This window comes from Astatotilapia calliptera, chromosome 7, assembly GCF_900246225.1.
Source record: "Astatotilapia calliptera chromosome 7, fAstCal1.2, whole genome shotgun sequence".
NCBI lineage: Eukaryota > Metazoa > Chordata > Actinopteri > Cichliformes > Cichlidae > Astatotilapia > Astatotilapia calliptera.
The window spans coordinates 6,943,948-7,187,740 of record NC_039308.1 but is presented as its reverse complement, the minus strand read 5'-3'; the positions used below and the strand labels follow the sequence as shown (position 1 = coordinate 7,187,740).

The window sequence follows — 243,793 nt, the reverse complement described above, 5'->3', positions numbered from 1 at the left end:
AATAGTCATTATGGTCCTGAGCTGCAACAGCAGGCCTCTTTAACATCAAAAGGATTTGCTTTTTTGTCATTGTCCGAGATTTTGGTTTGGGGTGAATTGAAGAAAATTCAGGAAGGTAAAAAAACAAAACAAAAAACCAAGCAGTGAAAATACTGCAGTGCATTTATGGTTAGGAGGTTACTGTAGATAAAAAGCACAGTTTGAGCTTCTTCTGCACTTCAATCTCAGTGTTGTAACAGAAGAAATATCCAGACTGTGTTTGATCCAGGTGGGAAACATTTTAACAATTAACAGTCAGATGAACAAAACAAAGCTTCAACTGCTTCAATTGAGTCTTATTTCGTTTCCAGACCTTGATATCACATGTCCACTGCACTTGCTGCTTTCATAGTTACTAGTCTGTCATATTTTAACCAAATTAAACCCAAGATAAGCATCTTTTTGGACCACATATAGTCCTAATATAGCCATGAAAATCTGATCCCTCTTCTTTAGCATATACAGTGCCTATGAGCCTCACTGAGCACGTTTTCACTGATCATCAAACACACACAGGAAATTTAATAATGAAAAGTAAATGAATGGTGTTTGGGCAACACTAAGAAAAAAAGAGCATGTCCTCTGTATACTATGTTCTGTTACTCAAACTCACGTACTGGAAAAGGTTAACAGCTTTAATTAGCAGTTTAGAACCCAGTGTTTAGAGATTTGTCTAATTTCAGCATTTCCTGATTTCTCTTCATATTGACATTCCTGGGTCTTGTTTCTCATCTGCTTCTATTCAGTGGTTCATTTTATTTTTTATGTATTTTTGCCTCCCTTGTGTTCTCGTGTCAGTTCTGATCCCATCTCTTTGTTTTGTCTTGTTTCCGTTTGTGTCATGTTTGCTGTAATTTCTCTGTTTTTCCCTTTGTTCTTGATATCTTTAGTTTTCTTCTGTGTTTGTGTTTCTAGTTTTATTTATCTGGGTTCTATTTTCAGTTAAGGTTGTATTTCCATTCCATCCCTCGTTTTTGTTAGCTTCCCATCTGTTTCCATTTCTTATCATGTTTTCGTCTGTCTGTGAGTTCGTGCTTAGTTACTTCCTGTTTTATTTTGTTAGTCCTTCATCTTATGTACTTTCTGTTTAGTTTTCCTTCTGTCTTGTTTTGAGTCTCAGCTGTATTCCTACCTGTTTCCACTGCCCTCGTTATCTTGTTTATTGTCTGTGTCACCTTCTGCTCATTGTCATGTTCTCCCTCATTACTGTGTGCTTGTCTGCTCCGTGGTTCCCGTAGTTACTGTTTGCTGTCTTTTCTCTTGCTTGTGCTTCCCAAGTTTCCCTGTGTTCCCTAGGAGTTTATATCCCCCAGTCAGCTTTTCCAATGGATCATTTTGCACTTATTTAAACACCCAGCAATAAAGGCTTGATTATGTGTTCCACTTCCAAGTCCTGCGTTCTGCATTTGGGTCCACTACCTGCTCGCTACATGATAAAAATATTGCATTGATAGCTTTAGTTCACAGGTGAGTTTCTCCAGAGGCCTGCTATTATGTATCCAAAGTTTCAAAAATCCCCTTCTCTGATTAGCTGACCTCACAGGTACTGTTCGTTTTAACCACATTCTTTGTTTAGCTGTGCTCTCAGGTAAGTCTCTTCAGAAGGTAGAAGATAGATAGGTTTCCAGACCCACCGAGAACACTTGCTTGACAAGAAGGATAGGCTGGGTATGTAATTTTAGAAAACAAAAAGCAGTCTGGGCTATTCTACCAGCTGAGCAACTCAACAATCTGGTGATGAATGGTGAAGAAAGCAGGGGTTACATAAAGCAGATAAGTGTAATGACAAACAGGTGCATTAGCTAGAGTTCAGAAGGCCACACCGACTCCTGGGATGAGGTAATTCAACACACACACACACACATACACACACACACACACACACACGAGGGACCACGTCATCTGTTTCAGTTGTTCCTTATGCATTTAGTGCTTCTCGGTCTTCACTGGCTCTTTCCTGATGTTGTCGGCAGCTGGATTTGGACCTCACATTAAAGTTAAATTGATTTGTGTTGAATTCATTGAATGACAGTCTACATGTTGTTCCATGATACAGTTTCTGAAAATCATATTAACTAATTTTATAAAACAATGTGATTTCAACTTAAATGTTATCATCATAAAATGATTAGTTCAGTAATTCACCTCAACTCGATAAAAGATGTTTCATGGCATTCTGCGTATTTTCTTCTCCTGATTGTATTTTTGGCATGCTGCTAATCAGCCTAAGAGCCGTCTAAAGAAGATCATTAGTCTGGCTGAAGGGGCTACAGATGGCCTTTTGAAAACAATATAATATTTTTAAAGAAAAGAAAGATTAAGAACACAGTGGAAGAGAGGCTGTCAAACGGAGGAGGATGAGAGGGGAAGTGGAGAATGATGAAGAAAAAATTATCAAAGGGGGCAAAAGAACATTTTTATGGCCTGCGATTCAGCTGTCTGACTTTTTGTTATGATGTGAAAGCTCACCAGAAGCAGTGAATGAAAAAGTCAAAGCAATGTTCCAGACACGGCTGTGCTGTATTCAGAGTTCAGCAATCACTAAGGCCAGTGAAACAGTCCTGACGAAAGTGACCCAGCACAGAAAGAAATGATGAATGAGATTTGTCAATGAGGTGATCCACTTTTTGCAGAAACACACTGCAAGTGCCAGTCAGCCTCGAGAACAATATCACAGGGCTTTAGACACGGCCTGCCATAACCACAGAGGAGTCTAAGTAGGATTGCTTCCCAAATATACAATAATAATCATCATTTTTATTATTAAAAAAAATGTATGGCAGCAAATCCTTTTTCACAGCACTGTATGTGCATAAATTTGTATTTTTGTATTGACTATGATTCCAGTTGTATAAAAAAAAAGTAGCCATTTTTACACTGGTTTTAAAGGTCAATAAACTCATTTCCATGGTAAGTTTTTTGGTTTAAATACCTAGATTCAAGCCCTATTTAATGGATTTAATACGTTTTGATTTTAAAGTGTTAAAAAAAGAGATGAGGCGGGATATGTTTTGGAGGGCTTAGAGTGTGGCTAAATTCTAGGAAACTGGATCCATAATGTTCACTGAATTCAGCCTTTTACATTGTTACATTGTTAGCATTGTAACATTTAATGAATAGCACCATTCACTAAATCTGCAGCTGGTAGGAAATTAATTTATCCAAGAAAAAAAACAAACAATTGGTCCAAACTTTTAAAGCTAGCAGTGATAATGATGACTAAGCAAACCCATTATGGACTGAACCTCTGAGGCCCTGAATACAAATGATCACAACAACGCATGACTGTTTGCTAGCTTCGTTTTGTCTTGACAAAATTAAAGTATGAACAGCTCAACCCAAGATCAATGGACCAGGCTGGTGAGGCAGAACAGAAACACAAATAATTGCATGCAGTCAGTAGTAATTTGATAGAAAAATAAATTGGTTGCAGGTAAAGGGGCAGCAGAAAGAACTGAAAGTTGATCACTTGCTCCGTCTCCAAATGCCATCTCAATTATTCTATCTGGCAGTAGTGTTGTGGATTTCATACTGTTCAATCTACATTTGAAAGAGATTTTTGTTCTTATTAATTCTGTGAACTAAGTTATTATTTTTTCATGCCCACTCTCAACATCTATTCCAACACAATTAAAAGACTTAACTATGTTGTATTTTTCTCACGGCAGTCATTAATTGGCCATCAGAAGGCTTGGGCAACCTGAGGTGAAGCCTTTGGCTGGGTAAACACAGGATGAATATAAGCCCGAGTCATTACGTGCTTCTCTAGCCTGTGGTTACTTTAAGTCACTCCTTTGAATCTGTTTCTTGGTCTTTTTCCTTTTTCCTCTCGTTTTGAGGGCAGTCACCAGCACATTTCCTCCCCCACCTTCCTCCACCCCATCACTGCTTCCTCCATCTATAGCTTGTTAAATTTGATTGACAGAACCAGATATTTGTGGTGAGTGTCAGGGCGCCGAGGGTTTGGAAACGGAACAGAGATGTCCACGCATGGGGTCCGCATGAAAGTCATCTCCATATATGTTCTTTCACGCCGTTTTATCTTCACCATTTGTCATGAATGATTTAACATGAGCACGTGGAAATTACTTTTCAGACATTAAAATATTTTTGAATAAGTGTGGCTGATTGACATCTTATAATAGATGTTCAGCCCCTATAATTTGTTGGCAGACACACTGTTGCATAGCCATCAGCCGTTTCAGAGCAGTGATTTTCACTGGGCCCAAACTGCTGCAATCCAGTGAGAAGTGAGAGAAAAGAAGCAGACTCTAATATAGGACTGTGTGTGTCCCTGTTTCTGGTAGAACAGACTGGTATGTCACTGGCCTATCATCATCTTCCACAATTCCACATGAATATCATGAATTCAAACTTGTTTGCTTTTGGACAGGCAGTCATCTCCAAACAATTTCCATTTTATTTTCTTTCAATCCTATTTATGAAACCAATCAGTCAGAATCCTGCGCTGCAGTTTGTATTATGCATACGACTAATCACAACAGTGGACATTGCTTGAAATATTTGTCGAATTAATCTACATGCAAATGATCATTTGCTTATGTCCACAGACTGTAGCTACATCCACTGCTGCAGGTTTAGGTTTTTTTTTTGACGTTCTCCTTAAAGTTTGCTGTGGTGGGATTTCAATGCCCTGACTGATATATTTAATGATTCTCTTGCAAATATACCTGCAGTTTGGACAACTGATTAATGGCCTGGAAGACCATGAAAGAAAGCTAAAGCAGATAATGACAGAGCTCTAAAATAAATAAAAGTCAAGAATACATTTAAGGAGGTAAATAGTCAAAGTCTACAATTAAGACCCCTCCTTTGGTGAACATTAATACAAATAATACACCTCAACCTGGTCAGCTTGGTTAGCTAGACCAGTAGTTATGAAATACAGTAAGTCCACTTGTGTTGCAAAAGTGACCCTTCTTATGGGATTAGCTGGAGCAGGGATGCCAACTGTTCCATTGCCAAATACATCATTCGGTAATGCTAACATGATGCTAAGGAAGCTGAAGAACTTGGGTTTTAATCGGAGGTGGCAAGACTGTTTAGTGGATTGTGTCTGATACACGGTGGGTGTCACACGATGTCTACATTCAGCAAATAGACCATCTGATTGTTGTCCAAAAAACACAAACCACAATAAAAAAGAACCAAATACATGTCAACTAACATGAAAGCAATTTTGTGCTACAAAGCATGTTCGGTGCAGCTTTCTTTAGCAGACCTGGCAAAACCAGAGATAATAGGTATCATGATTGGTTATTAGGTTTTTATTTTAACCCAGACTTTTTGCTTGAGCCTAAGTGGTGCCCTCATAAAAGAGGGTGTTTCGGTGCATCAGTTGATGCCCCCCCCCCCCCCCCCCCCCAAAAAAAAAACAAAACAAAAAAACAAAACAAAAAAACAACAGTAACAACCGCAACAGTATCAGGTACTATCTGCTGCAAGAGGAGAAATGCTTTATCTCATATTTGGGAAATTCTGGGTTAGAACAGATAATGGATGGGTATCCCAACAAAAAGCAACATTGGTGCCACAAATGAGGCTGGGGAAGAATGCCTTACAAAATCTGTAAGCTTGTAAAGGTTGTAAACTTCAAAACTGATGCATTTATACATGATATTCAATCAAAGCATTTAAGCCTGACGCTGTCCCACAATGAAGGAGATGCAGAAATCACTTTAGCATTACACAAAATCATTATTTTTCTTAATGTGATGTTCTCTGTAGTGCAGCATCAGTGGAAAACAGCCTCAGAAAGTACATCCATCCATCCATCCATTCGCTACCGCTTATCCTTTTCAGGGTCGTGGGGGGTGCTGGAGCCAATCCCAGCTGTCATAGGGCGAGAGGCTGGGTACACCCTGGACAGGTCGCCAGTCTGTCGCAGGGCTAACACACAAGGACAGACAACCATTCACACTCACATTCACACCTAGTGGCAATTTGGATTATCCAATTAACCTATCCCCACAAACTGCATGTCTTTGGACGGTGGGAGGAAGCTGGAGTACCCGGAGAGAACCCACGCAAACACGGGGAGAACATGCAAACTCCACACAGAAAGACCCCGGCCTGATGGTGGAATTGAACTCAGGACCTTCTTGCTGTGCAGCAACAGTGCTAACCACCGTGCCACCGTGCTGCCCTGCTGTATATTTCCACTACACATGTATAGTTCCATACATACTGGGTAAAACACACAAACACACTGTCTGTCGTAATTATGTTTCATTGAGTCTGATCGTACCTGTTTGATCTTCTTTTATCTGTGCAGTGATACGATCAGTGATCACTTGTCAGTGCTTTGGTGGTGCTGATGGTGTGTGTGTGTGTGTGTGTGTGTGTGTGTGTGTGTGTGTGTGTGTGTGTGTGTGTGTGTGTGTGTGTGTGTGTGTGTGTGTGTGTGCCTGCACTCTACAGTGTTCTATCCTTATTAAAGACATCGTGACACAATGATGAATGCCTCTCCAAGAGAGCTGAGATAACAGATTTTGCTGCTTGGCCTTGAGGCCAAGAGGTTACAAATGACATTTCAACTAACTTTATACAAGAGAAGCCCATAGTCCTCAGCTTTGAGGGTTGTTTTTTTTTTTTTTTACTTAATTCAACTTTTCTCAATTTGCTTTCAGTAGTAGATACACTGGATTTCATCAAGTATTTTAATTTGATAAATAGATCTCATTTGTCTCTGATGCCTATCTGGATCCCAGCCATCCACGGTTTCAATGTGGAAAGCCTGTGTCCTACATTATAGTGGGGCAAGTCATCATATAATCTGAAAAGATCAAATTGCATCGGAGTTTAATTTAAAAGCAAAGCTTTTAACCCTAAATTGTTGCTTAATGACAGCAATCATTAAATAATGTCACAATGCTTTTTAGGATTTTAGTGAGGTTCGTTTTAGACATTTTCCAGTATAAAATATTAAAGAAGGTTTTTAAACTTTTTTACATTTAGATACATAGTCTCCATCCTTCCCAGGTTATTCAATATTAAGTATCTGTCAAACAAAAGCATCACATTTCAATTAGACACACATAAATTAAATAAATTAAATAATTGCTGTCAATCCATGACAGTAATCTAGTGCTGTGCTTGTGCAGCTTAGCTCTGGAGCCCATTTAATTAAAACTTTCAGATACTGTCTTATTTCGCGGTGTAATCTTCATACGCTTTATCCAAAGCACACTCTGTGTTGAATCACCTACTAATTATATTCACGGTATTTAGGGATTCACTGTAGCTGACTCGCTAGCAGCATAGCCTCTTCACCTGTCCTTTCTGCACCTGCATGTGCAGTGCAGAGCAGCTCCCTGAGTCCTACTCATACAGAGGTCAATTATCTTGGTAATAGTTGTACATCTTCACTCTATACGACTCTGGATACTGTGGGTCTGCTGAAAAAGAAAGCCTTGAATCAGAAGTACTTGATGTGGTATAACTCTCAAATGTGGACCTTAAAGCAGATAACTCATAAGCTGGAGAGTAAATGGCATCTCACAAATTTAGAAGATTTTCATTTAGACTGGAAACATAGTTTGTTGCTCTACAAAAATACCCTCTGTGAAGCCAGAACCTCTTGTTATTCATCCCTGATTGAAGGAAATAAGAATCCTGGGTTATTCTTCATCACTGTAATGAGGCTTGCAAAAACTCAGAGCTATGTTGAGCCAAGAATTTCTTTAATCATAACGAGTAATGACTTTATGAATTTCATCACAAATAAATTTTTTTTAAATTACTCATAACCATCTCACAGACATAAATGGCACTAGTGAAGGTTATAAATTATCTTCTTGTGGCTTCTGACAGTGGACTCATCTCTTTCCTCGTCCTGCTAAAACCTCAGTGCAGCGTTTGATTCTGCTGACCATATTTTATCACAGCGAGAGCATACTGTAGGTATTCAGTGCGCTGCATCATATCTATCTAATAAATTCCAATTTGTTCATGTAAATGGAGAGTCCTCTTCACACAATAAGGTTAATTATGGTGTTCCACAGGGTTCAGTGCTAGGACCAATTCTGTTTACATTATACATGTTTCCCTTAGGCAGTATCATCAGAAGAATACATTTTCACTGCTATGCAGATGACACTCAACTTTATCTATGCATGAAACCAGATAACACACACCAACTAGCTCAACTACAGGAATGTCTGAAAGACATAAAGACATGGACCTGCTTCTAAATTCAGATAAAACTGAGGTTATTGTACTCGGCCCAAAAAATCTTAGAAATTAGGTATTTAACAACATTCTTACTCTGGATGGCATTGGGTTGGCCGTCAGCAGCACTGTGAGGAATCTTGGAGTTGTTTTTGATCAGACATGTAGGACTGCTTTCTTCCATTTGTGCACCATCTCTAAAATTAGATAATCATCATCTATTTATTGCTTCTAGGCTGGACTACTGTAATTCATTTTTTATCAGGATGTCCTAAAAGCTCCCTGAAAAGCCTTCAGTTGATTCAAAATCCTTCTGGAAGAGTACTGACAGGGACTAGAAAGAGAGGTTCCTCTTCATTGACTCCCTGTCAAATGCAGTTTTAAAACTCTTCTCATCACATACAAAGTCTTGAATAATCAGGCCCCATCTTATCCTAAATTGTACTGTATCACCCTAGTCCAGTACTTTGCTCTCAGACTGTTGTTTTACTTGTGGTTCCTACATGGGAGGCAGAGCCTTCAGCTTCCAGACCTGTTTTCTGTGGGACCAGCTCCCAGTTTGGATTCAGGAGACACCTTCTCAACTTTTAATATTAGGCTTACAACTTTCCTTATTGATATTTGTAAATTTAGAGATTCTTCCCTTACTTACGCTGCATTGGGCCTAGGCTGCAAGAGGCGTCCTATAATGCAATCAGTGTTTCTTTTTTACTCACCTTTTTTGTTCACTCACTATGTGTTTATCCCAAAAGGTTGATTCTGTTCATCTGGACATAGTGTTTTCAGTGGGAGAAATGTGTGTTTATATACCGATCTGCATTTAATCGTTGGTCATTATTTATCTGGCTCTCTTCCACAGCGTGTCTTTGTCCTATCTTCTTCCCTTCACCCCAACCAATTGCGGCAGACGGCTGACCCTGTCTGAGAAAGTTCTGCCTGAGGTTTCTTCCTGTTTAAAGGGAGTTTTTCCTTCCCACTGTCGCCAATACGCTTTGTCACAGGGGGTCAAATGATTTGGGGGGGTTTTCTCTGGTTTTTTTTGGATTATTGTAGGTCCTTTTCTTTACACTATAAAGCGCCCTGAGGCAACTGTTGGGATTTAGTGCTATATAAATACAATTGAAATGAATTGAATTAAATAAAGAAAATGCTTTCTATGTGCAGAAAAAAAGGGCTTTGTAAAATGATTAGAAATTCTATTACACACTTGAGCATGATATCAAGAGCTTTTTTAGAATCTTTATGGTCCATTAGAGGAAATGACTTCCACACTCTAAGATCAGTGCAATTTTCATATTTAATACACCCTTTTGGCCTATACTTCCTGCATTAGAACCTTATTACCTTCATGCAAGTCTTATTTAGGCAGGCAGATTGACTAGACAAGACAGATGCAGTGGCTACAGGACTTTTTACACAAAGGAGATATTTTACACTCTCGTATTAACTTATAGTCAGGAGACAAAGGAACTCATTTCATACTACTACTCTGCTGAATTCTTCTGACTTCACTGGTAAAACTTGCATAACCACATTTAATGTAAATACTTAATGAGATTAAACTGCTTCTTGCTATTCTACAGTATTAAGAAAACATGTTCCAGAGGACCAGACTAGGACATTTTACACCAATACTCTCTCCTGAAAAGCTTTGTTTCACTGCAGGAATGTTTCTGGCTAGCATACAAGCAGGCTGTTTTCATTCTGAGAGGCTGATGAGTTGTTCGGACTCCACATCTTGGTCAAAGCTTTGCTACAGACGTCAGACATCCGTCAGATAGCTTATAAAGCAGAGTACCTCCAGATGGGCTCTATCACAGGCAATACCGTTTAATTTAACTATTTCCAGCTCTACTCTGAGTTAGGTAATACTCCCTAGGTATGAACACATGCACACATATTTGGCATGCAGATACAACATGTCAATTATAATTGCATGCAAGTTCAGTACAAGTTTATTTTGTCCAGCTCAATTCTGTGTGTCATCTATTATTTAAACACACACCCACGCGTACATTTGTTCTCCCAAAAAGCTGTCATTGATGATATCGGTTAAATAAAAGCAGAAATTAAAGTTACTCAGAGTTGCTTTATATGTCAGACAGAATAAAATGAGGGCTGTAAAATGTCATAAAGGAACAAGATAAATTAAAAAAAAGGGAAATGGATCAAAATATCATCTAACTTAAACTTCTTGCTTCAGCTGAGTCCAAACTACACATTTAATATGAGCCCTAAAACCCACACCCCGCCGCATTTCCATAATCCCTCATACTTTTCTCCATACTATAATAAAACTTGACGAGATGGAAGAAAAGTGCGGTGATGAGAAGAGTGACAAGTTTACCAAGTAGCTTAAGGCGCAAAGATACTTTGGCGTCACCTGCTGGACGGAACAAGCTGCCTCCCGGTTTAACTGACTGGCTTCCATAAATAATTAGAAAGCGGTTGTGGTTAGTGTGTTTGTAGATGCAAGGGGAGATGAATTGGTGCTTTACACGAACTAGATGTGTGAGGGGGAAAGATGGAATAAAACAGTGAAATAAATTATGATGAGAATGACGCAATTGAAACGATCACTTACGCATTTTTACGGTTCATTGTTGTCTGACGGTCAAGCTTCAGAGACTTTAATGTTGTGTTTATGTGTCACATGTGTCATTCATATTAAACTACAGGCAAATGGACAAATACACAAAGTACATGAAAGAAGCAAATGATATCGCTCACATTGGGCCAATGTGGATAAAATGCGCATAGCATTTCAGGAAAAAGACTCACGGGTCTGTTCCTGCTTCACTTTGCAAGTAACTAGACTTTTACGGTTGTAACGACTTCCTGGTGTCTTTAAGAGTGTTTAAAATCTGTTTTTACATTAGACCACCAGGCAAAACATTTGTAATTTCCCCCACGAGAACCACACAGACTGAGTGTTACTGTGCGTATTTCAGGCGAACGGAGGAAGGAGGGTGGGAGGTAAACGGTCCTCATTAAGCTACCGTTTGGACTTTCCCTCAAGTCCTTCAAGTCTGCTTTCAGTCTCTCTATCAGCACCACTGACTGATTTAGGAACAGCAGCAGCGGCAGCAGCTCTTCATTCACTCTCCCCTCTCGGGACCGCTTTACCGTGGTGCGCCCCAGACGCGCGCTCTCCTCACTTCAGGATGGACTCGTCTCCTTCTCTTCACCTTTACCACTGACTGTGACGCTGCCGTAGTTCAGTGGGAGTTCCCGGGGGAGGGGGCAGGAACTGTTCTTCTGTCCGCTGTTTCGCCTTTCCCCTGCTGGGTTGTGTATTGTTTTGATTGAACTGCCAGCGTACGCTCCATCTCCGGGCTGCAGTTCCGAGATGGGGATGTATCTGCATCTGCTGCTTTTGCAGTACTATTTCGTCTCGAGTTTTGTGTGCAACGCCATCGCGTTCGTGGAGGAGCCCTTCGGAGGGAGGTCGGACGGGTACTGCGGGCGGATCCTCCGGGCGCAGACCCACGGGACCCGGAGGGATGGGCACCATGAGTTCAGGCTCAGAGTGGAGGGAGACCCGGATACCTACCGGCCTGGCAGCACTTACAGAGGTAGAGTTGGCTTGTTTTGACACTTTGCGCAATTAGCGCGCAATCCTCAGAAAATTTAGCAAGTGGATTGTTTGCCAAGTTGAAACAGAGGCACGTGTACTTTTCAATTTCTGCTGTGTTTCACTTCCAAAACCACAACTATGTGTAATCACATGTTCTCACTGGCATCAAGGTAATAACCACAGCAATCACATTTTATTAGAAAATTGTAGCCTGAAGGACGCAATTTTCCAAACCCAGTCTGCTTCCTCTGGCCCCTTCTGGGAGAGTACTGGTTTGATAAGGATACTTAGAGTTATAATGTCTGACCTATATTCACTTCCTCTTCTCTCGTTGCCAGGAAATGGACGCAAACACACACTAACATACAAGTATCCACAGGAAGACTCACACAGATCTGGCTCCAATTAAGCTGACCCCTACAAATTTAAACTCCTCCTATCAGATGAATATGAGCACGTTTCAAAAAAGGCCTCTTTGGCCTGTGGCACAGAGATTGTTGATGAGTTTAGAAGAATCACTAATCAATTGTAATCACAATTCACTGGCATGTTTTAAGTACAAAGCTTCTTTTTTTTCTAAAAATTGAAATGAGTCCAGTGGAAGAGTGTTGGATGTGACCTGATGTGCTGCAGTTTTGCTGCAGGCATTTAAAACACGGATTGTAAAAAAAGAAAAGAAAAAAAAGGTCACCTTGTTTTAAAATCTCCCTGCTGTGATCATACCCCTGATCATGCAATGTTTTTGGCTGTGACACCACATTTCAGCAATCCATGTCTAAATTTTAATCAGCTATCAGGGTCCTATGAAGGACACCACCAAAGAAGAAATATCCCCCAGCCTTCATGGTGCTTAAGTAGGAAATAAGTTGACTAAAAAAACCAAACAGATAAAGCTGATAATATTGACACTTCTCCTCAGCGCCAGGAGCAAATTTAAGACAAATAGTATGAAAGTCAAGGTAAGGCTGAGCCAAATAAAATTTCACCCACATCTCATTATCTGGCTCCTGTTCCTGACCTGTTCCCCACACAAAACTCCAAAAAGATTTATAGTTTTATAGTCTTTTTTTATTCTGCTGTGAGATGCTAAACTAGTATTTATATCCCTCACTCTTCCACATCAGTCCAATACTCAAAGGAGTGCTGCTTTTACATGTTTCCCTGGGTGACCCTCTGTAACAGCAAGACCCTGATGTAACAATGTAAACGCCTCTTTTGTGTTATTGTTGAGTTTCTATGCACACATCTTTTACAGTGGTCCTCCTGGCAACCAGCCCTGCTTATTTCAGAGGCTTCACTCTCATCGCACTGAAAGAGGGCAGAGAGGGCACCACAGATGACGACTACACCGGCCAGTTCCAGGTAAGGCTAAGCAGGTGTGGAGAGAAGGAGGAAGGAGGTGGGATCGCTGCATACCGAATGTGCTCTTTGCTCCTTGGGAAAGTTCCCAAAAGATGAACTCATTTGTATGCTTTAATGCACATGGGAGTCGACTTAGCTGCTCCCTGCTGTCTTCTGGTACGGAGGTTAAAGGAGGTATTGCTGACAGATGCAACACAGCTTCCCTGGATGAAGCTAGAAAGCTGTTGTGGTGGAAAAAGAAAGAGATTCTTGCTACCGCTTTGGTGCAGCTCTTTCAGGGTGAGGCAGACATGGCATCATTCCCTGCTAAATAGCAGATATTTCTTTCAGCGGAAGAAGGGGAAGGCAGAGGAGGAGAGAAAGAGGCATATAGGGACGGAGAGAAAAGAGATAAACAAGGAGAGTTAAGAGAGCGAGATGTGAAATGTTTGGTTCAGTAGTAACACAACTCCCACTGAGCGGCAGAGAGCTCCTGAAGAGAGGGCCAGACTTCCTCAATTACCTCCTGCTCAGTGTAAACAGGAACACACATCTGTAGCTGTGTTTCAACATGCTGATCCTAACCAGACTCTTACCAAACATGAGCGAGAGGCCGCTTTCATGTAACCATGGGTTTAAAGAGAGGACTGAGAAGGTTTAACCACTTGTTTTAGCCAGTGAGTGTCAGTTATTTATCAGTCTCTTTGTCCTAAACCACAAGCTTCCATTTCAATCATGCTAGGAACATCTGTGTTTGCTGGACCTCCATGGCTTTGGTTAAACAGCTTAGTGGAAACCCGATGATCCCAGTAGAAAGAGTGAAAGTTGGAATCTGGACAGCCAATCATATATGAACTTTCCCACGTTTGAAGCAGTTATCTTAAATCCGTAACACTGTGCGGAACGACTTCTCTCTCTTTTTTTCAGCATTTGTCTTATTTACTTCAAAACACACTAATTAAAGACACCCCGAGGAGAGTTTGACCACAAGGAGAGCAATGTTTTTAAAAGTGGCTTTTTTTTGAGCTGCTATCAGACGGTGACTGAAATGAAAACAAGTATGTGGGTGGTGCGATGCTTATTCCTGCTGCTGGTTTCACACTACAAAATCAAACCATTAGAATATTGTGACTCCTGACCACTCCACCACCACCGCCTCCATCTGCCCATCAGGCCTAATCACCAGAGAGTTTTCTGTTTTTTAGGCACAAGCTGACAAACTAGCTCATGTATGTAATTAGATTACTACAGCCTTTAACTGTTATTTATGCAGCCTAACAGGCTGAAAGAGCCTCGAAAGTTAGTAGAACTAAAGACCTTCACAAGTAAAATTAAAACAGTAAGTTTCAGGCAAGTGCTATGACTTAACACAGTTTGCCTTAACTTGTTCCGCTGATATTCATCCACTACCAATTATGGTACGCTGAATCAGTCACCGCTTTCTCTGCTCTGGCAGCGGTGTATATGAAAACTGAGTCAGCAAAAGCTTGACCTATACTGTTCTGGTTTTGACACACACAGTATGCCTTATGGTGGGCTATCGGTTGTTAACCCCCCTACAGAGGTGGGTCTAACAGCTTCTCTGGTGGAATCCCAGCTTCTCATTCTGTTGAACTTGGAAAACAGAGGTCTGTTGGTTGTGCTCTTTTTAAAAATGTATTTAAGTTTCACATTCAAATGCATTTTTTTGGAAAATTTTGTTTCTGTGATTGAATTTCTAGTATTTACTGACAGCTTTATTGTACATTAACATTTGTCATTGCAATGAATAAGCAAATCAGCGACACAGGCGACCAAATGTGCTAATAAAGATGGATGTATGCGAGGCAGTCTTTAAACTTCCTAAACATCACTAAGGGCTACATAATGCTTCAGCTAAATACAGTGTTTAGGATTGTTATAATAATCTTAACGCTGTCTGCTATCTCAGTAGCTTTGCATGAAGCACAATCCAAAATAATTCTTATGAATTGGGATATAATTAAATTAAATACAATTTTATTTATACAGTGTCAAATCACAACAACAGTCGCCTCAAGGCGCTTTATATTGTAAAGCAATCATATGACCCCCTATGAGCAAGCACTTTGGCGACAGTGGGAAGAAACCTTTGGCAGAACCAGGCTCAGGGAGGGGCAGGGCCATCTGCCGCGACGAGTTGGGGTTAGCATCTTGGTGCAGCCCCTTAGTTCACTCTTTGTCTGAAACGAGCCGTATTTGCCGTTCTTCATTTAAAGACACTCACTTTTTCCAGCTTGCCTCACTTCAACACCCAAAAAAGTTCACATCAAACAACAACAAAAGACGGTTTCAAGTTGAACTTTACTTGAATAACGGTCAGGAAATCCTTGCCTGTTTATTTTCTAAGAAAAAAAATCCTTCACCTTACCTTTACTTTATATTTTCCACCTGTTTGTCCAAGCCTCACCTGCGGTGTTTCTGCACCCCATCAGTGGGGCTGGCCCTGACAAAAGGATTCAAGAGAAGAAAAAAAACACCTTTATTTCTTATACTGCAGATGCACTTCAAGGTGCTAAAAAATACAAATAATTAAACCTAGACATAAAAATTTCACTTATCAGTTCATCCCCCACATGCAACCTGGGTTCTTGGTTGCACACTGCACACTGTGGTGGGTCCCAAACACAGGTGATTCTGAACATTATTCCATTTGTATTTCTATATTTTTTATAGACAAACTTTAAATGTACTTTTAAATAAATCCATGTTGTGACATTAGTTTTCTTTTAAAGCATCTTTTTAAAGAAATGCATAAAAATGTCCAGGCTTTGCTGAAATATCCGTTTTTTCCAACATTCTTCAGGTGAATTGTTAATTCACAGTCATTTGTTCTGCCCGCAGAGACTAAAAGATAGGGAGAGATTGAACTGATACTTAATATTTTTGTTTACTGGTTCATTGGTTCATTTACTGGGCTGCTTTTGCTCTGGTAATTCTATATAGTGTGAAGTCTCACATGCCTGTCTTTGCCTCCTGCAGCAGAGTTGCCTCTAGGTTTGTTCTCCAACTTCTCAAACAAGAACATTTTTAATGAACATTCTTTGCAAATGATAAATGACAAACAGCAGCCAGAGGATAAACAACAACACACACCCCCAAAAAAGTCATCCATTAAAAACATTGAACACGAAAGAGAAAAACACCAACTGTTGAAACTAGCTGTGTGCTGGTCTGAAAAATTGAGTTCTTGAGGATGAAAGTGTTGTGAAAACCTCTTAAGGCAGAAAAAGTAAACTTTATAAATGTGGATTTTTCTTTCTAGCTCACTGTAGGAAAACAAAGATTCCAGAAACACCCCACATTGTTTGGTCGCTCCCAATAGGACCTTGGTTTTGTCTGAATTCAGATGAAGGACATTCGGTGACATCTAATTCAGCTGGGCAGTCATGCAGTTCAGCTAACTAGCTTTTTGGTTTAAACAGTTCAAACTTCTGTGTGATTTCTGCTCCTTGCACCTCCCTGTCTCAACCTCAGAGTCCCAGCAGAGTCTGGAGTGAAGCTGATACCAGGGAGTAGGCAGAGAGCAGAAACTGGAACAGTGTGGGCTGAGCTTGAACTGAATTAAAGTTGACAATCTGCCTTTGCAATCTGTTTGATACATATTGGTAGAATCCATCAGATTCTCTTTGTTCTTTAATTGACAGTTGTGATTTCCACTTTTCCCAAAAATGTGGGAAATGATTAAGGACCAATGAGATAAGCTCTTGTCAAGACTGCTTGGTTTGGAAAAGTTCTGAAAAGTTAATGTGGGGGTTGAAAAACGGATACCTAGCATAGTTCACTTGATTATCGAAATGCAAACTTTACTTTGGATTCACTTGGTAACAGAAACAAGTTATTAAGATGACTTCATTCATTAAATACGCTGTCCTTTGTGTCCCATTTTATAATAGTGGGTCGATAAGAGAAGATGCAGCATGACAGTGAGTCTGGCTTTTTATCTAAATGACCTAAATCCATCAAGCCAGGCTTCTCTTTATCATTGAGGTTTACATAATAATACTTGAAATGAGTTATGCACAACAATGCCTGAAACTTTATTTTCCTCAAGTTAATTATGCTGCTAGTTCTGCAAAGTCATGATTGTTATTGCGCATAGAAAGAGAAGCCAAATGAACACAGTTGTGTTTCCCTGTATGGCTGTTCTCTCTCCTTGCTCTCCGGTGCTCCGTTGTCTCTGGCAGCTGTCCTGGAATGTGCCCGCCTGCTGCTTCACTAAAACACCACAACTGAGAGCTGCTGCTCATAGTTTTTTTTGCTTAAGCAATAATCTTCTCTTTGTCCCCATTACTACCATTAAAAGACTTCTGCCTTAATGTGTCAGACCTTGGAGAACATGTGCTGCCAGTGTGCATCTGTGAGGGAGACTCGGTATCGCACTCACCCGGCACTCATTGTCTGCTCTGAAATGTGTGCCTTTGTGCTTATACATGCGCTGAATGGGCATACGGGTATAAGAGTGGGACTGCGTGTGTGTTTTTCCCAGCCCTCCTTGTGTTACTGTGGGACGTGGGTCATATTTATCTAGGCCAGCAACGTGTTATTGCTCAGGGAGACAAACGGAGCTTGTTTGGATAAGCGAAGCGTTGAGCAGACGGGAGATATTATCTTCTTCTTTTTTTCTTGCACAGATTATCCGGGGTTCTGAGTTTAGCTGGGGATAAACAAACTCAATCCGTTTAAAGCCATAGGCTTGAGACAGAGGCAATTACACAAGCCAAGTAGAACTTGGAGAGCTATAAAGAAAAGGGTGTGAAGGATGTGTGCAGGGTTGGAATGATGGTGACCTGATATGTAGTGTAATCACCCTCTAAAGTAATCCTGCAGTAATTATTGCTTCTGTTAGCACCCAAAGCCCAAGCACCGCCTCTAACAGCCCGTCTCTGTTTTCTGATGGGCAGAAGATTACAAGGACAACTGTGTGCTTATTGACTTCAAGGAACTTCCAAGAGTTTACACAACTTCTATTTATTATGCCTGGCAAGCTGGTTGCTTCAGATGCTTGAGGTTTGCATAAATAATGCGCGCTGCTCTGATTAAGACTTATTAAATACATTATGCATCAAGACAATGAGTACAGGCCTCTTTGATTCTTTGGGGATTCAGTTCTAGCTCTTCGAGTGTCTGACAAAATGAATTCTCAGAAGTAGGTGACATATCATTTTAGGGCATTTTATAGCCATCCAAAACATATAAATAAATGATCGTTATGCAAATCTGCATCGCAGTTTAATCTAACATTATGGTTATTCAAGCAATACCCAAATACTGAGCAAGAGCATTTGCTGCACTTTGGTGTCTGATAACTTTATTCTGCTGCAATGAATGTGAATTTTAAATATCTGTCTGCAGGAAATATTTATTTGGCATAAGTAATTACAGCTCCATCACTGATTAAACTTAAACAACAGAAAACTGGTTCCCAGTAGGTTAATCTTCAAAAAAAAAGAACTGATCTCATACTTGGTTCCATCACTCTTATAAGAACAACTAGAGATGGCATTGCCAGGAGTCGGACTTACAATGCACAACAGATAATTGAAAATTTTAAGATGTGTCAGTTCATTTCAATGACTAATGTCATCGATCAAGAAATGCACAAATCTGATGGGTCACCAACAAGCAGCCCTGATGAGGGGGCAGCTACCGTAATCTACTGAAAACACAGGCACATATTATTATTTGGTAAAATTAAAAGTAACAAAGTATCAGATTTTAAGCACTAAGAGGAAGGCGGGGTATACCCTGCAAAGGCACCATATGTTGCAGGGCTCATATTGGCAGACAACCATTTAGACTCACCAGCTAACCTAACCCTCATGCATGTCTTTGGGAGGAAGCTGAACATACAGAAAGGACCCAGCCTAGATTTGGACCCACGACCAATGAGCCATTACTGAGAGGCAACAGTGCTAACAGTCAGCCGTTGACGGGACTGTATGGGTCCTGCGGCTATTCTGAAGATGAAAACTGACAGCTCACATGGAACATAGGATTCATCAAGAGTGTGTCTGCTTTATTACAAACGTTCCCGACAAATAAATATGGAGTCTGTTTAACAGCTGACATGTTTAAAACGTAGAGAACACAGGATTATTTACCTTCAGATTCTGATCCATCCGGCGTAAAAGATTTTATTGCAAATGCACATATCACTCTTTGTTTATGGATGGTGTGTAATGCTGCAGGTATGTATTAAAATCAAAGGCAATAATCTGATTCACAGCCAGCTATGGGCAACAAACAGGAGATCCACTAATGTTTCTACAAACTCCCAAATTACATTTAGTGAACGATGTTATTCAAACAGGTTCAAACATCAAAAACACTTCATATTAGAAGCTTTGTGATGGATATTTCAGTGTTCAGGATACAATACAAGAGAAAAGTAGCCTAAAAGAGAAAAAACATACATCACTGTCCTCTAACATATGCACACCCAAAGCGCTATTTTTTATTTTTATTACCTAAATCAAAATATTATGTGCTCATGCTTAGATTTTTGTTATAAGCAATTACCAAACTGGTAATATTTCCTTATTGATACATTGGTTGTTTTTGAAATTTTATTTGCTGATAAACCAGAAAAACATATTGGACCCCAAAACCAGTAATAGAAAACACTACTGCAGCAACACCACTGCAAAACAACCAGTGAATAGCTTGTTTGATGGAACACAAAATAGAGGTACCAGGTCTTGCAATTAAACTCTTCTTCTTCTTTTGAAGTAAAGTTTCGCCCTCTGACATTATACTAATTACACTGTTTGACTGACGGTCGATCGCTGGGAAGTTGTGTGCAAAAAATAGCACAACGAAGCTCCAAAAATGAAGACCAAATTAGGATCCAAAGATTTCCTCCCACTTGACAAATTCCTAATAACACAGTATTGTGTGAAATTGTGGTTTAATCTACATTACTGGAATAATAGCTCAGGCAAAATTACTTGCAAAAGGAAAAACTTTAGCCCTGCGACAGACTGGCGACCTGTCCAGGGTGTACCCCGCCTTTCGCCCTATGACAGCTGGGATAGGCTCCAGCGCCCCCCGCGACCCTGAAAAAGGATAAGCGGAAGCGAATGGATGGATGGATGGAGGAAAAACTAATTGCCACTGTTTGCTGTCACGGAAATTATCATCACTTCATTTTTAGTGTTTGGAAGGAAAAAGTGATCGAGGGTGACTGCAGTGGTCTCCACTCTCTGTGACTCACTTTGGGTCTGTGCAGGAGCCTGTATAGTTTGTTCATGCTGTTTCGTGCTGGCAATAGCCTAAACAATCTCTGTGGGCCAAAAGAGGTTGGAAGACAGGCACATGCATACATACACAAAGGGACCCAATGAATATGCATATTAAACATGTTTATCTGTTAGAAAAATGACTGGATAAGGTATTATTCAAGTTAAATTGCTACCGTGGACTCTAGGCGAGGCTTTCTGCCATTTGGAATAAACCAGTAACCTTTCATACAGTTATTCACCTTTTATGTTCCTCCCATTTGAACTGTTTATATATGCTTAATGTTCATTGTACCAGAGATTTTGTTTGACTAAAACTAAGGTCAGCTGCTTACTGACTGATAGATAAAGGTAACTTACTGAAAAAGTCTAATGTTCTGTTTTTAAATGTATTTATTTAGTTATTTTTGTTGGTTTTAACTTCTCCAGATTCACGCATACACAGAATGAAACAGCTGGTTACCATGGAAGCGAAGCCAGCAATCTGGTAACCCATTGGTTATCATCTGATGACTTGTCACTGAGTGCTGTCACCAGAAGCAATGAGTCTTCCTGTGTAACTATCACATATTCAGATATTTGATATCTAACATCATCAAAGCATCCAGGTCAAGACTTCCTGTTTGTGTGCCGGTCATTGTTTACAGCCTGACTGTAACAATGCAAATACATTCTTCAAAATCTACTGTGATATTAAAGCCAAGGGTTTTTGTGGTTGCATTAAGGCCCATGATTTCATATAGAGAGTACCCAGAAAGCTTGCAGTACCGGGATTTTGCCTGCTGCCTACAGATTCTGCACATTGATATGCAAATGTATATTTGTAGAGATCGAAAAGTCAGTGACTATATAATTAAGTTTGAGAAACAGGTTAAAAACAGTTTTCTGTCATACAAAGTCTTTTTACTGTGGGTCAGTCATTAAGTGTGCCCCCTAAATATGCTGTTTTGTCAAGGTGACAGACTTGTCTGATGTTTTCAGTGCTTTTATCACCACATGTCAATAATGTGAGAAAAGAGAACACAACAAACTGAAAGAAGGGCAGGAAGCAAATCATTTGAGACTTCATAAAAAACCTGGCAGACCATTTCTAGTGTGCATGAACACAAACAAGAGATGAAGACTCTTTGGTCTGATCTTTGTGACAGCAAAACGGTTTTAAGAGTTTCTCTGAAATGACCCCCGCAAACCATTAGTGCTCTATAAATGTGGATATCACTGTAAAAGAAGGAGATTTTAAAAAGAGCTTTGGGGCTTTTTTTTTTATATGAAATAGACCCAATGAACAATGCACTCCCTCTTTTTCAGCGTTATTTTGTGTAATTGAATGCCAAAAGCCACAGAATTGGCTCCATTTGCTAGGAAATAGAGCCACACACACACACACATATGTCTGATTTTTTTCTTTTTCTTTTACAGAGTAGCTGTTTGGATTTGTGACACTTCTCCCTTGGTTGGGTGGCTCAGACAAAAAATGTAATATGATGCAATATTGGTGATAGCCCCAAGATCTCGGCGGTGTTCTGCAGTAATAGCACAGCTTTGATTGATGGAAAGCTCAAGGCAAAATGTCGGTGCCTCCAAGGTCTTCATCAAGACAAGAGAACTTTGTTACTTTCTGAAATAAGCTCGTCTTCAAGTGTTGACGTGACATTTCAATCTATCTTTCTGTCTGCTTATGTTTTTCCTCTGAAAAGTTTTATCTTTGCACTCAAGTCCCAAAGGTTTTAACTGTATTCATTCCTTTGTAACTGCTTTGCATTTAATTACTAACTTGCAAAGTCTGTGCACACACCAACCGAAACCAAAAAAAACGCCAACACGCATAGCATTGCACACTAATATCACTCTTATTGTCAGATTTCTCTGGGGATCGTGGGTTTGCATTGTCTGTCTTGAGCTCTCTGTCTCTTTGTTTTGTGTGTGTGTGTGTGTGTGTAAGCACAGTTCTGCGTTTGCTTGTGCAGGGACTCTGAAGCATCTGTGTTTACTGTCTCAACATGGAGCAAGAGATTGAGAGAGCGAGATTGAGACAGACAAACCGTGGCGTGGACACTCGTAGACATCGGGGTGTGCAGTGAAAATAAATGCTGCTTTGCGAGTCTTCTCACACGCCTTCACTCGTTCTTTCAGGGTCTTTCCATTGCTTGCACATTTTGGGTGATTGAACAATATGGGTTGAACATTCAATGTGTCTGACTTTTTTAGTAGCTTTACTGTTTACAGAATAGTCATGACAGAAATATCACCACTGTGTAAGTAGTTGTTCTTCTACAAGGCTGTCCGTAATGGGGATTTTATTGTCTGGACTTAAAGCCTCACTGCGATTAGTGCAGTTGCAGATTTGCATACTTGTCTTAATTTAAGACTCGCCTGTCTTCAGACTGTTTTTCGTGCAGTGACTTTAAAGCCAGTGTTTCAGACTGGAGTCTTTACTTGTGACCTTAACCTTCTTGACTTCTAACATTAGATTATCTTGAAGTGGCATTTCATTTATCTCTCTTAACTGTGTCCTTTTCCAGACTTGGGACTTGCCCTTTTTTAGCATAGCACTTCATATTGACATGATCGTATCCCACAGTTGCTGCATGTTTTTCAACTCCATTACCATGATGTGAATCTGCTGGTCCACCAGTCCCAACTGTTCTTTATCAGGTTTGGACTTTGTTACATGGCATATTATCACGCTGGACGTAGCAATCAGGTGATGGGCACACTGTGATCATAAAAGGATGCACATGGTCAACAACAATACTGTCATCTTTAAACAATGCTCATCTGGTACAAGGGTTACCAACTGAGCATCACCTCCGGCCAGAACTGTTAATACAGGGCAGGATGGAGCCACGGTTTTATGTTATTTATGTCAATTTTTGACCTTACAATCCAAATGTGGCAGCAGAACTTGAGGCTCATCATACCAGGCAAAATGTTTCCAATTTTTTGTTGTCCAAATCTGGTCAGCTTTTTCAAATTGTAGCCTCAGTATCCTGTTTTTACCCGACAGGCGTGGCATCCAACGCTGTAGTTCGTCTGCTTCAAGATTTGATGTGTTGTGCATGCAGAGATGGTCTTCTGTATAACTCATCTGTAACCAGGGTTTATTTGTCTTACTGTTGCCTTCCTATCAGCGTAAAGCAGTTTGACCATTCTCCTGACCTCTAACATCATGAAGGTATTTTAGCCTAAAGACCTGCAGTCACTGGGCATTTTCTCCTTTTCAGACTGTTCTCTGTAAACTCTAGAAATGGTAGCATGGGAAAATCTCAGTATGTCAGTAGTTTCTGAAATACTCAAATACTCAGAGAAGTCTGTCTGAGACCAACGATGTTCAAAGTCACTTAAATCACCTTTCTTCCCCTTCAATGTACAGAGTTGCTGCCATGTGATTGGCTGATTATATATATGTTTTACAAACAGTTAAAAGCATCAACTTAACAAACTGTCTGGTTAGAATTAATTTTTTTTTTTTAAGTATTAAATAAAAAAAACAAAACAAGACATGACCGTGATGCTGAGTAAAGCGCTGGGTCAACATGACAGCACTGTTCTGAAAATAAGCACTGCTGTGATGCATTCATTTTTGATCTGTTCTTTAGGCCATAATAAAAGGCTCATTATGCAGTGTAAACGCTGAATAGATCAATGGTGGAATGAGTGTTTTGAAAAGTTTGCAAGGTAGTCATGCTGGATATTAAATGCTCTGAAAGTTGTATTTCAGCCTGGATAAAATGAAGTTAAAGTGCTACAGTTTCCAACTTGAGAAACAGTGAATGATGTCATTTCTGTGGATCAACCTTTAAAGTCAACTTGAAGATTCACATTTAGAAATGAGAAAACTGTATTCTTGTCTTTCTGACATAGATCTCGGGTAGCACCACAGCCATCCTTTGTCCAACTATGATTTTAGCATCTTGTTTTCACTTACACCACTAAAGTAGAAGGCAAGCAGGGACAAGTTCCCCTTATAATTAGAGCATGTGCATTTACATGCAAATTAAGTATCTGAAGGCAGTCTTCACTTTACTCTGCAGAGTTAGCAAGTTCACTCACTCTTCAGACAGAGAGCAGTCGAGAACTGCCATTATGAGTTACAGTTGACCTTGGCCTGAAAATTCTGTCTTGACATGGAAATTAACTTTCTTGACCCAGGTGCTTTTTCCTTACCTAAATTTGGACTGGGTCTTCCCTGTGTTCACTTTGACAATCTGAAATATCTATCTTGACTTGTTTTGGGTTGGGTTAAGACGTAACTGTCTTAAATATGCATGGGATATGTTTTAACCTATAATGTACACTATATGCCAAAAGTATTGACTCACCCACCCAAATGATTGAATTCTGGTGTCCCAGTGGAAGTGATTAGGCATGCAGACTGCTTCTACAAACATTTGTAAAAGAATTGGTCGCTCTCAGGAGCTCAGTGAATTCCGGCAGATAGGATGATACCTTTTATAACCCAGTTATGAAATTTCCTCACTACTAAATATTCCACATTCAACTGTTAGTGGTATTATAAGAAAGTGGAAAGACAGCAACTCAGCCACGAAGTAGCAGCCTCCTAGTTCAAGTGAAAGGAACTCTTAAGAACTCGCTTCAGCATACTTAGACAGTTTGGAAAATCGCCTCCTTCCAACTTTGTGTGAACAGTTTGGGGATGGACCCTTCCTGTTCCAACAGGACGGCGCACCAGTGCACAAAACAAGGTCCATAAAGACATGGATGAGTGAGTTTAGTCTAGAAGAACTCTACTGGCCTGCACAGAATCCTGACCTCTGTTCGGAAGTCTATGCAGCTTCTGAACGAAAGGACAAAAATTCCCATCAATAACTCCTAAACATTGTGGAAAGTGAATTGTGCTTCTATTGTAAACAGACTGCAGTGCTGTCTGATAGGCAAACCAATCTGATAACATGAGGAGGATCACACACTCTGTAGCACTGTTGTGCTCTTTCTCTCAATGTTAAATGTTCACCAGCACTGTTACAGAAATTAAGCAGAGTTTTCCTCATGTCTAGACTGCATCTTTGCGCCATCCTTGTACATGTTCTGTTTTGAATCCACCTCGTTATTCTTAATATATGTTTAGATTCCTCTGTCAAAAAACTCTGCCTTTCTCTCAACCCAATGAAGAAGAGTCTGTGACTCTTGTCTCCCTCTTTTTGTCCTCAGGACTTTGGGACTGGGTGTTAGGTCATTGTTATTGTTGAGGCGAAGCAGCTGTAGAATGCTAGCTACTAGGTCAGAGGTCATGTGTGGATGTGTGCTTTTGTTTTTTGTGTGTGTTTAGTCTATTAAAATGTCTGACAAGGTCCAAGTACCGAAGGGACTGTGCTAGACATGTCATGAATACACAAGTTTGTTATTATCCAAAGCCTCTCTCAGGGACTCTCAAATTGTCTGCTTTCCCACAACTTTGCTTTCAGCCCAAACTGGTGTCATTTCTGTGATTCCGAGTAGCAAAAAGCAGCAATTGTCAATGTCATCAAAACTGCTTCTGATATTGTCTTAAGATTAAGCATAAATGGTAAAACAAATCATATTAAAACTACATTTACACTCTGTTTTCACCATCATATAATACATGAAACATTTCATTTTTCTTGCCGTGTGATGAAGATGAGACCTCTCGTTCTGTGCATCAACTTATACTATAAGCGTATTCTTGTGTTCTGGCTGTCCTGTAAGTATAGTTTTGTTTTTTTGTTTTGTATCTTTAGCCATCAGAATTGTTGCCTGAAGGCCAAGAAAGATGCCAAGCGGATTTACCAATTGGATCATCATGGCCTTGCCATATTGGTCCATTTGATTGACCTTTATTATAATTATGTATTTATTTTATTTTATTTTCGGTTGTTACAGATGGGACAGACATGACTGGGGGATAGGACAGGGAGAAAGAATGAAAGAAAGAGAGGGAGAGAAAGAAAAATAGAGGGGAGAAGAGACGGTGAGAAAGTGGGGAAGAAAAAAAAAAGAAACACAAGCAAAACACGTGGATAACCTGTATGGAGATAAGAAAGAACAGAAGAGAAAACAAACAAAAAGAGCAATACAATAAATACAAAGCCATCACAATAAACTAGCTAACAGTAGATAACAGCAGATACTAAATATTACATGTTATTGTGCAGTACGCAAGATTGACAGCACACAATGTGCTTTGAGGCAGCAGCCAAGAAAGGTGTAGTTTGTGTCTGTGAACACCCGTGTGTACACCTGTGTGCACACCTGTGTGGATCAGCACACTTGTATTCAAAAGGTTTCTCCGTGTAACGATCTGCTAGGGAGTGTGGGGAGCCATAGCCCCGTCCCCCAGGCCATGAAGCAGGTATGGAGGAGATCCAGGCCCCAGACATCCAGAGGCCCCAGAATGCGAGGACCCAAGGAGGACCACCAGAGGGGCAACCGTGCCACCCTCCTGGGAAGAGCTGAGGAGAGCCCCAAACGAGAGGTCACCCAGCAGCCCCAGAGCAGAGGCCAGAGGGGGTTGCAGTGGCGTGCCCGCGGGCTCTGCTGGCAGCCAGCTGTGCCAGAGAGGACCGGGCCTCAGGCCCAGAGGCAGACACAAACGTGCATTCCCACCCCTATATACACAAACAAATACTCGGCACTCACCCGACGTGGAGACAGACACAAATAGACACTGTACACACATTCACACTCCCCAAACATACTCTATATCCCACGTCCGGGTATGGTTTGTCCCTCTGGGGGTGGGGGTACCCAGACCCAGGAGATTTAACCCTTTTCTCTGTGGTGGAGAAAAGCAGACTGCCTCCTTATCTGCAGTAGCAGGGAGGCCCCGCATCCCAGACCCCAATCCGACGGCCAGCACCTCCTCCCAGCCCCCCAGCCCCGACGGTTAACAGAATGGGGGTGAGTGAAGACCCCAAACCTCCCTCCGCCTGCTCATATGTAGTGTTGCTGCGTGCTGTTCTAAAGTGCATTTAAAACACAGGAGGGCATGGTGCTTCCTGCCAGAGAGCAGCACGGCTCCTCCCGAAAACCCTCAGTGTCTATATGCATTTAAAATTAAAGGGTAGGGCACCAGCGCCAGAGGGGGGTTTGAATACACCGACCATCCTCTGGATGCTGTATAATGTACCCACCCCCAAGCCCCTATATGTATGTGTGATGAGAGTATGAGTAATGTGGATGTCTAGGTTGCGGAATAAAATTGACAGTGTTATTTTTAGAAACTCCCACCATGCTGTTAGAGAAGAGCTGATGTTGACGCTTTTAAAGCATTCATGTTGTTTGATGTTTGAGCTGGTAAATGGTAGGTCTGAAATCTCTAGATTATTACATAGTGCCTGTTCAACATCTATCCAGGGTTCATCTAAGAAGGTGTGTTTTAACCATCTAGAGATGAACTGAAGCCTGTTGGCTAAAAAGTAGTGATTAAAGCCGGTCGGAGGAGGCACGCTCCGTTTTGCGTAACTATTTTTAAATCCAGGTAGCAGTGCAACCACATAAGCTAGCGCAATAGTTTTTTTTTGCATATGAAACCGGAGGAGTTGTACTTACATGTTATGCCATCAGCTTGTCCTAAGTCACAGTTTCCTTCCATATATAGCTTTGGAAAAACTGCATAAAAAGCACTTGCAGCAACAAAAACATAATATTCCAGAAACACGCTTTGCCGATCTGATCAGCTGTTTGTAACACTTCCTATGTCCATCAGCGCGAACTATTGCATGTCCGCCATGTCCTGGAAACCGGAATTGACGCCATTTTGCAGAAATGTAGTTTTTTACCATCAGGGCCTTATGAGCCTGTACTGGTGTTTTTAAAAGTTATGTTTGATTTTATGACTTTCTGTGTCGTTTCTCGGATGTTTAGGACTCATATTGCACTGCTGGAAATAGTTTATTTTGATGCATATGCTGTTTTTTTTTTTTGCAAATTTGCATTATAATATTTATTTTCTTTTTGCCTGCAGTATATAAAAATTGGTGTATTTCAAAAATAAAACTATGGCGACACTCAAAATAAATTTCCTGTGGTGGGAAACTATTTTGTGCAACTTTTTGTATTTACAGTTTTGAGGGATAAGCCTCTTAAATTTCTCTAACTAGAAACAGGGCTCTAGAGTGCGACCAATTTGGTCGCAAATGCGACCAAATTTTTTAGTGGTGCGACTAAAAAAGATATTTGGTTGCACCTGTGCGACCAAATGTTCGGGTAGCAAAAAAAAAAAAAAAAATCTGCAACCTTCCCTGTGGTCAACAACAGACACACATTATGCCCCTATCGTGGACTAAACCAATCAGAGATAGTAAGGGGCGGGACCTCTCTGATTGGCCGTGGTCCAGTTGAAAGTGCAGGTGGAAGTGGGAGGTGAGTAGTTTGAATAAAGCGATATCAATTCATTAAATCCTGAATCGACTTTTAAATATAACTGTGTTTTGCCAGAAACTCCAGATTCTCAGATTAAAGCTCACAAAACCATTTCAACAACAACCAAACAGCAAATGAGAGCAGGTACACGGATTCCACACAGAGACGTAAACACAGAGCGGACCGACTCATCAGAATCAACTTTGTCTTTCTCGGCTTTCTCACCCGACGGCCCGCAGACGGACACGCTGTCGGAGCTTAGCGATTCTGATGCGTCCGGTCCGCGCTGTGATTATGTCTTTTTGCGCTGATTCTGAGCTGCAGGTTTTGTCTCTCCAACCAAAATCCACCGAGCCAGCAGCAAAAGAAGCAGCAAACTGCGCTTCACATTTGATCAATGTCCTCATGAATTTTGCTGTTTTGCTTCCACGACTATTAAAATCACACTTCATGCACAGCTAGCTCTCTCTCTATCTCTCTCTGTACTTCAAGAACAGTTTCCCGTCTCCAATCTCTGTTTTCTGTATTATTCATTCGCTTATTGCCTACCAGTCTACCGTTGTTTACAGCGCTGTCGGCTGCTGTCTTTTTCTTTTCTTTTTTTCACTTAAATGACCTCGGACAAGAAAGCTTGTTTTTTCTGTTGTTCAATACTGAAGAAATTTAAACTTTATATGCAGAACATTGTAGAATATTTTAAGGTTATCTGCTATAAAAAGCCAGACCAGGAAAATCTCCTTCATGTTTTTCTGTGTTTTATTCTCAGTTACTTTGACACAAAGGCATCTGCTGTGATGTTCACAATTCTGATGAAGTCAGTACTGATAAATGATCAGAATTATAATATTTCTGACTGTATGAGGCTAAGTTGAATCGAATCGGGACTTTGAAAACCGGAATCGAATGGATTATAGAAATCAGTGATGATACCCAGCCCTAGTGAGCAGCCTAGGCACGACAGAAGTGGATGTAGCTGTAATAGGAAAGGAACTATTGCTAACTTTTTTGTTAAGTTAAGGCCTGATCCTTCTGAAATTCATAGCCAGTGCTCTGACACGGTGTCATCAATCTTTGAATGCTAAAAAAGCACAGTGTATCCAGAAAAACACATATTATATAAATTATTATAAAATTTGTGTGCGCCTAACTTTGGTGCTGGTACGCCTAACTTTTTAAAGTTAGGCGTACCGGTACGCCCATGGCAAAAAGTTAGTCTAGAGCCCTGTAGAAAAATATGTTAAAAAAACAAAAACGATTATGGAAGGAGCAATTAATCGGAAGAACTGTTGATTTTGACCAGTTAATTGTCACGGTTCTGGGTCCGTTGGACCCAGTATTTTGAGTTTATTGTGTTTTGATTTAAGTTTGCATCAGGGATTGTGTTCTTGTTCTCTTGTCGTGTTATGGTAATGTTTATGTCTATTATTAGAGTTCCATGTTCTGTTTATCTGGGTTTAAGATGTGGGTTTAGTTTCATATGTCATTTCAAGTCTGTCTCTGTCTAGTCTGTGTCTTAGTAAAGTGTGTTTTGTTTCCTGTTTTATTGTGAAGGTCTGCGTCTCATGTGAGTGTGTTCAGTTTTACCTTTGTCTCGTCTTGTTGATTATTCCCAGCTGTGTTTCCACCCTGCGTCATCTGTGTGTTTCCCTGCCGTCACCATCTTGTACCGTCGTCCACCTTGCTTCATGTTTGAGTTCCGGTTTGTATTCAGTAGTTTAGTTGTCTCCAGTCTAGTTTAGTTCGTGCTCCATTTGCTGTTTGTCTATATTTATTTCGTGTCCAATAAACCACCTTCACTCCTCCACTACTGCCTGCAATTGGATCCTCATTTATTATTTTTATACGGCTCATCTCACTCGCCGTGACATTAATTGAATAATCTGAGACTCTTGAGAAAGAGTTTATCAATGCAATTACCACAGAGAGATTGGTTTGTGAGTTTTGGAGAAAAAGTAACACATCATCTGCATAAAGGCTGATTTTATGTTCTACATTCTTACATTTTATGCCCTTAATTGTTGTAGCCTGTCTAATTGCTGCTGCTAGTGGCTCAATAAAAATTGCAACAGTGAAGGGGAGAGTGGGCACCCCTGCCTGGTGCCCCTCAGGAGACAGAAGCTGGAGGATGTTTGGTCATTTGTTCTGACACAAGCTGTTGGGGAATTATATAATATTTTTAACCAGCTTACGAAAGAGTTTCCAAAACCAAATTTGTGTAAAGTTGCAAATAGAAATTTCCAGTTAACTCTGTATAGTTTATTATAATAATAGAAAAGCCAGCACACAATCTCACTCCTTATGTGCTGCAGAAAGTCATTAAATACAAGGACAGCACGCAAAAGTGTTTTGCTTCTATTTCACATTTTGTTGAAACCTCAATTTCTGCTACATTTCTTTTATTCTGAAAACCTACAGAATATTTTATGTTTTGTGTAATTGTTCGTCAGTTTCAATAAACTTGAAGAGTGTAATCTGTTGTCACTGATGCCTGCTCTGTTCTGTGCTGCTACTCTACCTGCCTCTGGTTTTTAATGCACGCTCTTCTAAAATAATATAAGTAATCATTGTCTAATAAGCTATTGTGTGTACTGTGTTTGATATATTGTCTATGCTACTTGGCAGAGCATAGAGGTGCAGTATTGCATTGTGAGGCTTGCTTGTAACATTGTTTTTGAATTCCCTTGCCTGGATTGATCTGGGTTCTCTTTTTCCAGGGAATTTTTAGGAACACCAACATTATATGATGCCATAAAGTTCAAAGTGACCTTTTCAGAAGCAAAGCCATTTAATACTGAATGCTCATCCTTTTCTTTCTAGATCATTGATGAAGACGAGACACAGTTCATGACCAACTGTCCTCCCGCGGTGACAGAGAGCACGCCTCGCAGACGCACCAGGATACAGGTCTTATGGACAGCACCACCCAGTGGGACTGGCTGTGTTATACTTAAGTAAGTTTTTTTTTTTTATTAATCCTTTATTTATCCAGGTAAAAATCTCATTGAGATTAAAAATCTCATTTACAAGAGAGACCTGGCATCATAGCAACAAAAGTCACATACCACATAGGTATATAACATTTAAAACAAATACAATATCCCATACAAACATGTGTAAAATATACAATGACAGATCAAATTTTGCTTTTACGATTATTCATCACAGAGACGTTTAGTAAAGTTAAAAGAAAAAAAAAACAGCTGCTTCTTGCGTCAAAACAGGTTTAAAAGTTCAGATTGATAACGCCAGTTAAAGCTTGAATAGTACATGTTTATGGAAAATCAAACCTTAAAGATAACACATAGTGAAAGATTATTTGAACTGTGATAGGCACAGGTGTCTGGATTTAAACGCCATGATGGCAGATTTTAAATCAGTCACTGCTAGCTGATAGGAGTGTTTTGTCTGTGTGTGGGTTTTTTTTTTCTTTTTTCTTTTGTACATGGTGACAAAACCATAAAGGTCAAAGTGACAGATAACTTTACTCAAGCAAGTTTGAGCAAGTTGGTTTTCATGCTGCTGGAAATCAACAGTATCTAATAGAAAGGAGCATAAGAATAGGTCAGATTAACATCCATGTGTCATCTTAAATAATTCTACAACATCAGGAGCACTTTACTCCCTTTTTACTTTTTCTTTTCCTTCACAAAACAACCGCAAAGCAGAATCTCTCCTGTTAGTGAATGTAGTTCACTGGTGTGGTCATTGTTGCTTTTACAGATACTCGTAATCGGTTATAGGCAGCACATTAAGTAAGCTGATGCCAGGTGTTTCTTTAGTTGGTGCGCGCATTAGCTTCTGTAAAGGGACCAGCTCTACAAAGGAGAGATGGATGGTGATTACTGGGGGCAATTTGTGGTTTGAAGCAGGTGGGGCTCTAAACCTCTGTGTAATTTCAGGAGTGTGTGTGACCTTAGCTTTATGTGCATGTGTGAAATGGCGCCAGCGACTCTGAGGAGAAATGCTGTGAAACTCTAAAGAAGGTGCACGGTATCAGGAGGTATTATTTTGTCTAGACACGCACTGGAGGAACAATAACTGTTCAGTGTTGTGCCTTTTATTAGTCATTTTAAAGCCTCCATAAAATAAGAGCTCTTTTTTTGATAACAGTGTTTCCTTAAATAAATAAAAAAGGCGAGAAAATGCACTGTATGTGAATTCTAATGATAGGAAGAACATGCATCGATATATGCATACCCGACATATGCATATATTGGTTGGGGTGTAATATGCAGATGAGCCACAACATTTACACCACTGATTGGAGGATGAAGTGTGGTCTGGCTCTTTCAGTCTTGGGGCTTTTAGGGCGGATCCCTACACAGCTGATGCTCGACAATAAGAACTTTGTTTTTTTTCATTGTGTTCCTAGAGTCATTCCTGAGCAGTTTTTGAGGTGTAGCAGAGAGTGTTGGCCGTCTGGGTTGACCGTTGCCTTTGGGTAATGTTTTTATTGTTCGCAATCAGTCAGTAAAATGTTGTTTTTATGTCCATTTTTACAAATGCATTAGCAAAATGTACAGGTGTAGAAACAAAAGGAAAGAAATGTTTCTCTCTGAGATTCAAACTAATCAAAGGCATTTATTCTTATTAGACCATTTTTTTTAAAGGCTACTTGTTTTTCTGGATTTTAATGAAAATTATGGGAGAGAAACAGAGCGGGAACATACAAAGCTGATTTTAGTGAACGAAGGGGATGATTGTTATGCACAATGGCTACACTTTATGCTTCTACAAATTTAATATTCTCAGAAAACAAATAGCTCTTCCCGTTAATACATGATGGAGTGTGACGTATAATTCAAGCCATGTGCGAGGAAAAAACAAATGATGTGTGGGCTCAGACAGCTACAGTGACTTATGGCAATATGTAGCTGTGAGCCACTCTTTGACAACTTGAGAATACAAATGATAAACTGAGATAACTCAGAGGGAGCACACCTCTGAAGGCGTCTGCCTCTCTCCTCTTCTCTCCACAGGTATGCCTTCTTTTTCTTAGCTTTCTCTCTCTCTCTCTCTCGCTTGTTTCCATCTCTTCAATCCGACTTCCCAAAGGGAATAACCTCCCTGACATGCATCTCTTCCTCCACTGAGCGAGTTGCTATAACTTGCCCTCACCTCCACCGTATACTCACAGCTGTTACTTTTAATTTATCTGCTTTTGCTGTATGACAGATGGCACATAGCCATCCCGGTGTCTGCCGGTTCAATAAATCTAGCCCTATGTAGTGGAACATCTGCTATGCAAATTCACCTCGTTTTTCTGTCACTTTTGTCTGTCAGCTGCGAGATAGAGATTTAGTATTACTTCATTTAACATCTTCGCCTTCCTCGTCTCACTTCGTCTTCTTTCTTAACGGTCTGCTCTCTGCTGTTGTAACGTGCCCGTCATGTTATCTTTGTTCGGATCTATTCTGTTTTTCCCGTGATGCTTTTCACAGTGTCGAGGAGCAGATTCACATCAGCCAGGAAGGAGATACTTTGCAGTAGGTTTGCGCTATAAAACACCGCTTTAGTGGACAACACAGGCAGCTGTCTTAAATCATGTAGCTTTACCCTGGCCAATTCTGAGAGTGGCAAAAAAACCCCGCACAACTTCACTTCTTCTAGCAATCTTCACAGCAAAGCTACACATTTTCATCCCACTGTGGGAATGCTCTTCTTCTCTCCGCCTCTCTTTATCTTGCGATCTGTTTCATCCCACTCAGCATTCACTCGCTTGGAGAAAAAATATGCTGTCCGTCCACAACGTCAAACACATGTCTCTTGGCTCATTCCAGGCACTTTCAAATACAGCTTCCTGCAGTTGGGAGCGTTCCAGTACTTCTTCCCCCCCGTATGAGCCCACTGGTCGTTTCAGTGCTGGAGAAAGCCTCTGGGATTGTGTATTTCATTCGATGCCAACTTCAACACCTGCTATTTTGGAATCATTGCAATTATAATTTTTTGCAAGGGGGGGTGATAAAGCTGTTAGTGACAACTGTAGCATTTAAAAAGAGGGTCTTGTTTTGTTTTTTTAAATTGCAAAATCAGCTGCAGGTTTTTATTTCTTCTTATTAAAAAAAAAATATAGTGGTGAAAAGCAAGATCTGCTTTCAAACTTTATAAGAATAGTTGCTTTGTGTTTTATACACCGAACATGAGCAGCAGCACACAGGTTGCTAGAAGAAAAACTTGCATTGCATGGAAGAAACTAACACACAGGGGTCAGTGCTTTGGAGATGTTAATTGTTTGTTACAAAAGCAAGTTCTGTTTGTCTGTTTTGGTCTTAACTGCAAACCAAGAAATAAAAGGCTTTCTCTGTGAGCTTCTTTTATTTAGCTCTGTCTCATTATGTTACTTTAGGTTTAACACTTTTTGGGAAGCCTTTTTTGTTCTTATTGTAGTGTACTTAATTGCTATTACATCCACTCCTGTATTTTGCGTGCTTTGTTGCTGGGAAAGTGAACACCCAGTAAACTGACAGGTTTAGAAAGATCTCCAGTGTGTCCTGGGTCTTCCCTGCAGCCTCCTTCCAAAAAAGATGAGGAGGGGAAAAAATGTCAGTGTCCTCCACCTGTAAAACCACTCCTGTTTTGCAGGTTGTCTCGTTGTTGCCCCTCTTGTGCACCTGTTTTTAATTTAACACCAAAACAGCTGAAACGGATTAAAAACAGCCTCTGCTACCTAAATGAGCCGATCAGATTCCCAGAAATTTAATTCATTTGTCACTATACTCGGACTAAAAAGTGTTCCTCTAATTTTTTTGAACAACATATTATTTATTTGTTTTATTTTGTTGTCCAAAGTCTGTCAGACTGTCAGATTAATTTTAAAGAAACTCCCAAGAGAATAAAAATCGTGTCTGTTACTCAAACTGTCAATTATAGAACTCCATCAGAGTTTTGAGCTGTAGTGCATGTAAGGGATTATGTCTGAGGTTGTGAGTGTGCCTACTGTAGCTAACCTGATTGAACTGTAGGTTTGCTTCCTTTCCGTCTGACTTTTAGTGAAACAACTGCCAGATCTTAGCGGTTTCTATGGTAACTACAGTCCTATAATAATCAACATTGATGAATTACAGTTTGAATAATCAATTAATAACTAAACTAAACAATTAACAACTTTTCTGATTCCAGCATCTAGTTTTGTTTTATTATAAGTGATGGAAATTTAAAATGATATTATTGCACTGTTGACTAAACACCTCAGATGCACGTCGTGCCATCACAAAACAGGGGCTCAAAGTGTCGGGGTCAGTTTTACCCGTTACACACTACACACACAGACTCACGTGATAAAAACATTAGTAGCTACAGTGGCGTGGATAGTAATAGCAAACTCAGTCAATAATATAATAATACATTTTGAGAGTTTACATAATAAATGATAAGTAAAAACTGTACTGATTAGGCAATGATGAAAATATTCATGTTATCACGACTGCTATGTCCATACCTGACATCGCTGCTTCTTGGAAAAAGCGATTTTCTAAAGTTCACACAGTGAAGGAATGTGTGAGCTGAGAACACCTGAAAGAAGCCGGCTGTTAAACACGCTCATCGGTTTCTTGGCAAGCAGAACATGTCTGCAGCTTTTAAATAGCGCTCTCTATCATGTGCTATACCTGCTCAGCTCTCGCTGGCAGTGGAACTAACAACAACTGTGTGTAACTTCTCTCCTGGAGGCAGGTAGTGTACCGTCAGGCCTGCCCTCCTCCCCCTCAACTGGTCAAGTTGTCGTCATTCATCTGGCTTTTTTGTCTGTCTGGAAACAATGTGTAGCCTCCGGCTGAGGGAAACAAGCTGTAAAAACCCCTCACAGGCACTGTATGCGTTATTTTCTACTGCATATTTAGCTTCACTGTATTTATTTTTAATGCTTTGGCTCTAATACTACAAGTATAACACTTTTATAAATAAACTATTTGTATACGCTATATACTTAGTGTTATATAAAGCACAAAACTGTGTCTACCATCGTCAGTGTCTGAACGCCTGAAAAGAGGAAATGTTTAAATATTAATTTTGCCAGCGTTTGTTGAGTAAGTTTGTTTTATCACTGAGCAGAATTAGCTCTGGTGGAAACGCTGCGTTTTTGTTTGTTTTTTTAGTGTTGGCCTAACTCGTGTTTATCTGTGATGACAATATGAGAACAGCTGTGCAGAATTTCAAAATCCGAGGACATCCTGAACTATGCTGTGACATCGTCCAAAGTGGCCCTTTCCTACATGTACACATCTTCCCATCAGATGCATTCTGACAAATGGAAAATGCTCTTGTTGGTCTAGGCGAGGGTGCTGCCTTGTTAGAGAGCGCAGAGAAGCTCTGCTGGGAAATGTAAGAAAAGTATGGGGCGGCCGTGCAAGTGTGAAAGCAGCTATAGTTAGAAATGTATGGGTGGACAAAAGCTTTACATAGCAGCTTCTACAGGCTTGCTCATACTATGATCTGCACTCAATGTGTGCTTTAAAATGTCTCACTTCTCTTTGTGGTCAGTGGTCAGTTGCAGAGGCTGTGACCCTTTCATACATTCAAATCCAAAAAGGTATCCCTTTTATCATTTCCCTAAATTTAGGGATGTTTTGTTAAATATAAATAATAAATTTTTAAATGTACCTTACATCACTATGTTTAACAGCAAGTTGCTTACTTTGAACATGTGACATCTTCTGAAATGTCAAAAATCAAGATCCATTGGCAATAAATGAGAACAGTAGCGTCACTAGTTAGTAAGGTTTTACTACTCTGGACCTTATATAATGTCAGTGAGAGTGGACATCCCTCACATGCTCATCTCAGGGACAGAACCCTTACCCATCTGTTGTTCAAATCTGTTGTTTAGAAGGGGCAACCTCCCTTCAAGCCTTCAATGTGGCTTGAAGGGATCTGGGGAAGGAAACTAAAATACTTTTTTTTAGACAGAAAATGAACTGAAGAGCTGTGTTGAGGTCTAACATAAGAAAATAAAGTTTATTTGTTGAGATTATCATTTATTTTGAACTGTGATTCATCGAAAAATAGAGTTCACGAATGAAAATATGGCGCTGGGAAGGAGAATAATACGTGCCCTTTAAAAATAAAGCATATTCAATCAATATCTTCTACTTTCAGCTGCTTCCTTTAGGGATCATCTCAGTGGATCATCTGCCTCCATCTCACCCTAACTGTAGCATCCTCCTCTGTCACACCAACGCTCTGCATGTCCTCCTTCAGTTCATGAATCTTCTTTTTGGGCTTCCTCTTATCCTGCTGTTATTAGGAGGCCTATATTCACTATCCCTCCTTTGCACACGTCCAAAACCCTCTAAAACTTGTCTCTCTAACTTTGTGTGCAGGCTCAATATATAAATTGGTCAAATCTAAGAAAAGTTATGACTTGGCACTTGACTCTGATTTATATATAAAAATGCTGGAAAAAATAAGGTAACTGTGTAGCCCACATCTTTTTTGTGCTCATAATGCATTTTTGCTCACAAGTACAGGAGGAAACTACATGAGATTTTCAAGAATGAAAAACACATTTGAAACAACCAAAATAACCTTATCAATTTGAAACACTTTTTCCAAACAACTTTGTTATATAGCCAACTTTGAGCTTGAATATAAGAGAATATTTCAAAAGCAAAAATGCATCACTTTAATGTCTGAAATGCAGTGGAAGAGAAACGAGCATTGATTTGCTGCATGCCTTATCTGTTTTCTGATAATTCAGTGGAAAAAAGAGATTATAGCAACTGAATGATCTGCCTTTTACTTATATTTTGATAACAGGCTTATTCCTCTAGCTTTCATTTCTTTCATGGTCGAATAATTGGCTAATATAAAATATCAGATTCTATTTACTCAAAGAATTAAAACCATGATATTGCTGAGTGAGTCAGGGCTATATGTATATACGTAGCTTGTACCGATCAACTTTTACCATTTGCTGATGACATGAGCCACATGCTCAGTCCTGATAATCATGATGTCATAAAAATAAGATTTTCCCAACACCAACTTAGAGCAAAACACGTTGCGACAAAATATCATTGATTTGGAAACTTGAACAACTGTTGTTTTCACAAAGGAGATTTGCCAGAAAACTTCCAATTGCCAGAGTTTTCAACAAACCCACAGGCATCACATCCTGTCACCACGGCAACTCTTCTGATGGTCTAATTCACACATCTCTGGAATTACTCAGTTCAGTGTTTCAGCCAGTGATGTTGTTGACAATAAGACATCGCTCTCTCTGAGACAGTCCAAGGAACCCACAGCCCATCACACCCAAATCAAACAAAGCTTACTGCTCCAGGTTTACATAGAATTTGAATTTTTAATTATGGTTTGAGTTTCTTTTGAAGTTGATTTGGTTATTTTTTTAACTGTTTCTCAGCCCTGAAATTTTTATGTTGCAATGATTTTTCAGTGAGCTTTAGTGATTTCCCCCGCTGACACAGCAAAAAGCTGTCACTACAACTTTTCATGTATGACATGTAGTTATTTGAGCCGCAAGCCGTAGTTTCTGTAACTTTTAAGGTTTTCGTCTTCTTCTTTTGGTGCTAATATTTCCATCCTTTGAACCAAAAAGCAAAGCTCCTAATCTACCCACATAAACTATCATCAACTATCAAAAGAAAACTCACAGCACTAGAGCACTCGTCGTTTCGAAGTGATCTTCAAACCTCAGTAGATGAAAACTCTTGGCTTTACAGGGTTTTGTTTATATCTTGAGACTGTAGTAAACATGACTTGATTGCATTTCTTTTTTTGTAGGGAAACTGTCAAATCATATCAGATTACTTTAATAATGGTGAGCCACCCATATTTCCCCTCCTTTTCCGCATCTTCAAAGCATCATCCAGACTCAACTGCTGCATGTTATGAAGAGAGCTCTGAGGAGAAAGGTTTTCATATTTCTGCCTTGTTAGGACTTTTATCTTTCAATAGAGTGAGGAGCCTGTATACTAATAACTGTGGATGTAGGATATGTGTTTGTGTATGTGTGTGTTTGTCTGTTTTCCACACCAGGTCACTAAGGTCCTTCTGTATCTCTGATGAGCTCAGCCTGAATCTGTTCTTTAATCTTTACGAACTCCTGAAAAAAATCTTTTAGTGTTGGGAGACGTTTCCCCCGAGAGCTGAGCTAGACAGAGAGATGGATAGCGATGAGAGAAAGTGAGTGTGCATGGGGGAAGATGGGGGGTTGATCACTTTGTTGATCGGGTTTACACTTAAACATCTCCCTCCTCTCTCCAATTCTGCCCTTCAGCCATCTGTTCATCACATTGTCACCTCACATTGACCTCCTGCCTGATCTTTCCATCAGTATTCCAAAGCCGTTAGTGGAAGGACTCCAGGAAGGGGATGAGGCCACAATTCATCTGCTTGCTCAGTGATGGCACGGGTCTGACTGCACTGAATCTGTTTGACAGCAGAGTTTAAACTCTTGTGTCCTGATTCTCTGAGAAACGAGAGAAAATGCTTTTTCACTGATTATAAAACTAGACTATTTAAAGTATGGCCAGCCTTTAAAAACACAGTTCTTGTTAACGTTGTGCTTCTCAGAATACTAAAACAAATACATTCATAGAAAAAGAAATTGATCATTTCTAGATTGATTTTTGCTTTGCCTGCTGTGAGGCCCAAACATGTTGGTGGGTTTATTCAACCTTCACACTTGTCCCTGATTCCTGCTGGACTGTTTGACCTCACATGGGGTTTTGGACCCCCCTGTGTTTAGCCAGCACCACAGGCAGGCAGTGGTGAATCCTGACATCACAATAACTCCCCGTATTAACGACTTGTATTAACAAGTTTTCGGTATAGGCTGCTACAGCAATTAGATGGACTGCAAATAATTCCCATTCAGAAATTTATAGTAAAAAATGGTTTATATAGTTCCTTTTGGTTATTCCCTGAGTTCACCAGATCCACCATAGTGCAGTCAAGGATCATCTTCAGTTACGATCCTCGCTGTAATGTGCTTCGTGTAACACACAGCTCAAAAACAACACTTAATTTCTCATTAATACAATGGGCATTTAAATTGGCCAGAGGTCCCCAAAAAACATAATGATGGCATTAGAGTTGTGGAGTTAAGTGTATGAAATGAACTTACCCACTTTGACATGCCCTCCAGCGTTTTTCTTACCCTTTAAATTACTAAGTTGAACTCAATTTACAGACACGTTTTTTGCTTTCACTTCCACTTTAAACAAACCAACAAATGCAGCCTTATATAATTAAAAATTTATTCCTGGTGCACCCAATGCGATTCATAGTCGCTTATCTGCAAACTGTAACATAATTACTCTTGTACAAAACGATGTTTCGTCAAACGTTTAATAAAAAAGAACAAGCACTGAATGGTTAATTCATATTTTTATGGATTCGCTCTCATCCTTGTTCATCAATTAACAGCTTCCTATTTGCAAACATAAATACATCATTATGTAACTTATGCCTTACATTTTATTGGATTGTTTCCTGCACATACACAGTTTTTGCTTATAGTTGAATAAATGCTCAGAGTAGAACTGAACAGGATAATTGATTCTTGATCTTTTCATCTAAGTTGAGTTTCCTCTCCTTACTTCTGTGTTGTTTGTTATTGTTCTATCGAGCATTTATCATGCAGTGAAATTGATATTTTTGTGTGAATAGTTGCACAGTTGTATGTATTGGTTTTGCCACCTGGGGCTCTCCCCACATGAATCGAAACAGCATACCAAAGATTCAGCGGGGAGCGCCAATGAAAGCCTCCCAGAAGAAGAGTGAGCAGACATTAGAAGTATGATTAATAAGAAACCTGAAGAGAAGAGAGATGAAGGAAAAGGAAATGCCAGACAGGAGTATAGAAGGCTGGAAACTGTAGCAAAAATGCAGACTGTGTGCATCAGTGATTTTTTTTCTTCATTTTTTTGCTTAAAGGTCAGCGGATGTGTAACCCATAAGTAAAACTTTCTCACTAACAGAAATGCTCACTTCTGCAGTATTCACAAGTGCCAGTGTGGTGTTAGAATCATCTTTCAATGAGCCACACGGAAGGAAGAAGGCAGACTGCCCCTAATTTCAAAAGGTGTTGAACACAACCTGCACAAAGGTGACGTAAAAACCTGAGAACAAAGAAAAACCAAAGAAAAACAAGAGAAATGACAAATAGGAAGCCTGAACTAAACTCAATGGGGAATGCAAAAATAAGAGGTAGTTCAGTAGACAGCCTATGGGGCTGCAGAGAACGGACAAAAAACGCACTAGGAAGAGAAAGGTAATAAAGAAGAGGTGGATGCCCTAAACTTCAAAATAAAACTGGAAGTAGCCTGAAAGGGAGCCAAGAATGAACAAAGACCCAACATGGAAGACAAGAGAAAGGAAAAACCTTCAGCAACATAAAGGGAGAAAGAGACTGTTGATCATTAGAAAGGCTGTAACATAATTGCTGCAGGAGTCCAGACTTAAAAGGTCACTCCCATTAAAAAAAATTATAATGTTTTATTCACGTAAAACGTATGACAAAGACTGACACTATTGTGCCACCTGCCTGTAAGGCGTGTTAATAATTGTGGTACGCAGAGAACAGCAGAACTACACGTGTTAACTAAACAGGTGACGTTGAAAAAATGTCATCATTCAGCTACCGACAGTAGTTTTAGCGTTTTGCATAAATTGTCCAGCAGATACGTTGCAACAGTTTTCATCCGGTGCCTATAGTGTGTATTCTACCATATAGCCCCTATTTGTACACTGCTGGAATGTTGTATTTGGTCATCTTTGACCTTTTTCGGACCAGCGGGAAAAGCAGCAACAGTGTTACAACTTGTTTCCACCCACACATCTCTAGTGCTCTTTTCTGAGCTTGCACTGGCCTGAAATTGACAAAATTTCGCAACTAAATTGAATAAACATGCAGACTTGATTGCACTGAAGATGTACGTCTAGTAGAGGGAGGATATTATAAAGTGAGGAAAGTGTAGCTGAAGGCAAGTTAAAATGTATCTTTTCATATTATCAGATATATTGTTGTTTATACATTTAACCAACTGATAATTAATGCCAGTCAAACTATTAACACATTTACTTTAAATCTGTCAAGGGCGCCTAAATAATAGTCAGCATATTTCACTTTTGTTTTTCAATTTCATGCCCAGGCAGTCAACCCGTGTTGCAGGGTATATTGCACCATTCAGCCTGTGTAAGATTTATAGGAGCAATATAACCGATAACTCCTACTTAATATCGCCCGTCCCTCCTCTGTCTCCACCGTCACTGTTGTTCAGCTCACTTTCTTTCGGTTTATGTCTCTCTACAATATGAGGTGGAGTCGCTGTGAAATTCCTGCTACTGTGAGACATTATTTAGGATAATAATGGGTGTATGCTGTGTAATTGCATAATATCTGCAGAACCTTAGGCTTCATGACTGAAGCTTGATTACCTCCGTGTGTAGGGGGGAAGCTTGTATAATTTCAGTCCCATAATGCACAATCAAGTTGGTTCATTTTCTCAGGACAATCTATGCAATCAACATGTGTTGCTTTTATGAGGTTCTTGATGTGTGTGATTTTTGGCCTTTGAAAATCATATTTGTGGGGCTGTGGGGGGATTTGAACACACACAAAACAAATCTTTTTTTGTTTTTCTCAAATTCTGCACCACTTCTCTGTGTCTCTGTTGAAGCCTCGCTGGAGAGTACAAAACTATCCCTGGTTAGGAAGAGGTTAATGCAAAGCAGTAACATACTGTCCATTCGTTTTCTGCTAGACCCTTTTTTTTAATGTATGAAAGAGGTATGAAAAATGGCTGCATTTAGTGTCAACGTTATGGATATCGAGTGGAAAGGTTAGAGGGAAAAATCCAAATCCCCAAATTGAAACCTGAATACCTACCTAACAAGCAGATATTAAAACCAAGACACTAAAATCAGACATTAAAGAAAAGACCCACAAACTTAATGCAAGTAATTACATTTTATAATTTAAAAGCCTCTGCATCCGATCGACACAATTTCCATTAAAATGTAGTCGTTCTGGGTTTTTTTAGTCAGAGAAAAAATATGAAGCTTATAACTTATAACTAATCCAGTGATTTATTTTATGTGCAAGCAATACAAACATGAATTATTGAAAAAGCACTGCAAAGTCACAGGACTCAAGATCATCAAGGCAGTTCTCATTCTTTTTCCTGTCCTTCAAAATTTGACCAGGAAGATTTTCTGGTTTTCTGGCAGAGGAAGAAAATCAGAGTTACTGTAATCAAATATTTAAATGCAATTTGAAATTTGACATTGGTATTCATTACTCTGTACTTGTTAACAATGACCTGTTGTCAACAATATGCCTAATTATATATATTTTTTTATTTATTTGCCTCTCAAGTCAAGGGTAGTGTGTCTTAAATGATGTGTCTCATTCTTTTTGGCAACTGGTTCCTTCGAGTACATTTATTATATGTATGTAAAGCCATTGATGAGCAAAACTATAGTGATTTAGTTAATTATAAATAAAATTTATATAATACATAAACATTGTTTATTCAATTATCTGTTTGTCTGGAGAGATAATCAACCTTCTTATCCTCTCATAATAAACTACATAAAGCAGTTATGCTTCTTAACTTTTTGATATCTTTTTTTGGCTTTTTCTGGCAAGTTATGCTCTTTAGAAGGGTCTTGTGAATTATTCCAGTTAATGATCACCTTGGTCAGAACAGTTTCTTTAAAATGTCACTTGCAGGTTGTGTGAGAGCTTCGTTAACCATAACCATGTGTTGATCTGTTCTGACCTGTTCCTGCCTACGAAGATGTCCTTTTATGCTGCACTGAACCATTTCATAGACCAATAGTTTAGCTGTGTGAAAACACACCCAGTGTGAGATAGATGCCCTTCCAGAGACCAAGACATTGGAAAAGTAAGTTTAGCGAGTTTTATTGGGAAGAACAAGTTTATCAAGGATAAAACGTGTCTTAACTCGTAGTTTGCAAATGTAATGGCAGCAGCTTGGTGTTCATGATAGTCAATTTTTCATCTATGAAAAGCTGTACTAAATATATAAGAGCATAGGAATGATTTCGAACTCTATATAACTGTTGCAAATCTATTGCAAAAGTGTTGTAAGACCATCATGCCTTAGTGTTCCTCCAACAATTTCTTCATCCTATTTTCCTGTCCTTTTCCTCAGCGATTCAATAGCAGTGCCAGAGCACACAGAGTTTTATCTGTGCAGTGTGAGTAATGCAGTTCCTTTCTCCTAAAGAGAAATGTAAATAGTCCTGGTAAAACAGCCTATTTTCACTGGGGGAGTTTCATTTTCAGCCAGTATTAGCTCATAACTTAGAACCGGGCTTCATCTAAAATCCATGGAAAGATCTATATTCCTTCTCTGACTGTAATCCCTGCTCTCTCTTCTTCATGTCCATGGGCATGATTGCTGTGATACATTTCATATTGCAGCAGGATGACTGTATCATGGGGTTTGGAGAATAGGACGTTGCTCCTGTGAAAAGATGTGTACTCCCTGTCTAACCTCGGGGAGCCCATCACCCTCCCCCTTCCGCTGAAGATTAAATGGATCATGTAGTGGAAAAAACACTTCGGTCACCTATTAACCATCTACTACTCTTATTGCACTCCTCCCACAATCAAACTTTCTCTCTGTTTTCTTTCACTTTTCTTCTGCTTCTTTCCCTTTCTCACTACATGTCTCTCTGTGTCTCCAGGGCAAGTATTGTCCAGAAGAGAGTCATCTATTTCCAGGATGAAGGCTCTCTCACCGTTCAACTGTGCGAGAAAGGTAATAACAGCTGCCCATCCAGTCTTTCTTTTCATTCTTGATTGCGTATCATGTTGCTAGTGTCCTGTGCTCTACGTGTAGTTTACCCCCCCTCCGTCTTTGGAGCACATTACCTCCCTTTATTTCATACTATATTTAAAAAAATCTCAAACCAACAAAGCCAGCTGGGGAAAATTGTGAGGACAACAAATCCTGGATGTCATGGGAATTTAAATATTGCTTTCTGTTTCGCTGCAGAGCCCAGCCACTGCTTTCATGCTACCTGTGATTTCATTGCAGAGAAAAATGGCACTCTAGCTTCCTAAAGCTCACAGCCAGCCTGATAAACACTGCGCTCTTGCGAGACAATAAGGCGTCAGGACTCTCTCAGCTCTGATGCACACATTTATTGTACAATAAAAAAAGAGAGCCTGGACGAGTGGTTTCTCAAACTTAATCTCAGGGGAATTTTACTTTCATAAAATCCTCCTTACCTCTCCGAAATCTAATTTTCCAGGCTATTATGCAAGCCAATCAAGCCGCCCTGTTTCAATTTGCTGACGTAAGTTAGGTGTTGTGAGTCATCCTGCTATAACTTAGATGTCAAGTGAGGCTTTCTTTTTTTAATAATTTGGTGATTCATAAATATTCAAGAAATCCCCTTGACCTACCTTTGCAAAACATTGGTCCTGGGCAAAATCTGAATATTTATAAGCCTGAGTTAAAGCTAATGTGTCATTTTAATACCGGTTTATTCCGGGGATGTAATTTTGTGTCATTCTCGGTGATTCCAAATTGTCAGTTGCCAGGTAATTTATGCAGGTGTGCATTTATATCAAACCTTGCACGTTGGTGTGTCTGTTTGTTTACTCCAGAAATGTGTTTTTTAGGATTAATCAGGGCCCTGCGTCCCGATTAACCTCAAATTTTTACACCCGAGTGTCATTTTGTTTGTGCTGTCATCGTCGCATTCTGTCTCCTCGTAGAGGGTGAAGCTACACAAGCTCCTGCCATTGAGTGCTGTGCCTGTGGAACCGCCAAGTACAGACTCACCTTTTATGGAAACTGGTCGGAGAAAGTACATCCTAAAGATTATCCAAGTGAGTTCAGCTTCTCAACATCTTCTGACTGATGCATACATGTACACAGTGCACTGTGGTACCTGGAAATGCTCTGTAGGTCTGCATGAAAAATGTATAAAAGTATTGTAAGATGGCAGCGTGATGACAGAAACGATAAAAAAACTGTTTGATAATTTGACATTTTGACATTTTTTTAAGTTCAGCTCATAGTAAATAAATAAGTGAATAAATAGGTGGAAGGTGCTGGGTTTGAATCCAGTTTACATGTTCTGCTTGATAAAAATCACTTTTAGCTAGGTAGGTAGAATTAGCGCTTTCTTCATCTTGATGTCTGAAATGTGATTGATGTGTAGCCCAGATGGCAGCCACTGAGGATATGAAGTGTATAGCATTCCTATAACTCAGCTTTAGGATATGCTTGCCTTATACACTCACAACTTGGCAAGTGTAAGTACACTGGTATAGACACAACAAACAAGTCTGTGTTCTATGAAGGTTTAGATGACATATGTCTATATAGTATTTGGCTTATAAAGGTTTCCTCGTGGTAAATGACGAGATTTCACTAAGTCTCTGTACACAGTCCAACACATAACGCGTGTACAACTGTAACTTAACCAATTGTGGTAACTTCTGGTAACTGAAACTGCTAGTAGAAATAAATTAAAGATGTTAAACATGAGCACAGAGTCAGGATGAGTGAATGAAAGAACTGAAACAAAAGTTTTCTTTTAAAAAAATCATAAACATGTTGTCATAAGCTTCAGTGAGTTAAGAGTGTTCCTGACTTCCTGTGTTGTAGGACGTGCCAACCACTGGTCAGCTCTGATTGGTGCATCCCATTCCAGAAGTTATGTGCTGTGGGAGTACGGAGGCTATGCCAGTGAGGGAGTCCGTCAGGTGGCTGAGTTTGGCTCCCCCATCAAGATGGAAGAAGAGATTCGACAGAAGGTAGGATTACCATCATACGGATTCTCTGTGGGTTCTCACCCACTCCGTTTTTGAAGTGTCAGTGTTATTTTCCTATCTTTTCATATGATCCTTTCCCATCATGTTGGATTAAAAGTTCTAGTGGCACGACACATCAAAAGTATAAATAAAAACCACCAATTCTAGACCATAACAGTGTATATGGTATAATCATCATTTGAGGCGCTCAGGTTCGAGGGTTATTACAACATACTGTGAGATTAATGACAGGTTGCTCGAAGAACAAGCTGAAATATTGCTCACACACACCAACACGCACGCTGAGCAAAAACACATTTTCAAAGCTGCAGCTGATGAACGTGCAGCACCACAGTGACACTCCCATCTCCACATCATGTCTCGGCATTATTATCTATGATCTTTCTGCTTATTAAAACAGATGCATATTGACAGCTTTTAATGCTAGCCACTGCATGAAATCAGATTCCTTTGGAAACCATCAGCAAACTTCTTTTGACTGAACTATGCCTTTAGGGGATCGGATATTTTTGGAAGGCATTCACTGGATAGCACACTGGGAGGACGAGCTGTTGTCTCAGCTCTTCTTCTTCGTGTGTGCGTGTGGCAAAACTGAAACATAGCGCAGATAGAGAAGAGTGCATAACAGGACACAGCTGACAGGTTTGCTTGAGCATGTGTGTGTGTGTGTGTGTGTGTGTGTGTGTGTGTGTAACCCAAATGCTTGGATGTCTGTCAATATAATATATAATTTCCTATAGCTATATGCTGGACTACCAAAAGGCATTTTTTTCATACATTTATGTACTGCAATTCTTAAAGGAACAGTGATTTTTACATCTTGGGATTAGTCCCAGCAACTATAAGGTGGCGTGGAAGGATTCAACTGCAAATTGCATAGCTTCATCCTGAATTAGAATTCAACCTGCCGTCTATAAATGATATTCATTCATTCACTTGGAGTTTACTTGCTGCAATACGTGACTGAGAACTGCATTTCAGACATTTATAATCAGCACAAGACCTTATTTTTATCCTCAATTTTTCCATTCATCATGTAAAATCTTATATGGATGAATTTGTGAATAAAAGGTTCTAAAAACCAGCCTATAAAAGCCAAAATCTTTACCCAATCATATTCAGACTTTTGTTTTTAGATTTTTTAGTTTCCGTTCTGATGACTCGTGCTTGTGTCTCTGCAGTCCACAGTGTTTCTGCTCTGTTGTGTCAAAACAAGTATTTAGCTTTGATTTAGTAAAGTATAGCTGAAATGTAGAAAAAGGGTAGTGTTTAGAAAAAAGACTTTTTAAATCACTGAATTTCTCAGAAATCAGGGGCTCTGTGGCTACAGCAGCAAAATTAAGCAAAAATTTGTGAATAAAATGTAGTTATTTGGAAGTTAGACTCTTTAATTACTCAAGAGATTCCTGGAGATTTCTTCCTGTTAAAAGGGAGTTTTTCCTTCCCACTGTTGCCAAACTGCATGCTGATAGGGGGTCATATGATTGTTGGGTTCTTCTCTGTATGTAGGGTTAAAAAGCAAATGCAAAAGTGTCTGATGAGTCCTTCTGCCTTACATGCTGGGACATTAAGGGTATTATTGGTCACAGACTTTCAAGTGCAAGAGAAAAGTAAAAGTTGAGTTCTTTTTATCTTATAACGTCAATAAAATTACATCATCTCGCTGCATCCCCCGCAGGGGTCCATCGACCACTCCTGGATGAACGAGTGCAGCAGCAGGTTGGGTCATTGTAAGGCACTAATGGTAACAAAGCCCAAAGGCTCCCTTGCAGGATCCTGCAAGCGCTGAACCCCCAGTCTAGATTAATTCTTCTTACCATGAAATTCCATTTAAGCTCCTGGTACAAGTAACTGTTGTGTTGGCTACACAGGTAGCTAATTGCTGCTGAATGTAAAGATTTAAAGTGGATTGCATGTGGTGGAAATCTGATACATTTGATTCTGACTCTGGTGAAAGGACCTAAAAATCTCGTTTTCCATTTCCCTGTTCTGTTTTTTATTTCTTATTTTGGTTGGGGAATATAGCCTCAGTTGCAGCGTCATTTGCCAATAATCATTATGCAGTAACAGAGGATGAGAAAACAGGATTAATGTTAAGAATATAACTTTATGTAATTATAACTAAAGTGCATTAAAGTTACATAAGCAATCCTGCTCTAAGGAGAATAGCTGGAGCCCATCGTTCTCTGTCCAGCACCACTACTATGAACACAATGCCCTTTCTTCCCCTTGCCTGCAATGCAGGTGTGACTGTTTAGGAATTTTGTGAAGGCTTCTCTTCGCAAAAAATGAATTAATAAATACAATTTTTAAATAATACAATGATATAGTTCTAGTTTATTTCAGCCGTTTCTTTCATTAATTCCTGTCTCCCTGTTTGCTTTCCAGAAATATAGAAGGAGCAAAGAGCTGATTTGTAAGACCTGATTATAGGATATTTCCAAACTTTAAGGGAATGTCAAACTGAATTTTCAGGTCTAAAGCACAGAATCACACGATGTACTGTGGAAACAAAATAAGGTTATAATAAACAGATGTCATAACAGGTAGACTGGGGAAAAATAAAATGATGTCAGTGATTGCACATAGCAAAATGTTGGACTGCATTAAAAGAGCCTATTTTGCTGTATACCACTAACACTTTATAACGTGCATTTATTTTACACAGAAATATTCAATATAAATAGTATAAGCTCTCTTGTCCATCTCTCAAAAGAGCTGGCAGTCATTTTAGTTTACACAGTGTTTCAGTTTACATTAACATTAATGTTCAGTATGTTAGTGTGTTATAAAACTGTGATTACTGTGATAGCGCATTTTAGTCTTCTGATTAAAATGTTACATTAATGTTGCTTGTGTGAACTGCTTTGACCTAAAGTATATGGATGTCTCTGCGTGTTTTCTTTCTGCCTCACGCTGTTTCTGTGGGCACTGATAGGTGCGTCCTGGCCATTTGCGAGGGAACAATAGCGTGGTGCTGGTGGGCTGTCAGTGTGGTGTGTGCCTGTCAGTTTAGGTTTGGGCTGTTGTGTGGAGACATTATAAGCTGACAGACAGCCCTAACTCCTCTCTTGGCTGGCTCTGTCTGTCTCTGGGGCTAATAACCACCCTGAGACAATGAAAACTTCAGCCTGTCTCATGGTAGAATGAGATGGCTTGATTGTGTACTGTAGACTGGAATGTTAGCTATTGAGCTGTTGGATGAAACAGCCCGATTGTACACTGGAATGTCAGCTATCAAGTTGCTGGACTTTGTACCAAGTCTTAAAAACTTTTTCTAATACGCCCATGATTCAAATGGTTGTTTTTTTTTAATCGGTATGTCCTGTTCATGTGAAAATGTACTGTAGACCTGCAGTGTTTCAGTCTTTCAATATGCTAGGCTGGCTTATTTTTATTTATCTAAGATTTTTATATTCATATCCGTTAAGATACACTAAACCTATAACATATATAAGTTAAAAAATATATAAATACAGTATCAACCCAGTAGTTCAAAAATACAAAAAATGAAAATAGTCATATACAGTAAGAATATATTATAATTGTACTAGTAATGTATACTAGTAAATTTAATAATATGGTATAAATTTATGGAAATGTCATTTGGTTTCTGTACCTTTGTCTCTCATTTCTAAAGAGTTTAAAAGATCTGTAGAGTTATTTGGAGGAACAGATGCTAAATGCCTTTATTTACAGTGTTAACACAAAGCTGACATTTCCACTTGGATTTAAAAGTGTTTCCATACTTGTGTTATATGATTCAGTGAATTCAGGAACACATTATCAACATTTTCTTTATTTTGCCTTCCCCAAATGATGACTTGCCTTTGTTAGCTGGTCTTTCAAGCATGCAGTGGTTGAAGTTGCAGTGTGTTACACTTTGTTGACTGCCCATGGTCCATATCATCATCCTGTTTGAAAGCTACTTTTGCGCTGTTTTGGACTGGCAGTGTGTCAGTCGTATCCTGCTCCTCATCCAGTGTGAGCTTGGATAGCTGAGACAGAGCGGCTACACTACTTCAATAAGTGGCAGTGAAACGGATATTTATGTATTGTACAGTATTTAAAATTGATTCCAAAGGAAAAGTCCACAATATGTGCTGAATGCCAAGTGTCTGTTTCTGGTTTTGGCTTTTGTCAGCATCACAAACCTAAATCTGAAGTGCTGTAAACAGCAAATCATCAGCAAATGATCAGGATCTGGTACAGTTTTTTGGTTTTTTTTGGAAAACTTCTAACGCTCTCATTTATATGTGCACTGACTAAGATGAATTTTTATGTAGTTTTAAATGCACCTACTGACTGCCTCAAAATAGCAGCTTGAAATGTGTTTTGATGTTACACTGACGCATAAGAGGGAGAATGGCACCTCTTTCATGTTGCTCTTTTGTTGTTGTACTTTGCTTGAGGTTGTCGATTCGCTAGTTTTTAATCATAAGCCAAGTCAGCCCATTTTTACACTGCTAGAGATGTTGATGAAAAGAAAGAACATCTGCTTTACTCAGCTTGGAACGGAATTTTGTGATACTGGCGTTTACTATACATGTTAAACTGCAGATAAGTATGAATGACATTTTTCCTTCTTTTCAGTTTGAAAGAATGATTTCATATCCTAGTAATATCCTAAAGGTGAACGGTAAAGAGTAAATTGCTATGGACAGTAAACTGATGATTTTGAGTTTGTTGCATGAGCTGTGTTCCAGATACAGCATCCTTGGCCCCTCAACAATCCTGGCCTTTATTGACATGACACCATCACACAGTTGCTGCAACTTTTCTGTAAATCTTCCATATCATCCATGAGGAGCTCTATTGAATAGAGATCTGGTGACTGTGGGAGCCATTTGAATACAGTGACCTCATTGTCCAAAGAACCAGTCTGAGATGCTTTGAGCTTTGCGACATGGCACATTATCCTGCTTGAAGCTGCAATCTCAAAAAATGTGCTTGGTACCAAAATACCAATACCACACAGGGCCCTGTGCTTTGTTATTTTAAGCTGGGTTATGTATAGTTGGGTATCTGTTTCAAAAATATATATTAGTTAACTTTCCAAGGTTTCAGGCACAAGAAAAGTAAAACACAGATACACACATACACATTTTTCTTTCAATTCGCTGGGGCATTAAGGTTCAGACTGGGTGAACATCGAAGTGGCTGCTGTAAAGGTGGGAAGCCGACATGGGTCAGTAATCCCTGTCTTAGCTGAGAATCCCAACCATCCAGAGGAGCAATCAGCTGTGGTGATGTGTGGACAAAGCCTTAAGACCAACCTCTCCATCGCAGCGCCAGCCAATGCTCCCCATCTAACAAACGCCTAAGCCCGGCACAAGACAAGCAGACTGGCAGACAGAGACACAGACAGGCCGGGGAGGGGAGATGAGACCTCAGGGCTCTCACTGTGATGATGTACCTACACTGACATGAGATTTAATAACCTATTGAAAGTTAAACACAGGGTTTTCTGTACATAAACATTTAGATGCTAAATATGATGTTGACAGAGCCGCGTGTGTCGCATTACAAAAGAGTGAACAGCTGTGACATTTTTTCACAAGGCCTCTGCGTTCATTAAAGACACGACTTACAACAGTCCTCTCCTGCTTGGTCAAGCTGAACTTGCCGATCTTGCCGTCCGTCCTCCTCCTGCACCTGGCATCCACTCCCGTTTGCACAAATGCCCTGCGGGCGCAGCCCAACATGCATGAGCCTGTGGAAAATTTGCTCATATCACAGTGCACATAGAGCATTATATTGCAGATTTAAACATGCCAGTAACCTCAAGTGCTGTTGGCAGTTTACTGAAGTTAATAAGCTGCAGACCTTTTATAGTACCTGTAATCCTACGACTACACTCAGGTAGAGTTTAAAGGATTTTATTCAAATTTTTTAAAACTGCCATTCCATTGTTTGTTTAATCAGCATCATTAGCAATATTAGGATATATTTAATGCAAGTTGAAGGAATTTAATTGGTAACACATGCGAATCACCATAAGGTAGAGCTGGGCGATAGAACGATAACGATATCTATTGCGAAATAACTTTTTCTCGATAGAAAAATTTAACTATTGCGATAGACCTCACCGCTCTTGTCCTCTTAAAAAAAAAAAAAGAACAGCCAATCCAAATTAAGTAGCAACCAATCAAAGCCGCAGCGTCACGTCACGTGACTTGCTACGTACAGCACAAGTGCCAAGCCGCACATGTGTATTTGTTTGGGAAGCAGCCAGCCGCCGTGCCGCCCGGGTAATGGAGGAAATGAGTGTGCCGACTAGAAAAATCAACCGAGAATGTGACCGAAGGTTACCGAAGAGAAAACAGATGATGGTTCCAATGCTGGAGAGATTGTCGAACGGAAGAGCCATAGAAGTTCCGTAGTGTGAAGTTATTTCGGCTATTTCAAGTCTGACAAAAAACAGAGTAGCGTGCACTGTAAATTGTGCCGAAAGCAAGTCTGGAAATACAATAAACCGGTGCATGCTCAATCTCTCACTGGAAGCGCTAATTCGCCATTTGGCTTTTGTTTTAAGTAACTGTTAAAACTGTTGGAAAAGCTAAGCTATACAACAAGGAGAGATTGAGAATTTCCTTTTAGTTCTCAGTTTATTTGATATTGACAAAAGTTAGTCAATTTTGTCTGTTCTTCTGTAAAACAAACTAAGATTTATTTTTAGAATTAATATTTTGTTTCCAAGTAGAATTGACAATTTAGTAGTCTGTTTTGGTTGTTCTATTTTGAAACTTAAACGCTTTAGCGGCTGCCTTTTGTGTAGTTTGCAATATTTGCCTTTATTTATCTGAAAAAGTCTCATGTTCCTTAAGTACATCTACCCTGTTGAACTTATTATGGGAAATAAATATTTAAATAAAAACAAGCTGCTGATTATTTCACATTTTACTTGTGAGCAACGGCACATTTAAATCTTACAAATATAGTTATTTGGCTTATATCGTGATATATCGTTATCGCCTGCCTGAAATGAAAAAAACATATCGTGAAATGAAAAAATCTTATATCGCCCAGCTCTGTAGTTCCACAGCACAATGTGTTTAATACAGATGTGTGTATAACTACATTTTACCTGGTCTGACTACTTGTATTGCAAATGTTTGTTGTGATTAATGCATTGAATTAGAACACTTTCACAAAACCTGCTGCCTACATTACAAACGATGCAATCTGGGAACCCATTATCGGTCACCTGCTGACTTTGCTTCTGGGGACGCTGGACAATATTTCAGGGCTTTTGGTGTGGCAAGCACACGCGTTGCTGGCACTCTCTCACTGTTAGTGGATGCAGAAACATTTTTTAAAGCTAAAAAGTTATCCATTCCTTCTTTTGTACTTCACACAGACTGTTTATGTGGATGCAACATAATCAAAGGTGATTTACAAAATGCTTCTTAGACTACAACACGAATTAAGAAACGTTGAAGTATAAAAGAATCATATGTTCATATGTTGATAGATGGTTATCAAGATTATCAAAACGCAATTCACCTGGCAAAATGTGAAATCCCTGAAATTCAGGGGTGCTGTGCTACCGTCAGCTGTTGTATCCTTTTAGCGGTAAAGCACAGATGCAGTGTTTGCTTTGGAGTGATGATGGGAACATGGAATCTCTGGGCTTTGCGAGGGCTTGGGCTTGTTTAAAGCTCGATGGGATTGAGATCTGGAGACTAGATTAGCACCTTGTGTTTTTTGTTGATTTTTCTCATTCATAAATTAACCAGCAAGTTTCCACTGTGATGGGGTATGTTATCCTAATGGGAGAGCTCACTGCTAAGGGGAATTGCCACTGTAATGACAACATGCTCTGCTCATGCTGGCTACAGAGACATTAGTTGAGGAATGAGGTCTGCAGCAAACTTTAGGTGGGTGATGCATTTGAAAGTGACATCCAGACAAAGGGTCCAAGTTTTCCCAGCAGAACATGGCATTGTAATGAGATAATGCATATCCATTTTGGGGTTTCTGGAGGTCTTGAGCTCGGAGGCTAGAGGCGGGATTCACCCTTATTATGGGCGAACACAGTGCAGGCTCCAGGAAAATATGCAGACTCCACACAGGCCCCACTGAGCCACTGGGTTTGGACCTCCTTACTGTCGGGAAACAGTGATAATCACTGCACAGTGTAATCCCATGTCAGGTAGTTTTAATCTGATCAGTGTGTGTTTTTAATGTTGACGTTTCGCTTATGGTTTGGCTGTTTAAATCCTGTTTAAAGACGTGGAATCTTCTTATTGGCAAGTTGTATGGGGCAGCTTATTAAATATGCTACAAATTCTTGATCATCCACAAATGATTCCTAAATAACCTTTGGTGCCACCACTGCGATAATAATGCTAAGTGTCTGGTTTTTACTTTAGTGAACTAAAGTGAAAATCACTCATGTCAGCAGGTTAAGAGCAGACAAGTATGAGAGATTTTTGTCCCTTTGGGACCCAAAAGTATGTTTTAATGTCACCACTCTCCAACTCAAGAAACAAAATTACACGCCGCATTTAATTATTGATTGGTTTCAAATGTCACATGAGGCAGAGAGTTTATAACCATCACATGAATGGAGGTTGTAAAATGTAAAGTGCTGCTGGCCAGGGATTACGTTCTCATCCTTGTTAATGCCACAGCTCACGATAGAGGACACAAAAAAAACCTGCAGCTACCTGATTTATTACTTCCACTGAAATGCCACGTACTCTCAACCAGCTGTGATCACGTCAAGATCAGACAGAGAAATGTCAAGAGCTGCTGGCCAACAAGAAATTTGTATCAACTTTAAAATGAAGAAGTGTTGGTCACATTTTAATTACCTTAATTTTGTTCTTTGCCTTAATGATGATTTTACTTGTACACTCCAGCTTACCTCTGAAAGGATTTGTGAATCGCAATCTTCTTCTTTCCGCATGCATTGCTCAGCAAGCGCTTCAGGGCACTGTGTGTTATGACTACAGCTGTTGTTGTGGAAACCATTTTTTTGTTCAGCTTTTAGCACTGTAGGCAGCAGCCAGAATCCATGTTTTTTTTTTTTTTCCTTTTAAAACAGGGACACAAAGGAGGCAGGGGTATAAAGAGAGGTGGACAGAGGTGGTCACAGACACAGGTTTTTGCTCCAAACGTTGCCCTGAGCCATAGACCTGACCATTTACTGCCCTGAGCTACTACCTATCAGATCTCCCTGGGGAAAACTGCATCTGACATTTTCTCTGCCCAAAGTGACGCTTTTAAAATCTCACTTTCACAAAAAGTTTGAAATGTGTCACAGTGACCTCTGTGCCACAGAGGATGGTCATGGCAAGAGGTTTGTGCCTTTCTGCTGCTAGTCTGAACCTATTTTCATTATTTCATTTCATTAGGAATTGCCTTTATTAATATCTATTTTCTTTTTTTCCCCATTCCCTCTTCAAAGTGGAAAAACTTTAGTTCCTTAAGTTACTTATCTTATACTTTTATCTTCTGTCTCGCTTTTTGTTTCTCTTTGCAGTTTCTTTTTTGTCCACTTTGTTCAAAATTTAATTATTAAATTTTTTCATCCATCCTTAAAACATGTCAGGAAATTTTATACTTTTTTTTGAAAGTTCAGTTTAAATACAATTTAAATTTTTTTATTATCAGTTTACAAAAACAGTGATCTCATGGTGCTTTATATTGTAGGTTAAAAGTCTTTCTGTTGCGAGGAAGAAGTCCCTTTTAACAGGAAGAGACCTCTGGCAAAACCAGTATCAGAGAGGGTGAAAAGTTGGGATGGAGTGGGGGAAAGGGAATGCTGACCTGCTGTAAAAGGTTACTTTCTTCCTTTGCTATTTCAGCTTTTCCAACTCTGATGTTAAAAGCAGGGACGTGCAGAGAGGTTTAAAGGGGCGGGTGCTCAAAGTTAAAAAGGGGCACATTGAACCATGCTGAATAACAACAACACACATTCATCAAGAATCTAATATGGGAAGGGCAGGGCTGTGTTGATCTGAGACTGTAGACATTAAAAAGTCCACAGGAGAGATGGTAGCTGATTAAACAAGTGTCATGAGATAATAGCAAAATGCAAAGATTGGTGACAGCGCTTGGAACCATAAGGCAACGAAAAACTGTGACATAAACTCGGCTCTGCCTGTGAATCACTCTTTGCTTCTCTTCTTCCTTCCTTCCCATCATTTCATATATCACTCTCCACTTGCTGTCTATCTGAGAACAAGGCACAACTTGCAACTTGCTAGGGGCAGGGATAGCTCAGTAGGTAGAGTGGTTGCCCCATGATCGGAAGGTCGGGGGTTCGATTCCCCTTAACAGCTACCCTGAGGTACCCCTGAGCAAGGTACCGTCCCTACACACTGCTCCCCGGGCGCCCAATGGCTGCCCACTGCTTCACTAAGTGAATGGGTTAAATGCAGAGAGCAATTTCCCCACGGGGCTCAATAAAGTACAATAAAGTAAAGTATTGCAATAAACTATAATCTGATTATCCACACCTAACAACTCTTGCACTTAATCTATAATAAAATGATGACAGAAAAATGTTATAGCACTGCCTTTAGTAGCCTCATACAGCTCCTACTGTTTCCTCCTCATGTCCTTACCAGCCATGTCTGCACAATGTTATATCATGAGTAATATTTTTTTAAATCCAGCTAAATAAAACACACACATGCACACACAGTGACATTTTAGACCTTCTTCAGAATACTGTATATACTATGGGCATCCTTACATTATTATTTATTACTAGAGCTACAATAATAAAGCAATGAGGAGGGGGAAGTAATAAATATGAAATAATGTATTTATGATGATTCCATTTGTTTCACTATACACTCTGTGCAGGGCAAAGCTTATTACATTTTTAAACTGTAGAGATACAATCATTTTACTGCTGTAAAATCCAACTTTTGTCTTATTTAAAATATAAATCTAATATAATCTGCTTCTTAATGTATGTTCTTTAAAATACAGCGTGTGTTTTTTAATATATTATAATTATAATAATTATTATGTGGACATGCATATTAGATCGTTTTTTAGTGAAATATAATCCCTCCAGAAAGGCAGGAAATGCCCAGAAACTTACTCTAAAACTAAATATGTTCCCTAAAACGGTGACAGAGCTACAGACCCATGACAGCCAGGTAGCCAGCAGCTATGACCAGCACTACTTGTGCAGTTAATAAAAGGACAGGTAATGTTTGTCGCGCTGCTGCACACACAGCACGCTCGTTTGTTTCAGTTCGTCAGTTGCAACAAGACAGCTTACCAACGTGTACGTAATAAGCTAATATTCCTGTGTGCTACACACTGTACGCTGTACACCTACTTACTGGGTTTGTCGCATCAGTCTGTGTCTCTGAGTTAACTTGTGTTTCTCCTACAGCTCCGGACCGCAAAAAATGCGCGTGCTCTTTGTGAGCTCGTTCCCGGCTCGTAACCAGCGCGTTCTGCCGTCGAGGGCGATCATTGGTTAAATGTGATCATGTGACTGATGCAAGCCAGATCCTTTTATTTAGCAAAACTATGATTAATAGTTAAATATTATTGTTGAGGGGCACAGACAGGACTCCGCACGCACACACACATAAAAAAAATAAATAAATAAATAAAAAAAATTTAAAAGTTGCCTCAACAAAAGGGCACTTTGGGCACTCATCAGGGAAGGGGGGGGGTGCTCAAGCCCCTCTAGCCCCCCCCTCTGCACGTCCCTGGTTAAAAGCCCGACCTCACAAGTACTACTGTTGTGTATTGAGTGAGAAAAAACTTAGCTGATCAAAATTAGCAGGCTTATAAGAATAAAAAATAAGAAAGAAAAGTTAAGAAAAGTTGTTTGTACAAAGGGTAACAAAGGCCATTAGATGTTGTTCACAAAGTAACCATGGGAGCCCAAATCTGTCAAGAGACTGACGACCATTTTTCAAGAAATTTAAGAGGAAAAGCTGTTGCTAATGATTGGGTCATAGACTCGGCTCTAATAAATAATTAAAATATTTGTATTTTTTATTTTTGGGAAATTAACATGTTTTAAGCCATTTTTATGTGTTAGTTTCTTTTCCATGTCCCAGTTGCCAGTATTGGCGACCAGTGACGAGGCCTCCACTCCTGGCCGCCACCCGGCACACAATGCACTCAACCCCTAAGGCCCCTCCTGCGGGTGGCCTGCAGGAGGATGGGCTCCCATGATACAAGCAGAAGAAATTAGCTTTCTCCGAAGGGTGGCTGGCCTCTCACTTAGAGATAGGGTGAGAAGTGTCACATATGACTGTGTGGCCACTACCAGCTCCACCACCATCATCAAGTTTGCTGACGACACCGTCGTGGTGGGCCTGATCTCTGATAACAACGAGATGGCCTACGTGAAGGAGATTAGGAATCTGGAGAACTGGTGCCAGAGGAACAACCTCCTTCTAAACGTCAGTAAGACAAAGGAGCTGATAGTGGACTTCAGCACTAAGCAGGAGAGGAACTACCAGACCCCCGTCATCAACGAGTGCCCAGTGGAGAGAGTGGACAGCTTCAAATACCTCGGAGTTCACATCACGCAGGACCTGTCATGGTCCTGTCACATCAACACCGTGGTGAAAAAGGCCCGTCAGCGTCTCTACCACCTCAGACGCTTGAGAGACTTCCAACTGCCCTCCAAGGTGCTCAGGAACTTTTACTCGTGCACCATAGAGAGCATCCTGGCGGGAAACATCTTAACCTGGTTCGGGAACAGCACCATGCAGGACAGACGAGCTCTACAGAGGGTTGTGCGGTCAGCTGAGCGCACCATCCGCTCCGAGCTCCCTGACCTGCACTCAATCTACAGCAGGCGGTGCTGGACCAAGGCCAGGAAGATCGTGAAGGACCTCAGCCATCCCAACAACAGACTGTTCTCTCTGTTGAGGTCAGGAAAGCGATTCCGCTCCCTGAAGACCAACACAGAGAGACTGAGGAGGAGCTTCTTCCCGCAGGCGATACGGTCTCTCAATCACACCACCACACAGTACTGACCCACACATATGGTTCTTACACACACACTGGACTTTCTGGACTTTGTTTTTGCACAACACTGGTCACTATATTCCTCATTTCCGGTTAATACTTGTACAGCTGCTGTTATTGTGTATATATTTATTTATATTTAGATTTCTTCATACATTCTTATATAGTTCTATATTGTGTATTGTGTATTTTGTTGTACAGTTATTTTATTTTCAACTTTAATTTATATATTTTATCTTATTCTTCCCAGTTAAATTTACCCTTCATTCTAATTTGTGTTGTACAGTTATTTCATTTTTAACCTTAATTTATATTTTATTCCTTCCTAGTTAAATTTACCCTTTTTAATTTTTCATATTTATTTCCTATCTTATTCATAGCCTTTTCCTTTTTTGTTTTCTTTAGGTCACGAGCAGTTGTCCAAGCATTTCACTACATATCGTACTGTGTATGACTGTGTACGTGACAAATAAAATTTGAATTTGAATTTGATTTGAAGTTCAGCCATCTGGGAGGGGCTCAGAGTAAAGCCGCTGCTCCTCCACATCGAAAGGAGCCAGTTGAAGTGGTTCGGGCATCTGATAAGGATGCCCCCTGGGCGCCTCCTGGGTGAGGTGTCCTGGTCATGTCCCACCGGGAGGAGGCCCCGGGGCAGACCCAGGACACGCTGGAGAGATTATATCTCTCGGCTGGCCTGGGAACGCCTTGGTGTTCCCCCGGACAAGCTGGAAGAGGTGGCTGGGAGAGGGAGAGGGCTTCTCTGTTTAGCAGTCTACAGATTTTATGTGTTGGAGATGCATTATAGCATGACAGTAAAGTCCAAACTATTTCCAGACCACGGACAGCTATCCGTCTATAAAAGTGAAGGTAATATGCTAACCTGCTCCATAGCCAGTCCACAATGGTAGTGCAGAGCTCGAGGAAAATGACCCAGCAGCCAAACAGTGTAATATAATAGTAACAACCAAAGCTTCACTTTCAACAGGTAAGAGAAGCAGAGCTGTACAGGCGTGAATGTTGTAGAGGAAATGTTGCCCTTTTCTGCAGTAGAATTGTTGCTGCTATCTTTCTGCTGCCTCTCACCAACGTTGCTGCCGGCTCTGTGATAGAATTCAATACATAAAGTCAAACTGAAAAAGATGTCACATAATGAGCAGTGTAGCAAATGAATTTCTAGAGGAACTAAAGAAGTTCATTAATTTTTTTTTTTTTTTTCATGTAGCGTATTTATTTACAAAGGGTAATCTCAGTGTTCCTGGAACAGGCCATGACCTTAAATTTGAATGTCATCTTTTAATTGAATAAACTCAAAAAGGCTTTGTGGCTTCCTATTTTTATTCTATTTTCTCAGCTTGTCTTTTTTTATAATGTTACTGTTTCTTCTCGGGATTTTTGCTTCCTTTTCGCCGTTCATTTTCTTCAAACACCTCACTGCCTAACTGACTGGCATCCCCTCCCAAACACCCAAAAATGTTTTCCTTTTTCTCATGCTCTTATGAGCATGATCAATCAATCAAAGGCATATGCTACATTCCTTTTATGTAAAGCACACAGCATTTACGTGCAATAAAATGTGCATCCAATGTCTTATCGGTTTTCCAGTTTCTTGACATTCTCATCCTAATGTCAGTACTTTTTTTTCTTGCTTTTTCCTTTCTCTGTAATCTCATAGTGTTTGCATTATCTCTCCCTGCTTTGAAGGTCCTTATTTCAGAGAGAATGTCAGAGAAAGAGGGTGGGGGGTAAGATGAAGATGAATAGACAGAGAGGGAGAAGAGGACCAAGAACTCCATCCTTCACTTTCCTCTCTCTCTGCAAAACACTTCACAGGAAATTGCTACAGACGTGCCACTAGACAGAAGGACAGATAGGCAGGCACGCATGCACTCACACACAAAACCACTCCCTACATCTTTATTGCTTCCCATAGAAGTCAGGAGCGCACCGCTGAATAAAGAGAGACAACGCAAGGCGCTCGGAGAGTGCTCCAAAGCTCTCCTTCCATTCCTTTCTCGTTGCTGACATCTGTCACATTTAGAAGCGAGGAAGTAATGCTAAGTGATGTACTTTCTCTGCATGTTCACAAACCGTGACGCGTTGACAAAATGTTTTGTCAACTCGTCACAGCCTCTAAACTCCATTGAGAGAACTGTCTTTTGGCTCTGCTCAAAAGGCCTCAGTGGGGAAGTGAAAGCTCTCACCTGTGAGGGTACCACGCAAACACTCACATGTGAGGGTAAGTAGTTGTTGTGAATACACGTCATCTGTTTCACATCGTGTGGTCCTTTCAGGGAAACGGGTGATAGGCAGCTGGTCAAGCCTTCCAGGTACAGCGTTTCTTGATGGAGACGTTGGATAATTCAGTTTTTATTACAAGATTGTTTTTCATTGTAGTAGGACTCTCACCTTGATATCTCTTGGTGTCTTGGACGAATTCGCGCTGCTGCCGTACACCACACTGATAATTCACACATTTTCTCTGCCTCCAGGCAGCTTCTTTCTTTAGTCAGATACATATCATCCTCAGTAAAATACAACTAGAATATCTTCTCCTTTTATCCCCAGTACTGCTGCTCTAGAGAAAACAATGCTTAGCTTGTGTATTTTTTATAGTTTAGACATTTTATTTCACGCACTTTATCACCTCATGCATGTTTGTGCTGTATGTGCTCTTTACTGGGTGTTGGGGTGATTTGACAGCAGGTTACTGTGAAGGGTGTTGTCAGCTGCACTATCTTTGGACTTCATTTGTCTGTGAGAGCAGGAGGAGGCTGGAAAAATGAGAGACAGCTCAACCCAGTGTTGGCTGTATGTGTGTCTGTGTGTGTGTGACTTTTCCTCTGCATGTATCTTGATTTGTGAACTCGTGGGAGTAATATTATGGATCTTGCGTTAGGTTTGTTAAGTTAGAGAGCAGCCGATAACAATAGGACGCACACACAGATGCACACATCGTGTTCACAGAGTCAGTCCTGGGGGATTTTTGAAAAGCTTTTGGTGGCTGACAGACAGACAATGTCTCTCAACTGGCTCTAATTGGCTGAGAGTTGCAGGAGGGAGACAACTGGACGAATGAAGTGGGGACGGTGACAGGCAAGACACATCCTCCCTAGTTTTAAAAATTATTTCATGTCAATCTCACTCATGCATCAGTGTGTAATACCAATTAATGACTGCATCTGGCATCTCTCGTCTTTTTGTTTCCTCCTTATACTGACTGTGGAATAATCTTGTTAATATTAAACACAGATCCTTGTCTTCGTAGTGAGGAGCCGGCTTCTTCGAGGTAGCGTGGCATGTGAAGTGAATGAGAGGATGAGAACAGTGTTTCTTTTTTCAGGGTGTTTCTCTCAGACAGCACAATCTGACAATTTGTTTTTACTATAAAAATGTTCATACGTTTGGAGGAAGTCGTTTATTAAAAGCCTCCTTTTTGCATCAGCTGATTCATTTTAAATCCAATATTTTAGTTTGGCAGAGACTTGATTTCCACTGATGGCAACATGAGGCTGCAAAGCAACACCTGTTGACTGTCTGAAGGTTCTCTGTCATCCAGGTCATCGTAGTCTAAGGAGCTTGGAAAGAAAAGCATCTGGACTTTCACCTCTCACCTGAGAAACTTCTTCAGTTCTAAGAGCAACTGGTGGAGAGTCCCAAATTTTAAGCCCTATGTGAGTGTCCCCCAAGAGGGTCATGGGCCCCCTATTGATCCTCTACCTAATCACACGAGCCAAGGTGTAAAAATCGGAGTGAAAATGGGTATTGACTGCAATCCCGAAAAGTTGATTTTGTTCATCTGGACGTAGCGTTTTCAGTGGGAGAAGCATTTCATCACTCATCCAAGTGACTTCTTCAGTCTCAGCTGGTTGCAGGTTTCCCTGACCTTATAAACAGTACATTTGTACAATGACTGAAAGGTCAGTTCTGTGATCATTAATATGCATTAATATGCAAATTGTCAAAACCATTGATCATCATTGATCAATGGTCATGAGTCCCATTCACAGAGAGTTGGGGAATGGCTGCAATCACAGCATTGTAAGGTGGTGAAAGATGTACCCTTTGGCCCCGTCCTCAGTAGTTCACAGATGTTTTTCCCTTTTCACGTCGTCTCCTTGACTCTCTGCTCAAACCAGCGTTCCTCCCTGTCCAGGATGTGTACATCCTCGTCATTGAAAGAGTGTCCACTGGCCTGCGGGTGTAAATAGACTGCAGCGTACTGGCCTGACGAGGTGGCTCTTCTGTGTTGTGTCATCTACTTTGCCAGAGGTTGTTTGGTTTCCCCGATGTATAAATCCTGGCAATCCTCCTGGCACTTAACAGCGTACACTATGTTACTCTGTTTGTGTTGGAGGACCCGATCCTTGGGGTGGGCTGATTTTTGGGGCACCATTTTTTTGGGGTTTGAAAGCCACAGGTACGCAGTGTTTCATGTGTCTCAGCTGTTTCGATACTCCTGACACATACGGGCTCACTATGGTGGACCGACACATCAAGTTCACCATGGAGGATATATGAAAAATGACAGGCTAGCATTCTTAGACTGTGAGATTTCCTGTGATGGGGATTTCCTGCAATATAAAAATGCTCAAGTTAACCCTGCAGAAAAGACTTTCTAGAGTCCAGGGCAAAAATACAGTTTTGGTCAGTTTGAGCTAATTTCCCCCTTCACAACGACTGTAGCGTGTGACCTTTCAGGCTTAAAATTACACGCGCTGCCAATTCGATTAACTCGTGTGCTTATCAAACCTGCCAGATGTTCACTAGGCCTCACTTCTACTAATTTGAGTCATTGACCTGGACTCTAACATTAAAAAGCCGATCAAAGACAAATGCAAATAAATAATTTGCATTTTTTTAAAATACTTTCCTCTCTGATTGAGGCAATCTGATGTACCATTCGGTCTGCTTTGAAAAATGTGTCTCCATCACAGCTTCATCACTTTCGGGTTGGAATATTAGGAATACTTTTTAATGTAGCTGCCTGTCTCTTTTCAGTTATGTCTATAGACTGTTCCCTGCCCATTACATCACATCTCTGCTGGTGTGTTGTTTTGAAATGACAACACTTTATTCATTTATATGACAGTGCCTTGTTTCTTATGGATACATGGGCCCCTCTTTGCTGTACTCAGTCCCTCACCTGTCTTGAAATTGTCTACATTCAGCACAAATGTTACTTTTTTCTGTCACTCGTCTATCTCAATGGTAAAAATACAGTTTGTACACCTACAACATCTCTGAAGTTAGACCCAACTGCACCATCCGGGTTTAAGCTATTTAAAGTTTCAGAGCTGCACAGTGAGTAATACATCTTAGTTCATTTAGCTCTACTGTAGTTGCAGCACTTTCAGACATTTATCAAAACTCTAACACATTTATTCAGCTTACTGTCCTCCACCCACAAGCGTGTGCACGTTATAGCACCTCAGTTGAAACTTGCTGAGTTCACAGCAACACTGTTGGGTGTAAATTGAAACAAAAGAAATCGAATCATAAGCTCTGTTGTATTCTTCCCAATATTTAGATTCAATGTTCTGTGTAGTAAACAAATGTTTGTACGAACTTGAGAGAATTTAAAAAATTCAATTACAGCTACTCAAGCAAAATGTGCTTGCAGTTATATTTAACACGTGGGCTATCAACAATACTGTGATTTAAACTGGCTGTGTTTTATCTGTGTAGGTGGGATGTAATTATGTGTTTTTGAATACGCGAAAACATCAATGTGTTTGCATGCTGATTTTAGCATTTAGCTCAAGCTACAGCTGTGCCTAAGTACGCCCTCATAGTTACTATTGCAGTTTTAAGCTCTTGGACTGAAACATGCTCTGTGCCTAAATTGAATTCTGGTGTCAGGTATAGATCCTTCTACCCCCCCAGAGGAAGAGACCAATTCAAACTTGAAAAGGCAAATGCAGACTTTCACTAACAGCACTGGGCAGAACTCCAGAGACAGCTGGACTCTCTGACATGAGATATTTCTCACCTTCATCCCCTTTTGATATAAAGCGGGACACATCAGCTAGCCCAGTGAACATAAATGTCCATTTTATGGACATCAGCACCCCGATTTGAGGCATTAAAATTCACTTTCCACTTCCTGCCATATGGAGATTCCGACATGAAAGCTGTTAGTCAGGCTTTCAAAAGTCTTTAATGCAGAATCCAGAGACTCCCTGAGACAAATAAAGTTTAGACAGACTATGTAATCCAAATGGGATTTTATAGCATAGTTATTAGCAGCAGTCATCAAAGAAGGTTTACAATTACATTCTAGTGTTAGGCAGGATGACGACGGCGCTCATAGCACATCTCATGCCTCTGTCTGTCTTTCATCTTACTTTGAAAGGCTTTAATGCTTCACTTTGCAGTGGGACTTCATTTAAGCTCAATGCTCAGATGCACTTGGGGAATTTTCGCGTTCACAGGTCTCTGCTGTAACATATCCTCTTTACTGTGGAGATGACTGCTGGCTCTAAAGGGCCCTTTATTCTGCAGTTTTCCCACATTTTAATTCTTTAATGTTTTTTGCGACACTTCAACTGTCTGTTGAATTATCTCCTATCAAATGTGATATGTCACAGTGTTCTTTTTTTTAAATATACAGTATGTGATCCCTATAAATGAGTGATCTTTTTAAAGGCCACTTTGAAATTCAGTCTGTAAAGATAATGTGACAGCACAGCCGAATGGATAATCCAGTGATGTATAAATGATGAATTAGATTAATAGAATTGTGGTTGTAATAACGTGTGCCTGGTCATAAATGTTTAATAAGGTATTTCAAAATGCACAGCACTGACAGAAACCGGTGTCCCCGATGGATTGTTTTTACTCAGGGCTAAAGATCCCCTGTCAGCAAATCAATGGGGGAGATTGAGGCTGTGGCGAGACAGTTTGTTAGGCTGGCTGGCACCGCAGGGCCTGTCTTGTCCTTGGCATGTCTTACTTTGTTTTATTTTGTTTGGTCATTTTATTTCACTGTCAGGGTTTCTTTTCCCTGTTTCAGAAGAAAAGGGAGGGTGGTAAAGGGATTTTACCTAAGCCTCATTGGAACGGAAAAGGCTGAAAATGAGAGCGAGAGGAGAACAAAGGGCATTGAGTGTTCCAAAATTTGCCATTCAAATGATGATAAATCCACAAAACCAAAAGCAGAGCTGTGTTTTAATGTTGTGTCTTTTATTGCAGTTCTAAGAGTGCAAAACTGTTCACACTGAACACATCACATTATAGTCCAAAAAAACCCCCCCAAAACATAAAACCTTCCTTAAGTTCTCCAGTAAATGTCTGAGAGGACCCCATGTACAACTGGAGTATGAAGATTATGCTGCATGGTTTGAATTTTTTGATGTGACTGAAATCTTAGAAGCATTAAAAAAGATTTGGGCCTATAGTGACAAATGCACAAATGTTGGGGACTTGAATCTTTACAAAAAGGCAAAAAGCAAAGGATCGCTTTGTCGACACCTAACAAGCAAATTGTGTTTTTCCTTCCTGCGTTTTCCTTTTGTCCCTCTGTTCTGACTGTATGCCCCATTCTCATTGGTTCTCTTGTTCCCATATGGATTTATAGTCCTGTTACCTTTGTACTTCGCCCCCTCCAAACTTTGTTCTTCTGGAATTCTGGACATTTTTGTGAATTATGAAAAGCTTGCCTTTTGGTCCGTGTCCCTGCTTTCAGTGTTCTGTGTTTGGGCTTTCATTTTGACATGCACATAACCTGTTAATTGTTTTCTTGACCTTATCAAAGTAGCACTGGCTGCTTGTTGGTAGATTGCAGACTTTAATACAACAAATTGCTTAACACAAGTAGATTATTTTGATTGGCTAGTCCCTTTAAAAAAAAATCAGCCTCAATGATGTCACCATTCACTTTGAGTACTTTTTTTAAACCTTCTAATAGTGGGAGTAATCCACATCCCTTGCTGCAGTAGTTTTTAATTTGCCTGCAGTTTCTACTTGATGTGTCCTCTTGTACTCCAGCTGTCATAAACCAGACGCAAAAAGGTCTGAGTCTACTTTAATTGCTACCCTGTCCTAGTAGCAATAAGTTTTACAAGCCGTGGAGGGTGAGTGACTGACTTTCTTCTAGGGGTTGAGCACCGCCTCGAGGTGGTTTCAAACTTTTTGTGAAGTGAATTTTATCTGCGGTTTCATCAAGCTATCAGAAGATTGCCTCCCAGGGTGCAGGAATGAAGTCTCTGGCTGACTGTTGAACCAGACGCAGGAAGAGCAATGCTCATTCTGTGGAGCAGCTGTTTTCCCTCCAGCCCCCTAAGTAAAAACCCAGCACTCCCCAACCCACCCGACCCCAAGCATCTGATTATTGGACTTAAACCATTTTGTCCGCAGTGTCTCACAACAGCAGACAACCATTATGTCCTTTTAGTATGGCCAAAGTGAGAGCTGTGTCTGCTCATCATTAAGTCCTACTACGAGCCTAGATTTTGTGCTTTAGTTTAAATATTTTTAACACGCATAAATGCTGCCTCATTTGCTGCTACACAGGGTGAGTTAACATCTTCTCATTAATTTTGTATGAAGTTGCTCCCAGCCAGAAGTTTGCACTCAGTCTGAAAATGTCTTTAAACTAAGATCTGCAAACATTCAGCTCGACTGAAGATTGAGCTGTAAAAACACACTACAATTATAACACAGGGACAGATAAAATATTAAATGTCATTCAGCAGTTAGGTCAAGTAAATTAACTGTGAATGTGAAAATTTGATTAAAATTGTAGCTGGAATAGAATTGCAACGATAAAGCAGCTCTTATTATAGACGTGAACCAAACAATAATTTAATCATCGAGTTCATAAACACAACACGAAGCAGTAGCATTTTTTTTTACAATTAATTAATTGTTCAAGAGAAGCTAACAATAAAAATCTATAATAACGAATGTCAGGAAATTGTTGCTTTTACTTGCAGTAATAAGCAGATTAGTTTTGGTCTTCAGAAAGAAATTCAAATTAAAGTTGCTCTTCAAGAAGATTAGCTGAATGTCCTTCTTGGGCTTTCTGCCTCGTACGTTGTGCACAATGTCCTTTTGTTAATTAGAACTTAGAAAAACAACGAGTGCAACGTGGGAAGAGGAGGAAGCAAGAAAACGTGCCAGGTTTAATCACACTCCGCCTTTCACTGTCAACACTTAACGCTACATATTTTAAATATTGTGATGTGTACATGTTTTAAATGCAAACACCGCAGGTTTTTATCATTTTTAAGTAGATATACATTATTTGCATAAATATGATTTTCTAAGTATAAAAAATAAACGTCACTAATATCTGTGTGTATGAAAGAAAGACATGTTTGGGGTTTTTCTTGTATTATGTTTTTTTTTGTCGTTGTGGTTAGGGCTGCCACGATTAGTCGACTAGTCACGATTACGTCGACTATCAAAACTGTCGATGACTAATTTAATAGTCGACGCGTTGTTTGAAGCTTTGAAAGATCACAAAAGACGCAGGAATAAGCAGTTGGATTTAAGAGTGTAATAACGGACTGAAACAGAAGATGGCATCACTGCATGTACAAGGATGCCAGCTGCCGTTAAACCCCGAAGAAGAAGTAGCTCTGTCCCAGAATTCATAGCGCGGCCCAGCTCAGTTTCCAACAATGGCGGCAGCTAGTTAGTTTTAATATTACTCTTATTATTCTTTCTGGGTCACAAAATAAACGTTTAACATACTTTCAGGCGAGAATGTAGCTGTGTAAACCTCAAATATCTGCTCAGTTTATCAAGACACCACATATTTTCAAAAGCGCTCCGATGTTTTCAGAGACGTCTGTTACCCACTAGCTTGATAGCTAGCCGGGTTCAAGGCTCACTAGAGCCCATGAGAACACCGGACTCCCGGCAAATCATTTTCAAACCCACCGCCGTCTTTCGCTACTCAGGTTAAACATATATAAGTCACTTAGATAACTTAAAAATGTTATTGTTTGGCTTTTTTCAGTATTTTATTTGTTCCTGAGTAAATCGGTTTGGCTGAGATCAAAGTTATAGTTTTTACACAGCTGAATAAACGTCAAGCAGACAGCTGATTATCAGAAGTGTGAGATGCTGGAGAATATACTCCGGTGTCCTGTTATATTTTAGATAGCAAGGAGTTTATTAAACTTCACCAAAACAATCTGCAAATTTCATTAAAATGTAATAAACTATAATCTTTTCTTTATTTTTACCTTAAACACTTAAAGCTGTAAGCTAATGATAGTTATATAAGAGCAGATGCTGCTGGTGCAAAAAGCTGTACGTTTTACGTCCAATGGATGATGATTAGTCGACTAATCGCAAAAATAATCGGTGACTAGTCGACTATCAAAACTATCATTTGTGGCAGCCCTAGTTGTGGTAATATGTTCAGTATCTCCTGGTTTGTGAGAGTGTCTGACTACACCACCACTGCATGTGGAAACATTTCCTCTGGCCATCTGCCTCATAACAAACTGCAGTTTTTGATATCAGACCTGGACTATTTTTGGCCAGTGGAGCAAATGATATTTACTGGTTTCTTTTTTTCTCCATATGATACAGTGAGAACAATCTGCACTTAGCACCGGTCTATTACAAACCAGCTGGGTCTGCACCTGTGATTTTTAGTTATATTTATTTTTTAGGCAAGCTGTAAGTGGTAATGTACCTTACTGGGCTGCGCTTCTGTTTACTTCTCCATATAAAAAAAAAAAATCACATGGAAAAAAAGCTATAAAGAAGTAAAGAACCAGGCAATTTTAATGATGTTTAGCTGACCGCATGTCTACATGTTGAGTCATTGGTGTATGTAAATGAAGTTAAGGGTGATTGTGTGCTGTCCTGCTGGGATGGACATGCTGGAAATAAGAAACAATGCCACCATGTCCCTCTTCTCTCTTCCTGCACATACGATGTCCCACCTTATGCGTGCAGGTAGTGCTACATGAGCTCATTACAGCATTACATGTTTCACTTTATTCCCCACCTTTGCGTTTATTGCACCCTCCCTTTATTGCAGCTGCCCACTTTGGCAACTTTTTATCCAAAATGTAAGAAAATGACAATAAACACTGATTAACAAGTTCACCAAAATGTGTCATTTTCTTGATTATTCTGTTAAACTTAATCGCATTGTGGTGAACATCTTTTTTTTACGAACTACCACATCCAAGGTCGCCTCAATCTCTGCACTCACTCGTAGCCACATCTTCAATTTTAAGCTTTCTATCCAAAGTCAGCGTCGACCTTTTTGAGGCTGAGGACAAATGATTACATACCTTCACTTCCCCTTTGTTAATCCTTTGTTTCTACTCCACAGGGAGCGCCGTTGCGTTTTTACAGCTGCCACTTTTCTATGTTTGCATCTGCAGCTTTTGTGTGTTCGTGCATGTGCGTGTGTGTCCTCTCCTAATTGGGAATTTGTATTCATTAAAAGCCGTGAATGGACGCTAAGATGCAAGTCCACACCTGTTGTTTATGTCAGCAGCGTCTCTGTTGGAGGCGGGTCAAGATTAACAGTGGCCAACCATCCCCTCTCCTCTATCATCAATAGTCACAATCACATCATGAATCTCCAATTATCTCCCAAGCTGCGGGCCCCGGGGCGAGATCCGAGTCTGTCTTCCAGTCTTGAAATAATGAGCAGATTTTTTTTTAACGTATTAGCATGCTTCCCACCATAGATTTTCATCCTAATTATTTTTTTTCCATTGTATCTGATTAGGTTGGAGAAGAGAGATTAAGTTTTGATCAGGAGACATGTGTTTGGGCGTGTGGCTTTTTGCATGCATGAGAGAGACAGAGGTGAGGTGATCAGTTGTCTAGTTGGTAACAGGAATGCACAGATGACTAACAACAAATAGGGAGATGTACAGTAGCTTGTTAGCTTCACACGCCTACCAGGTAGCAATATGTTGGGAGTTTTATAATGAGGCTGCTTCTTTCATGTGGACCGAAGCTTTAATCCCCAACACATCAGCAGAATGACATATGGTAAACAGTGCATTGTTTGTCACCTTCTTTCTTTGATGCATTTCACTTATTCTCCTCACTTTCTTCTCAAATCAGCTTCTGCTTTGCTTACTTTTTGCTTACATATTATACTTTTCACTCCTTTTTTTATTCTGGATGTTTTACTGTCTCTCTTTTCCTTCCTTATATTTTGTTTTGTATCTTTACCCCTGACCATTTCCTCTTCCTTCCTGCCCTGTTTTTATCAACCTAAAAACTTCTTACCTTAACTTGTTCTTTCTTATTCTTTTGTTGGTTTTCAGATAAAATTGAGATTGTGATTGGCTTTGATTGCTGCTAGAGTGTTTGCTCAGAAGAACATTGTCTTAGAGCCTTGCTTGTTGCTCTTGTATTCAGCCTAAACATATGACTTGGTTTCTTTACAGAAGTTGTAGACAGCACTGTTGCGATTGCTAAATGGTTAAATATTACCTATATATATCACAGGTTCAAAACAGAGTAAATGAAATTAGCCTGTGATTACTTGTTCTTTCTCCCTGTGATAACAATTTAACATTCTGTGCATGCCAGTAGTTATATGAGTATTAACACCTGCTGTCCACAGGTGCCATGTAGTCCTTGAAAGGCCACTTGAGACTTTATTATTGGCTTCCAAGCATATCCAGCTCTCCAGGTAGTCTCCTGCTGGAGGTCTTTTAAAGTTTTTCTTTGGGCATTGGCTGATTTTTTTTTATCATTTTCAGATTAGTATTATTTAAGCTACTTATTCAAGCATAAAAAAGACACCTAACACAAGTGATGAACCAATGTTGTGTCTACACATAACGGGCAGCTTGGCAACGAAACCCATTTTAAATTATATCTTTAGGCACTTTTTTACTAGCAGGCTGTTGCCAACACATCATTTTTTCCCGTAAATATTTTAACGAAACTGTTGGACGAAAGAAGTTGATGCCAAAAAATATCCGCAGCAGTGTCTGAAATGTCCTAAAGGGGAAAAAAATCTAGCAAAGACCTGACACAGGACCTGAGAATGCATGTGACCCTTCAGTTTATCCATCTACTGTTTGCTGAAGCTTCATGAGAGTGGTCTCAGTGGAAGGATAGCATACAAGAAGCCATTCCTAAGGAAGGGAAACACAAGTCATTGTCAGTGTGTACAGAGGAGGTCGGGTCAGGAGGAGAGAGGTTCAACAGTAAGTGTCTACACTGTAAAACAGTGAAAGTTCTGCTGTGGTTTGGAACTGTGTTTGGGGATTTTGTCAGATTTAATGGAACTATGAATGCAAAAATGTGCTCTTATATATTGATCCATCATGCAGTACCATCTGGAAAGCATCTAATTGGCAACAGCTTAATTTTTCAATATGACAACGATAGAAAAACACACATCAGTCATGGATTGGCCCAAAGTCATTTATGTAAAGTATACACTAAATCTGTCCTCACAGTACTTTTCCCCTATATCTCAAGAAATTTAACTTAAAAATAGTCATCATTTCATTTTTGTTGGCTTAAATAATTTGTTCACTTTTCATACCCTGTCACACGCAGACATTATGTCTTCCTCTATGCTGTCGACTGTCTGTGCTCTCCCATTTTCTGTCTCCATTTCTTCCACAGATTTCTCTCTTCCATGTTATTCCTGTCATTCCACTGTTGTTTAACAGTTATCAGTCGGATATTGGATGATAAGGTGTTCTCAGGGCCATCATCTCAACCTCAGTGGCTGTGTCATGCGGGTTGACATTTACTGCGTGACAGCAGCTTGACACCAGTTCACATCCCTCTTCATTAGTGACGCTGGAGCCATTTATATTTTGCGCCAATCAGCCTCGGTGTAATCAGTTGTGTTCAACACACCAATCTAGCCCCATGACAAGATAATTACCATGGGTTCCTCAGGGAGACAGGTAGTACGGAGGACCCAGGAACTCAAGTACAAGTTGTAGCAGCAGTCGCATCTTTAGAGAGCAGTGTCATTTCCATCAAGTTAATCAGGGATTTTTAGTGGCTGTTTTTAGGAATGCGTAGGTAGAAATGTTTTCAGTGGTGGTCAGTGTAGAAAGTGCAGAGTACTTGGCAATCTGCAAGAGTGTTCGTAATATGCATAAGAGTGCCCATAAATAATGAGACTAACATGTAGTTTACGGAGTAATTACTTTTATAGAAACTTGTAGCCCTCATTTCAGAGAAAAATATGGCCCCGCTATTTATTTCGGGTAACTTGGGACCTAATTTAATCTGACAGGGTTAAGGGGCCAGAGTAATGAAGCCCTAGTAAGTTTGGTTATAATTTAAGTATTTTAAAATATATACAACGTAACCATATTCCCAAAAAGCTTTTGACAGAGGCGCTCGGAAACGGGCAGTAATCCTGCAGAGACATTCAAATATTTTTGTTGTTGTGAATTTGCAGGTCAAAAACGTGCATTTAACCAAACTGTAATCTGTATCTCTAAAGTTTGCTTATTTTTCCCAGTTAGGCAAGTATGTCGCACACCTGTGTTAATAGCAGGTTTGGTGTTCCACCCCATGCAAAAGATGTGCCTCCTAGGAATCTAAGTAGTCCTATCCTTTGCTGAACAAGTTCTAAGTTCTAATTAACAAAATCTTTTATTTGGTATAATATTGAAGCATGTTAGCCTAGCTCACTAACTTTAGCAACGCTGTGCTGTTTTGACACATAATAACAGGGAGGAAGATGGTCCAGGTGTGGTGGTAAATTGCCCAAACTCCTAGTAATGGTTGCGTCTGCACCATCAGCACATTCTGCTAACAGTGCTGACGCCTCCCAACTGACTAACTTGTAACAGGTACGGCATCAGTTGAGGATTTCCTATCGAGGTTTCAACCTATAATAGAGTGAGTTGTCAGTGATTAGAATCAGGTGGGTGATGGGGTTATACTTTTTCAGTATTTGCTGGTAGCAAAATTTGCAAAGAATCAGCATTTTCTGTTTGATTCATTTTATTAGGTACAGAGTTTGAGAAAATAAACATGCGCTATATTTCACATTTTTTTAAGGGTTTTTCGTATCAAGTAAAATATGTGTCTACATTTTGGCGTTGGTCATCATCAAACTCTTGCGTATTTGTTTATTAGAAAAAAATGAAGGAATGAAATTGTCTCGAACTTCAAGGACTTTTTACCACTAGAACAATGTGACATCATTTATGTGCTCGAAACACTATGAAAAGCAAGTCTTATAAAAGGTCATTCTTCATACAGTGGGTGACATGGTATAAGGCGTTCAGAATATGACATTTTCCTGTAGCTGCTATAAGACTTATGAAAGTTTAATGAGCAGGAAAAACCTGCTAATGTGTGCTGGAGCTGCTATAACCCCGGAAAGAAAGTGAAGAGAAGCTCTGCGAGTACCGCTTTCTCCGAGTCCTTCTCCAGAGCTCGGTCTGTCAGTGGTCATAAACATTCGTCTGACAGGTCACACAGCCAAAATAGATCTTCCCCAAACGTGTTACAATTATTTCTACTGCACTTCGTCTTGTTTCTCTGGCCTTTAAGCAACCCCTCCAGCTCACCGTTTCCATTTACTGGTTTCCCTCTGCGACTGTGAAAGCTGCCCAGCAAGGCTCTCTTTCAGCGACTCTTCTGTCCTCCCTCCATATTTTTTTCCAAGTGGTCATAAACAAAAATCCCTGCGAGCGGTGGCTTTATCCCCGCGACAGGGCCGAGGGCATGGAATTCATCACTCGCTTTGACTGAGTTACACCTCAGCTCAGCTCAAGGTCAAAGCAATTACTGGACTTTCACTCCCTCTCTGACCTCCCCCCTCTCCCTTTTCTTTGCTCTCCTCTTCACAAAACTCTACTTTTCTTACTCCCCACCCTGACCTCACTTCCTTCGCTCTCATCGCGCTGCGTGGGCTTTCTCTCCATCGTCTGTTCTTACTTGTGCTTTGTTTTTCTTCCTTGCGCTTTTCTTTTTGCACCTTAGTGAACTTACTCCCCTCTACTTCCTCACTCATGTCTTTCTGCTTAACAAGTGTTCAAAATGTATTTTTTTCAGTCACATTGATGCTTTGATTGTACTCTGTAACACAAATTCAGTTGCTTTTAAATCGCACTTTGTAGTTCTGGTTCACATGACTTTTACTGCTGATACCACAGTCGGGTCAGCAGCAGTGACCTTGTATCTGGAGTGTAAATCAGTCCCTGATTAGATATAACAGACAGATCGCAGCAGATTGGTTTGATTGTGGTAAAAGATTTCCAGCTACTTCATCCAAACAGACCCGGTGATAGCCTCAGAAGAAGTCTGCAGGTCTGATTATCTTAACATACAGCTTGTCATTATCATTACAGTTCAAAGTAAAAGATTTTTTCAGAGGTAACTTTTGACAGAGAACTAACCACTCAGACACAGATTTATGTGATAATAGCTTGGTAGCCTGCCAGCGCTACTTTGACTGTCAGGGAGAGATTACTTTCTACGTAAAAGCAGTTGTATAATGTCTTTAGTGGCTCTAGAGGGAGCTGTGTGAATTGCCTCAAACGATGTCCCTTAGTAAACATTAGTTTAACTTCTACGTATAGATGCACCAACCAATCAGTGAGTGACTGCTGTCTGTCAGTTTCTGTGTAGCCTCAGGTGTATCTTATTGCCTGCTGATCAAATTAGCCATGCGTCTGTTGAGCAATATAACAAAGTCAAACCGGAACAACTTGCATCGTTCCACTTGCTAGAATGAGCTGTGCAAATATGCAAATCAGTACAAACTTGGCAGCTTGATTTGGGCAAAGAGATTTTTTTTTGAAAAATGTAATTGTGTCTAGCTTTCTCATAATGCTAATGCAGCAGCCGGCTGTCCGACGTTTCCTTTGTTTTCGCAGCTTTGTGACTCTAAGTAACTCTCAGCTCTAAAGATTAAGCTTTTTTGTTTGATTTCAGTAAAAGTAGTGAAATGTTCTGCCCGATCTGCATGGCATGAAGCACACTGAAGAAATCATTTTGTAGAAAGTTGGATATACAGATTTTATTTGTGGAAAGATGCCCTGCCCCTGTAACCTGTAGAATTTTTGGTAGGAAAAAATTGAAAAAAGGATAAAAATTATTTAAATGGTCAGTGTTTTATTCAGTACGTGGACTGATATTTACATTAACCCTTTTACACAAAGTGGTCACTACAGTGGACAGCTATTCAAAGGCTGTTTTCTTGTGTTTGTGTCAGTGATGATGGTATACTTGCACATAAACCACTATATTGGACATTGATGTCTCACTCCATACCCTGCCACCTACTGGTCAGCCAGTTGTCCACCTAAGTGGACATGTAAAAAACTCTTTGAAAAGTACATGTTTAAAATTTTTCATGCCTAAAGATGAATAAAAATACTTTAAAAAATCCTGATTGCGGCTGTCACAATTCATGCATGAAAGGGTTAAAGAAAACGTATGAAAATGTTTGATGATGCTGAAAATCAGAGTTATTGTCATGATCAGATTTAGATAATTAGATCAGACTTGGGAGGAAACTGGAAATAAAATTGTACCTGGTGCATTTCTACTAGCAGACCTTAACATCTGCCCTCACCGGCACAAACACGACTTACTGTGAAGACCAAACAGGTTTCCTTTTTTCCTCTGGTGTTTACAAAAACCCGATTCAGGCTCCAAAGAACGAATGGAACAAATGTGTTTAAAGGCAAGGCAAGGCAAGTTTATTTGTATAGCACAATTCAACAACAAGGTGATTCAAAGTGCTTTACAGAGACATTAGAAACAAGAACAAATAAAAAGCATGATTTAAAATTGAATAAAACAAGCAAATAAACTAACTAACTAATTAACAAACAAACAAACAAACAAACAAACAAACAACAGTATATAAAATCAAAACAGATAAAATCAGAACAGTAGATAAAATCAGTAGTTAAATGTAAGTTTTGAAATTTAAGCTTAAAGTGTGGATTTGGTGCTTTATTCAAATGCAGCTGAGAACAGGTGAGTCTTCAACCTGGATTTAAATAAACTGAGTGTTTCAGCTGATCTGAGGCTTTCTGGGAGTTTGTTCCAGATATAAGGAGCATAAAAGCTGAATGCAGCTTCTCCGTGTCTGGTTCTGACTCTGGGAACTGATAAAAGACCGGATCCAGATGACCTGAGGGATCTGGATGGTTCATACTGGGTCAGGAGGTCATTGATGTATTTTGGTCCTAAACCATTCAGAGCTTTATAGGCCAGCATCAGAACTTTAAAGTCTATCCTCTGACGGACAGGCAGCCAGTGTAAGGACCTCAGAGCTGGACTGATGTGGTCCACTTTTTTGGTCTTAGTGAGGACTCGAGCAGCAGAGTTCTGAATGAGCTGTAGTTGTCTGACTGATTTTTTAGGTAGACCTGTAAAGATGCTGTTACAGTAATCAAGCCTACTAAAGATGAATGCATGGACTAGTTTTTCCAGGTCCTGTTGAGACATCAGATCTTTTATCCTTGATATATTCTTGAGGTGATAGTAAGCTGACTTTGTTATTGTCTTAATGTGTTTTTCTAAGTTTAGGTCTGCATCCATCACTACACCCAAATTTCTCGCCTGGTTTGTGGTTTTTAGATGTATAGATTGAAGTTCTCTGGTGACCTGTAATCGTTTTTCTTTGGCGCCAAAGACTATTACCTCAGTTTTGTTTTTGTTTAGCTGGAGAAAATTGTGGCACAACCAGTCATTGATTTCCTCAATGCATTTACCAAGAGCCTGTACAGGGCCTCGGTCTCCTGGTGACATTGTGATATATATTTGTGTGTCATCTGCATAGCTGTGATAGTTTATTTTGTTGTTGTTTATAATCTGTGCCAGTGGGAGCATGTAGATGTTAAACAGAAGGGGTCCCAAGATGGAACCTTGGGGAACTCCACATGTGATACTTGTCTGCTCAGATGTGAAGTTACCTATTGATACAAAGTATTTCCTGTTTTCTACGTATGTTTTGAACCAGTTTAGTACAGTTCCTGAAAGACCTGCCCAGTTCTCCAGTCGTTTGAGTAATATGTTGTGGTCAACTGTATCAAATGCTGCACTGAGATCCAGTAAAACTAGGACTGACATTTTTCCACTGTCTGTATTCAGACATATGTCATTAAACACTTTGGTCAGAGCGGTTTCAGTGCTGTGGTTCTGTCTAAAACCTGACTGGAAGGCATCGTAGCAATTATTCTGTTTTAAGAAGTAACTGAGCTGTTGAGAAACTGCTTTTTCAATGATCTTACTTAAAAACGGGAGATTTGAGATCGGCCTGTAGTTGTTCATTTGTGTCTTGTCAAGATTGTCCTTTTTCAGTATAGGTTTGATTACAGCAGTTTTTAGTGATTCTGGAAACACACCTGATAATAAAGAAAAGTTGACGATCTGTAACAGGTCTGACTCTAAAGTCTTTGAGATCTTTTTGAAAAAACTTGTTGGCAGGACATCTAAACAGCAGGAGGAGGAGTTCAGTTGACCTAAGATGTCCTCCAGGTCTTTGCTGTTAATAGGTTGAAACTGTTTCATGGTGTTTAAACAGTTTTTTGGTGGACACAGTACATATCCTGGATCTGCTGTTGATGTACCAATTGCTTGTCTAATTTTTTGGATTTTTTCAGTGAAGAATTTGGCAAAGTCATTGCAGGCCATGGTCGAATGAAGTTCAGCTGCCACTGGCACAGGAGGGTTTGTTAGCCTGTCAACTGTAGAAAATAAGACCCGAGCATTATGGCTGTTTTTAGTGATGATGTCAGAGAAGTAGGACCTCCTTGCACTCCTCAGTTGTAAATTATAATTGTGAAGTTTCTCTTTATAGATGTCATAGTGAACCTGGAGGTTTGTTTTTCTCCATCTGCGCTCAGCTTTCCTACACTCTCTTTTTTCATTTTTCACTAGTGTGGAGTTTCTCCATGGAGACTTTTTCCTTCCAGAGATAACCTTCACCTTAATGGGAGCAATAGTGTCCATTACATTTAACATGTTAGCATTGAAGCTATTGACGAGCTCATTGACTGACCCTCTGGGCAGGTCAGGTGTTAATGGGAAGACCTGGTTAAAAATTGCACTACTGTGTTCAGTTATACACCGTTTTGTGATCACTGTTGTTGATATATTTGTGTGGGCTGAGATTTTACTTTCAAAGAAAACACAGTAATGATCAGACAGGCCCACATCAGACACAGTAACCTCTGAAATGCTCAGGCCTTTGGAGATCAGTAGGTCAAGAGTGTGTCCTCTATTATGTGTGGCCTCTGTTACATGCTGAGTCAGCCCAAAGTTGCCCAGAGTGTTACTCAGGTCTTTAGTCCCTTTGTCCTGAGGGTTGTCCACATGAATGTTAAAATCCCCAGCAATAATTACACAGTCAAAATCAACACAGATCACAGACAGCAGTTCACTGAGGTCATTAAAAAAGTCTGTGCAGTATTTGGGAGGCCTGTAAACATTAAGAAACACAACTTTGGATGGGGCCTTCAGCTGTAAAGCCACATATTCAAAAGACTGAAAACTTCCAGGAGATAGCTGCTTACATTGAAATGATTCATTAAATAAGACAGCAACCCCTCCTCCTCTCCTGCTCGCCCTGACCTCACTGATAAAACTGTAGTTAGGAGGGGTCGTCTCGATGAGAACAGCTCCACTGTTACTTTGGTCCAACCAAGTTTCAGTTAGAAACATAAAATCAAGGCTGTGCTCAGTGATTAAATCATTAATTAAAAATGTTTTCCCAGCTAGAGATCTAATGTTTAATAAAGCCAACTTAAGTGTTTTAGAGGCATTACTTGTCCCCTCGTGTTTGGGAGCAGTCTGTGGCACACAAGGTATGTTTACTATGTTTAAAGATCTTTTAGAGTGCAGCTCTCTGTGTTTTGACCAGGCCACATGTCTCCTGTCACCTAAAAGTACAGAAATTTTAAAACCTTCTAGTAAACAGGGTCCCAGCTTCTCCTGGGAAAAGTCATCACTGCCATAATCCTCACAGCCCGGACCCTTCACACATCACGCATCAGACTGCGGAGACAGGGCATGAAGAGGAACTAAGGGGGGCGAGGCTGGGCAATGTGACTTCGATTGCTCTGTTGAGGGTGGGGCTCGATGGCGAACCTTTGGCCGCTCTGGTGAGGGGTTTATGGGGGACAAAAAAGGATTGGGACGGGGGGTAGATCTGAGCCCAGCATTGACCCGCTCCATCATCTCCTCAGTGAATTTCAGGTGTGGGGAGGAGGGAGAAAGGGAGGGGGAGGAGGGTGATGGCCTGTCAGGGGTTTGGGGGACTGGGGAAGGTCGTGGTCCCTGGTCCTGGTCCTGGTCGTTGGTGTTGTTGAGAGAGTTGGAGGCAAATAGGGACCCCTCTTCTTGCCTTAGATGTCTCTCCTTTCTGAGGCTCTTCCCGGGTGGGGGCAAATGGAGCTCCTCCTCAAGGTTTCTGCTGGGCTTTGTCTGTTCTTGGAGTACTGTTTGTTCCTCTTTATGAGATAACTCCTCGTTTATCTCAGCCTTGGCACCGGCCTGTCTCAGCTGGCTTTGTCCGAAAAAATATGTTAACGTTAACCTTAGTAAGGTTCCCAGTCCTACGTCAGGGCTGTGGTGTAACTGGAAAATATTGCCCACCCTCCAGCCAATCGTAGCAAGGCAACGATGCATGAGAACAAATACTAAATCCTGAACGCTTAAGCAAAAACTAGGCGTTAAAAAAATAGCAGCATGTTATCTTCCTTCTTTTATATAAAAAGGTTTCTTTCAGGTCAGTCAGGGCTTTCTTTTCCTTCAGTCTACCATAATACAGCACAAAATGAAACTGCCAGAGGCGCTTTCAAAATAATCACCTTAGCTGCCAGAAGCAAAGAACCAGTTCTCAGCTGAGCACATAATGACCTTTGCCTTCTTCCTAAATTACAGCTAAGGAAAGGTTCAAGATTGCAGTTTTGATCAATTATCTGTAGCCCACTATGCTAAAAGCAACATTTGTAAGCTTGAGAAAATGTCAGAACCTTTCTTTCCCCGGAATGCAGAAACAAAAGAGCCAATCAGTTGAGGTTTACTTGAAATGAGTGATTGCAACAATATGGCAAGAATTGGCAGTCACCACAGGGACCAAGAGGAACAGGGAAATGGACAAACAGTGTGCAGGAGAAGAGGAGAAGCCCCCTAATGGTACGAGACTCCCATTACACAAGACAAGGTACTAAATTACTCAGGTTAATAAGATGAAATTTTCTACCTCTTCTCGGCTACCCCTCCTCTTCTCTTCTCATCTCCAGTAGATCTTGATGATAATGATGTTTCAAATTTAAACCTGAGTGCCTAGTCTAAAAGCCTTTGAGGTGTCTTGGATGAGTGCTCGCAGCCTTGTATGGATAGAAGTCTTTAAAACGTCATTTCCAGATCCACTTCAAATGCAAATTCAAAAGGCTTCGTGCCAAAGCACCCCCATTTCTGCTACTGCAAGAACTCACTTTCAAACGTGCTTTCATGTCAGTCGACTTATTTTTATTGTAATGACAACATCTAATTTCTCATCTGAGCTTCAAAGTATTTTTCTCTTAATCTGTCATAACATGTTTTGATGTTTTCCTCTTTTTCCGTGGATCCGGTGATGAAAAACAAATTCCTTTCTGATTCAGTAGTCATCCATTTTCCCAAACTACCTCACAGTTAATGGCACGGCAAACACATAAACAAACGGCACGATAGGTGTGTTAGCACTTTAAAGTGGGATGATCTGTGGGTGTGCTTTCGCTCGCATTTTGCTCATGTAAATATAAAAGCTCGTGCATATGCTTTACCACGGAGCTCTGTAAATCATGCACGGCGTAAAAAAACCTCGCTCTTCAGCTGTTATTAATTGTAGCTGTTTGGTTGTTTGCGACAGAGAGATTTTCCAAGACAAAACTCAACATTGATCCACACTGACTAATGTGACAATGTTTCCTCAGGTGAACGTATCACATATTACACCTGACACGGGTTTGATGGATTACCAGGCCTCCGGGTTACAGGGAATGTGCACACCAACACACAAACAAACATAGACACACAAATAAAAACATTTTTGGCACTGAAACACTGAAACATCACACTGTTGTGATGCCGGTTTTGTTCTAAAATACCAAGCTACACCAGTAGGAAGCAACCACAGTTTAAATGTCATGAAAAGCTACAGTTTCAAATATTTTTAAAAAAAAATATTGCCTTTTTTCCTGTGCCCTTAATGGTTTGGAGAGGGCAGGCCCATGTGAAATCACTTTGGCTGCAGTCAACAAAATCCTGGCTGCAATCCTACCTGCTCCTAAAACAATCAATTAGTCTGCCAAAGTGTGTGAAGTGACTCTACCTGCCAGCCTTTTTAGCCTCAGTAGATTGTAAAAAGACATCTTGGACAGTACAAAAGACTGACACAGCTAGTCTCATGCTGGTTTGTGGATGAGCATTTTGAAGCCTCTGTGCTGTAGCTTTTGCCACTTTTATGTAATTAGAAAAAATTCAGAACAGATTAAAATTAACAAGCTACATCCATAAACTGCACCGGCTAACAAGATACCTTAATTTCATTCATAGAATCTGGAGCTTAAACTCATTTGTAGGACAGTACCTCATAGCAAACCATGTTAATTTTCACGTATTTCTAATAAAAATGCTCCAGAGTGCTCCAAAGGCAGTACTGGTGAATAATGGAGACTGGACTTGATTGTCTGACCAGTAAGAACTTGGTCTGGAAAGCATAACAATTATTGTTTTTAAATATTTGCCTATTCTAGAAAAATTCAATTTTTAAAAAGTTCCCTTGGGTTGACATCAGTACTTGAAGGATATAGTAATGGAGCACACAGGCCTCTAAAACTACACATTATGGATGCCGTGAAGACAGACATGGGAAGTCATGCTTTTCTGAGAGAGATAAAGGAGATGCTCACTGACTTAGGGCCCCTGTCAGGGTTCACCACTGCCCAACCAGAGGTGATTTGCACTGAGTGAATTCTAGATCTGGTCACACATCACTGCAACTAAAGTATACTTAAAACTGTCACAAATTTACAAATAAAAAAATTGGTTTCTAAGTAGTTTGCATGGCAAATGGATAAATTATACAGAGCCATTTTACTTCACTCAGCTGTGCTTTCAACTCTTTACTCTTGCCTTCCAGTTTTGAAATAAGTTGCGATGTCAGCTCTTATAGGACGAATGCGACATACAGCCTGAACAGGTCGCCAGTCTATTACAGGGCTGACAGAACCCGGAGTATTCGGAGAGAACCCACACAAGGATTAGAAAGTAAGGGACAATCTTAGGTGACTTTGCTTTACCAGCAGCTGCTCAGCTAATGCACGATTCCACTGTTCCTGTTAGTAGAGGGTCTGCAAACAGAAAAAGGCTTAAAAGATATTTAGTTCCCAGGTGACTTCTCAAGTTGAGTAGCACCCAGACATGTTTGGTCTAAAAGCAGCTAGCGTGTCTCTAATATGGTTCTCTGGGTCAACCTTGTGACTGTAAGTGGAAAGAAAATGGGGTTTTTCTGACAAAGGAGATTGCTTAACTAATTCAGTGCATTTGTTCTACTCTACTCTGTCAAACCATCTCTAGATTACATGTGACACTACATTCAGCACTAGGTTTTAATATTATTGGTAAGGCTTCCGACTGGGGGCCAGCCCGCATTAAGCATTGTTTTCACAGCTGGAACTGTGTTGCAGAGTTTACCGGAACAGCCCATTTATCAGCTCTTTCAGGGCCGTCTCTTTGATTACAATGTGGGACCCACTGATCTCATGAGGTTATGTTATAATTTGCAAAATGGTTATTAACTGTGGAGCTGTGAGATCGAAACAAGGAAACCAAAGTGGAGGGAACTGAGATAGTTGCTGTTTTGCTGTTTGTTGTGCCAACCCTATATGCTGATGTATCTGGAAGAGTTTTTGAGTCTGTTCTAGCTTCTGACAGGATGTTGGGTTTTCAAAAGATGATCTTTGTTCTGAGTTAACAGGAAGTTTTGTATTCATCTCAGAGAAGGCTATTCCTGAGATCCAAACATGCCCAAAGTAAGCTACTAGTGTTTTTAAATTAAAAGAAGTAACAAGGATGGAACTAACAACTTTAACTGGATCAGAAAACTGATTCAGAGGCCTAGTCGTCAAATAATCTTGTGGTTGATAGTTCTGGTCCCAATCTACTATCCTTGCTAGGACCTTTTCCTCTTCAATGTGACAAATCTCTGTCCCCTGAGATTTTTTTCCAGGCTTCAGTAAACCAGCTAGTGCGCTGTGCCAAAGCTGTAATTTGCCTGGTCAACCACCCCCTTCCCCTTGCTCTTCTTCTTCAACCTTTCTTGTGGATACTCAGTGTTATCGGTTATTGCCTCAGATTTTAGATTTTGTGGCTTTAAAAACAGTGGGTGTGGTTTTTGCTGTCACAGCAGATCCAACGCCTATAAATCCTAAACCATGGGGAATTGTTTCTCTGTACTAACACCAGGATTTTAATTGGCAGCGTCAAATAAAACAGTGTGTTTTAATGTGCTGACATTACAACATTTGCCAGTAGCATCATTACAATTAGAAACACAGTTGTAAAGTCTCACTTCTAATGTGGTTTCTATTGCTCCATTACTTTGATTTTGAACGCTGACATCCAATATGTGTGTTTTATGTGAAGTATTAAAATTTAACTCAAATTCCTATAATATGAGTTATGGTGGGTTTTACATGTACACGGAAATGAACAAACTTTCCAGAAGCAAAATTAAAATGAGAAACATTTAAAGCACAAAACATTTCACTGTCACAGTCCATCAGTTGTCTTGGGGAAAAAAACACATTATATGATTGATTTGGAACTAGTGAGTCTTCAGGGGAAAGGAGATATTGGCTTTGTTTATTTGAAATCTGTTCTTGGTTTTGCTGTAGGGGAACACTGGTTGCTATATTGTATAGTACAATTACAGCACCTAGCTTGAGGGACAAGTAAATTACAATGTAATTGGACAGATGATGTGAAATGCCCCATGGCTTTATATCGACGTCGCAGATGGTTGATAAATAACCTCCCGAGCTGAGATACTGTGTGTGTATGCAAGATAATATCTGAGAAATGACTGAAGATATATCCTGTAAGATGATGAGAATTGTTGTTTCTAAAAGGTTAGATTGTTTCATCGTGCACTCACCTTTGCCTAAAACCAAAATGGGTTTCCTGAGTGCGGTTTTGTGCAGCATGTGCATGTGAGAAGAGGATGTGTGTTTGTGTGTGTGTGTGTGTTCCCACACTTTGACCTAAGCTGGGAATTTTATCCGACTGAGTTACAGTTCCACAGCCCCTATGCAATTGTAATTGCATTAGTGCAGTGTTGATTTTTTATTAGACACCTTTTCCCAGAGTCCCCAGGCTCATTTTCCTTTATTAGACCAAGTTTGGAAAGACAATACAGAGCCTCTTGTCGCAGAGTCCCTGCAGACAAAACTTCATTCCAAACTGAGCTGAGTGATAAGTGGGCAGAACTGAGATCACTGAGGGGATTTGGGAAGGAATGCTGCAGGCTGCCTGTGTGTCTGCCTCTGTCCTGTGCACACGAGTATGTTTCAATCTAGCTGACAAACAAAATGTACTCGAAAATCTGTAAGTGTTACACTTATTATTATAATACTTGAATAATCTATTGGTTATCCCATCGATTAATCGAGTAATCGCATAAGAAATTCTTATTCTTAATAATTATTGTGTTATTAATGAGCAATAATAAATATTCAAAAGAGAAAAGAAACAAAAATTACAGTGCTTTAAAGTTTAACAACTGCAAATAACTCAATCCTTTGATTGTTTTTACATGCTACATTCAAATAAATGTTTTTAAGAAAACATTTTCTTAAATGCAAAAATATATAAATAATCTCAAGTACAATGAAACTCAAGTAAAGTACAGATACCTAAAATCAATTCTACTCAAGTACTGAAGTGTTTGTACTTCTGCAGCTCTGTTTTTAGTCGTGAATGTGGGTGAAATGCTCACGTTTACATCGTTTAATACATCGGCGCGGTACAGAGCCATGTGTTAAATGAAGCATCGCAGCAAAGAATTTGTGTCCAGAATTGTTTATTATCGAATTCTTTGAATTGCTCAATGAAACGTTGCAGCTCTAGTTACAATGCAATGTTCCCCTCGTGCACGTTAATCCCCTCTGCTAATTCGTGTTTTGATCAAGTTAGAAAAGATGGATATTTAATACTACGCTTGACTGGATCCATTTTTGGGTGCTGGGCAGCTTAAATGTAGGAGCATCAAAGTTTACTTTACACATTGGAAATGGATGTTTTAGTGATAACGTTTGATCGGATAATTAAAAGTGATGATGTTCACAGGGAATAACTCTAAGTTCAGTTTGTGCAGGTTAAAATGAATGAGCTCTTACTTATTTTTGTTTATGTATTTATTTTAAATAAACTGCTACAAGCTACTCTTTCTAGAGTACGCCCTCTTCCTCCATCAATGCGTTTCCCAATAATTGCCACTTACGTACTGAACTACTAACTAAAAAGTTATCAAACTATTAAAAGTAGGAAGGATGTTAACCAGTCGTGTTGTTGTGCTGGGAATAAAACCTTTAGAACTGCTATTTTGTGACTTTTGACGTTATTTTTACCAGGCTTGACTGGTGATCCTGTAAAAGAAGTTGTGTCCCATTGGATAGTGTAACAGAATATATAATTCCCTCCCAGTTGAGAGACTGTCTTGCAGATAGCTCGCTGGAGGTGTTTCAAAGATGGTTGATAAGTGACAGGACACATATCGCCAAGGATCATTATTTTATGTTACTACGTTATCACTCAAACAATGTGTAATATCGCCATGGCAACTAGAGCCTATATATGGGGAGGGTGGCTATATCGGTCAATATTAGCCATTTGCCAATATCCTGGACTAATTCATGTGTCTAAAGAAAAAAAAAATTATATTGGATTTTTAAATCACAAAGTATCTTTATTGATTCCAGTCTTAAAAATCCTACTCGAAACACTTTGGTTATTGTGTTATTTAAGTCTAGGATCCTTCTGTATCTTTGTTTCTTCACCTTTGGTAATTTTTTTTGTAGTTTAGTTTTTGTTTTTGTAGGATTGATTTGGCATTTTTAAATTACCAACTAATATCACTGGCTGGTTTTTTTTTCAGACCCAACTGGTTCAATCTGCATTATAATCCAAATATTTACATGACCTGATTTCAGCTGAACACCTGGTAGATGTACCAGTTGTATGTTGTCTGAACAATACAAAAATAAACATATATTGACAACAAAATGAGAGCAGATGCTGGGCTGAAGCCAAGCAGACGACAAAAAGAAAAAGATGAACGGGTTGCACATCAACGGGGCTCCAGTTCTACCTTTTTATTGCACCACAAATATGAAAATTCAAGCACAGCTGCTCTCCACCAGTTTACTCAGCTGGTGTTGTCACTGTCAATGGACCCATAATCACAGTATCCAAAGAGGCAAATTTGTGTAGCCAAAACTCAGAAAGGACTAACAAAGTGTTAAAAAAAAAAAAAAAAAAAAGTAATCCCCTAAAGGACATGGACTTTTGTTTCTGCCCCACGTGCCCCAGAATGTGGACTTTCGTAGCTTTTTGTTGTCTTGGAAATCAGTGCTGAAGGATTACTGTGTCTGTGAGAAAATTACACTAAATATCAATAAAATATAATCAAAATATGACCCCAAGTTCCTGCCCAGCTGTCTGTGAGTTGATTGGTTATGTATTTTGGTTCAAGCATTGTTTTTAGCTGTAAAAGGCAGCTGATCATTACATATATACTAGGGGTGCAACGATACACAAAATTCACGGTTCGGTTCGGTTCGATACTTTGGTGTCACGGTTCGATATTTTTTTGATACAAAAAAATGTTCATGCCTTTTTAATTTGTCATTTATTAAAATTATAAATATATATTTTAACTCAAAAGTACAGTTTTTAAATTTAACCCTAACCCTTGTGCGTGTTTTTTATTTTGACAGCGAATGCGCACCTGCGGACCACTTATGTGCAGCCCTGGTTATTTAGCTCGTCATATTGCAGCCACAGAAATTCTTTTGTCCATGAAACCATAAAGCTGCACTTTCTTTTTGCCTTATAGTCTGATTTGTCATAGCTTCTCCGTTTTGTGGTAAGCTTTTCTTTGGCTGTCACTTCTTCACCCTGACCTGTCTTATTTGGCTCAGCAGAACTGAAATGCTTTTACACACTCACTCACATAAGCTCAGCGATTCTCTGCGCGATCAACCTCTCACATGTTTAAGCTTGCTGCGGGAGATTTCACTTGTCATGTTTGCATAGTAAGCTAACGATTAATAAGACGATGTCAGAGGAATTGGTGCACAAATTATCATCACTCACAGATCAGTGCTGTCGCTCTCTATACACAGTTCGCACGATTGCAAAGTGAAAGCAAAAAAACAAGCGCAAATTCAAACGTGACTTCAATATGTCACATATTGACAGTGGCTCACCGATGCCAATGACATAAGTACCCAGCTACATTTCTGAAAGAATGCAAAAGCATTGACATATATTTTTCCTACAATAGCCCGACAGGCAGGGAAGAGATAGATTTTGGTAGCCCGACTGAAAAAATTGCTAGCTTCGGGACGTCGGGCTAGCGATATTGCAAGCCCTGTATCTGATTGAGGAATCACTCATCTTTGGAAAAGAGAGTTTATTACAGAGAAATGGCTCTTTCCAAAATAAAAGCTATACTATCCGCTTCTTCTGGGCTATATTCTCAGCAGCATAAGGAGAATCATGTGCTAACAGCGGTCTAAATGACTCGGCTAAAGTTAGTAGCATGCATGCTTTTTTTTGCCTGCTTCCACTTGTCTTTGCACTAGGATGATGTCGGCGTAAATGTGCAGTCATATTCGTTGTGTTCCCACTAGTGCATTCAGGTTAATCTCGTTGAAATGACCTTAACGCCACAACACGGCAAATCTCCGTTAACGAGCTACCGCCGATCGCTCCGTGCATGGGGCTAGACGGCCAACACGTTAATGAGCTAACTGCGCTAACACACTAGTTCACACCAATGTAATTGAGCATTGCATGGCACATCCAACATACTGTTTTACTTTAGTCCATGACTCACTTACCTTCAGGGTCATACGTCACATGAAAACCAAAATAATTCCAAACGTCAGATCTGAATGAGGTTCAATTTGCCTGTTGCAAGGAGAGCTTAACTTCTGTCTCGCTAGCTTGCCCTGCGCTCTTCCTTCTGACTATGCTGTCTGTGTTGAGCGCTCAGTGGATCTGCGCTGGACAGTGCAGCCTAGGCGGAGTAGTCAAACACAGATTCACTGAGCGCTCAACACAGACAGCATCGTCAGAAGGAAAATTGATAAAATAAATTACAAATGTTGTATTGTTCGATACATATGCGTACCGAACCGAAAGCACTGTATCGAACGGTTCAATATCGATACGAATATCGTTGCACCCCTAATATATACGTAGTGGAGCATTTTGCAATCCCACCTAGTTTTGGTGGAGCTGTGGACAGGTAGACAGGAACGTGACTCCAGATAATAGCTACGGTACCGCAACTGTTTTCTTGCAGAAAGCAGACACAACCCTAACCTGAGATTATTTTAAGATGCTTTACATACATGCTTTAACTTCAACCTAACCTTCTCAGAGACATTTCTTCAGCAAACACTACCCAGCTCATTGACTCCTCCCCCTCCTTCCGAGCCCAGAAGACTTGTCTGACATACGTCTCATTTCTTCTCTCACGTTGGAGAATGAGATGAAATTCCTGGTTGGATTCATTTCTTTCCTATACTTGTATTGTATAACATTTTCTCTTAATAAATTAAATTGTCTTTTTAAAAACTGCATTTTTTATTTACTTACTTTCTGAACAATGTGACAAATATGCCAAAAAACAGGACAAACACTTTTTCACTGCAATATTAAAATGACTTTTTGCTATCTGAGAGTAGTGTGTGTACCTGAAGTGAATGCACTGATCGTAGTCATTTCATAATCCAAAATAATTTTAAAAAACAACAAAAAGGTTGCATTTGCATTTTGATACAACAGTACAGGAGTACAACAAAATTGCTTGCTGGTTAAATATGTATTGATTTATAAAATTAGGCTGAATTTAAGTCTTTGTTAAAGACTGAAAAAGTCTTATAAAAGTTTGTGTCTTCTTTTGATGCTGATGATTATATGTGGCTGTAAAATGTAATGTAAAAACGATGCATTGGCAGACCAATGCTTAAAATCAAAACTTGAAACTCCTTTCTGAGAAACGGTTAAAAGGTCATAAACACACCCGACACTGGATGAGCAAAGATTGCGGCATCTCTCCCTGTGCATCAGCTTTTTAGTAAGTGATCAAATCTTCACACTTGACTGGCATAACTGATTAAGACCTTACAGCCTTCATCAGCGTATAGGCTGAAGGTTGAAGTTCTGCTATGTCAACAAGTCTGTGAACATTTATGAACCTCCTTGGCCATTGAGCTATTGTGATGCAAGCTGCAGAAACCATTCTGGACAATCGTGGGATGATTTTCTTAATTATTATACTGCAAAAACATTTCAACCCCTGGCTATTTCCTGTTTTATTTATTGATGGCTGAACTGACTTTAAAAGCTTTTTTTGCCCTAATGGGAAACATTAGTTCTCGACTTCTGCCTTCATCATTCAGTTTTTAATTTGGTAAAAATATGCAACACACCGGCTCGTCGGGTGCGCTTCCATCTCTGCTTTTATATTTATCCATTTTGTCCGCATCGCTCTAGATCTCCGTCGCTGTCTCTTGCTTTTACCCTGTCACCATTTTCCCATCCATCAGTCTGATTGTCCAGATATAGACGTTATATTTGCTGTCACAGCTCAGATGCCGCATGGACAGCAGTGAGTCACAGCACTATTTTCCTCAAGCTGCTCGCCTCGGCTCCGTGTGCCCGAGAGTTTGCCAGCAGTGTCACTCACTAATCTTTGTAATTTTGCTGTAATATGTGTCCTGGGCCTCAGCTTTTTCTTCACTGCTGTGACACCTGCTGCTGTACAGTCTGACAGAACACGAATGACATTGAGTCTCTGACAGAGCAGCGCTCACCCAACAGTGGGTTCTCAGTTCAACACTTTGCACACATGAGTAAATGTGCATCTATGTGGAAGACATTAAAAAATGTTGTGATGTTGATTAGGCGAAAAGAAGAAATGTATTGTAATAAAACTATTATAGTTCTCTGCATGTATGTTTTTAGCCAACCTGTATGTGTGTGGACGTCTAATACTGTGTTACCCTGGCACTTCAGTACAGTAGCCCATTCAACTCTCATTTTAAGTGGTAAAATTAGCCACCCTAGCAGCTTAACAGAGCAAGACTCTAATTCATTTACAAAAGGCTGTGGCAGAGAAGATTCATTCACCTGCTAACTGTTTACTTCCCAAAGGCGTCTCTTCTACCTTTCTGTTGCCTGCATTACTAATGAAAAGACTGTAGGAGGGAGCTTTCATCAGCCAAAGTGTAACAATAGTTAGTTTCTGGATAGCTTTAATTTAATTTAACTTAAAGATAAATTAAGTTAGAGTCTAGACAAACCAGCAAGCGGTTTTGTCTTCAGCCCTGACACACAGAGAGAGAACCGACCTGTACTTTTACACCAGTGGCATTTGTTAAAACTATCGCCATGAAGACTCGGAGGTCATCGTAGGTAATAAACCAAATTCTTACCCTGTCCTAACGCTATTTGTTTTTACCCGAACTCTACTTTTTTGGAGAGAGGAAATAATAAAATAGTTTTTGATGGATTTCAGTTAGAATTATTATTTTCTTTGTTCTGCAGTGCTAAGACTTGAAAGAAGAATTTAATAAAAACAAAAATGAAATATTCTGGTGGCCTAAGGTGAGAGTTGGGGTTATCACCAGTGATGACTGTCAACATGAGGTTGACAGTTTTGAGATGTCTGATGAATTATTGGTTCAAATGCATGAAATCCAGCTGAGACTGGATTCATCGATTTCCAGTATTGTAGTTGATAGTAAGACCTTTTATAACTCATTAGCCTGCGCTTTACTTTAGGATTAGTGGGGTTAGTAAAATAGGATACTAAACTTAAAATTGAATCTTTCTTAACTTTTCTCCCCATAAAGATAGGTTTTGACCTCCTCCCCTGTAGTCTTAATGGTGAGCTTTGACACCTCGGTATATATTAATAAAGACGTGGTTTGATGACCATTTAATGACCACCTCATTCCAAGAGAAGCCCTTGTAAGCTGTATAAGCAGAGGTCAACCTCACTAACACCCGGTTATTTTGTTCAGGAATCAGGCCAGAAATATGACTGAACCATTCAATTCAGAAAACAGAAACAAGGGTTACCCAAAGTAGGCATCCAAGGCGGACAAGTTAAATATTAAAGTGAAAAACATTGATTTCTTACAGTGAACATCTCAACATATTTACTTAAGCATTTAACTAAACTTGAATACAGTGTGTTGGAGTACAGTTTCCACTGGGTCTGTAGTGTACACCGGTCAATCATCACCATAAAACCACCTTCCTTCTATTGCGGAGGTCCCTCTCATTTAGCCAAAGCAGCTACATGCTGACATGTTGAGATATGGGGGTGTTCCATCATAATTTGGTCCTTGTCAGAGTTGCCCAGATTCTCATATTTGTCCATTTCTTTGGGCTTCTGTCACATCAGCTTCAAGAACTGACTTTTCGCTTGCTGTCTAATGTAATTCACCCGTTGACAGATGCCATTGCAACAAGATAATCAGTGTTAGTCACTTCACCTGTCAGCGGCCTAATCTTTCGGCTGTTTAGTTCATCACCAGCCACCTTGCTCCTTGTTTCTCACTTATCCTAATTCCTGTTTGTTCCTGCTGCCTGCTTTTGAATTTTCTCCTTCCAAAAATTAGATGACAACTAAATTGCAGTCTCATATCTGTACATGACATCGGTATGTACCTAGAATCAGATGGCGATCAGCCTAGTTTAACTGTGCAGAGAATTGATTCATTGTGTCTCAAGTCCTCAATAAACTACTCCCTGAGATGCTGTTTTACAATAGCAAAATCCATCTTTTATGATCATGGCACGGTCAAGATCACCAAAAATTTAGGCTAGTGACAAATTTCAAATAAAACAAAGCAGTCTTTACTTTAACCTGCCCCCAAATAGCTTATGCTATTGTTTTTAAAAGGCTTCCCAAACCTGAGGAAATGTAATATAGAACAAAACAAGCATGGAGGGAGTAGTTATTATGCTAGGGAAGTGTGATGAAGGTAAGGTCATTTTAATCAAACTAAATGTATGTGTGCATCTCTTTTTAAGCTCTATCCTGTCCGTAGCCTCTCAGATTGTCATTTTCTTCCACCATTAAATTCAGTCTTCTCATTTCCTGCCTTGCTCTTTTTAAAATCTCTCTCCTTTCATCCTCCTTGTCTCACTTCACGAATGCTTGTCGTTTTTCTTCTTCCTCCTCCAGAATCTTTCCCTCCTGTTTTCTGTCCTTACCCAACAAGCGTCTCTAAATCCATGTCCTTCTGTTCTCCTGTTTCTCTTCTCCTCGAAAACATTCGTGAAAATGTAATGTGCATTTAAACATTACTAAATCACAGTCATTTTGTGCCATTACGATAATTGCCATAAACAAACAAGACCATTACAGGAAGATTTGCATCTCCTATGAGCCTCTACAAAGCATTTTGCATTATGCGATATTGGCTGAGGTCTGCCATAAAATGTGCGGGAGTGTTTCACAAGAACAGGGTGCTGTTTCTTTTAGCCTAAATTGAACCAAAACATTCAGAGTGTCTGGTAATGGCAGATGGTGAAAGAACGACAGAGAAAATTGCCTTCATCATGTTTATCCTGAGAATGTGTTTCTTGAAAGTATAAATTGTGTAATTACTGAGTTTCTCATGTTTAAACAAGAAAGATGAAACATAGACAAATGTTTAGTCATGTTTAGTTTATTCATATTAGGAACTAGTAGCCTATTATCCGTCATTTGAACAGAAAAAAAGTACATAATGTACATAATCTTTCACCCACTTTCTCCTTGGTGTGAAAACCTATGTAAACAGCACCAGTGTTGAATACCTCAACCTTTCCACAGACGACTTTGTTGTCTCCTAAAGCCTGGACTGAATTATTACATTACATGTAATGTTGAAATTTTGACAACTTGTTGGGCATAAGAAGTCTGCAAAACTATATGAAAAGATGCTGAAACTGCTTTTCAAAATGAGCCACATGCAATTTTCTTTCCTTCTTTGCTGGACAATTTTGACCCATTACCATCTGAGGCAGCTGGATTCTTTATGCGATTCACAAGATCACGAGAATCCCTCTTGCCAGGTCAGCGAGCCCTGTGTCATTTCCATTTAGTCCAAGCTGCTGATGTCTCAGAGATGCACACGAAGTGCAAAAGTGTGACCAGTCTCACTCAACACACATCATGTTTGAACCAAAAACCCAATCTTTTGAAAAACTTAACCAACGACTTTTTGTATGCATGGATAAATAACTAGTAAAAAGTCTTATAAATGTCTGGCTTACCTTTAAAATAACCTTACATATGTATAAATGTTCTACACAGTATTTATTAACTTTTATAATAAAAGAGATATAATAATCTTCTACAAACTGATTTGTAACCAGTCAGCAACTCAAATAAACTGTCATTTTATCAGTAAGAATACGTTTTAGTTGTTCTCTCCCTTCAAATCTTCTGTAAACGTTGGTCTGCTTGCAAACTGACACTAACTTTTGTCTATAACTTGTCCCTAATCATCCAAAACTAAATGGCCCTAAATGTTGGTAATTAAATGTGTTAATGTTTTTCCAGTTCTCTGTACTTGGCACCCGAACACACCATGTTTTTTGGCAATAGTGAGACGGCTTGGTCACCCTGAACTCATCAAATGTGGATCCTTGTAAAGTACTCCTTGGCTTGTGGTGTGTAAACCCAAACACAGCTAAACAGAGCGAACACAAATTAAAGGGCAATACTCAAAGCACCCAAACGCTGTGGCTTTCTCTATTGCCACCCAGTCGGCTTCCAAATCCAGACTTTATCAGGCTGTTAAAAAAGAGTTATCTGTGTCCAGTTTTGCCATTGCCATCGTATCAAGGCTCTAATGGAAGCCTTTTTGCATATCTCTGTGCTACCAGTTGATGGGGACACTGCAGTTTTGTTTTAGACTCTGTGATGAGGATTTGTTGGATTTTCCTAAACCATCCTCTGTCAGTGTGAGAGCAGTAGCTAAAGTTAAACTAAAATGACACTGAAAAGTGAAATGAGTCATTGCTCTGTGTCTCATTAAAGCAACAGAGAAAAAATGTATTCAGTGACACACCAAGCTGCTGTAGCATGGATCATTTCCTATCTTATATGACTTTGGAAGAAAGTGCCACATAAACGAGGAGAGCTTGTGTATTAATATGCTGATGGATGATAAAATCAAAGCATTCTGTTGTCTATTATACAATCAAGATACTTTTTTTTTTTGTCATCATGACAAAATTGTTTTTCTCCTAAGCTTTTGTTTTTAATTGAACTTTGTGGAGCTGCTGTGGATTCGTGAAAGAAACACAAAAAGCAGATTTGCTTCAAGTGAAAATATGAAAAAAACGCATATATTATTGCTGTCTCTGTGGATGACGCCCTTCCTGTGTTGTTATCCGTTCATGGCTCATGTGTCCTTCTATTTATGAGTCTGTCTCTTTTGAGTCCATCATGGCAGCTTTTGGAGATGGCACTGCATTTCCGCTCCTCTGGCTCTTTGTAGTCATATAAATATCTGCGCGCGCGTGTGTGTGTGTGTGTGTGTGTGTGTGTGTGTGTATATGTGTGTGTGTATGTGTGTGTGTGTGTGTGTGTGTGTGTGTGTGTGAGGGAGAGGAGGTTGGTGGGGTCTGAAGCCAAAGAAGTCACAGAGCCCCGGGCGACTCTCAAGAGAAGATGGACACTTGCTTCTACACCAGTTTTCCTCCATGTACATACACATGCAAACACCCGCACACCCAACAACCAACCGACCAAGATACACGCGCACACACACACACACACACACACACACACACACACACACACACACACACACACCTGAATCAGTTTGGGATATGTCAAAACAAAAAAAAATCCCTTTTTCTGGTTGACTGAAGGTTCTACAGTCGCCTTGAAAGCCTCCTCTCTTCCTCTCTTCCCTGGGGCAGTGAGGAGAAAACAAGAGTGTGTGTGTTACTGCGTGCGCGCGCGTGTGTGTGTGTGTGTGTGTGTGTGTGTGTGTGTGTGTGTCGGTGTGTGTCTGTGTGTGTTTGTCTTTTAAGGAGAAAGAGACAAAAGATGGAGGTGGAGAAAACACAATAAAGGCTCTTATTAAAGCAGAAAGGGCACATTTCGACTTTCCAATTCAGTTCTAATCAAGTGCTGCGCCACACTAAATTCATCATTTGTCTTCCTGCTTTTGGCTGAATAATTGGATGAGATGCATTATGATAGATAATGTGTTGCGCGGTCCATAAAGTGGCCATAATGCTACCGAGAGACTATAGAGAGTGGTGGGTGCTGCGCAGAGTATAAAGTGTGGCTCTGTGCTAGAATGACAGACAGCTATTATAAGACAGCATCGAGTCATTTTGTCCTGATAAGACACACTTTGTCCAGGCTCTTAAGCCTTTGAAAAGTGGAATACGCTTTGCTGTCCTTGGATGGGAGTACTCACCCTCAGTCATGTCAATTTGTCAATTTTGTCCTTTTCTCTTTCAATGTTTCTTTTTTGTCCCTTTACAGTCATCCATTTAGTGACAAATGACTTCTTGTAAATGTCTCTCTATCTTTCGCTCTGCAGGGAGATGAAGTACTGACCGTCATTAAAACGAAGGCTCAGTGGCCTGCGTGGCAGCCTTTCAACCTGTAAGTATATCTACAGTGTCAGTTTTGCTCAAGGGTGAGATGCATCTTGGAAAGATGTGGTTGGAAATATTGAAAATTTAAATTGAACCTGTGAAACATCAGCCATAAAATCAAATTCTTGATTAAAGTTTTTATTTTACTTTATTATTACCTAATTATTTGTGTATTATTTATTATTTACCTTAACATTGTATTAGCTGACAAAATGATAAAAAAAGAACCCCAATCAGAGACCTTGGGTATCCTGAACATAGTTATTGACTTTTAAACCTTTTTTGTTAATCTGGGTTAATATGACGTTTGACTCTTCTTCTCTACAAAATAGACAGATGGAGCGCTTCAGACACAATAGGCGATATAAAGAAGGTCAAACAATTTAAAAACAATAAGCAACACTGGTTGCAAATAAGAGAACAGTGTTGCAGAAAATTCTTAATCTTTTGAGTTTACAAGTGAACATATTTATTTTACTGTTTGTGTGAAAGCTGAACGTTGGAGTGGAAAAATCGAAACTTGAACATTGATTATAGGCTATTTGATTCATTCAATTCAAAACAGTGGAAATCAATTTAGTTCTTCACTCGATCAAAGTGAAATTAATTGTATTTATTGTTTTTTTTTTCTTCTTGCTGATAGATGGCCTACCTTTAGTTAATAGCAGTGTAGAATGAAAGCAGCAACTTTGGACCAAGCGAAAACAAAACAAGAGGACGCTGCTAATAAAGTTACACAATTACACAGTGAATTTGCATTTATTATTATATTTACAAAATACAGCACCACAGTTTTTGCCTTGGTCGTATCATTTTATTTTGTTGTATTTATCTGCGACACCATAAAGGCCGGTCCGTGAAAATATTGTCTGACATTAAACCGATTGGGGACTGCTGCTCTAGAGGACTGAAAGTCTTTTTGCAGCCACAGGTATCGCCACCTGGTGGCCAATAAAAGGCTGTCAGGTTTTAGCCACTTCCGTGTTGGCTTCACCTTTAAACCAGAAGCTCCATCCATCCTTTATACCATCTGTTTGTGACTAATACAGTTTGCCCTGCTGCAAGGTTCCATTTGTGTTGATACTAATGTGTGGCTTACCAGGTAGCATGTGTATTCCTTCACCAGGAAATATATACTTATCTTACAACATGTCCCCAGGAAAGAAAGCAGTGAAAATGTGGTGCTTGGAGCTGATATTAAGCCAAAATTGGGACTGGGTTATGTGTTTACCGTTATTTATCATGTTGAGTTAGCCAAGTTTAAAGGGAGTCTCCATTAGGAGACAAATCTCACTAGCCCATTAATCTCACTTCCTCGTACATTATACGTGCAGTATTTGCTAGGGAACATTTAACCAGACATAATAGTGCCGTTTGCATGTTTTTTTTCCTGAATGTAAAATGTTGTCCCCATGTTTATGTATCTTTGGCTTGGCCAACTCCGGCCACTGTTGTTGGTAGGTGCACCGTTGTTTTGCAGGGCAGTTTGCATCTCCTGTAGTTGAAATGCCTGGTTTTGTAAATTTATAAAAATATGTTACTTTCTAGGCCCTAAATCAATCTGTCCAATTGAAAAGATTGTTCCTTCAAGCCAAAATTATTTTAAAGTGTCTGTTTTGTAAAGCATAAAATAATCTATCTGGTTTGAAGCAACGCAGCAAAGAATTAGTTTTTATTGATTTACTTCTTTGTCTTCAAAAGACAAAGCGGAACGAGATTCATATTTCTGTCTTTGTTACTGATTACCAGGTGGCAATTTCAAGACATCGTGACCTCTCCGCAAATGACAAAAAAACGAAAGCTAATCTTCCTGATGAGCAGTATTAAATTCTTAATTTGCAGGATAAGTATCTAAACGTTGGCTAAAAGTTTCATTTCTGACACACTCAGTGAACTTTGTATTATAATTAAAATTCAGATACTATTGTAATGTAATGCATACATTTTAATAAACATACTCGTAATTGTTTTATGACGGTTTTCTTTATGCGCCTCTCCAAAGCCAGGCTCACTTGAATAGTTCCACACTCTGGCATCCTGTGCTCTCTTTGGAATTAGTTCAAGAGCAATTAGAAACTTATCACAATTGTAGCCCTCAGCACTGCATGAGCATGAACACACGCACACGCATACACACACTAATGTACTGTATCTTTCACTAAACATCTGTTTAATTACCCCTCCTAGCGTTGTCTGTCATTTGCGATATATTGTGCCACTATTATATTTACTAATGAGAACATTCGCACACATGCTTGCACAGCTATACCTCCACACACTCACTGGGCGTCTGAAGCATTGGCTCATTTTGTTGTATTTTGTTTGCAGACTTGTCAGGTGATTCTGAAATATTTGTGTTTGCACATATGTCTCTGCTAATACATGATAATTAAGAAGATTTGTTTTGTCTTTTTAAAAGAAAGTTCAAATTGCTTACTTTATTGTAATCAGAGTAGCTTTAGTGCTTTCACTACCGTTTGGACTTGCAAAGCGAATATGTAATGATGAGCAATTTTCAGTCGCTAATTGGACATTTTAGAGCCTCAATTATCGAGCAATTAGCAGTGCAGCATAGATCAGAGGTCATGACATCAAAACTGGCTGTTTTTCACTGAAACTGCAACAGCTGAATGTTGGATATAATGATGAGATTATTATGCTCTGCCATTACAGTAGTACTTAGGATATGCTTTGAATTATTTACCTTCTGTGATTTCTTTCTCCACCACCATTCCTAGGCGAGCAGCTCCCTCAGCAGAGTTTTCCGTAGACCGGACACGTCACCTGATGTCCTTCCTCACCATGCTCGGGCCCAGCCCAGACTGGAATGTGGGGCTGTCAGGAGAGGACCTCTGTACCAAGGAGTGTGGCTGGGTCCAGAGACTGGAGACAGACCTCATCCCGTGGGATGCAGGCACTGACAGTGGCGTCACATATGAGGTGGTGTATCCTGATTCTACAAGTGTGATCTTTGCTGTTGGTTAGCAAGATCACATAAAAGGTGCCAGGCTAAAGTTAATAACTGTTGATGCAAATGCAAACTCAAAGCTCTTTATACAACTTGCCTCATTCTCCCATTCATACAAGCACTTTTTCTATGTAAGTGTATCTCACATTTGCAAACATTCAACTTGGGAATAGTATGTTTCCCAGGGATATTTGATCGACCCGCCAACGTTACGATAAGCAAGTGATTTGCTCTACCTCCTGAGCGACATCCACCCCCGATTGAGGTGATTTCATCCCATGAAAATTTTCTGAGTATCTGGATCATTTTCGCTAAAATTGTGAAATAAGGCATTGGCCTTGGTTGAAAACACTCTCGGAGAACCTTTCTATTTATTTCAAACGTTTTTGCCACTAGAAGACACCTGTAAAGTGCGACAGGCAGAAGAGGCGTCGAAGATTTGTCACAGTTTAACAAAACTGCCACAGGAATCATTAAGGAATTATGGGACAATTAGCTTTAAGAAATATGCCTTTTTATGTAGCATCAAATGCTCAACATCAGCTCGTGCAGGAGGGAAAATGTGGCAGATCAATCTTTAACTTTTCTTTAATCAACATGGGGTCCAGCATGTAGGCTCCACTCTTAGCACGCTGCACCTCCAGCAGACAAGCTTGTGGCATACCTCTAGACATGGTGTAATACTCCATGATGTTCTGACCAGACCAAATATTTACATATATTTTTAACACCAGATCAGATGGACTACGCAGTATAATATCTTCAAGTGAATTCTAAGAGATAAAACTGTTTATTGCCTGTTATTAGAAGGTTTAGTGCTGTGCGGCTGTGCTGGCATTAAACAGAATTTATAGCAAATTGTCTCATCACATCACAGCACTCTCGACTTTCACCTGTCTGTTACTCTGAGAGACTTCTTTAGTTTTCTTCATTTTTGGAATGAAAGGTGCTCATCCATATTAACCCACCGTTTGGAGACTAAAGGGATTTATTTATAGTTTACAAGCTCATGAATAAGCAAGGAGCTTACCCTGCAGAGTGGAGGTGGTAAATACCTTTCAAAAACCTCACTTACATAGAACCAGTCCTCTTTCAACTCACGTCTGTTACTTTGTAAACATGGAAGTGTTTCTTCTTAGTCTTTTATCACATAGTCTCTACCTAAGCGCTCTAACTGACACTGACACTCACATTCATATAATTCAAGGTTTTTGTCTGTATATGCACGTGTATTCGAAGTTATAAAATTAGGGACATTAATAAAAGTGTCGTCAATTTACTCACCATTTTCAAAAGGAAGTATACACAAAGTATACAGTTTCCTCATTAAAAACATGTAACTTTGAGCAGTAGTGAGCTATTTTTGTAACCATGTTCTTTTATTCTGTGTATGAGTCAGCCTTTGTATAAAATGTGGGCTATAACACAAGTAATATATGTAACTATGCATTGCCTAGACCCTGCTGTTTTGTTTTTTTTTTTGTCCTTAAATGGCACACATTCCAAGCCGATAATGTCTTCTTGGGTAAAAACAATGTATTGTTGTAGAAGTTTTACTACGAGATAATGAATGCATCGTCCTGTACATCAGACATTGAATTCCTGCCACCCACATGCAGACATATGGAGGAACGTAGTCTTCCAGACACTTTCTCATAAACTATACAAAAAATTTTTTTCAACCAAAATGTAAGAAGAAAATGGTTTTCTTTTTACATTTTGGTCTTAGTTAGATAATCCAGTGGACATGTAGGAGAAAGTAAGCAGGGAAATGACGTTAAGCAGATGGAAGAAAGCTATTCAGTTTAGCAAATGCGAGGATAATATGAATTCAACCAGTAACCAAGGCAACAGAGTCTTTTGTACATGGTCATTTAATAAGCCAACATTGCCAAGCTTGAACTTGATACATTATATTTAAAAGAAAAATCCCCTCTCGCTCCTGCAGGCGGTCTATCCTTTAAGCTCGGGTCCTCTGCCAGAGGCCTGGGAGCTTGAGGGTCCTGCGCAGTGTCTTTGCTGTTCCTACGACTGCGCTCTTCTGGACAGAGATCTCGGATGTTGTTCTTGAGATCTGGTAGAGCCACTTGCCTAGCTTGGGAGTCGCTCACCTAGCGCTCCGATTACCACTGGGACGACTGTTACCTTCACTGAATCGATGTCTCGTTCACTCCTGGCATACAGCTTGATGTCATCCATGTAGAGGAGGTGGCCTACGATTGCATCATTCCACAGTCAGTATCCGTAGCCAGTCTTGTTAATGATCTCATACGGGTTCAGGCCTATGCAGAACAGCAGTGGGGGCTGAGCATCTCCTTGGTAGATCCCGGACTTAATGCTGACTTGTGCTACGGGCTTGAAGTTGGCCTCTAATGTTGTACGCCACATCCCCATTGAGTTCCTGATGAAGGCTCTTAGGGTCCTGTTGATCTTGTACAGTTCTAGGCATTCCAGGATCCAGGTGAGGGGCATTGAGTCATAGGCCTTCTTGTAATCAATCCAGGCAGTGCACAGGTTGGTCAGTCAGTGTTTTGCTCCTCTGGTATTCTTGCCAATTCCTTTCTGTGCCCTGCTCATGTATTGTAGCCATGTGCCTGATCATTGTCCCGATTTGTGATTGAGGTGTGAGACAAACAACCAATGATTTTATTAAACACACGTGTGGGAAGAAATACACCATCACAATCCTCAGCATAAATCCCCACTAGAAAGCATACTTAAAATGTTTCATATGTCAGGGTGTCACACCCCCTCTTGCGTTAAGCAGATACATAACATGCATAAATTACAGTAACCACAATTCTTTTGTTGACAACCTTTAGTCACTATGATGCCTGACAGGAGCTGCCATGTGGTACTGAGGTAGGTTTTTGGCTGAACCATGTCAGGGCCTGGTGCTGTCCAACTCTTCCTGCCTTTCTTGGATGTCTGCCACCGTGATGGTTACTGGACCCTGTTCAGGGAGGTTGCTGCTGTAGCATTTGTGTTGTACCTCATCAATCTCCAGCTGTGAGAGCAGTTCCTTCTTCCTAATGTTGGAACACTGAGCTACTAGTTGTTTTGCCGTCAATCTGGATCCTGGGTGTCTAAGATTCCATAGGTCACTCATGCTATTCATGTAACCCGTTCCTCTCGGATTACTTGTGTAGTAAAATTCCAACAGCACCCTATTTTCATCTCTTACCCACCTATGCCATCTTGTTCCAGAAGCGCACTTCTCATCAGCGTGTCCTGATTCCTCAACACCTGACGCGGACCTTGTTAATCTGGGCGACATCCAAGCCAATATGGACCTGTACTGGATATAATATATGTATAACTATATCAAAGTGGAGATTTTTTTTATGGCTCTAATTCCTATAACCTTTGAATTAAAAGTAAAGCTTAAATCATTTCCTGTTAATTTTAACATCTTCTGTGGTGGCAATAAACAACTCTAACATGTAGATGTGCACCTGCAAAGCTCTGCATAGCTCCAACACAGCGTCAAAGCGTCACCATGCTAGAGTTATGAAGAGAATCATTAACACTATTGCAGTGGAGATGTGAGTGTAACTTTGTACCTCCTCTAATGGCTTATTTACTGGTGCTGAATATATTAAAATACATCAAAACAGGACGGTGTTAACTTGAGAGAACACAGAGAATAATTCATTATTGTTACATGTTTTTATCTCCTCACTGAACATGGCAACACATGCTATGACACACACATACCTGGAAACAAAGTATCTCCTATTAAGGGTCTGTTTGAATGGATATAAATGATGCATGGTGAGATCAAACAGAAATGAAGCTGTAGACCAGGTGGTTTATGGGAAAATCTGCGACTCGATAAGATCTTTCACGCCTTTTTTACTTCCCCTCCTCTCCATTTTGGAACAGAATGGAAAATCAAAATCAAAAAGCTATTGTGTTGCTATTCATTTTTTAAATTATTCTACTAACCCTAACCCTATTCTACCCACTTCTGTATTGTTTGTTTCACTCAAGAAGAATTATGTTGTTCCCGTTTTAAACGCCTGTTTCACAGACATGCATTCACAATAGGCCGCTATTGGATTAGTATTCTTGTCCCACAAGTAATTGCCATGCCCTAAATATTTGCTGTTTAACTTTAATTACTCTAACCATTCCTCAGTGGAGGACTGGGACTCTCTTCTTTCTGGCATTTTGGATGCACAATATAGGAGAGCAGATGTTTTCCTCTAGGACACCATCTCTTCTTAGACCAAGTGCTTTGCTCAATCCTAATATGGGAGAGTGTGAATAGCTCTCTTTCAGTTCACGACCCGTTCTTTAGCCATTGCATATTATTTGGACACGTCCGCTTTCCCCTGATTGTTAAAGGGCCGTCAGAGCTGATTCACCTTTAGATTCATGTTGAAACTCTGTGACATCTACCTAGGGAGATAAAAGTGAAAAGTAAGAACCCTTTGATTGGGATTTCAGTATAGCAGGTCTGCCTTTAGTTGGGCGATAGCATCTGTCTAGTTTTGCTATGGTGGAATATTTTTGCCCAGAGAGATTACTAAAAGCATAAAAGAGGGATGCAGCAATCTATATAATGTTTAAACCAATAAAACATCTAAAACATAATAGAAATTAATATCATTAGGTTTGTCAGCGTGTACATGTATTTTATCACTTATAATATAAATGCTTTATTATTTTTTATAGTTCATGTTAAACACCTTATAAGCTCATCGACACCCTTTCTTCTGCCTCTTTTAGTCACCAAACAAGCCCACCGTTCCTCAGGAGAAGATCCGACCTCTGACCAGTTTGGACCACCTCCAGAGCCCGTTCTATGACCCAGAGGGCGGAGCAATCACCCCTGTGGCCAGGGTAGTGGTGGAACGCATTGCTAGAAAGGTAAAAATTTCATCTGTGTGAATGTGTTTAGGGCTTCAAATAAACACAACTATACATTGCAGCTTTTTACTGTGGTGAGACCTTAAAGGGACCGATTCTTACACTGTTGTTTAATATAAAAATTTGGCAGAAACAGATGCCTGTTAGGTGAGGGCTGTGTGCGGACAGGGATAGGACCCAAGGTGCAGACTCCCGAGACAGATGTGAACTCAAAACCGCTTTAATGTTAAACTCAAATATAACATAACTGGAAACAATCAAAATAAACTAACACCGGAGGACTGACAGAACACACAGCTTGGTAAACGGTAGATCGCGACACTGACATAGAGAAACACAGGGCTTAAGTACACAGAGGGAGCAATCAGGGAATGGGTAACAGGAGGGAAACACAGCTGGGGCAAATCAGAACTGACGAGACAAAAGGAAGCGTAAACTGAACACACTGAGATAAGACAGAGACCTTCAAAGTAAAACAGGAAACACATAACACAGACTCACATGCAGGCACTACAGAGGGAACAGAGACGTGGGACCAGGACAGACACAAACACTGACTGAACACGGGGATATAGGAACTAAGGATACACAGAGACGCGAACTAGACAAGGGGATACAGGTGATAGGGGAGACAGAGCAACTAAAGAAGACAGAGACATAAACCATAAGACGGAACTTAAAGAAACCAAAGACTAAAAAGTATAAATAATATAATAAACTCAAATACCCTGGGTCAACGACCCAGGCATCCTAACAATGCCAATAGCGATTTTGACTTTGGCTCTTATCTATTTTACATGTACTATTTTATGTGTACTATTTTACGTGTACTATTTTACGTGTACTATTTTACGTGTACTATTTTACGTGTACTTTCACGCCTAACTTATTTCATGTTGAAATAAGGGAAATTTGAATCCCAACCACAAATAAAGGCACACAGTTTAATTCATAGGAAATTATGTGAAATTCTACTGTGGTTGATGCCTTTGCTGTAGATCAGGGGTGTCAAACTCAAATACACAGTGGGCCAAAATTCAAAACTGGAACAAAGTCGCGGGCTAACATTAATATTTATTGAAAAAAAAAAATCTCCCTCCAGATATAAGAATGAATCTTTTCTTATGGACTCAAATAAGTTTTGCTGGAAAACTGAATATGGAACAAACAAAGCTTAATACTAAACAATATAAATATTAGCTGTATAATACCAGTAGGCCAGCTCTAATAGTAATTTGGTGTGGCTTCGCGGGCCAAATGTAATTAGGCTGCGGGCCAAATTTGGCCCGCGGGCCAGAGTTTGACACCTGCTGTAGATGGTTAAACTTTAAAGTTAACATAAAAAAAGTTTTGAATCTGACTAATAAAAATGCCAGTCACACACACACACAGCCATCAGTGAGCTTTTTATGTTAATTGTGGGATTTGTTAGAATCTGAGTTTGTGTTGTAATAATGGTTAGCAAAGCCAGTGAAGGTCAGCAGATGACAAACCTGCTTGCAAATTAGCTCACCAGCACAGGTACTAGTCTTGCCTCATGTGACCCATGCAGTTTTTCCACTGCTTTTTGAAGTATCATAAAGCATCTTTACATTCCCATGCAAAGATACTTCACTGCAGTGAAGATACTGAAGTATCTATGCATGACAATTAAAATTATCCCTAATTACAGGGACCTTTGCTGGACCTTGTTTTAGCTCCTTTTCCCTCCCTTTAGGCCAACCTTTTTCCTGATTGGCTGGCCCTCATAAACAAAAGATTTCAGGAGTAGGTGGGCGGCTGTAAGTGTGAGATCTCACTGAGATCATAGAGAGCCAACTGTAGAAAAACTTTTTGAAATGAAGTACTTTGAAGTAATTTATTATTTAAAATTCATATAGTACGTACATACACAGCAGAAAAAAGGGTAAATGAATAAGCGGTCTGCCTTAAATTAGTGTTATTCATCCTATGTTAAACTACTATTTTTAACTTCAGAAATAAAGTCTCAAAGTCACGCTTTGTCAACATGCTTTTGATAGTGTTTAAGTGTGTGGTCACATCTTTCCTCGTGTGCACAGGGGGAGCAGTGTAATGTGGTCCCCGACACCATAGATGACATAGTAGCAGATATCGGACAAGAGGAGAAGGAGACAGGTAAACACACACTCACATACATTCTTTCCTAATTAAAGTTGTTCAGGGAAAGACCCCAAACAAGACATAGTAGATTACCTGAGAGCCTCAGTGTTTAACTAATTATTCAAACCCCATGATTATAAGATATTGCATTCCTGTGCTTTGAACTTGCCTCTTTGTTCGCAAAACTTTTACTTTAACTATTAAACCTTGTTCCTGGCAAAATGAGCAGCCACAATAGGGATTCAGTGTCTTCAGATTATCAAGGACGCACGCACAGCTCATTACAGACACGACTGGTATCATCTGAGACTCAGATGGAAGGTCACACAGTCATAACACACATCTGCCAGGGCTTTGTCTCCACCCTGCTGTGTGCAGGTGGGCGCCCCACAGCTCCAGACCCCCACAGTTGCGTCTGGAGCAAGCCCTGCCCTTATCAAACATACCTGATATTCTGTGATGCAGCAGAGATGCTTTCAGTCTGGACACTGATGGCTGAGGCTCTGCACATGAAAGCTGTTTGTGAGAGTTAACTGTTTGGCATAAAGTCATAAGACGTTCATTATGACGGTTATGACAGTAGTTCTATTTTTATTCAACCATTAAACTTTATAGAAAAGACAGTTATGTGAAAAAGTTTTCACAGGACTCTGTTGCGTCTTCTACAAATTGTTAAGAAGGAGAATTAAGATGATAAGTAGAAGCAAGGTGTTGCTATTTAAATCAACCTGATCACGAGGTTTGCCTTCCTCTGTAAAAGCACAGGTTTTTGTTTTAATTCAGACTCTACAGGACTCAGTCTGGATGTTAAATCTTAAAGTTCATGATAGTAGGAAAAAGAAACATCAGCATCTGGACAAACCACAAGCCTTTTGTAACAATGTCCTTTGGACAGATGAGACCAAAGTAGAGATATTTGGCCAGAATGCACAGCACCACGTTTGGAGCAACCCAAACACATCATTTCAGCAGAAATGTTTAGTATCAACTGTCAGCACGGTGGTGGAGGGGTGATGATTTGAGCTTCTTTTGTAACCACACGACCTGGGCAGCTTGCAGTCATTGAACATAAATTCCTCTGGACGCCAAAGTATTCCAGAGTCAAATATGAGGCCATCTGTCCAACAGCTTGTTCCAAACAGGACAATGATCCCAGACACAGCAGCAAATTTACAACACAATAGCTGACAAAGAATTCAATTACCCAATCGAAGTCCAGACCTAAATTGAAGTGCTGTGATGGTACACAGATGCCTGTGGTACCTGTCATGTTTGGGTCAAATCTAATAGATTTACAAATTAAAACACTCATAAATATTGTGTTTTACATCTGATTGCCTCAAGGCCTTATGACATCCTGCACACTTTGCACTTGAACATTTAAAAAAGTGATGATCACCCCCCTTTTGTTGAATTTTGAGTGTTTTAATCAACCTTGTTGCATCTGTGGTGTTCATAGGAAATGAATGGGAACTGAACGACCAAATGAAAGACCCACTGAACTGAATTTGGTGGTGAAAAATGTTTGTTATGCTAATTTAAGAGCTATTAAAACAAACTGGTCAAATTTGACCGGACCACTAAAGTAAGGGGTGGGGACCACAACTGAGAGGTTGTCCCCAGTCCACCTCTGTCCCAGTCCACATCAAATGACTGACTCAACTTTGTAAAGAAGAGTGGGCCAAAATTTCTCCTCAACGATGTGAGAGACTAATAAAAGTTGTATAAAAAAATGACTTCCACTTTCAAATTTGAGATGCCCGTCAATCAAAATGAGATCTAGATGAATGGCTGCACGGAGGGTGTTTCTTTTTTCCCACCCAGTGTACAGTTATTAAGGAGGAAATTACAGAAAGGAGGCTGTAAATATGTTTTCAGTGCTGTTTTAAATGGCAGTCTGTAAGGACTGACACGTTTGTAGACACTGAAGCAGTTTTTCAGATCCAGAGGTTACTGCCTGCTGTAACCTGTTTTTTAAATCCTGTTTTTTAATGGTTTAACGGTTTTTAGCCCATATATGGGTTGTCGCATGACATTGTTTATGCTGCACGTAGATGTTTTAGCCTATTTCTACTAGAAGTGGCTTTGAGAAGAGGGAAGGTTTTTGCCCACACAGCAGAATTCTGCCACCTAATGAATGTCTTCCTCAGTCAGTCATGAGCCATTTGCTTCTTTCCCCTCCTCTGTTCCGCTACCTGTCCTCGCTTTCTCCCTTATCTCTGCATGAGATGACACTACAGAGACGAGTATCTATTTGGGCTGATCCCCCAGGTCCACCTGAAGCTTTGACGCTTTCGCTTATACATCAGCTCAACGCTCCTCTTACCTTCCGCTTAGTGTTGGCAGTTCCTTTCTTCCCTCATTCTCCTGTCATTACACTTTATCCCAGAGAATTGGACCCACTCACGTTTGTCTCTGTGGCCTGGCAGTATATTCTCTCTCGCCTCTCGTCTCATTTTCTCTGCCTTTCTGAAGCCCTGAGGGAGCATTATTAATTGAAGCCAGTACCCCTGCTACTTCTTATAGCTCTGCTATCACTGATAATTGGACAGGACATTCACAAATCACACTCCTCTCCAGCTTCTCCCTTCAGCTCCTTTCTCTCCCCCTCAGATGTCACTTTGTGGCCTCTTGTGGTCGACTACCTGTGGTAATCACCTTTGGATGCAGTTTTTATACAATCAATGTCAGTGCAGTCCCTCACCCCTCCCACTGCATGTGACAAATGACTTCAGCAACTTTGCTGGAGTGAAAGGGAAAATTAAGTTTTGCAAAAGAAAATTTATTTGCTGAAAAAAATGAAATTATTCTTCTCCCAGTCATCCCAATCTTTCTCTCGTAGATGACACACCTGAGACGTGCATCTACTCAGGATGGTCTCCCTGGTCAGCTTGTAGCAGCTCTACATGTGAAAAAGGTCGCCGGATGAGACAAAGGATGCTGAAGGCCCAGCTGGATCTCAGCGTGCCGTGTCCCCACACTCAAGATTTCCAGCCCTGCATGGGCCCAGGATGCAGCAGAGAGGGTAAACACACACACACAGACACACACAGGTATTATTTGACAGATAACTCATGCAAATACACTCTGCAGTTTTTAAATGGCAGTTTCATTTATTAAGGGAAGAACATTATTCAAGCCTACCTGGCTCTGTGTGATAAAAGTAATTTGTTAACTCATGAATTAAATGTGACTAACCACTTTTTTTCTTACTTTCACTAGCTGCACCTAAGACTGATTACTGTCACTTGAACCGAATCTAACAAAGTAAAGTAGGTTAAAAAGAATCCCTAAAAGCAACACATAATACCACAATCGAAAGAAACAGCTGAGAATATTTAAGTTTGAGATGTAGTGCTCAAGTTTTCTTGTGGTTTCTCTGAGCACCGCTCCGACCTTGGAGTGAATTTGCAAGGACGTGAATACCTGGGAAGATTGTAGCATTGCGTCAACACACCCTTAAATTCTTCACACCAGCAAACTGCAAAAGCTTTAGCTTTTATAGAGATCATCACACTTACTGATGATCAGTTAATCAGGCGCATTTGATTAGCAGCACCTGGCTGCTACTTAATACTACTTTATGGTAGTTTCATTCTATGGCCCAGAATAGATTACATAAAAGTTTTAAATTGATTTGCATGTCATAAAGTGACATAAGATCCCCAAGCAAAGCATAACTAGTAAATAGGGATGGGTATCGTTTAGGTTTTATCTGATACCAGTACCAAACCGGTACTTTTGAAACAGTGCCGGTGGTTAAATGGTGCTCGAACCGGTGCTTAAAGAATGGAGAACACAAACTTTGTTCTAAAACGTCTTATGTTTAGCTGTTTTTTTGTAAAAAGATAACAATGTTAGCCTTTTCTGCAGCTAGAGGGCACATATTGTATCACTCTTGGCTGGAAGCAGTGCTTAAACAATGGAAAAAACACAAACTTTGTCCAAAAACCTCTCATGTTTAGCTGTTTTCCACTTTTTCTTTGGTCATTTTAGCCTTTTTGGCCAGGGTGAAGGGAGTATCTGCCATCAAACAAGAAGACAGCCGCATGTAACTTCGATGGTGTTTGCTAGTTCACCTTACATGCATTAATGTAATAACGTGGTTACTACTCAACGTAAATTACACAGAACAACATTAAGCTACTCACGCAGAGAAGAACGGCTGCTGCCATCATCATCATTTCTGCTACACTGGCAGGGCTAGGGGCCAGGACTCTACTCTTCGGGTTCTTGGGGGATGTTGCTAACTAGGGGTCTGATAACAGGCACCACACCAGCAGTAGGTACGGCGCATTTCTCGGCTTTAAAAAAAAAAACCGCTATGCGTTGCCAGGTGTTTCATCAGTTACCTCCTTTACACAGTATCACAGTATCAGCTTAAAGCACTTGTTGCAGGCTGCAGAGTTTGCATCTTTTGCTGTGAAGTACAGCCAGACTTTTGACCACTTCGCCTTGGGCATTTTTAATCTGTAGCTCTGCTCTAAAAGAACCTACGCACCGGGGCCCGCCTACTATACTTGGAAACGTAAAATGATTGGCTAGAATCTGAAGTGTATCACAGCTCAGGAAAAAAAAGCACCGAAATAAAGCACTGAAATGTGCGCTGCTTTTCGGTCTGGTTACTACCGTTTATGTCAGAACCGGTGCCATAATGGCACCGGATACCGGTACCCATCCCTACTAGCAAATGGTGGCAGGAAACCAGGAGGGGTTCTGGCACACTCCTCTTTATAGAAGGTCTCTAAATCTTTTATGTTGCTTCAGCTCTCTCTACAGATTGTCCATAGGATTGAGGGCTGTTGAAGTTTTGTCTGCATTAATAATGGAGGCTTTAGAAGAGATTAAGATTTCTCAGCCAGATTTATTTCAGTAAATATCGGGTGACTGTAGCTCAGGAGCAGGTCAAATACTGATTGGAAGCTTGGTGGTTCGATCCCTGGCTCCTCCAGTCTGCATGTCAAGTGTCCTTGGGCAAGATACTAACCCCAAGTTGCTCTCCGATGCATCCATCGGACTGTGAATGTGTGCGAATGTTGTTAGAAAAGCACTCAGTTTAGAGACAGTACTTGTGTGATTGGGTGAATGTGGCATGTTGTATACAGCACTTTGTGCACTCCGGGAGAGTAAAAAAGCGCTATATAAGAATCAGTCCATTTAAATAATATTTATACAGTTGTGTAGAAGGACCTCTAATAACCCTGACAAAATGCAAATGCACATCATTTTTCATCTTCCTTATTAAATTTAAAGTAACTGCTTTTGAATTCCTTCTGAGGACGGCCAAAAGAGAAGATTTTTACCTACTAAAGAGCCCTGATTCTACAATTCTACAAATAACATTATAAAAATGATCTAAAATACAAATTCAGAAGTAAAAAAAAGATGTCCTTCACAGTGTGGAAAATAGACATTTATTTCATTTATTTGTTTTCTCCTACTGTAAAAGTTAAGAGCAACTCTTGAGTGGCACTAATTTAGATTTCTTTAATGTCTTTAAATTGTGACACCATTACTTTTAATTAAATACCTTCTTATACAGTAAATTAGGCATTTTAATTAAACATCGTCCATCTGTTTTTGACACGTCTGCCCACATGCTGTGACAGCAGAATAATTAAATGTCTATATTCTTTCCAAACACATGCAGCACACGTCAAAACAAGCTTAAATTGTTCTGTTAAAGCTAATAAGAACAACTGGAGGACTGTTTAAGTATCTGTGCAACACAACTAAATGAACTCCCTCTTAAAAATGTGCTTTTAGAGTTTTGGACTTCTGGCTTCCAGTATGATCTTGTTATTGGTCCTTTAAGCCAGTACAACAGAAACAAAAGATTTAAAAAATTAAAAAACATTTCTGTTATATAATGTCTGTTTATTTTTGTGTTTATTGTTATATTCTCGACCCTTGTTTCATTTCAAAAAGGTACGTTATTATGACTAGTAAGTTTGCCACAAGCCAAATCAGCATTGTTTGTGTCTTCCTGCTGCCCCCTAGTGTAAAATAAATTAAAAGTTGCTGTTAATTCCTTGAGTGACATAAATCGGCTCAAATCTCAGTTTCAATCTGATCTTCAACTAAATGTACTACTGCAGTGAACACATTCACAAATCCTTTAAGCATCTTTTAACCAAGTTATCAACATAAATTACGATCTGTAATAATAAATAAATATAAATTTGTCAGGTGTTAAGATCCCCAGTATGTAAAATGGCACTAATAATGCTGATAGTGTATTTATAAGGCCAAATGGTATTTAGTTTGCGACTTTCTTGGGTCCAAAAGTTTGAATAGAGATTTCAGGTTAACCACAATTTTGAAATTTCATTCAGTTGTTAAAAGTATTAAAATTTATTAAAGATGCTAAAGTGTAATTTTTGAACTCTGATTAATCACTAAATCACTAAAATTCCAAAAATGTTAGGACACTGTGTAAAAAGTAACTATAAAGAATTCAACGATTAAAGTCCAAACTGTACTCACAAAAGAACAAATATTTAAACTGAGACATTTACTTATGTCATAAAATATATTGGTTTATTTTGAATTTTATGACCGCAACATGTCTCCAAAGTTGGGATACGGAAACAGTGTAAATGAAAATGTAAGTGGTACTGAAAACCAACTCATTAGCTTAACTGGCAACAGGTCAGTAACATGACTGGGTGTAAAAAGAGCATCTCAGAGAGGCAGTTTCTTCTTTGCTTTATGCACATCCACATTGTGCCTTTGCAGATGGTCAAGCTGCCAATCAGTGCTGAAAGGTATATACAGGTTTTAGAGGATATGCTCCCATCCAGACATCATTTACATGGATGTCTGTGTGTATTTCAGCCAGAATGAAAACTACGACAAAGAAGACTCAGTGCTGTTGAAAAGCTAGAATCCTGTATCAGAAAAGAATGAACTGTTGCTAACTGTGGTTAAACAGTTAGCAGGTGTTTTCTTGACATTTTACACAGGTTGTATAACCAGAGTTATATTCATTGATGTTAAATTGTTAAGCATTTTCAACCTGTGCTCTACGACAGCAATAATCAAAGCAGCCAACACTCACTTGTCTTCTGCACCCAGAGGAAAGCTGGGGAGTGCTGAACTGTTTTTTACCTCACTCTGCTCCACATCATCAAACCTTAGCAAAACCAGTATGTTGGCATGGTTACACATCAGTGCCCCCTTAAAATGGTAATGCCAGATAGATAAGTTGGTTTCTCGTGGCTGGTTTGGAAAAATAAATCTCATGTCCGATGGAATAGAAATTGTAATGTAAGTGACTGAATGTATAACTAACATGACAACAACCATTTTTAAAAATGCTTCAACAAACTAATGAGTCTCTTCTCTTCACAATTTCAAATTCAGTCTGTTAAAAAAGCTCATCACACTATTCAAAGATTAGCTTTAGCAGGAAGTTTTTGTATTCTGTAAAGGTGTCCTGACCTAAAAAACACAAGTGAAATGCATTTGTGTTCCCCTGAAGAGAGGGCAGAGACCTCACTACAGAAAACCTGGACACTACACCACCTGGGCTCATTGCTTTTTCTCTTTGCCATTAAGCCGAGTCATCATTTCACAGCTACGACATTGACTACTCTGGCTCTCAGTCTCATTACTGAAATGTTCAGCTTGTTTCAAGTGGACCTAAACCTAAACTTAATAGCGACGAAGTTAAAAATATAATAATACACAAACAATAATTACAGAAATTAACAGAGCAACGACACGTGGAATGTCACAGTCACAAATTGTACTAAATGAATCAAAACACAATTTTGTAATATTGCATTAAAAAAAGTTTGCATTTCCTGTGTCCTAATCCTTTTAGAGTTTGAGACATTAAAATCGGATCAACAAGAGGGGCAATCAGTGAACCCTCGAAATAAGCAGATTAAAGCTTCGCTATTTATCTTATTCCAAAAACAAACCGCACTCAGTGACTCTGGGTGGTTCATTGTGGCTTAAACCAATTGAATTTTGTTCCCTTGGTTATATTTCACAGCCCGGTGAAATTATTTTCTACCTAAATTCCATTGTGACAGTTTAGGTTATTGTTATGAGGGATTACTGTGCGCTTATGGAAGGAAACAGGTGGCACCTTTGTCATTAAAAAGTGAATCTCCAGCTAGCTACTATGAAAGCTCCATTTGAGAAAAAGGCCACGCATATCTGAAGATATGTTTATATAGTTTCATCAAGGGAATATATGACAAAATACAGGAAATCCCTAATCACACAGAGTAAACACTGGTAATTGGATACCCTAATTACTTCACTCAAACATAAAAGATTATGTGGATCAGGTCTTGGTGCCGGATGGCCTGCTGCATCCAGGATACTTAAATCAGGATTTGATTGTGTTTATCTCTAAAAGAAATCAAAGCACCGTGCTTTCAATCTTATGTTAAAGCTAATAAGAGCAAGTGGAGGATTGTGTATGTGCGGGAAGCCAATTATCAGTCTGACACAAAGTGAGGGCCCACACACACAAACATATTTACTAAGCTGGCAGTTCACGCTAATCTAGGTTATCAAATTACTTTCAACTTTTTCCACATTTCTTTCCTCCTACTCTCAGTTTCTCTTTCTTCTTGCCAAATGAGAAACTTTTTCGTCTGATTTCAGTCAGAGTTGATGGACCTTTGCTTAAAAAAAATGACAGCAAGCACACAAACAAGCAGAAAACTTCGGAAGTTTGCTTTTACCCGTTTTTCGGTGAAGTTGTCAGTTTGGAACAAATACTGGGAGGGAGTAAAGTCAGCGCCTGTCTGCTCCCCACCCACCTCCTCGCTCTTCTTCTTTTGCTCCCAGGATGTCTACAAGGCCTCAAACTAGTGAAGCTCCAGCTGTTCAAGGCTCAACAAGCCTCTAACACACACATGCACACACTTCCACCCCTCACTACTCCTCTTATTGATTACCAGCCAGCAACATGGATAGCTTTTTGTTCCTGAGCGCCTCTCCTTTGTTTTCATTTAGCGCTCCGTTAGTGTGCAGTGGGAGATGGATAATTGCAGGGTTCATGCTGGGGCTGGATAGAGGCCGCCTCCAAGGGTGATTAATATTCCTGGGAAATATTTTGGCTCTCTAGAGGCCTCATCCAAGCTTCAAATACCTGTATCTTTTATTAATGATTCACTTCGCTCTGCTTTATTAGGCCACCTCTGATAAGTAACACTATTCTCAGTTTGGTAGGAGGCTTATACTTTTCCAAAAAGAAGAAAAAAAGAAAAACCCATGCTAAGTTGCTTGAAGTTCATTCGCTCCTTCTTTTAAAAAAATTCTTACAAAACGATCTCTTTGTATCTGACTCCCTTTTGTCACTTTTGATTCACTGTCTTAGTCGCTATTCTCAGAAGAGGTGTTGGAACAAGATGGCTCATACAGCGTCTCTCTGTAAGTGAAGAACAGGGAGATCCCGAAGCACCATTCTGGCTAATAGTGATAAAATATACCAGAGTGGAACCTTGTTAAGTTCGAGAAGCTGCAGTTCACTTTTCAGCTGATACACAGCGAGGTCATACATATTGACTTCCACTCCCTGAAGGCCCCTGCTGTGAATAAGACTGTCCCTCAGGCAACTCGCCTTATTAAAAGAGAGTTAAGGCAGTGTCCGAGGAAGGGCTTTTTTAAAAGTGACACTTTCAACTCTGAGATGACTGAACAGTCTGAAACCTAAGCAGCTGTGGGGGGATTCTGGTTTGGTGTGTAGAGAGAGAATCCTGTGACTCAAGTGCTCCTGTATGGATTCTTTTTGATGAGGACCTCTTGACTGAGATAGTGAAGCTGAAATAGCTCACTTGGGAGAGTGCTAGACTGAAGATCTGAAGGTCCCATTCCAATACTGGGTTTTAGCAGCAGAAAGGCTACTTCTGCAGAAGGCACAGGTGGGACAATAAAACACGTTTCCTATTGAAATTACTTTTCTTTGCATGCAAATGTTGGGAATTTTTGAGTCTTTTTTCCGCAATGGTTTAAATCTTCTAGGATAAAATGTAAAACATCTAAAGAAGCTGACATTTCAAAAGCATCTTCTGAAAAAATGAAATGCAGTGATTTGTGTAAAATTTAGGAGAGCTATTCCTGAACTTAAAAAGAAATTACACAAAAGCTTGTCTAAGAGAATCCAGGCTGTGACAAAGAATAAAGGCACTCATATCAGATACTGACTAAACTTATTAGAATTATACAAACTCTGGTTTTGCCTTATATACAGTATTTCCATGTATGTTTGTAAGTTTTCAATCAATAGGTTTTTCCATTTCCCCAAAGGTGGGTAAGGTGAGCTGCTTGTTATTGTTTTAGTGTTAATATACAGATAATTTAGCTTTTAGGCTCCGTTGATCTCATTCCAGTAACCAGCTGTGCTTTGCAGCGGCTGATATCAGCTACCTCACTGTCATACAGGCACAGGACAGCATGGTGGCTTTTTGTTTTCATGGCTGCCACTTGTAAGTCAGCAGATTTAAATAAGGACTCTCTTTAAAATTTAAAAAACTGATTTCCAAAAATCTGACCTTTAACCTCTCCATGTCTCTTTTGAAACAAGGAATGTTCACAAGGAAAAGTATTTTGGCGACAGTGTATGTTTTATGACGTCTTGTGGAAACAGACTTCCAGAGTGTTACTTTTATACTGCATACACTGCGCACAAATTACAACACTGAATTTTGCTCAATTACAAATGCTGGTGTTTACTCAGTAAGAAAAACAAGTTGGTGGTCGTCTGCTTTCTCTTCCTGCTGGACAGAGCCCTCGACGTGCATGATGTCAGAGTGGATCAGCTGGTCGGCCTGCAGCGTGTCCTGCGGGATGGGGATGAGGTCTCGAGAGCGATATGTCAAACAGTATCCCGAGGACGGCTCGCTCTGCCAGCTCAACACTGAGGAGACAGAGAAGTGTGTTGTCAACGATGAATGCTGTGAGTCTGTTTTTTCTCCCGTATGAACAGATTGACCCAACCAACCAAATTAACAATGCCTTTAATTTGAGCCAGCTGCTACATTTCTTTTTCGCACAGAGTTTAATGTAGCCTGTCGTCTTTAAATTAGAGCATCTAATTTCACCGTGTTTAATATGCAAAATAGTCCAACCAAAAAAAGAAAAAACGTTGTCAAAGAAGCATAAAAGAACAAAGTGAAAAAATAATGACATAAATGAAATAAATAATGCACATTTAATTGGTGAATAAGGTGTATTTCATGGCCGTAACATAGTTTAGAACACATGTATTTATGCTCCTAATAAAAACATGAAAGTAGCAGCGAAGTTACTTCAGCAATTTTATCTGGATGTTAGCATTAACATGCACTGGTGCCAGAAAATGTGTGTAGCTGATAAGGAAGTTGTTCCTATAGAGCCGATATAAGGTTGCCAGATCGTATCTGTTGGGTAGGATATATGTGATTTTTCTCTGAGGGCATTCAGGCAGCCATTTCTGATATCCATTTTGAAACAGAGTGGGGGGACTGGACTTCTCTTAATGCAGTGCACTTTCTGCAAACATCCATCTGTCCATCTATCCATCCATTATCTACTGCAAATCCAGGACTAGGTCATGGGGCAGCGTTCTAAGCAGAGATGCCAGACTCCCTCTCCTCACCAACACCTCCAGATCACCTGGGGGATGTCAGTGGTTGCATTACACCTACTTTACACACCAAGAAATGTTCTCCAACTCTCACTTTGGGTTACAAATGTAATAACATAAGTAAAGTCACTTACATTTTTACATAAAAACAGGTTTTAGAAGTAGTAAAAAGTAAAAATGATGTGTTTTGTAGTCTAGGAGGAGTCTGACTGGCTCAGATCTCTGAGATCAACAGACAGAGGAAGCTTTTTATAATTCCCCCTGTAGTGTGGCTGAAGAGTGTGTAACTTGATAAACAGTAATAGCAACAGAGGTTATGAGCTAACTGACCCACATGGATGCCTTTTGTGCCTGAGTCTTGTTACACTGTCCATGCCAGTGGCTTCATTGCCGTAGTGTCTGTTGCTTCTTTGTAGTTTGATAGGAGTCGATATTGCACTATTTGTGATCATCTTTGTTTGTGATGTTTTTATTGAATTCATGAGAGACACGCTGAGCAGATATGGCTATTCAAGGTCGTCAGACTTCTAGCTTTGTTCCTGGTATTCACTAAGTGAATGATGGGGAAGGTTATCTGTCTTGTATAAAACATGTGCTCTGTATTTGTAAATTTGGAGAGTAGCCTGTTTTATCTCTTGAGTACATTTGCATATTAAAGGAGCAAGGAGTTTTTCTTATTAATGGTCAGAATTAAGTGGAAACTGAAGGAGAGGCAGATCTATAAGCTCTTTATAAAAATACAGAATAGAAACCATCGTATTTACATCACAGTGATGGCTTTTTTTTAGGTTTTTTTAAAGGCAAAAAGAGTGTTTTTTCTCCTACTTGTCCTCTATTATTGATCGGTCGGTCAAATTTGCACAGTAGTTATTCCACTGTGCTTAAAATACTAACATATATTAACTGAAAGTGAACTAACGATACATTTTTGCCGTAAATGTTCAATTTTGAGCTGAAACTAATGGATGGAGATGGTTTTTGTATTCTGTCCTTCCAACAGCACCCAGCAGCTGCGTGGTGACTGAGTGGGGGGAGTGGGATCCCTGCAGCGTCACCTGCGGGATAGGCATGAGAAGAAGGGAGCGTATGGTAAAGATGCCCCCTATAGATGGATCCATGTGTAAGACCGAGGTAGCTGAAGTGGAGAAATGCATGATGCCAGAATGCCGTGAGTCAACAGTTGCTGTTTTGTCATATGTTGTTTTTTTGCATGAGCATTTGTTGGTATATTAGCACTTCATTTGCATTTTATTTTAGCTGACTGTAATGAATGAGCAAATACTATAATTACGTGTGTGTATCACTTAAACCAGATACCATCCCCTGCATGCTGTCGCCTTGGTCGGAGTGGAGTGAGTGTAGTGTCACATGTGGACGGGGGATCCGAACACGGCAGAGGATGCTGAAGTCTGATCCTGCAGAGTGCACTGAAGAGCTGGAGCAGACAGAGAAGTGCATGCTTCCTGAGTGTCGTAAGTGCTCTTTTGTTGTTGTTGTTGTTCTTCTTCTTCTTCTTCTTCTTAGGTAGATACCGGGTACAGCTCACACTCTCACATCTAAAACCAGTCAAACACAAAAGAGCGCTGAAGATTAAACGATCCCTGTTTGCATTAACTGAACAGGATTACATGAGAAAAGTGGAGACTAAATATTTGAAAGTAATACAGAAAGCCAGAGTATATTAATATAGTAACTAGTTACCTATTAATGCTAATATCTGATCACATCAGCTCAATGCATTTGGAAATTTGGAGGTGGTCAAGATAACCTGCTGAAATTCAAACTGACCATTAAAACGGTGACTAACATTGCTTTAAGTGACTTTATATTTCAGAAACTGCTGATCTACCAGGTTTTTCCCACGTAACTATCGCTACGGTTTGCAAATAATAGTGGGAAAAAGAGATCCAAATATCCGATGAGCAGCATTTCTCTGTGAGAAAATGCCTTGTTGATTCCAGAGGTCAGAAGAGAAAGGCGAGAATGCTTTAAGCTGATAGGAAGGCAACAGTAATTCAAAATAGCCACTTGTTACAACCATGGGATGCAGAAGAGCATCTCTAAACTCGCAGCACATTGAACTTTAAAGCAAATAGGCTACAAAAGACCACATCGAATGCCACTCCTGTCAGCTAATATTAACAAACTGAGGCTATTTTGCACAGACTCACCAAAAGTGGACAATAGAAGACTGGATGTTCTGATGAGCTCACCGAATCTATGCCAGAAGGAGTTAAGGCAAAAGAGATCCCAATATGATAAACTGTGAACTGATTCCTGATTTTTTTGTGTTTTCATTTCAACTACAACTTCAGCTGATATGTAATAATGGTGTCCTTTCTACAAAGATCCCTAAGAATGCAGGAAATAAGAGTCTCATCCTCCATATTTCCTCAGATAGGACCCTGGACTTCATCTGTGCCCCTCCTAATGCTCAAACAAAACCTACCCCCTGAGGTATCAACCTCAAAAGTCACATTTTGGTCAGGCTTTAATGATATTACTAAGAAAGGTGTTAAAACGTTTTTTTTCTTTTCTTTTCTTGTTTGACTATAGAAGGGGCTAGTTAATCAGGGTGTCAGTGATTTCCTCCAGGACTAAAACAGTGGCGCTGCCACACTTACTAGACATAAATCACACACAGCACAGAGTCATTCCCATCTTCATAGCCAAAGAGTAAGATTTATTCTCCTTGCCTACAGTGTATTTCAGTAATTATTTAACATGCCCCCATCACTTTTTCTCAGACTTGGGGACTATGTGGAGTCATATGTCATTGCTTAAGAGCTGAAACTTGCAGAGCAGGGGACTGGCAGAGAATTGACAATAGTAATCACTTGCCTTTGAGCACAGCAAAAATTTTTGGTATGATAAATTAGTCACAAACCGTTTTGTCGTGTTGAAGATGTAGCAACTTTGCATGAAATGAATTCAGCCCATTCACCTAAATTGACCACATGCCACATGTGACTAGTAGCACTATAGTGTGACAAAAACATGACTGAACACCATATTGGATTGGTCATTTCCAATCACGATATAGCATGCACTGCTGGCTTTTAGAAATCTTTTATCTGCATTAACTTTATAATTTTGGTATAAAAGTGAGCAGCTGCCGTGCTCATTAGGAGTTGATCTGTTTAATGTGAATACACTAGTTGCATGTACATCCAGACAGACACAAAAGTTAAGTCTTAGGCTACGTTCACATTGCAGGTCTTAATGCTCAATTCCGATTTTTTGATCAATTCCGATTTTTTTGTCTGCTTGTTCACACTATAAATAAAATGCGACAGCAAACGCGCTCTAGTGTGAACGCTCAACGCGGCCCGCATGCGCAAAAGAAGACTTCACACACAACGCACTCTGTTTAGACCCAGAGCAAACAGTATTGTTTGACTGATGGCCGTTAATATAAAGACTTCCGACTTTACATTTCCCAATTTTTGCTTTAAGTTATTTTGTTATTTACATAATAATGTAAATAACCTAATAATGATCCTTATTGCTGTTTTAGAGGAGCGGTGCTTCAAAGGATAGTTGCAGATTTCTGTCAGAATCTGCAGATTATACAGTACAAATAAAGTTATCACGTTTCTCCAACGTTGTCTTCCCAACAGTTTCACTGACATCTACACGGGATGGCCAGGAAGCGTTCGCGATGTCTTCTCGGGCGCTTCTCCGGTGCTGATAATTGGCGTCTGTCTTGTGACGTAAAAGACAGATTTAATGCGACATGACCGTTCAAACAGCAGTCGCTTTCTAAAACATCGGATATGTATCGAATTCAGTACCACATACGAAAGTGACCCAGATCGGATTTGAAAATATCGGATTTGCGCCGTTCACACTGTCAGACCATGATCAGATATGGGTCGCGTAGGGTCAAACAAATCGGATTTGATGCGCTTTCGCCTGCAGTGTGAACGTAGCCTTAGTTATCAAATTTCAAATTCAAATTCAAATTTTATTTGTCACACACACACAACCATACACAGTATGACATGGGGGTGAAATGCTTGTAGCTGTACAATGCCCGACCATTAAATGACAGAAGAAAAGTTTTACAATATTTACAATTTACAGTTTACTACACAATTTACAAATTAACTTAGGAATTTACAGTAAAGAATGTGCAAATAGCAGAAGAGATTATAAAGATTATAAATTATAGGAATTATAGGATTATAGGAAATGTGTGGTGGTGCGTGTGGTGACGTGTTTGGGAGAGTCCAGTCCTACACCTGGTTCAGAGCCCGAATAGCCTGTGGGAAGAAGCTCCTCCTCATTCTCTCTGTTTTGGCCTTAAGGGAGCGGAAGCGCTTCCCAGACCTCAACAGTGAGAAGAGTCCATTGTTGGGATGGGAGAGGTCCATCATAATCTTCCTAGCTTTGGACTTGCACCGCTTGGTGTAGATGGACAGCAGGTCAGGGAGCTCTGATTGAATGATGCGTTCGGCTGAGCACACCACTCTTTGCAGATCTCGTCTGTCCTGCTTGGTGCTGTTCCCAAACCAGGTGCAGATGTTTGCCGTCAGGACGCTCTCGATGGTGCAGGAGTAGAAGTTCTTGAGCACCTTCAGTGGCAGATGGAAGTCTCTAAGTCTTCTGAGGAAGAAGAGACGCTGACGGGCTTTCTTAACCAGGGTGTTGATGTGACAGGACCATGACAGGTCCTGAGTGATGTGGACACCCAGGTATCGGAAACTGTCCACTCTCTCCACTGGCGTGCCACTGATGATAAGGGGTTTGTAATTCCTCGCCTGCTTTGTAGTGAAGTCCACGATCAGCTCCTTAGTCTTGCTGATGTTTAGGAAGAGGTTATTCTCCTGGCACCAGGTCTCCAGGTTCCTAATCTCCTCCAGGTAGGCCGTCTCGATGTTGTCGGAGATCAGGCCCACAACAGCAGTGTCGTCAGCAAACTTGACAATGGAGGTGGTGTCGGATGTGGCTACACAGTCATAAGTGTACAGTGAGTACAGCAGGGGGCTTAAAACACAGCCCTGAGGCACTCCAGTGCTGAGTGAGATGGAGGGGGAGACTTGTTTTCCCACCCTCACTGATTGGGGTCTGTCTGTGAGGAAGTTGAGGATCCACTGACACAGTGATGAGCTGAGTCCTAGATCCGTCAACTTGGTGAAAAGCTTAGAGGGAATTATTGTGTTGAATGCTGAACTGTAGTCCACGAACAGCATCCTAACATAACTCCCTCTGCCAGTGTCCAGGTGACTCAGGGATGTGTGGACCAGGTGAGATATGGCATCGTCTGTGGAACGATTAGTCCGGTAAGCAAACTGAAGTGAGTCGATGGTGGCAGGAAGTGAAGAAGTGATGTGATCTCTCATCAGTCTTTCAAAACACTTCATTACAACTGAAGTCAGTGCTACTGGACGGTAGTCATTGTGGCAAGCGGGCTGTTGTTTCTTTGGAACAGGAACAATAATGGACTGTTTGAAGCACGTGGGAACCACAGCTTGGGCCAGGGAGAGGTTGAAGATCTCCGTGAACACCGGTGCTAGCTGGTCAGCGCAGGCTCTAAGGACCCGGCCAGGGATTGCATCTGGTCCTGCTGCCTTCCTGGTGTTCACCCTCCTGAAGGTGTTCCTCACGGCATGCTCCGTGATGACGAATGCATTTTCTTCACTGGTGCACTCCGAGCACGCGCAGCCGTTTGTTGTTTTAATTGCTGCGGCGTCGAAGCGAGCATAAAACGTGTTCAGCTCATCAGCCAGTGAAGCATCTGCATTCATCATTGAAGAAGCTGGTCGTTTATAGTCCGTTATAGTCCGCAGTCCGCAGTTAGCATGGTGTGCAACACTCTCTTTTTTCCAGACTCTTTGTTCTGGGCTGTAACTGTAAATGTTCATCAGCACTCATGGTGTCATGCTGGTGACAGCACTGAATCAGGATCCAAGCAAAAACCAAGAAAGAAATGGATATAGAAATAGAAAAATGGTATAATAATAATATTTAAGGGCTATGTAACAATGAACCGACAAAGTCAAGACAAAAGCACACTAAGTAAACGCCAGGGAGAAGATAATGAGGTCAAGTGAGCTCACCAATCCTGGAGTAGCTCTTTTTAAATTTTGTGCCTTTATTCCTGTCTTTCCCTCCATGTTTACCTTTTCCTCTTCTCTTCCTTTTTTCCTTCCATCTATCTAGCTGTCGACTGCATGGTCTCAGAGTGGACAGAGTGGTCAGAGTGCAACAAGACCTGTGGTAAAGGACACACCATTCGGACCCGTATGATCAAAGTGGAGCCACAGTTTGGAGGCAGCTATTGTCCTGAGACCATCCAGAGGAAGAAGTGCAAGCTCCGGAAGTGTCGGCGAAAACCGATTAAGGAGGAAGAGGTGCCAGGTTGGTCGTGGTAGTCTGTTGAAACTGCTTCATGTAGCATTTAGACATTTTAACGAGCCGATGTTTTAGATGGTTAGTTGTTTTATTCCAGCAAAGCAATTTAAGTCAGGACTGAGATACTAGACAAACCCTGATATGTCCATCTGCAGCTGTTTGTTTTTGGTGGCATGGCTCCATGTGGGACCTAGCTAGTTAGACGTGAGTAACCGTATCAACAGATCCATGAGGTTACATTGGCTCGCGATGACATCGCCTGAGTTTGATTTTGTGACCTGTTTTAACTAAAGTTGTTTCCTGATAGAAATATAGAATATGTAAATATACCACATTAACAAATGTGACGCACAGACATTAAGTCTTTAGCATCCATGTCCACAACAGAAGATAGTCGATGCAAAGGGTCGAGCAAGAGTGCAGACAAGCATGAGAATACACAGAGCAGAGATGTTCAGTGAAGCTACTTTCAGCTGCTCCCTTATTCACAAGAGACTGTTAAAGTAGATAGCTCCACATGTTTTGATTTGGCCGATCATTCTTTTTGCTCTTAAAAAACACGAGATGCCCTTCCTGACGCAACCGAAGGGATTTGTCTCTCCTTCTGAGATCGAAGCCTCTGTATAAGAGAAATAATGAACAAATGTTTAAGTTCATGCAATTTCTGGATATTTTGCTTTTCCTTGTAATTTTTTCTATTAACTAAGAGTCTGTTTTATTCCATCAGGTTGCAGGATGCAGCCGTGGTCTAGCTGGACAGAGTGCACCAAACCGTGCGGGGGAGGGATCCAGGAGCGTTTCAGGGTGGCAAAGAAAAGAACAAAGTCCAAAGGCTGTAAGGACAGGAAGGAGATCCGTGCCTGTAACGCTCGGGAATGCTAGGGGGCACTGCTAAGCTACAGAGAGGCAGGGAGGTGTGCAGTGGATTAAACATGAAAATCAGAATTCATTAAAAACAGTGGTGACAGAGATTGATTTTTTTTATGTAGCTGGGAGGAGACGTACAGGATTATTATGGGTTATTATTGGAAAAATCTGAGGATTTAAGTAAGGATTTAAGAAAGGGAAGGAATAAGAAGAATAAGACATAATGACATGCTGTTTTAGTGACGATTTTGTGGACATTTAGTTAGCTGGGTTGATTTATTTTCCTTTTAGAGCATAGTGGAAGTATTAGAGAAAGCCTGTGTCCTGCAAAAAAAAAAGAAGAAGAAAGAAACCTGACGCTAAAGTAACCTAATACATATTTTGCAACAAACTTTAACTTTTTAGTTGGGTTTTGTTTACTCCTAGTAGGAAAGTATTTTCTGTGTATTTTCACCAATATCTCCCTGTCCTCTGCAGCACCTACAAAACATTGATTTAGCTACTAAAAATCAGGAGCTGAGCATTTTAATGAAAGCTGGATACTTTTAATGTACTGTTTATGTAAAGGCTCTACTGGGGAGAATTTAAAATTAGCATTAGCTAAGTGGATTACACGCTCTGTATTGGAAATATGTTAACCTGCTTTGTCCCTATTAAGATGCCTCCTATAACACTACCAGACAACTTTAATCTGACCATTAAATGCCATTAATTCTGTGATACTACTTTACTTTGATTTAGTGTTTCATCCAGTGCTACTGTAATATTAAGATTTCTTGCACAGGAAAAATATTAGTTCAGTGAGAGCTATTATACTCAAAAGAATATTAAGTACATCTGTACTATAAGGTCAGACACATGGTAACAGGAGGAGCAGGGTGGAAGGCAGTTGCAAAGCAGCTTGTAGTGACAGTGGAGAAGCTGGATGGATGAATGTGTAGAAGGGAATCAGCCGGGATTGTGACCGAGTGTGAAGTTGTGATCTGTCTGGAGTAATGCCATGTTTAATTATTACTCTTAGTTTGTGTGGTAAAAGGATGCAACTTCTACCTGGTTGGCTGAGGGAAAATGAAAACTACATAAAAGACAATGAGAAAACGCACTGAGTGGCTCTGTTCAAAAAGCACAAAATCCATCTTCTAGTGTGTCTAGTTCAATGACACATCACTCATTATGTAAAATGTTTAGTGCACACCAGTTTCCACTGGGCTCTGTGAAGGGCTATTTTTTGGACATGTGCAGTCACTGTAAGGGTGATGTGAAACAGCAATTGCATTGCAGAGCCAGGATAAGTCTTCCCCTTGCTTTCAGACTTCAGGCTAAACAAACTAAGTTGGTTCTCACAAACATCAGAGGATGAGTTTATACATCCAACACAATTGGATCAGTGTAAAAGAAGCCTGTTTCTCAAAATGTTAATGTGCTACTCCAGTGTTATTGTTGTATGAAATAAACTTAACGTCAGATAATGGAAACAGAAACATTTTTAGGATGTATTACCCACTGCTTTAAAAATGAGCTTCGGTTCTAGTGAGAAAAAAATCCCACGGATTGAATAATTGACTGCAAACTAACTGTGAAAATCTTCTTCTTCTTTTTTTTTGCAAGACATAGATGGTAACACAGAAGTCTCTAAAAATCTGAGGATATACGTACATTCACTATCTAACCAACGCATATAAATGACACTGCTATGTAATTACTAAAAACCACTTTCCTTATGAACAGACCATTTCAGTGGAGATGTTTTATACTGTTAAAATGAGTCTTTATATACTGTACTGCTGTTTATCTGTCATTTCAGCTGATGTAGCATCAAGCCTGCGATAGCTCTCATTCTGTCAGAAGAGTTTATTTTAGCATGTTCAGAGGTGATTATGTTTTATTTGGACATCACGCTTTATCAGCTGTAGTTGTGGTCGTAAAACACTAGCGAAATGACTGTATCTGCTTTGTTCAGACGGAGCCTTAGAAGTGTCTTAGACATCTTACACATCTGCTGGCTGTAAAAGGCATATGTACTGTAGAGGATATAGAAGTTTCTACAGTATTCAAACCTGTAGGATAGATCAATGTACAGCAGACTGTTACTGGGACCTTGGTTACAACACATTTTTCCAATGTATTGTTTTTACTGCGCTTTGTGAAGATAAAATCGATCTGTAAAATCTTTTGGGGATTTTTTATTTTTATTTTTTTGCATTACTTAGCAGATTTTGTTGCATTTTTTTTATAAGAATGTCAACACAAAGGTGTGTTTTCTGTAGATGTTTTCTCTGAAGTCACTTTCTTTTATTTACAGGGCTCTTTCTTTTGTTTCTTTATGTCTGTACCATGTGACTCTTTTGTAAGAAACCACCTTTACAATAAAAAAAATGGTAAATGTGAGAGTCATGGTGTCATTGCACTAATGAAGCTCTTCCTTCAGCATGTTGTGTAAGAACCAACAATGACAGCAAGGTGACAAGTGAAGATGCAATATTGTCCTTCAAATAAAAAAAGAAACACATACAACTTTATAATAACCACCGCTAATAAATAGTTCCTTGATAACTAATATTAGGTCTTGTATAAAGTGCTAAGTGATGACTACAATACTACAAAATTGATCTAACTTAAACTATATTTGCTGTATTTAAATGCCTTAAGGATGAGAACAAACTTGCTGATCAGTAGTGAAACATTGCAAAACACCAATTTATTATTCTTTTAATTCATGATAAGAAAATGACATATTTTAACAATACTACTGGTAAGTGGATATTAGTTATCATACTGCTGTTTAATGTTAAATAATGTTAAAAGTTATATAAATAAATAGCAATAATAAAAGTAGTTATTGCATCCATGAGGCATAACATTATGACCATCTGCCTAATATTGTGCTAATTCCTCTTTTGCTGCCAAAACATTTCCAGCCTGTGGAGCCCTGGACTTCTTTAGACCCCTGAAGGTGTGCTGTGGTATCTGGCACCAAGATATTTCCAACAAAGTTGTGGAAATTCTGGGGCCATTATGAATCTGACTTGTTTTTTCCAGCACATCCCATAGATGCTCAATTGGACTGACTGGCCTGGAGAAGATGTTGTCAACACCTCAAACTTGTAGTTCTACTCCTCCTGATACACTTTTGCTTTGTGGCAAGGCACATTATAATGCTGAAAGAGGCCACAGCCATCAACGAATACCTTCTCCATGAAAGGATGTACATGGTGCGCAAAAATCCTTTGATTATACGTGGTGGTATGTGCCAAAGTAACATCCACATGGATGGCAGGACCCAGTGTTTCCCAGCAAAACACTGCCCGGAGTCCTGGTGCCTGGTCATCACAGTTTGGTCCTTGTCAAACTTGCTTAAATCACTGAATTGTGTCCATTTTTCCCACATTTCACTTGCTCCCTAACATATCCGCCGGACTAACAGTTCTGACTACCAGATGAACAGATGACCAGTGTTACTCACTTCACCTTTCAGTGATCATAATGTAATCTGGAGTCAGATGCGAGGTCCATCAGCCATGGCTGAAACTGTGTGATGCGAAAGGACAACGATCCTAAGTACAGCAGCAACTCTGGACTTGTGCTGTGGTGGGACCTCAAGATAAAGGTGCATAAATGGATCCTCACAAACCTCAATGAACTGACGCAATGTTGTAAAGAAGACTGGGCCTGAATTCCTCCACAACAATGTGAGCATTTGATAGTCGTACAGAAAACAATTAAGTTATTGCTACTAAAAATGGTTCTAAAAGGTTGAAAATCATTGCTTTCACACACTGCATCTACATTTTTGGCTTAGTTTTTGTTCAGTAAATAACACGACTGTGTAATATGTCATGTTGTTGCTCAAAAACGTTGTATTTGCCTAATTTTAGCACCGTTTTAAGACGAGATGATTTGTTTTCGGGGTGTATTTGCTTTTTAATATGACTGTATGCATGGATTGAAAAATATGACACAAAGAGGAGTCCAGGTTCAGTGAGAATATGTATCTTCATTTATTTATTATTTATTCTTACCATAAATAATAGTCTTTTTCATAGTAATCAAGATTTCTGGTTCTTTCCTCACCCCAAAGTTTGTAATTAGTACAGGAATGAGTGCTGAGTAGCTCATAGTTCTAATATAATTACATTTTTGGGTGGTAGTATATCAGCTACACTCATAGATGATATAATAGCCAAACTGATTTAAACAAGTCATTTTGGCTTGTAGTTGACTGTTATAACTGCACAGAGTTTGGGGCCCTAGTCTAGTCCAGCCAGGCTTATTTGATGAGAAGATACAAGTAATCCAGCAGATGAACTTCAGTGACAGGGTAATTATTCTGCAGTCGGTTTTGTGGTATTTAGTTCTTGTGTCTGATGTACTTGCAATTTAATTCCACTAGATGGAGATACAGGCATGAGGACGGCAGTTCTTCTGTAGGAGTGGACTAAAAATGTAGTCCGATTTATTCAGTGTCTGTTAACATTGTTGGCTTATAGTCAGATTAACAGCTTCATAATGGCTATAACCCTACTCTGCATCTGCTGTCTATCATCTACTGAAATGCTTATACCTGACATTAAAACATGGCCAAAATAAAAGCTGAGGTAGAGCAGTCTGCGTCATTTGTTTTTAAGTTCCAACACATGAAATTATACATTTCCCATAATGGCTCCTTTTGCTGCACCTGCATTGAAAACCAGTTTCTATAAAACGCCACACTTTCACAATGATAGCAGGCAAACCTGACATGTCCTACAATGACATTACTATGACTTCAGCGGAGTTGGTTTTCTCTGTCTAATAAGAAGACCACAGTCATACAATCTGTTATTTCTAATATTCCAGAAAAATGTGTAAAAATTATTATTATTATTATTATTAATTAAGATAAAAGGCACAAAAACTACATATTTAAACTGACTTAACTTAAAAATATAATAACCTCATAAAACCTGAAGCCTCATAACTTGCAACTCTGAACTTTGACTGCTTGTTTAACAAACCTGTGCAATCCAATGAGACTTTAAGTGTCATCAAGTCAGCCCACATATCATATTCTTATGAATAAGAGATGCTAGAGAAAGTACAATATAGCTTTTTATGCACCAAAGATCAATATTGAATGATGTTTTGAAGCTGCTGGGTTTCAGCTCAAACAGTGAGAGCAACAATTAGACATGCTTTCAGCTCCGAACAGAGCACAAGCACTTTATGACAGTTCCCATGACAATGACTGCAGTCACCTTCCTTTAAAACCTTGGACCCTGAAAAGTTCATCTGAGGATAGGTGTCCTGATGCAGTGATAACATTGCTGCAATATTTAATAATTTAACTCCCAAAACTCATGTTGTTATTTTGAATTCTTAGCAACAAGCAGAGGGGCATTGGCTGGGCAAGGGTAAATATATGAAATGATGCCTCCTGTACAATTCTTGAGAAAATCTGGTGTCCTGCACATAGGTGCAATATATATTCTAAATCAAAAAGGCTTACACTAGATGCTGTCTGCCTGCACTATCACTTATTTGTTCACTCAGGCTTGTGTGTTTGCCTTTTTCCTTCATTAGACATAGAGGCTCTAATGAAGCCTCATAATAAATACATACATTCACCAGCCACTTAGATACACAGGTTCACTGCAATTTCCTGCAAATATCTAATCAGCTAATCAAATGGTAGAAACTCATTCCATTTAATCATGTAGACATGATCAAGACAGTCTGCTGAAGTTCAAACCGAACATCAGAATGGGGAAGAAAGGTGATTTAATTAACTTTCGTGCCAGAAGGCTTGTTCTGGGTATTTCAAAAACTGCTGATCTACTAGGATTTTCCCACACCAGCATCTCTGGAGTTTAGAGAGAAGGATCGGAAAAGGGAAAAGATCCGGTGATGTCAGAGGTTAGAAGGCAATGCCAGACTGCTTCAAGCTGGTAGGAAAGCAATAATAACTCAAATTTGTTAGAATAAAGGAATGCGAATAAGCATCTCTAAATACACAACATGTCAAATATTCTCAAAACTATGGCAGTTCTGTTCTTCTGTCTCCAATACAGCTGTTTTGCTCTCCTCTGTAATGACTAATCTGTGGATGCCGTGATAGACTTGATTTCTGCTGCAACATTTGGAAAGTAGAGATCGAAGCTGTTGTATGCATGAAACATGAAAACATACAGTACTGTGCAAAGGTTTTGTGCAGTGAATGAACAAAAGAGAAATCTAAACCGAATCAATATTTGGTGTGACCACCCTTTGCCTTCAAAACAGCATCAATTCTTCTACTTGCACACAGTTTTTGAAGGAACTCGGCCGGTAGGTTGTTCCAAACGTCTTGGAGAACTAAACACAGATCTTTTGTGGATGTAGGCTTCCTCACATTCTTCTGTCTTTTCATGTAATCCCAGACACACTCGATGATGTTGGCATCAGGGCTCTGTGGAGGTCATACCATCACTTCCAGTACTTTTTTACGCTGAAGATAGTTCTTAGTGACTTTGGCTGTATGTTTGGGCTCGTTGTCCTGCTGCAGATTACATTTGGGGCCAATAAACAATCAGTTATATTTCTGAAAGCATTCTTTGTTTACAGCATTTTTTCACACCTGCCTAAAACTTTTGCATAGTGCTGTAGCTCCATCCTGTCCTGTGTCAGGTAGAAAGGTAAACATGCAGTAGATTCATCTACCTTGATAAAAACTCAAGGTAGATAATCCAAATAACTTGGGTCAACAATTCAAAGCAATGGCAGGGTGAAAAAGAGAGTGCGGGAAGGGTGGAGTGGGTGGAGACGAGTGTCAGGGTGGATTTGTTACAAAAGGATAGCGGCAAGAGTGAAAGGGAAGGTTTACAAGATGGTAGTAAGACCTGCTATGATGCATTGTTTGAGGAACAGTAGCAGTGACAGAAAGACAAGAGGCAGAGCTGGATCCTGTTATTTACCCTGCTGGATTTACTCTCCATAAATGCTTTCTGCCTTCTGAGGCTGACCTTTTCTCAAGTTTTTCTCGAGTTAATCTACCTGTTTGTTTTTGAGTTGAGATTTTTAAGTTCACCTTTCCAAACGGAGCTAGAAAATCTTCAAATAGTTTTAATGGTTCAGGGAACATGCTCAATGGATTTCTTGCTGTGAGCAGAACCGTAGTGTTGGAGACCCTTCAAAAGCAGCTGTGGAGCATTCAAAAGAGACGTTGGGATGTCAGCATCTCTCAAGGGAAGGGGGCGTGAGAGGGAACACAGTGTTAGAGCAATCCGATTAAATATTTGTATAATATGGTTAATTCTTGAAGGCAGATTTAAAGGGACAGTGTCTTATTTGTATCTGTGTCTGATACTTCTTAAGAGTTTTGCTAACTTGCAAATTTAAGAAGTCAACTGTTGTTCTACTGTTTGGGTGTCACGTGCACATTATCTCAGGCCACATTCATTCCTTATTGGAAGCAATATTCCTTCTGCACCTCCATCCTTTGGAAGCAGGACACTTCTAATCACTGACCCTGCAATTAAGGGGCAAACTAGCAATAAACTACAATATTTTTAATGAAATAAAAGATGCATACATTTGATTTTTTTCATGGACTTCACACTCATCCTTTATAAAAGTACCTATACTCACAGCAACATCACATACTGTAGAACATTTTCACTAAAATACCCACACCATTTTGCACTTTTGCTTCCATCTCTTTGCCACTCTCGTCCCACTTTTGCTCCATATCTGCTGTGCCCATCACCGCAGTGCTACTCGGACATGCAGCAGGTAATATGTGAATAAATCGAACCGAGCTTGCTTTGTGTCCTGTGTCATTGTGGCTTCTGTGTGGTTCACTGTTTTCACTGAGAGGACAAGCAGAAACTGATGTGGTTTCCACAAGAAAGAAAAAAACTGGGACACAGCAGCATCAACAGTAAGATGACACAGCAAAGAAGAAAATAGAACACAAACTAGAATATAAACATCTGAGGTTATGCAAACTGAAGCTGCTTATTCAACACTCAAATTTTAAGCATCTATTCAAGATTTCAGGTCAAGCTGCTCAACATTCTAACAGTAAGATATGAAGTGACTGCACTTTCATGACTTGGTGTTCCAGTAATAGATACATTGTTTCCATATGCCACGTGGGTAATGCTTTATTTAAGAGACTGCACAGCAGCTATGAGTACAAAAAACTTTCTGCAATCATTTAAACTCAATAAAAGTAGGCACTGTTTTGCAAAGTCCAGAATTTCAGAGGCACAGGCCTTTCACAGTCCTGGGGAAATTAAGTACATCCCATGATTTAGTAGCTTGTAGAGCCAACATTAGCAGTAAAAACATGACTAAATTAATTTCTGCATGACTTTATTAGTTCACATCATTGTGGGGGATTTGTGTGGCAGAAAGCTCTTTCCTTTTTCAGCCATTCTGTTGACTCAGATTATTGTTCGACCTTTATCTGTCACTGAGATGGCCTTACATTTGACTCTAGGATATTTGGTAAACAGAGAAGTTTGTGGTCGGCTCAATGACCACAAGGTGCATAGGTCCTGTGTTCGCAAAACAAACCCAGATAATCACCCCTCCACCACCATGCTTGTCAAATGGTATGCAGCATCCAAACATCTCCACCTTGGTCTCATCTTCCAAAGGATATTGTTCCAGAAGTCTTGTCATTTCTATGGAAGCAACTTTTCAAACCTACCATGTGCTACCATGTTAATGTCATGTGCATTTGAATATCAGTCCCTGGCTACTACTTACCTTCTTGATTCCTATGGAGGAAATATGTGCTAAGTTGAAAACGTTCTTTTTACATTATTGTATCTAAAGGTGTAAAATTTAAAAAACCTGGAGAGGAACAGGACAATCAAGCAGAATCCCAAGTTAAGCTATAGGGCAGGTGCTTAGGATGATGATATTCACCACCTAGGTTTGGAATGCTAGACTGTTGACATTTCCTGATTAAAATGAGTAAAATCTTTATCATGAGTTCACCTGTTAAGCAGTGGACGTGTTCAACCCACTCACAGTCAGTGAAAGATTGTAAAATACCAAGATAGTGACCACAATTTCTTTTTATAGGAAAACGTGTGTGCTAAATTTAGTAGCAAAAATATTTTGTCGCATTTTCATTTCATTGAATTACATAATTGTAAACCTCGTGGTAGTGCTAGAGGAAATGACAGAGCAGGGGACCCTCCTGGGACCAAGGATGCAACTGCATCCCACTTCACTGAATAAAATGCACTTGCTGGTGATGCCTGATATGAACTCCCAGCAATCCATCCAATTAAAACAAATAAACAAGCAAAAACCCAAAACAAACAAACAAAATCCCAACGATAATCCACTTATTTTTGTGATGCCAGATGCTCAGGCTTATGATCAGTTAGTAAGAACACTACAGAGAGCAAGTCATAATCATGATCTCCAAAGAAAGAACATACATAAAAATACTGTATGCGGTTCCCTGAACCTCAGAAAGCATTTCTTGAAACCCCTGTTTTATTCAGGGTCATCAATCTGCCTGTCCGTCTGGGCTCTGCTTTATCCAGTTTACTAGCGGACAACTGAAAGACACCAGGAGCTCAAAGTCTAGAGATCTGACTTGCCAGCAGATGTGAAATATGCATGATCTGATCTCATCTACAGAAGTCAATCGAGTCTCTCTGCTTTTCATTTCATGTTCTAAAAATAACATACATGCTTCTTTGCACCTTTGATGTGCTTGAAAATTCATTCGAAAAGATTTATGTGATGCCTATTGCTGAATAGAAATGGATGAATGAATATGTTATTGGCATGGACTGAAAATGACGCTAGAAAGGGACAAAACTGAAATGTTTTGCATGCAAATATTCAGGAAGAGGACTTAACTGGATACAACTGTGTTGTGAACTAAGACGAGGAGAAGTGGACTGCAAATAAGACATGACACAGCTGGAGATCAGATAGGGTAGGTAAACAGACAGACTGAAAACAAACGAAAGGCGCACATGACTCGGAGCAAATACGACACAGATGCAACCAATGAGGGCAAGGAGGGACAAGTGTAGGAAACAGACACAGACAGGAAGTAAAAGCAGCCATGAAGAGCACATGTGAACAAGGAAACACAGGTGTTACCTGGAAAGAGCACATCTAAAGACACAACACCGAGTGGTAGTAACCCAACTTTCCTGTCTATGAGTCATTCAAGTCACCCGTGAAATTTTAAGAAAAGGCTGATTAAAAAAAAATTGTGTTTTAAGATTTGGGTTTGGTTAAACTGTATTCTCACAGCTCTGAGGTTCCTCCGATTTGGACCCACAAACTGGCGAACAAGTTCAATAGGAGATGTGGCAAACTTCAAACAAAGGTGATCCAGTAATGCTGCACTACTGAATTAGACCAACTATTCACTTTAGCTAAAGTTATTAAGTTAGCTAAAGAGTTGGATGCTGTGTAAGGCATAAATAAAGCTAAAACACAAAGGTTTGGGCACCGTTTTGCATGTTTCCCTACTGTAGGGGTCTCTGCAAGCATACAGAGGGGGTACTCTGAGAGGGTACAAGATGACAACTTTGGAATTCTACTAGAAACAGTCGATCATATTTGTTTGTCAAAGCTGAATTCAGGGCAAACTACGCTAAATTAGCGTTTTTAGTAGGGGTGCAACGATACGCAAAATTCACGGTTCGGTTCGGTTCGATACTTTGGTGTCACGGTTCGATATTTTTTCGATACAAAAAATGTTCATGCCTTTTTAATTTGTCATTTATTAAAATTATAAATATATATTTGAACTCAAAAGTACAGTTTTTAAATTTAACCCTAACCCTTGTGCGTGTTTTTTATTTTGACAGCGAATGCGCACCTGCGGACCACTTATGTGCAGCCCTGGTTATTTAGCTCGTCATATTGCAGCCACAGAAATTCTTTTGTCCATGAAACCATAAAGCTGCACTTTCTTTTTGCCTTATAGTCTGATTTGTCATAACTTCTCCGTTTTGTGGTAAGCTTTTCTTTGGCTGTCACTTCTTCACCCTGACCTGTCTTATTTGGCTCAGCAGAACTAAAATATATATCTGTCTGTGAAGGTTCTCAGTCATCCAGGTCATCGTAGTCAAATATATATCCTGCTGCTTTTACACACGCACTCACATAAGCTCAGCGATTCTCTGCGCGATCAACCTCTCACATGTTTAAGCTGCAGGAGATTTCACTTGTCATGTTTGCGTAGTAAGCTAACAATTAATAAGACGATGTCAGAGGAATTGGTGCACAAATTATCATCACTCACAGATCAGTACTGTCGCTCTCTATACACAGTTCGCACGATTGCAAAGTGAAAGCAAAAAAACAAGCGCAAATTCAAACGCGATTTCAATATGTCACATATTGACAGTGGCTCACCGATGCCAATGACATAATTACCCAGCTACATTTCCGAAAGAATGCAAAAGCATTGACATATATTTTTCCTTCCTACAAAAGCCCGACGGGCAGGGAAGAGATAGATTTTGGTAGCCCGACTGAAAAAAATCACTAGCCCCAGGACGTCGGGCTAGCGATATTGCAAGCCCTGTATCTGATTGAGGAATCACTCATCTTTGGAAAAGAGAGTTTATTACAGAGAAATGGCTCTTTCCAAAATAAAAGCTATACTATCCGCTTCTTCTGGGCTATATTCTCAGCAGCATAAGGAGAATCATGTGCTAACAGCTGTCTAAATGACTCGGCTAAAGCTAGTAGCATGCTTGTTGTTTTTGTCTTTGCACTAGGATGATGTCGGCGTAAATGTGCAGTCATATTCGTTGTGTTCCCACTAGTGCTTTCAGGTTAATCTCGTTGAAATGACCTTAACGCCACAACACGGCAAATCTCCGTTAACGAGCTACCGCCGATCGCTCCGTGCATGGGGCTGGACGGCCAACACGTTAACGAGCTAACTGCGCTAACACACCCATGTAATTGAGCATTGCATGGCACATCCAACATACTGTTTTACTTTAGTCCATGACTCGCTTACCTTCAGGGTCATACGTCACATGAAAACCAAAATAATTCCAAACGCCAGATCTGAATGAGGGTGGGGGAGGTGCCCTGCGCTCTTCCTTCTGTCTATACTGTCTGTGTTGAGCGCTCAGTGGATCTGCGCTCGACAGTGCAGCCTAGGCGGAGTAGTCGAACGCAGATTCACTGAGCGCTCCACACAGACAGCATCGTCAGAAGGAAAGTTGATAAAATAAATTACAAATGTTGTATTGTTCGATACATATGCGTACCGAACCGAAAGCACTGTATCGAACGGTTCAATATCGATACGAATATCGTTGCACCCCTAGTTTTTAGCTAACAGCTGCAATAAGCATAAAGGTTACTGTACGGCTATTATTTGTTAACATGACGCTTGTTCTTATACATGTAGTACATTTATTACCAACCTGAGAGTTTATCCGCTGGTCATTCGACATGACGAATGACTTCTGAAGTCTTAATTCAGCTCAAGACGCTGTAGATTCCCGTCAGTAACACTTTCGGTCCGCTAGTAAAACTTAGTTCTATTAATCTGCGCTTGAACCGGAACCGGATGTAAGTTCCAAAAAACTGAATTTTGGAACTGAAATTGAATTGTAGAACTGAAACTGAATGGTGAGAAGTGAAACTGAAATTATTCGAGAGCTGAATTTTTAAAGGATAAAATGCAGTTTCAAAGCAAATCAATTCATTTTCAAAATATAAAATTCAATTTCAATTTAGTGATGATCATTTTCAAACCATAAATTCAATTTCAAATTAGACTAATTCAAATTCAGTTTTCAAAAGCATTTATTCAAGTTACAATTCAGATTCAATCTGAGCAATTCAAATTCAAATTGAACTTATTCAAATTCAGTTTCTGATGGCACAGATTTCTGCCCATACACAAGCAGCATCTCAGGATTAACTGGGGCAAAAGAAATTCTGTCTTTTACCCCAAGAAGCTAGTAATTTATTGCTGACATTGTACCCTGAAATGCACATCTTTCATTGTAGCCAGGTTCATGTTTTAACAACACTTTCTGTTACTCCGCACTTAGAGGGCATCAGCTCAGGTTTCTGCATGTGTTTCCACCCAGAGATCACAAACAAGTTAGTAACTCAATGTTCAGTGACAGGAAGAATATAATAGATCTCCATAGTGGTGCCATTAGCATGCCTGAGCAATTACAGTATGTGTGCGTCTGTGCACATGTGTGTAGCACAGCTGATGCTTGTTTAAATCCCATCGGTGATGATGTGGTTGCAGACAAGTGACCTCATTTGCTGCTCTTTCAACTAAGTGCTTCTTACTGGTGGGATGATCCCGGAACTGCCTCCCAACCCCCTTTACCTCTCTTCTTCCGCCCTTGTTCTTCCACAGATCAAACACATGCATGCAGTCTCTATTTAATGAGAAGGTAAAAATGGAGCAACATTTACCCCATCCTCTGGAAATGAGTTCTCGGTCAGAATAGGCAGCATTCGTTCACTCAGTCGCTCCCTAACAGCGCCTTAAAAGGACAGTTATGTTCTGCTTTTGCTTGTTTACAGTTATAAGCCTTATTCAAGCAACCAGGATGACCATAGGATTGAGGATCAACTAAGAATGGCTACATGCATGCACAAACCCAAACTTGCAGAAATACACAAAATAATATCATGAAATCCAGTATTTATTCTTAGCCCATGTTTTATGTGCAGTGAATGATTATAAAGTTGATTATAAAATCCTCTTAGGCAATTAAAGGTTGATTTTGCAAGTTCATCTGATTTTGGTTTGCTTCAGCCTGCCTGTAAATGTTTGGCTGAATGAATTAAATGAGCCTTTCAGGTTGAATGTGGTATCCTTAGTGATCTGTTAAAATGGGAATGGGGAGATAAACGGCACAAAGCAACAGAGTGTGGGAGTGTATTCAAATTAAGCCATAGCTCGACACCTACATGTCTGCATGAGCAGAATGAACAACTCTGACAGCATTTGTGATGAGTACCTCCAAATTTCTGAAGATGTCACAATTTAAAGCAAATTTGTAGTTTAGGTTAAAAATGTTTAAATATCACTATAAAAGATCAGATCAGCCGGGTTGAAGAGCAGAGATCTCCCTAAGCAAAGAGCAAAAAGAGGGTGTTTGTGTTTTTATAGACATTATTGAATCTTACCTGATCTGTTAAAGCCAGTATTCATTGGAGACATGGTCTAAACAGCAGCAATGTTAACATTGGTGGCTTTTGAGGTTTTCCTCAGGCAACGTTTGAATTAAATGTTAACAGCTTACAAAAGAAGGAAATGGTGATTGTGAGCACTTGGAATGTTTAGCCTTTGTAGCATACTTGCCAACCTTGAGACCTCTGAATTAGGGTGACATTCAAAAAAAAAAAAAAAAGGGGGGGGGGGGGGGTATACAGCTGTGTGGAAACCCTTCCGAGGGATCAATAAAGTTTTATTTAATCTAATCTAATCTAATAACTTTAATCTCAGCCAAACCGATTTACTCACGAACAAATAAAACACTGAAAAACGCCAAATAATAACATTTTTACGTTATCTAAGTGACTTATATATCATGTTTAACCTGAGTAGCGAAAGACTGTGGGGGTTTGAAAACGATGTGTCAGGAGTTTGCTGTTCTCGTCGGCTCAGATATTTGAAGTTTACACAGCTACATTCTCGCCTGAAAATATGTTAAAAGTTTATTTTGCAACCAAGAAAGAGTAACAAGTGTAATATTAAAACTAAGTAGCTGCAGTAGTAGTAGCCATGGTTGGAAACTGGAATTGGCTGGGTCAATCTGCGATATGATTTTTCAATTTTGTTGTCCGGGTGAAAAATCGGGAGAAATTCGGGAGAATGGTGGCTCAGGGAGATTTTCGGGAGGGGCACTGAAATTCGGGATTCTACAGGAAAAACCAGGAGTGTTGGCATGTATGTTTTGTAGTGACGCTATACAATCAGCTTTTTTGGGTAGATATACAAATGTCTTTATGCTTAAGCAGCCAATAGTTATTTTATATTAAGATAAGAGATAAGATAAGATAAGATAGAACTTTATTAATCCCTCGGGTGGGTTCCTCTGGGAAATTCGACTTCCAAAAAAAAGCACAGCAACGACCGAAGTTACAGTTACAGAATTGTTATATATATATACACACACACACACACACACACACACACACACACACACACACACACACACACACACACACACACACACACACACACACACACACACACACACACACACACACACATATATATACAGAGACAAATATAAATAAAATATACAAAGGGGATAAATAGAATAAATAGGAATAAAAAATAAAAATACAAGTGAATTGCACATTTCAAGTATTGAGTCTATTGCACTGTTGACTATTTACAAAAAGTATTGCACAAGGTATTGTACAGTGAGGTGAAGAGGCACTACAGCTTAGTTGTTCCCCCCTCCTTTGTCCTCCTGTTTCCTGTTTCCCCTCCCTCTCCCCTCCAGAGAGGAGTTAAACAGTCTGATGGCGTGTGGGACAAAGGAGTTTTTAAGTCTGTTAGTTCTTGTCTTTGGGAGAAGCAACCTGTCACTGAACAGACTCTTCTGATTGTTTATGGCCGTGTACAGAGGATGCCCAGCATTGTTCATAATGTCCAGCAGTTTCTTTAATGTCCTTTTCTCTGCCACTGTCACCAGAGTGTCCAGCTTCATGCCGACCACAGAGCCAGCCTTCCTGATCAGTTTCTCCAGCCTGGATGAGTCCTTCTTTGCTGTGCTGCTCCCCCAGCACACCACAGCATAGAAAAGTACTCCAGCAACCACCGACTGGTAAAACATCCTCAGGAGCTTCCTGCAGATGTTATTATTATAGTGTATATATAAGTTTGAGGATGACCACAAGTTGTGATGTTGTATCCTGTGAGTATGTTCCGTTGACTGTGTAGTAGCAATCCATCTATACACCCATTAATACAGGTACCTTAATAGCTACAGGTACCTTGTTGTTCATCTGAACAATAAACTGGACTGGACTCATAATTCAGATGCTCTCTACAGGAAAGGGCAGAGCAGGCTGCTGCGGAGACTCAGGTCTTTTGGAGGGAAGACCTTCTTTGACTCTGTGGTGGCCTCAGCCATCTTTTACGGTCTGCTGGGGTGGCAGAATCTCTGCTGGGGAGCACCCACGACGTGGGACGGAGAGACTCTGCAGGTCTTTCCTCCCAACTGTTGTCAAACTCTACAACATGGTCTCTGCAGATAACCACACATGTGCAGACAAACACACACACACACATCCCATACACAAATGTAACTGTCTACCTGATGTGCAATATTACCAAGTGCATACCATTTTTTCCTACTATAACAGAGCATTTTTATTCTATTTTGTACATATTTTATTCTATTTTTTATAGTACTTTATTCTATTGTATAAAGTATTTTATTCTTGTTCTATATTATGTTATTCTATTTTATCTTATCTTATTCTATTTCTTAACTTTTACTGATCTTAAACTTGTACTTTCTTGTACTTCTTATCTTATCTTATCTTATTATACAATCCCACCAAAATCTGTGAATGTGTGGCTAAAGGGTCCCCATGCTAGCTTGGTCAAAAGCACATAGCAGCCATCTGATGCCAGAAGTGAGGAAATTATTTAAAAGCTGCACAGGAAATACATGTGGTATCATAGTATTCAGAAAAATAAATTGTCCTGAAATGACTGCAGCTGTCTTCAAACCAAAATTGCACTTCAGCCTGGGCCATACACCCCCAGGACTATCTCCTGCTTTGCTTCTTCTATGGCATTGCCATTACAGCTCTGCTAGCATCTTACTTTGAAAGGGTTTTTGTTTGCATTTGTACAAATGGATAATACATTCATTGTGATATATTCTTTAAATCTGTCAACTGTACTCATTGAGGAAAATCAAAAGTTAGTTTGGGCTGAAACCTATCGCAGCAGTCACAGGGCTAACAGAGAGACAGACAAACATTCACACCAACGGGCAATTTAGAATCACCAGCTAACCCCACTGAGTCTTTGGACCCCCCAAACTGGGACCAGTCCCAGCTTGGAATCTGAACTTATTAGACTTATTATTATTAGACTGATTAGACTTTAATTTTCCCTTTTTTCATAAAGTTAATAGTGGATCAGTGTTATCTCATCGTAGTTATGCTACTATAGGCTGCACAAGCTGCTCAGGGACATCCCATAAAGGAATTAAGCTCGTCTCCACTCTCTCTGTCTTTAACGCCAGTATTGCAATTTGTCCTTTAGTTATGCCGTGTTTGTTGTTTTCTCATCTGTTCTCTACTGTGAGAGAGCCTGAGGCTGGCTCTGCCAGAGGTCTCCTCCTGCTAAAATTGAATTCTCCTTTCTTATTGAAGTTCTCACTCTAATGTTGTAAATCTTTACCTTAAAATATAACATGCCTTGAGGTGACTATTTTTCTGGCTGGTGCTATGAAGATAAAACTGAATTGCGTGTAAGTACTATTAGTTATGTTTCATTATTTTCCTCTCACAACTCATGTAATACTGTTGTGTAAGATATAAAATGTTGGTTTTTGTTTTCTTTTTTTCCCTCTCCAAGGTGTTTTATCTGTGCTCAAAACAAAATAACGTTCAATCACAGCACTACAAGCACAACACTTCAGTATTTCAGTAAAAAAAAGTTGGTGTTCGATTTATCTTTATAAGATAAATTCATTCATTCGAGCATGATTGTATTGAATGTTAGTGGAATTAGCATTTGTATACAGTAAAACTACAAAATCACAAAGGCCAAAGGCTAAAGTCATGATGATGAAAGGCATATTACAGTAAAATGTAAATGTAACTGTGCAGTCAAGGTTAGTCGATATTGATGGTAAAATCTTCACAGGCTGTTTTTTGAAAGAGGCAAGACCACGTGTCAAGGAAACAGTGCTACGCTTTTCAACAGAGGAGCTTCACCAGATACTCTGGCAAAGGTGATTTTCAAAGGCTAATAGCAATACATGCATACTGTATATACATATAGATTAAAAAGATGCACTTTAGTGTTGAATTCACCTTTTAGACCTGGAAACTAAATCCGTGTTTTATATACACTGTTTGTGAATTAGCTTTAGCATTGCAGTCGACATGTGCATGTGCTGGGGGAGCCAATTAGAGGAAGACAACTTTGTGTGCAGCTACCATCAGCTATTTGGGCAGCATGTTCACTCGCCTCATACTTGATGGTATAGGCTCAGTATTACAGCATTTTGTTGGTGGAACTGATGTCCACCAAAAAAAAAAAAAAAAAAGACAAACATGATCACAAATTACTGCAGATCTTGATATTTATCTTCTGTTTGCATAAATGAGCAACTATTTGCTGTATAGACTTCATATGTCAGTGTTGTGCTCACAGGTTGTGTCTGCTGCCCCCAAGAAAAAAAAGAAAAGAATTTGTACCAGTTTATGCTGTGCGAGGTGTGGTGGAAGATTGATGACCTAAATACAGGATGCAGTAGATGACAGTTATTAATTCCGGTTCTTTTGGATTCTTCAGGGCCAAGGAAACACGGCTCAAAGTGGTTTTTTACTTTAAAAATGATCTTTATTTTACATATCTGGGATATGGAGACATGAACACAAAACACACAACCCCAGGTCTGAAGCACAAACGGAAGCCTAGTTATTTATATGTAAAGCTAAGTGTTGATTTATTAAGAAAAGAACAAGTACAGGTGGTAGAGAAACAGGTAACAACAAATCTATAAAGCATGGGAAGCACGGGGAAAACCAATGGATACAGCAATGCTAGTGGGACGACTTGATAATGGGCGAGGGGAAACAAAGACAATAAACACACAAGGATATGGGAAACAGTAGGGGAAGACAGCTGAACCTAATCACACAAAAAATCAAAAATGAACACAGGACACACTGGATGCAGCTTACCAAAATAAAACAGGAAATAACCAAACGTGGGGACCATCACTGGTGGAAACTTTACACAAAGGTAGGAAACCCTAAATATAATATTTAAAAAAAACAAGGACCAAGGAGAGAACTAATACACATGGGAAAAAAGACACATCAATATTTACCCAAAGAAATACCAAGAATCACAAAGTCCAAAAGCCCCTCAAAGTCCCTGGGTAATAAAACCCAGAACCAATAACAGTTTGCTTGTTTGTAATTAAAAAAAAGAAAACAAAAAAAATAATGAAAGCAGCAACAGTAACGGTGGCTGTCTGAATGTATTCCCTGTTTTCTGAAGCGACAGAGTAAGAAAGAAAATTCAGTGTGACTGCAGACAGCATGCCAGTGCTGCCCAACCTATGGTGAGATGTGTTTTCATAAGACTCATCTTGCACTTATGCACCCATCGCAGCCATCACAACAACAGGAGCGATCACCAGAGTGCAAAATATCCACAGAGCAACACATACCTCTCAGAAAGTGCTTTGCAGCCGCTTTCTACAAATTGCCTTCAAGAACCCAACAGGGATAAATTAAGCAGACAAATTGGCACCATATGCAGCCTGAAGGTGCCGTGCTATTGGATCATTTCTAGTGCCTGTTGATAAGTTGAATTACATCCAAGAAGCACTTTATCTTCCCTAATGCACCTTTATTTTGAAATGGGCCCCAGATTTGATAGTAATGAATGATCTGCGTCTTGAAATTGTAAATCCAAATGGTTGATGATGTTGCCATGATCAGCATAAATGCTGTATCAGCATTCTGTCTTTGTGGTTTCATCTCTCTCACAGTTGAGAATCTTTTTGGCTCCCCTGGTGCCGTTGTACGCTCCAAAATGGAAGTGTCATCCCATTGAACGTGTAACACAGGAAGCCTCAAACAGAATACATCACTCCACACCGTTGCTGCTTTATTGTCTCGCTGTTGAATCAGCCATCTCTTGTCTTTCTGCTGTGTTTCTGTTTGGTCTTCATTGTCAAACTCTCAGCAGCAAGACAACCAGGGAAATCTGGTTGATTGGCTTAATAACTCATTTTGTTGAAACATTTTCTTCTCATTTTGCTTCAGCAACTTGGCAAAGAGTGTCTCTTCACCACATCTTTTTCAACAGTGAAAAAAAAAACCTTTATGTTTTTGAACGTAAACATACGTAACACACAGTTTTAGACTATAAAAGAAATCGGCAACAAAAAACTGTTAAAAAACTGTACGCTTAACTACAGGTATTTAAAATTATGCAGTCTCATTCAATCACAATAATGAATGACAACTTAGGAAGTGCATAGTACTTGTACTTGTTCTTACATGTGAAAAATCACATGGAAATGTCATCGTATACACGCAAGTTACACACTTGAATTCTTATTTTAGCGCATTTTATGATAAATATGCTAAGAAAATGTGAGTGGTCTAAATTAGTAGACATTCGTACACAATATTGAGATTTTGTGCGACTCAGATACATTTTTGTCACATTCTTGTGCCCCGAACACCACACACTTACAGGAACACAGATTTAATTAACATTTTAATATCCCTGAACACAAACATTGACCAGGCGTCATTGATCACAGCACTGCTAATTTAAGGAACTGAGGTTAAACATTAGATACTTGCATTGCACACTTATTCTGCCCTCAGAAAAATTAAGCACATAATAGCAATAATAAATATGCACACATCAACACAAAGGCAGATAAAACAGATAACTCAATGTAAGCAAAAGTCCTTCTATAAACTACTGTACATGATTAATTAAGGCAAACTAATTAAAATTGAGTAGGGACGTGTTTGCTTTTGCAGTGGGTTCTGCAGGAAACCCTTTCTCTGTCTCAGTGCAATCTGTGTCTTCATCTTCTTCTTCTTCTTCTTCTTTGTAATTATTACACATTACTCGTTACTTTTCTCAAATGTAATGCAATACTTACTTGTCAGAGAAAGTGATTCATAATTTGTGCCAATGAATGTTTGGGGTTTTTGTACGTCATAACAGAGTTTAGTAAATTGTTTAGCCATCACACTGCAGGAGGATTGATATAAGTGTCTCCACAGTCAGAGAGTTGGTAAAAATTGTCAATTACTACAGTAATTATTTAGAATTCATAATTATCCCTGACACACAGAGATAAGATCGATCAGGTCCCACAGCAAATGACATCCTTTACTGCACGGCTATCTCATGAAAAGTCTTAGTTACAGTCAAATTATTTGAAACATAAAGTGGCTTCAGGTGATGTAATCATAAATAGATATCAACTATTGCGTGTTATTTATTTTTTAATTATGCAGAGGCTTTTGTAACACCGGCAGATTAAGTTAAAAAAAAAAGGAGGGGGAAATCAAATCATGGCAGTAATGATCTGAGCGTGAGAAGCATCACAATAAACTTGACTGGCACACTAATGAGATGTACGTCTGTTTGGGTTTCTCTCGACTCCAGCTACAGCTCTAAATTGATTTGAAACTTTTGAGAGCCTCACCAGAAAAGGAACAACTTTAGCCGTGTTTTTCCCCAAATGCTTAAAATAAACTACCTTCAGGCTGATCTAAGGAGAGACTCCCTGTGTTGTTATGTGAATTTTCTTCTGTGAAGAACAAAATTGAATTTTACCATTGGACACAGCCATGGTTTCTTGTAAACAACATATAAAAATAGTTCCAACAGGGGGTAATTTTACACACTTTGTGGACAATTTTTTCTTTCATATTTTTTTTAGAAATAGTTGCAAAAGAATGAAACGATAGAGTCTGAGAAAGAAGACTTACAGGATGCAGCTCCCCCAGTTTAGATGATATTAAAGTGTCCTTTAAATGCTGACTGCTTTGGCTATAACAGGCTTATACTTGAACCTCCAGGAAGCCACTTTCAAGTGCCCATGTTATAAAATTCTGTGGTAAAGTTTTGATTTAGGCTTCAATAAAATTAAATACAGCTTTGTGGTATTGTAGGAAGACACTGACAACTTCCTCCACCCTCAAAAACTCATCTTGGGTTAATGTGGAAAGCTGTTTCCATTTTGGAGAATGTCGCTGCCACCAAGAGAATCTTAACCGTAGCTGCCAGATTGTGCTGCAGTTGCTGGGATAACTGGAAATGAAACACCTGCACATGAATCCAGGAGTGGCAGAGGAGACCAATGAAAGTTTGAGTTTATGAGGGACTATAATCACGACGCAGGGTTTAGGGATCATTATATTTTCATGATAGACAGGCATAAAGCTGCTGTGGCAAATATTGCCACTTTAACAAATGCACAAGACGAATAATTTGTTCATAAATTACAATAGCCTGAAATAACTTTTTCATACTGACGGTAACTGCTGGCGGTAGCACCTTGCAATAACTCCAGCAAATGTAGTTGGAACCTGGACGTCATCTCCCCAGTCAAAACTGCTCATCTTACAACAGACAAAACTCAACCTTGGGCAGATGGATAACAACATTATTTCCACACACAACTGAGGCAGCATCAAACCGCTTACTGAGTGAGATATACAGATCAGATTATTGCAATAGGGATTTAAAGGCGGCAGCACGGTGGTTAGCACTGTTGCCGCACAGCAAGAAGGTCCTTAGTTCAATTCCAACACCAGGCCGGGGTCTTTCTGTGTGGAGTATGCATGTTCTCCCCGTGTTTGCGTGGGTTCTCTCCGGGTACTCCGGCTTCCTCCCACCATCCAAAGACATGCAGCTTGTGGGGATAGGTTAATTGGAAAATCCAAATTGCCATTAGGTGTGAATGTGCGAGTGAATGTGAGCGCGAATGGTTGTCTGTCCCTGTGTGTTGGCCCTGCTACTGACTGGCGACCTGTCCAGGGTGTATCTCGCCCTATGACAGCTGGGATAGGCTCCAGCGCCCCCCCGCGAGACCCTGAAAAGGATAAGCGAATGGATGGATTTAAAGGCATTGATATCTTTTTTAAAGAACAACTAATCACTGTGAACAGATGTCGGCACAACGTGTCCTGCACGCATTGAATAGTTTTACCAGAGCTTGTTTTGAAAAATAAATTAGTTCACTAACCTAAATGAAACAGCATAGTGATTAAAAGCATTGTGAGCTAAAAAAAAAAGAAAGAAAAAAAAAGCGATTAGCTGATGAAAATTGGAATATTTGACTTTGTAAGATTAAAAACATGGCTCCAGTGCTCATGGGGCCTGTTTAATCATTGTTTGGTCTAGCAAATCTGAAATTATATGGAAATGTTCACTTTGCAGTTTGTCTTTAAAAAAAATTAAATCGGAGCCTTGATATGCTATCGTTTAATGTGTCCAAATTATTGCTAATTGGAAAAATGTTCAGAGGAGGAACACCAGACCCAGACATGTTGATATTTTAAATGTTGACTTTTGAGTGAGCGCGAGGTCCTAGCGCAGCAAATGCATCACTGAGGGTGTGTGTAAGAGAAAGTGTGTCTGTCACAAGGTTTTCATAGGTCTTTCAATCACAGCACTCTGTTGGGAGAGCTCACAACACAGGTGTTAGCAGAAGGCCTGAGGGGGATACACGTCTCTATATCTGTCTCATTCATTCTCTCTCTGAAGCATCTTCTCGCTGCATCTCACACTACCCATAAATCAATCCATGCTATATATAGAAATATTTATTAATAACATCTGAATGGACAATGTACACACTCTGCCTTAGGTTCATAATACATCTTGTGTTTACAATATGATTAGTATCTCACAAAAAAAAGATATTTATTAAAAATGACTCATGAAAAAAATGATGCATGCATGGTACCTACAAACACAGAGGAAACTGTTATTCGTGACAGTGTCCAATACCGAGCCATAAACAATACTGGTATTAATCTGAAATTAAACAGATTTTAGTTAGAAAACAAACAAACACTGGCTTATTAAATTACTATCACAGAGTATGGTTCCAGTTAAAGAAAAGCAACATTGAGTGTCATAACAGTGGGACAGGGCAGCTTCACTGTGGAATCATTCAATTAACTTAAATGGGACCTGTAATGCTCATTTCCAGCTTTGTTTTATTTTATCAGACTTTACTAAAGTAGCTTTGCATGAATCAAAGTTTTAAAACCATCTCAATTCATGCATTGTCTGAAACAAACCTTTTTAGCTCCTCCCTTTCAGCCAGATTTCTTCTGATTGGCTGCCCCTCATAAGGAATGACTTGAACTGTCAGAGCTGTGTGCTAAAATGACCACATTATGGAGATCCCCTCTGTCTGACATCATACAGATCTAAGAACAGATACATCTTTTGGCACACAGGGATTACTATTTTAAATGTTGGCCATCTTTATTATAAACACCTCCTATTGTATATTCTGTATATAACAGAAAACAAACAAACAAAATTTATAGGACCCCTTTCATTGCAAAAGCTCCTCATTTCTCGCAAATTATTAAGAGTTACCACCTTTATGGTCTTCTAAGCACCTCTCTAAATTGGAACACTGAATGGCAAAATGGCAAAGCACATTAAAAAGGCACAAAGGAGTCCCAAAGGGGTTGCACAATAACATCTGCAGTCATTGTGTAGTCCCTAAGGATAACTGATTTGTTACAACATGGGTTATATTTTTTGTAGCATCTGGGAACATGGTGACATCACTACAGGGGACAGAAAAACATGAGCAGTCACATAATCAGACAAACTACAACAAGCCAGCTGTTTATTCAGAGTATTTAGATCGCCTAAATTCAGCATGTTGAAGCAAACCGAGCTCATGTTGGCAGTAATGCCTCCTGCAAAAGACCCTTTCCATTCACCTTGCAGGACACCGGCCCTCGAGGCCTGGAGTTGAGGACCCCTGCCTTAGCTACTGAAAATAACAACTGAAGTTTACAACCCCATTTTGCTCTGCAGAACTTCTTTAGATCTTACAGTCCACAGATTCCTGTTTATGTTTTGTTTTCATGGCTCATCAGTCTTGTTTCCAGCAGAAGCGCACAGCTGTTTCCAGTGCAACAGCTTTAAAAACAGTCAAAACCTTCAGTCAGCATTTATCTGCAAAAGTGTAAAACATTTTCCAAAAGTAACCATGACAGACGAGACACCAAGTAGAGTACAGTGTCAACCATAAGTCATACAGTTTAATGTAAAACTTTTATTTCATGTTATTAATGTTTGTCCTGAAATTGTAATTGTAAATTCTTGTAAAGCCAAATAACATTAGTAAGTAATGATGACACTTATGTCTGGTTATCAGGATGATGTCTAAAAACAATCATAATTCATTTGCCTTAGATGAGATGAGTGGACTGCTCTTTTTCCACCGATGACAACTTATGTTTCCTTTATTATGACCACACCCTGTTAAAAAAAGGATGCCAATTTAACATGCACTAAAAATGTTCATTCTTACATTTTACAAATTCTTGGATCAAATCAAATCCTCTTCAATTTTACTTCTTAACAGGAAATCGTCTTCGCCCAGTGAAGTAAAACTAAGGTTTGCATTTGAATCTCCTCTGTTCGTGTCTGCTCCGGCTGCCAGTGATAAAGGCAACACAAGATATAACCAAATGCATGATGAGAATGAATCTTCAACACAACAAATAAAACTTTTAAAAGAGCTGAAATGTGTTGATCTGAACAGTGATGCTTTCTAATTCTGCAACTCGCCTTTCTAAATCCTACTATTGAGCAAATATGTTGCCTACGATAGCTGATCACTTGCACAAATCAACCGTCACAGCTGTGCATATTCACCTAAAAATATAATATTTTGGTCCACAAACTGCAATTTTCCTATAAACAAAAAAGAGGCATAAGCTTAATCTGTTAGATAATCTGTTAATACTGTCAGTAACAGCTCAATAAGTACTGTACTAGTTTAGCTGGAATGTAGTTAAGTGTTTATTTGGTTGTGAAGACACAAGAGGAAGTGGGAATCAGACTTTGCTCCAGCCTTATCACACTAACACCTAGTTCAATCTAATGACACACAGTTTGAGTATTGACTTATAGCTGATGTTAGCCCACTGCTGCAGCCACTTCTTAGCCACACTTTGTACTGTATGTTTTAACATCAAGTAGGACTGTCTGTTGGCCCGTTGTTCTACCACCCTGAGGCTCTATATCTGTGTGTGTCTGTGTGTGTTGGTGTAAGTATACTGGTGCGTGTGTGTGTGTGTGTGTGTGTGTGTGTGTGTGCGTGCGTGCGTGCGTGCGTGCGTGTGTGTGTGTGTGTGTGTGTGTGTGGGGTTATGGTGATGGTGGTGTCTTCAGGGAATTGGTGGATCCTCCTTGGCTTCCACTCACCGTCGCTCCTTGTCCAACCCACTGAACCACAACAGAGAAAGAGAGTTTTAGTTAAAGACCAAAGGGAACGAAAGTCTAGAAACTTCCAAAGACTGGATTGACATACTCAGTAAATATGCACTGTAAGCCAGGATGGTTTGCATCCAGGTTTGCTATGACTGTTGGGTTAATTGGCAGACCTTAATGTGCTTTGAAAGTTGTGGCAGTTTTTCTAAATAAGAAGATTTTTCAGAAGTGGAAGCCTCCGCAGCTGAGAAATCATGAACTACATGTGGAAATGCCCTTCAAAATTAAATGGGGGTGGCTCACCTGACACATACAGTATCTATATAATGAGTCATGTCAGTTAGTCAACTAGCCTCAGATTTAACAGGTTGCTCTCAGTCCCATTTGTTATATCCCTTGTCTGCTGCATGAGACAGGGCTGTCACTCCCAACACGTTGAATATAAAACCATATGGTAATGAGTGCAAAGTGATGTTTTTCAACCCAAACCACAATATCTTTGTTATGGTAATCCAGTATTTTTAGTGCCTAATCCATTCCAGGAGGTAAAAGCAAAACCAAGTGCAAAACACAAAGGTGCAGGTCATAATTTTCCGTCTAACAGGCATGTTCCAACAATCACATTTACATTACATGCTTCTGTAAAAGGGACTTTACCATACAATATAAAACGTGTTGTGATTTGGTGCTATATTGAACTGAAGTGCAAACTGCATCCAAGACATAAACTCCACTGCTACTAACACAAAATCGGTTCTTTCCAAACATCTGCACAGACAGCATGATGACCCCAGCAGCCCGAGTCAGATCTTCAACATGTTTTTTTTAAAAAACTTTTTACCCCATTAAAGCCATTAAAAGGCCGATGGGGTATTGTTGTTACCCTGCTGGGTGGGCAGGCAGACAGGGTGAGTTTCTAAAAATCTTGTGAAATACTCACTGTGTCATGTTTGGTTATGTGGAGCAGTTTAAAGCTTCACAGATGAAGATGAATTAAGCGCCAGTCATCTTTTGTTTTGTAAATTCTCTTTTAAATACTGCTATGACAAGTGCAAAATGTGAAAAATGCATAAACCACAAATTTGTTCCTCACAGAAATCCCATGGAAATCATGCTATATAATTAATTGGTTGGACTCTGTCAAAGTGAGCCTTTTTATCTGAGAGCTGGTGTTATGATTTTGATGTGGTCCTCTTTGATGTGAAATGAACCTGCCCGGGAGCAGAATGAAGGTGCACACTACCATGGAGAAATGTTTTAACCTGAGCCAGCCCTGTGAGACTGAAAATCCAGAGATATAAACTCCAAAGCTGGCTTGGGAACACACTTACCTCACTTCATGAGAGCAGCCCCTTCAGTGTGCATGTCTGTTATCTAGTTACTCATTCATGTGACAAAGTGGAAGCAACCGAGCTTTCAACTTTCTGCATTTACTTTACTTTCTACTCAGTAACGTCTGAACTGTGTGTGTGCAGTGTGTGTGTGTGTGTGTGTGTGTGTGTGTGTGTGTGTGTGTGTGTGTGTGTGTGTGAGTGTGTGAGAGAGAGAGAGAGAGAGTTTACAGTCTGGGCCGAAGAGCTCAAGCTGCTGAATTATTAATGCTCTCAGTGGTCAGCGGGTCAGTCCAACACTTTTGAAAAGCCGTAAACTAAAGTGGACAGGAAACCAGCAAGTGTTTGTGTGTGTCAGAAAAACACACACACACAGACATGCACATGTCTGTGTGTGTGAAAGCCACGTGTGTGTGCATGTGTGTGAGTGTGAAAGCCAACTTGTCAGATGTGTTTAGTTTTATTTGTTGAAACATAAATTTTGTGCGAATGTGTGAATACTCATTGCTTACATATTATGCATAGGCTTCAGCTACATATGTGTGTATAACTGTGTGCAAGGATGTGAAATATCCCCCGAGCCAGTTTCCCTTAGGTCTTCTGTGTGGATCTCTACACAAATAAGCCATTAGATGAGATCTCAGACTCTGCTGCTCTAGTCCAGAGCTGCTGCTAATGGCCTTAGACAAGAAATGCTACTGGTGAGTGTTTGACACAGCCCATTGTTTGTGTGGATGGGTGTGTTAGTGCTACACAAATGGCCTCAGAGACAGTGAAAGAGCTCCTCTGGCCTCAACACTGTTGGAAATATCAGGGTCACTGACCTCTCACCAATACTGAAAGTACACAGTGTGACAGCTAGTGCTTCATTTACTTTATTTTAGGACGGCTTCCTTTATGGCTTTATGTGGTTCTTAGTACAACACTTAGCTGTTAACTTGGAGAAGTGGGGACTGACACTGTGGTGTAAAACGAGACTTAACAACCTGCATGTTATTTTCAAAAAGCAGTTGAATTTTGTTTAATTTTACAATATACACACTCAAACTTAGAGGCAGCAAACCATTCACAGGCAGATTATGAGATAGAAAAACTAAAATTAAAGCATCAGAGCTTCAAAAATGATTGACAAGAAAAACAAAATGCAATGAATTACTACTAATCTGAAGCCTACGTTTAATTGACAATAACACAAAGACAAAGTGTTGATACAAAAAAAAGTTTTGATCTTAAAAAAATCACTGCTGAGCCTTTCAGGAGTAACAGAAAAGAATAAATCGAAAAGAATTTAGAGATTTATTCTAAGAATCCCAAGAAATCGGTGTACATAGCAGATAAGACTAAAAACAATGTTTTTTAAAGGGACATGAATTGGTACTTTTCAAAGTTCAAAACTCACCTCCATAAAATACACAGTGTTAAACTAAAGCATAAGACTACCACACAATATAAGGAGCCCAGCTGTCCTAATTCAAAAGTATTTCTACTTACCAAAATAGATTCTTATGTTTATGTTTTTTATGACAATTTGTTTGCATTGTATATAATTGCATTGTGTTTAGCCTCTTTCACTTTGACAGGCAGCTTAACAAATGAAATCATGTTTTAAAAACTGCATTGTGTATTTGCGTTGGTCATCTTTGTCTAAAATTAAAATTTGTTTGATGATCTTGAATTATAAATGAGAAAAAGAAAATAATAGGAATTCATTAACCCTTTACAGCCGATCGGAGCGGGCACGCTCTGTTTTGCGTAACTATTTTTAAATCCCGGTAGCTCTGAAACCAAGTAAGCTAGCGCAATAATTTTTTTTGCATATGAAACCGGAGGAGTTGTACTTACATCTTATGCCATCAGCTTGTCCTAGGTCACAGTTTCCTTCCACATATAGCTTTGCAAAAACTGCATAAAAATCACTTGCAGCAACAAAAACATGATATTCCAGAAACACGCTTCGCCGATCCATCAGCTGTTTGTAACACTTCCTACGTCCATCAGCGCGAACTATCACATGACCGCATGACCTGCCCGAAACCGGAAGTGACGTCATTTTGCGGAAATGTAGTTTTTTACGATCGGGGCCTTATGAGCTTGTGTTTTACTTGTTATGTGTTTTAAAAAGTTATGTTTGACTTTATGACTTTCTGTGTCATTTCTGGGATGCTTAAGACTCATATTGCACTGCTGGAAATAGTTTATTTTGATGCATATGCTGTTATTTTGCAAATTTGCACTATAATATTTATTTTCGTTTTTCCTGCAGTATATAAAAATTGGTGTATTTCAAAAATAAAACTATGAAGACACTCAAAATAAATTTCCTGTGGTGGGAAACTAGTTTGTGTAACTTTTTTGTATTTACAGTTTTGAGGGATAAGCCTCTTAAATTTCTCTAACTAGAAATATATGTTAAAAAAACAAAAACGATTTTCAATTTTTTTGTAGTTTATTGCACTTTTTTGCAATTTATGTAATTACTATGCACCTAATGCAGACATATTATTAAAGTTTGGGCTATAATGGTTGTATTGATGTATAGCAACTTGAAATGCTCCCAAAAATGGCTCCACAGCATGTAAAAATATAATATAAGCTCTGGCGAACTTGGTTCTATGGTAGGTCTTAAAGGGTTAAGGGGCAAGCACTAAATTGATGTGCATTTTGTTCTTTTATGCTAATAAATAATTTATGTAAAAATTCAAAATGTATATATACCAATAGTTTTAAAGTCATTGAAATGTGTAAAGTAAGCAACCAGTTAATAAACATAATATTAGTGAATAGGATATTTTATCATCCAGAGGCCCTTTCTAGGGAAATATTAAGTTATAATAAACATCTTTGTTTCATTTAAAATTTATATGTATGCTCCTGGCATCAAACCCCAAAATGATTAAAGGTATCATATAAAAGTCTGTTTAAATTGACAATATCGTTGGAAAAGTCAGATGGTACCGCTGCAGGAGCTATGACGTAACAAATGAATGTTATTAAAAACTCTAGAATCACACATTAATTCTTTGAAATAGTTATTATTGGTTACCATGTAAATTTCCAGGCTTCTGATTTCATAGTGACCATTCTACTTCCAGTGTCAGTAGCTAGCAAGTTAGCCTTTAGCTAGCTGCTAATCACTATAAGGTGCTAAAGTTATCTCATTTCAGTCAAAGTCCTTCTTTAAATTGTGCAAATAAGTGACAGGGCACATGAAGCTGGCAGTTGCTAATGCACGCCATGGCTGATGCCAGTCATTACATTTGCCTGGACAGCTTTCCATTTTGAGGTGTTTTTATCTTGTGACCCCCTTTAGCTGAGTACCAAAATGTTTGGCTTTGACAACTCATCATAAATTTACATGAATCAGTCCAGCATCTGTTTTAGCTTGCTCTGTTTTTTTTAATGAGTGTGGGCTGGGAATTCAGAAATAGAAGCATCTCACCGAATGTAGCCACCTCTCTGTATGTCTCCCTCCCTTTCTCTGATAGCTAGGCGCCTCTGCTGTGGCAATCACAACAAAACAAGTCAAGCATACACAGGGGTTGTGGAGTACTTGTTTTATTTCTTTTTCATTCACTATATCGTCAAATGAACTATACAAAACATAAATTTAACACGGAATGTGAAGCTTATTTAAAATAAGTTTTCTTTTTATCGCAATAGTGCGCTATTCTGACAGAACTGTTTTTAGGTAAGAGAAGCATTTAAAAGCAGTTGTTTGGGACTGCCTCAGACTACTGTAACTCAATGGATCTCTGTATATATGGTTACTTGAGCATTACACAAGTATATCTGGCTTAAGCATTGCCTTAGAGTGACTTTAAAGGGATGGAGGGGCAGAACATCCAAATCAGCCACTTGAGGCTGGCTGCTAAAACTTTGTAGCAAACATAAACATCTTTAGAGCCTGGTGTCTGCCAGACATAATCTATGGTTACAAAACCTGTGGTTACAAAAAGACTTCTAGTTTTATAAGTGTGTAGGAAATTTCCCTTGGCTATTTTACTTTGTGACATCAATTTAGCTAGTTTCATAGATGGTATAAAAGACATTGCCACAATAATATATTAGGATATAATCCCAATATGTGTACAGTTTCAGTCAGATCTACACCAGGAAGGCAATGACGAAAATGCTGTACTATATGGTTTTTAATGGGCATTCACAAATCAATGGGTTTCATATAATTTCATAAAATATATGTCTATATTTTAAGTGCAATTCATAGTGCCAAGGCAGGCTGTGTCCTAAGCATAAACATATCGAGCACAATGTCTTTTTGTTGCCTTCTGAATGAAAATTTTCTGCAAATTATGTCACTTCATGTCCTTTGTACTAAAAATGCTAGCACTTGACTGTCTGTGTGATATGTTCACAAAGTTTATGGATCTTGCTAACAAAGCTAGCAAATACTAGCTGATAGCTTAGCTCTCCAACCCCCTCCATTGCTACTGCTTGCCAGATAGAGTGTACAAACCATCTTTTATGGACAGTATATTATGGCGAGTCAGAGATGAGCAGTCAAGCCATATTTGAAATCAAAGCTAATAGAGACATTAGTAGTGAATGGCCACTTAGAAGCCTTAATATTGATATGCTAAATTGATTGTTTTCAATGGCAAAAGCTTTCTTGTCAGGAAACCAATGCCAGTTAGTTGATCCACAGCTTTCCTGCTCAAATGGCATTTGTTTGATGTCAATTCATCCAGAAGCTAAATATTAAATTCTGGACCAGAGTATGAATCCCTTTGACTGGTGATTCCCTCACTTTTAATCCATAAATACATAAAACTCTCTTCAGTAAAATATCTGAATGCATATCAGATATAGACTATCCATTTCTTTGGTTCAGAAATGATTGGTACCCAGAGGATAGATCTTAATGATTGTGGTGACTACTTAACTTTTATACCTTGCATCAGAAGTATGGGGGAAATCTTTATATGTGTGTTTCTCATTATACAGTATAAACCTTCTTCTGGCTGCTTTCTTTAGTGGTTGCCATAGCAGATCATTTGCCTCCATCTCACACTATCCTTAGCCTTCTTATTTTTATGTCCACAATTGTCACATCCATGAATCTTCTCTGTGGTTTACCTCTTTCCTCATGCCTGGTAGGTCCATCTTCAACAGCGCTTGAGCAATATATCTGCTATCCCTCCTCTGCACTTGCCCAAACCATCTCGGGCTGACTTCCATCATACAAACCTTCCCTTTCAATCTGGATCTTATCCTTTTCTCACAAATCTGTTGGAGTTGGTGGAGATAACACTCATCTTCACCAACTCCAACCTGCCTGCATTCTTTACTTCATCTCTCTTGCACATTATCCGTTTTATTGAATGGCTGACCCCAGGTATTTTAACTACGCTACCTTCACAATCTCTCCTCAGTTTATCTTCACTTTTTTGTTTCAAAAAAAAAAAACAACTGTCACACCTACCGCTCACCTCACCACTGTTCTGCTGTCCTCATACATTTCCTGCACCACCCTCACATACAGTACTTCTATGCAACTCCCAACTTCTTAAAGCAGTATCACATTTCCTCTCTTGGCATCTTATCATATGCTTTCTGTAGATCCACAAAAACAGTGCAACAGCTGACCTTCTCTATACTTTTGCCTCAACACCATACCCCATACCCATGGTGTGCCTCATCCTGCTGCAGTTACTCTGCACATGGCCGTTGCTCTTAAAACAGCACACTTCATCTCCACTTTTTAGGGAACCTCTCACTCCACATGATTGAAACATCAATCCGGTTCAAACAGTCCAGTGCCTTCTCTCCTATACATAGCTGTCATTATATATCTAAATTATTGTAGATTGAGCCACACTGAGCCTTGATATTTTCTTTTAACAGTTAAATGTCTCTACATTGTAACCATTTATGATAAAGAATTCGATTGATGGCCATAAAATTTGATGGACACCTTTCTACTCCCCTCAGGACCAACTGAAAAATGGCTTATGGTTGTTCAACCTTTCATCCACCGCCTCATTAGGGACTTTGTGGTTTCTAAGTTATGTCTAGTGCTATGTTAAGAGATGTCATTACAATTAAGAAAATATTCCAGTATCCTCATGAAAAATAATTATATTTTTGCTTTATTTTACAAGACTTTTATCAAGTGTATCTTCAATTTAAAACACCTAGTACACAAAGCAGGCCATACCTCTATGAGCGGGTGCCAGTGTGCGATTGGCTTCCGTGGGTACGTCAGCATCTCATTCCAGTGGTCTCGCCCAAGGCTCTCGGCCTCACTGCCTACCCTGCATACCCCGATCACTTCATTATGCCCAACCCTGGAGGACAGAAAAAACAGCACCCACAGAGACTCTAAAATGTTCTAAAATGCGCTGGCATGTCACATGAGAGTGCTAAATGTACAGAGGTAACTCACCGATCATAGTCCATGACAGCTATTAGCAGGCTGATCTGGTCAATGCTCTCAGGAGGAACATCAAACACAATGGCCTCATTGTACACTGGATTCAGAGTGTTACGCTTAGTCGATGTCTTTCTCTTCTTTAGCCTTCGACCATCACACATCAGAGACACTTTCACATATGGATCTGAGAAGAGAAAAGGTGTTAAGACTGAAGAAATAATTAAACAGATATACACACACTAATGCATGCATACCTCATCTTCCTACACCACCTCTTATTGGACACACTGTACTGTTGATCGGCACCCACCTGAGGCTCCAGTGATGTCCATGGCTTTGAGGTTTCTGGCTTTGATAATTGTGATGGTAAGCCTGCCAGCCGTTGGGAGATAGCACAGTGAGAACATCAGCTCTCCAAGGTCCACATTGTCCTACAAACAAATATATTGTGTTCCTATATTAGCACTGCACATCATCAACTTTAATTAACTTTTTAGATTCAACAATACAGTCACAGATGGAACACACAGGGATCTGTATATTGGCAGTTAAGAGGTTTGGTGATAAAATTATACTATATGGGTAACGAAAAGCACAACTGCTGTTAGAACAAACATGAAGGAATAGGAACCAAATAAAAACTAAGAGACATCTATTTCAGGAAACCGATTATGGATAAAAGCAGCTTTGGTTTATAATGAGCAGCACAGTTAAAGCGGATCCAACATGTAACACCAGAGGAACTTCACATATGGATCGTGGCTGAAACGCGGAAGCCTTTCAGAATCATGTCTGGATGATTCATCATTAATCACTAATAACCACGGCATTACTGTATCCCAGTATCAGTCTGTGCTAAAATGTGTGGAATCTACAATCAAGTTTGAGCTACTACTAAGATTATAAAAACGTCACTGCTTCCGCTTCTTATTCACATTCATGCATATGCCAGACTCTTTTCCCAATTAACACATCTGAAAATAACGTGTGATGGTGTGATAGTGAGCAGTGCGTTTACGAGGTACAAGCACTGACAAGATTTATCACAGGGAAACTCTGATTTCTATTTTTATGCCTCCTCTCACATATCTGGCTGGTAGTTAGCTTCATGTTAGGAAACCTTAGAAATTAAGTGATATATTTACAAAAAGGTTTTTTTTTTCTTCAAAAGACTGATTTGCAGTTTTTAAAATAAGAACTAAAAATACAAGTTTCAATGGATAGGGTAGCAAAGCAGGTTAAGAGTGATTAATACAGAGGATACTAGCGATAATGTGTTTAAGATTCGTCAGGAGAAACCAGTCAACTAGAAAGACTTGTTAAAGATGTAGCAGAGACAGTGGAACACCATTGTTTCACTTGGAAATTAATAAGTGCTCCATCGCATACTGTACAAGATGATTTGGAGTCTGATTATGAGAGCAGCAGAAATGCCCATTAAGAAGCTACTGCTCAGAGTCTTCAGCTGAAAATCACTGAAAATCAAATTGAACAAAATGAGTTAATTCATCATAGATGACAGCATATGCATGCCTGCAAGCACACTGACACACACGCGCGCACATGCGTCGTCCAGGACCTGTGACATTCTAAGTGGGCGATGAGTTGATTCATCACACGTGTTGCTGAGGCGAAATCTACCTCCAACACCACATTATTGGTGTAGCTGTGAGCCTCGGGCATTAATGATATGCAGCTTATGAAGCCTTCGAGGTTTAACACACAAATTGGGGCACAAGCACAGGAATGTACACTCTGACACTCACATAAAGGTAAGCGTGTGCGGGGAAGGTAGATCAACTAGCCCTTCAGCTCACTACAGGATAATGTGATTTCCTTCTCCTATTTCACACATACACACACACATACACACATACTAAAGTTTTCAGACTATAGGATGTCGGTCACTACTCTTATGAGCACTCAAATCAAGCCTGCGGTCAAGATTATGGTCACTTGCGCTCGGCCAATGAAATTAGAGTGGTGCTTTAAAGCGCTCCAATAAAGCAGAGAGAGCATATGGACGGTCCATCTTCTCCAATTATAACACTAACACCTGCTCTCCCTCAGGAGCAGCCAGGCTTTATCTATGAGCCTCTCTCTAGCTGTGTCTTTCATAATCACGCAGTCTAACTTGATCACTCTCCTCTCGTTCATCATTCTGCTTCGTCCTTCCACTTGTAGCCGGTCTTTAAAGTGTCATGTTTAACATTCTGATATGATGAAATAAACCACTGTGTTTGATATTTCTTAGACATCCAGACATAAAAAAGCATATGAAGCACTTTCTTTATGTGCTGCACCAAAAAGCAACTTTTTCTACTGGTAATGAGAAGCAAAGAAACATCCATCTATTCGCTTGTGCTTCTCAGGGTTGCTGGAGCCTATCCCAGATGTCTTAGGGTGAGAGGCAGGGTACACCCTGGATAGGTCGCCAGTCTGTCGCAGGGCCAACACATAGACAAAGACAACCATTCATGCTCACATTCACACCTATGGGCAGTTTAGTGTTTCCAATTAACCTATCCTCATTAACTGCATGTCTTTGGACTGTGGGAGGAAGCCAGAGTACCCGGGGTGAACCCACACAAACATGGAAATTAAACTCAGGACCTTCTTGCTGTGAGGCAATAGTACATGCTAACATGTCACCGTGAAAGAACCACGTCTTAAATATATCTTTTATGACACATGGTACATAGACTGGTTCTTATATAGTGCTTTTCTACTCTATCTTGAGCACTTTACACAACGTGTACATTGCACACAGTACTTTTCTGGGTGCTTCCTAACCAACATCCACACTCCGATGGATGCGTTGGAGAGCTACATGGGGTTAGCATCTTGCAGCGTCTTGTACTTGGCATGCAGACTAGAGCAGACTGGGACCGAACCATCAACCGTCCAGTTAGTAGGTGACCTGCTCTACCACCTGGGCTACAGCCACCAAAACAGCACATAGTGGAATGTTAAACAACTTTAAACAATCATTTTGTGCTGTGACAATAAGAGTCTCTGTCAGTTGCTGTTGTTGTGGTAGTAGACCGTACTGTTTGGCTGCCTGATACTGCAGAGCATCACAGAAGTACTGAACAATTGCACTCCAAGGCAATAGAGTTAGTCATTCCATTAGACAAGAAACATATTCCTCTTTTACTTTATTAAGCAGATTTGCTGTTAAATTATTCATCTAAAATAAAGTGGGTGCCCAGAAAATGCTATCCTAATATTTAGGACCTGTAAAGTTCTCATTGCTCAGCCATATATGTATTTAAATAATTTTACAAACGTGAACTGACTTGACAAAGATTTTGTTTTTACTCAACTTTATACGGCCTACCCATTTCACATGCTTTATTGACATAATTGTATTTTGTACTTCTATAAACTGAATCTGACTGCAAGCAGCTGCAATCTGTACTCAGAAATTTCCATTCCATTTGTAGATTGAGAGTAACTTTTTCTACCACTTAGATGCCACTTAGACTGTGAAATACTCCATTCTTCTTTTTTTAACAATCACTGTATCCATGGCAAACTGATTACAGTTTTACTGGCTCATTAGATCTCCACAGCTTTAAACAAAGCTTTCATTCATGCTTCTTCTACTTTAAATTTTACTGACTATATAAAAAAAAAAAAAAAAAAAAACTCTTACGCCCCTGCGGGCGGTTTATCCTTCAAGCTCGGGTCCTCTACCAGAGGCCTGGGAGCTTGAGGGTCCTGCGCAGTATCTTAGCTGTTCCCAGGACTGCGCTCTTCTGGACAGAGATCTCCGATGTTATTCCCGGGATCTGCTGGAGCCACTCGCCTAGCTTGGGAGTCACCTAGTGCTCCGATTACCACGGGGACCACCGTTACCTTCACCCTCCACATCCTCTCGAGCTCTTCTCTGAGCCCTTGGTATTTCTCCAGCTTCTCGTGTTCCTTCTTCCTGATATTGCTGTCATTCGGAACCGCTACATCGATCACTACGGCCGTCTTCTTCTGTTTGTCTACCACCACTATGTCCGGTTGGTTAGCCACCACCATTTTGTCCGTCTGTATCTGGAAGTCCCACAGGATCTTAGCTCGGTCATTCTCCACCACCCTTGGGGGCATCTCCCATTTTGACCTCGGGACTTCCAGGTTATACTCGGCACAGATGTTCCTGTACACTATGCCGGCCACTTGGTTATGGCTTGCCTGCTAGCATCTTGCACCCTGCTGTTATGTGCTGGATTGTCTCTGGGGCATCTTTACACAGCCTGCACCTGGGGTCTTGCCTGGTGTGATAGACCCCAGCCTCTATGGATCTTGTACTCAGAGCTTGTTCTTGTGCTGCCATGATTAGTGCCTCTGTGCTGTCTTTCAGTCCAGCTTTGTCCAGCCACTGGTAGGATTTCTGGATATCAGCCACCTCCTCTATCTGCCGGTGGTACATACCGTGCAGGGGCCTGTCCTTCCATGATGGTTCCTCGTATCCCTCCTCTTTCTTGGGTTTCTGCTGCCTGAGGTATTCACTGAGCACTCGGTCAGTTGGGGCCATCTTCCCAATGTATTCTTGGATGTTCGTTGTCTCATCCTGGACTGTGTTGCTGACACTCACCAGTCCCCGGCCCCCTTCCTTCCGCTTAGCGTACAGCCTCAGGGTGCTGGACTTGGGGTGAAACCCTCCATGCATGGTAAGGAGCTTTCTTGTCTTTATGTCAGTGGCTTCTATCTCCTCCTTTGGCCAGCCTATTACCCCAGCAGGGTACCTGATCACAGGCAGGGCGTAGGTGTTGATGGCCCGGATCTTGTTCTTACCATTCAGCTGACTCCTCAGGACTTGCCTGACCCTCTGCAGGTACTTGGTGGTTGCAGCCTTTCTAGCGGCCTCTTCATGGTTCCCATTTGCCTGCGGGATCCCCAGGTACTTGTAACTGTCCTCTATGTCTGCAATGTTGCCTTCTGGTAGTTCAATCCCCTCAGTTCTGACTACCTTCCCTCTCTTTGTTACCATCCGACTACACTTCTCCAGTCCGAACGACATTCCAATGTCATTGCTGTATAGCCTGGTAGTGTGGATCAGTGAATCGATGTCTCGTTCACTCTTGGCATACAGTTTGATGTCATCCATGTACAGGAGGTGGCTGACAACTGCTCCGTTCCGTAGTCGGTATCCGTAGCCAGTCTTGTTAATGATCTCACTGAGGGGGTTCAGGCCTATGCAGAACAGCAGTGGGGACAGAGCATCTCCTTGGTAGATCCCGCACTTGATGGTGACTATATATATATATATATATTAGGGGTGCAACGATACACAAAATTCACGGTTCGGTTCGGTTCGATACTTTGGTGTCACGGTTCGATATTTTTTCGATACAAAAAAAATGTTCATGCCTTTTTAATTTGTCATTGATTAAAATTATAAATATATATTTTAACTCAAAAGTACAGTTTTTAAATTTAACCCTAACCCTTTGCGTGTTTTTTATTTTGACAGCGAATGCGGACCACTTATGGTTATATAGCTCATCATATTGCAGCCACAGAAATTATTTTGTCCATGAAACCATAAACAGTGTTGAGAAGGTTACTTTTAAAATGTATTCTGTTACAGAATACAGAATACATGCCCCAAAATGTATTCTGTAACGTATTCCGTTACGTTACTCAATGACAGTAACGTATTCTGAATACTTTGGATTACTTAATATATTATCATGCTTTTTACAACTACGTGAATGTACTATTGCTGTGGGATTTATTACTATTACTGAAGGTCCGCGACTCCGAACTGTAGTAAAGGGACCTCTGACTAATACGGCGGGGTCCCTGTCGGCTCGTAGCCGAAAAATAGCTTTACTTTGTTGTGTGGGTCAACTTTTCTTGCGAGAGACAGAGAGAGGCGTTGAAAGACTGCTCCAACGGAACTTATTGTTTTCGGAGGAAAACACGAACACGGTGTACAGTTGAGTCTTAATAGCTTACTTACAACTGGGCTCGTCAGGCACTCTTCTTGGCTGAAGTGGTTATTATTATATTTACATGGTTCCAGCTCCCGTTTTTCCTCGATGACAACTCGTACCTTTCCACTCCCCTTTTTCTCCCTCCTCGCGCTCACAGACCCATAACGTGTATGGCAGTCCATTCTCCCTGCAACACGGACTACACTGCCCATGATGCTACATTCTTTAGAGCTATGCTTGTAGCATTCTGTCTGTTAGCTTAGCACAACAACAACGAAAAGGCGCTCTCTCACCCAGGAAACACACAGTCGCAGAGACAGAGAGAGAGAGCGTCGCCCTGTAACCATGGCAACCGTAACGCTGCCGCCTGGAACAACAGAACGTAGCTGTCAAACAAAACCAAACAGTCCTGACCCGCGACAAAATGAAACAGGAAAGTACCGCAGTGTAATCCATTTATTTCAACAAAGTAACTGTATTCTAAATACCACCTTTTTAAACGGTAACCGTAACGGAATACAGTTACTCATATTTTGTATTTTAAATACGTAACGGCGGTACATGTATTCCGTTACTCCCCAACACTGACCATAAAGCTGCACTTTCTTTTTGCCTTATAGTCTGATTTGTCATAACTTTTCCGTTTTGTGGTAAGCTTTTCTTTGGCTGTCACTTATTCACCCTGACCTGTCTTATTTGGCTCAGCAGAACTAAAATATATATCCTGCTGCTTTTACACACACATTCACATAAGCTCAGCGATTCTCTGCATCCTCTCACATGTTTAAGCTTGCTGCGGGAGATTTCACTCGTCATGTTTGCGTAGTAAGCTAACGATTGATAAGATGATGTCAGAGGAATTGGTGCGCAAATTATCATCACTCACCAATCAGTACTGTCGCTCTCTATACACAGTTCGCGCAATTGCAAAGTGAAAGCAAAAGACAAGCGCAAATTCAAACGCGATTTCAATATGTCACATATTGACAGTGGCTCACTGATGCCAATGACATAATTACCCAGCTACATTTCCGAAAGAATGCAAAAGCATTGACATATATTTTTCCTTCCTACGATAGCCCGACGGGCAGGGCAGAGATAGATTTTGGTAGCCCGACTGGAAAAATCGCTAGCCCCGGGACGTCGAGCTAGCGATTTTGCGAGCCCTGTATCTGATTGAGGAATCACTCATCTTTGGAAAAGAGAGTTTATTACAGAGAAATGGCTCTTTCCAAAATAAAAGCTATACTATACGCTTCTTCTGGGCCATATTCTCAGCAGCATATTAAACATAGCAGGTCCCCATAAGGAGAATCATGTGCTAACGGCTGTCTAAATGACTCGGGTAAAGTTTGTAGCATGCATGCTTGTCGTTTTTGTCTGCTTCCACTTGTCTTTGCACTAGGATGATGTAAATGTGCAGTCATATTCGTTGTGTTCCCACTAGTGCTTTCAGGTTAATCTCGTTGAAATGACCTTAACCACAACACGGCAAATCTCCGTTAACCAGCTACCCCTGATCGTCCCGTGCATGGGGCTAGACGGCCAACACGTTAATGAGCTAACTGCGCTAACACACTAGTTCCCACCCATGTAATTAAGCATTGCGTGGCACATCCAACATACTGTTTTACTTTAGTCCATGACTCGCTTACCTTCAGGGTCATACGTCACATGAAAACCAAAATAATTCCAAACGCCAGATCTGAATGAGGGTGGGGGGGGGGGGGGGGGGGGGGGGGGTTCAATTTGCCATGTTGCAAGGAGAGCTTAACTTCTGTCTGGCTAGCTTGCCCTGTGCTCTTCCTTCTGATGATGCTGTCTGTGTTGAGCGCTCAGCGGATCTGCGCTCGACAGTGCAGCCTAGGCGGAGTAGTCGAACGCAGATTCACTGAGCGTTCAACACAGACAGCATCGTCAGAAGGAAATTTGATAAAATAAATTACAAATGTTGTATTGTTCGATACATATGCGTACCGAACCGAAAGCACTGTATCGAACGGTTCAATATCGATACGAATATCGTTGCACCCCTATATATAGAGAGAGAGAGATACATATATAGATATGTCAATGAATCATTGCGTTAAGGTTATTGTGCTCTGTAATGGGAGGTTTTCGGTTTCCCCAATTCTCTTTCTTCTCTCCCTTTATCTCCTTACTCAATTACTACTCTCAGGGGTAGTAATGGGTCAGGTTCTTTGGATGGCCTGCCCTGTGAGTAGTGGGGTGCTGGGCTCTTTAGCGGTCAAACTCAAGCTATGCCATATTTAAGGACCAGGTGGTGCTCATATTTCTTGCCAGATCATTATTGCCTATGGTGGTGATCGGGCCCTCTGCTGTAAATCAAGTTTTCCTTGTGTGTGTTCGGTCTGAGACCATGCTCTTTTGTCTCCTTCCCAGTGATACTTTGAAGAACAACAGCTGAAGACAGAGTCCTCCATCTTCCCCAGCCTGAAAGATCTCTAGTTTCTCTCTGCCACACTTACCTGCTTAACTCCAGCCAGTCACCTTCTTTTTGGAGGAAGATGTGCTTTGCTCACTTGCCTGCCTGCTCTCTTCTGCTTATTCATTTCTTTCTCTTTCCCTCTGGACTCCATTGGCTGCCTGTATACTCCCCTGCAGTCAGCTGCTAAAGATAACCAAGTACTTCATACTCACGTGGATCTCAGCTAACTCCTGTTTCCCTCTCCGACAGGAAACTTTGACCCATTCCTATAGAGCAGCACTTACCCGATTCGGTTACTTTGATTAATTATTTGGTATTGTTGCTGTAATAATGATCTGTAAACTGACGTAAGAGTCCTCCTTTTGAGTCTTTTTTCCAATTCATTATGACAGAACGATTTGGCCATGCGTGCAGCTGTGTCCCATGTCATGTTGTTGGTTGGCCAACACGAGCAGATTCAGAGCTTGTCAGCTGAGCAGCTACAAGTAGTCCACCAATGGCTCAAATGAACAGAAAGAAATGGCGAAATAAATGAAATGAACAGTGCAATTCAAATCATGAGCTGACACAGCCTTGCCCCACTGAACCCACAGGCACGCCTCAGATGGTTGAAGCTGAACCCCTGCCCTCCATCTGTTCCATGTCCTGAGCCCTTTGGAAGTCATTTGGGTTATTGTGGATGGTTTCTGTTGCAATGGTTACTGTTGTTTAGCTAAACATCTTGCTCCTTTACAAATGACCCCTCTTAAATGCACCACTTAATGAGGCTCTCTTGTGGGAAGAATCTTACCCAAACAATAACCCTGTTGAGCCCTTCATTTATGAATGATTTGTGGAGGATTCAGGATGGTTTTTGACCATCCTTTTCATGAGGAAGAGGCAGCAAGGAGGGTTTAAAATTTATGTCAAGTAAGTGAAAGTGTGCAGCAATTTCTGTTGAGTTTTGGATGCTGAAACGAGAGTATATGTTCTATCAGGTATGAGCTATCTTCTCAAGGTGACCCTGCCAGTTTGGATCATTTAATCTCATTAACCATAAAAGTTAACTATCACCAGCAGAAGCAGGTTCTGGAGAGAAACCTTAAATTCCAGTTATCCGCGGTTCCTACCACCTGATCCTCTCTAACTTCCACTTCCGGTGTCAGTGGACAGGATCATTCTGAGGAGTCAGTGCAGCTCAGCCGTGCTTAAACTAACTTTGCAAGAATTGCAGAAAAGGATCAAGGCTGAAGTCTGCATCTACTGTGGCCAACCCGGCCATTTCATTAGCCCCAGGAGGCCAAAAGAAAATGCCTCCCAGGAGAAGTGGGGATGTTGGTGGAAAGCACCCAATTTAAAACTGTTTCTAAAATGTTGTTGCCAGCATCCTTCTGTTTTATTCAGGATTCTGTGACTTTCCAAGCTGTAATTGACTCTGGAGCTAAACAAAGCTTGTTAGACAGTCAATTTATTCAGAAACTTGGAATACCACAAAGCTATTAACCACTTTTCTCTGGTCAATTGCTATCCCTGCCAGTTCCTAGTCACTCTCTGTCACACATAGCTCTGGATCTTTTTACTGGTCTGCCCTCCTCTGAAGGCAACTATATAATGCTCACCCTTATCAATAGATTTTCTAAAGCTGCTCCTTTTATAGCATTACCCAAGCCCCGTTTGACCACAGAGACTGCTCAACTACTTGTCCAGCACGTGTTCTCCCATTTCTGTTGATACAGTATCAGATAGAGGCCTTCAATTAATCTCCTAAGTAGGGAAGACTTGTTGTGGGGCATTTAGACCTAGTGTTATTAGCTTGTCTTCAGGGTTCCATCTCCAATCAAGCAGCCAAACTAAGAGACCAAATCAGGAGTTAGAAGTTGGATTACGTTGTCTTGTTTCTTCAAATCCTACCTCCTGTATTAACTATCTAACTTGGATTAAATATGCTTTTAACACTTCCACCTCTGCAGTTACTGGAAGCTCTCCTATCAAGACCTCTTTAGGGTAACAACCCCCTTTGTTTCCTGCCCAAAACTCATGGTCCCTTTGAGCCAAGAAATTGTTTTCCTTTTAGAGATGTGGGCTGGGTTACCTTCGCTTCAGTGATCACACCTGTTGCCCGTTCCTGTTCCTGCAGAGGAGTACCCGAGTCTGTTATTCCAACCTTTCATTAGATGTTAGATGTTTCTTGTTTCTGGAATAAATATCTGTAAACTGCCACAATCTGATTGTGACAAATTCTCTGTGTACTATATGCACTGCAGTGTTATTTATGATTACAATCAAATTTTCAAGATTTTTCTTTTCTTTTTCATCTTTTCAGTTTGAATAGTAAAAGAAATGAAAACTACAAGGACCAAAAAGTAAGCATCAGAGCATTTGACTCCCTTAAACACTGGAAATCCTGTTACATGAGAGCCAGTCAGAAGTACAATATATCTGCCTGGATGAACATGGTGGAAATAAATAAATCACTGACTAGGCTGAACTTCAGCTGCATAAATAAATACACCCTGGCAGAATCAGGTTAGGCAAAAGGATCCTTCATAACGTCCAGTCGAGTAAGACTAGTGTAAGACTTTAATCTGTAAAGAAGCAAACTAAATCCATTGCAACTTATAAAGGAAAAGTTGCTCTGTCACATGGGTTCCAGCAGAGATGCATCCATAGATCCGAACATTTCTTCCTCTGGCACACTGTGCATAAAATGCATGCTTACTCTAGTCAATCTAAGATTAACAGACTGATTTGCCCATTCCTAACTTTTTTTGCTCTCTCTTTGCTTCTTCAGCCTAATGACTTGTGAGTTAATTGTCCAATTACCTCTGAGATGTTAGTACTAGAAAGTCCATATTACCTTTTATAGCCACTACGTTACAGCTTTGGCGATTTAGCTTTTTACCCTCTTTAACCCTTTAAGACCTACCATAGAACCAAGCCCGCCAGAGCTTATATTATATTTTTACATGCTGTGGAGCCATTTTTGGGAGCATTTCAAGTTGCTATACATCATTACAACCATTACATCCTAAATTTTAATAATATGTATGCATTAAGTGCATAGTAATTACATAAATTGCAAAAAAGTGCAATAAACTACAAAAAAATTGAAAATCGTTTTGTTTTTTTTAAACATATATTTCTAGTTAGAGAAATTTAAGAGGCTTATCCCTCAAAACTGTAAATACAGAAAAGTTGCACAAAATAGTTTCCTACCACAGGAAATTTATTTTGAGTGTCTTCATAGTTTTATTTTTGAAAAACACCAATTTTTATACACTGCAGGAAAAACGAAAATAAATATTATAGTGCAAAAACAGCATATATATCAAAATAAAATATTTCCAGCAGTGCAATATGAGTCCTAAGCATCCCAGAATCAACACAGAAAGTCATAAAGTCAAACATAACTTTTAAAAACACCAGTATAGGCTCATGAGTATGGAACGCCAGGACTGCCATAATGAATTAATTAAATACACCATTAAATAATTAATTAAATGTGGCAATAATTAATTAAAATTGGAATTAATTAATTAAATAAATAGTTATGACACATGTAATTAATTAATTATTGACACATTTAATTAATTATTTATGTATTTCACATTTTAATTAATTATTGACACATTTAATTAATTATTTAATGATATATTTATTTATTTCATTTTGGCAGTCTTGGCGCCTGGCTCTCATCATGAAATAATTTTATCTGTCAGCCTCACCCATCAAACTCAGGGGGCGGGGTTAACGCTGATCGAGTCAAAACCATTGCTTTGGCCTGGTGGCCATTGTTTCTAGCACACAACAACCGGCATGTGGAAGCTAACAGAACTGAGCTTTGAAAAACCCTGTTTGTGTGTTACCAAATACCGTTTTAATATTTTTTTAGCCGAGAATGTAGTGGTTTAATCTTCATGTGTCTGGTCGGTTTGTCAAGATACAGCCTCTTTGCAAAAGTGTTTCGATGATTTCGGAGATGTCTGCCCAGTCTCACGGCAAAGCGTGGGATAGACCCGCTCGCCTCACAAGCAATCCCACCGACAAAGCGCAGGCCCCGGTACACAGCTGTAGTAACCCCCGCTGACTTCTTTTACTGAGGTTATATTTATCGATGTTTTATTTCCTGATGTTCTTATGTGTACTACGTGTTTCAGTCGCCAATTCTGAATTATAACTAACATTAAAAACATGTTTAAGGAGGAGAGAGAGCAAATAAATCTGTTTAACATCTGATCTTTGGGTTTTTGTTCAGTAATCAGCGTGACCTGTGTATAAACACATAAAAGAGATAACGTTGGTGTTTCCGTCATGTAGTAACTGCTGGCTTTAACTGTACGAAGGTTGTTCGACACTATGAAACACATACAGACTTCATGATGTTCGGCTAATATTTTTATTGTGAATATTAATCATGCTGACCTCGCTCTGTACACCACGCAGTGAGGTCAGCATATCCACGATATCCTCAGCTCCATGAGTTAACACAAAGTTTCCCAGCTGACTATCTAACTGCCAACTATTCCAGAGACGTGAAAATATACAGCATAAAGAAAAGTGTAAGAGACTCAGCAGCAGATTAGAATAACAGTTATACATTTAATAAATCACCAAATGAATCCAAGAAACGAGCAAACCTGTTCCGACAATTTGAATTTGTATTCCCTCAGCTGCAGACTCGCTGCTGTTTAAATGTTTGAAAAGGAAGATTAGATATAAAAAACGTCAAACATAGACTCAGTCTGCCTTCACATTTGATATGAGGCCAGCACGTATAGTGGCCTCAGCAGGCTATTACTGAAATACACGTGCTATATCATAAACTATGATATAAACAGGGAGGTCCTATTAACATGTTTAGTTTTAAAGGACACCTTCCTGCCTTTAGTCTCATTCATGAGCAGTATTAGTTTTCTTCTAACATCCAGAAGTCTGCACAATGTGTTTCATAGTTTGTAACAAGCCTTTGACAGGTAAACATAACATGACCGAAAAAAAAAAAAAAAGAAAAAAAAAAGAGAGAGAGTGTCTCCATAAGAAGAGAAAATTCTCTCAATTATGGAGACAGGCAAATGGTTCATTTATGTTTGATGTGTGTTTATTCCTCCCTAAATATCGTCGGTGAAGTTCGCCATGCATGTCAGATTTTCCTGCGCATTTTTATACCTCTGCCAACAGAGAGAGAAAAAAAATCACATTCTAACAGACAGCTGGTGCTTAGAATACAGTTGAATAACTATTAAAAAACAGATGATATTTAGATGATAGTTCAGTCTAACACATGTGCCAGTGAACCATTAAACGTCTGTGAAACTATGCAGTTATGAAACGTAACTTTAACCTCAGCCAAACCGATTTGCTCAGTTGTAAATAAAACAGCGAAGTAAACGTGACCCGACAGACAGAACCTGAGTGAATGAAGTCCAGCGTTTAACCACTGAGAGCTAAAACTCAGCTGAGGTTTGAAAGCTGTGTGCCGGTGATTGGACATCAGCCGCTGATAAAGCTGTTCGCCTATAAAGTGCTCTGTAAGGAAACAAGCTCCAGCAGCTCTGCGCTCGGGGAAAACACTATATTTACTTATCTTGTGCAGAAAAATGCGCTGACATTGCGTTATATCGAGCACCGGCTGCCCAGTTAAACTGTGACTATCACCAGGTAACTAGGCGTGTTTCTTGAATTAGCAGCAGGTGTTAAACAGCTGACAGATGAGGAGGAGGATGCATGCAGGTAAACTGAGGGTCTGTTGAGCTGATCGCTGGTTTCGTGAGAAAAATGTCAGCTCGTTCTTTATGTTACAGAAGCACAGAGACACAAGACCAGGCGGAAAGAGACGATCGTTCGGTGAAAATGAGAATCTGCGAATGCAACATGTGGAACACGGAGAGTGGAATATGTAAACAAACCGGTTAACGTAACCCCCTCGGTGCACTCTGCATGCTAACTGTTAGCAGAGCTAGTGAAATCTCTGAAAACATCTGAGCACTTTTGCAAACATGTTCTATGTTGACAACCTGACCAGACATACGTCGCGACATTCGCGGCTAAAACACTGTTAAAAGTGTAGCTGGTGACAGAAAAACGGGGTATTTTAAAACTACACCACCACCACTGCTGCTTGTGATTTGATCTGCATTCTGGGATAACTGGCTGCCCCAAGTCTACACAAGCAATCGATTTTCTAGGATCGACCTGTTTTGACTTACTTTGCACGGCAACCAATCAAATGTTAGAGAAGCTGCATGGGCAGCGTTAACCCCGCCCCCTGAGTTTGATGGGTGAGGCTGACAGATAAAATTATTTCATGACGAGAGCCAGGCGTCAGGACTGCCAAAATGAAATAAATAAATATATCATTAAATAATTAATTAAATGTGTCAATAATTAATTAAATGTGTCAATAATTAATTAAAATGTGAAATACATAAATAATTAATTAAATGTGTCAATAATTAATTAATTACATGTGTCAATAATTAATTAAAATGTGAAATACATAAATAATTAATTAAATGTGTCAATAATTAATTACATGTGTCATAACTATTTATTTAATTAATTAATTCCAATTTTAATTAATTATTGCCACATTTAATTAATTATTTAATGGTGTATTTAATTAATTCATTATGGCAGTCCTGGCGTTCCATACATGAGGCCCTGACGGTAATAAAAACTACATTTCCGCAAAAATTGCGTCACTTCCGGTTTCGGGCAGGTCATGGCGGACATGCGATAGTTCGCGCTGACATCTATTCCAACGTAGGAAGTGTTATGAACAGCTGATCGGATCGGCAAGGCGTGTTTCTGGAATATTATGTTTTTGTTGCTGCAAGCGCTTTTTATGCAGTTTTTGCAAAGCTTTATGTGGAAGGAAACTGTGACCGAGGACAAGCTGATGGCATAAGATGTAAGTACAACTCCTCCAGTTTCATATGCAAAAAAAATTATTGCGCTAGCTCACATGGTTGCAGAGCTACCGGGATTTTAAAGTAGTTGCACAAAACGGAGCGTGCCCGCTCTGATCGGTTTTAAAGGGTTAACAGGATATTTTAGAGGGTAAAAACGTCTGCTGAGAATAGAGGACTTGGAATGCCAATATCCTATCTGCTCCTCTGAGGAAAGACTGCTATTATATATATATATATATATATATATATATATATATATATATATATATATATATATATATACATACACACTGAATAGGATATTATTTGTTTCCTATGACCTTCATTGGTGTCTGAACAGGACAAGCAAGCCTAGATTTCACCTGCATGGAAAGGGTTTGAACATTAAACCAGGTGAGGATAGATACATACCTTTCAGGTCAATCACATACACTCTCAGCGTTTTTAGCAAGTACACGTTTTGAGTGCATGCATGAACATGAAGTAGAATTTACCAGTAGTTGTTTGCTTTGTATAACAAGCTACTGAACAGTTTGGGGGGCATTTCATACTCTTATTGTCTCAATATAAATACATTGTACATGTACGTATAAAGCATATACCTTTACAGCAAGACTTAAGAAACGTAGAAATCTTATAATGAATCAGGAAAAATGCCATTATTATGGATAAAGGACCTTGTCGGGAAATGGAAAGCTCCTTTACTGAATTAACAACACACACACTCACACTTTGAATGTACATGCTGACCCCATTCATCATTGTCCTAATTACAGGCCAAGCAGATTGCAGTCAATAGTATTGACTGGCCCTGCAGACGCTGCAGGTTACAGTGGCTCTGAGCTCTTTATTGTCCTTGCTGTCCCCAAAAATCTTTCGCTAAGAAGAAAGAGGACAGAGACGTCTATATGGCAAAAAGTCATCTGCTGGAAAGCAAATAATTCAAGGAAGCTGCATAGCTCAAGGGAGAAAATGCAGATAACATATAGAAAGGGCTTGTCAAGGTTTTGAGTCCCCAACCCAGAATTTTGAGTTTTCTTGGGCTTTAAATTTTTTTCTACTTTTTGGTTTTGTTCTTAGTTATTTATTGTTTATATCAGATTTTCTTCTTCTTTCGGAACTCGAGTCTTAGCTCTTTGTTCCAGTTTATGTTTCCATTAGTATAGTTTAGCTGGACAACATGAATTTTCAAAATCTTATTACATTTAAATGTAAAGGTAATAGTGGGGTGGCTGTAGCTCAGGAGGTAGAGCAGGTCACCTACTGACCAGTTCAATCCCTGGTTAGGAAGCACTCAAAGTTTAGAAGAAAGTGAATGTGGCATGTTGTATAGAGCGCTTTGAGTACTTTGAGAGAGTAGAAAAGCGCTCTATAAAAATAATGTAAGGTAAAGACCCAACAATAATATAGAGAAAACCAACAATCATAAGAGCATGTGGCAACAGTGGGAAGAAAAAACTTCCTTTTAACAGGAAGAAACCTACGGCAGAACTAGGCTCAGGGAGGGGCGGGGCCATCTGAGTTCAAGGTGAGGGTGGGATCCAGAAATAAATAATAACTTATGATTAAATGCAGAGTGGTCTGTAAACACATAGAAAGTGAAAAGAGATGAGTAAAGACAAAACTCCCAAAATAACTGAAGCAGTTCAGTCAGTAAGCTTTTAGTTTTAGGACAATGTTATGCAGAACTTCCTTTTCACCCATTTGGTAATCCACTGATGAAAACGAAAAGTATGCGTCTTGATATATAATCTGGCCATTTTAACCTTTTCCTAATTCATCATCGCTAAAATCCCCGTATGTATAATATCTTTTTTTTAATATGACTGAAGTCCTTTGCAGTGCTACTGAAAAATAGAGGACAAAGTGAAGCTGCATTCCTTCCTGTGCCAGCAAAGCATTCCAGAGTAGGATTTCAAAAGCTGCTCCAGTAATTAATCACATTAACAGCAACAACAACAACATAACAAGTGTTATAACTCTGACACAAATTCACAAAACATCTTTCTATTACTTGCTTGGGGCTATAAAAACTCTAGAAATATGTTAATTTTAATTAAAAATCAACATGCTAGAGTAACAGGTTCAAGATCTTGAGAATTTGCTTTTATGCCTAACCTTATATACATAACCATAACTTATAGACATCATGGCTCTGATGTCTATAAGCATGCAACTCAGAAACATGTATGCATTAGAGTCCAGTGCATATGGCCTGCAATGGCTAGGGGTTCATTCACTGCCAAGAGCCATGATTAATGCACAGACCCTGTGAGAAGACCAACACGGGGTCCCAATCTGTAACCTCAAGGGAGGTAACCTAGTTCTGCTGGGGATAGTGAAAGAGGTAATAGAAACTTTATATTTTTCTTTAGACCTCCCTCATAGACCTAAAATCCTGAGACGCTCACATGGCTGTGCAGACACAAATCTGAGTAATCAAACTGGTTCTCTGTAAAAATAAGAGAGAACAATCATTATCTATGTATTTTGTGCATGCATATAAAAACATGGGATTGTTTTAACAGATTTCTGGGCTTTGACTGCTTTCTGGAAACAGAGAAGCACAGTTACACGTGTAACCTCGTTTATGGACGCCTAATCTGAAGGCTAAGAGAGACTCAAGTTACAGTTTGGATTAACGTTACTTGCTGTACAAGCCGTCAACGTCATATTTTTTAATTTTTTACAAAATTGACATGAATGCAGCAAAATAAAAATAAAAGACCTGCCGAGCAACTTTACAAAAATCCTTTTTAATCCTGTGAAATTTAACCAGCTAAAAGTCAGATTGGGTCATATTAAGATATATGGAGAAAATACTTTGAAAACATTTACAAAATGTTCAGCATGCAACTCAGCATGATCTCGCTCTCTTCCTGTTCTTGTCACATTAAAAAAATAGAAAATGCGGTTTCCACTGTAAATTGATAGAATAGTGTATAACTATGATTTCCTAGTGATAAGCAAGAGTGAGATAGTTTTACCCTCTCTGTTTACCCACTGTGTGACAGTGGCTCTCAGAGAGTTGAGTCAGTGGACACAATATAAACTATGTGATGGAGGCCTTTGTGTTTAAATGTATCCATTTACCAGTTGATTTCATTCATTTTCTAGAGGCTGACATGTCCGTTGTTTTACGTGTGTTGAGTGTGATCTTTTTCATAGTACCAGGGCTCTTTCTGGTCTATTCTTGACTTGATGTGACACAGGTTAAAAATATACTTCAGTGATAACCAAACTCAACCTAATAACGACCACATACAGCTTCACCAATCCAAACTATCCATCTGCCAAAGTTGGTGTTCTTGTTCAAAAAACCCATTCACCAATTCAAAAAATAGAAAGTGACTTCTAATTCAGCCTTGCAGCTTGAAGTACAGGTGATTCAGTCAAATAGAACCTGTATTAATGGCACTGTTTCATTATAACTAAAGTTCACGTATGATTGAGTTTGACATCTTGAACTATACTGTATATCCTCTTGCTTAAAACGAAAATAAAGGTAAAGGTAAACTATGCAGAGTTGGAGATGTCTGTCAGTGTCCATTTTTATCTATGGTGTTAAGGTGGATGGTTAAAAAGGCATTATATCTAGAAAGTGGACGCCTTATGACTTGGACATACAAGAGAGGACAGCTATACATCACATATTGAAAGTCTCAGAGGAGGGCCTGACCCAATTAGACTGACCTTATTTAGTTGGCAATGCTGTTGAGTCTGCGCAGTGTGGAAACAATATTTGTGAACCAACGAGATTAGTATGTGTGTGTTTATGAGGTGGGAGTGTTGTCCCACTGCGTCTTCACATCACTGTAGTTAACGAGGCACAAACAGGTCAGAACTGGTTTAACGCTGGCCCAGCTAACGATCATTTTCTCTCTTTGAACTTAATTAGTTGATGAGGAGCAGCTGCGTTGGCCTTGTAAGTTTCAAAGCCTCAAAATTAGGCTGAGTGGTGGTCACAATCCTGACACTTTGGCACACATGTTCATATGCACTGTATTTGTCAGATGCTTTTCTAAAGACGTGCAAACGTATGGGCCTCTTTTATAAACAGAATCACAGATAAAAGCAGGAACACAAGTCTAACACCATCTTCAGCTATGTAAACACTCTTAATTAATCATTTGCATGTAAAATGCTGCTTGCAACAGTTATTAGACAAGGGAACAGAAACAACAAAGAAAAATCACAATTGCACTGAATGCTCAATTGATACAGGAGTTGCATAATAGGACAAAAGGACATGTTCTGTTTGGTGGACACTTTGGTTCTGGAATTGCAATCAGGGCAAAATCTACTAAACTGAAAAATGTAACTCACACTATCATGTCTTTGGTTTCAGAGCAAAGGGCTGCGGCAAGAGGTAAGGGAAAAAGTAAATGGTTTGACTACAAATGCATCAGCAAGGTACCTCAACAACTAATATCAAGGCACTTCATTACAGAAATGTTACAGTAAACAGTTTACGAATAGTTAATAAGAGGGGTTTAAAGCATTTCTGCACAAGCATCACTTTTCACACCCAGAAGCTACAGCCATCGTTTACCTGCCTGAGTGCATCTATTCAACTTGGCGCACAACAACCTCTACACTCGTATGGTAACAGTGAGGCGTTGCTAACTGAGCTAAATGCAAACATCATCATGCAAGCAAGCTTACAATGACAACTGATTATGTTTTGCAGGTGTATAGCATCACCGCCATGTTGGTTGCGTGTTTTATTGTGCTAAACACAAACTATTTCTGTACGACTAATGGATATGTCATTACAAAGACAAAGCACAGAAAACATCGACTGCATCCATAATCAAGAGCCTTGGCCTATTTTTTATTCTGTAAATTGTTTACAGGCTCAAAACGAAATTAATTATTCCACCCTTGTCCTTGACTCACTTGTCTACCTGACTTCAGCATCTCTTTGTTCAAATGGCCTAATTACAGCAGCGTGACTAAGACTAATATGAAGATAAAGTCTGATACCAGCTTTAAATAAAACACGGAATTTCTCATTTGGAGTTTTTACTCTGCTAAATCTATTTGCATATCTCACCAGCCTAAAAATCAGATTATACACTAGTTTGTTTTGAGTATGTTTTGAGGAATAAATGCTATGATTTCTGTTCAATGATTAGTGTAAGGCTTAACTTCTAAACTTCCGTACACAATGAAGCAATGCTTCACTTACAAATGACTAAATATGCAGAACGGTCTTTTAATCCTAGTCCGCCCATTACGATTCCATAAACAGATTACATTTGCTCATAATCAGTGTGATCTGACACTATTTGCCCATAAACAACAACAAAAATGTCTATCCCATACTGTAACTCTTGTTCAACAAGGAGGGAAGATATAACAAATTCCCTGATAGGAGGATCTAACTTCCTAACTGAGTTACTCTGTGTACCAATGCTGTAGATTTATTCCAGTGAATAATGTAATATAGACAGTGTCACTGTATCTCTGTCAAACCGACCCTAATCTTATGTGTAGATCTGGGTCACTACCCCCAAGTGTTCCCTACTGGTTTCATTAAACATTAACTGTGTCTAAGTATATTTTTATGTCTTTGCCTCTTGAAACCACAGATGAGTTCCACTTGGAGGGGAAATGAGATACAAGTCCGCTGACTTATCTCCTTCCCTCTGCTGTTATAACAGGGTTTTACAGGAGTTCTTGCTCTTTTTGATTGTTTGAGCAGATTTGTTACAGACTGAAAAAAAGACAAGGGATTTTGGGAGCTACAGATAGTGTCGGTCTCGCCATCAAGTCTCATGGTACTGACAATAAATAATAAAACGTTTAGTAAATGTAATAAATGTGGCCTTAATATGACGAAGAGAGAGTAAAATGGACAGTCAAAGAGTGTAAAGAAGCTAGTTCTCACCGAGGTTACATATTGTATGTTCCGGCACAGTTTTGTCTCCCGGGGAAAGTCGGAAAGATCCAAGAAGTTGTCCACCACCACTTGGCCAATCAAATCATGGCGAGAGAACCTGTCAAAGTCGTAAATACTGAAGTGTAGCTTACGATTCGACAGATCTGCGTACGCCACAGGAAAGAGGAACACTTCATCAAAAACCGGGTTGAGTGTCTTCCGGTGCACCTTGGTCTGGTGCTTGGTTTTGCGGTCGGGCAGCAGGTAGATTTTGACGTAAGGATCAGAGGTCCCTGAGAAATCCTTGGCAGGAAGGTCCTGGGCCTTGTGGATCTTCACGATCAGCTGCTCCAGGTCAAAGTCAAACTTAAGGATAAAGTGAAGGCGCCCACAGTTAGAGGTTCTATGGCCATCTTCTGCATCTATTGAGCGCTGCTTGTAAAGTTCTGGTTTGATCCGACCCAAACCAGACAAAGACTCCTGGCGCTGGAACTGAGCAGGGTTGAAGTCGGGATTGGATAAGTTCATTTGACGACGGAAGGAGTTGTGCCTGTAACAAAGTGGTGTAATTGGAAGGTATATAAGGCAATTCAAATTATTCAGCAAATATATTCTTAAATCTTTGCATCTACTGTGTTCTCTAGCAGCTGAGGCCTGTACTACAAAGTAGGATTTTGGGTTTAACAGGCTAACTTAAGGTCTAACCCTGCATTTTCAGTGTTACAAGATTGGTACAAATTTTCCTTGATAACTTATACTGCACATGTAAAATGTTCTGGAGGGAGTTATTTTTGAGAAATGAGAGCAAAATATAAAAAACTAAATATTGTCACCGTTCCTTAAAGATTCCAAAGATATAGTTTCACTGACAGTAATAGGTCCTGTAGTTCTGACAAACTATTGTTCCCAGATACGCATCAATAAATATTAAAAACACCTTTATTTCTATGCTAAGGATGTCGTAGTGTAATCACAGCTGATGTGAAGCTTCACCTGGCATTAGTTGAATGAATGATGTCACGTTGGAAGTTAACATTTGGTATGAAAGAACCAACAGGGTAAGTGAAAAAGTTAAGAAAGTTAAGAAAAAGATATCCTGGATATCCCGAACTTGCTTTGTAGCACACATCCCTGATGTATACTGTCACTTTCCTAATTAAGAATCTCTGAACTCTGTCTGTCATCTGTATTTAACCTGTCAGCAACACTAAATACTGGACAACAGTTTTAAGAACTACTTACCGTACAGAAGAGGTAGGTTCAGTAATCTGTCTCTGAACCCTGTCCCTGGCCAGAGTGTGAGCATGGTTTTTCTCCACCTTAGTTTGCGTCTCCAGTGGGATGTCAGGTGATGTGTGGCTTATCTTCAAGGCCGACTCCGGGACAGGCACACCCGAAGGGGGCCCCGAAGGCTCCTTCACACAGCCATCTTCACTGTATTCCCTTTCCTCCCCGTCCACCTGCACAGCACACATCAGTGTCTGCATTACTGCATGCTATTAAAAAAATATAATGTGGGAATGCTTAGTTGGACTGTTAAATTAATTTCTTGGCTGTATTTTTAAACAGAAGTGCCTTAAACCTGAAATGCTTCCACCTCTTTAAATACTTGAGTCATTATCCTTTTTCTTATTTTAAGATAAAAAAAATTTTAAAAGACATGTACTTTTTTGAAACATGATGTGTTTCTGTTGTAGACTTATTCCTGTAGCGTGACTGCCACTAATCATGGTTAAAATGTTATAATATGAAGCTCTAAAGACTGCCCTTCTTGGAAAATAAGTAAAAAAAATAAGTGCATGGCAACAATCAAATAAAGAGATTGATATCTGCAAGGTTGTTAGCTTAGCATTAGAACTAGATGAAATGAAAAATAGGTCAAGGACAGTCCAGTAAGTCTTTCCTAAGTTTCTGGGATCTTATCATCGATGTAAAGTTGGCAGACAACCACCAAAAAAGAAGCAAATCTTTTGACTGTAGCTTTGATTGATTAAGCAAACAATTGTTTTAGCTTCCCTTTGCGCTAACATAGCTCAGACGACAAACACTCAGGATGAAATTTGTACACAATTTGAAAGTAGTGGTGGCAGTGTACTCGCACCAGTACAATGCCAAGTAGAAAACCCCAGTCAAATAGAAAATACACATTATAAAAAGGGCTTCCTGTTTGTGTGTATAATTATACATAGTTCAAATAGCACAACTGCTTGAAACAGATGCAAAATTATGTTACTAAGTTCTCTCTTTAAGGCCATTAATAGAGAACAGGACATTTTGGATCACTCTGGGTGATTAGATCTTTAGTCATGTAAAAGTTGAGTAGAGCTGGAATTATTTTAAGTGAAAAAACTCTACAGACCAAGAAGAATGATAAGGTTACACTGCCCAGTCCCAACAGCTTCAACAAGCCCAACAAAACATTCAAAAGAGCAGACTCTCAGAGACACTGCTTCTTGTACCTGTGCATGACACGTGTGCTTCTTCGTTAGCACCAATGTTAACAGGTTAGTCTCATGTGAGTTGTTTGTTTTGTAGAGATTGGATGTGACACATTTGTCAGCAAAAGTAGACCACAAACCACTTTTCATAGTCATATCTATATCATGGCAATAGCATTACATAATTTATGCTTTTCATTACATTTTTAATATCTAGAATATATAAGAAGATAGCTGTAGCCCTGAACCGTTTTATACATTACCTTGGGTATCTGCATTCTCACGCAAAAATTCCAACATAGTATAGTTAGTTATATAGTTATAGAGAAAGTTGGATGGGTTTATAAAGGGTTTTCAACTTTTCCAGCTTATCTGTCTATTGCCAATGTGCAAAAAGTACAGCAGTTGCACTGATCCCAGAACCTGGGTATTTCCATTCCATGCCACATGTGAGCTGGTGTCACACAGTGGAAATTTGTGTATATCTTGTATATGGGTTTTATTCTGATTTTTAGTGTTTATTTATGAGTGTCGTTTTATTTGCATGGTTTTATTCTGTTTCTATTGCTTTTAGTGTTTTATGTGACATGGTTTTTATCCACTGTGGACTGACTGCACATGGGCATATGTGAGTAACGCTTTCCCCACTGTCATATGCTGGGTGCAGCTGTGCTGGGAAAGGGTTGCCATGGCTATAAGCCAGGGTCTCTTCCGGGACGAGTTTTCTGGCCCCTATTTGTGTATTTGCAGGGTGCTGACGCGAGGGGATCCATGGTGGCATCGCGTGGAGGATTCCGGTGTGAAATGGAAGCTGGGCTGGGATGTGGTGGGCCCAGTGAGTGGACAAGAGGGGGGATAGGAGGCTCCTCCTCGTCGGCCTAAGACAGGGCTGGCATGGACCCAACTCATGCAAGGGAATCTCTGGCCTGCTGGTGGACCCATAATGCATCCAGGGTTGTGGGACATTACATCAGGGGATTTTAGTAAATGTAGAGAATTGTATTTTTACTAGCTTTAGCATTGGGTTTTAGCTGGGGGGGCTTTATCTGTCAATAATATTTCTATCGTGTGTGTTTTTAAGGGTGGTTTTTATTGGTGTTTTCTGGACTAGTAATAAACTGTTTCTGATCAGACCTGCTTCATCTCTGTGCCCTTGGTATCTGACTCGCTTGCTCCCCCTTGTATTTTAAAGAATCTTTCTTTTTAGCACGACATTCTGGCGCGACCGCTTTAGTGTCCCCGTTTGTTACACTGGCACAACTGTGACTATAATTGTCAAAGGTAAACTCAATGTAGAAAGACATGGCTGGCAGTAGCAGAGCTGCAGAAGCGACACTGATGGTATAGATGACACCTGCTTGCAATCAGCAGCATTTCAGTTCAGGTTATCATCGTGTACCAATTAGCTGAGCAGCTCTAAATATTGCAGTATGAGGTTGTAGTATGACCTTTAAAATGGATTTTAATTCTAATTTGGCAGTGGCTATCTAACAACATCATTACAGTTTGACAACATAAGTACAATATCAAGTATTAAACTGTGTTGTATAAGAGTTTTATATAAATTATATTCTATAAAGGCCGTATTATTTTAGGAGTAATCTTGCAGTGCAAGTAGACTGATTACATACAAAAAAGCGGCAATAAGACAAAGTGAAATACAATTTTCACTGGAGATTTTTGGAGTATCTGGTTGTCGAAGATGCAGACCATATCACTGTAACAACCGGGTTGGATTTTGGCCGAATATGACGTTGGTTGCATGTGATATCCTCTTGTGACCCCTGGTTTCCTATCTGCATCTGTACTGTGAAATTCAATACTGGCAAATTCAAAGAAAAGTATTCTTTAAAAAAATGATTTTTACTGCTCCTTTCTGTTTACATGATATTCCCATTAAAACTAAATGTTGCTCATACAAGTAATTAACCCTGCTCTTCCTCCTTACCTCTGTGAGGACAGGTTGTTGGTCTCCTCCCAAGAAGTGTGCCCCCTTGAGGACATCTGGGAGGAAACGACCACTTAGTGGCACCCAGCACAGCTTCCATGAGACAAAGAGGGAGACGCTGAAGAGAGCCAGACCACAGGTGGTCACCAGCAGAGACAACAGGCTCACCGATACATCTAGAGATGGAAGAGAAAAAGGAGGCGGAGATGCTCAGCGAACGGTGAACGCAGCTTTGCCTGTGAAAAATGCTGGCACAGATAAACCAAGCTCCCTACGGAGGACAGACTGTGTTTATTAAGAATGCAAAGTTAAAGAAGAAAATATAACATTTTCTCATAGTAGGCTAAAGTTTAAGAAAAAATATGTTTAATGAACTATCCAAAAATCCCAGCAATTAGACAGAGATACATTACCATGTTGATAAGGTGCTAAAAGGCCACATCAAAATATTCTAAACAATCTTGAAAGGGAAAAAATGATCAGGGAGAGATGACCCATTTAAATTATTACCTAATTCTAATAAATAATTATTATTAATTATAATTCTTTTTCAACAGTCATATAATCTTTCCTCTTATTAGGATGTTTTAAAAACTGAATAGATAGAAGAAAATGTGGAAAGATGTCACTCATTCTTTTTTTAAAAAATCCAAATGCACAAATCTAACAACTGACACTTTCAGTGCAACACACATAATTATAGGTGCGCAATGGATGGATATTTTGCAGGTGAACCAATGTATAAATAATTGCAAATAACCTACAGTCAGGAAAACATGTGCAGGAATGTGTTGTGGCCAGACACTGCCTGGTCTGTTGAATGCACAGAAACATAAGAGGGCTTTTAATTTGAAATGGACACCGAACTGTTGAATTAGTGTTAACAGCATAATGCTGAAAAACGAGAGTTTGTCTAGTGGAGGATACATACACTGCATACACTAATCACATACTAATAATAACAAAAGCTTGCTTCAAATAAAGCCCAGCTGCCTTTGAAGCTGTAGTAAATAAAAGATGCTTTAAGAAAATACAGCTTACATAAAGTAGCGGGAGTGCCACTGAGAGCCAACGGAAGCTGCAGAAAATGTATACAGGCAAACAACTGTATACATAAGTATAAGCACAAGTGTATTATCGTATCTTATATCACATTACATGACTTGTACACATCTATGCTAACTGGTCACTTCATTAGGCACACCTAGTTAGTACCAAGTTCCCTGGTGAAACTGGCTAGTTGAGCTTTGTGACATGGTACACTGTAGTCATGAAGGAATTTACATGGTTAGCTGAATAAACAGGCAGGCTGTGGCACTGAAGTCATGCTCAGTTCGTACTAAGGGGCTCAAATTGTGCTGGGAAAATATCTGACAAACTGACCGGACTTCTGCATGAGTGAGGGGCTCTGAATATGACCCAGAAACCAAAGCACAGAAGGTTGTACAGGGTCCAAACAGCCATAACCAGGAGCATGCTTATTCAACATTTACATGTTTACGCATCTTAGAATTCAGACCGAATGTCAATGAGGAGGTTTAATGTGAAACACCTGGATTTTGGTGGGTTCCATTGTGCAAACAGAAATTGTCAAATTAGGTATTGTTTTACATTTTTATCATTAAATTAACAATTAAATTAACAATTGTTAAATTAACAATTAGGGCATTAAATAAACAATGACGCAAATGCTTCAGTTCTTAAAGCAAACTTGAAAGGGTCTCTGGTTGTGACAAACCCACAGAGAATGATTATCCAAACTGTGGTTCCGCACTGCAATGCATTTTAATGTCTCTCACTCATTGTTTTAGGGTTATTGGCCACAAGTTTATTTCTTTGTCTCACAGTCCTCATCAGTGCTGTTTCCAGCCATTAAAAATTGTAATATCCCTGTGTATCCCTCTATTTACAGGGCATCTGTTCTGTATTTCCATCTGTATGGACCACATAAAATATGCAATATTTATTTCCAGACTGCAGTAGTGATTGATGGACGTTTGAGACAACTGGATAAAATGTTGTCGTCCATTAGCTAAGGAGAGAGTTTGCCTCTTATCTGCTAGGTAATAGCACCCTGTAGCTTCAGAGAGATAATGTTTGTTGATACCTCTTTCTTGTGAAGCAGCCTTTTCAAACTCATCTAAAAGCTTGGCTAAGAATGTCTGCTGAGATAAGATGCTTTAAAGAGGAAAACTTAGAGACACGACTGAGCGCTCTGGATCTTCCTTTTTTTCTTTTTTTTTCTTCCTGCAAGTCATTTTGAATCAAACTCGCACAAAAACAAAGGTCTGAAATTTTGAGGCTCCTTGCTCAGTACAATGCCCTGCAGCCTTGATTATGCTTGAACAATAGCAGTGATAAACTCAGCATTCACAATGTCTGCAGTAGTTGTGTACCAGTGGCATGCCATCACATGAGCAAGAATCTGTTCTACATTTTTAACAGCTGCCGAAAGCCATGTTTATATTACATTTCATCTGTGGTCGTGAACCCATTCTTCTTTAACAGTGTTTATTATTTGTCGTTCCTGCTAAGCAGAGCTAAGAGCTTCTCTTAACAGTACAGCAGAGAATGCTTAAACCAGGGTTAGATCAGCTAATTTATGGATGCCATTAGAGTTTAGTACTTGATGTTTTTCTTTGCATTTTACTGTGCAACTTATTTCAACTTCTACTTTTACTTTATACAGAATCACTGAGGAAAGCAGCCTTGCAGAATGATTTATGTAGAAATATTTGAAATCAATTTAGCAGAAACGGGTTCTAAGCACACAGATGAAAACAGCATCCTGAAGTTTTGAAAAACATTTAGATGAGTTTTTTCACACTGTGAAAGTGATTTGCACACAACACCCCATATTTTCTAAGTAATACATATAATTAGTCTTTTATTATAAATATTTATAAATAAAGCTTTTATTTCACGCTTATTGGCTACTGGATGCAAATATCTAACCATCCTCATCACCAGCAACTCTGTGCATTTAGACATGTAGACGTGTTCAAACCAAGCATTGGGTGATTTAAGTGATTTTGAACGCCGACATTGTTGTTGGTGCTGGTCTGAGTATTTGAGAAGCAACTGATCTACTAGATTTTCCCGCACAACCACCTCTAGAATTTACAGAGAATGATCTGGAAAAGAGAAACTATCCAGTGAGCAGCAGTTCTCAAGAAAAAAATGGAACAGTAACTCAACAAAACACTCATTACAAATAAGGTATGCAGAATTCTCTGAATTCACATCATGTTAAACCATGAAGAAGATGGGCTACAACAGCAGATGATCACACCCGGTGACATTCCTGTGAAGCACAGCAAACAGACTCAACAAAAATTAAACAATAGAAGATCTGATAAGTCTCACTTTCTGCTTACACATTTGGATTGTAAGGTCAACATTTGGCATAAACATGGTGATGGTGGTGTAGGAAATGTTTTCTTGGCAATGCTTTAGGCCCCTTAGTACCAACTGAGTATTGCTTAAACACCTACCTGAGTATTGTTGCTGAACATGTCTATCCCTGCTTTGCATGATTGCTTCCAGCATGACAGGATGCCATGTTACAAAGCTTAAATCATCCCAAACAAATTTCTTGAACATGGCAATGGTAAATGGACGGATACTTAGGCAGCAGCTTTCTACTCAACTTGAGCGCTAAAAGAGCTTTTACTAGAAGTCTCAGTCACCCAATCACACACGCATTCATACAGTGCTTTTATCTAAACCACAGCCACCTCAGTCAGTTCAAATGGCCTCCACAGTCACCAGGTCTCAGTTCTAAAGATAAAGGGGAGTCCGACCCAGTACTAACAAGATGTAAACTGGCTTGTTATTGTAAATGAGTATTTTGATACCTAATCAAAAAACAGTTATGTACTGTAATCACTTAGGAATAAAAGCAGTATCATGACAAATGGAAAATCACTTTCATAAAGTCCATATGTACCTATGTTATTCAAAGTGCCCAGTGGGGTGCTGGTTTAGCTTAGTGGGTGAGCAAGTGACCACCTGCCCAGAATTCCCCATGTCTGACCTGTGACCCTTTGCTGTGTCTTCCCCTCTGTCTGTCTTCACTGTCACTATCCAGTAAAGGCAAAAATGCCCCCCAAAAATATAGATTAAAAAAAGAATGTGCACACTGGTTAATTATGCTACACAACTAATGATTTACCTTGGAGATGCTACCTTCATCGAGTCAGGTTATAGGACATTAAGTGGCGCAAGATACAGAGATTTCAGTTCTGAATGGTTTCCTTAGCAACAACTATAATTGGCTTCTTCAACAAAGCCAGTGAATGTGAACATGGTCACCATGTGCTCAGGATCAACTTTGTGCCAGTTTCAATCAGGTTGTTGCTGTTGTTTACCTTCACTACGGCTATAACACATCACTGTAGCATCACGTAGGGATAGGTTGCATCCAACATGTCGATTGCAGACATTAGTACACTCATTACCCGCTGTGTTAATATTGCTGACCTTTATACCTAGTGCCACATTAGATCAATACGATATCACTGTGCAAGATGCATGATGCAAATACACTTTCACTCATGGAGGTTTTCAGCTTGCAGAACGCAAACACTGAAGGAATAAGCTGCTGTGACAGTGAAGACCATTTTAAAGAGAATTTATCTTTTTTTTTACTTTCCAGACTCCCTGCAGTTTTAATCAAGGCTGAAATTTGAATGCAAATAAGTAGGAAATAAGAAGAATCCTGTTGATGAGTTTAATATAAGCACATATTTAATTTCTTTACTGCTTTCATCTAAGCAATCTTAAGATTTACCACTTATTTTTGCCCCTATGTTTTGTTTTATTATCCATGTGTCATATTACTTTATCCCCCTGAATCTGAACAAACAGAACAGCTTTATACATTCAAGAATTCTGCTACTTCCATCATGATCCCAGTGACCCAGTTCCTCCGACAGCCATGAATTAACACTGTCTTCATCATGTTTGATAGATGACGTGATGATGTGCTGTAGATCACAAACCTTTCCTTCTCCCTACTGTCTTTTATCATATGATTCTGGTAGTTTCAGTAACGATGAGCAGTTCTTTCTCCAGAACTGGACATGCATTTAAAAAAGTTTTCTTAAAGCCTAATTTGACCTTTTTCTTACCAAAACCTAGTCACAGTTTACATTTTGTGGGTAAATCCTCTGTATTTACAATCACAAAGGCGCCTCTGAGTTTTGAATTTTGACTCTCCAAGTGAGTGCTTTTAATTTTTTTTCTAAGCCTGTCACTGGTAGTAAAAGTAGATGAGTTAAAATACCTAGGGTCAGCCATCGAAGGCAACAGGCAGTGCACAAGAGAGGTGAAGAAGAGAGTGAAGGCTGGGCAGAGTGGGTGGAGACGACTGTCAGGTGTGATTTGTGACAGACGGATGGCAGCAAGACTGAAAAAGGTTTGCAAGGTAGTGAAACCTGCTATGATGTATTGCTTGGAGATGATACAGACATTAAGGAAGAGCTGAACATGGTATTGATGATGATGAAAAAGATTTTCATTGTGAGTTCCCAGGATGGACAAGACTAGAGGTGAGTGCATCAGAGGAACAGGTCCAGTTGATCAGTTTGGAGATAAAGTTATAAATGCAAGGCAGAGCCAGCTCCCACTACTTTTAAGATTAGCCTTAAAACTTTGCTTTATAGTATATAGTTAGGACTGGATCAGGTGACCCTGAATCTTTCCTTAGTTATGCTGCAAAAGGCCTAGTCTGCTGGGGACCTCCCATTATGTAGGCGAGAAGGAAAGGGGCAGCCCACCTGCCCCCCAAGCATGGTTCTGTTTAAAGGGAATTATTCTTCCCACTGTTGCTAAGCTTGTTCAGAGGCCGACATGTGATTGTTGGGGCTTTAATTTACAATATAAAAGCACCTTCAGGCGACTGATACACTATATAAATACAGTTGAACTGGGCGACCCACCATGGCATCACATAATGGTGCCGAAAGAAGGAAAAGGAGCAAAACCTGTTACTAAAATAGTTAATTATTTAGTTAAAAAATGTGGATTTAGATACTTTAAAAGTTTCTGCTCTTTAAGTAAAAGGCTTTTTTTTTTTTTTTTTTTAGCCTCCTCCATATGATTCGAGACATCTTTGAACTGCACGTTCCCATGAGCACCTATCAAATGAACGCCCAGCTTAAACATTAAATTCAACACTCAAATTATAATGGAAAAACTTACTTTTGAACCTATGAAAATAGAGGGACAACGTAAAAAAAATCCCCACTTAATGCCATGCAATATTAACAAATTAATGGTGTGACAAGGCACTTTAATCCCATTTTATTTGCTTCACTTGAAATTCAGTGTGGTGGTGTACAACAGTAAAGACATGCCATGTCACAATAAGACGGGTAAAACATAAAGCTTTCTGAATGTGTCGACAAAGCTCTGCATTACACGGACGTTAGAAGTAGAGCAGAGTCAGCACTATGATTTGTGAAATGAGGCAGGTAGAACACAGTCCTCCTGTGCGCAGCTCTGCACTTTGCAAGCAGCTGGGATGAACTGAAAGCAGAAAAAAATGATCTACAATATGTGTCCCCGACACAGTGCCTGGCTTATGCTCTCAGCTGGCACAAATACAAAGCGTGCAGCTTGTTCTGCTGTGCTCTGGCTTTGATGTGCCAAATAGGTGATGCATTTGCTTCGATATTTCACACCCAAAATCCTGCTTTTAAAAAAACTGAAACACAATGCAGCTCAGAATATCTTTATTTTGTACTCAGATCAACCGTGTTAGATTTCGAGGCTCACCGTGTTCCTTCCAAACCCACTTCTGCTCAATATTTGAATTTTTTTTAAATACTGAAAACACTGTTGTTCTTTGATCTAGTGGTTTCATCCAGTTACATTTGTTACAGCCCTTTCTAAAGCCACAGGGTGTCTCAGCTTGTCAGCTTCTCGTGCAGGGTGCAATCAACGCGCCAAGGCATCAGCTCTATACAGCTGGTGGCAGTTAATTAGATTCAGGAGCTCCACTAATCAGTAAGCTCACTCCTCACTAAAGGAAGTTGACAATTATAATTAAAAAAAGGTCAGAGAGGTTCTGATTAATATAATTGTCTGAGTTGTGGTTTCTAGGGGTTTTTTTTTTTATGTGACTATACATAAAGGAATTACAGGTACACCTAAAAAGTTTCTAATAGCTGCTGGGATTTAAGGGGTGGCGTATATCAGTGCAATCAGTGCAGAAGTGGATGTTAAAGCAGTACAACATGCTTCCTGTCAGCCCACCGCTTCTCTTTGTAGCCTAATTCATACCTAGGCTAATATATTTATTCCTCCTGTCAGAATTAGACTTCATAAGTCATTATCTGGACAACATTGTGTTCATTTTCCCTTGGAAAAAGTTACAATGAAGGATGACTCCAGCCACTGTGTTGCTTGACTAATAAAGTAGCTAGACAGGATTGATCTTCCATTTTTGCTTCTAATATTTTTTAAAGACTTTATTTTATTTTATTAGATAGTAACAGCTGAACAACCAGAAGGTAAGATAGTGATGGATGACATGCAGTAAATGGCCTGCGGTGGAAGACAGAATTAAACCCAGGCTTCTGCTGTGAGAACAGAGGCTCTGCTACATGGAGCACACTCTAACAGGTACTCTGTAGCACACCCTGACTTTTACTTTATCTCATATGTTATTTTTTTCTTTGTTTTTTAATTCTGAAAAAATGCACGCTTGAATATGCCTAATTCAGTATCACTGCATAAGTGGTAGAAAATTGATAGGTTAATGGATTTTGCAAAAAATGACTGCATGATTTTGAAGACAAGAAAGAAAAACATGAAGGATTTCAGAGTATATTTATATACTATATATGCACTTTATTTAAATAGTATATAAATATACTATATAAGTGCCTCTAGACACTAGATACATAAAGTTGACATTACAGTATAAAACATGGATGCAGTTAAATTGAAGCCACTATAAAAGTGCCTAAAAGCCTGCATGGAGATAGCTGTGGTTTAAAAAGAAAATACCACTGCTCCTATAGAAGACTGAGATCTCTATAAACACTTTTAATGCCAAGTCTTTGGGCCCAGTCGCTCTTTTTAGGTCAAATTGAACAAAAAATTGAATCTATTTTGCAACTATTGAGCATTTCATGTTTCAAAAAAGAGAACTACCTGTGCTATGAAACTGCACTCTTGACCACTAACACTTTAGGGCAGACAAGTGAGCGCGCAGTTTCACTGTCAGTTCATTCAACCATCCTGAAATCTCGACTTTTGGAACAAATAGGGTGACAACAGAAACGCTCATCTTGAGGCTTCAAAACAATATTTTAGAATGTGTCTATGTCCACCTGTCTATGCTCTGTATACCTGTCTATGATGTCTATGTTGCCTCAGCCATTTAGTTAAAAATGAATAAGAAAAGAAATGCATGGTGTTTTAGACCTTTGTTTGAATGCAAGGTTTCAAAGAATTCCAGGCTGTGAGGCCATTAATATTCTACAGTAAATTCATTCACATGAAGTAAAAGCAGAGGTGCTACATGCTGAAAATCAGATATTCATAGAAAAAAAGTATTTCAAGTGGAAATAGAAGCAGCTCTGATAGTCAGCAGAGATGAGATTGGATCCACTGTCATCCCCAATAATGCATTACTGCCATGGTAAGAGGAACAGTGATGATGGAAATGAAAGAATTAGGGCTCATGCTTAATACAAATGGCTAAATATGATAATTATTATGCACCTGGCAACAGCTTAACACCCATAGTAAGAGTAATTAAGAGATTGGTGTGTTTTGACAAACTGATTTTGTTGGTTGCTGTTTTGTTGCTCACTGGATGCTTTTAATGACAAGCACTTTGCAAATCTGGTCCTGAAAGGTGCCATTTGGATACATCTTTATTACTTTTAATTGCAAATGAGCCACAAGGCATCTTCACGAGTCCCATCAACCACTCGTTGCACAGGAAATGGTGGAAAAAAGCAATGCATTTCAGATTGTGAAACAGAATGCTTTACCAACAGGAAGCACATCAGCAGAAGAGATCAGAGTTAGATTTTCACTGCCCAACAATGCAAATGGATTGTCCTGATAGAAGCCTTGGCGGAGGCGTACTCCTGCCTCTGAACCAATTGAAGCTTAAAACCCCAAAGTGAACACACAGATGGCTGCTTTTATTGATTTGGACTAAATCTCTCTTTGATGAGGCGTTGTTTAAATCAGCAAAACACTTAAGGCCGCCCGACCGTTCAGAAAGGCTGACTTGTTTTGAGGCTCAGAATAAGCAGAAATTGAGGTTTAAAGAGGGCCTCCAGCACTTTGAGACTTGAATGCTCCTGCCAGTTTCATATGTTTAATTTAACATACGTTATTTTGACAGTCACTCACATTTGCATGTACATATAAACCACGTTACCCCTTGTTAAGCAAACACTGTACAGAAATTGAATAATGCAATGTTTAAATATACATTTTTTTCTGGAAATGTCAGCGTATTAGCCTAAGAATCATGCTAACAAACCCTTAAATATCTGTACAGACTTTTGTGTCTTGCAGGTATCTTGCAGCTATTGAACTATTTGACTGGATGTCCAAAATTTCATGACACTCCATCCAAGAGATTTTTGTGGTTACAAAAGTATCTAAAAGGCTTTGAGACTAACAGAGGCTGCAAACAAACAGCTAATAGCTAATAGCACAATCCAAATAGAAGCATGGCTCAACTAGCAGTTGTTCAAAACCACAAAGCTTTTACACAGTGTATGAACTTTTTCCAAGTTTTCTTTTTTTGTATTGTTTGTTTTCTCCACCTCTTCCTTTCTTTCTTTGAAGCTGTCCACATCTTGTGAGAATGTCGCTTTTGTGAGACCAAATTAACTGTATACTAAGCAGTACCTCGTTAATCAGGACCTCTGCCTCGCAGTATGCAAAGTTTCTCTTTATCTGTCTTTGTTATGTGATGGCTGAAACAAGCTTGCAATCAGAGCCTTTTAAAAGGAAGTGGTACATTATATATGGTTGATTTGGGGGTGCTAATATAAATGAGACTGGGTCTGTAGTAGATCAGACATATCTTTCTACAAACCATTTAATAATCATGTTTAATGTGAATCCTTTAAGACACAGGGCTGTCTAAACATAGCCTTCTCTCTCTCTCTCTGCTTCATTTTGCAGTTCATTAACAGCTCTATACATCCTGATAATAACCTTAACCCTTTATCACCTAAGTATCACACGGGCTGCCTGGACTTATTTGGTAATTTGGGCTGTAGAATCACAAAATAATGGGCATCTTTTAGGAAACATTTGAATTTTCTCCACAGCCCAAAATGACTGAGACGTTACAGTAATGTGAAGCGCACATGGTAGAATCTAGGTGGGGCCGATTCTTGTGAAATAAGCCTGCCATTCACTACTCTAACTGATGTTAACTGTTAGGGGACTTTCTACTCTGGCTCATTATTATTGGCTTTGTTTTTGCTCCTCCGGTGCATTACCGTCTCTGTGGTTGCATGCATTAGTGGTGAAGAGTGGATACCAAGGTCCCTATGCCTCTGAAGAAATCTGATTATCGCCCTCTGTTTAGTCTCTGTACAGAGCAGACGCCAATCAGGGGCACATAAAACACTGTCATGATGATTTCTGTTTAGTCCTGTATACTATCCAGCACACCTACGCAGACAATAACCTGCAATTACACTATTGTACTGATGTAAGCATCACCAGGAGAGCATTTTTGCGTCCTACACTGAAGCTTAATATCTTCGTCTATAAATATCTGTATATAACTGACACATGCTAGCTGAATAGAGGCAGTGTTAGTCAGTTGGTTGGATAAATATCCATGTGATTTGATACAAATTTTCATCTTCTAAGAAAGATCAGTTCTGATCATCTGTTGATCTTTAAATTCTTTTCGTTTTAACCAAAAAGACTATAGTCTCGGGGTCGACTGGTCAGGTGTTTGGTTGATATGTGCTCATCTGACCAAATTATAACTGGCCATTAATCGTCAGTGTCAGGAACAGAAATCAGCCAGGTCGTTATATTGTAAGATATAAAAATATGCTTCTGGAAAATTATGTAAATAACTGACCATTGTTTTGTTTTTGAACTGTTGGTTCTGCTTTTGTTTGGTAAGACAAAATATGTGAGGTAAAGGTGGGAGTACAGCAACTCATTTTCAGTTAGTAGTTTTTAAATCTTTCCAGTAGCGGAGCATTTTATTTTGAAAGGAGAGAAGATCTCATAACTTATTGCAGTTTGGTAGAAATTGTAATGCTGAATCATTTGTCATTAAAATAATATTTTGTATCAAAAAAATGTGTTTGTGTATGTTGTTAGTTGCAGTTCTCAGAATTAAAATCAGAGTAGTCAAAAATCTGTATTGGTTGATCACATGGTCATTGGATGGTCAACTGGAACTGACCGAGAAAACTGCAGTGTCTCTCTAGTTAAGTTCATAAGTTGAAAATTGGAAGACAAACATTAAATTTTCACATCTGTGGAGTCACCCAAAGATTAATGTAAAATTTGGCAGTAAGTAAGTAAGTCTATGATCTATGAAATTGTTTGTATTGTGAGTTCAGGTCTTCTAGCTTTCTGCTGCCTCACCATGGATATTTAATGTTGAGCATTAAATATCCATGAGATATATATATATATATACATACACTCAACAAAAATATAAACGCAACACCTTTGTTACTGCTCCCATTCCCCATGGGATGGACGTAGAGACCTAAAATTCATTCCAGATACACAATATAACCATCCCTCCCAAACAGTGGTCACAAATCAGTCCAAATGTGTGGTAGTGGGCACATCTGCTATATTGAGATAATCCATCCCACCTCACAGGTGTGCCACATCAGGATGCTGATCTGACATCATGAGTAGTGCACAGGTGTACCTCAGACTGCCCACAACAAAAGGCCACCCTGGAATGTGCAGTTTTGTCTCACAGCAAAATGCCACAGATGCCACAAGCAATGAGGGAGCGTGCAATTGGCATGCTGACAGCAGGAATGTCAACCAGATCTGTCGCCCGTGCATTGAATGTTCATTTCTCAACCATAAGCCGTCTCCACAGGCGTTTCAGAGAACATGGCAGCACATCCAACCGGCCTCACAACCGCAGACCTCGTGTAACCACACCAGCCCAGGACCTCCACATACAGCAGGTTTACCTCCAAGATCGTCTGAGACCAGCCACCCAGACAGCTGCTGGAACAATTGGTTTGCACAACCAAACAATTTCTGCACAAACTGTCAGAAACCGTCTCAGGGACGCTCAACTGCATGCCCGTCGTCCTCATCGGGGTCTTGACCTGACTCCAGCTCGTCGCCGTAACAGACTTGTGTGGGCAAATGCTCACATTCGATGGCGTCTGGCACGTTGGAGAGGTGTGCGCTTCACGGATGAATCATTGTTCACATTGTTCAGGGCAGATGGCAGCTGAGAATGTCCCAGTTCTTGCATGGCCAGCATACTCACCGGACATGTCACCCATTGTCATGGTCCTGGGTCGTTGACCCAGCGTTTTGCGTTTTTTCTGATCTGTATTAGTTAGGGTTAACCTGAAGTTTGGTGTATTGTCAGCCCTACCTGTGTCTGTCCTTGGTGCTCTGTTCATGTCCCCGTGTTGTGTTGTACATCAGTCTGTTTCCTGTTTTATTTTGAAGGCTCGTGTTCTGGATTTCCTGTTCTGTTCTGAAGGTCTGTGTCTGTTGTTATTGTGTTCAGCTTGTCTCCTCCGGTCCCCAGGTGTATTAGCTGTTCTTCCCTCCTGTGTGTGATTACCTGATTACCTTGTGTGGGTATATTTAGTGGGTGTCGGTCTGTGTTCGTTGTCGGCTCGTCTGTGTTTCTTGGTATCCTGGTCCTCTCTGCTCCGCTCTCCGTTTTGTAAGATTTCAGGTTTGCTCTTTAGTTTCTCCCAGTTTAGGTTTGTCATTACTCGTGCTTCATTGCCTGTTTTTGCCACTGCCACCGTGTAAATAAACTTCACTCGTATCATCAGTTTGCTGCATTTTGGGTCCTCCTTTTCCTCCACTCCACACGGCTCACTCCGCCAGCCGTGACAGTACGAGCCGACCAACATGGACCCAGCAGCATCCGCGCCGTCCCAGGAGTTTCGGGAGGAAGTGATCGACACAGTTTCCAGGTTGGTCAACCTGTGGCTCGAGCATGAGGAGGAAGAGCTTCACCACGCCGTAGAAGCCAGGCTACAGCAGCTCATCTCTGCTCACTCCTGGCTGCTGGACTCTCTTCACCCGCTCGCACAGGACTTCATCCTTCACGAGCTGCACCTTCACCCACCAGCCGCTACCGCTTCCCAACCCAGCCCGGCGGTGAAGATTTTGCCCGGCCCGCCGGAGGTTTTGCCCGGCCCGCCGGAGGTTTTGCCCGGGAGGAAGCGACGATCGCGCCGTCGGCGCGTCGCCCCACAGCCGGAGATTAGGACTTCGGAACTGCCGGCTGTGGTGAGTGGAAAGGACACTCCGTCTGTTTCGCCAGCTCGAATGACTGTTTATTCCGGGGCTGTGTTTGTTGAGCCAGCTGCCCAGCAGGTAGCTCAGTTAGCCGCCCAGCAGCCACTAGCTCTGTTAGCCTCTCAATCGCCACCTCCATTACAGTCACAGCCAGACCTATTAGACACTTGGTTACAATCCATAGCTCAGTCAATAGCTCAATTGGCAAGAGACTCATCAGCTTTATTATCAGCTCAGCCACCTATTCAGCCACCATCTTCACCAGCTCCGCCTGTATTACAAGTCGAGTCCATCCAACCGGAAAAGCACTGTTTTTCACCTGTTCATGTCAAGCAGAGAGACACACCACATAACGCAGTTGTCAGTCCGCAACAGCTGGCCAGCCCAGAGACTGTGACGCACTCCAGGGCCTCCCCAGAGGCTGGGTCCCAGCCCCCGGCCGACTCTGGACCCCTGGAGATTAAGAAGCCAGCTGAGGACTGTATCCGGCTGTCGCTGCCTGAGCTGGGTCAATGCTCTGTGCAGCTGCAGTCTGCCTTGTGTTTGCCAGAGGCCCGTGCGCCTGCTGGTTCTGATCTGTTCCTGCCAGAGGCCCGTGTGCCTGCTGGTTCTGACCCGTACCTGCCAGAGGCCCGTGTGCCTACTGGTTCTGTTCTGTGCCTGCCAGAGGCCCGTGTGCCTACTGGTTCTGAACTGTGCCTGCCAGAGGCCCGTGCGCCTACTGGTTCTGACCTGTGTGTTCCAGGGGCCCCGGTGCCCACTGGTCCAGAGACTGTTTTCGCTGGGGGGCCCGAGGAGCCCGTCCAGCCTCCTGCCTCGTCAGCTGGGGGGCCCGAGGAGCCCGCCCAGCTTCCTGTCTCGCCAGCTGGATGGCCCGAGGAGCCCGTCCAGCCTCAAGACTCATCGGCTGGAGGTTCAGGAGAACCTAGCCAGCCTCCTGTCTCGTCAGCTGGGGGGCCTGAGGAGCCTGTCCACCCTCAAGACTCGTCAGCTGGGGGGCCCGAGGAGCCCGTCCAGCCTCAAGACTCGTCAGCTGGAGGTTTCAGGAGAACCTAGCCAGCCTCCTGCCTCGTCAGCTGGAGGGCCCGAGGAGCCCGTCCAGCTGCCAACTGCAGCCTCATCATCCTCGCCAGCTGCAGCTTCATCCACGCCGCGGGCAGCAGCAGCTTCTTCCACGCCTGCAGCACTACAGTCTCCGGCTTCCACGCCGTCGCCTGCTGCAGCCTCATCATCCTCGCCAGCTGCAGCCTCCGAGCCTTCATCCTCGCCCGGTCCAGCCTTCGTGTCTTCAGCATCGCCTGGTCCGGCTCCAGCCTTCGTGTCTTCAGCATCGCCTGGCCCGGCTCCAGCATCCTCGTCAGCATCGCCTGGTCCGGCTTCTGCTTCAGCTTCGCCTGGTCCGGCCTCTGCTTCAGCATCCTCATCAGCTGCCTCGTCTGGTCCAGCCTCTGCTTCGGTCTCGTCTGGTGCTGCGACGGCCACGCCACCTTCGGGTCCCAAACTGCCGCCTCGACATCGGCGGTCATCTGCCAGGCCGCTGGTGGAGCGTCATCTTCAACATGGACGACCTCCTAGACGCCGCCGCTGCCTTCCGCGCGGTCGGCCTCCAGACTTGTGTCATCGCCGCCGTTGCCGTCCGCACGGTCGGCCTCCAGACTTCTGTTATCGCCGCCGTTGCCGTCCGCACGGTCGGCCTCCAGACTTCTGTCATCGCCGCCGTTGCTGTCCGCACGGTCGGCCGCCTGAACGGTTTCCCTGTTGCCGCCGCTGCCGTGTGCACGGTCGGCCCCCTGAACTGCCTCCACTCCGCCACCGCTGCCTTCCGCTCAGTCGGCTTATGGATCTGCGTCGCCGACGTGGCCGGCCTCAGAAGATGAACTGTCCTGGATTTCTGAGCTGTCAGCCCCTGGGCCGGCCTCCTGAACTGTGTTTTTGTCCTTGTACTCCAGCATGTGTGTTTTTGTTTTGGACAATTCCCTCGGTCCGCTGGAGCTTGTTTTGCTCGGTGTTGGTCCCTCCGTCCTGGGCCCCCGTCGCCCGCCCTGGGTTGGTCGTTTGTTTTTGTTTTTGGCTGTCTGGAGCCAGCCCTTGGAGGGGGGGTACTGTCATGGTCCTGGGTCGTTGACCCAGCGTTTTGCGTTTTTTCTGATCTGTATTAGTTAGGGTTAACCTGAAGTTTGGTGTATTGTCAGCCCTACCTGTGTCTGTCCTTGGTGCTCTGTTCATGTCCCCGTGTTGTGTTGTACATCAGTCTGTTTCCTGTTTTATTTTGAAGGCTCGTGTTCTGGATTTCCTGTTCTGTTCTGAAGGTCTGTGTCTGTTGTTATTGTGTTCAGCTTGTCTCCTCCGGTCCCCAGGTGTATTAGGTTCAGCTGTTCTTCCCTCCTGTGTGTGATTACCTGATTACCTTGTGTGGGTATATTTAGTGGGTGTCGGTCTGTGTTCGTTGTCGGCTCGTCTGTGTTTCTTGGTATCCTGGTCCTTGGTCTGCGTCTCTTTGCTCCGCTCTCCGTTTTGTAAGATTTCAGGTTTGCTCTTTAGTTTCTCCCAGTTTAGGTTTGTCATTACTCATGCTTCATTGCCTGTTTTTGCCACTGCCACCGTGTAAATAAACTTCACTCGTATCATCAGTTTGCTGCATTTTGGGTCCTCCTTTTCCTCCACTCCACACGGCTCACTCCGCCAGCCGTGACACCCATTGAGCATGTTCGGGATGTGCTTGACTGGCGTATACGACAGCGTGTACCAGTTCCCACGAATATCCAACAACCTCGCACAGCCATTGAAGTGGAGTGGACCAACATTCCACAGGCCACAATTGACAATCTGATAGACTCCATGCGACGATGTGTTGCACTGCATGAGGCAAATGGTGGTCACACCAGATACTGACCGGTTCTGGGTCCCCAGACCCCCAATAGCGCAAAATACTGCACATTCCAGGGTGGCCTTTTGTTGTGGGCAGTCTGAGGTACACCTGTGCACTACTCATGATGTCAGATCAGCATCCTGATGTGGCACACCTGTGAGGTGGGATGGATTATCTCAATATAGCAGATGTGCCCACTACCACACATTTGGACTGATTTGTGACCACTGTTTGGGAGGGATGGTTATATTGTGTATCTGGAATGAATTTTAGGTCTCTACGTCCATCCCATGGGGAATGGGAGCAGTAACAAAGGTGTTGCGTTTATATTTTTGTTGAGTGTATATATATATATATATATATATATATATATATATATATATATATATATATATATATATATATGTATATGTGTGTGTATGTATATGTGTATATGTATGTATATGTATGTATGTATGTATATATATATATATATATATATATATATATATATGTATATGTATGTGTGTGTATATATGTATGTGTATATATATATATGTAATATAATATATAAAATATCATAATATAATATTTATAATATGATTTCATATATATATATATATATATATATATGAAATCATATTATAAATAATGAATTATCAGAGCTTTTCACAAAATTCTTTTGATTTTGAACGACTTCCAATGCAACAATTCTCTGCATGTGTGATAGCTTATCTAACTTCAGTAGGTTATACTAGAAGTGTATTTAGATCACATGTTTTATTTTGTCACTTACACACACATTCACACATAATATAAACACAATTAATCAGTCTTAGTGTTTTTGAACATTTGAGCACGGCTTGTCGTAAACATCAAAGAGTGTAATAATCCAAGTGTGCAGTAACCACTACTCTAAATTCTGACGTTTGATTTGACACTGAATCTTAAGTTAAATATTTGTAAAGAGATCAAAGAAACTAGCCTATATATCCATATATATCACTATGCTGATATCACAGCAAAACGTGTAACACCGCTCAGCCGCCTAGACTAAAACAGTAAAACTGTGGCTGTGTGTAACACCTCCCCATCTCGGGTGTACACAGCAGATAGTGGATTGGTCAGGACGGTGAAACACAATCTTTATGTTGGAAATCCTCGGCAGTATAAAGGAGCTTGAGGCAACTGTTACTGGGATTTGGGATAAACTTGAATTGAGTTGAATTAGAAGTAATTGGCTGTGCAGCTCTCTTGCTTTGGGGACACACATACAGATCCTTAAACTTAACTCAAACAGCTGAAAGTAACAAACACAGCTTTCATTTGTTAATGTTAATCATACATCTCAATCTGTACGTCACTCTGGTAACTCAGCATATGAATTTTTGTAATCTGTATTTTGTGTTCTCGGGTGTTTATGCTGAAATGTTGAAAAATAAACCTGAATTTGTGCTGCTTGTTAAACACAGGGCTAATAAATAAAGTGCATGCCACGTTATGTGACAGACTCATTTCATTTAGAAAAATTGTGAATTCTTTTTTTAGTCGAATTTTTTTTGTTGTTGTTGTTGACTGCAACTTCATGGTAATCAGCTGAGGACGAAGCCAATGTTATAACCGATTTATTGAGTGTTGTAAAGTTTCACACTGTCAATAAGCGATCTTAGCATTGAGTCATCTTATTAAACTCTTCTATGTACAGTTGACTTCACTCCAGGGAGTACAGTACTGAGTACAGTTCAATAAGCTGCTACGTTCAAGTCAGCAGTGGGTCAATAAGAGAGAATAGCTGTGGTGAAAGGGTGGAATGGCACAGGAGTGAGGGTTTAAGGGGAAGAATGGGGATAATATCCTCTAAAACACTCTTGAAGTGTCAAGCAGTAAACGGTTGTAGATGGGGTGGTGTAAAAACAGATGGCGTGCATAGGAACAGGGTCCAGCTAAGAGGCAGGGGAAGACTTTGCCTCAAGCTTGTTTTGATGCTTCCAGCTGATAGAGGTGTTAGATTGGGATCCAGGATGTCTGGAGGCTAGGTCAGTGCCCCGAGGTCTTTGTTGCACTGCTCAAACCAATCCCAAATAGCTTTTGTGGTGTGACAGGAGACATCATCCTGCTGGAGTAGGCTGCTGCCAATGTTCAGGTAGGTCAACGTAACATTCGCTCGTGAGCCAGGACCTGAGGTTTTCTGAGCACAACGTTGTTTTGCAAGAGGAAGATCAGTGTTATTCACCTCACAAAGAAGAGAAGAGACATTAACTTTATTGGGCTCATTCGAGAAAATCATCAGAGATTTCTAAACCAAATTTCCAATAATGTTGTGTTGCCTGGCAACAATACCTTGAAAATGCAATCATGGGTGTAATGAACCCAAACCTATTTCTCCTAACATTTAATCAATCACTCTTCTTAGAAAGCATGGAAAATAAAGCTTTTCTGCTTTCGGCTGAACATCGTTCCCATGACTATAACTTGTATCTCTAGTTCATGCATTTATTACTTCCAGGCTGGACTACTGTAATTCATTATTATCAGGATGTCCTAAAAACTCCCTGAAATGCCTTCAGTTGATCCGAAATGCTGCAGAAAGAGTCCTGACAGGGACTAGAAAGAGAGAGCAGACTTCTCCTGTATTGGCTTCCCTTCACTGGCTCCCTGTTGAATCCAGAATTGAATTCAAAATCCTGCTCCTCACATACAAGGTCTTAAATAATCAGGCCCCATCTTATCTTAATGACCTTGTAGTACCATATCACCCTATTAGAGCACTTCGCTCTCACACTGCAGGCTTACTTGTTGTTCCTAGAGTATTTATAAGTAGAATGGGAGGCAGAGCCTTCAGTTTTCAGGCCCCTCTTCTGTGGAACCAGCTTCCAGTTTGGATTCAGGAGACAGACACTATCTCTACTTTCAAGATTACTCTTAGTAGAGATAGGCTTAAAACGTTTCTTTTTGCTAAAGCATATAATTAGGGCTGGATCAGGTGACCCTGAATCCTCCCTTAGTTATGCTGCAATAGGTGTAGGCTGCTGGGGGATTCCCATGATGCATTGAGTGTTTGTTCTTCAGTCACCTTTCTCACTCTGTCTCTCTTCCACAGCATGTCTTTTATCCTGTTTTCCTTCTCTCACCCCAACCACTCGCAGCAGATGGCCCCGCCCCTCCCTGAGCCTGGTTCTGCCGGAGGTTTCTTCCTGTTAAAAGGGAGTTTTTCCTTCCCACTGTGGCCAAAGTGCTTGCTCATAGGGGGTCATATGATTGTTGGGTTTTTCTCTGTATGTGTTATTGTAGGGTCTAACTTACAATATAAAGTGCCTTCAGACGACTGTTGTTGTGATTTGGCGCTGTATAAATAAAATTGAATTGCATTGTATCTGTCTCTCCCGGTTTTAGTGTTCAGTGTAAGACAATAAAACAGTAATGTTAACATTCAGAGGCAGAAACTGTTGTGTGACAAAAAAATCAAGTCATTTATTAAATGATTAAAAAGGTCATTGTGCATCTCTGTTTCATGTTAGCAGTACATTTGAGCATGAAACGGTTATACAAATAAGGGTGGAATTTTATTTGCATTTTTTATTTAATTTTGTGCATGTGACAACATTTTCTGAGCAGACCACAAGTTTCTTACAAAGCTACTCTTGTTACATGTAAAACCATAAAAGTCTGAGACAGCAGCACTCGATCTCTAGCAATATAATAATCTAGTAATTACTTTCTAATAAGTCTTATTAAAAACAACATGAGTTTGAGTTCATAAAATGTGTTTCTTATTAAATGGTAAATGGCCTGCATTTGTATAGCACTTTTCTAGTCCTTATGCATTGACGTGGGACTAGCACACATGAGCATCTACGGCCCCTCATTCATCATTTCCGAGTTCAAATACCAAACTTAAGGCTTCACAACACCTCAATAACCAATGGGTGATGTCACAGTGACTTCACTTTTACACACAGTGTATAATATCTGATCGTTATTCTGCACCACATGGGTGTGAAAGAATAAGGCATCCCAGCTGGCTCATTCTCATCTTACACAATCATACAGGGAGTGCAGAATTATTAGGCATTGAGTATTTTGTCCTCATCATCCTCTTCATGCATGTTGTCTTACTCCAAGCTGTATAGGCTCGAAAGCCTACTACCAATTAAGCATATTAGGTGATGTGCATCTCTGTAATGAGAAGGGGTGTGGTCTAATGACATCAACACCCTATATCAGGTGTGCATAATTATTAGGCAACGTCCTTTCCTTTGGCAAAATGGGTAAAAAGAAGGACTTGACAGGCTCAGAAAAGTCAAAAATAGTGAGATATCTTGCAGAGGGATGCAGCAGTCTCAAAATTGCAAAGCTTCTGAAGCGTGATCATTAAACAATCAAGCGTTTCATTCAAAATAGTCAACAGGGTCGCAAGAAGCGTGTGGAAAAACCAAGGCGCAAAATAACTGCCCATGAACTGAGAAAAGTCAAGCGTGCAGCTGCCAACATGCCACTTGCCACCAGTTTGGCCATATTTCAGAGCTGCAACATCACTGGAGTGCCCAAAAGCACAAGGTGTGCAATACTCAGAGACATGGCCAAGGTAAGAAAGGCTGAAAGACGACCACCACTGAACAAGACACACAAGCTGAAACGTCAAGACTGGGCCAAGAAATATCTCAAGACTGATTTTTCTAAGGTTTTATGGACTGATGAAATGAGAGTGGTTGATGGCCAGATGGATGGGCCCGTGGCTGGATTGGTAAAGGGCAGAGAGCTCCAGTCCGACTCAGATGCCAGCAAGGTGGAGGTGGAGTACTGGTTTGGGCTGGTATCATCAAAGATGAGCTTGTGGGGCCTTTTCGGGTTGAGGATGGAGTCAAGCTCAACTCCCAGTCCTACTGCCAGTTTCTGGAAGACACCTTCTTCAAGCAGTGGTACAGGAAGAAGTGCACACTTCAAGAAAAACATGATTTTCATGCAGGACAATGCTCCATCACACGCGTCCAAGTACTCCACAGCGTGGCTGGCAAGAAAGGGTATAAAAGAAGAAAAACTAATGACATGGCCTCCTTGTTCACCTGATCTGAACCCCGTTGAGAACCTGTGGTCCATCATCAAATGTGAGATTTACAAGGAGGGAAAACAGTACACCTCTCTGAACAGTGTCTGGGAGGCTGTGGTTGCTGCTGCACGCAATGTTGATGGTGAACAGATCAAAACACTGACAGAATCCATGGATGGCAGGCTTTTGAGTGTCCTTGCAAAGAAAGGTGGCTATATTGGTCGCTGATTTGTTTTTGTTTTGTTTTTGAATGTCAGAAATGTATATTTGTGAATGTGGAGATGTTATATTGGTTTCACTGGTAAAAATAAATAATTGAAATGGGTATATATTTGTTTTTTGTTAAGCTGCCTAATAATTATGCACAGTAATAGTCACCTGCACACACAGATATCCCCCTAAAATAGCTAAAACTAAAAACTACTTCCAAAAACATTCAGCTTTGATATTAATGAGTTTTTTGGGTTCACTGAGAACATGGTTGTTGTTCAATAATAAAATTATTCCTCAAAAATACAACTTGCCTAATAATTCTGCACTCCCTGTATAAAAATCATAGAATACAATTAAACTTTTTGGTATTGCCCACTTTTAAATCTTTGATCTTTTTAAACAATGTTTAACGTATCAGTTTGAAATAGTGTCCTATGCTCATTGTTTTGACTGAGACTTGACCTAAACGCGACATGAAGGTTAAATAGGCTTTATAAGTAAAACTGGACTGGATCTCCTCGTTTTTGCTCTGTTTGAATTTAGCAGTTGATCAAAAGTTGAAAGTTGTTGTTGGGAACAACTCTTCACAAAGGATGAAAGGAGAGGAAAAGAGATATTCCCTTAACTTTGCATGAACATGAACCTGCCTTTTTTTTCTTTGTCATAGCCCAGTAATGACAACATCTGGATAGCTGCTACAATGAAACAGCATTACAGGACATTAGAGCTGCTTAATCATACCTCCCAGTAAGAACTTCATAATGGGTGAAGCAGCTTCTCACGCAGTCCGACTGCAAATCTTCCACGACAGGGGAGATATGTCACACAGCCATCCTGCTGTCATGGAACATATCTGATCCTGTGCCCATCTACCTGTAAGCAACCCTTACTTGCACCATCTCTATGAATAAATTCACTAAACTCTTCCTCCTGGATTGGGACTTCTCTCATGAGGTCAAATATAAGGTTTTAACAGTGTAACCAGTTACAGAAAAACACTAGTTAACAACTAAACTAGCTAGTAGTAACTGAGAATGTATACACAAACATAAAAAATAGGTGCATCCCTGCCCGGATGAAGCAAATTGCAAATTATTTAAATGTTTCTCGTCCAACTCTTTTTCACACACATGTGAGTCATAGAAGTGCTCGTGGGAGTCATAATATGATTGGTTTATCTTGCACATAATTATCCTGAATGAAGCTTCACTGGAAACTAGGCATGTGTGAATTAGTGCCTCATCTTCCTCGGAGATTGGATCTCACAGCACAGCACCTATGTGTACATATTAGTAATACATCTGTTTTGCATTGCAGAATCATAGCACATGAAGGATGAAGAAATTAGTTAGGTTAATCCTGCTTTTGCATTTTATTGCATTCAATACCATTAACATACATTAAAAGAAGTTGAAGCTTGACTCCAAAAATATTTTAAAATCTAAAAAGATATCCTTTTGTTGGACTGTTCTCATGGGCAGAAAGAAGCAGTTTTAGCAAGTGCATAAGAGACGGCAGGGAAGAAAAAAAGCTTGGTGATTGCATCACTAATCTTGCCCCCACAGCTGGTTCCATTATGGAGGTCCAGCATGGAGCAGGCTGCATGCTTAAAAATAGAGATACAGGAGAAGTTCAGTTTGAAACTAAGAAGCATGCTTTTCAATCTAACAGGCACACAGGCCAGCAAGAGCACGGGGGTGATTTGATCCAAAAGCAGCCTCTGATTTCATGAGCTTTTATTCTGAGATCATTACTGTTGGGTAGAGCTGTTTTGCTCAGTTCAGTACATGTGCTTTTGATATTTAAGCTGGATTTATGTGTCTAATAGTTCAGTTTAGTGTCCCCTCAAGCCTTTGAGTAGAAGGTAGAATTACTGGTAATCTCCCATTAACTAAAATGTAAGTTTAACTTCACATTTTGCCTTTGACTCGTCAAACTCATGTCAGTGATAGTTGTGGGTAAGTGTGAAGCGATAAAGTCATCTGCACAGTTCATCCAGCTCCTTTTTTGTTGTCTTTACAACAGAGACATGCATGAAACAGAAGAGAAGTTCATTCTAAGTGGGACAAGTTAAAAAGAAAATGCACTAGTGGAAAATCCATTTTAAAATGCAAAATGCATTGTTTTGTTTTGGTTTTTCTCTCTGCTCATTTAATTAGGATCTCATACATATGCTGAGTGGAAATTTCAATATAATTAAGAAAGAAAAAACGTTTTTTGTCTTGAGGTGTGTGCTCTTTTTGTTGTTTTTGGATGTTTTTTTGTCATTTTTAATATATCGTTTCTCTGCAAGTTTACTCAGCCTTAGCCTCTTGAGGGCAAGTACTGTCAGAGGCAGTCTAAGAAAGAGAAATGGCATTCAGACAATTTTGAAAAGAAATTGTTGCAGAATTCGGTAAGAGCAAAGTTGAAGGTTATCCTGTCGTCTTTCCCAAAAGAGAGCCAGATGAACTGAAATCATTTGAGCCAATCAGGTTGTTGCACCGATGCATTCACACATTAGAAATTTCTGACTGTTTAAACTGTGTGGTAGCGTATCTACACATTATTAAAGCAGACTACTGTGAGTATAATTGAAAATTCCTGCTTTTTAGACTTTTGATTTCATAAAAGCCCTCACAGGGTCTTCGCAAGATAGTCTAGATTGAATAGAGCCGTATTTTATTCAATTTTTAGATAATATGATACATATTCTGATTTTAAACATAAAACAGCCGGTTGAGAATTTCAGCAAATTTCACTTGATGTTAAATAACAGCAGCTCTATCTGTACTGTGCTGTAACAGCCAGTAAATGAAAAGTTAAAAACAAAAAAGGAGAGACTGAAAAAACATCCTTCAACGCCTTAAGAGTGGCGATGTTGCAGAGTTTGTGCACTAGAGTGCAATCTGCAACTTTCCTGTTGGCAACACACATAATCAGCAGATCCATGCAGACTCAGGTAGAGCATAAAAGATGGGGAATGTTGAGGAAATCAGTTTATTCATGTGTTTGAAAGAAAAAAAAATGCTGGCTGAAGCATCGCAATATCAAATTTTTTGCTTGCAAATATTGGTATCAGCATCAGTCTTCAAAATCTTGTATCAGTCAGGCTCTAGGCGTCACCTTCAACCACATCAGAGAGCTGTTTCTTTCACACATGTGATTTTTTTAATGCACCAATCAGCATGCATTACTGAAATGCTAGTGATTTAAGGGCAAAATTTGCTTCACGGTGAGAAAAACTAAAGGATATCATAATATTTTTTTATTTGAATTCTGATTTAAATGCAAAGACTAAATTAAATGTGGAAGGGTTTTGGTTTTGGTTTTGTTTTGTCTAGAAGCAGGTGTAAATGTGTCATAATGACACACTATTCATCGCGAACTATCCTGAGAGCGCCCCCTGCTGTGCCACTGGCTTAATTGCAGTCAATTACTGTACAACAGAATTATTGCGAAGAAAAATGGATATCCTTGAACTTCTCTTTTAATACTTCCTGGCTTATTATAATCATGATATATCATATATACATATATATATATATATATATATATATATATATATATATATATATATATATATATATATATATATATATATATATATATATATACCACCCAGCACGCCCCTGCGGGCGGTTTATCCTTCAAGCTCGGGTCCTCTACCAGAGGCCTGGGAGCTTGAGGGTCCTGCGCAGTATCTTAGCTGTTTCCAGGACTGCGCTCTTCTGGACAGAGATCTCCGATGTTATTCCCGGGATCTGCTGGAGCCACTCGCCTAGCTTGGGAGTCACCGCACCTAGTGCTCCGATTACCACTGGGACCACCATTACCTTCACCCTCCACATCCTCTCGAGCTCTTCTCTGAGCCCTTGGTATTTTGCCGTCATTGTGGATGTTGGGTATCGAAGAATCCATAGGTCCCTCATCCTATTCATGTAGCCCCTTCCGCCGGGGTTACTTGCGTAGTAGCATTCCAACAACGCCCTGTTTTCGTCTCTTGCCCACCGATGCCTTCTTGTTCCAGTAGCCCACTTTTAGTCAGGGTGCCCTGGTCCCTCAACACCTGACGCGGACCTTGTTGATCCGGGCGACGTCCGAGCCAGCATGCCTTCATATTTATCTGTCTCGCTCATGTCTGCGGTAGGCTTGCTTAGCATAGGGGGTCTAGCCTTAGGACCCTTACTGGATACAGACGCCCCAGGCAGGAATCGAACTTGCGATCCTCTGCTCCAATATATATATATATATACATACACATATATATATATATATATATGTGTATATATATATATATATGTATATATATATATATATGTGTATATATATATATATGTATATATATATATATGTGTATATATATATATATGTATGTGTGTATATATATATATATATGTATGTGTGTATATATATATATATATATACACACATATATATATATGTATGTATATATATATATATATATATATTATATACACATATATATATATAATATATATATATATATATATATATATATATATATATATATATATATATATATATATATATATATATATATATATATATATATATATATATATATATATGTGGCGTGGGTGTGGTCCTTGGCCAGCTGCAGAGGAGGGGTGACGCAGTGAGCTCCCGGGGCGGCACAGAGGCAGAGATAGCTCAGTAGGTTAAGTGGTCGCCCCATGATCGGAATATATATATATATATATATATATATATATATATATAATACACTGAACAAAATATAAACGCAACACCTTTGTTACTGCTCCCATTCCCCATGGATGGACGTAGAGACCTAAAATTCATTCCAGATACACAATATAACCATCCCTCCCAAACAGTGGTCACAAATCAGTCCAAATGTGTGGTAGTGGGCACATCTGCCTATATTGAGATAATCCATCCACCTCACAGGTGTGCCACATCAGGATGCTGATCTGACATCATGAGTAGTGCACAGGTGTACCTCAGACTGCCCACAACAAAAGGCCACCCTGGAATGTGCAGTTTTTTGCGCTATTGGGGTCTGGGGACCAGAACCGGTCAGTATCTGGTGTGACCACCATTTGCCTCATGCAGTGCAACACATCGTCGCATGGAGTCTATCAGATTGTCAATTGTGGCCTGTGGAATGTTGGTCCACTCCACTTCAATGGCTGTGCGAGGTTGTTGGATATTCGTGGGAACTGGTACACGCTGTCGTATACGCCGGTCAAGCACATCCCGAACATGCTCAATGGGTGACATGTCCGGTGAGTATGCTGGCCATGCAAGAACTGGGACATTCTCAGCTGCCATCTGCCCTGAACAATGTGAACCATGATTCATCCGTGAAGCGCACACCTCTCCAACGTGCCAGACGCCATCGAATGTGAGCATTTGCCCACACAAGTCTGTTACGGCGACGAGCTGGAGTCAGGTCAAGACCCCGATGAGGACGACGGGCATGCAGTTGAGCGTCCCTGAGACGGTTTCTGACAGTTTGTGCAGAAATTGTTTGGTTGTGCAAACCAATTGTTCCAGCAGCTGTCTGGGTGGCTGGTCTCAGACGATCTTGGAGGTGAACCTGCTGGATGTGGAGGTCCTGGGCTGGGTGGTTACACGAGGTCTGCGGTTGTGAGGCCGGTTGGATGTGCTGCCATGTTCTCTGAAACGCCTGTGGAGACGGCTTATGGTTGAGAAATGAACATTCAATGCACGGGCGACAGATCTGGTTGACATTCCTGCTGTCAGCATGCCAATTGCACGCTCCCTCATTGCTTGTGGCATCTGTGGCATTTTGCTGTGAGACAAAACTGCACATTCCAGGGTGGCCTTTTGTTGTGGGCAGTCTGAGGTACACCTGTGCACTACTCATGATGTCAGATCAGCATCCTGATGTGGCACACCTGTGAGGTGGGATGGATTATCTCAATATAGCAGATGTGCCCACTACCACACATTTGGACTGATTTGTGACCACTGTTTGGGAGGGATAGTTATATTGTGTATCTGGAATGAATTTTAGGTCTCTACGTCCATCCCATGGGGAATGGGAGCAAAAACAAAAGTGTTGCGTTTATATTTTTGTTCAGTGTATATATATATATTATGTTTCATTTCATGCCAAACCCACTAAAGATTTTTTTTAATCAGATTTTATCAGATTTAATTGATATCAGAAAGTTGTGCCCAGCTCCAGTCTCCCGCAATTCCCGAAGGGACAGTTGTTTGCTGTGTATCAAACAGTGCACGTGCATTTTTTAGAACTCTAACACAAGAGGAAGTGGGTCAGAGCTCCTCAGAGGAGCCAGTGGAAGCTTGAACTTCCGCCTCATCATATATGCTTAATGATGAATCTGTAAAGGATGCGGTTATCTACAAAAAACAACATATGTGTACACAGACACAAGGACAAGAGGAGGGAAATACACTGAGCCACAGCATTAAAACCACTGACAGGAGGAGAGGAGAAAATTAATCACCTCTTTATAGTGCAATGCTCTCCCGTAAACCCTCAGGTCCCGGCCTACGTGTGGATGTTACTTTGACACGAACCAGCCACCTAAACACTGACATAGAGCAATCAATATCTGAGAGACTGGCCACTAAAAGGTTTGGAGGAAAAAAAGTGTTATTTTCAGACTAATGGAAGTTTGAAGTGTCTGAATCAAAAAGAGGATAATAATAGTTTAATGCATAATGACATCAACTGAGTTGATTTTTCATACGCTGCTGCTTGGCATTCGTTCTAGCCGATGCCACGGAGATACTCACTCAATAAATCACAAAGTAATGTGTCTCCATGTTCCAGCATGCACACTCTCCACACATCCTCTTTTCCTTCTCATCCCTGTTATGCATTCATGCATTCAGATCTCAATAAAGTTGTGGCTGCAGTACATCAGCGTCTAGCAACTGCAGATAGAGTTGAGTGAGTTTAAAATGTGGTGATTTTTTTTGAAGCGAACCACACAAATGGCTTAACAAATATCACCAAATACAGTATTTTATATGCAGTTTGGCACAAAATCTGTCTGCAAGCTAAAGGCACAGTAACGATATTTGAAAATTAAGTTTAAGTTTACGGAGAGATTTCGCAGGTCTTTCCTCCCCACTGCTGTCAGACTCCACAACAAAGACTTTAACTGAACAAACACACACATCCACACATGTGCAATAACACTAAGTGCAATAATCTTTTCTGGCATCGTTGTATTTTTACTCAGTTGTATATAGCATTCGTATTCTATTTTTATCTTATTGTATATTTTTATTCTATTTTATTCTACTGTATATAGTATATTATTTTATTCTATTCTGTACAGCTGTGTACTGTATTTATTCTTATTATATTCTAATTTTTGCGTCATAACTTTTGCACTGTCCACTTCCTGCTGTGACAAAACAAATTTCCCACTTGTGGGACTAATAAAGGTTATCTTATCTTATCTTATCTTATCTTAAAAAGTTAAAGTCAGATAACTGTGATGTAAGTTTGCTCGATTTTTTTCATCAGACAATTAATGCGTAAATGTTGTGATTCTGAAATTATGTGGTGATTTTACTGCAAATGACTGACTTTGGCTGAAAGGTTATACAGGACAAGCCAAACTTTTCAGTAATGGGTACTGTAGATCCGGTGTAGGGTAGACTGTGTTTACTGTCCTCTCTGCTCAGTTAAGTTAAAGGTAGGAGTTATTCGATGAAGTGCTTCAGCAACACCAAATTCCACCTTTATATTATCTTTTTACTGGCTAATGGTTTAAAAAGAGCCCACAATGACTCATGTAACATCTGCAAGACCACAAGGAACAATAAATATCAGAGTTTGCTGCAGCAACACAGGTCAGATGATCACAGCCTGTCCACAAAGAAAAATCTACTGCAGCTTACAGTAGAGAAGATTAAGTCAATTATTTTTCAGTGAGTCATTTCACCGCACTTCACCGCTCCATCAGATCTTAAGGAGTGCACACCTGCCAAATCCCACTTTAACCCCTGACCACATGGTATTTAAAAGAAAGAAAAAGAGTCAGTCAAACCAAACCAAGATGTGGGAGGCACTTCAGAAAACACGGTGTGAAAGTGACAGCTGCAGGGGTCTGCGAGGCTGCGATGGCTGCAAATGGATGATTCTTAAAAACAAACAAAGATTGAAGGACATCATATCAATATGTAGTAAAAGTAACTCTCTAAACTTTCAAATTCATTGATTTTACACTTCATTTTATCTCTAAAGGTTTTGCTGAAAAACTTTAAATTTATTGGGTGTGCCCAACAGATTGTGTAAAATACAGTAACTAATTTAAGTTGTCGATCCTTATTTCCTTTTGCTGGAGCTATGTCTGCACAATGATGGCAGTTATGTGGAATTATCGGGTGGGGCTTTCTCTCTGCCTCTCTCCAGGCTGTCAGAGTAAAAGAGAAATCAAAGCAGCACTCCCTTTCAGTCTGCGTGAAGAAACTGATGGATGCCGCCGGAGCATTTGCAAACAAACACTCACACTCACTTATAGATCCGAAATGTTTTGTGGATTCTGCTGGCACTAATGGATGCAAGCAACAAGTTCACAATTCACACTCTTAATGCATTTGTAGTGAACTGGAAAAATAGTGAAATACAATTATGTGCATGGAGCAAAAAAGTTCTTTTCTGTTTAGACTGACTACTACTGCAAAAATACAATTAAAAGGAAAAGGTTCAAATGCTTTTTTCCCCTGAACGTTTCTCTTAATGTGGTGATTGTACAGAGCAACCGTTTTTCCTACAGTTGGAGTCTTGCACACACACACACACACACACACACACACACACACACACACACACACACACACACACACACTGGAGGAATAAGGTTTGAGGGTTTCGTGTATTTTGGGGAAACTGGAGTTTGTTTAGTGCTTTCCTAAAGATAAAAGCAAAAACTAAAAAAAACCTATTTGTTGGAGCTCCTGGAGCTCATAATAAAATTAAACTGCCACGAGTTAGTGTTGGATATAATATAACTCTATCCTACTTTATCAAAGAGAAGACCGTGGAGCCTTACCTGAGTCCGTGTAACGGGGTCTGGCCAGATCCCTGAAGTAGTAAATGAAATCCAGGCAGTTGTCGTCCTGCACCTCTCCCTTGGAGCAAAGGTCCGAGAGCAGTTCCAGCGCCTTTCGACAAATCTCATCCTCTCTTTCTGCAGGCATTGCCCTCCAGCATCCTTCTGGCTGGTCGGCCACTCCGGCTGATCCTCCACCTCTATCTGTATCCTCCTCTCTCACACACACTCAGTCACACACCACCTCTAACAGCGCAAAGACGCACGACGGGAATCGCGGCTACACCCCTGGATAGCTCCGGTGCGCATCCGTCAAAATCCGCTGCAAACCGAATTTCCCGGAGTTTAATTGTTTTTTAAGTAAAATCAGAAGGTTTTGGCCGCGATGGGAGAAGTTTTCACCGGCTTCTCTCTCTCTTTTCTTTAAATCCCCTTTCACTCCGTGTTGTTAAGCGATGAAAACGCGGCTCCAAATCGGCGCGCGGCTCACGTTGTTCACCTCCTTCTTTTGAAATTTCCTTTTCTCTTTTTTCCCTTTATTCCTTCCTTCTCACCACCACTATCTCCTAAGCGCTGCTCCGCTGCTGCTGAATCACTACTGAGCCTCCAGGCTTCAGTAGCGCCAGTCAAGGTCTTTGAATGAATGCTCGGCTTTCACTGCACTCAATTATTTCTCCACGCACTGGGATGCAAAAAGACAGACAGGAAGTTCTGCCTCCATCAGCGCCCCCCTTCCCACACCAACGAAGTCCTTTGAGGAAGAAAAGCCGCCAAGAGATCTGTGTACCTCTTCTTAAACAACGGAAATGTCACGGAATCTCACCCTGGTTATCTCCTTATTCTCTTTTATCTCATGCGTAAAGTCAAAGATCGGATTCCTTTCACCAGGTAATCACATGAGTAATGTGATATCCGCTTGCGCTCCTGGGTAGTAGATGTAAGGGGCTCAAACACCTGCGAGGGCCCACATGTACGAGCCTGACCTTTACTGATGGAAGTAATGAAGGGCGAGAACGACGGATAAATGTCACATTAAAGCCTTGGCTAAAAACGACCTCCACATCTTAGCCTCATTCTCTGTGTTTAGAAAGTGTTAGAAGAGAACCTTTCAGTATCTACAAAGTATCTCCGGTGCTTATATTATATTATATTATATTATATTATATTATATTATATTATATTATATTATATTATATTATATTATATTATATTATATTTGTTGAGGGTGTTTCAGTTGCAAACTTGGAACAAAACTGTTGTAAAGAAAGAACCCAGAAACCCAGAAAATTAGGGGAGAAAAAATGTATCATAGTTTTGCTTTTGCACTCTGTTCACATGAAGATAATCACAGGAAAAAACTAACGCAATGTCATATTTTCAGTTTTTCTACAAATGTATTTCAATTTCATGCTAAATTTTGATGGAAACTTGGCTTTAAAACAAGCTTCTTTCTTTCGAAATGACTATTTGGTTCCATGTCAATAGTAGGCAGCTCTTCTCAGTGGAAAACAATTACTGACACCCCACCAACGCAGTACTCTTGCCTAATCTAGGATGGGTTCCATGCATTTCCACCAGCAAAAAGACTGGTGTTGGTCAAAAAAGCTAGCAAAGCACCATAACTTTGTAATGCATAGTTGGATCGAGAGAAATGAGTGAGCCTGTTAAGAGTTACTGCAAAAAACAAAACAACAAATAAAAAAAAGATTAGCCAGTGATTAACAGATGCAGGGGCGGCACTGTGGTGTAAAAATGCCCTGAATTCAAGTCCACTGGCCAGCAGGGGCCTTTCATGCATCTGCATATCCTACATGCCATGCTCTCCCACGGTCCGAAGACATACTTGTCAGATTGAGTAGTAATTTTAAATTGGCCATAGTTGTGAATATGGGAATGAATGATTGTCTGTCTCTGTGTGAAGCCTGCAATAGACTGGTAATCTCTCTAGGGTGTACATCTCTTTTTGCCCAGTGACAGCAGGGATAGCATTCAGCAGCACTGAATAAGCAGAACATGATGGATGGATGCACAGAAGGATGGCAGGTTGTCCCGATTTATGTTACAGCAGAAATTACCTCAAGTTCTTCTAGTTACTCTACATCAGTTGTCAAAGGTCTGCCCAGGCAACAGTGACTTTAATGTGACGCTATAAGTGACCACAGAAAATAATCAAGTAAATACATTCTCTCTTAAGTTGGGCATTTTAACATGTGATTCCACGGAAATTGAAGCAACATCATTTGGAAGAACTTCTGTGGTGTTTTTTGGCACTTAAACAGTGGCTTTATTTTTCACGCCTTGAAGTTTCTGCTCAGTTGAAATTTAAGAAGAAGAAAGTTGCAGCTGGAAAACTTTTGTGACAAACACAATCTTACCTCCAGCACAAAGCACAAAGCCAAAAATTACAAACTCCCCAGAACCCAGCGTGTGGTGCCAGATGCAGTTTCTAACACAGAGTACCTATCAAAATTTGACACTTTCAAATAGGTAGGGTAGCCTTATCACACCTTTTATTGTTAGACACAGCTTTAGCCCGAGCTCACATGGATCCAGTTTTCTGGTAATAACATTACTTCAAATTTGACCAGCTTTCTGAAATCAGAGTCTTTGGAGACGTGATTAATTTGCATCTCTGAATGAAGCTCGCCGACTAACCAGGTGTTTTTTTTTAATGAAAAACATAATCCGTTCATCTTTTCAAAGTCTGAATGAAAAGGTTGTGTTTTCAAAGCTCAATTGATTTATAGTGCTGAGAGAGAGGTTACACCATCATCTAGAGTACAAATAGAGTCGTTGATGCTGACATGCCATCACGGAGTGGCGATGAAAGTGCAGCAGCAAGTGAAAGTGCTCCCGTGTGACACTACTCAAACTTTGATTTTTTCACAACCGGGGGTCATGTGGAGTGTTTTCAGTGTAGAGTACCTGTGTGTCCCACTTCTCAGCACATACATACACAAACTCATTGCACCACTGTTATATGACTGTGCTGTAGAGCTGCTTATACGCTGAAGTAACCACTCAAGATATTATCTCCTTATATGAGCCAGTTGATGCGATCCTGTCAGCCTTAATGGTCAGAGGCTCCAAAATTTCAGTGCATGATCAAATAGCAAGTGCTGTGCATGGCAATGCTCTGTTCAGCTGTGTTCTGCAGCTTGATTTGTGTGTGTGGGAGTCTGTGTGGGTGCCTCTGCTTCCCTGTTTGCATCTCTGTACACATGTGCACATTACTTGTTCTTTTCTAAAGTCTCTGTACTGCATTTATGTATGCGCATGGACACATTACTGCACCTGTGCGTGTGTTTGTGTGTGTGTGTGTGTGTGTGTCAAACTGGGGTGTGTCTGTGTCTCTCGTGGATGTGGGTGAGTTTGATTTAGCATTATTTGGAGGATCCAGCCAAGGCTCACAGCCAGCCCAGCTGCCTCAGAGAAACAGAGGGCATCTGTTCGGCCTCCACACCAGTCTCTCTGTTCTTAAACGCCTCTCGAAGCAGAATCCGCACATGAACTTCTAACTAAGGTTAAAAGGATAGTCACTATGATTCTCAATGTCTTTCAGCTAAAACAAAACAAAACAGCAATGTATCTAGTAGTTTTTGTTTTATTGTCAAGCTTCTGTGAAGCACTTTGTGATTTTATCTTGAAATGTGCTATATAAATACGATTTTACTTACTTACTTTACTTAGTAGTACTTTGGTTTATAGCAGGATGCTATTGTGAAGGGAAAAGCCCACAGCAGCCATAATTCAGTAGTCAGAAAAGATGTCATGAATTGGAAGTGAATATAATTTGACACTTGACAAATTACAAGAATCAACAGCCGCAGTTATTGCAAGATCTGTGATGTAGGCAGCATGTGTTTGCTCACATGTGAAAACCCTGTCACATTACCTGATCTTAATGCCAGCCCACATGAGCTCATGGCTCAGCTGATACCCTTCTGCACATCCATGCATCAATTTTCTTAACTTCTGCTGTGCGACATGTAATAATAACTTAGATTTGTATAGCACCTTTCGAGAAACTCAAGCATGCTTTACAAAAAGTAAGTAAATAAAAAAAGGTTAGAGGTTGAAGGTCTTGTTGAAGAGGTGAGATTTGAGGAGAACTCATTGCTGGGCTCTCTGCAACGCCCCCAGTGAACAAGCATTGCAGAGCACAGATAGGAGAGAGGGTAGGCGCTGCCACACTGAAGGCTCCATCCTCAAAGCTGTGGAGGTTGGTGTGAGGCACAGAAAGCAGAGCCGTGGCTCGGCGTCTGAGGTTGTGTGTTTGGGTGAAGGAGGTCTGGCAGATACTGAGTAGCCGGGCCACTGGGAGATTTGTAAGTGAGAATAAAGATCTTCTAAGTGATGCATGACTTGACCAGGAGCCAGTGGAGATCTGTGAGGACGGGGGTGATATGTTGCCAGAGTTCAGTTTGTGATAGAAGCCTGGCAGCTGAGTTCTGGCCTTGCTGGAGCCTTTCCAAAGCTTTGCTGGAAATCCCAAACCTCATTTAAGCTGCTTCAGCTTGACTGTACAGTTGCTGTATATCTGCTAGCTGCTTTGCAGCCCACCTTTGTGCTGTCTCAGACATGAACAGCGTCATATCTGTTGTCACTGACACCTGCTCTGTTGTGTCATGAGAACTTGCACTTGGTGTACATGAAAATAAGTATTCTTTTCATTTTAGTGGTGCTAACCAAATATAAATGGGCAACACTGTGTAGCCTGGTGAAACTTAGTATAAGCAGACCACTTAAGAGGCTTGAACAGGCTGACAATCCCCCAAAATAGTCATGAAAACATTATGTTGAGACTGTGTAAATGTGCTGGACACCCACTGGTTTGAACAGGTAAGTTTGGTTTCTTTGTTTGTACAAATGTGAGCCAGCAAGAGACACAGGAACTTATATTTACTGACTGATTCAGCATCATTGATATTTCCATTGGGTTATGTATATGTGTTGTATAGTGATTCAGTCTTTTTATACACTTATTCACTCCTTTAGGACTTTATTCGAAACATCATGCTATAACTTGGTAGGCCCTCACGCTGTTCTTTGTGATATGGATTACGTATATTACGAGTATTCGATATTATTTTGAAATTGGATACATGGACTCATGTTGCTGCTGTCCAGCCACTTCAGTCTTCTGAAGAAACTGAGATTCTGCAGCTCAGGGTAAACATTTTGAGTTCACTTTTGACAACTCTGTGTCAACAGCCGCCTCCCATTCTGTTCTTGGCTCACAGCAGTGGAACTCTACTCAGTCCTCTGCTGTTGGAGCTCATCTTTCTCAAGGTTCAACATGTTGTGCATTCTGACAATTTTCTGTTCACTATGGCGGCTATTATAGCATTTCTGTCAGCCCACACCAGTCTCATCTTTTCCCTCCTCTCTGTCATCAAAAAGGCATTTCTGTCCACAGAACTGTAAAGTTTTTATGAGAAAAATATCTGGCTCTTTAGCTTCTAAATGCAACTCTGTGTTTATAAGGTATAGGGCAGGTTTAAGGGTCTTACTGCATGTGGGAACAAATGAAAGAGCTCCTTGAAGTCACATGATAATTAGGTTCATCATGTATTGGTCAATTAAAGAGGGAAAAACACTCACAACATGGTACAGGGTTTTTCATTAACAAGAAAGATGCAAAGACCTCTGGTCAAATCAACAAGGACTCTATCATATGTAATTGTTAGGTATGGCTGTGTGCAGGCAGGAATAGGACCCAAGGTGCAGACTCTGGAGACAGACGTGAACTCAAAAAGGCTTTAAGACTCAAAATATAACATGACTGAAAAAACTCAAAACAAACTTAAACTAGAAAAATGACAAAACACACAGCTTGGTAAACGGTAGATCGCGACACGGACACAGAGAAACACAGGGCTTAAATACACAGAGGGAGCAATCAGGGAATGAATAACAGGAGGGAAACACAGCTGGGGCAAATCAGAACTGACGAGACAAAAGGAAGCGTAAACTGAACACACTAAGACAGAGACCTTCAAAGTAAAACAGGAAACACATAACACAGACTCACATGCAGGCACTACAGAGGGAATAGAGACGTGGGACCAGGACAGACACAAACACTGACTGAACACGGGGATATAGGAACTAAGGATACATAGAGACGCGAACTAGACAAGGGGATGCAGGTGATAGGGGAGACAGAGCAACTAAAGACAGAGACATAAGCCATAAGACGGAACTCAAAGAAACCAAAAACTAGAAATTATAAATAATAACATAAACTCAAAAACCCTGGGTCGACGACCCAGGCATCCTAACAGTACCCCCCCCCCTTAAGGGCTGGCTTCCAGACAGCCCAAACCAAAACATCAAAATCAAAAAAAAAACAAAAACAACCCAACCAGGGTGGGCGGCGGGGGAAACAGGATGGAGGGCTAGAAACAAAACAAGGAGCCAGAAACAACAAAACAAAAAAAAGTGCAAAACACTGCAACAGAACAAAACACAGAAACAAAGTCCAAAACAACAGCACCAAGGCCCAGTCAAAGTCCAAAAGCAAACAAACAAAAGAGCTCACGAAAGGCGCAGAGGCCCAGGCAATAGTCTCAAAAAAGTTCAGGGGGCCGGCCCGGAGGCTGACGGCACAACAGTCCAAACCCGGGTAGGTCAGGGGGGCGGCCTGGAGGCTGATGGTCCAAGAGCCCAGAAAACAGTTCAGGAGGCCGGCCGGGCGGAAGGCACCGACGGCGGCGGAGCAGGTCAGGAGGCCGGCCGGGCGGGAGGCAGCGGCGTAGTTCAGGGGGCTGTCCATGACGGCAACGACGTCCAGTCATCGGCCGGACAGAACGTGCAGGACAAGCAGGCCGGACAGGATGTGCAGGCCGGACAGGACGTGCAGGAGGAGCAGGCCGGATAGGACGAGCGGAACGAGCGGGACGGGCAGGCCGGGCAGGAACAGACAGCAGGGAGACCTCAAGAGCAGACGAAGCTGAACACTCGGAGGCTGGACCAGGCGGAGCTGCAGAGGCCGAAGCCGGATCAGCCTGAGGCGAAGCAGGAACAGAGGCTGAGGCTGAAGCCGGACCAGGCGGAGCTGCAGAAGCTGGGGCCGGACCAGGCGGAGCTGCAGACTCGGAGGCCGGACCAGGCGGAACTGCAGACTCGGAGGCCGGACCAGGCGGAACTGCAGAAGCTGAGGCTGAAGCCGGACCAGGCGAAGCAGGAACAGAGGCCGAGGCTGAAGCCGGACCAGGCGGAGGCGAAGCAGGAACAGAGGCCGAGGCTGAAGCCGGACCAGGCGAAGCAGAAGCCGAAGCTGGACCAGGCGTAGCAGAAGCCGAGGCAGAAGCTAATGGCGGCTGAATGGGCTCCTCGGGCCCTCCAGCTGACGAGGCGTGAGGCTGAACGGGCTGCTCGGGCCCTCCAGCTGACGAGGCGTGAGGCTGAACGGGCTGCTCGGGCCCTCCAGCTGACGAGGCGTGAGGCTGAACGGGCTCCTCGGACCCTCCAGCGGAGACAGGTGGCTGAAGGGACTCCTCGGACCCTCCAGCGGAGACAGGTGGCTGAAGCGATTCCTCGGACCCTCCAGCGGAGACAGGTGGCTGAAGCGATTCCTCGGACCCTCCAGCGGAAACAGGTGGCTGAAGCGATTCCTCGGACCCTCCAGCGGAGACAGGTGGCTGAAGCGGTTCCTCGGACCCTCCAGCAGGAAGAGACGGCTGAAGCAGTTCTCCAGAACCCCCAGCAGGAACAACAGGTGGCTGAACGGGCCCCTCTGAGCCTCCAGCAGAGACAGGTGGCTGAACAGGCCCCTCGGACCCTCCAGCAGAACCAGCTTGCAGAACAGATGAAGTGGGTGTGATGTCAAAATGTCCAGAGTCAAAATGCTCAACAGTTCTGTTGTGGCGGCGGCCAGAATGCCGTTTCCTTCGGGATGAGGAAACAGGAACCGGTGGAGAAAAAGAGACCTCCTCCTCATCCTCTGACCACATAGCTGCCAGGAAAAAGGCAGGTGAATGAGAACCCAGCTGGTGTGGGGAGGGAGAGGAAGTCCGTGGCAGTGTTGAAACAGAAGGAGAGTGTGCGTTGTCCTGGAGTAACGGTGGGGAAGATGTAGAGAGAGAGAGAGCAAGCTCACCAGCCTTGACTTGCTCTCTCCAGGCAGTAATGGTGTCGTCCAACTTAGTGTCCTTAGCAAACTGGCTAAGCCGGGGGTTAAACCGAATGATGGCCTCCACCGCACTCAGCCCCACTGCCATGGTCCTCAAGTCAGGGGACTGGGCGATGCGGTCAAGCAGGCTCACCATCCGCTCCATCTCAGTGTTGTACTCCGAGGAAAAAGAGTCTGCGGGGTCCATGTTCTGGTCGCGATCTTCTGTTAGGTATGGCTGTGTGCAGGCAGGAATAGGACCCAAGGTGCAGACTCTGGAGACAGACGTGAACTCAAAAAGGCTTTAATTTAAGACTCAAAATATAACATGACTGAAAAACTCAAAACAAACTTAAACTAGAAAAATGACAAAACACACAGCTTGGTAAACGGTAGATCGCGACACGGACACAGAGAAACACAGGGCTTAAATACACAGAGGGAGCAATCAGGGAATGAATAACAGGAGGGAAATACAGCTGGGGCAAATCAGAACTGACGAGACAAAAGGAAGCGTAAACTGAACACACTAAGACAGAGACCTTCAAAGTAAAACAGGAAACACATAACACAGACTCACATGCAGGCACTACAGAGGGAATAGAGACGTGGGACCAGGACAGACACAAACACTGACTGAACACGGGGATATAGGAACTAAGGATACATAGAGACGCGAACTAGACAAGGGGATGCAGGTGATAGGGGAGACAGAGCAACTAAAGAAGACAGAGACATAAGCCATAAGACGGAACTCAAAGAAACCAAAAACTAGAAATTATAAATAATAACATAAACTCAAAAACCCTGGGTCGACGACCCAGGCATCCTAACAGTAATAGAGTACTGTGTAAAAGTATTGAGCTTGTAATCGGAAGGTTGCCGGTTCGATCCTCGGCTCTGACTGTCTTGGTCGTTGTGTCCTTGGGCAAGACACTTCACCCGTTGCCTACTAGTGGTGGTCAGAGGGCCCGGTGGCGCCAGTGTCCGGCAGCCTCGCCTCTGTCAGTGCGCCCCAGGGTGGCAGTGGCTACAATGTAGCTTGCCATCACCAGTGTGTGAATGTGTGGATCACTGGTTGTGTAAAAAGCATTGAGGTCCTTAGGGACTAGTAAAGCGCTATACAAATACAGGCCATTTACCACAAAATATATTCCTATTTTTTAGCTGAATCTATTAACAAGGTCAAATATAGCATAGTTTGGCAGGTATAAAATAGTATCTTTTGCACCAACAAGCTGCGAACAGCTAAATATTTGGCATATGACAGTATGGTGGAGGACAGAAGAAGAAATGATAGGGCTAACTATCTACAGAGTCTGTTTGGTAAGGACACCAAACAGGTAGATTATGCTGAGGTGTGCCAAAATACACAAGACCTGGACTGAGAATCGGTGGTTTATATTGTCAGATATTATGGAACGATTTCAAATGTTTGGTTCAAATCTTTGTCACTATGTATAGAGGAGATAATGAGAGAAGTAAAGGCTCTATAATGGTTTGGGTCTACATTTCAGCCAGTGGTGTTAGGGATCTTTAAAAGTTAATGGAATCATGAAAACAGTAGAGTGCCATCAGATTTTGATACAGCATCCAGCACCATCTTCAAAGATGGCTTCACTTGTCAGCATGATGCACTGCCAGTGCACTTATTACATCCTTTTATTTTTGGATTTTCTGATCTCTGATAAGATGATTGGCTGGTACCACTGCTTGTGGGCTGGCCGTTTGTTCAGATCTCTCTTTCTCCGCAGCCTACAGTAAATATTGTCATGTAAACTTTCATTGTGGTGTTGTGTCCATTATTGTGTTTGGTTTGAGCCGGCTTTAATATAATAATGTGGTGGTGAACTGTTCCTGAAGACTGCTTAAAGAAATGACACAAAAACCTGCCTGAGAGCGATCAGGCTGTGTTAAAGAATAAAGCATAAGAGAATTGAAGAAACTCTCACTATTTCTTTGCACATTTCAGTAAATTACTGTACCTATTTCCCATTTTGCTGGCAAAATAAAAAGAAATTATGGGTGACTCATGACATTGTATATATTAATATCAAGATTCTAAACATCCACATGGGTTCTTTATCCCAAACCTTGCTACTGCTCATACAAGCTAAAGAATAAATAACCCTTTATATGGTGCAATGATAAAGGTTTGTCTGTGTATGATGGTTTGAAAGAGGAGTGAAAGAAGCCATCTAAGTCCACTGTAAATGACAATCCTTGAACAGAGTGGGTGGCTTACATCAACTGCCTGCCACCTACAATCCAGTTTTGAGATCCCGTCCCAGGCGCCTAAAACCCACCAATGGTTACATGATAGGGTAAGGCAGTTCTCCTAATGGTTTCACATGAAACACCCTTTTTCACCCTTTGGCTCATATAAAGATAGACTCTCAATCGCTTTTCTTTCCAATGTCCTTAGAGCGGTAGAGGTTTGACTAGGTTTTAGTCATCACAGCTTCTTTATTTACAGAAGCACATGGCAGGAATGGAACACCCAGAACCCTGACAATTTCATGGATTAAACATAGAGATAATGATTTCATGGGAGTTACAATACTAGAGAATGCCTAACTATGGCTGTTAATCAGATGGTTACACAAAATCATTTTTCTGTTCCCTATATTAGACGATCTTGATCCGAGATTTTATGTCCAATCTATGTCAAAAACACCCTGAAGACAGATCCTTCAAACAAATCCTTTCAGTAAAATCTATTTTAATATAGTTTGGAAATCTGCCACTGTTTAAAAAACACTCAATTTGCTGAATTCATAATTGAATCTGTTCACCTGTCCCTATCTGTCAAAGGATTTTACTAAAGGTTAACAGGAGAGAAAACAGGAAGAAAGGCAGCTATTATAGAGAGGTCAAACGAGGAATAAGGAGGTAGGACAGGAACCAAGCGCTCAGTGAGCAAACAAGTGAGTCTTTGAAGGCCTTGGCATTTGACAGCAGGATGTGAGAAGGTAGAAAAAATCCGAGGTGATTTGCTTTAAACAATCGAGACAGACTGAGTGAACTCTTGAAGCGCTTCTATCAGCCGTCTATCAGTCTGGAGCTTTTATCAGCCCAGCGATCAGCATATTCTCCTTTAGAATGTTTCTGAACAGCTAAAATAAAAGTTCAGCAGTGGTCATGAAAGGGTGAGTTTTATTCTTTTCTTTTTTTGCTTTTTGGCAGCACCGTAGGTGCTTCAGATGGCTAAAGCTGATGAGCCAAACAATGAAGATATGGGAAAGAGTTGTTAAAATTAGGTTAAGAAGAGAAGTGACAATCAGAGGGCAGCAGTATGGCTTCATTGAGAGAGAGAGCGCTACAGATGTGATGTATGCTCTGACTTAGAACTACATTATCATCCGTAGCGAGAGCAGGGACCGGGGGAAGAGAGGTGGACGTATGCTCTGAGAAGAAAAGGATTCAAAAACAACAGAAGCAAGTCAGAATGCATGTGCGGGAATGAGAAGGAGTGAGGTGGAAACGTGGAACTGCAAGGTTTAAAAGTTGCAAAGGTGTGTGAGTTTAAATACCCGGGATCAATGGACCACGCACAAGAGAGGTGAAGAAGGGAGCACAAGTAGGGTGGAGTGGGAGATGTGTGTCATGAGTGATTGTGATACAAAGGGCTGTGGATAACATCCTGAACCATTCTTTTTAACTTGTCAGACGTTCAATGCAAACACGACAACAGGGAAACTTAGTTTTGCTCTCACTCTGACATTTGTTCCCTTTTTTACTCTTTTTTAACTTTTAAATTTCAAAGTTTATAGAAAGATTTAAGTTTAACAATACTAAGCCTGTGATAACAGGTCTTCATACGTACAAGTTTAAAAGGTCGATCTCTCCCTGTCTGTAACCTTTTTTTGCCATGATTGAAAAGACACTTTTTTTGATAAAATGTCAGTATTTGACACATTGAAAGTGAGAATGGGCTTAAAGCTGAATTCCTCATATAGTTGTACCTGCACAAAGCATTTCCAGCATTTAATGAGACCTTTTCCTGCTAAAGTGTTTTCGACTCTGGACGAACTAAAGACTTTTAAAGAACCCAGCAGCTTTTGGAAATGTTTTCCTGGAGTGCAGACTTCCAAACTTCCCCTGAGGAGTCTATTTTACCATCCTTTGACTTTTCTGCCATTCAGGCAATGTATTTAAATTCACCCAGGAAAATGTATCCAATTATTAGAGTTTGGCCTCCAGGCTTTGAGCTAATCACTCCCCAGAAATATGTTACATATAGAGACCGGTGTAAACACTCCACAGTGCCTACAGATGGAAACTGGGGTGGTGAAGGTAGATACAGCACGTGCTGAAGCAGCAATGATGTGGCAAGGGTAGAAATTATTTCTTTTACTTTATTATTATAGTATTTTGCTTTATAAACAAATGTGCACTTGCAAGTTCTGAGTTCCAGGAATGAAGCTTTAAAAGATTAAACCTTCATCGGATATCAATTTGACTAAACTCGTGCTCAAGGTTGTTTTATCTTGTCCTTCTGTGCTGTTTGAAGTATGGCATGCTGGATCTACTCTGGATCCCCTGCAGTATGTTTTTCTTCTTGATTTCCATTTTTGAGAAGTGGATGAACTTACGCTGAGTCAACTCTGACAAACGGGGTGTGTGGCTAACAAGGATTACTTGCACTTTGTACTGGCACACAATGGAACACACTGTAGTTCAGAGTAATGCTCTGACAGTCTCACCCTGGGGGACAAATTCATGGTGCACAACCACCTGAGTGTAAGAAAAAATAATGATCATTCTCCTTGTCCCAGTCTTCACGTGCAGCGTGCAGCTTTGGAAACTGGACTCTTCGATTGAAACTGCTGAAAGCTGCCCAGCCATGGCTAGATCCTCCACATGAAATCTGGCTGACTTTGAAACAGGAGTTGAGGTTTACTCTTTGCAAAGGTTTAAAGTCAGTGGTGAAATAGGTGAAATAAATTTATATTTACATGAATTTCTTTTGTGAGCTTCCTCTTTATCACCTGCTTTGAGCCAGTTCGTGACAGACTTGGTTCTCAGGATCTGGAGGATGTGTTGTGTGGTTTTGCCTTCGCCTCTCTTTCATCAGGGCGGAGCTGGACCTAGCTCCCCGCCTCTGAACCCACCTTCAATGCACACTGTTGCTCATCTGGCTTCTCTTCGTGACTCTTCAGACTACTTAAGACGGCAGGAGGCTAAGCTTCTTCACTAGATCGTTGTGCTAACTAGTGTCAGTGTAGCCCCGGCCTCTTAACTATTTTCCCTTGTGGTTTCTCAGTGTTTCCCCAAACAACCTTCTCTTCTTTGTACAGACTTTCCAGACCAACCAGTCTGCCTGTCTCCCTGCTTTTTGGACCCCTGTGGATATGAGTGAGCGTATTGGATTGGACTGCTTGAGTTTTGAGTCAAAGACGGTGTGAAGAAGATTGTGAGCATGTGCCTGCCCTGGACCACCCGCCCCACCCTTGGATTCCCTGGAGCCCCGTGTTCTCCCATTACACTATGTATATATCTTTACCTGGTGCTACACTGTAAATAAACCGTCCACTTTTTCACTAGTTCTGAGTCCTGCAATTGAGTCCTCCACCAAACATACTGTGACACAGAAGCATTCTGGACAGCAAAAATTAGATTAACTAAGGTATCTGATTATTTTGTGTTCATTCCCAGAAATATTTGGATATATTTCACAGATCAACCAATTGGCTGTGAAATGTAACTCTGTAACTGCTATTACCATTTTAATGGGATAGGTCCTCAGGGCACTTTGTGTAAGATAAGGGATAGATCGTGGTTTTAAAATTGATGGGGGAAAGAGGCATTTAGCTAAAACTGCTATTATTTGCTAACTTAACCCAAAGTGCTTTTATTGGCTATTTCTAACCACACATGGACTCAAGTTCCCAGCATAAAGCATAATGTAACCTTTGCAGCAATTATGTTTCCCTCATAATGTGACTGGCTAAACAAATGTAGATAAAAGTACTTTCCAGGAACAGGTTTTCTCTGGGTTCTTTTATTAAATAGCTACAGTAGAAAGGAGACAAGTAATAAGGGAGAGAGAATCAACAGAGGTCCCCATTTGAACTGGATATGTCATTGTTCATAGTCATCACCTTAACCTGTATGTCACAGAGGACAGGAGGGTGCTAGCAGGTTAATCAGTTCCCTGTTGTTTCTGTAATGCAAACAGACACTTTTAAGATGGATCACTTCAACCAGCTATAAAAATAAAATAACAATAATCATCAATTAATGTGAAATTGTATGTTTCTCTCAGGGGGAAAAATAAATCTTTTATTTTAGAAACTAATAATTTAACAGCAGTTTGAAGCTCTTCTTGGAAAACCAGAGATGGAGCACTTTATTTTGTGTTAACCCTTTCAGGTCCTAGAAACAGGATATATATGTCACAAAAACCTAACCTGCCAATATTTTTGAAGGTCACAGACTTTCAGACTTTGTTATATTCAAAGTTTGTGATATTATTGTACTTTGTTCAGTAGCTGAAAGGTTTTATTATGTCTTCACATTTTCTTCATTCCGATTTAGTTATGAGGAGAAATATGTCGTTTTCCCATTTGTGTCCTGGTGTTGGAGATGAAGGTTGTTAATTCCAGGAATAATTTTTTTTCAGCTTGTCTTAACGGATGTATATTAACAGGAGCTGAGGACAGAGTTTGGAGATGAGTGCCTAAATGAATCATCCAGGTGTGATTTACTTTGTTCTGTGGTATTCACTTTACTGCAAAATGCACAAATATTCAACACTAAAACAGAACATTGGGTCATCCTCTCTGCATGTGTCACACTGTGCGTTTCACTTACCCGTCAGTTACACCGATCAGCATTTAGATACAGCAGACTTGTTTATAATAACCCAGCTGTTCTCTGGAATCATGCACTCCACCTCACCTATCAGATTTATCCAGAGAATGGCTTTCTCCAGTTTCTACGACCCAGCACCAACCCCCTACCTCTCATCAGAACATATCTTCAGCTCTCTCTTCTTGATCTAAAGAGAGAAACATATGCACAAAAACGACTCTGCTCATACAGCATTATTGTAGCTGGTAGATGACTCGCTCCACGTTTTTGACCCATTATTTTGCACTGCCCTCAGTAGATTGTGCAGGTCATTAATGGAATGAAATGGCTGCATCAGTGCTCATAATTGTGTGCATTGTTAATAGATGACTTTCAAAAACTTTCTTCTCCCATCCCAGTCTGCATTAAAACCCCCACTATAAGTTACAACAGTCTACACTTCTCTGAAGAAAAGAAAGACACTAGAATTTCTCACAGCGGCAACTGTGTTGATAAAAATTTGAAAGGCTGCATTAGAAGAACAGGGGTATGTCCAATGGGCGGAGTGTGTTTTTTTTCCTGCTCAACATAAGCTGACAGGGCTGCCTCTCAAAGGAATTCAGATGAAATGAGGAAAGACAAAGACAGTGCTCCCTGCTTCTTCTTTTTTTTCACTGTTTCTAAGTGGGAGTACCTGCATGTTGACATTAGCAACTGAAAGAGCTAAATAAGTAGCAGCACCATTTCTGTTTTAGTGCACTGTGACATAAGAATAGAAACAGCCATACAGAAATACAGCAGAATCAAGCTTACTTTCTTTGTGTTTGATAGATAAAAATGTCTTAGCAGTTTGAGTTACACAGCTATGCACAGCAGCCAATGAAAAGCATAGACATGCATTGTTGAATTTCATGTGTTTGCAGTGCCATCCACTTTAGGGACAACATTACAGTAGTTACAATATTCCAGTACAATGCTAATGTATCCAACTGATGGCAGGACTATACACCAAGGAGCATTCACATGGGCTGCTGAGACACAAGCTATTTTGTCATTTAGTTATAAGGACTCCTGACCTGGATCACCATCCTCCAGCAGAAGGACAGATGCATTATTTGTGCACAGTCGACTGTCAAGTGAAAAGCATTTGAGTTCTGCTGATAGGAGACGTGATAAATATTAATCATTCTCCATTTTGCTGTCTTCACCAGCTCCCGAGTCTGAGTATCCCTGCAACTTAGGGGTTAGTGATTACAGGGTTCAAAAACTATAGACCTCTCTGGTAGATTCTATGTGAATAAAGCATTGTATATTTTCTGTCAGTGTCTTCTATATTCTGTAAATGCATTCTTTATTGTTCATTCAGTGTTTAAATCAGTGTTTGCTAGCTAGCTGTCTTTTTCTCTCTCACTTTAAATTGGTCATTTCTGTCAGTCAGAGGTCCAACAACCGCAATTTGTATCACACTACTTTTATGCTTTGGAAAAATTGCCTTAATGTGATACAAGTTGTTGAAAAATCCTCAGCTCACCTTAATACATTTCATTATGGCCAGTATTAAGTTGCTGACTTTGTCTAGGAGCTTTCCATCAAGATGCAATAGCAACACCGCCTACCACTCTAAAAACCTTTTTCTATTTCATATTTCTATTTGCCTTGCACCAAATAGAAATATGAAATATAAAATATCTTCTGAACCATGCAAAGCATGTGAACTGCACTATCCAGTGTGGAAAACTGTGACCCATGCCTTGCCAACAGAAACAAGAAATCCAGTCAGGAGCGAGCAAGAAAAGCAAATCAGAGGGAAAGGTTACAGTGTGCTTGTCTGAATTCTCCAAATTATAACACACAATTTAGCATTTGAGATCCTGGCAGGAAAGTCCTTCTAGATGTGTGTGTTAGATGTGACTGTCTCCCTAGACGGAGATAATATGTAAATATTAATTTTTTCCTACTTTAGTACAAACATTAGCCTAAACAAGTTCCAGGCCATGAAAAGATCAAGTTTATCTGAAAAAAGTGGAGGAGGTGTAGATGTACTTTTGACTTATATATATTATTCATGAGGAAATGTGATTTTGATCCCCAAAACTTCACTAAAAAACTACTAAAAACTTAAAAGCATTTTGTCAATTCGATTTTTGTCCTTTTGCTTTTCTGGAACCTTTTGGCATCTTGTTGCAGCAGCTCCAACCCTAACCTTAACATCTTGACTTCCACCAGGTCACCTCCCTCCAACTTTGGGAGGATCATATTCCTTAGCCTCTCCTGGGAGTTCTGTGTCGGGGTACTGGAGAGGAGAGCTGAACATCAGATTCAAAAGATTAAGTTCACCTATACAAGCAGAAGAAATGAGGATCTTCTGAGGGGAATCAAGAAATGTAATGTGATTACACTAACATGTTATTTTTAACACCTTACATTGTTCATGAAGTACTACAGACCCGCTACTCCTCCACATCAAAAGGATCCAGTTGATGAATCTAACTAGGATGCCTCCTGGACACTTTTTACGGGAGATTTTTCAGAAATGTCCCAATGAGAGAAGATGGATGGACAGATGGATGGATGTTACCCTAATCCAAATCTTCTAGCAGAAAGCTAAGTGCATGTAAACAACCTGATCTGAAAGGTAATACCTTCTAGTTTCTGAAACTATGCCTGTTCAGCAGGTGGCTAAAATGCATCCTAACCTGACCCTACTCTATTGTAATTTCTGGCCAAATTACTAGATGAACATAGTAAAAAAGAAAAGAAAAAATAGTCAAGGGATGATTTCATAAATTTGATGGTGATTGCACTCCAGTATAAATGATTGCAAAACTTCACAAATCAAAGAAGCTTCATGGCTTCAATTTAAAGGCTACTTGCATGGCTTTTTTCAGCTTTGTGGGTCCTTTTTTCTAGACAACAGTCGATGAGACTCAGTTACAGCAGAACATAAAATAATGGGTTGATCATCCAGCTCTCTCTCATAACAGCATCAGCTCCACGTCTTCCAATGCAGTGGCCAAACACACTTCCTAGTGCAGAAATTGTTGAGTATGTGTGGTCTGTCACTGAAGAGAATTCAATACATAGACCATATGCATAGATGCTGTTATGTGCATCCTCCGCAATTGTTCCTGGCTAAGTATTGCAGGAAAGTGCTGCGTGCCACATTATGTTCTTAGAGAGCAATGGAGCATTAAATTATTAAAGGGCAAATCAACAGCAAATGACGTATGAGAAAAAAAAAACTGTTGCACGGTTACAGGATCTTTATCAATCTGTGTGCTTTCTCTTATTTCAGTACCTTCTTTGGACCTTAAGAGATAAAACACATGCTGTCACATGCCTGGTTGGGTTGTCTATGGAGAAATGGTTTCATCATATTTGAAGTAAAATAATGAGCTTGTGTCCAAGCCTTTAACACACATGCTACATCTGTCACGGTCTGGCTGGCAGACCGTGGGGATGTGGGGAAAGGAGGACCCAGGCGCGGTGCTCTATGTATAAACAGTGTGTTTATTTACAGAGTGGAACAAAAACAACAATAAATCCCCGTGTTCTCCCAGACTCCCGTGTCGTGTCTCTGCGTGAATAGTTCGTGTCTCTGTGCTCTCCGCTCCCGTGTCAGCACCCCCCGGTGCTCGCTGCTCTTCGTGCCTTCCACGCTCCTCCTGCGGGAAACAATAGACGCAGCCGTCAGGACACAAATAACCGCGGGCATACACTTACACATATTAACTCAATTCAATGGGACGACTAACGTGGAGTCTCAAGGAAATGATCCCGCGTCGGTGGGAGCTCCAACTCTCTCCTAAGTAGCTCCCCCGACGAGGCCTGATCAGCAGCAGGTGTGTGACTTCGGGTGTGGCCAGTCCTTCCGCAGGGCCACACCCCTCAGGCCTGCAGGTGGCTGAGCTCCATCCTCCAAGCATACCCGCAGACACACACACACACACACACTCACATCTACAAGCATGGAGAAGAGCAGCAGCAACACCAAAATACATATAATAATAATAATATAATTCATAACTGTTCAGGGATCCTGGGTTGCTCAGACCCAGGACCCTGACAACATCACATTTACGATGACATCACAGTCTGGTCTCCCTTATGGCCTGTTGGTGTGGCAGGTCTCGTTTGTGGGCACTGGGGAGCTGTTGTGGCTTCTTTCCATCAGTGGCACCGGCAGCACCTGGGTCCAGTCTGTCAGCATTCTATAAAAGCCCTCAGAGCTCAGTTGTGTGGTGATTTTGATTTAGGTTCTTGCACCAAACAACATTGCATGCACGAATTCTACACCTGCTGCACTGATTATACTGACTCAAAAATCACATTTTAGATCATCTCAACAGATATTTGAGATTCAGGTATTTGTTTTTGCTTGATCTTTAAATGTACAATTTTCTACTGCTCTGCTCTCAACGTGTGAGGACCTCAGAGTGTTAAAGGTGACAACAAGGTAACTGTAGGTTATAATAATAGAGCAATCTCTACAAAGCAGTTGCTATAGAATTGCAATCTCTTTAGCTGTATTTCTATAGAAAAAATGTTTTCAACTCTGCACCGACTGTCCTGGGGTCTGCACATAGACATCCAGAGCCACACACAATGACACAGGAATGTCATTTACACATAGATCTATGTATGTGGAGTAAAAACTCAAATGTCAAGGTACAAAGACATGTTATTTTAACTGACTGGACTAAACTTGGGCTATTTTCAGCACTCAGACTCCACATGTGCCTAACCTAGAATCTCTCCAGCTAAACATAACCCACAATATGATTGAATGTTTTTTTGTAAATCCCTGGATATGTTTAGATGTTTTGGGAAAACAAATAGAAAATGTAATATCACTTCACGTTACATTAATTAAACTGGTGTGATGTGAAAGTGATCTTTATTTCACCAAAGCGCTTGTTAGATCACACCTTGTATTTGGTCTATGATAGTTTGTTCAAATGTTTTAAGTTGTGAGTGAACAAGGTAAAACAGATTGGCCTAATTCCCTCGTTCAGCTATTTTTTGTGACTTGAATGTCTCAAAAGAAGCCAAAGAAATTGTGTTGCTCTTGTTTTGTCAGACAGAGAACTTGTGGCTTGACTGTTGTTCTTTGGAGAACGCTGTTCAGACAGAAACTGTTACCATTCATAAAAATCTTTCCTTCAAGTGGTGGTTAGCACTCCCGTTCACACAAAATGACCTTCAGTGCAATCAAAACCCTTCAATGCCTCCTTTTATCCCTTCAGCCTCCAGTCTGATTTGGACAATGGCCACGGTGGATTCATTCAATAGCCGCTGAACCATCTCTCTGATTATGTGTAGTGTTTTGTGTGAATGTCAGAGATATAAATTCCTCAGTCTCACCAACCTTTGTATTCTTGAATAAACCTGCAGATACATTTGCAGCTCTTTAATTGGAGAAAATGTCTAATTCAGCTCAATAAAACAATATCACAGCATTCATTGGAATAAACTGGAATACTTTCATAATTTTATCGTTTCCGGGAAAAGCTTCAGCCCATCCATTATCTCCAGTATCTGACACACCCCATGAATTGAAAGGTTCTTTTCTTATGGCCTGGAGTGAATTCATAATGTAATCTAGACAGGATTTGAATTAGATTTTCCTATTAGCCATTCCCTGACTGAACCAAGACCTCTGCTTTGAATCTGACCTAATACAATAGAATTATCACTGACTGTTCACTTGATGTCTTACCCTCCCATATTTCCTTCAAGCACAGCTCTCCTTTGTGATATTCTTTTCCTCCCTTTGAATGCACTACTGTTGATGCTGTACTCATTTTAACATGCACTTGTTTTGGATAATGAGCAGGTAAAAGTAACAGATTTTACTTCACTCGTGTCCTGATAAAATTATGGATTGTCTAAAACTTTCATCTGTGAATATATCCTGTTGATGCTCTACATCATGCCTATTCAACTACGAAGTTAGTTGGGCCAGATTTTCAAACCGAGGAATTTATCTGGGCCAGATTTTTTTTTTTTGAAGCCAGTAAGCAGCAGATCATGATCAATTTCAAACCCACACAACTGTACTGAAAAACAAGTATTTTTTTTATTCCTTTTCCCCTGTAAATCTGGTGGTGTTGTTTACGGAAGCGGTTGTGGGATTCATCGGGAAACTAGCGGATGATACCGTGGAGACAAAGACTATCACAACGTTTCCCAACCAGAAGCCGTGGGTGGATAAAACCATCTGCGACGCTCTGAGATCCCGCACCGCTGCCTACAACACGGGACTCATGACGGGGGACATGGACCCGTACAAAGCCGCGTCATATAACGTGCGGAGGGCGGTGAAAGAGGCGAAGCAGCGCTACGGGAGGAAACTAGAGTCACAACTCCAACAGAGTGACTCTAGGAGCCTGTGGCGGGGACTAAGGACAATAACGGACTATAAAGCACCAACAACCGGTATGACGAACGCGGCCGTGACTCTGGCAGACGAACTGAACACTTTCTCCAACAATGCTAGTGTTAGCGGCGCTAACGGCTGCAGACAGGAAGATACTGCCAGCACCGGAAACGTGCTCGTCATCTCCGAGCATGAAGTAAGGAGAGCCTTCAAGAGAGTGAACACCAGGAAAGCAGCAGGACCAGACGGCATCCCAGGTCGTATCCTAAGAGACTGCGCATACCAGCTAGCTCCTGTGTTCACTGAGATATTCAACATCTCTTTATCTCAGTCGGTGATCCCCACATGCTTCAAAGAGTCCATCATTGTTCCTGTCCCGAAGAAACCCCACCCTGCTTCTCTCAATGACTATCGCCCTGTAGCCCTCACCTCAGTAGTGATGAAGTGCTTTGAACGCCTGGTCAGAGACTTCATCATTTCTTCACTACCAGACACACTGGACCCACTACAGTTCGCTTACCGTCCAAATCGATCCACAGACGATGCCATCTCTCATCTCCTCCACACATCACTCACTCACTTGGACACTAGAAGGGGGAATTATGTTAAAATGCTCTTCATAGACTACAGCTCTGCATTTAACACCATAATTCCCTCCACACTCACCACCAAGCTGGAGCATCTGGGACTCAGCTCATCTATGTGTCAGTGGATCTCCAACTTCCTAACTGGCAGACCACAGGCAGTAAGGATGGGCGGACATGTCTCAGCCTCCACCACTCTCAGCACTGGAGCCCCCCAGGGGTGTGTTCTGAGCCCCCTGCTGTACTCTTTGTACACATATGACTGTGTGGCCACTACCAGCTCCACCACCATCATCAAGTTTGCTGACGACACCGTCGTGGTGGGCCTGATCTCTGATAACAACGAGACGGCCTACCTGAAGGAGATTAGGAATCTGGAGAACTGGTGCCAGAGGAACAACCTCCTTCTAAACGTCAGTAAGACAAAGGAGCTGATAGTGGACTTCAGCACTAAGCAGGAGAGGAACTACCAGACCCCCGTCATCAACGAGTGCCCAGTGGAGAGAGTGGACAGCTTCAAATACCTCGGAGTTCACATCACGCAGGACCTGTCATGGTCCTGTCACATCAACACCGTGGTGAAAAAGGCCCGACAGCGTCTCTACCACCTCAGACGCTTGAGAGACTTCCAACTGCCCTCCAAGGTGCTCAGGAACTTTTACTCGTGCACCATAGAGAGCATCCTGGCGGGAAACATCTTAACCTGGTTCGGGAACAGCACCATGCAGGACAGACGAGCTCTACAGAGGGTTGTGCGGTCAGCTGAGCGCACCATCCGCTCCAAGCTCCCTGACCTGCACTCAATCTACAGCAGGCGGTGCTGGACCAAGGCCAGGAAGATCGTGAAGGACCTCAGCCATCCCAACAACAGACTGTTCTCTCTGTTGAGGTCAGGAAAGCGATTCCGCTCCCTGAAGACCAACACAGAGAGACTGAGGAGGAGCTTCTTCCCGCAGGCGATACGGTCTCTCAATCACACCACCACACAGTACTGACCCACACATATGGTTCTTACACACACACTGGACTTTCTGGACTTTGGTTTTGCACAACACTGGTCACTATATTCTTCATTTCCAGTTAATACTTGTACAGCTGCTGTTATTGTGTATATATTTATTTATATTTAGATTTCTTCATACATTCTTATATAGTTCTATATTGTGTATTGTGTATTTTGTTGTACAGTTATTTTATTTTCAACTTTAATTTATAAATCTGGTGGTGACCTCTCACAAATGCCACACCAAAAGGTCCCATTTAAAAAAAAAGGGAGCTATAACTAAACTATTTTTTGCACATTTGAAATAATAATAACAAAAAACATTTTGATAATTCCCTTTCAAATTAAAATAAATATTTCGCTGACCACTCACTTTTCCTGCCATGGATGGAGCCCCATCGGTCACAAGTATACAGACACGCTTCATATCCAGACCATTTTCCTCAAAAAGAGCTTAAATCTTCTCAAACATCATTTCGCCAGCTGTGTGTCCCTCTAACGGTAGTAAACAGAGCAATTTCCCATCCAAAAAACGGACATATACGCACAACTGTGCATTATCAGTTCTGTCTGTGATCTCCTGCTATAGACATTACATCAGTTTTCTTCAGGTCATCTAACAGCATTTCAAACTCGTCTGACGCCAGAACTTCAATTCTACTAATATTTGAACTGTCCTACAGGGGTACGTTTTTAATAGCAGATGTCACCCTCACTTTTCACCGCATCCACCACGGCCAGCATGCAGTATTTCATTGTTTCAGAATCTGTGAAAGGCCTTTTCTTCTTCGCCAAGAAGCAAACACGAAGGGAAGCTGCTGCAGCTCTCTCTTGGGCTGTACAGGACCCCCACCATGGTAGTACAACTCCGGTTGTAAGATTATTAAACTCGGTAAAATGAATAAGTATTTGTCAGTCCAGGCAGGGTTAAACCGACAGTTTTCATTGTCAATTTTGCGCTTTTGGAGTGAGAAAGACATGCTGTTGTCGCATCATATATTACGATGATTGTTTAATATGTTTACATCACGGTGCATTGCGGGTTAAATATTGCTAGGCTACTAGGAGTGTTGCATTCACAGTCTACACTACGCTGTAGGAATTTTTAATTTTTTAAAAATTAATTAATTAATTCATTTTTTGCGTTTTCTCTGTGTTTCTGCCAGGACCACAGGCAGGGCCACTCGCAGGTTGCTTCTGGGCCGCATTTGGCCCGCGGGCCGCCATTTGAATAGGCTTGCTCTACATGAAAGGTGTTTGTTCTTTGCCCGTCTCTTACTCTCATTCTGAAGAAATGCAGCATTTGCTTCATGAATACATCAGTCTCTAAATTATCCAAGACTGTTTATTCTTTTCTTTGGCATGTATATAAATAAGATTAAGGATTCTCCATATTTCATACCACTAATGATGCCTCTCTCATGCAAACATGAGACCTAAAGTTAGCAGCTTTTAAACTACTTAAATGTTTAAACATCCTACAGAGATAACATGTACACAAGGGTTTTTAAAGCAGCAGTTAGTAATGACTTTCTGAATTGAAAAAGCATTAATAATTCAGTACGCTGTATTCAGGGATTTTGGAAACGTGCTTTCTGTAACACAGCCATTAATAATTATCATTTTGAATTCATACTATATAATATGATACACTATATAAATAAATTAGTTGAATTGCAGCTTCAACATTGCCAAACTGCACCTCGATGAAGAATAAATCAGCATATTCTGCAGATTCACCTGTTAACGCTTAGCCAGGGAGCATTGTGCCAACTTATGGAGCATTTATGCATTTCACCAAGAACACAGTGTCTACTCTGAGCAACGAATTCCATGATTAAAATATTTTTATGCTAATAGCATTTTTGCATTAAATAGTGCATTAAAAAGACTTTGGCTTTCTGCCTCATTAAAAGCAAATGTGGCTGCTCAGGCAGGTGCAGGAGTGTGCGTAATGTTTTGTTTTTAGTAGACAGATATCCTAAAGTTCGGAGCGAAACACAATTTTAAGTTCACCTTAATAATTTAACCTGACATTGTGTTGATACTGTAAACAACAAAACACTAAAAACTGCATCCTTCTAGTGGCTCCAAGGATATGGTCCCCCATTGTATGCTTCAATCCGGTAATGGGCATCGAGGTCATGGAGGAAGGAAGCAGGAAGGCTGTTTTTCCACATACTTGAATACAATCAAGTCTCTTTAAAAAAAAAAAAAAAAAAAAAAGACACACACACACACCAACAACTTCTCCGTTGCCTTCACTTTTCAACCTTTGTATTTCTGTGATATACACAGAGAAACCCATTAATTTGAGCTTTTCACTTTGAGAATAAGGCTGACATTCAGTTGCAAAAGAGCTATAGATATAGCTGTTACGGAAGACCAACAGAGCTTTTAAGAGAGGCACACCTTTTGAACTCGATGCTAGATGTGCTCATCATGAGTACATCTAGCATACTTTTATTCCTCTCTGCTTCTTCGGCCAGACGCACAGGACTCTGCAGAAATAATGCTGCTTTAGTTCATAGAGCAGCATATAGACATTTTCTGGCAGAAGCTATTCTTACGATGCTTGTATGTAGTTCATGTCACATGAAAGAGTCTTCGCTGTTATTAAGATGTCAGCTCTGTTTGTTGCACTAAGACTTTGGAGTTCTCGATCCCACACAAGTGGCAGGAAGAGACTGTACAGAACAATAATTGGGTGCTAAATAAAAATACATACTGGGCTTCCTGCTGTGTGCTCATATAGGATGTGTCGTATATGTGGTCAGTACCAAAACTGGACAGAACAGAGACAACAGGTGGTTTTACAAAATATTTATTGGTTAGACAGGAAAGTAGCTTTTTTTACTAAATACTTTTTTATTCTTACTTGAGTAATTTCTTGGACAGATACTTTTTACTTTTACTTGAGTAAAACTATGTTGAAGTAGTGCTACTCTTTCTTGAGTACAATTTTCGGCTACCCTACCCACCTCTGGTTGTGGGAAAGTTGGCAACCTACACACCCCAAGCTGTGTGAAATTTTAAAAAAGCATGTACACAGCCAAGAAAAAGTGTTAAGTTAAGTGAAAATTGTGTGTATCAGGCCCCCAACGATCAGCACAGAGGTGAGGAGTCAATGGAGGGGGACTAGGCTTACAAAATGCCCAGTTTTTTTGTTTGTTAGCTTTGGGGATTTTTTTTACACTGACATAAACTATTCAGTAGTCCAAAAGAGTTCCTCTCTTATTTTATTATGTGCAAAATTATGAAAGGCAATACCTGGAGTTTAAATATTTAACTTCAGTCAAACACTATAGAGGACCTTTTTATCTGCCAAAGCTTTGGCTTCCTGGTCCCTGTAGGTATGCTACCATCTGATTTATGCAGGAGGTGTAATTAAATGGAAGATAAAAGCCTGTCATTTCACTATTATAAATATATTGTGAGATCCAATACTAATACTGAAGAGGTTAAAGGGGCCGTGTTGCATAAATGTAAACTAAAAGACATAATGAGACTTAATCAGAATGTAAAGGAAATGAATGACCATGTTTTAGCTTTCTGTTTCAGACTTTACTGAAGAATAAGGAGGAACTAAACCTTTAAAGAATTCATTGTTTGCATGCTTTGTTTCCAAAGAGGATGTGCCACTATAGTCATTTATAATAACTTACTGCAGGTGCATGAGCACATCACTGAAAAATATATAAAAACATATTTAAGTCTTATTTT

At 40.4% G+C, this 243,793-nt stretch overlaps 2 protein-coding genes and 1 long non-coding RNA gene across 4 annotated transcripts; 1 reads left to right on the top strand and 2 right to left on the bottom strand.

The window, feature by feature from the left end:
- Positions 1 to 11,278: 11,278 nt before the first annotated feature.
- On the top strand, positions 11,279 to 129,517 carry spon1b (spondin 1b). Its single transcript, XM_026172776.1, has 16 exons — positions 11,279 to 11,804; positions 13,062 to 13,168; positions 31,567 to 31,700; positions 45,430 to 45,503; positions 46,469 to 46,582; positions 47,367 to 47,515; positions 98,299 to 98,363; positions 101,095 to 101,296; positions 106,059 to 106,199; positions 108,260 to 108,335; positions 111,163 to 111,345; positions 119,071 to 119,241; positions 120,911 to 121,078; positions 121,224 to 121,382; positions 126,076 to 126,273; positions 126,995 to 129,517. Exons 1-16 carry the CDS (start codon positions 11,579 to 11,581, stop codon positions 127,147 to 127,149), a joined length of 2,322 nt encoding a protein of 773 aa, XP_026028561.1. The 5' UTR covers positions 11,279 to 11,578; the 3' UTR covers positions 127,150 to 129,517.
- A 21,128-nt stretch (positions 129,518 to 150,645) lies between these two features.
- Positions 150,646 to 153,167, bottom strand: LOC113025240 (uncharacterized). Its single transcript, XR_003272774.1, has 2 exons — positions 152,403 to 153,167; positions 150,646 to 152,044 (listed from the first exon to the last, which is right to left on the bottom strand). It is a non-coding gene; the product is annotated as an uncharacterized LOC113025240 (long non-coding RNA).
- Positions 153,168 to 153,196: 29 nt separating this feature from the next.
- Positions 153,197 to 218,020, bottom strand: syt9b (synaptotagmin IXb). Of its 2 annotated transcripts, XM_026172773.1 has the most exons (9): positions 217,194 to 218,020; positions 216,189 to 216,281; positions 186,572 to 186,747; positions 183,428 to 183,645; positions 182,195 to 182,735; positions 161,340 to 161,460; positions 161,042 to 161,213; positions 160,814 to 160,943; positions 153,197 to 153,322 (listed from the first exon to the last, which is right to left on the bottom strand). In XM_026172773.1, the coding sequence occupies exons 1-9, from the start codon at positions 217,339 to 217,341 to the stop codon at positions 153,245 to 153,247; spliced, it is 1,677 nt and encodes a 558-aa protein (XP_026028558.1). In that variant the 5' UTR covers positions 217,342 to 218,020; the 3' UTR covers positions 153,197 to 153,244. The 2 variants fall into 2 exon arrangements, with proteins under 2 accessions (XP_026028558.1, XP_026028559.1); XM_026172774.1 differs by lacking the exon at positions 216,189 to 216,281 and having other exon boundaries at positions 217,194 to 218,011.
- Positions 218,021 to 243,793: the final 25,773 nt, after the last annotated feature.

Coding starts and splice junctions, on each gene's coding strand:
- spon1b (XM_026172776.1), top strand. CDS start 11,579: ATGGGGATGTATCTGCATCTGCTGCTTTTGCAGTACTATTTCGTCTCG. Junction 47,516..98,298: donor AAGAAGAGATTCGACAGAAG/GTAGGATTACCA, acceptor TTCGCTCTGCAG/GGAGATGAAGTACTGACCGT. Junction 101,297..106,058: donor ACAGTGGCGTCACATATGAG/GTGGTGTATCCT, acceptor TGCCTCTTTTAG/TCACCAAACAAGCCCACCGT.
- syt9b (XM_026172773.1), bottom strand. CDS start 217,341: ATGCCTGCAGAAAGAGAGGATGAGATTTGTCGAAAGGCGCTGGAACTG. Junction 183,646..186,571: donor AACAACCTGTCCTCACAGAG/GTAAGGAGGAAG, acceptor TGTGCTGTGCAG/GTGGACGGGGAGGAAAGGGA. Junction 161,461..182,194: donor ACATACAATATGTAACCTCG/GTGAGAACTAGC, acceptor ATTTGTTTGTAG/GACAATGTGGACCTTGGAGA.